This window comes from Chiloscyllium punctatum, chromosome 19 (assembly GCF_047496795.1).
Source record: "Chiloscyllium punctatum isolate Juve2018m chromosome 19, sChiPun1.3, whole genome shotgun sequence".
NCBI classification, from domain to species: domain Eukaryota; kingdom Metazoa; phylum Chordata; class Chondrichthyes; order Orectolobiformes; family Hemiscylliidae; genus Chiloscyllium; species Chiloscyllium punctatum.
In genome coordinates, this window is record NC_092757.1 from 80,455,892 (window position 1) to 80,713,200 (window position 257,309).

Consider the following 257,309-nt stretch of genomic DNA (forward strand, 5'->3'; position numbering starts at 1 on the left):
GATGAAACATGAACAAAAGAAAACAGAATTTAAAATAACTTAACCAACACAATATTGCAACTTAACCAAATTGTTTCAATTCCCACACCATCCCATAAACACACCCCTTGGGAAAAGGTACATTCCATCACAGCTTCTAACAGGCAGGAGAGATTTCAGAGAGAAGAACCACAACGTATCCTCTACCTGTCTTCGCCTATCCCCACTTCGCAACCCTGCCCTCACCACCTCCTTTATCTGCAGCTCCCCTCACATCCCACTAAAGAAGAGTCACACCTGAACCATTGACTTCTGCACCTCCTGATGCTGCCTGGCTTGCTGTGTTTTTCGACGCTCCAGGGAAAACAGCCCCAGCCTGTTCAGCCTCTCCCTATAGCTCAAATCCTCCAACCCTGGCAACACCCTTTCAAGTTTTAAAGGAGACCAGAATTGCACGCAATATTCCAACAGTGGCCTAACCAATGTCCTGTACAGCCGCAACATGACCTCCCGACTCCTGTACTCAATATTCTGACCAATAAAGGAAAGCATACCAAACACCGCCTTCACTATCCTATCTACCTGCGACTCCACTTTCAAGGAGCTATGGACATGCACTCCAAGGTCTCTTTGCTCATCAACACTCCCTAGGACCTTACCATTAAGTGAATAAGTCCTGCAAAGATTTGCTTTCCCAAAATGCAACACCTCGCATTTATCTGAATTAAACTCCATCTGTCACTTCTCAGCCCATTGACCCATCTGGTCAAGATCCTGTTGTAATCTGAGGTAACCTTCTTCGCTGTCCACGACACCTCCAATTTTGGTGTCATCTGTAAACTTACTAACTGTGTACCTCTTATGTTCACATCCAAATCATTTATGTAAATGACAAAAAGTAGTGGACCCAGCACCGATCCTTGTGGCACTCCACTGGTCACAGGCCTCCAGTTTGAAAAACAAGCCTCCATCACCACCCTCTGTCTTCTACCTTTTGAGCCAGTTCTGTATGCAAGTGGCTCTCTGTATTCCATGAGATTTAACCTTGCTAACCAGTCTCCCATGGGAAACCTTGTCGGACGCCTTGCTGAAGTCCATATAGATCACATCTACTGCTCTGCCCTCATCAATCCTCTTTATTACTTCTTCAAAAAGCTCAATCAAAGTTTGTGAGACATGATTTCCCATGCACAAAGCCATGTTGACTATCCCTAGTCAGTCCTTGCCTTTCCAAATACATGTATATCCTGTCCCTCAGGATTCCCTCCAACAACTTGCCCACTATCGATGTCAGGCTCACTGGTCTATACTTCCCTGTCTTGTCCTTACCACCCTTCTTAAACAGTGGCACCACGTTAGCCCGCCTCCAGTCTTCCAGCACCTCACCTGTGACTATTGAAGATACAAATATCTCAGCAAGAGGCCCAGCAATCACTTCTCTAGCTTCCCACAGAGTTCTCGGGTACACCTGATCAGGTCCTGGGGATTTCTCCACCTTTGTGTTTCAAGACATCCAGCACTTCCTCCTCTTTAGTATGGGTGTTTTTCAAGGTGTCACCATCTATTTCCCTACATTCTGTACCTTCCATCTCCTTTTCCACAGTAAATACTGATGCAAAATACTCGCTTAGTATCTCCCCCATTTTCTGCGGCTTCACACAAAGGCAGCCTTGCTGATCCTTGAGGGGCCCTATTCTCTCCCAAGTTACCCTTTTGTCCTTAATGTATTTGCAAAAATCCTTTGGATTCTCTTTAATTCTATTTGCCAAAGCTATCTCATGACCCCTTTTTGCCCTCTTGATTTCCCTGTACACTCCTGCTGTCTTTATACTCTTCTAAGGATTCACTCAATCTATCCTATCTATACCTGACATATGTTTCCTTCTTTTTCTTAACCAAAGCCTCAATTTCTTTAGTCATTCAGCATTCCCTACACCAATTGGCCTTTCCTTTCACCCTAACAGTAATATACTTTCTCTGGATTCTCATTATCTCATTCATAGAGTCATAGAGATGTACAGCATGGAAACAGACCTGTCCATGCCGACCAGATATCCCAACCCAATCTAGTCCCACCTGCCAGCACCCGGCCCATATCCCTCCAAACCCTTCCTATTCATATACCCATCCAAATGTCTTTTAAATGTTGCAATTGTACCAGCCTCCACCACTTCCTCTGGCAACTCATTCCATTCACGTACCACCCTCTGCGTGAAACAGTTGCCCCTTAGGTCTCTTTTATATCTTTCCCCTCTCACCCTAAACCTCTGCCCTTTAGTTCTGGACTCCCCGATCCCAGGGAAAAGACTTTGCCTATTTACCCTATCCATGCCCCTCATAATTTCATAAACCTCTATAAGGTCATCCCTCATCCTCCAACGCTGTAGGGAAAAAAACTCCAGTCGATTCAGCTTCTCCCTATAGCTCAAATCCTCCAACCCTGGCCAACATCCTTGTAAATCTTTTCTGAACCGTTTCACGTTTCACAACATCCTTCCAATAGGACAGAGTCCAGAATTGCACACAATATTCCCACAGTGGCCTAACCAATGTCCTGTACAGCCGCAACATGACCTCCCAACTCCTGTACTCAATAAAGGAGAGCATACCAAGCACCACCTTCACTATCCTATCTACCTGCAACTCCAGTTTCAAGGAGCTATGAATTTGCACTCCAAGGTCTCTTTGTTCAGCAACACTTCCTAGGACCTTATTATTAAGTGTATAAGTCCTGATAAGATTTGCTTTCTCAAAATGCGGCAACTCTCATTTATCTGAATTAAACTCCATCTGCCACTTCTCAGCCATTGGCCCATCTGGTCCAGATCCTGTTGTAATCTGAAGTTACCCTCTTTGCCGTCCATTACACCTCCAATTTTGGTGTCATCTGCAAACTTACTAATTGTACCTCTTATGCTCGCATCCAAATCATTTATGTAAATGACAAAAAGTAGAGGACCCAGCACCGATCCTTGTGGCATTCTACTGGTCACAGGCCTCCAGTCTGAAAAACAACCCTCCACCACCACCCTCTGTCTTTCCTGAAGGCTTCCCATTTTCTAGCCATCCCTTTACCTGCAAACGTCTGCCTCCAACCAGCTTTAGAAAGTTCTTGCCTAATACCATCAAACTTAGCCTTTCTCCAATTTATAACTTCAACTTTGAGATCTGGTCTATCCTCTTCCATCACTATTTTAAATCTAATGGAATTATGATCGCTGGCCCCAAAGTGCTCCTTCACTGACATGTCAGTCACCTGCCCTGCCTTATTTCCTGATTGGCTTATAGAGGAAGGGGCATTAAGGCAATAATTCAAGCAAGTGATTTTTTAATACTGAAAATTGTATTCAACTGAAGCATTTACAGTTATAGAGATGTACAGCATTGGAACATACCCTTCAGTCTGACACATCCATGCCAACCAGATATCCTAAATTATTCTAGTCCGATTAGTCAACCCTTCCTATTCATATACCAATCAGATGTCTTTTAAATGTTGCAATTGTACCAGCCTTCACCACTTCCTTTGGCAGCTCATTTCATACATGCACCACCGTCTGCGTGAAAACGTTGCCCCTTTTGTATCTTTCTCCTCTTACCCTAAACCTGTGTCCTCTAGTTCTGGATTCCCCCACCCCTGAGAATAGACCTTGTCTATTTACTCTGTCTGTGCCACTCATAATTTTATAAACCTCCTATTAGGTCACCCCTCAGCCTCTGATGCTCCAGAGGAAACTGCCCTAGCCTATTCAGCCTCCCCCTAAAGCTTTCAACCTTTCAACTCACTGCCCTCAATGAAGTTGAAGCATTGGGATAAGTTGGTTTCCTGCGAAGATCAGATTCAATAGATTGCAATGTAGTCCTCATTCAAAGTTCCATTAATTTTAATGTTCAGAAAGAGAAGTTGTAATAAAATAAAAAACCTTCCTGACAGATTTTATTGTTAATTTTACTGGTTCACCATCAGTCATAGATATATTTTGGAACAATGTTATTAAGGTTAGAAATTGTTGCAATCTGGCAAAAGTAATTGTGACTTTTTTTTAACACTGACTTCTTTTAGAAGAGCACTAATGTTCTGCTTCTTTGTTAAAATTTGGTTATACAAATGTGTGTATTCTGCTTTTTGGCCTCCATTGTCATATTTGAGGGAAGATGGTCTGGGTCTTGTCGCAACGCTCTGTAGGCACCAACTTGGGGCAGAAGCAGCAGTAATATACCAAAGGCACACACATTGAGGTAATGTTTAAGCATACTATATGGAGAGCTATTTTTCACATCTGTAATTAGCTGGGTGTTATCTCTGAATCTGAAAATGGCAGGTTCCAAGTCCGCTCCTGAGATGAGCACATACACAAGAGTTTACACTGTTTTGCAGTAAAGAGGGAATTCTGAGAGTGTAGCCTTTTGAATGAGTGATTGAAACAGGACCCCTTCTGCCTTCAGGTGTATGCTCACATGCTCGCTCTCTTCTCCTCCCCCCCCCACCCCCCCGGGAATTGCAGATGCAAGATGCATTCTACTTTGCTCAAAATGTGCACAATCTGCAAGCAGTCCATGTAATATTTCATAAATTCCACTTTGGAAATTGAACCAGTCTGACTCAAGATTGGAATACAGGCAGACTCTGACCTCACACCTTTAATGCATTGTCTGGGCTGAGATGTCACCATTTGTTATAAAACCTTAAGTTATCTCAAGAAGGTGATTTAAAATAAGTTCTGGGATTTGCATATTAATGAACCGAAACCTGCAACCTATTCTAAAAGAAGAAAGACTTAACAATCCAGGTTTGTTCAATACATCACTTTAGTTGCATGATACGATAATCTTTTGCTATAAATTCTGTGTCTTATGACCTTATACTCCACAACCACCTGATGAAGGAGCGGTGCTCTGAAAGCTAGTGCTTTCAAATAAACCTGTTGGACTATAATCTGGTGTTGTGTGATGTTTAACTTTGTCCACCCCGTCCAACTCCGGCTCCTCCATGACATGAAATCCAAGCACACTATTTAGGAAAGAGCAGCGTGTTCTCTTACATTGGTGGGTCCAGCACAGGTGGCAGCAAGACCAGTTATAGGAGGCTAGGTGCCAATGTGGATTGGGTTGGAAGGACTGTTACACTGAACTTATTGTTTGTCTACTTTTTTCCTATGATCTGTTCTGCTGGACTGTTTTTATTTCTTTATTTTTCTATGTTTTCCCCTAAGAATTTGTACTGAAGAATCTGTGCCTTTTGTACCTTTGGTGGCTCTGTAAGTGGCGACTTGTAAATTTCTCACTGCACTCATGTGAGCCCATGTAAATAAAGCTAATTCAGTTCAGTTCCCTGGCATTCTGGCCACATTCACCCTTCAACCAAAGCCTAAAGCAAGTTGTTGGTCATTTATCTCATTTTTGTTCAGGACCTTGCTGTGTACAAATTGGCTGCAGTTTTCCTAGTGCAGCCGTGACTCTTCAAGACTACGTCATTATTTGTAAGGCAAATTGGAATGTCCTATGGTTGTCAAAAGCAAGTGCTCCTCCAAACCCGGCACAAAGATGAAAAATACGTGTGATGCAGTAGAGATTTAGTCATAGAGATGTATAGCACCGAAACAGACCTGTTTTCCAACTTGTCCATGCCAACCAGATATCCTAAACTTATCTCGTCCCATTTGCTAGCATTTGGTCCATATCCCTCCAAAATCTTATTCATATACCCATCCAGATGCCCTTTAAAATGTTGGAATTGTATCAGCCTCCACCACTTTCTCTGGCAGCTCATTGCATGCACACAACACTGTGAAAAAGTTGGCCCTTAGGTCCCTCTTAAATCTATTCCCACCCCCCAAACCTATACCCTCTAGTTCTGAAACCGACCCCCCGAACGCACGCACACACGCCAGGGAAAAGACTTTGTCTATTTATCCTATCCATACCACTCATGATTTTATACACCTCTATAAGGTCACCCCTCAATCTCCAACGCTCCAGGGCAAACAGCCCCAGCCTATTCAGCATCTCCCAATAGCTCAAATCCTCCAATCCTGGCAACATCCTTGTAAATCTTTTCTGAACCCTTTCAAGTTTCACAACATCCTTCCAATAGGAAGGAGACTAGAATTGCACACAACATTCCAAAAGTGGCTAACCAATGTCCTGTACAGCCGCAACATGACCTCTCAACTCCTGTACTCAATACTCTGACCAATAAAGGAAAGCATACCAAATGCCTTCTTCACTACCCTATCTACCTGCGACTCCACTTTCAAGGAGCTATGAACCTGCACTCCAAGGTCTCTTTGTTCAGCAACACTCTCTAGGACCTTACCATTAAGTGTATAGATCCTGTTCTAATTTGCTTTCCCAAAATGCAGCACCTCGCATTTATCTGAATTAAACTCCATCTGCCACTTCTCAGCCCATTGGCCCATCTGGTCAAGATCCTGTTGTATTCTGAGGTAATCTTCGCTGTCCACTACACCTCCAATTTTGGTGTCATCTGCAAATTTACGAACTATACCTCCTTATTTAGGAAATATTGATTTAAGCAATTAAGTTCAATTTTAATATTCACCTATTTATTTTGTTGTGATATCACACTCTGGGATGTGACTTTATTTTAACAAATAATAGTCATTTTGCACATCGCAAAGTCTCTCAAAGGATGAGATTATGACCATTATTCTATATTTCTTGGTATTTAGTGAACTATGAATGTTGGCAATGGCACAATAACAACATTGCATTCTGTTTCTTCAAGTCAAGCCGTGGGATTTTAGACATTTACCTGACCCTCGAGGTTTCATTTTAATGTTGCACCCAAAGGACAATATGTCTGATAATGCAATACACGTACTTAGAAATGTCAGCCTAGATTTTAGTGACTAATGACGTGTTAGACTGACCTATTTAAGTGAACAATTAACAGATTAACATTTACAAAGGAGAGACCAAGAGGATTAATTTAAGATCGGAATCTGTAGTATGTAAGGAAGCCAAAACTGCACATTTAAAGAAATATTATAATAAAGTTGGAGTATTTTTCACAAATTTGAATTTCCAATTTGTCTACTGCTACTTATTTTTGTTTTAACATGAATTGATAATTCACTTAAATTGGTGCATTTGTAATTAAATATATTGATATATGGTGGCTCAGTGGTTAGCACTGCGGCCTCAGCATCAAGGACTTGGGTTGAATTCCAGCCTCAGGTGACTGTCTGTGTGGAGTTTACACATTCACCCTGTGTCTGCATGGGTTTCCTCTGGGTTCTCCAGGTTCCTCCCACAAACTAAAGATATGTAAGTTTGGTGATTTGGTTATACTAAATTGCCCATAAGTGTTCAGGGATGTGTAAGTTAGGTGCATTAGTCAGGGGTAGATTAGATTAGATTAGATTAGATTACTTACAGTGTGGAAACAGGCCCTTCGGCCCAACAAGTCCACACCGACCCGCCGAAGCGTAACCCACCCATACCCCTACATTAACCCCTTACCTAACACTATGGGCAATTTAGCATGGCCAATTCACCTGACGTGCACATCTTTGGACTGTGGGAGGAAACCGGAGCACCCGGAGGAAACCCACGCAGACACAGGGAGAATGTGCAAACTCCACACAGTCAGTCGCCTGAGGCGGGAATTGAACCCGGGTCTCTGGCGCTGTGAGGCAGCAGTGCTAACCACTGTGCCACCGTGCCGCCCACAAATGTAGAGTAATGGGTAAATGTAGAGGAATGGGTCTGGGTGGGTTACTCTTCAGGCAGTCATTGTGGACTTGTTAGGCTGAATGGCCTGTTTCCACATTGTAGGGTTTCATTTTAAAAATCAGTAGTTTCCATTAACTCTACTGATTAGTTTTAGCAACATCAAGTGATAATAAGTGCTATAGAGCTAGGAGGTGGCCCATCAAGTATTTTGCCCTGTCTACTTACTCAGTTGCTGAACAGATTTGAGAACCACTGACCCTAAGGGGCCATCATTCAGAACTTACCCTGGACAGTGTCCCAATGGCTTGCCCACTGATGCTATACTGACATGCCATACCTAGCCCTACCCTCACTATATTTAAATTGACTGGTTCTTATAGGGCAAGGGAGTCAAAAGCTATCAGGGATAAATATGAATCTGGAATTCAGGGCATACACCAATTCACCACGAGTCTATTGAATGGCAGAATAGGCTTGAAGGGCTGAATGGCCTACTTCTGCTAAGGTGAATGTTTATATGACTATCACTATCCAATAGGAGTCATAGAATATAAAAGGTTCAGGAAGAGAAACCCCAGCTGATCATTTCTTCCTCCATTGGGCCGACATTCAGGACCCTAGAGAAACACTGTCATCTTTAAACAAGGCCGTTAATAGGCATCCACAACACGTTCCACACTAATATATTTTAGCCTATCCGGTAATAAAGTTTTTTTTAAATTTCCCTTGAGCATTCTGCTCAATCCCAGTTGTTTGTCTTAATGAGAAACGAAGCTCAGAGGCACTAGGCAAGAAACATTTAGCATTCAAATAAGTTCACTTATTTGTGCTTCAAGTGTTCAGGGACTTGGGATTTCAGTTAAAATACAGTACACAGCACAATACCTGGTTTTCAATTTTAGTCATGTATTGTTAATGTTTCTGCCTCTGCACCCCCTCTGAATAAGAAACATTTCAATACGAGGTTGCAATCTGTTTCAAGTTGCATGAAACTTTGTAAATATTTGCTTAAACTTTTCATATTGAAATAATATTTCAATGATCATGAAGAACAAAAATATATTGAATAACCGAAGGTCATGAAGTGTGTTCAATGGCTGCATTTGATGAGGTTGTCATAGAATCCCTACAGTGCAGGTAGAGGCCATTTGGCACAGCAAGTCTGTACCAACCCCTGAAGTGTGTGCCCTCAGACCTAGCCCCCACTCTATCCCCATATGCCTGCATTTCCCTTGGCAAATCTACCCAGCTGGCACATCCCTGGAAACAAAAGGACAATTTAGCATGGTCCATCCACCTATCCTGAACACCTTTGGACTATGAAAGGAAACCAGTCCACCCGGAGGAAATCCACGCAAACATGGGGGGAAATGTAGACAATCACCTGAGGCTGGAATTGAACCTGGGTCCTTGGGCGCTGTGAGGCAGCAGTGCTAACCACTGCGCTGCCCATTAAACAAATAAGGACAACACTGGTCAATTGGGCTTGCATTAGCTGTGTTACATTGGAGCGCTGTTCCAACAGTGAGAAACTTTGTTTAGAAAAATTGGAATTTTTATAAAATGAGTTTTGCTTTTTTTTCTGTTTTAAATTTTGGAAATGGAATCTGTTCAATGGTATTTCAAATATGATTGTCAGAACAATGGGAGGTGGAGCCAGAACAGTTCTTGAAAGCCTGTTAGTCAGCTCTGTGGATAATTTGATGGTTGCCTTAGATTGGTTGCAGGGTTGGAGACTTAGGAGATGACCATCAAATGGTGTCAGGTTCACCATGGCTGAGCGGGGTAGCACTCTCACCTCCGAGTCAGACGTCTCCAGGACTTAAAGGACAAAAATCAAGGTTGACACACAGTGCATTATTCAAGGGAGTGCTGTACTGTCCGAATCCCTCTGTCACAGGAATATTTAACTGAGGCCCCCTTGCTGCTTTCTCTGATGGATGCAAAACATCCTGGGGGACAGAAAAGAGCAGAGGAGATAGTTGTGCTGATTTGGCCAATCGACATTTGTCACAAAAACAAACTGGGAATTTGCTGTGCGTGAATTGAGGTGAAAGAGAAATTTCTTCACTCAGTGTTGAGCCTGTGGAATTCACTATCATAGAGTCATAGAGTCATAGACATGTACAGCACGGAAACAGACCTTTCGGTCTAACTCGTCCATGCCAACCAGATATCCCAACCCAATCTAGTCCCAACTGCCAGCACCCAGTCCATCCAAACCCTTCCTATTCATATACCCATCCAGATGCCTTTTAAATGTTGCAATTGTACCAGCCTCCACCACTTCCTCTGGCAGCTCATTCCATACACGTTCCACCCTCTGCGTGAAAAAGTTGCCTCTTAGGTTTCTTTTATATCTTTTCCCTCTCACCCTAAACCTATGCCCTCCAGTTCTGGACTCCCCCCAACCCAGGGAAAAGACTTGGTCTATTTATCCTATCCATGCCCTTCATGATTTAATAAACCTCTACAAAGTCACCCTCAGCCTCCGACACTCCAGGGAAAACAGCCCCAGCCTGTTCGGCCTTGCAAATCTTTTCTGAACCCTTTCAAGTTTTGCAACACCTTTCCGATAGGAAGGAGACCAGAATTGCACGCAATATTCTAACAGTGGTCTAACCAATGTCCTGTACAGCTGCAACATGACCTCCCAACTCCTGTACTCAATACTCTGACCAACAAAGGAAAGCGTACCAAACATCTTCTTCAGATGGACGTTGAGGGGGGACCTGATTGATGTCTACAAAATCATGAGAGGTTTGACAGGGTGGGTAGCAAGAAGTTTTTTCCCCAGAGTGGGGGACTCAATTACTAGGGGTCACAAGTTCAAGATGAGAGGGGAAAGGTTTAAGGGAGATTAGATTACTTACAGTGTGGAAACAGGCCCTTCGGCCCAACAAGTCCACACCGACCCACCGAAGTGCAACCGATCCAGATCCATTCCTCTACATTTACCCCTTCACCTAACACTACGGGCAATTTAGCATGGCCAATTCACCTGACCTGCACATCTTTGGATTGTGGGAGGAAACCGGAGCATCCGGAGAAAACCCACGCAGAGAATGTGCAAACTCCATACAGTCAGTCGCTTGAGGCGGGAAGTGAACCAGGGTCTCTGGTGCTGTGAGGCAGCAGTGCTAACCACCATGCCGCCCATACGTGGAAAGTTGTTATCATGAAGGGGTTGAGGCCAAAGTATTAGGTTTTCAAGAAGGAGGTAGATGTAGATCTTGTGGCTAAAGGGATTAAGGCATTGATCTCTGTGATCAACCATAATCATATCGAATCATATTGAATCATATTCAAGGGGTTGAATGGTTTACTCCATTCTTCGATGTCTGTGTAAATTGGCTGCAGGTTCTCCTTGCATTACAACAGTGACTATGCCTCGAAAGTACATCATTGGGTGTAAAGTCCTGCCTGGGTTTGTCCATCCCTTAAAATCCTATTTAGAAGTTTGACCATTTCCATAAATTTATGGTGAAAGCGAATCAGATAAAACACAGTTTGCAAAACTGAAGGGTATTTGGAGGTCCCAGATGTTGTGACATTTCTTGACAACTAAAACAATTAAAAGCTTTCCCTGGATGATTAGATTTGTGATTGTGAATAGCAAGTGACTGAAAGTGCTAAAGTGACAACCGAGAGAGAGAGAGAGAGAGAGAGAGAGAGAGAGAGAGAGAGAGAGAGAGGTGGAGGGGTGGGGGGAGAGCAGGGAATTGTTGAGTTATGAGTAAATGCTTCTTTGAAGTCAGTAACAACAAAGCACGATGTTATTACTGAGCTATTAATTAATAAAGAACGCCTCATCTTCCGCCTCGGAACACTTCAACCCCAGGGCATCAATGTGGACTTCAACAGTTTCCTCATTTCCCCTTCCCCCACCTCACCCTAGTTCCAAACTTCCAGCTCAGCACTGTCCCCATGACTTCGCTGCTCCTCGGATGCTGCCTGAACTGCTGTGCTCTTCCAGCACCACTAATCCAGAATCTGGTTTCCAGCATCTGCAGTCATTGTTTTTACCTTATTAATCAATAAACTCAGGTAAAGGTCTGGGTTCAAACCTGCCACAACAGATGGTGGAATTTGAATTTAATAAAATTCTGGAATGAATCTAATGATGATGCTGAATCCATTGTTGAATGTCAAGAAATACCCAACTGGTTCACTCATGTCCTTAAGAGAAGGAAACATTTGTCTTTACTTGGAGTGGCTAGCATGTGACTCCAGACCCTCAGCAATGTGATTGACTCTTAACTACCTTTTGGAAACTTAGAAATGGGTAATAAATTCTGGCCTAGTCAGCAATGCCCACATCACATGAATAAATTTTAAAAAAATATCTGTGTCGACTGTACAAGTGGAGAGAAAGGAACCATTGTCAGTTAGGAGCAAATTACTGCAGATACTGGGATCTATACCAAAAAGCAAAAAAAGGTGTTGATCACAGTGGGTCAGGCAGCATCCATGGAGAGAGAACAAGCTAATGTTTTGAGTCAGCTCTGATGAAGAATCATCTAGCCTCGAGACGTTAGCTTAATCTCTCTCCATGGATGCTGCCTGTCCCACTGTGAGCTCCAACATTGTTCATTAGGATTGAGTGTCAAAAGCATGATTGTTGACTGAAGAGTCAATCGCAAAGTTGGATCTGAAAAAGTGGGAGTGAATGGAGCAGATTTCTGTTTCAGTAAAATATCCACTTAACACTACAATTTCAAAGAAGTTATAAGAGTGTCTGGGTCACAGAACTCAAAGTTAACTGTTTCTTTGGTCACAGATGCTGACTGATTTACAGAGCTTCCCCAGCATTGTGTTTCCGTATATTTGACTTCCAATTTCCCTTGATTCAGATGTTATCAAGAACAATAAATGCTGATTTGGAGATGCCGGTGTTGGACTGGGGTGTACAAAGTTAAAAATCACACAACACCAGGTTATAGTCCAACAGGTTATAGTCCAACAGGTTTAATTGGAAGCACACTAGCTTTCGGAGCGACGCTCCTTCATCAGGTGATTGTGGAGGGCTCGATAGTAACACAGAATTTATAGCAAATTCTGTGTTACGATCGAGCCCTCCACAGTCACCTGATGAAGGAGCGACGCTCCAAAAGCTAGTGTGCTTCCAATTAAACCTGTTGGACTATAACCTGGTGTTGTGTGATTTTTAAATAAATGCTGACATAGCTAGCAATACTCACATTTCCGTGAATGAATGTGAAACAGGTTAGGCGCAAGGTAGGATATATTTTGCAGATGAACCAGAAAGTCATTAAGTTGGAGCTTGACTCTAGAGACTGGAACACTTCAGTGCTGAGGAGAGGAGCTAAGTTCTAAGAAATGTGTATTCTGGATGAAATGTTAAACTGAGACCATATCACAATGACTGTGTATCTGGTCATTATCACCTCACTGCTTGTGGGAGTTTGCTTTGCTTAAATTGGCTATTATATTTCCTACATTACAACCTGACTAGAATTCAGAAGTATTTCACTGTCTGTGAGGCTCTTTGAGATATGCAATATGAAAAGCACTTGATGTATTGAGAGCCTTTATTGCAAAAAGAAATTGGGCTAGCAGGCTATTTTGGTTGTGCCTATGTATAGAGGGAAAGTACCCAACATGATGTTAAACCTCCCTCCCCACTTCAGAACCATACTTAGCCAGCGCTTTTGCACAGAGATAATGTATTGTTTTAACATCATCACAGGATCAACAACTTCCTCCAATTATTTCTATCTTTGGGAAGTCCAGGATCTGGCATGGTAGACACTGGGACAAGAACAAGGAGTGTGGCATGATATTAATCTTAGAATCTGCCTTAAAACAAGTTTTATATGTGCAGCCACAGTTTTGACTGTAATGACAAGGGTAATGGGCTGGCTATGAGCTCAGAAAAATGTTTGTTATAATGTCATAATATTAAACTGTCTGGGGTGTATCCTACTGACTTGACCAAAGCAATTTGAACTGTATTAAAATTACTCATGTCAATAAACTGGAGAAGTGCTAATGTAGTAATAATCTTGAGACCCAGACTAATGGCCGGTGGGTTGTGGGCTCAATTCCCCTCATGGCAGATGGTAAAATTTGAATTCAACAAAATTGGAATGAAATGCTAGCCTAATGGTGACTATGTAACCACCATCAATTGTTGTTTTCAAAGAAAAAGCACCCATCTGGTTCAATTTAAAAGTGACATGTTTCTGGACCACAGCAATGTGGTTGACTGTTAACTGCCCTCTGGAATCACCTAGCAAGCCACTCAGGATAATTAGAGATTGCATTAAATGCTGGTCTAGCCAGCATCCACATCCTGTGAATACACTTTCTAAAAAAAACTCATTGAGATCAGACAAACAATCGCATTCGGCCCTTATATGACTGAATGGATGGAAGACAACTTGCTAACCAACCAACAGCTGATCATGCTCCTAACGACCCAATCCATGCCTAGATGATCATGGCCTCATTCACAAACTGTATTCTGTATGTAAGCTCCTGATAAGGTCCCACACAGGAGTCTTCCAGAAGGAAGATTCATATTGGCAAGAAGACTCTCAACGAGCCGAACAGAAATCATACAGGGTATCATTTTCTTTAAACTATTGAATTTAAAATTCTCAATAAAAGTGTTGGATTTAATGTGAAAATGTGTCCAGTGTAATGCTTAGTTTCTGAATTTAATAAAGTGGTGAAATCACCTCCAGTGGGTTATATAGAAAATGTGGCAACAATTTTCCAGCAGCAATACTAATGGTATAATGAAATAAGTATGGTATGGCATGTCTTATCCTGTACTTCTTGGTGCAGTGAACTGCAGATCCAAGCTGCTTTGAAAGTAGGAACTACTGAATGGAACAAGTAGGAATAAAATCAGAGAGAAACACAATTTCTTAAAAATTCATTCAGGGGGTCTGGGTGTTGTTCACTAGGTCAGTACATTTACAGCCCTTGACAAGGTAGTTTAGACTCCCTACAGTGTGGAAACAGGCCCTTTGGCCTAACACGTCCACCCAAACCCATTCCCCTCTGACTAATGCACCTAGTGATAGGCACTTCCTTGAATCGTAGTCATAGAGTCATAGAGATGCACAGCATGGAAACAGGCCCTTCGGTCCAACCCTTCCATACTGATCAGATATCCCAAACCAATCTAGTCCCACCTGTCAGCACCCGGCCCATATCCCTCCAAACCCTTCCTATTCATATACCCATCCAAATGCCTCTTAAATGTTGCAATTGTACCAGCCTCCACCACATCCTCTGGCAGCTCATTCCAACCAGCTCCAATGATTTGTCATTGTCCTGCCACAGGTTCCCCCTGCTCTCCTTTTGGAATTGTTCTTTTTTCATATGGACTCAACTTCTCCCTCTCAATGTGAATCATTTAAGATGTGAAATCACTATTTATCTTTTGTTATTAAGCTGGAATCCTCCAAAATCCAATCCAACAGAATGGTGGGAACACCACACAGTGATTTAAACAGAAGGTCCAATGCTACCTTCTCAGAGCAAATAATGCAAAAGCAAAATACTATGGTTCCTGGAAACCTGAAACATATTTTTTAAAAAATGATGCTGCTGGTTTTGAGTTGTTTCTTACTGTGTAGAAGACATTATTAAATTGCAAGTTTAAAATGAAGCAATTACCAGTGAATAATTATCTTAGCCCATGCAGAGGATCAAATCTAGAGCAGGTTGATGAATTTAATATCTTCATTTATAACTAAATGCAGTGCTCTGAAAAGAGGACGGTGTTTAAGAAGGGTGGTAAGGACAAGCCAGGGAACTATAGACCAGGGAGCCTGACATCAGTGGTGGGCAAGTTGTTGGAGGAGTCCTGAGGGACAGGATGTACATATATTTGGAAAGGCAAGGACTGGTTAGGGATAGTCAACATGGCTTAGTGCGTGGGAAATCATGTCTCACAAACTTGATTGAGCGTTTTGAAGAAGTAACAAAGAGGATTGATGAGGGCAGAGCAGTAGATGTGATCTATATGGACTTCAGTAAGGCGTTTGACAAGGTTCCCCATGGGAGATTGGTTAGCAAGGTTAGATCTCACGGAATAACTGGCTCAAAGGTAGAAGACAGAGGGTGGTGATGGAGGGTTGTTTTTCAGACTGGAGGCCTGTGACCAGTGGAGTGCCACAAGGATCAGTGCTGGGTCCTCTACTTTTTGTCACTAATATAAATGATTTGGATGCGAGCATAAGAGATATAGTTAGTAAGTTTGCAGATGACACCAAATTTGGAGGTGCACAGCAAAGAAGGTTACCTCAGATTACAACAGGATCTTGATCAGATGGGCCAATGGGCTGAGAAGTGGCAGATAGGGTTTAATTCTGATAAATGCGAGGTGCTGCATTTTGGGAAAGCAAATCTTATCAGGACTTATACACCTGATGATAAGGTCCTACGGAGTGTTGCTGAACAAAGAGACTTTGGAGTGCAGGTTCATAGCTCCTTGAAAGTGGAGTCGCAGGTAGATAGGATAGTGAAGAAGGCGTTTGGTATGCTTTCCTTTATTGGTCAGAATAATGAGTACAGGAGTTGGGAGGTCATGGTGCAACTGTACAGGACATTGGTGAGGCCACTGTTGGAATATTGCATGCAATTCTAGTTTCCTTCCTATCAGAAAGATGTTGTGAAACCCGAAAGGGTTCAGAAAAGGTTTACAAGGATGTTGCCAGGGTTGGAGGATTTGAGCTACAGGGAGAGGCTGAACAGGCTGGAACTTCGGAGGCTGGGGGGTGACCTTATAGATGTTTACAAAATTATGAGGGGCATGGATAGGATAAATAGACAAAGTCTTTTCCCTGGTGTTGGGGAGTCCAGAACTAGAGGGCATAGGTTTAGGGTGAGAGGGGAAAGATATAAAAGATACCTAAGGGGCAACTTTTTCACGCAGAGGGTGGTACGTGTATGGAATGAGCTGCCAGAGGAAGTGGTGGAGGCTGGTACAATTGCAACATTTAAAAGGCATTTGGATGGGTAAATGAATAGGAAAGGTTTGGATGGATATGGACCGGGTGCTGGCAGGTCAGACTAGATTAGGTTGGGATATCTGTTCGGCATGGACGGGTGGACCGAAGGGTCTGTTTCCATGCCGTACATCTCTATGACTCTAAGAAGAATTAAATGCCAGAGAAAGTGTCAGATACAGGTACAGTTACAACATTTAGAAGACATTTGGATAGAGACCTGAATAGGAAAGATTTAGAGGGATTCGGGCCAAATGCAAACAAATGGGACTAGTTTGGGAAACTTCGTCTGCGTAGAAGAGTTGGGCTGAAGGGTCTGTTTTCGTGCTGTCTCTCCAAGCCCGGGAGATTAGGCAGCATCTGTGGAAGAAAAAAAACCAGAACTAACGTTTCAGACCAGTGACCTTTCACCTCCATTTCTTCTCAGGACAGCTTGGAGTAAGCAATAATTGTAGTCCTTCCCCAATCAAAGAAAACCTCACATTTCGTCTTGGGATTTTTAAACGGTATAAACAAATACTAAACACGAAAAGATGCATTTACGTAATTTCTTCAGTGTGTAAGAAACAAATCAAATGCGGCCAATTGTGTTGGCACAATATGACGATTGATAAATCACATTGCAACAAAAGAATTGGTAGATCAAATAGCGCTGACTTCACAAGAGCTTGTTTACAGGGGTTACAAACTACTGCAAATAAACCAGACTACTGCAGTACTATAAAGTGGCGATTTTACTGTGTTTAACAAAGCAGTGTTTTGCAGGGGGCTGAATAAAGCATTTGTCGGGCATAACAAACCAGAGTATGTTTTGCACTTCTTCATCACACCGAGTTTTGCAGCGTCTAATAAAGCAGTTTTGTACTAATAAATAAACCAGAGTCTGTTACAGCGTTTAATAAATCGGAGTTTCGCGGCGCTTAATAAACCAATATTGCTTAACGTTTCATAAATCAGAGTCTTTCAATAAAAACCAAGAGCTTTGCGGTTCTTAACACAAGCGGAGGGTTTTGCTCACTCCGCCTGGTGAAGTGATCGGGAGCAGGAATTGCATTTCTCCAGGATCTCCACTAGGAAGCTGCATTGCTCTCTCTCTCTCTCTCTCTTCTTCCCTCTCCCTCTGTGATTGAGCCAGAACCCTCTCTGAATCCGCTCCATCTCCATTTCCATCTGTTGACCTCGACGCGCTGGAGAAGACACGGAGAGGGAGAGGAGAACATGACAAGCCGCCTCTTAGCCCAGCCCAACCTCTGCCAAACTTGACCAGAGAGACCGCTTCACGGAAGGAGCCCGAGGGGTGGGGGTGGGAAGAGGGGCTGAGCTGGCCCGATCTGCGGACAGGAGGAGAGGGGACCGAGAGTGAGGGGGTGCCTGATTCTAGCCTCTGCTTTGCCGGTGAGTGGTCCCGGGGATCCTGGGCGCTGGAGGATAGAGGAGGGGGGCGACAATTAGCGTTTGGTCAAGGGATGCAATGGGATCCGGGGAGATTTAACCACCTCCCACCTCGGGATGGCTTGCATTGGGTCGGATTTGTATTTTATGTGGATGTGTGTATGTTCTTTCTTATTTTTAAAAAAGTCGGCCTTCTCCGTTCTGTCTTGGGCGGCTGCTGCACTGGGGGGTGGGGGATTTGCAGGGACTGGGTAAAAATCAGTCGCGGGGAGGACACTTTTTTTTGTCAAGATCTGAGCAAGCTTCTGAAACAAAAAAAAAGAGCATTCCTCCAGCCGGAAACATGTGTTGGATTGTATCAGTCGCGCGAAGGAATTTTTGAATGCTCCCTTCAAAATTAAAGTTCATTTCGCTTCCTGTCAGCGGCCACTTTCCAAACAGTTGTTTAACTTGCTCCCAAGTAGAGGATTGGGGTTTTGCCTGTGAAAATAATTCATCGTGCTGTTACCTGCTTCCTGTTGCCACTTACCCCTCCCCCATGCCTCGTTTTCCCATGTTCTTCTGTTTCCTCTCAGGTTCTGAAACCACTGTTTAAACATGAGGCAAATCGAAGGATTGTACACGTAAGGGAGCACTGACCACCGTGGTTCAGTTATTGCCTAGCTTCCCCTTCCCTTTTACTCTTCTCTATAATTCCTTTGCCCCACCCCCCCATTTAAAGTTTGTTAAATAGGAGCATAGGAAGTAGGGAAAGTCGTCCATTCAGTCCCTCCAACCTAGTCCACCATTCCCTCTGAAGGGCTCCTGCCCGAAATGTCGATTTTTCCTCTGACCTGCTGTGCTTATCCAGCACCACTATAATCTTGACTCTGGTCTCCAGCATCTGCAGTGCTCACTTTCCCATAAGATCTTGGCTGATCTGAGTGTAACCTCAAATTCACATTCCCACTTATCTCTGATAAGCGGTCACCCCCTTACTGATCAAGAATTTATCTCTGCCTTAAAAATGTTGTGCTTACTTTTTAGAATGAGAGTTGCAAAGACTCTCAAGCCTAAGAATTGTTTTCTACCTGATCCCAGTTTTAAATGGGTCACTCCTGATTTTTAAACAGCTCCTCAAGTGAGATCAAACATCCTCTTCATATTTACCTTTTAAGTACCTCACAAGATCTTTTATATTACAATCAAATTTTCTCTTATTCTTCTGAATTCCAGTGGATATGGTTGAATGAACCTTCCTTGAACTGCCTCAACCCATTTACATCCTTAAGTGAGGTGTTCAGTACTCTGCACAGTATTCCAGATGTGGTCTGTCTGGATAACTGAAGCACAACCTCTTAACTTTTGTGTTAAAGTCTTGCCAAAGGATAACGTTCCATTTTGTTTACCTGATGACTTGCTGTACCTCTGTACCAACCTTTTGCTATTCATGCACAAGGACACCCAGATCTCTGCATCTCTGAGCTCTGCAATCTTTTGCCATTTAGATCAGTTTAAGAAATATTTTTCCTGTTAAACCAGAGAATTTCACATTTTTCCACAATATTGTCCATTTTTCCCACTCACTTGATTTATATTTTCTACTCTTATATCCTATTCTTATATCCTCCTTACAACTTAGCTTTCCTGCCTGTCTTTGTGTCATCTGCAACTCTGGTAACTGTTCTTGTCTCCCTTCATCTAAGTTTTTTATATAAATTGTAAACAGTTGATGTACCAGCACTGATATCTGTGGCACACTGCTTCTTAACCATTGCCAACCATCAACACTGCTTCCTCTGAGTCAGCCAATTTGCTATCCCGTGCACCAGAAGCTTTTACTTTCCATAATAACCTTTGATGTGTGCCCTGTCAAATGCCTTCTGAAAATCTAAATACAGTACATTCACTGATTTCCCCTTTGCTGCTTTTTACATTTCATCCAATATTCTAACCTGCCACCTGTCTTTGTACAATTGCAGGCTTGTTATTTTGGTTTGGTTTCACCTAATTTACCAAGACCTTCAGCCAATTCAACTTTCAACCTTCATAATTTCTCTTATTTACATTTTTACAAAAACCCAAACCCACTTTTCTCTCCCTCAAACTGAGTGTAAAATTCAACCGTATTATTGCCAGTGTTACTCAGGGGCACTTTCACTATACGATCATTAATTAATCGTATTTGTTGCACAAGACCAGATCCGGTAAAGCTAACTCTCTGGTTGGCCCTTGAACATGTTGTTCTAAGAAATTATCCTGAAAACATTCTGTGGACTCCTCATTTAGGCTGCCTTTGCCAATCTTGATTTGGAGATGCCGGTGTTGGACTGGGGTGTACAAAGTTAAAAATCACACAACACCAGGTTATAGTCCAACAGGTTTAATTGGAAGCACACTAGCTTTCGGAGCGACGCTCCTTCATCAGGTGATAGACTATCGCTCTGGAGGACCGTCGCTCCGAAAGCTAATGTGCTTCCAATTAAACCTGTTGGACTATAACCTGGTGTTGTGTGATTTTTAACTTTGCCAATCTGATCTTTCCAGTTGGTGTGTAGATTAAAACCACCCATGATGATTATTGTTTTAACTTGCTGATGACACCTCATTATTTCTTCCTTTATGTTCCACCAAACCGCCTGGTTACTGTTGGAAGGCCTGTCATTCAATCCTTTGACTGACTTCTTGCATTTGTCATTACTCATTCCTGCCCAAATTGTTTGCGCAGCTTGACTTCCTAAATTTAGATAATCCCTCTCCATTGTGCTAATATAATTGTGAATTAACAGAGCCATCCCTCCACCTTTTTCCTAATTTCCTGATATATTTAAATATCTTTTACCATTCGAGATTCAATTCTTAATCCATGTCTCTACGATGGATATGAGACTGTAGTTATTATTTTCTGTTTGCACTCTCAGTTCATCTGTTTCATGTTGAATGCTACAGACATTCTGATTTAGAGTCTTCAGTTTTATCTGTTTACTGTCTTTGTAAATTATAATCTGATCTGCTGACTGATTCTTAGTATTGTACTTTCCATCATTTCCTGTTAGGGTCTGTTTATTGTTTCCCTTATTAACACATTTCACTTTGGCCTTACGTTTCACCTCATCTTTCCAAGTTTGATTCCTTGCCCCCACTATTGAGTTGAAAATCCTCTCTATTTCCCTAGTTATGCAGGTGACGGGAACACCAGCCCCAGCAAGGTTTAGCTGAAGATCCTTCTAAAGGTACAGATGCTACTTTGCCCTGTACTGCTGCTGGTGCCCATGAACCAGAACCCACACCAGTCTTTGTACTCTACATTGATTTTTCTAATCTGACTTGTCTTATGTCAATTTGCACGTAGCTCAGGAATTAATGCAGTGATCATGATTTTTGAGGTTCTGCTTTTTAATTTGATGCCTATATCATGACTACTGACTATGAAGAACTTCCTCTTTGTCCTGCCTATGTTATTGGTATCTATACGGAACCAAAACAACTGGATTCTCTCGAGCACTGATGACTTGTCCTGAACTATGGTATCAGGCAGGAAACACAGCTGTCTGAACTCACTCTTTGCTACAGAGAGCGGTGTCAATCAGTCAGGGGTAAATGTAGCGTAATAGGGTAGGGGAATGGGTCTGGGTGGGTTACTGGTCGGAGTGTCATTGTGCAGTTGTTGGGCCGAAGGACCTATTTCCACACTGTGGGGATCCTATGAATCCTCTTCACTGTACTGTCCGCTGCAACCATCACATTCCTTCTTATTCCCCACCGGCCCTTGAGTGGCTTCCTATACCTTGGTGCCATGGTCAGATAACTCCATTCTAACAACCCTCACTGTCATCCAGACAAGCTGAAAGAACCTCAGACCTATTGGAGAGTTTCATAGGCTAAAGCTCTTGCCCTGTGGGTGCCTCTGCCCGCCTCATTGGCTCTCCCTGAACACTGACCAAATCAGATGACCTAGCTTGAAGAGGTGTGACTGCATTCTGGTGCAAAGAATCCAAATAACCTGCCTTCACTTTGAAGCACTGCAGCAAGTGTAGTTCAGTCTCCAGCTCCTAAACTCTGAGCGGTACCTCCTCCAACCTACTGCACACAAGTTTGTTCTGGACCAAAATGTCAACCAGGAACTCCCACATGCTGCAGCTGTGGCACATCACCTGTTCTGCCATCCTTAAGGTGTTCTAAGGAATAATTTGCATTTGAATTTCATATTCTTTTTGTTTGTATTTTATTAGCCTTAATACCAGTTGCTATACTATTCTGAACTTCAGGAATAGAATACACCTAATCAAATGGGTAAATTCAACCTGGAAAATTACATTACAAAGAGTAGGATAAGGACTTGCAAGTTTAAAAGGCAAATCTTTGCTTCATATACCAACATAAAGATCGACAGATTCTTGGAATGGATAGACCGATCCAATAGGTATAACTTCAGTCTGGTGATTGAGGTGGAAACCCTCAAATCATTTAAAGGAATTTGGGTCTACACCTGAAGTGCGGTAACTTGCAAGACTATGGATTAGGTGTTGGAAAGTGGGATCAGAATGAGTGCCTGGTTTGTTCAGTTGGCACACACATGATATGCCTCCTTTCAGTGCTGTAACTTTTCGATGGTGCTAAACCCAGGAATCGTTAAAGATTCGTTGGATGCTGGAAGGGAGGGACTTGTAAGGATTAGAAACTAAGATAATCTGAATGGCCCAATTTATCTTCAGTTGTCTTGAATAAAGCAAAATACGACCTTGTTTATTACCTGCTCTCTAGTTGCAAGGAAGTTGTTGAACAATGGAACAACCACTATAATGTCGTGGGAGAACACGGTTTTTTGTGAAAGCAAAGTCCATTTCACAATATCTATTGGAAAGTTTTTTTTTGTTCTTATTAAGTTTGTGGCTATCGCAGATTTGATGGCTACACACAAAGTTTAAATCTGTATTTCTTTTTGTTTTCATGGTTTACATTTACTGGTACTGACACACCTCGGTTACTGGATTCTGGATTACTTCCAAAACACGGGTTGGATTGGGTAACTTTGGCTCAGTAACAGAGGGTAGCAACACACACCTAGCTTACAGGCTAAAGCTCAGAGTAAACTTCAGGAGAAATAACTTTGTAATTTTTATTTAATTCTCAGAATGCTGATGCTGTTCATGAGACACATTTATGTAATTTTAACCATTCTTGGTTGCCTTGAGCTAATCCTCTCCAATGCTCTTCTGACTTGTTCTATCTACCATAGCCTACCCATTGAACCACCGTGGTCTTGCAATGTTGCGTGGAGTCAGGAATTGCAGGTGGCTCAGTGGTTAGCACTGGTGCCTCACAGCACCAGGTACTCGGCTTTGATTCCACCCTCTGGCTACCGTCTGTGTGGAGTTTGCATATTCTGCCTGTGTCTGTTTGGGTTTCCTCTGGGTGCTCTGGTTTCTTCCCACAGTCCAAAAACGTACAGGTTAGGTGGGTCAGCCATTGGGAATGTGAGGTTATGGGACTTGGTGGGATGCTCTTTGGAGGGTCGGTGTGCACTCGAAGGTTCAAATGGCCTGCTTCCACACTGTAGGGATTCTATGAACCTCAATAGTCTATGAACATCGATTCTGATCCAGCTTTGGTGAATTAATAGACATTACAGAATGACATCCAAGATGGGATGATATGTGAATTGCAGGTAATGAAGTTCATGTGCCATTTTCTGTTCTTGACTGGTTCAGATAAATGCGAGGTGCTGCATTTTGGGAAAGCAAACTTAGCAGGACTTATACACTTAATGGTATGGTCTTAGGGAGTGTTGCTGAACAAAGAGACCTTGGAGTACAGGTTCATAGCTTCTTGAAAGTGCAGTCGCAGATAGATAGGATATGAAGAAGGCGTTTGGTATACTTTCCTTTATTGGTGAGAGTATTGAGTACAGAAGTTGGGGGGAGGTCATGTTGCGGCTGTACAGGACATTAGTTAGGCCACTGTTGGAATATTTACTGGATTAGTGGTGCTGGAAGAGCACAGCAGTTCAGGCAGCATCCAACGAGCAGCGAAATCAACGTTTCGGGCAAAAGCCCTTCATCATTTCCTGATGAAGGGCTTTTGCCCGAAACGTTGATTTCGCTGCTCGTTGGATGCTGCCTGAACTGCTGTGCTCTTCCAGCACCACTAATCCAGTATTTGATTTTCAGCATCTGCAGTCATTGTTTTTACCACTGTTGGAATATTGCATGCAATTCTGGTCTCCTTCCTATCAGAAAGATGTTGTGAAACTTGAAAGAGTTCAGAAAATATTTACAAGGATGTTGCCAGGATTGGAGGATCTGAGCTACAAGGAGATGCTGAATAGGCTGGGGCTGTTTTCCCTGGAGCGTCGGAGGCTGAGGGGTGACCTTATAGAGGTTTATAAAATTATGAGGGGCATGGATAGGATAAGTAGACAAAGTCTTTTCCCTGGGGCAGGGAGTCCAGAACGAGGCTGTTACAATTGCAACATTTAAGAGGCATTTGGATAGGTATATGAATAGGAAGGGTTTGGAGGGATATGGGCCAGGTGTTGGCAGGTGGGACTAGATTGGGTTGGGATGTCTGGTTGGCATGGACGGGTTGGACCGAAGGGTCTGTTTCCTTGCTGTACATCTCTATGACTGGTAAAGTGCAGGTTAAGGAGGTGTTCAAGTAACCTTGCTAGATTATTGCTGTCTGAAAGATCACACATATAGCAGCCAGAGTGTACTGGTGATAGATTGTGGAACATTGTATTCAATGGCACTAATTGAGAGAACTGCTCTGTCGTGGATGCCCTCAAGCTTCTTGTATACTGTAGTAGCTGGACTAATCCAGATTGATGGGGAATAGTCTATCTGACTTCTGGACTGATCTTTCCAGCAAGTGGAGTCTTGCTCATATTCAATTTGGGTTGTTACTTGGTGGCTACTGGAGTAAATGTACAACCACCTGATGAAGGAGCAGCACTCCAAATGTTAGTGCTTCCAATTAAACCTGTTGGACTATAACCTGGTGTTATATGATTTCTAACTTTGTACACCCCAGTCTAACACCGGCACCTCCAAATCAGGAATAAATGATAGCTGCCATTTCTAAGCCCTGAATTCGATGTTGTTCGGGTCCTGCTGTAGATTGGCATGAATTACTTTATTATCAGAGGATTGTGAATAGAGTTGTAGATTGTGGCATTGTCTGTCAGTCCACACCCTGACCTTCTGATAGTAGGGAGCATATTGATGAAATACCTAAAAATCGTTCCTAAATTTCACTATGCTTAAGTTAAAAACTTCACATTTTGAAAGGTGAGACAAAGTTGCAAATCTTTTTTAATGTTTGAGTAGCTCCTGGCAGGGGACAGTGATTACTAGTTTCTGACAATCACAGCCATCTTTGATGGCATTCAACGTAATTGTTCCTGACCTTCCATTGACTTCAGTTTTGCTCAGGCTCCTTGCTATCTTAATATCAAGGGCAGTTACTCTTGCATCTCCTTTGACATTCAGCTCTCACATCTACATCACCATCAAGGCTGTGATAAGGTCAGGATCTTAAAGGTTGTGGTGAAATGTGAGCTGTGTGCCCATAGCAGGTTATCAGTGAGTCATTGATGCTCGATGGCACTGCTCATGTCCCCTTGCCTTGTTTTATTATGATTGAAAGGAGGCTGATAGAGTGGTAATTTATCCTGCATAGGCTCGATTTATCCTGATATTTGTGGCTATGTCAAATATGGGCAATTTTTCTGTTAGCCGGATGCCAGTACTATAGCTGTAAGTATGAAATAGAAGGTTCTTAATAGCAAGACAAAGCAAGTCAGACAATCAGAAAACAAATTGGAGCTACTAATAGTGAGAACATTAAGCAGGAGAAACACCATGAAAGGTTTGTTCAAGTCCAGCTTTGGGATGTCTGATTGGACCAGGAAAAACCCGTAGAATTTTCACAGCATGAGGATGGAATGACTGTTTGTTTAGAGATGGAGATCTTACTGCATATCCATTAAGGATATATTACTATTTCTCTGCTGACAATTTCCCTTTCCCACTCCTCCAGTTCTATCAGGCCATTTCAATCATTGATTTTTAACTGGTCCCATTGGAGTCAGTATTGAACAGTAACAATGTACAATGTCCATTCTTTCGAAATTCAAATATTCCAGGGACCCATTGTGGTCCTTAATGCTCAGTATCACATGAGTCTGGGCCATTGGGGTGCTCATTTGTGTTGATGTTATTATGGAAATAATGAACTATTGTTGTTGTATAATCTAAGTATGATGGGACATCCCCCCTCTGATCTTTGCCTAAATTTAATGTGTCAGCTTTGCCATTGCAGCTCATTGGGGCTCTGATCCCATATCCTCTCCATCACTGCAAAATCCGCCTCTATAATAATACCCTTTTATCTACATTATGGAGAGGAATGTATTTCCATTCCTGTAAAAGTGCCTGTGGTTGACTAGACGGTAGGATGTGGATCAGATGAACACCACGAGGAAAGAGTCCAATACTTACTGTCATTAATTTGGAGTTGTTGGTGTTGGACTGGGGTGGACAAAGTTAAAAGTCACACAACACCAGGCTATAGTCCAACAGGTTTATTTGGAAGCACTAGCCTTTGGAGCATCGCTCCTTCATCAGGTAGTTGTGGAGGTTAAGATCATGCTCACAGAATTTATAGCCAAAGGAGTCCAGTGTCATGGAGATGTGATCCATCTTAGCTTAAAACTTTCATCTTTTATAATGGGATATGCTGGTTGTTTCTGTTCTTTTATATGTAAGTCACCTGATGAAGGAGCAGCACTCCGAAAGCTAGTGCTTCCAAATAAACCTGTTGGACTATAACCTGGTGTTGTGTGATTTTTTTTTTTTAACCTGCTTCCATTAAAGTTGACTCGAAGCCTGCCTCCATTCCTTACCCAAAGTAAAAAGCCAAGGAATGTTGCTGTGATTTGGAGAATTATCACCAGGGAACCTGCCGTTGTCTGGAGAAGAGGAAAGATATTTCCTGACTCTACCCCCCCCTGCCTGTTACCCTAGTGCTCAGTGACTTGTATTGAGGCCATAATGGGCTGAGAGCCTGTCTTCAAATTCTTGTGTTCGTTTTCAAGTCCCTCCACGGCCTCGCCCTTCCCTAAACCTGTAATCTCCTCCAGCCCAACCCCTCTCTCCAGGACCTGTGCACTTCTCAAATCTGGGTCATTTCCATGTACCCACCATTTCATTAACTCCACACATTGAAATCACCTCAAAATACTCAACCTCTCCCATTGGAAAGCACCAGGAAACCTCTGTCATTGATCAAATCTTTCTTGGTTTTAAATTTTATTTAACTATCATGGTGTGAAATGCTTCAGGATATTTTGCTTCTTTGAGAGCTTTAGATAATTGGACATGGATGCATTTATATTTCAAACGTTTCAGGATTCTGAGTAACCCAGATGAGATTGTGTGGCCACAGCAGTAAAGCAACAAACTGTTCTGAGGGGAGAGACTCTCTTCTGGGAAGTAAGAAAGCATAGAGACCATTCAGGTCACTAAACCTATTGTACATATTTTGTGGCCTATTGTGGAGTATTTAACCTCCACAGAAACGCTCTGCTCCTCAGACGCGCTAAACAGAATCAAGAATATTTGTCTATTCTCCCACTGTTCAAACTCAGCCTGCATGCATCTAAACAATGAACCCTCATCACAGGATTCTTTAAGATGGGGTCTTCTTAAATTTTGAGTTGGAACCTCCCCTACCCTACTCCAAAATTGTGGAGGGGTCCTGATCTGAAATAATGGGGTCATGAGTTCCAAAGCAATGATGTCTGTTGTGGGGTTCTAACCGAGTGTTAGTGTTCCATGATGTTGCTAAATCTTCTTTGTCTTTGTAACACTGGGTGAGGAATTTTGGCTTACAACTAGGCAGACTACAGAACCAATGACAGGATCTTATTGCCTGGAAGCCAAATGTTGATAGCACGTTAGAGTGTAAGGCATCCTAGTCTTTCCACAGGTTTTGGATGATTCTAACACACGAACCTGTTCTGCAGTGAGTCACTTTTTTGTTTCAAACTTCATAAATATAGATATGGCTAGTTAACTTGAAGTGTCAGTCTGATGCTCTTTCTGTGTATGGATTATAGGGGGAATAATAAACATTCAATTAATCATAAAGGTGTCCTCCAGTAAGGGGGGGGGGACTTTTGCATGAGTGCAGAAGATGGTAAAGGGCATAGAAAGTTAAGTGGGAGCAATAGCAGGGGATATGCATTCAAAATAAGAAAAAGCTAAATGTTGAACAGAGGTTAGAAAGTGCTCCAACATGGGATAGACTTTGGGGATTGATTGCAAGGGGATGACGTGAGCTTTTTATTGACAATTAAAATCATTAATCTCACTCCTATCAAGAGGAATTTTGCGGCTATGCGAATGACCAAAAAGCACAGTTGGTAAACGTCTTCGTGTTTAGGTGGCTGTACCCCATGCCACTATTTAACAAAGCCAGGAAGCTTTGTTACTACAAAAAAAAACAGACTAATTGCTCATTCATTCCAAATATTTGGTGAATCCTGGTGTGTGGAAATAGCCTGATTAAATTTTACAAGCATGTTGGAGAGTTTGAGCCACAGGAAGAGGCTGAATAGACAGGGCTGTGTTCCCTGATGCGTCGGAGGTTGAGGTTTTGAGAGGTTTGTAAAATTGTGAAGGGCATGGATAGGGTGAATAGCCAAGATCTTTTCCCCAGGATAGGGGTGTCCAAAACTGGAGGGCATAGGTTTTGGGTGAGAAGAGAAAGGTTTAAAAGGGACCCAAGGGGCAACGTTTTCACACAGAAGATGGTGTGTGTCTGGAATGAGCTGCCAGAGGAAGTAGTGGAGGCTGGTGCAATTACAACATTGAAAAGGCATCTGGATGGCTATATGAATAGGAAGGGTTTAGAGGGATATGGGCCAAGTGCTGGGATCTGGGATATGGGACTAGATTAGGTTAGGATATCTGGTCAGGGTGGACAGGTTGTACTGAAGGATCTGTTTCCATGCTGGATAGCTCTATGACTCTATCTCTCTATAACTAATGACAGGAGCTTTAAAAGTAATATAATAAATCTGAGACTCTTTGAGGGCAGCACTGTGGTTCCATGAATAGCACTGCTGCCTCATAGCACCGGGGACCGGGTTTGATTCCAGCCTCAGGTGACTGTCTGTGTGGAGTTTGCACATTCTCCCTGTGTCTGCGTGTGTTTGCTCTGGTTTCGTCTCAGTCCAGAGATGCGGAGGTTAGGTGGATTGGCCGTGGGAATAGGGATAGAGTAGGGGGCACGGATCTGGGTGGGATGCTCTTTGGAGGGTCACTGTGAACTCGATGGGCCAAACAGCCTGCTTCCACACTGTAGGGGCTCTTTGATTCTTTGGTCTTTTGTAAGGAAGTAGTAAAATGTAAAGATCATAAACAAACAAGCAAAATATAAAATTGGCTCTGAAAGCCAAAAGAGTATGTGAAGGTGGGAGAAATGAAGAAAAGCTCACGTGACTCTACAGTTAGAAAGAAAGAAAGAGAACAAAGTAATTGCATTTATGTAGCTCCTTAATACATCCTCAAGTCCCAAAGCAATTTACAGCCAGTGAGTTAATTTTGACCGACTGTAGGAAGAGAACAAGATGTCAATTGGTACACCGTAGGGTCCTACATACAGCAAATGGACAATCAGATGATCTGTCATATTTATAGCACTTGGGCCATCCCCAAAACCATTCCTACTCCTCTTGTCCTAGGGGCTATGCAATCCATTATATTCACCTTGGTGAACAATTGTAGCTTTGATCTAAGCTGTTGCCTCAACGGTTGTCACGCTCAGCGCCCTGTCAAACTGAGAAAGGTGTCCGGTCAGTTCTGAAATAGTATACCCCAGCTGCACTCACAGAGAAAGGTGGCAGTTTGTTCTCAGAGTTGACTTAACCAATCAGCAGCCTTTTCATCTGTGGTGTAACTTGCTGTGATATTTTGAAATTTGGCATTCTTGTGTTTGTCCTGATGAATGTAAGATGAAAAGCTTTTCCCACACGTCTCTCTTTTCAGCTGTATTCAGGTAGCAGGAGTTATGTTGATCTTAAGGCTTTCCTAACTTCAAATAATGACTCTCAGTTCTGATTTTATCACAAAGAACTTCTGAAGATCCAGCCCAATGATTAGCTTCAGGTTTTTTTTTGGGAATGTATAGTACTTGGAGTGCTTCCAATATTCAGGTTTCTGTGTAATGAACAATGGGAACGCTTACATGTTTGTTTGAAAAGAAATAATTTTCTTTGAATTTATCGCAACCGTATGAGACTCCGATTTGGACTACGTTCCTCCCAACTGGACAGTCATTTATTACTTTTACTGATCAGTCAGTGTAAGCTGTGGCCCCACTGGAAGCCCAGGATGTGTTATTATTTCTGGATAGCTTCGCTTGCCATCAGATATGAAAGTCCAGCCATGACCATCCCTTCACATCAGCCCACTGCTGTTTCACTTTGGAGTTAATTTCAAAATTGCTGCAAAATAATATTATGGATTAACCTGTCAAATTGAACAAGGTCAGCAACCCGTGAATGTTCCCATTTTCTTAAAAGTGCTCTATAAAATAACACTATCAACTAACTGCATAGATTGCCATTGTGTTGTTTGATAATATTTACTAGTGCACTGCATATTCTTACAGGAGGATAATTTTGGCAAATCTTTTATAGTCTCCTTTGCATCTTCCATTCCTTAAAAACACAACTTTTCTGGTTACAGCTCTGTAGGCGTTTCCATCTCTCTGAAACGTGGTCCAAATGGTCATTCCTGATTCACAAGTGTGGATTGGTAAATTGATTGATTGGCTGCAGGAGTGAGTAGGGTTAAGATAATGGCCGAACCTGATCTCTCTCCACACCAAACAACTAAGCAATTGGTGACAGCAGGAACTCTGCACAGCATTTTGTTTTCAAATATTCCTTTTGCTTCCTCCTCCCTGAGGGAGAGGGCGATGAGTTTAACTTGAGCACACCTCTTGTGGTTCCCAAACATTCAACTTAATTTAGCACATACAACCCCTTTAGCATTTACTCACATTACGTCCACAAGCAAATCAGCGACAAGTGTCTCTGGACAAATCCCACACTTTCCACATTTCTTTGTGATGCTAAGTCTCAGTAAATATCTTTGGATTTATTTCCATTTGTCTTGCAGACATTATCATTTTGTAAAGAATTTATGGTCTTTAGTAAAAGGGAGATTGAAAACTCAATCATATGCTTCTGCTCACAGAGAGACATGTTTAGCTTTTACCATGCTGGGCCCGCTGCTTTTCATCATTTTATATAAATGATTTAGGTGTGAACATAGGAGTTATAGTTAATGAACGTGCAGATGACACCAAAATTGGAGGTGTAATGGACAGTGAAGAAGGTTACCTAAGAGTACAATGGGACCTTGATCAGATGGGCCAATGGGCCGAAGGTGGCTGATGGAGTTTAATTTGGATAAATGCGAGGTGCTGCATTTTGGAAAGGCAATCAGTACAGGATTTATACACTTAATGCTAAGGTCCTGAGGAGTGTTGCTGCACAGAGAGACCTTGGAGTATGGGTTCAAAGTTCCTTGAAAGTGGAGTCGCAGGTAGACAGAATAGTGAAGAAGGCCTTTGGTATGCTTTCCTTTATTGGTCAGAGTATTGAGTACAGGGGTTGGGAGGTCATGCTGCACTTGTGTACAGGACATTGGTTAAGTTGCTTTTGGAATACTGCATTTAATTCTGGTCTCGGTGCTGAAGGAAGGATGTTGTGAAACTTGAAAGTGTTCAGAAAAGATTGACAAAGACATTACCAGAGTTGGAGGATATGGGCTCTAGGGTGAGGCTGAGTAGGCTGGGGCTGTTTTCCCTGGAGCATCCGAGGCTGAGGGGTGGCCTTATAGAGGTTTATAAAATCATAAGGCACGTGGATAGGCTAAATAGACAACGTCTTTTCCTCAGGGTGGCGATGTCCAAAACTAGAGGGCATAGGTTTAAGGTAAGAGGGGTAAGATTTAAAAGGGACCTACGGGGCTAATTTTTCACGCAGAGGAAGGTGTATGTATGGAATGAGCTGCCAGAGGAAGTGGTGGAGGTTGGTACAATTACAGCATTTAAAAGGTATCTGGATGGTTATATGAATAGGAATGGTTTAGAGGAATATGGGCCAAATGCTAGCATATGAGACTAGATTAATTTAGGATATCTGTTCGGCATGGACGAGTTAGACCAAAGGATCTGTTCCGTGCTGTACCACTCTATGACTGAATTGACATGAGCTCAAGATGATGATTGTAGTTAAAGGGGTTACAGTGATGTGCAAACTAGACATTTTCTGTCATCACAGGAAGTGATATCACATTACATGACATGATCATACCCTGTTGCAGCCTTGCAGTAAGATAAAGTCCCATTTAGAGACAGTCATAACCAACAATAATAGTGACTTTGCTAGCTTTTGGATTCAGTGCCTCAGGGGCTACATTCACCTGGTGTAGTTAGTCTCACTCCCCCCTGGAGATGAAGATTGGAATGGCTTCGCGTTGCTTATCATTTTTCCATTGCATGTTTTGTATCATCAAGGATTGAATTATTGTCAGCTGTGAAACCCCAGCCGTTGAAAACTTCACCAAAATGTACCACCTAGGTGGATGCACAAACTGTGAGGTGTTGGAGTGTAGTCACTGACAGTAGGACCTCCTATCAGTAATGAGCTCGGGAGCAGGGAAGATTTAAATAGGACCTATCCCTGGAGCTGTCTAGCATGCAATATCCATAAGGCTGTGGATGGAGATTCTTCAAAAGATGTGGACTTGCCGGTATTGGGCTGGGGTGAACGAAGTTAAAAGTCACACAACACCAGATTATCATCCAACAGGTTTATCTGCAAGTACAAGCGTTTGGAGCACTAGCTACCTGATGAAGGAGCAGCGCTCCGAAAGCTATTACTCCAAATAAACCTGTTGGTGCAGCATTCTTCAAAACGGAATTTAGTATATTGTAGATAAGCACAAGAAACAATTTGCAGGGGTTTTCAAAGAGTCAACACAGGTGTTTATGGGCTGAAGGCTGCCTTCTGTGCTTGTGGTTTTATGAAGTGATACTTGGGGCAGTTTAATCGTCTAAAAGTGCTTTGTCAGTTGCCTGAGCAGAAGAAACTATCTGAATAAATCTCCAGTTGCCTTATGCATTTATAGAATGATGGCAGTCTGTGAAATACCCCTTTGGGATCATCATCAGATTAATGCAGAAATCTGAGAAGATATTCTTTCCCATTATATCACACTAGGGTCTTCATCCTTGTGAAAAATGTCATCAACAGTGTCTCTATTCTTCTTTATGATAAAATATGATACAATATAGGGCAAACAAAGGATCATTTGGATCGAGCTCGGAATCATTACCTAGCAAACCTTGCAATATGATGCTATCGGAGAAGGAAACTGTGATATAATCAGGGAGATGGAAGTCTTCTTCAGAAGAATATCAGACTTGAAATGTTAACTGTGTTTCTCTTTCAACATCTGGGTTCCTGCAGCAATTTCTATGTGTTGTTAATGTTCTGGGGACATAGGTTTAAGTCCTACCATGGCAGCTGGGGGAACTGGAATTGAACTCCGTTAATAAAACATGGAATTAAAAACTGGTGTCAGTAATAGTGACTGTGAAACTATCATTAAAAACTCTGGATGATGGAAATCAGAAACAAAAATAGAGATTACTGGAAAAGCTCAGCAGGTCTGGCAGCATCTTTGGAAAGAAATCAGAGTTAACAGAGTGACCCGAGGAAGGTTAAGTCTGATTTCTTTCCACAGAAGCTGCCAGATCTGCTGAGCTTTTCCAGCAATTTCTACGGAATTATCATTCTTTGTTGTGGAATCCCATTTGGCTCATTAAGGCCCTTTTGAGGGAAGGAAATTTGCCATCCTTACCAGGTCTTGCCTACTTGTGCTGCCAACCCAATGGCAACGTGTTTGACTCTTAACCTCCCTCTGAAATGGCTGACCAAGCCACCTGGGGCAATGGGCAACAAATGCTGGCCTTGACAATGAGATTTACAAGGATGTTGCCAGGGTTGGAGGATTTGAGCAATAGGGAGAGGCTGAACAGGCTGGGGCTGTTTTCCCTGGAGCGTTGGAAGCTGAGGGGTGACCTTTATAGAGGTTTACAAAATTATGAGGGGTATGGATAGGGTAAATAGGCAAAATGTTTTTCCCTGGGGTCGGGGAGTCCATAACTAGAGGGCATAGGTTTAGGGTGAGAGGGGAAAGATATAAAAGAGACTTAAGGGGCAACGTTTTCACACAGAGGGTGGTGCCTGAATGGCATGAGCTGCCAGAGGAAGTGGTGGACTCTGGTACAATTGTAACATTTCAGAGGCATTTGGATGGGTATATGAATAGGAAGGGTTTGGAGGGATATGGGCTGGGTGCTGGCAGGTGGGACTACATTGGGTTAGGATATCTGGTCGGCATGGACAGGTTGGACTGAAGGGTCTGTTTCCATGCTGTATATCTCAATGATGCCCACGTTCTATAAAATAGCAAAGGGAGAAAATACAGTGGATAAGATTTTGTGCCAAATGATTCACTTACTATAACCTGCAACTTTCCTGGACAAAACACTAACAGATTAGATTCCCTACAGTGTGGAAACAGGCCCTTCGGCCCAACAAGTCCACACTGACCCTCCGAAGAGCAACCCACCTCGACCCATTCCCCTTCGTTTACCCCTGACTAATGCACCTAACACTACGGGCAATTTAGCATGGGAAATTCACCTAACCTGCACATCTTCGGACTGTGGGAGGAAACTGGAGCACCCGGAGGAATTGAACCCAGGTTCCTGGCGCTGTGAGGCAGCAGTGCTAACCACTGAGCCACCGTGCCACCCCATTACTAAAGTTCACTCCAATGGTGCAGTAGATCACTACTTTATCTATTAGTGAATGGAAAAAATATGTCATTTGAGCAGAATTTGGTGCCTGATCCTTCATTGCATGGTATCGGAATTACAAGTTAGTGCTTCCTGTGCGAGATTTTGGACAACCATTAATTGGAACTCTGAGAAACACTGCCAACAGAATAGACTCTTGTAGACTGTTGGGAAAGTAATTCATTAAATGTGTTTGGTGGCTTGTTTCTCAGATTGGGATTTGTTTCTTGACTGGAATCAGTCATTGGTTGTGTCAGTAACTATAACATTCTTCCTTAGGGCTCTTGTGGTACAGTGGTAGTGTCCTTTTGCCTGGGTTCAAGTCCCACCTGCTCCAAAGGTGTGTTTGTAGCATGTCTGAACAGGTTGATTAAAATACCTCCATTCTTCTTTGTCTGTGTAACAGACTGGGCCAACCTAACAATCAGAAACTAAATCTGCTTGGTAATGTGTTGACAATACCTGATGTAATTAATGGGCAATTTGGCCGGCACATTTTGAGAACAAAGAGAGAGGTTGTGATTTAACAGGGATCTCGGGTTTAACCTCCCTGTTATTTTTAAAGATCTGCTCATTAGTTGCCATTTAAAACTAACTGCATGATGTTGGGGCTCATCATAATTAGCAGAAGTATCTTGTTAGCAAATTGATATTGTTAATGCAGTGTTAATTCTATGACCCAGAGAAAAGACAGTGTAAAGTGCTGAGGTTCATTCTTACATGTTGTCAATTGTTACAGATCTTCAGAATAGTACATTTTTACATGTTCTTACATTTCCATTCTGTCAATCTTAATCTTTCTTTGTCTGGTTTTCTTTGTGGATCTGATTAGACCTGAATTCCCCTTCCTTCACTGTCATTCCTCAACCTTCTCAATCCTTAAATTTGTTTGGTTAAGGTAGACAGCTAACTCTGTTGCCCTCGCTGCAAACATTATCAGTTTGCCTTTAGGATGCGTCGTAGCACCAGGCATTTTTATACCATTGCAGAAGAAAAACATCTTAACTAGCGGTGCAAACACTGAGGTGTTGCATACAATAACATAATAAGCATGTGGAATACAAAGTGAAACTCTCTGTTGGCCAGGATTAGGCTCTGATAAATCTCTTCACTGGTGAAGCTGTTGTATCTTTCTGAAGAATTTATTGCTTTGTGTGTTTTCTGGCCAGCCTTGTGTGGAAATATTGATTATAATCTTGAAGCTTAACCATCCTGTAAGCCTTGAAGTTTGTACAGCAAGAACTGAGTAGCCCATTAACATGTTAGAAAGAAATTGGTTACGTTAATTAATAAATCTCCAATGACTGAAGTCTGCTTCTCTGAACAAAGTGCACTGTTAACGTTGGTCACTGAGTGGAGTTGACTGATAATGTGCTGCCCAAATGGTCAGGCTTGGTTCCGTGTGGGCTGGGGGTGTCAGCCAGTCCCAGAATGGGAGTGTCCCAAATGGAGACTGCCTTTTCAGTTAAATAAAATTTTCTCCTCCAATGCTGCCAGAACTATCAAGTTTCTCCAGCAATTTCTGCTTTGGTTGCATTATTATGTGTTTCTTTCTTTCCTCAATACTTCTACCTCCCCGTTTGATGCTCTGTTACCCGAGAGGACTGACTGGTTTCCTGTTGGAGACCCGCTGATTTTAATGAAGAAAATCGCCATCCATTTGCCCCCATGCCCACAGTCTGGTACAGCAGCCCCCTATCCTACCCAGCCCAGTTACCTCCCTCCTCCTCACTCCCCAACTCTCAGTACAACCAGAGCAGGTATGATGGGCTGAATGGCCTACCTCTGTGCCAATGGTACACTTTTTTACATAATGCCCGGGGGGGGGGGGGGGGGGGATATTTCATGCCCTCCCTCCCTTTTTTCTTCCCCTGCCCATTTGTTCCAAACTCTGTCCACTCTTTCCCAACCCCCCCCCCCCCCCCCCCACACATTCCTATTTTCCCTGACCCTCTGGCTCTTCCGAATTCTATCTCCCGCCAAACTGGAGACTGGGGGATGGGGGGGGGGGTGGTGATGATGACATTGGTGCCATATCTCTATGGATCTCCTGCTGCTGACCTTTGTGTCATGAGATGAGGGAGCCCCGGTCGGGTGATGATTTTGTTTTCTCTCCTCTCCTGTGTTCTCCCTCATCCCCCAACATGGTGATCCCTTTGGTCCTTCTGAAGGGATTTCCATTCCTCCTGTGTATCTTCAGAAGACATTGAGCTGGTGCCGGAGGCCTGTTCGATGAGTATCCACCCGCGAGGCCGCTTTTTCTTTGTCTATCTCCACTCCCATTAACCCTGCATCTTGACTGCGAAGGACATTTGAAGAACCACTGGGGCCCAGGCTTCTACTCAACCCTGCTACAAGTACCACAAATCTGGGCACACAGAAGGCCACCCAATCTTTTCTCCAGCCCCTCCGTCCCATTCTTGCATCTTTTCAGTCAGTTCCTCCCTTTTCATATCCTGCACTCCCATTAGTCTTCAAGTCAGCCTGTCCTTTCTCATTCCTCAAAATGCCATGTTTTAACTAACTGTATGCAAGGCATCCAGCAAGCAATAGGCAGTTGAAGATATGCCCAGCCCCACGGTTGGATGTGATGTCAGTTCAAAATGGTGGCGACCCACACAGAGATTCACTTTTGTGAACTCCATGTATGTTGGCATCTATTTTCATTTCTTTTTGAGATGTCAAAGATTGACTTACACACTCACCACTCTTATAGCAATCACAGGCTTGAAGTCATGTTTCTGAATGAGTTGCTAGTACAGACATGACAACTTGAATACTCAAGGTGTCATGTCTTTTGTGCTGTTACTGTTCTGAGGTTTTTATTTGTTCCCCCTTCTCAGTAGTTTGTTGGGAGGCTATTGTTGCTTCCACCCTCTTCTGAGGCTCAATTCCTTCCTGGGCAGAGCTTTTACTAACTGCCAGGGACCTCCCTTGTGGGGAGGTCATGGCAGAGTGGTATTATCACTGGACTACCAATCCAGAGACTGGGGACCTGGGTTCAAATCCTGCCATCGCAGATGGTGGGATATTGAATATAATTAAAAATCTGGAATTGAGAGTCTGATGATCCGGAATCCATTGCCGATTGTCAAGAAAAACCATCTGGTTCCCAAATCCCCTTTAGGGAAGGAAACTGCCATCCTTACCTGGTCTGGCCTACATGTGACACCAGACCCACAGCAATGTGGTTGACTCTTGGGGATGGGCAATAAATGTTGGCCTAGCCAGCTGTGAGTGAATGAAAAGAAAAGACTCGTATCTGAGGAAGACCAGAGTACGGATATACCAGGGTTTGGAAGAGTCATTGTGAGACATGGATGCCCATTTTCACTTATTCATCCAGGAACAGCAGCAGTATTTCCAGTTACTATTAACCTCCATGTTGCTCTTAGATGTTTATTTTAATTAATGTGTAAGTGAGGAACCAATTCAAAACGTACCTGTCAGTACTTTGAACCTCTGCCTCCTTGCCATCCTCTCGAGGTTTAGGTGAACACAGCAGTTTAACATTCTGTATATTATTTAATCCAATATCTATCATATTTAATATCACGTATCCACCTGTGAAAAGAGGCTATGTGTGGCTAGCATGACTGCTATTCTACTTGTAATCAAACCAACGACACTCCCCAGCAGTTAGGACATAGCTGAGTTGTGTTTTAGTATTCACCCTGTTTTAAAAGCAGTTCAGAGATCACTGCTAGAGAAAGATGTGAATAAAACGCAGTGAGGAATCTTTATCTAATATTTTCAGAGAGGCGTTAGAATACAAACTTGAGTGTAACAAGACCCCAATGACGTTCAAGTCGAATATCAATTCAGTTTAAAACAATTTTTATGTGACTTTCAAGTGATAGACTTACGGGATTAATAATGAGAGAGAATTTAATTTCACTGTGGCTGTCTCTGATTACAGATAACTAACATTTAAAGGAGAATATTCTTTCGTAGGATGTGGGCATTGCTGGTTGGGACAGCATTTATTGTGCAATTCGAACTGTCCTTAAACTGAGTGACTTGCTGAGCTACTTTAGAAAGCAGTTAAAGAATGAACCACATTGTTGTGGGTCTGGAGTCACATGTTGGCCAGACCTGATGAGGACGGCATAGTTAAAAAGACACTAATGAACCAAATGGGTTCTCACCAATTGACAATGATACCTCTTAGAGCAGCTTATTTTGTAATTTTCCGATTTCAATTAAATTTGAATTTCACAATCAAATTGTATGATTTGTACCCAAGTCTGCAGAACCAGAGTTTAGGATTCCGGATTATTAGTCTGGTGACGTTACCCTTGCCCCATCACATTTCCATACAAACCAATCATTCAAATATATATGAAACATGCTGAGAATTGTAAAGGATGTTCACAACCTACCTCACTGGTTTCCATGCCTGATACAGCTCCGTGAGTGGGTAGGGAGAGTTAAGTTTTACATGTAACGTGTTGGATAACTGACATAGAACCATAGAGTCCCTACAGTGCAGAAACAGGTAATTTGGCCCATCGAGCCTGCACCAATCCTCCAAAGAGCATCCCACCCAGCGCCATCCTGTAACTCTGCATCTGCCATGGCCAATCCGCCTAACCTACCTATCTTTGGATTGTGGGAGGAAACCAGAGCACCCAGAGGAAATCCATGCGCAAACTCCACACAGAGAGTTGTCTGAGGCTGGAATTGAACCCGGGTCTCTGGCACTGTGAGGCAGCAGTGCTAACCACTGGGCCACCATACCACCCAATAGCTTATATGTATTCAAACACTGTGAACCTGTTGTGACATGGCATTGTTTCACAATTATGCAAGGGAGATAGGATTGGTTCCTGGTTGACTTGTATCATTCTTCCTGATAGTGTGTGACATTCGGAGTTTGTGGTTTGGTTGTGTGGTGTTTTGAAAGTCTGATATTGTCTCTCTCTGGACGTGAGTAGACACCCAGCCACTGTTGCTCATTGTTTCTATCCAGGGCTTTGTTAGATGTTGGCCATGCAATGTTCAATCTAGCCAAATGTCTAGCTCTCTGACCAATGAATAGTACTTACTCATGGTGATAGTCACTATTTTGATGAGTCACTATTGAGTGCCATCAGTTTCAACCAGTTTACTTGCCTGTGGACTGTTGCTCTGTGCTTGCACACTTCAAGAGAAAAACATTGACCATGACACCAGTGAGAAACCATCTTTTGGTCTTGGCTAAAAGTATTAAGTGGGCTCTTTCCCTCCTGAGACAGTAAACGAGACCTTGATTTAATGTCTCCTCTGCATGATGTTGCCTCCAACAGGGACCCACGCCCTCAGTACTGAGTGCCACCTTCATTGTTGTTGTGCTCAGGTCTCCGATATGGGACTTGAACACATGGCTGTCTGACTGGAGCAATGAGAGTGTTACCTCGGTGTCCTCCCAGACACCACACAGATCAGAGTGCAGGAGGAAGCAAGATCTTGGCTGCTTGCTAAGGCTCTAGTAAACACAGCTGTGATTGAATGTATGCACTCTTTCATCCAGTAAATATAGCTTTAGACTCAAAATATGTCACACTTAGGATAAAATGCTGCCTTCACAACAGCCTTGCTTCAAATTCCCTGCCGAGCTCATGACTGATGGCTGTCTGCTGGTGTTGCTGAATTCACTCTCTGTACATCCTGTACCCTGGGAGCAGCTCTCGGGTTTATTGGTACCTGCTACCTTGGCACAACAAAACTGATGGTCACAAGAGTCTCTTATTGTGATTGTCTGCACTGGAATCCAGGCTTGGAAAATATCTGTGGTTAAAGGAAAATAAACGTTTGCTGTTCTTCAGTTAATTTCTGATGAAGTCCAAAAGTGCTTTAAGGTCATTAGATGACTTTGAGGTGCAGTCACTATTGCTGTATGGGCAACAACTGGTTTGTCTACGCCAAAGTACCACGAACAGCAGCTGGAATGATTGGCCAGTGAATTTGTGTTTATTGCTGTTCGCTGACGGACGAAGTCTGGCTGGGACAGAACTCCCCTACTTTTGTTTAAATGGTACCATAGGCCTCTGTCACATTGCCCTGACCCCAAGCAGGCAACCAGGGCCTCGAATGTTTATTTTAGGGTCACCTTTCTGACAGGCCAGTGCTCCCTCATTGGTCATGGTGATCAACTAATGGCTGATCCTCTGTCCATTCCTTCACACTTGTGCTATCCTGTTCCGTTGCTAATAGGCACCTCCTATTTTAAATTCCAATTTGTCTAACATCTCTCTCTTTCTACCCCCGATCTATATCCCTCTAACCTTACTTCAATCAATTCCTTATGTAAGTTCTCGCACCTTAGAATTTGGCCATTTCCAATCTTGATGATATTCTCTAACAATCTTTCACCTTCTATTTGCCTGTGAACAGCTCTGTAGCTCTTCAACTGACCTATGCTATCATTCTTCAGAGTCATATTTCGTAACCTTACTCTCTCATTGCTGCACAGAAATGTCAGCCTAGATATTATCCTAGAGTGAGTATGACCTCTCAACCGCTGATTCCGCGTTGAGAGGGCTGCCAGTGTGATGCAGAAGTGAGTATTTTAAAGCCCATATTGATTCCATTGTCTGAGCTCTGATCCATCTTATTGATATCCTCTTGCAGATTGACCTTGTAAATATGAACTATAAAGTTTCTGTTTTGGTATCCCAGAAAATTTGCAGCTACTTCCTCTAGCCTGATAGTGAAGTCATTTAATGCACACTCAACAGACGTTAGATCCAGAATCCTGAGTGACACGACTACTAAAGGTCAGTCACTGAACAAACTCTTACCATCTGCTTTCTGCCTGTCAATCAGCGTTTATTTCAATTTGCCAATCTCCCTCAAATACCAGATCTTCTCCGGCAAATTCTGCATCATAGTACTTTATGAAACTTTTTCTCAGAGTCCGTATATTGCTACAGCTATTGCATTTCTCTCTACTCTCCAACCTCTCCTGTTGTCATCCTCTATCACAGCAGAGACATTGATCATGGGATCTTCTTGGGTCTTTGACTCCGTACCAAATGGCTTCGTCATTGTTGCCAAGTTTTAATGTTGCTCTTGCATCAAAACCCATTTAACTCCCTGTTAATAAATGGTTTGAACACCATTCTGCTATTGTCAATTTATTATTTTTAATTTAATAATGACCCTTTTGTCAGGAAGTTGGAATAAAGGGGAGTGTATATAATGTGATTTAAGGAACTTGACTACAGTTGGGCGGTGCAGTCATATGAACAACTGAAACAATTGCACTGTGGATCGCAGACCATGAAAGCCAATTTATTTTAGAATAGGGTAAAAAACACAAAGGAGCCAACTACAAATTATTGGAAGAAGATCATGCAGAGTTTGCTTCCAACAGAAAACTAAGCGTGTGAAGAGTATCACCTTTTTGTGTCAAGAATGCATTTAATCTCAAGTTGTTACTTTAGTGAAGAATTGTACAGATTCACAATCTTAACGTGTGGGCAATAAGACAGTTGCAATGCTTGTGTCCGTCAGCCATGTGGAGTAGTAAACAAACTCCGAGTTCCTGATCTTACTAAAGTTGTTCAGTTGAGGAAGTGGTTTCTCTCATACATTAAGGGAGAAATTTACAGTGGGAGAGGAAGGTTTGCTCAGAGGCTTTTTGAAATTTTTTCACATTAGACCTGTATTGGCCCCATGTTAAAGGGCACCATCACATTCTTAAGTGGTCGTTTTTCACATGTGAGCACTGGTCGAGCGAATTTTGTTCACTCTTTAGCAGACTCTGTAGGAACTCTAACTGATTCACTCACTCCTCACTCTCTAACCACCTCCACCTCTCAGCTAGTGGATTGCTGAGGCCAATTTTCACACTCTTTACTACTACCATTCTAACATGATCAACTAACTCAACATAGATTCGGAAATTGAGCCTTCCTGTTTAATATGGTTTAGTCCCACATCATGTGGTGAATGTATGCACTGAGCTGTGACGCGTCTGAAGCTGCTGGAAGGGGAGTGCAAATATTTCAGTGACTCCATAGAGGAACAGAAAGCAGTTCCAGAAGCTAAGCTCAGGTTCAAATTGATGGTCTTCTGAATTAATCTGGAGCTAACAAACCACGGCAAGAGGTTTTCAAGTAAGTGTGAGAGTCATACACCACGGAAACAGACCCTCCAGTTCATGCTGAACATAATCCCAAACTGAACTGGTCCCACCTGCCTGCTCCTGGCCATATCCCTCCAAAGTTATCAAAACTAGTGAGACAATAGGGATTAAACAGGTTTAAGGTGTGCTGAAGATTAGTATTTGATCGCTGACTATGCGTCATGCACAGCAAACATGCCCACAGTCCTTGAGATGACAAATCCCTGGGAATCTTGTCCCTTAAGAAATATTTTCTTCGAAGTGTTGGCAAATGAGACTAGGTAAATTTAGGATATCTGGTCACCATGGACAGTTCGACCGAAGGGTCTGTTTCTGTATAGTACAGCTCTATGATTCTGTGACTATGAGAAGTTCCAACCTTTGGCAAGGCTCCTTCTTTGCTCCATCTTCAGTTTACTGTAAGCAGTTCTTGATTTTTATTTTGATTTAGTTTGAAGTGGTGCTTGCTATTTGTGCTTATTTTGGTGTTTTTACCAGTAGTGTATTTTGAACATTTGAATTGGTTTTTTTTTGCACATTTTTCTTATAACCATTTTCTTTGTTGGTTTGAGCTGCTGTCCATTCTTGTGAAGATTGAGAGTTTATACAATTCTTCACCAAAGTAATACCATTACGTGAAATATACATATTCTGGACACAAAATGAAATTGGTGCTCTTCATGCACTTGATTTTTGTTGGATGTAAACTTTCCATGAAATCTGCTTCTAATAATTTGTAGTTGGCTGCTTTGTGTTTACTTCCCACACACCTTTCCAAAAGAAATTGAAACATTAGCGTTCTGTGATTTATGATGACATTGTTGTCATTGTTCATGTTACTACACTGTCTGACTGTAGTCAAGTTATTTTGGTCAAATTCTACACAGTCTCTGTTGATTTTATAGTCAGAGTTATAAAGCACAGAAACAGACCCTTCAGTCCAACTTATCCATGCTGACCCAACATCCCAATCTGACCTAGTCTTATTCGCTAGCACTGGGGCCATATCCCTGTAAACACTTCCTATTCATGTACCCATTCAGATGCTTTTTAAACGTTGTAATTATACCCACCTCCTCTGGCACCTGGTTCCATACAAGCACCACCCACTGTGTAAAAAAAACTTGCTCCTTCGGTCCTTTTTAAACCTTTCCCCATTTACCTTAAACCTATGCCCTCTAGTTTTGGATTCCCTAACCTTGGGGAAAGACCTTGTCTGTTCACCCTATCCATGCCCCTCATGATTTTATAAGGTCACCCTTCAGCCTCTGATGCACCAGGGAAAATATCCCTAGTCTATTCAGCCTCTCCCTATAGCTCAAACCCTCCAAATCTGGCAACATCCTTGTAAATCTTTTCTGAACCCATTCAAGTTTCACAACATCTTTCCTATTTTATCTTTACTCTGCTGGCTATACTTGGCCAAGATTCACATCCCAATCCTTTGCCTGATGCTTGTCCCTGATCACATGAGAGACAAGCTCTTCCCACAGTCCCTGTAAATATACTATGGGAAAGAGACACTGGTGACTGAGACTCTTTCAAAGATCTGGGGTGGCACAGTGGCTCAGTAATTAGCACTGCTGCCTCACAACACCAGGGTCCCGGGTTTGATTCCAGCCTCCGGTGACTCTGTGTGGAGTTTGCACATTCTCCCCGTGACTGCCTGGGTTTCCTCCAGGTGCTCCAGTTTCCTCCCACAGTCCAAAGATGTGCTGGTCAGGTGAATTGCCCATACTAAATTGTCCATAGTGCTAGGTGCATTAGTCAGAGGGAAATGGGTCTGGGTGGGTTACTCTTCGGAGAGTTGGTGTGGACTTGTTGGGCCGAATGGCCTGTTTCCACCCTATAGGGAATCTAATCTGGCACAGGTGCAGTGGACTGAATAGTCTACTTCAGGGCTGTATAATTCTACAGTCAGCCAGTGGTTTCAGAATTAGGTAAGGTGCTCAGGAGGTTAAATTGAAATTCAGCCATAAGGACATGTCCATTTATATTTGATCTGAAAACGGCCTACAAAAAGAGAAATATTTCCCAGTAATTTCATTCCTTTTTTTCCCAAGAAGTTCCTATCTTTGAATTTTTGACCTCCCATCCAGGTTGTTTAGTTGGGGGTGGTGGTGAAGGGGGATCTCTTCATTGCTGCCTGATTACCTTGGTCAAACCTGGAAGGGGACCTGGCGTTGAGTTGTGCTTGTCTCTCAACAAAATGCCTGACAAACTGTGGCAAGTAACTGCTCCATGAAGCTCAGGCTACAGAAATCTGGTTGTACTTGGGTGTATTAATTTACCCTGTTTTTGAATTTCTTGCATCTGATGGCTTAGAAAGGACAATATTTGCTGACTCAGTGGTGGATACATTGCTAAATCAGGGCACCAAATTGAGATGTTAAAACAAAGCACTTGACAGTCAGTGAGGTAATTTTTGAAATGTAGTCAGTGCTTTAATGAGGGAGACACGACAGCCGATTTGCTCAGAGGAAGCTCCCCAAAAACTGACAATGAAATAATTATGAGACAGTTTCAGTTTTTACTGTTAGTTTGAGGAATAAATATTGGCCACGACACCAGGATTTAGTATTGTGGGATCTTTTACATTCACCCAATCAGGCAGCTGGGGCCTTCAATTCATCTGGAAAACAGCTCCTCTGGCAGTGCAGCAGTCTCTCAAGTACTGCACTAGAGGGTTAACCTTATTTTTGTGCTGCTGTGGGATTTGAACCCAGAACCTTGTCAGTTGCTTAATAATTTACACACCTCAATTTTTGTGTATTTGGGGGGGGGGGGGGGTGGGGAAGGAATGTTGGATTAAATCTCTCTGCCTGCAATTTCTGTTCAATTGCACTCAACTCACTCGGGTTTCCATGAGTCTTTATGTAAATTTTGGGGGAAAAAAAAAGCTGTGTTTACCCACTGAACCAGCTTTTTCCCAGATGGAACCAATCGCCATGTTGTGCAGTCTTGGGGCTTTAGGCGATGCTCCAAATATTAAGCTGAAACATTTGAGCCTAAGGACATTAATCAGTAGGCTTTGATAGGTTTCTGATTTAAAATAAATTGCTACAAAATTTCCTGAAGATTCACTACTCTACTCGAATCTAATCTGGAAATTAGTTGTGTATTATTGTAAATGTAATTTTCAGAGATTTTAAAATTGAGTTAACCGTAGGTGATGGATTGATATCACGATTTAAACATTTTGTTTTGTAATCCAACCTGCTGTCAGTTGAATAAATCAATCTTTATCAACTTACCACACTTAAATCCAACAAGGACTTTGTTTAAAAAAAGAAGCAAACATTTTTCCGAAATTTACAGGTTGAAATGTTTCCATTACATAGATCCACGGCAGCTTCTGTATGGGAGACTGTGCTGTAGTGGTAATGTCACTAGACTATTAACCCAGAGTCTCAAATTTATGTTCTGGGGCCATGAGTTTAAATCCCACCTTAGCAGATGGTAGGATTTAATTCAATCGAATATCTGCAATTAAAACAGCTGGTCTAATGATGACCATGTAACCACTCAATTGTTGTATGTACCTATCTGATTCACTAATATCCATTAGGGTAGGAAATCTGTCATCCTTACCCAGTCTGGCCTACACTCGACTCCAGAACACGTGGGTGACTCTATACCACAGCAATGTGGCTGATTCTTAACTTTGAAATGGTCAAGCAAGCCACTCTGTTTCCAGGCAATAGCCAACAATGCTCACACACCATCAACACTTTTAAAATAAAAATGTTTGAGCTGGAAACTCAAGTTTAACAAGTTTTTCAAAGTGAGCACTTTTTGGTATCAGATTTGCCTATTGTCCTTGGGGCACAAGCTCAACCCTCACTTGTTACTCAACTCTTGACGTCCATCCCTCTGTCTCAGCATTGCAATTGAAATACTCCTGGGACCTGTTTTTGTTCAGTTTGGACGAATCAGATGAAACTCAATGCGTTTTGTACTGATCCTTACGACTTGGTCCCAAAAGTGACCTGTCTGGATAATGAGTCATAGATGTTTACAGCATGGAAAAAAGGCACTTCGGCCCAACTTGTCAGTGCCACCCAGTTTTTGCAATTAAAGTGGTCCCATTTGCCTTCATTTGATCTATATCCCTCCATACCTATCCCATCCATGGACCTGTCCAAATGTTCCTTAAATGGAAAAATTGTGCTCACCTCCACCTTTGCCTCTGCCTCTGGTACCTGGTTCCAGACACTCCCCACCCTCTGGGTGAAATAAATTTGAAAGTGGAAGACCAACTGAAGTGGGTGAAGGATGGTCCTCTGAAAGTTGTAATAAGGTGGGAGTTTTACTTGTACCAGATCTATGCTGGACCCAGATATGGGCCAAATGTTGGGAGCGTGTCTGCAGTGAATGTTGAAATGCAGGGGGTAAAGTAGATTAGATTACTTAGTGTGGAAACAGGCCTTTCGGCCCAACAAGTCCACATCTACCCTCCAAAGAGCAACCCACCCAGACCCATTCCCCTACCTTTACCCCTTCACCTAACACTACATGCAATTTAGCATGGCCAGTTCACCTAACCTGCACTTTTTGGACTGTGGGAGGAAACCAGAGCACCCGGAGGAAACCCACATAGACAGTTGCCTGAGGCAGGAATTAAACCTAGGTCTCTGGCACTATAAGGCAGCAGTGCTAACCAATGTGCCACCGTGCCACCCACAGTTGTTGTGATTTTTAACTCCAAAGATGGTCTTTCCAAGTTGGGAAGATAAATAACACAAGGAAAGAGAAGGCCCTTGTATCAATGATGTGATATTGTTGGTCTCGTTGTGCCACAGATGAATACTTAGAGTTTGCTGAAAGCTGGAAGACATCACTTTGTTATTTTAAGAAACATTTTACTGTGGCTTCATCTTGCCACAAGGTTGTGAGACCAGGCAAAATCATGTGACATGTCATCACTTCCCCAATCCATACTGGCCTTTAGCATGTCACATAGTCAGAATTCATCACTTCCTGTGATGTATGCTGCCTTATTAGCATATAAATTAGAGTTAACCCCTTGTGATTTTAGGAGAGCTATATTTACCACAGTATTAAAGAGAAAACTGTGAGAAGGAAGGTAGTGAGGGAGGGGTAGGAATGATTTTTCTTTCCTTTTTCTCTCAGATCTTGGCAAAATACTTCTGATTTTAGTTTCCCTTTTCCTGAGTCACTTTTTCTTTAATTTCTAAGCTCATAAATTTGTAATGTGTTCTGAACAGCGTCCTGGAATAAAGAATTGACTTAAATTTATCTCGAGTCTCCCGCCTGACTCCTCTTGAATAATTAGAAAGGCGAAAATAGTACTTGTGTTTCGAACGTTGTGGGCTGATCTATAATTTGCAGGTTTGGATTGTAATTAAACTCTGTGATTTGTTAGGCCAACATAGAACCACATTTCAGGCACAAATGCAGGTTTTTAGGTACAACAGCTTTTTGGAAACCGTGAGGCAGACTGACTGGTCTTTGAAATCCAAGGAGAGTGGGTTACAACAAATTACACACTTGGGTGGTGTGTTTAAACTGCTGTTGACTTTACATGAAAATATTTTCTCGTTGAGACACCAGCCTGTTGCTAGCTATGGGGCAAATGTCCAGCAGTGTGATGTTCCTGATGCCCAGCTGGTCTGAAGGTTCAGTTGGATTCTTGTTACATATTTATAGAGTCATAGAGATGTACAGCATGGAAACACCATTCGGTCTAACCCGTCCATGCCGACCAGATATCCCAACCCAATCCAGCACCCGGCCCATATTCCTCCAAACCCTTCCTATTCATATACCCATCCAAATGTCTTTTAAATGTTGCAATTGTACCAGCCTCCACCATTTCCTCTGGCAGCTCATTCCATACACATTCCATTTTCACCCTTTGCGTGAAAAAGTTGCCCCTTAGGTCTCTTTTATATCTTTCCCCCTCTCACCCTAAACCTATGCCCTCTAGTTCTGGACTCCCTGGCCCCAGGAAAAAGACTTTGTTTATTTACCCTATCCATGCCCCTCATAATTTTGTAAACCTCTATTAGGTCACTCCTCAACCTCTGATGCTCCAGGGAAAAAGCCCCAGCCTGTTCAGCCTCTCCCTATCGCTCAAATCCTCTAACCCTAGCAACATTCTTGTAAATCTTTTCTGAACCCTTTCAAGTTTCACATCTTTCCCATAGGAAGGAGACCAGAATTGCACGCAATATTCCAACAGTGGCCTAACCAATGTCCTGTACAGCTGCAACATGACCTCTCAACTCCTGTACTCAGTACTCTGATCAATAAAAGAAAGCATACCAAACACCTTCTTCACTATCCTATCTACCTGCGACTCCACTTTCAAGGAGCTATGAACCTGCACTCCAAGGTCTCTTTGTTCAGCAACACTCTCTAGGACCTTACCATTAAGTGTATAGATCCTGTTCTAATTTGCTTTCCCAAAATGCAGCACCTCGCATTTATCTGAATTAAACTCCATCTGCCACTTCTCAGCCCATTGGCCCATCTGGTCAAGATCCTGTTGTAGTCTGAGGTAACCTTTTTTGCTGTCCACTACACCTCCAATTTTGATGTCATCTACAAACTTATGAACTGTAAGCATACAAGTAAATGACAAAAGGTAGTGGACCCAGCACCAATCCTTGTGGCACTCCACTGGACACAGGCCTCCAGTCTGAAAAACAACCCTCCACCACCACACTCTGTCTTCTACCTTTGAGCCAGTTCTATATTGAAATGGCTAGTTCTCTCTGTATTCCATGAGATCTAACCTTGCTAACCAGTCTCCCATGGGGAGTCTTGTCGAATGACTTACTGAAGTCCATATAGTTCATGTCTACAGTTCTGCCCTCATCAATCCTCTTTGTTACTTCCTCAAAAATCTCAATCAAGTTTATGAGACAGGATTTCCCACGCACAAAGCCATGTTGACTATCCCTATTCAGTCCTTGCCTTTCCAAATACATATACATCCTGTCCCTCAGGATTGCCTCCAAAAGCTTGCCCACCACCGACGTCAGGCTCAACTGGTCTATAGTTCCCTGGCTTGTCATTACCACCCTTCTTAAACAGTGGCACCACGTTTGCCAACCTCTAGTCTTCTGGCACCTCATCTGTGACTATCAATGATACAGAAATCTCAGCAAGAGGCCCAGCAATTATTCCTCTAGCTTCCCACAAAGTTGTAGGATACACCTGGCCATGTCTTGCGCGTTTCAAGACATCCAGCACTTCCTCCTCTGTAATCTGGACATTTTGCAAGGTGTCACCATCTATTTGAGGAGAAAGTGAGGACTGCAGATGCTGGAGATCAGAGCTGAAAATGTGTTGCTGGAAAGGCGCAGCAGGTCAGGCAGCATCCAAGGAGCAGGAGAATCGACGTTTTGGGTATAAGCCCTTCTTCAGGAATGAGGAAAGTGTGTCCAGCAGGCTAAGATACAAGGTAGGGAGGAGGGACTTGGGGGAGGGGCGTTGGAAATGCGATAGGTGGAAGGAGGTCAAGGTGAGGGTGATAGGCCAGAGTGGGGTGGGGGCGGACAGGTCAGGAAGAAGATTGCAGGTTAGGAAGGCGGTGCTGAGTTCGAGGGATTTGACTGAGACATGGTGGGTTAGGGGAAATGAGGAAACTGGAGAAATCTGAGTTCATCCCTTGTGGTTGGAGGGTTCCTAGGCAGAAGATGAGGCGCTCTTCCTCCAACCGTCGTGTTGCTATGGTCTGGCGATGGAGGAGTCCAAGGACCTGCATGTCCTTGGTGGAGTGGGAGGGGGGAGTTGAAGTGTTGAGCTACGGGGTGGTTGTGTTGGTTGGTCCGGGTGTCCCAGAGGTGTTCTCTGAAACGTTCAGCAAGTAGGCGGCCTGTCTCCCCAATATAGAGGAGGCCACATCGGGTGCAGCGGATGCAATAGATGATGTGTGTGGAGGTGCAGGTGAATTTGTGGCGGATATGGAAGTATCCCTTGGGGCCTTGGAGGGAAGTAAGGGGCGGAGATATGGGCTCAAGTTTTGCATTTCTTGTGGTTGCAGGGGAAGGTGCTGGGAGTGGAGGTTGGGTTGGTTGGGGGTGTGGACCTGATGAGGGAGTCACGGAGGGAGTGGTCTTTTCGGAACGCTGATAGGGGAGGGAAGGGAAATATATCCCTTTCTGCCGCATCTGCTCCCAGGAGGACCAGTTCCAAAACTGTACAACCCAGATGGCCTCCTTCTTCAAGGACCGCAATTTCCCCCCAGATGTGGTTGACGATGCCCTCCACCGCATCTCTTCCACTTCCCGCTCCTCTGCCCTTGAGCCCCGCCCCTCCAACCGCCACCAGGACAGAACCCCACTGGTCCTCACCTACCACCCCACCAACCTCCATGTACAGCGTATCATCCGCCATCATTTCCGCCACCTCCAAACGGACCCCACCACCAGGGATATATTTCCCTTCCCTCCCCTATCAGCGTTCCGAAAAGACGGCGACTAGACAGGAGGCCATAACCTGATGTGCCATGATCTTATTGAACTATAGTAAGATAAAAGCAATCAACTAATAAAAATTTAGTTTAAGCATACCCCCTCAGCATCCCGCCCCACCCCCACCCCCCACCCAACTGTGCTCCTGATTGAACTTTTGTTTAAGAGGAATAATTTGACTGAGGTTGTAACTACTGAAGTGACCTTATTACCCTGTATGGGAAAGAGGTATTGAGCCTGATGATGTGAAGCAGTAGTGTGATTGTTAATGGAGCAGCAAGCTATTAATCTGATCACTGCATTGACTGACTTTACTTGCCCTCTCTGCACAGATCAATATCTCGAGCTACATTTTCATAATTTCAAATAACTTGTTCAAAACCATGTTTAAACTTGCCTAGAGAAATGAAGTGAATTTTCCAGCTGTTTCTCAGTATGTGGAGATCCCAGGAACAGAATGGGGCAATTTGGGTACAGCTGAATCTCACAGAATAAGATCCCTTAGATGTGGAGTGAATTCTCTGAAGGAGATTGAAGTAATGTGTGCTCAGTCTCTCCCTGTGACTCTGTCTTCTTTCTCTGTCAGTCTGGGTGACAGCAATCTTGAATCTGAGCCCCAGGGGTTTGCAAGTGCCACTGCAGGTTGTGAGTTCAAAATTCGAGGCTGGAACTACTGCTGTGCTGCATTGTCAGCGATGCCACCTTTTGGGTGAGGCATTAAACTGCAGGTGCCATCCATCTGCTTGGTTGAAAGTGAAAGATCCTGTGACATTAGTTTAGGGAAGAACAGAGAGGTTGTTACTGGTACCCTGTCTGGACTGCCTGAATGGCCTACTTCCACGCTGTAGGATTTCAATGAAAATTGGAAAGCAGCACTGGCTTTCCCTGATGTTTTGAGCTAGCTCTGTTCAGAACTCCAGAATGCAAGCCATTGTCCAAATGATGAAAATGTATTTCCCTCTGGACCCATTCAAAAAGGTTCCCAGCAAATGAGGTGGTGTAAAGTTATGTGAGTGCATTATTAGGCCTGTCAAAGGCTTTTGGCATTATTGCGTGTGCACACTGTGCATGACGGCTCTGGAGTCTGGGCATTTTGTTTGCTTTTCCCGTGAGCGTTCAGAGGGTTGTGGTGGAAACTGGTTTGTCTTACCACATTTCTGCCATTTTGGTTTGCAGACATCGGAAGGAATTGTGATCCTGGACCATGACGTTCCTTTTTGATACGCTTCTGCATTCACAAATTAACTTCCAATGCTGTTTCTCTATCATTCCTTTAGTTTAGACCACTTTTATAGACAGCTAATGTGGTTCCTTTACTCATTAAACAAATCCAATTTATGTACAATTCAATGACTGTGCTTGTAATTGATGCAAAGGCTCATGGGAAAAAGCTTTGTATATATTTGCTGTGGGATTGATGGACAATAATAAATATTTCTGTTTCTATTTGTCCTTTAATGTGCTAGTGCAAGATGATGAATGTATGTCAGGTAAATTTGGGAAGTGATTAAAAATCTTATGCCAAAAGAGAAGAGGGTGTGTGCCCAAAGCAAATTTGTAAATTGATGATAGAATATTCTTAATTTAACCTGTGCTGGTTGACCAAGGAAAAAAAGACGTCATATGATATAATTACAACATTTTAAAAGACATTTGGGAAAAAATACACGAATAGGAAAGTTTTTTAGAGGAATATGGGCCAAACGCAGGCAAGTGGGACTCGTTTAGTTTGGGAAACTTGGTTGGTGTGCATGATTTGGACGTATGGATCTATTTCTGTGCTCTGTGACTCTGTGACATGCTCAGTAGCAGGCAGCCATTATTAAACAACTTCATTTATACCTCCCCAACAGAGAGGGAAGGAGGAGGCTAGAGTGTCAAACTGCTTAGCAATTGCAACGTATTACACTCCCTCCCCACTTTAAAACAAAACAAATTGCATGTTATGTACATGTGCCATTTTACATTTTAATTTCTTAAAATAGAACTTGACTGAACCAACAGGTTAATTTGCAAATTTATTTCCTGAAACTATATAAAAAAAACAAGTGTTAATGGACCCAATACATTGTCTCTGCCTTCTCTCCACGGATGCTTCCAGACCTGCTGTATTTCTCGAGCAATTTCAGTTTTTGTTTGAAAATTGCCAGAGAAATTTACATGGTAAATAACTTAAGCACACTACCTCATGGCACTCAGTCTCCCTCTCGCGCACTTCCTCGCCCTCTTCCTCTCCCTCGCGTGCTCGCTCTCCCTCTCTGAGAGGCCTCAGTTGGCATTTAGCCACTGGCCAGTTTTTGGTTCCTCAGTGCTCTTCCTGCTGATGGTGGGGCGGCACGGTGGCACAGTGGTGAGCACTGCTGCCTCACAGTGCCAGAGACCTGGGTTCAATTCCCGCCTCAGGCGACTCTCTGTGTGGAGTTTGCATATTCTCTCCGGTCTGCATGGGTTTCCTCCGGGTGCTCCGGTTTCCTCCCACAGTCCAAAAATGTGCAGGTTAGGTGAATTGGTCATGCTAAATTGCCCGTAGCATTAGATGAAGGGGTAAATGTAGGGGAATCGGTCTGGGTGAGTTACGCTTCGGCTGGTCGGTGTGGACTTGTTGGGCCGAAGGGCCTGTTTCCACACTGTAAGTAATCTAATCTAATCCAGCTATTCCTCAGTCCTGGCTGTTACTGCTGGTGTCTCAATGTCCCTGTTGTCAACTGTTAGACCAGTCCACCTTAGGTGCTCCACACTGTGGGTTAAATCTCCACTTACTGCTGGCAAAGCATCTCATCAGTGAAAGCATACCCCTTCTCCACACTCCTTTTTTATAGGAGATAAATGCAAGCAGGGAGTGAGTTCTGGGTAGTAACTTAGCCTCCTGATTCAGATGAAACATTGCTGTCACAATGTTACTGAATATGCTGCAGCCTTCTGCCACTTGTCTCTACTACAAACAGCAGCAAAACAGCAACAACTTGTTTGTATAGAGCCTTTCCTGTGATAAGATGTCCTAGGATGCTTCACAGGAATACAAAACAAAGTGTAACACTGAGCCTCATGAGGAGATACTGCTAGGTTACAGAGGGAGGTTTTAAGGGCTGTCTGAAAGGTGGTAGTGCGAGGTGTATTCCTTAATTTGGCAGTTTAGGTGACACCTTCTAAAGATAGAGCAATAACAATTGGGGATCTGCAAGACGTTAATATTTGAGGAGTGCAGGTATGTTGAGGAGTTATAGGGCTGGAGGAGATTGCAGAGGGGGAGAGACTCTGAATTTGCAATGTAGGCATGTATCAGCTAAAGCACAGGCAGCAGTGATTTGGAAGATAATTTGTGAGACACCAGAAGTAGAGCCTGGAGCTAACGAAAGCACAAGGGAAGGTTTCAAGAGCACTCTAACAGAGTTAGGGATGAAGCTGATTGATGTTAAGGAGGGGAAAGCAGCCCTTCTGGTGATGGCACAGGTTAGCAGCTCGCCTCCAGATGAAATGTGGGATTCAGATTGTGAGCTGACTTTTCACTCTCCTTTTCTTGGAGGTTGAAGTGGCATTTTTCACTTGTAACAACCTGCTAATTTTCTTTTTCCGAAGTTGGCTGCGGTTTCTACCCCCACAAGGACTTACTTGCACACAGGAAAAAAAAACGGGCAGGTTATCGATCCCAGTGTGTAGGCGGCTGGTGATGGAGAATCCAATTCATGTGAAGCAGTTGCAAAACCCCAGGGAGTTCAGAATGTTTAAAAACGGAGTTGCTTATCGATTGTCGAACTGATTTTTTTTTTAATCTTCCTGGATCTGACAAGACAGTTCCTGAGGCTTCAGAGGCTTCATTAGCAAGACAGAGCAGCCAGATTTATTTCTGGTTTTCTTCTTGTGGTGAGGGTAGGGAAGATGCAGCCTGTATTACTACCAGCCACATGTGGTACAAACAACTAAACTGTTAATGTACCCCCCACTCAGATAGTTATTAGGCTACCACTCTTTGTCTATCTCAGCCACACCAGCACCTCAAACCTTAGATGGGTGACGGAGGAGAAACTATTTCAGAATTGTTCCAATGCAGAAGGGAATCATTCAGCTTGTCTTGTCTGCACTGGCTTTTTTGAACATTTTCACTTATTGCCTGTCTCCTGCCTTTCCCCTGTAACGCTGTTCATTGCTAATCGTCTAATCCCCTCTCGTATGCCTGAAATGAATTTGCTTTAGTGCATTCCAAATTCTAACTACTCACTGATTTAATTTGATTTATTGTCGCGTGTACCTAGTTCAGTGCAAAGTTTTTTGTTTTGCGTGCAGCACAGGCCAGACAAAGATCATAAGAGTGAGGAATGCAAAGTTACCGCTGCAGAGAAGGTGCACACAAAGCAAGAGTAACGTTAGATTTGAAATTTGAAAGGTCTGTTCAGCAGTCTGATAACAGCGGGGAAAAATTTGTTCGTGGACCTGTTGTTAAGCTTTTGTATCCTGTGCCTGATGGAAGAGGTTGGAAGAGATTATAAAGGGGGAGGGAGGGGGGTCTTGTATGTTGGTGACTTTTCTGTTGTACTGAGAAGTATGGATGGAGTCAGTGGATGAGTGATAGGATTTCTGTAACCCCGCCTTTGCTTCTTCTGTAAAAACGTGTCAAATTCCTCCCCCCACCCCTGACCCCCAGTTCTCAATCCTTTTACGAGCAGGAATAGATTCATTATCTCATCTGTCCTCACCACCTCATGATTGTAAAACTTCTGTCAAATCTCCTCTGAGCCTTGTCCTCTCCTTGGAAAACAGTCCCAACTTCTCCCTCCTAGTTTCATCACCTGAAGTTTCTCATCTTTGCACCTCTTCTGCATTCCCTACCGTGTGCTCAAATGCTTCCTGATGTATCATGCTAAGGACTGTACTTGTACTCCAGCTGTGATCTAACCAGGGTCTTGGATAAGTTCAGTAGGGATTCCCTGCTGTGTACCCTATGCCCGAATTAATGAAGGAGGAGAAAGTGAGGACTGCAGCTGCTGGAGATCAGAGTCGAGAGTGTGGCGCTAGAAAAGCAGCGGTCAGGCAGCATCTGAGGAGCAAGAGAATTGATGTTTCGGGTATAAGCCCTTCATCAGGAATTCCTGATCAGCTTTCTCCTGCTCCTCGGATGCTGCCTGACCTGCTGTGCTTTTCCAGCACCACACTCTTGCTCCTGTTAATGAAGCCTAGAATCTGGTATGCTTTTTAGCAGCTCCTCCAACCCATCCTTTTCATGTTTAATGATGTTTTTGCACGTACACCCAGGACTTTCTGCTGTTTTTATAACCCTCCGTATCCTTTGTACCAAAATATATCACGTTATACTTCTCCCCACGGAACTTCATCTGGTAGCTATCTGCCCAGGCCACCAACTCCTCTATGTCCTTCCGATGTTTGCACTGTCCTCCTCAGATGATAATACTATAAAGTTTTATGTCATTTGCAAATTTTTAAATAGTCCCTGCACACCAAGATCGGATCATTTATATATTTTTATATATATCAGAAAAATAACAAGGGTCCCAGTACCGATCCCTGAGAAACTCCATTTCACATAAATACCCATGAATTATTACTCTGTTTCCCATCATTCAGCCACTTTTTGTATCCATGTTGCTGCTATCCATTTTCTTTCATAACCTAGACATTTGCCCACAAGTCTTTTATGTGGAACTGTATCGAATTGGCCATGGGAAATGCAGGGCTAGGGTAGGGAGCATGGGTCTGGGTGGGATACTCTTTGCTGGGCCGCTGTGGATTCTATGGGCCAAATGGCTTGTTCCACACTGTAGGGGTTCCATGATTCTGTGAATGCCTTTCAGCCGTCCATGTAATCATATCAGTAGCCTTGCTCTCTCCAGCCCTCTCTGTTAACTCGAGGTAAGTTAGTTAGATGCAACTTTCCTTTAATTAGCCACAACTTCATCCTCGTTATCCATTGGTTTTGCTACCTGCAGATCCACTCGTGTGGTCGGCCCCAGACCACCTCTTTATTTTTCTCATTGACTGGTCCCATCTGATTTGTGGTACATAGAAGCTGGATCTCTTTTTTTTGTTAAACTGTGCCCTATTCCCAGCAGATAACCAGGAAGGAGTATAATCCACCCTGAGGTGTCTTTAGCTGCAGTCGGAATTCTGCTGCTTCATCCACCATTTTCTGTGTCATGTGCGACTCAGATGGTTAGAGGCAGAAATAATCTGCAGATGCTGGAATCCAAAGTAGACAAGCCTCCTGGCTCAGATGGTAGAGTTTGTCTGAGTTATAAAGGTAAAAATCAAGGCAGACTTTTCACTGCATTGCCGAGAGAGTGCAACACTGTTGGAAGTGCTGCCTTTGATTTAACATTTCATCTTAAAGCCTCAGCCACCAGATTGTATGGATGTTTAAAAATCCTGTGACACTATTCCAAAGAGGAACCAGAAGGTTTTCCATGTCCTGGCTGGTATTTATCCCTCAATCAACATCATTAAAACTGATCACCTGATCACCATCATCTTGCTGTATCTGGAAGTCTATTGTGTACAAATTTCCTGTTGTGTTTCTTACATTATAACATGATTTGGAGATGTCGGTGTTGGACTAGGGTGGACAAAGTTTAAAAATCACACAACACCAGGTTATAGTCCAACAGGTTTACTTGGAAGCACTAGCTTTCGGAGTCGTAAGCTTGTACTTTCATTTAAACCTGTTGGACTATAACCTAATGTTGTGTGGTTTTTAACTACATTACAAAAATGATTACACTTGGAAAAGTTATTTGACTGTAAAGCATTTTGATTCATACTGTGTTTTCCCCCCCCTTTAATGTCCCTGCTTGTGTTGCACATATCTGTAAAAACCCCTCCACTTGGCAATTGAATTTGTTATATTCCCTCAGCTTTTCTGTTTCAATTTTTCCTGTAGGTTCCTCAGTTTGGATGGTGTCTTTAGTCATGTTTGGGAGCCTGGCAGTAATCTAATAACTGGCCTTTACTGTAGGATCTTGTAAGAAAAAAACAAAGCATAATTTTAGACCTATTTATATGACCATCTAGCATCAATTGCAAGTAAAATGAATCCCATAAAAAAAGCTGTAAGACCATTATTTACTGTACATTCAGATGGTTGTACAGATACACGATCCTTTATCGGAAACACTCAGGACCAACTGGTTTTCAGAATTTGGAATTTTTCAAATTTCCGAATACGTGACAGTTTGACAGTGAAATTTTAAAATATCCTACTGACCAGCAGACTCACTGTGAGTACTACCGGCCCTGAGACAGAATCGAGGCTTACCAGTGCTGGGCCACACCCACTGACGTCACATCTGAGTGACACGCATGGAGTGGGTTTGGAGTTGGGTTAACTGTTTGCATGCCAAACAAACTTGTTAATGAGAAAAAAACTTCACGAGAAAACCTTTGGATTTCAGAGCTTTTCAGATTTCGGATAAAGGGTTGTCTACCGGTATTAAATACAGATTGGCTTGACTGTTTAAAAGAATCAACACCCTTATTTTCTGTAAATTTTTGAAGTTGCAGAGTCTCTGGTGATTTTGGATAATTGTTGCAATCCCGTTTCTTCCTTTTGGAGCCTTGCTTTTGGCTTACCATTTTCCAGAGTTTGTCTTTTTTTCCAATCTTCCTTCTCAGTTGTCCATTATTTTTCCTTCCTCGTTGTTCAGCAATCTCATGTTCATAGACTCCCTGTAGTGTGGAATATTTCAAATGAGATGTCAGTTGTGTGTGTATTTTTTGTGCTGTAGTTGTGACCAAGAGTTGTTGATACTAATTGGGGAGAGAACAGGGCTCATACAAAAAATGCAGTTGGGATCTTGTGGTGTAGTGGTAGTGTCCCTCCTTCTGGGCTATAATGTCCGGTTTCAAATCCCACCTGTCACTGAGATGTGTCACAACAGATCGAAGCACACTGATTAAAATTATTTATAAGAAGCAGTTTCTCCTTGAGACGGGCTATTCTGGGGAGAGGAGAAGTCGTCTTCTGCTGTACTGGGCATTTTGAATAAACCAATGTGGAGTCTAGACCAAAGCCTGAGTGCCAGATGGATGTTTACTGATTAACCGAAAATGTTTGCCTGTGAGCTGCTGAAACCCCGCTCTGCCTTTGCCACATGTACACTCAACAGTTTAATGCCGACCTCCCATCTCCACCATCTTGAATCCTGAGGAAATTCAAAATTCTTCCTGCCTTTTTCCAAAGTTGCACTTGAGTTCGGTTCACCAATCGCCATTGCCCTCAATGACCATCATTGATACCTGCCTCTGGTAGAGCCCTAAGTTTTAAAGTCCTCCTATGACCGCGTGTCTCCCTATCTCTCTAGTCTCCCCAGGCCTATAAGCCTTGGAGCTGCCTGTGTTTGTCTGGTTTTACCTTCTTAAGCATCTCTAATTTTATTCAAGGCTGTACACTCTCTGGAACTTCCTCTCTCAACTTTTCCACCTCACTTTCCTTTTTTGAGAGTCTCCCTAAAATCTGCCTGAGATCTATCCTAGTATCTCCCTTTGTGTCAAGAAGTGTGGTGCTGGAAAAGCACAGCCAGTCAGGCCATATCCAAAGAGCAGGAAAGTCGACATCTTGGGTATAAGTTCTTCAGAGCTTATGCTGAAACGTTGACTCTCCTACTCCTCAGATGCAGCTTGATCAGCTGTGCTTTTCCAGCACCACACTTTTTAACTCTGATCTCCAGCATCTGTAGTTCTCACTTTCTTTAAGCGGCCTAGTATTGAATTGTGCTTAGTAATGTTCCAGTGGAATGCTTTGAGACAACTATACTGTATCATGTTATCGAGTGAAGAACAAAGTAGAAATCTGTAGTTATTACAGGCATCTCCTGTAACCTTGCTTCTTGTAGAACTACAACTCCATTTTGTGCCTGGTTTTAGACATTCGAGTAGGAGTAACTGTCTGGTCTCTTGGTGTTCATTTTTTCTGCTGGAATAAGAATTTTGTCCTCTGGGCTCTGGTTAGCTGGATTCAGATCCAAGAAGCTTTGTAATGTTAAGAAAACGTATAGTTTGGTGGTTCTTATTGAAAGAAGACTATACTTGCCTCTAATTATGTTTAAAAAGAAAACCCAAATTGGAGACATTCAATTTATTTGTATTGCTTATGCCTCAGTTGGGGGCATTGTTGCCTCTGCATCAGAAGGTTGTGAGATCAAGCACCATCACGAGATTTCCCTGTTGTACTGAGAGAATGCCAGACTCCAAGAGGGGTTCTTTGCTGAGCCTAAACATTAACCTGTGGAATCTTTCCAGATTTTCTGCTGTAAGGGATGCCTGGAATTCTTGTGAGGTAATCCACAATCCCTCATTTGGGATAACCAGTGGTGTGGTAGCGTTCATTCCGAGTATGGGTTACTGTGGTAACGTGCACGTTTTACACACATGATGTGGAGCCACGGCTAGTGATGTTCAATGTTCCAACATGCTTTTTGTCATGATATGGCCGACCACTGTAGGGGGTTTGGTTTCCTGTCAGTTTTACCTCTGACCTCAAAATGGTTGGAATCATTCCCAGCCCTTGGTTCTGGACACGGGACTTATTAATCACAAAACAGTGAAAAGGCAGCAGGCAGATGTTTGAGGGCAAAAGAATCCCTGTATTTATTGATACACAGCAAAAGGAATTTACAACAACTCCACTGTGCAAACAAAACCTGAAAGCACTGCAGATGCTGTAAATCAGAAACAAAAACAGAAATTGCTGGAAAAGCTCAGTAGGTCCTGCAGCATCGGTGGAGAGAAAGCAGAGTTGAAGTTTCATGGCGATTGGCCCTTCCTCTACTATGCAGAATGACAATGCACCAATACCATCCACCTCCCTCCCAATAACTGGAGTCTCAGGGATTATGCTCAGTAAGCCGAGCTTGGTTTCTGAGGTTCCCTGGATGTGGTTGCTCTGGCTCGCTATACCCTGAACATGGTAGGTAGGGGTTGTCCACTGATGTAACCTTGTATTTATTGATGTGGTCCACTGATGTAGTCAGATGCATGTTGGATTTACTGGGTGAGAACTTGGATTTTCTTCACTTCTGCTTGGTTTTTGAGCTTGCTCTTCACCTCCATTTTGCCTGAGGACTTGTAGCATCTATCTGGTTTGTCATCACCTTGGATTTTATCAGATTTGGCTTCTTCTTGGTGCGCTCGGTTGCGATGTTTCTTGACTTTCACCATACTTTCAGTAAGCACTGCTCTCCCCCGTTCCAGATCAATGCCTGGCGATATACAGGTCACAGGGCATCCCAAATCTTCATGCCAGTCTCCAGGCTTTGTCTCATTGGTATTTCCTTGTGGGCTTGATAGGTTAAATTGAATTTCCAATGATTAGAAGGGTTGTTAAGGGTTTTGGATGGCTTTGAATACTGGATGATTGTTACAGTAGCCCTCTAGGCCGCACACAGTCTCCATGGATCGGAATCATCTGTAGGCTGTGTGACCCGAGGTTTGAAACGGGCTAGGGGCTGGATTCTTTTTAGTTTCAGGTTCATTGTCTCAGATGCAAAGTTTTAATTGCAAATGTAAAATGTTCGATTGACTCAAATGTTCCCCGCTGGACAGACATTTCCTGGTGACTGCATTCGGAATACCCAAACCCTCTCTGGGCGATACCACTACCTGCTTGTGGCTTCCTCCTTTTACAGACCCTGTAGAATTTTAAAAGTCCAAACCTCTATCCAACTATTTCTAGAATGGGGGGGGGGGGGGTCTTTGCTAAGTATTACACCAGAAGTGTCTCTCATTCTTATCATCCTGTGAAAGGGGTGTGCTGGAAGGATTTGCAAGTTCATACACAGGCAGTTTGACCAGACTATGAATGCACCTTCTTGGCCATCAGGTTCTGGAGAGTAGATCAAGCCCTGTGCTTTTATCTCTGAGGAAGGGAGGTTACTCACCATGCTACAAAATATCGTAGATGGGACAGAGCCCGAAGGAACTTACTGGTTCCTACTTGTCTGATCACATGGAAGTTTACAATCCCACGGGGCCAACTATCTGTTGTCCAGATTAATTTATTGCCTTTAAGCACCTAAATAAAATCCAGATTAAATGGTCATTTATAGTATTCCTAGTTTTGTCAGGCTGCTAATAAAGTTTACTGAGGTAAGGAAGACATTAACTTTAACTTTATTTAAGGACATCTCATTGTAACTTAATCTTTCCAAGCATCAAGAGAGGACAAGATCATATGACATTGCATCACTTCCTCTGTTGTATTGTCTCATTAACATATCTCATAATTAGCCTTAACCCTACACCTGGTAGCTGGTTCATTTACTTATGGTATGGTTTTGCTGCATACAGGTAAGGTGCTAGGTTTCCACTTGTAATCCAACAGTGACAAACATTAATTCTGTACAGTCTGTGGGACTTTGAGGGTGTCTCAGACTCTAAATAAACACAAATCTTTGCCTGACGGTAACTCTGTTAGTTGAACCAGATGGTTATGATGGATGCTATTGGCAGTTGAATCACAATAAAGTTCCACTGATGCATTAGGAATTAGAATCTGTGATGCTTGGATATCAGGACATTGCCTTGTTGACAATTTTGATGGAACAAAATCCAGACCTGTGCAGGTTAGGTGGATTGGCCATGTTAAATTGCCCATAGTGTTCAGAGATATGGAGATTAGGTGCATTAGTCAGGGGTAAAATTTAGAGTAGTAGGGTAGGGGAATGAGTCTGGATGGGTTATTCTTCGGAGTGTTGGAGTGGACTTGTTGGGCCAAATGGCCTGATTCCCCATTGTAGGGATTCAAAGATTCTAATTGAAGGGGACAGCAGTTTGATTAACCAAATGTCTGTTGTAAAGAGGAAGTTGCTATAAATGGGAATGTTGGGCAGCAGTCTGTAATGGGTTAATAAACCAATTTGGACAACACAGCCAGTTGTTAGATTCCTTATGTTGTACTGACTATTCTGTGATGTGTAGCTGCTTCTTCCTTTGTCTTTGCCTGTGTGCAAGTGTTGTATGTGGTTGTTGCTCTAAACCTTTAACATACTTTAAGGAGATATTGTTTCCACTTGTGAAGAAGGACATAAGCTAGAGGCCATCGACCTAAGAGAGATCACTCAGAAATCCAATTGGGAATTCAGAATAAACATCACCCAGAGAGTGGTGAGATGTAGCATCTCTTATCACAAATAGAGTTTGAAGTGACTGGTCTAGAATAGGTGCATTTTCGGAGAGGCCAGATGAGCTGTAGAGTCACATACCATGGAAACAGACCCTTTGGTCCAACTGGTCCACTCTGACCATATTCCCATACAAAACTAACCCTGATTTGGAGATGCTGGTGTTTGACTGGGGTGTACAAAATTAAAAATCACACAACACCAGGTTATAATCCAACAGGTTTAATTGGAAGCACTATCTTTCAGAGCGCTACTCCTTCATCAGGTGGCTGTGGCGTACACAATTGTAAGACACAGAATTTATAGCAAAAGCACTGTAAAACTTATCCTATAAGTTCTGTCTCTTACAATTGTGTACGCAACAACTACCTGGTGAAGGAGCGACGCTCTGAAAGCTAGTGCTTCCAATTAAACCTGTTGGACTATAACCTGGTGTTGTGATTTTTAATTTTAAACTAACCCCTGCATTTGTCCTAATATAGAAGATTAGAGTGGGGCTGGGAAAGCACAGCAGGTCGGGCAGCATCCGAGGATCAGGAAAATTGACGTTTTGGGCACAAGCCCTTCATCAGGAAACTTTTTGCCCAAGCATCTCCAACATCTGCAGTACCCTCTTCTGCCTATATGTCTCCAAACTTTCCTTTTCATGTACTTATCCAAATGTCTTTTAAACATTGTAGTTGTACCTACATCCACCACTTTCTATGGCAGTTCATTCCACACACGAACCACTCCCTGTGTAAAAAATGCTGTCCTTACATTTGCTTTTGAAATCTTTCTCCTCTCACCTTAAAAATATGTCCCCTAGATTTGAACTTCCTCACCTTAAGGAAAAGACTCTTGTCATTCACCTTATCCATGCCCCTCTTGATTTTATAAACCTCAGTAAATTCACTCTTCAACCTCATACCATCCAGTGAAAAAGTTTTTTCAGTCTGTTTTTTATATATTATTTACCAGCAGCACTCTGGGTAAATCTTTTCTGAACCCTCTGCAGTTTAATAATGTCCTTCCTGTACTAGGCTGACCAGACTGCAGAAGAGGCCTCACCAATGTCGTGTACAATCTGGGAAAAGAGGGTAATTAACGAAACGGGAGTATGATTGATTGGAGAGCATGGGCTTGTTGGGCCAAATGGCCTTCTGCTATCCCACATGTCCTGTGTGTCTGATGCTTCGTTTGGTAAAAGGCTCCACAACAGACCAAAACTTGGTGGTTGGGAAAACTTGATGATTCTGCCTTGACCAGTTGGCGTAACCCCTGAGCTGTTTATGTATCCTGCTTTTGAATTGGATGGTCAATGCATCAGAAGTAAGCAACGAGTTGTTGACTGCCCCAGACATTGCTGAGTGGTTTATATTTGCACAGTTAATCCCCCCCCACCCCCTCACACACTAACACTGCCGCATTTTTCAGTCATTCTACAGTTTCTGCATCATCAGGGAACAGGCACAGATCAAGTACTTGTCATGTAGAAGAAGCGTAATGTGTGCTCGTCATAGAACGGGATTTTCCAGAGGTAGCAGGTGACACACTTACGCGGAAACTGTACAAGTGGAGAAATGAAAAGGTTGCAAGTAGGTCACTATGTGTGGAAAGGTAGAGCTGCATTTTGCAGTAATGTCAAAGATCAAGCTTGGCAGTTGTGCCTTTTGGAAAGTGCAAAAAATGAGAGAATTTTTTTTCCCATCATTTAACATAGCAGTCAAAAACTGAATGGGGGGAGCTGTTGGACTTAACAGTTACACCTGTTCTTTAATGTATTTTGCAAATATAAAATCTAAAAATATTGAAGTTGAGGGGGAAAAAGAAATCAAAGTTTAGACAAGATTTTTGTTTTTTTTGTTTCGCTTGCACTTTTGTGTTACGGATGTCTGTCTTTGAAGAATCAGCCAAGTCAGTTTGAAAGGTTTAGGATGTGGATGTACAGGGTTTAAAAACATTGGGGTTTGGGCCTATTTTATTAGGGCTCAGTCCTGATATTTCCTTTAGGTTCATTGGGTTGACAGTGCTCAGTAGCTGCTGATAATGAAGGCCACTTCTTTCAAATCTGCTGATATTGAAACTAATCCTTTTACTGCTCAGTGCTGGATCTAACCGCAAGTAGCAACCTTACCTTCCTGTAACTATGGGAACCGTATTAGCATCATTGAATTCTGAATCCTTCCAAGAGCAGAGCATTTGGTGACAAACTGAGTTGATGTTTTTCAAGATTTGAGTCTGATTTGTGTGAACGGATCTGGGACGCACCAATAATCCCTCACTGACTCATTGCCATTTATGGAGATGCTGTTTATCACATCGTTACCATTGCTAGCTCGGTTGGTTTGAACCTTCAGTGTTGGCTCAGCCTGGATCTCATCATGTTCCTCGGTATTTGGTCTATATATCCAGCAAATTTAAAATGAAGAAAGGAGTTGAGAGTAGTTTTTTTCACCTGGGAATTGGATCTATTCACGAGACAGTGTTGGGACTACTTTGCTTTTGTTCTTTCGTTCTAAGACTGGCTCCACTTTACTAAGAGCCTAAAGCAGTGTTGACATTGAGGTTTCATTACCGAGTGAAAGTCAAAAGCTAGCTTACTTGAGCTGCAAAAAGATCTCAGTCACTGAGGATCATAGAGCCGCTGTCTTATTAGCGAGAGACGACCAGTGGTGATTTAACCAGAGGGTCAGCATATCTCTGGCGAGGGGAGAGATTGAGAGTGGGATCTTTGTGGTGACCTCAGTTGGCACGGAAATTAAACTTGTGCTGTTGATGTCAAATGTCACCCAATAGTTGAATAAAGGTGTTTCTGTTATAGCCTTTCTTACACTTGAGTTGTAATCTGAAGTATGTTAGTGAAGGGGATATTTGACGTGATATTGGGATCATTTATGTTGATTATTTTATTCTCCTGGCTGAAAAAATTGCTGAACAGCAAGTTGCTCCAAGAAGGGTATTATTGGGGGATGCATAGAACACATTAAAAGCAAAACCTCCTTCTGGTAGAGTTTAATGAATAAATATTTGCCTAGAAGTAGGGCATTTGGCCCAACCAGTCTTTTGGCATTTACTGTCGACATGGGCAGTAATTTTTAAACCACATTTATTAAGCTTCCCTTTTAACCATTAGATTGGATAAAATAATTAGATTATGGGAACATTGTGTCTGCCTCACAGGTCTTGAATTCCACAGCCTCACAGTGCTATTCATTGAGGATTCTCCTGCTCTCTGTTCTATCTCTCCTGGAGTCTAATTTATGGCTATAAATTCTTAACTGGCAGTCTGTTCTTGACTGTGGGACTGTCGAATCAAAGCTGGCCATTTGGCCCAAAAGAGTCGATGGAAAGGAATCCACTAAGGTGCCAGTCCTCAGTCCCTGACTCTGTTCCTTTTTATTCCTGCAAATTTGCAGTCTTCGTGTCCACCTTTTAAAGCCCTTTTTGAAATCATTCATTGCCTCAATTTCCACCATCCTCTCAAGCAGCAGGTACCAGGACATTACTGCTTGCTGTGATTTTTAAAACATCTTCTTCACCCTGCACACCCCCACCCATCTCTTGACCAGGACCTTTGGTCTGCTCGTCCTTGTATCATCAGCTAATGGGACCAGATTCTTTGTCTACCCGTATTTACATCTGTCGTAGTGTCAGTACCAGTGGACTAGTGATGTAGAACCTGAGGCTAATACTCTAGGGACATGTGTTCATATCTCCAGCATGGCAGATGGTGAAATCTGGAATAAAACGCTCACCCAGTGACAACTTTGTAACTATTGTTGATTACTGTAAAAATCATCTGGTTCACTAAGGAAGTCTGCATCTAGGTCTGGGTTGGCCCATAGGTGACTTCAGATTCACAACAATATAGTTGATTCTTCACTGCCTTCTGGGCAGTTAGAGATTGACAATATATGCTGGTCTGAACACAGCAGACTAGGCAGCATCAGGAGGTGGAGAAATGGCCATTTTGGGTGTCATCCTTCTTCAGGATCTTGAAGAAAGGTTATACTCGAAACGTCGACTTCTCCACCTGATGCTGCCTAACTCGCTGTGTTCTTCTGGCCTCCTGTCTGTCTACCTTTTGTATTTCAGCATCTGCATTTTTTTTTTGCCTCTAATATTTTCTGGTCTAGCCAGTAACTTTGTTATCCCATGAACGAATAAAAAAACTTTTCTGTTTTTAAGTATAGGATTCACTTGCAGTGACGCTTGAAGTGGGCCAAAGCTAATATCATTGGAGGAATAAAGTATCCAATGGCTGATTGGATTGGCGGGGTTTTGGGGTGGTCCTTGTGTGTGGTGATGTTCCTGAATATGCAGTTCCTACTGTGTGCTGCTGGAATACAACATTGATGGGAGATTAGACTTTGCAATTTTGGGGTCTTGATTCCCATCTTCCAATTTTGATAAAAGTTGTTGAAATGTTTGTTTTGAATTTGAGGCAACTAATTGGAACCTTTATTTATTAAAAGTTTCCTGAACCACACCGTGAAAGAAGAATCCATTACATTTGGTGAAACTTTCACCTTGATCTGTCACTCTGATTGCAAATGGTTGCTTTAGAGTTCACACAATGTTTAACTTACTTGGTTACAGCACTCACGTTGTGCTAAAAGGCTGCTCCTCCGTTCCATAATGTGGCTTTCACATTCCACTTTTTTTGTGAGTTAATTCTTTTCTCCTTCCCTCAACTTTTCCCTCATTGTGCTCAGTGCATGTCTGTGCCTATGTCCGCGTGTGTCTATGTTTGTCTGTGCATCTGTGTGTGATTGTGTAGAGTTGTCCCTATGGCGTTGTTCGTTTCTAGTGTTTCCAGACCCGTCCCTAATTCTCTTTCTCATGCATCTGCCAGATTGATTTCTCACGTTTATAGATTTGTTTTCTTCATTCATGGATCCATATTTTTCTGTATCTCTGTCTGGGTATGTCTCTCACTCATAAATCTTGATGACTTTGACTTTGGATCTAATTTGTTTCCCCCTGTTGTGCTTGTCCAGGTCCCTATTGGACATTGGGAGAGGATAGTGATATAGTGATACTGTCACTGGACTATTAATCTTTGGGGTGGGGATGGGGATGGGGGGAGTGTTGGGGTGTTTCAGGGGAGGTGTGGTGTTGGGGTGTCAGGCTCACAACCTACAGAAATAGGTTCAAAGCTCTCAGTAGCAGTGAGTGAAGTTTAAATCCCGTTACTACATTTTGAATTCTAAAAACAAAACCAGTCTCAATAATTGTGACTGTGAAGCTATCATTGATTGTCATTAAAAGCCACCTGGTCAACTAATGTCTTTCAGAGAAGGAAATCTGCCATCTTTAAGCTGTCTGACCTACATGTATCTTGAGACACGTCAAGGTTAATTCTTAACCAGCCTCTGAAATGGTCCAATAAGGCACTAGGGTCAAGGGTGATTAGGGATAGGCGCAGATGTTGGGCCTTGCCAGCAAAAAAGAATAATGATTCTTTGAGCAGCAGTATCCTGTGGTAACTTGCTTCTGAGTGGTGTGCTATTGTAGGCAGTATGCCTGGACTGTTTGACTATTAGAACTTCCTGAACCTCCACCCCCGACACACACGCACACACATGCACACTTCCCTAACTTCCTTATCTGTGTATCACCAGCAGACAGGTAATTGAGAACGGAAACCTCTCCAAGTTATTCTCCTTCCTAAACCCCACATGACAAACCTAGTTGTTGCAGCTCCTACCATATGCAAAAATGGGACTGTCCTTTGCCTTGGTTACTGGCTGAATAATCTCTTCTGCATGTTCTGTGGAAACCACAAAAATCTTTCCGTTCTGTGCTGAGTAACATCACTCAGTCAGAACGCACCAGATGATTATGTTTAATTTTTGTTTTTGAACATCCATGTGTTTAGCCTTGCGAATTGCGGAGTGCCTGAGCTGTTTGAGTTAGCCTAGCACCCTCAGATAGCTGTACACAGTGTGGTCGAGTTGGAGGGGGGCTTTGTCCCGGGACTGTGTTCCATTTTTTTCACACTGTAATAGCTATTTGTAGCTGCAGTCACAAAGTTTGGCAAATCCTTGCGTTCACATTCCTCCATGACTTCGCCCTCCCCTGTCTCTGTAATCGCCTCCCTGCCCTACAATCCCCGAGACATCTGAAATAAAAGCAAACTACCGTGAATGCTAGAAATCTGAAATATAAACAATGTGCTGGTGAAACTTCATAGGTCTGGCAGGGCTGGAGAGAAAGAGTTCATATTTTGGGTCCAGGAGACCGGAGCTCTGGAATTCCCTCCTGATTAACCTTTCCACCTCTCCATCTCCTTTTCCACTTATAAGAACTTCCCAGAACCTACCTCATTGACCAAGTTTTTGTTTATCTGACCTAATGTTGGCAGCATTTTATTTCTAAGGTGATGGAATGCCATGTGTGGTAGCGACATGGCAACCAAGCTCTCATGGCGAATGATGGGTGAACTGCTCGTCTTTAGATGTCCCTCAAGTGCCCAATTATTGCTGAAAAGGCAGGGCATTTGCAAAACCTTTTCTGCAGGCCAGTATTTCCTGTGTGTACAAAGGGAAAAGCACGAGACAGAAGAGGAAATAGCATTAAGAGGCTTCATGGGCCTCCAGAGCTGCTCTTACCAAGATCATGGCTGACCCTCCACTACAGTGATAATGCAATAAATTGAAATCATGGTGAAGTTACCTCACCTTCATTTTTCCACTCAGTCCTCATAGCCATTCGTTCCTTTAGGATCCAAAAAAAAATCCATCAATCTCTATCTTGAATATATTCAATGACTGAACCTCTATAGTGTTCTGGAGTACAGAATTCCAAACATTCGCAAGCCTCCTCATTCGAGTCCTTAAGGGCTGAACCCCTTATTGTGAATGAACTGTGCTCAGTTACAAGGGGGACCAACAGGGATGGTGCCGTTGTATGTGAAGGAGCCGGAGTGAGTGGACAGCTGCTTTGTGTGTTACCTGACCATATAGGCATCATGGTGGGTAGTGGGTGAAAGGGGAACTGGTTGTGAAAGTGCAATAGTTCCATCCCCTTTAGGTCCCTGGCGTGGGGCTGTTTGTTCTGTGGGAATCTGCTGCACGGTCGCATTTTTCACCTTTTGCTGCTTGTTCTGAAAGCCAGTTAAAACAAGGAAGCTTCTGAGTGGTTTTCCTTTGCTGTGAGAGTTTTCAATTGCTGGCTGTTCTTGAGCTGTTTCCTGCACCATTCCTGTGATGGGAATTGTCACTGTTTTAACTGGTTGTCATTGGTATGTCTGCCATTATGGTGGAGCTGTCACATCTCTCTCACTTACCCGGTTTATTTTTACACTAGATTCCTAACATCCTGGTTAAGTCTTTTCATCATTCTTACCTCATTAGCTGGTCGCTGTTTCCATGACAACCCTGTCATGAAACCCATTGATCCGATAACAAAGCTTTTGCTAGCTAATATGCCCTGCACCCATTTTGAGGGGCAGACTGACCTTTAACCTCAAGGAGCTGGATTGCAGAATGTTCCAGATGGTAGATAAATGAAGCTCCTCTTTCCTCGGATAGATTTACGAGGGTCCATGGGCAGTGTCAGCCCAGAATCCAGTGGGCATGAGCCCTTTGTCTGAATTAGTGTTTTCTGGGAAAATGCCTTCAGTGGTAGCAGCAAAGATGAGCAGGACTCCATCACTGCTTGGGGCACCAGTACAGTTTTCCCCTTGGGCTTTGGAGGTGAATTTGACCAATAGCAAGGGTCTGCCCTTTGTTTTGAATGAATTCAAGGCATATGGGTGTCACCATCGTTTTCCAATTTCCAATTTGAGTGGTTAATCAATCACATCGTCATGGACATGGAAGCCAAACCAAGAAAGGATGGCAACTTTGTTTTCCCAAAAAGAAAATATGTGAACCAGGTGGGTTTTTATTGATTGTTTCCCGATCTCCGTGATTTCACCAGCTTTCTTTTAATTAATTGCATGTGTCAATTCATTAGAATCTCCCTTCCCCAAACTGCCAAGGATTTCAACCCATGACCCCCTGGTCATTAGCCTGGGCCTATGGATTGCTCGTCCAATGACGTTACCCCAAAGCCAACATCCCATGCAGGATAACTGCCACCACTTGGCCAGTCCCAGTTGTAGGAGAAGTTCTCCGACTACCTTCTCAGGTGCCTTGAGGCAAGTGTTATAAATGTTCGCCTTGCCTGTGTTGCCCACTTTGCAAGAATGAAATGTTTTTGCATGATTCCTGGATCTCCTCTTGGGCTCTCCACTGTACAGCCTTCTGTTGATTCAGCAGCTCCGCAACTCCCCTCATAAAGATAATGGATGAGTTTAAAAGAAAATATTGTTTTCTCGTGAATAATTAAAATTAATTACACTCTCTGCCTAGAGGTATTGTAAAGGGTTATTGTCTGTGCCCATGTCGACTATGTATTGTGGTGCATCATGTATGTCCTTATTGTGGGTTCAGCTCTTGACTTCCATGAGGTGCTTATCCTGCCATTGCTGGATGAAGGATATTCTGTCCATGTTGCATTTCCACAATTTTCCATTACTCTTTCTGGCGTTGTGTGTTACTTTAGCTGTCAGTGACTTGTGCACACTGCTCAAGTGAAGAATGTTGTAGGCAGTCACCAGGTCAGACAATTCAATTTGGTTACCACACACCCAAACAGGCAGATGGAGTCTCAGTGTGCAGTCCACTGAGCTGTTAGCAATCCAGCACTCCCTCAGTAATGCACTGGTGTGTAACCTGGACGGTTTTGCGTAGAGAAACCCAATTGTCGTGTTTTGTGTCCTCCTTGCTATGTGTAGGTCAGCTGTCAAACTCTGAGCCAAGTCTCTGCAGCTCACTGCAATCTTTCACTTGTCCCGACTGACAGCTGTGACCTACTAATTAGCCATTTGGAAGTGTATAATCTGACAGTTCCTACACTTCGCAGAAGCCTTATGCTTGAGAATCACTCTCCCCTTTCCTGACCAAGCAAGTGAATTAATACCAGGCGTATCAAAACATGACCGCAGGTCCCAGAATGCACTGAGCAGGTTGACAAGGCTGGTATGCATCGTTAACAGTGTTCCCCTGCTCTGCAGAATTTGAAGTGAGAAAGTTCTGAATTGCAGCCTCGTCCCATCTTCACTCGATCTCCTACCCCACTTCAGGCAATCACATCTTCCTGCCCTTCCCCCAAGTGGGTGAATGCGTACAGACAATTTTTGGTGAGGTTGTAAACTACACAATAGACACGTGGTGGCAACTGATTCAAAAGCCCACTCTGTTCAAGTAGCTTGCCTGGAGTGGGAGCATCCAATTGGATTTTGTGTCTCCAGTGGGGGGAGGGGAGGGTAAATGGGATGGGGGTGTGGGGTAATGAAGAGGAAATCACAGAACCTTTCCCAACAGATCACTTCTCCTGCAGTCCCACTGTTAGACATGAGCAGACTCTGAACAAGAATAGAATGCAGATTGCTGGTGAGGCACTTTGTGGGTGAATAGCCTGCTCAGACTCTCAGAGTCACAGAGCTGTTACAGTATTAAGGGAAGCTGTTTGTGCCTGCACCAACTGTCTGAATGAGCAATTCACCCAGAGCCACTCCTGCATCTTCACCTTGTGTAGCCCTGCTCATTTTTCCTTTTCAGGAAGTTGAATTCTCTCTTGAAAGCTTCAGTTGAATCTGTCACTGCCACAATCTCTGGCAGATCGTCCCAGGTCTGACTAACTCACTGTGTAAAGGAGGTTTCTCCTTACATTGCACCTGGTTTGTTTGCAAATGACTTTAAATCTGCATCCACTAGTTCCCCATATGAAATGGGCAGAGTTTCTCACTCTGAACCTCACCCCTAATTGCTAATGGTCTTGAATACCTTGATCAAATATCCTTCCAACCCCCCCCTGCAAGGAGAACAGTCCCAGCTGCACCACTCTATTCAAAGTGTCTCATCCCCTGAAGTCATTCCTGTTGATGTTTCCTACTCCATCTCCTGTGCCTGTGTATCCTGCCCAAACTGTGGTGGACCGCTTCTGTAGATTCTACAGCTCTTGTCCTTGCTGGTTCTTTGAGTTTTTGTAATGGATCCTCTGTTGGCCTTTAAGGGGCTAGTGTGAATACTTGGCAGTTTTGTAACTGAATTGTTGCCTTTAATGTTCCAAAGGGTTTTGGTAGGCTGGTGTAGGGATGTAAAAACAATGACTGCAGATGCTGTAAACCAGATTCTGGATTAGTGGTGCTGGAAGAGCACAGCAGTTCAGGCAGCATCCAAGGAGCTTCGAATGACATTCCCATTTGTGGAGGAGGGAGATCCAAAACACAGAGGTCATCAATGTAGGATAGTCACCTCAAATCCACGAAGGAAGTCAAGAGAAAACTCTCTCAGAAAATGGTTAGGATGTGAAATTTACTGCCACATGAAGTGATTGTGATAACAAGCAATGATACATTTAGGGTAATCTAGTTAAGCACGTGTCAGAGAATGGAATTTGCAGGATAAATGAGATGATGGAGGAGGAGCAGACTCAAGAGGTTTAGTGACCCACTATTGCTCCCAAGTTGTACATTCAAGGAAACTTGTGTGAAGCATGAACAACAAATGGATTTATGATCTTGGGTGACCTGTTTCTGGACTGTACATTCAGCGTAACATATTCTGTAATTGTAGGTAAGCTAGAAGCAGGATAAGGGAGTTAGCTGACAGAATTGTCCTGTCGTGCCGGACAGTCTATTGCAGTGTTGCAACTTTTTCAGGCTGGAATTTGTGTGATTGGGAATTCTGAAACTCCTGTCAACAGATAAAGAGCGATTTAATATAACGGGTGTCAGCTTTTTATCCTCCATTACTCTGAGTGATATTTCAAACCTGCCACTCCCACTTGTCAGAGAGATCAGCCTGTTGGATTGGAGGTCGTTAGTTTTGACTTTCAATGCGCAAAATGAATGGTAAAGAGCTTCAAGCCATTTGTCTGCTCCCATCTTTATTGAGGGCCTTATCTCCTGCCTTTTTTGAAGCATCCCTACAGAGAGTGTCTCAAAAAGGCTTTGAAATAGAACAGCTGTGCTTTCTTATTGATTGGAAGATTAGCAAGTGAAGATTAAAGAGAGCAACACTAATGTGCATTTTGTATGGAAATGCATAAAACTTCACCCATATGATAGAATCTACAATATCTATCATCACTCTCAGCTTATTAGTGGAGCAAGAAAGACAGTTCAAAGTGGCTGTCGGGAAAACCTTGCAAATACTGTGTGGTTTGCTGCACCCAATCGACCCACCTTAATGAGCAGTGCAGTCAGTCGTTTGAAGTGTAGACACAGTTGTAGCGAATGTGGCAGCCCATTTGTGCACAGCAAGATAAACAAAATGACCATTTGTTTTCGTGACTTTTTTTTGTTTTGAGGGGTTAGCAGTGAGTAGCTCTTCTTCAAGTGCATCTTTCATGTCCAACTCAGTGGGCAGTTTGAGCCTTATAGTTTTAATGTTTCATCCAAAATATGGCATCTCTGAGCATCTTTAATATCTAATGCCTGTGTATCTGGCTGTAATGTGTCAGCCTGGTGTTTTATGCTTGTGCCTTTGGGTCAGGCATCAATTCCACAAATCTCTGCCTCCAAGGTGCATTGAGTTACGGGCTGATCTCAGCTATCAAGATTTCCTGCAGTCCCTGCTGAATAATAAAGAATGGCACATAGTGACCTGGATCAATGTATCCTTCAGTAGGTGATTGGCAGTTGACGTGAGCACTTTTGCCACTGAATCATTATTGGTTCATTCGCAACTCCGAGGCACCCAAAATGGAAGAGTCAAGAATTAGATATTTTCGATGCAACCTGCTCAGAGAGGTTATTATACACCTCTAGAACAGGTGGGACTTTGAACCCAGGTCAAGAGGTAGGGGCGCTACCACTGCAGCATGAGCACAAAGATAGGTTTAAACCCATCTTAGCAGCTGGAGGAATTCAGTGAAAAAAATTTGGAATTGAAATTGAACTATTAGTAATGTTGACCATGATCGCTATTATTGTCATAAAAAAATCATCTGGATTATTAATGTCCTTTTTAAGGAAGGAAATCAGCCTTTCTTACCCAGTCTGATCTACATATATCTTAACATCTGCAGTAATAATAGTTACTCCTCACTGATCTCTGGAGTGGGCAAATAAAGATGGACAGCATGGCCTCGGTAATGATACCCATATCCCATCAAAGGACTGAAGAAAAGAGAGGTCGTTATAGTCGTGGTGTATAAATTGTCTCCCTTGCATTATATACATCCAACTGTAATTTCTAATGTCAAGCAAATCCAGTAGAAACGCAATTAGAAAGTGCTGGAGAAACTCATCAGGTGTGACAGCATCTGTCTAACTACTAATAATTTTGAAGAAGGTTCATTGGACTCGAAACATTAACTCTCTTACTCTCTCCATAGATCACGTCAGAGCTGCTGAGTTTTGCCAGCACTTCATTTTTATTTCAGATCTCCAGCATCTGCGGTAGTTTGCTTGAATTCAGCAGAAATGTGGATATGAATCTAGGCATTTCTTCAGGTCATAGCTATGGCACCCACTAGTACAATTAGGAACAGTTTAGAGAACTATGGGCCAAATGCTGGCAAATGGGATGAGATTAATTTAAGTTGGACCAAAGGGTCTGTTTCTGTTCTGTACAAATTTGACTATGAAGCCCAGTGAACTCCCATCCCAGCCCAGAAACAGCTCTTGTTTGATGGGATTCAGTGAGTTACTGTCCACAGTACAGTTTACAATTCTCATTGTAAACTGCTTTCAGAGCTAGCTTTGGCCTATGTTAACAGTGTGACAATATCAAGAGAGCTTCATTTACGTCTGACTTGCCACTTTGGATGAATGGAAGCTCAGTTTTCCAACAACTTCTGAAGCTCCAAGTTCTAAAATTCACGCCTGGATGTGACTTAGAATAGGTGTGATTAACAGCTGGAGGGCTGGACTGTTTCACTTGCAGGGCAGCCTTGATCTCTTGCCAAGTTTCTCAGTCATTCATTACCCAGTTAAAGATCACACAATGTTGTTCACCTGATGAAGGGGCAGCGCTCCAAAAACTAGTGCTTCTAAATAAACCTGTTGGTCTACAACCTGGTGTTGTGTGATTTTTAACTTTGTACATCCCAGTCCAACACCGGCATCTCCCAAGTTGGCTTCACTCTCCCATTGTTAGGGCTACCTGTGATGTGTTCACCTTTTTGATGTGCATCAGAAATTGTGGATTACAGTCTCCTTTTCTCATCCTCTCTTTGTTTTGGAACGTGGCGGGTGTATGTTTCTATCCAACAGAGAAGGATGCATGTAGCCAGAGTTGGAAGTTCTCCAGCAATCTATAATTGAGAATTGGAGCTGGAAGACCAGACAGGTGGAATGTGATATTAAAAACAAGCATGATTAGAGTTAGGTTTTTTTTGTAAAGAAACGTTGTTGCCAGCAACTGGTGTTATAATAGAGATCCAAAAACTGAGAAGTGTAGGAAATGTTCATGCAGGTGGGTGCTGTTCTGAAATTAGGCCCAAGCAGAGGGAGCCATACCTTGTGCTCAACAATGCTTTGGTATAAGCAGAGTGCTTAAATCTAGATGGTTCAAAATGGGAAAATACTTTCCCACCATAGCGCGCACACAGCCACCCTCCTGTAACCGCATTTGTATACATTTCATGTTGCACATTCATGGGTTATAATCCCCTGGAGTTTTCACTGAGAGGGTTCCATACATAAACTGGTGTTCAGGGGATGTCTCAAAAGTCTTTTACTCAAGCTGATATAGAGTCATAGAGATGCACAGCATGGAAACAGACCCTTGGGTCCAACCCGTCCATGCAGACCAGATATCCCAACCCAATCTAGTCCCACCTGTCAGCACCCGGCCCATATCCCTCCAAACCCTTCCTATTCATATACCCATCCAAATTCCTCTTAAATGTTGCAATTGTACCAGCCACCACCACCTCCTCTGGCAGCTCGTTCCAAACACGTACCACCCACTGTGTGAAAAAGTTGCCCTGTGGGTGTCTTTTATATCTTTCCCCTCTCACCCTAAACCTATACCCTCTAGTTCTGGACTCCCCAACCCCAGGGAAAAGACTATGCCTATTTACCTTATCCATGCCCCTCCTAATTGTGTAAACCTCTATAAGGTCGCCCCCCCAGCCTGTTCAGCCCCTCCCTATAGCTCAAATCCTCCAACCCAGGCAACATTCTTGTAAATCTTTTCTGAACCCTTTCAAGGAGACCAGAATTGCACGCAATATTCCAACAGTGGCCGAAACAATATCCTGTACAGCTGCAACATGACCTCCCAACTCCTGTACTCGATACTCTGACCAGTAAAGGAAAGCATACAAAACGCTGCCTTCACTATCCTATCTACCTGTGACTCCACTTTCAAGGAGCTATGAACCTGCACTCCAAGGTCTCTTTGTTCAGCAACACTCCCTAGGACCTTACCATTAAGTGTACAAGTCCTGCTAAGATTTGCTTTCCCAAAATGCAGTACCTTGCATTTATCTGAATTAAACTCCATCTGCCACTTCTCAGCCCATTGGCCCATCTGGTCAAGATCCTGTTGTAATCTGAGGTAACCACCTTCGCTGTCCACCACACCTCCCAATTTTGGTGTCATCTGCAAACTTACTAACTGTACCTCTTATGCTCGCATCCAAATCATTTATGTAAATGACAAACAGTAGAGGACCCAGCACCGATCCTTGTGGCACTCCACTGGTCACAGGCCTCCAGTCTGAAAACCCACCCCCCACCACCTTTGAGTCAGATCCGTATCCAAATGGCTAGTTCTTCCTGTATTCTGTGAGATCTAACCTTGCTAACCAGTCTCCCAAGGGGAACCTTGTCGAACGCCTTGCTGAAGTCCATATAGATCACATCTACCACTCTGCCCTCATCAATCTTCTTTGTTACTTCCTCAAAATACTCAATCAAGTTTGTGAGACATGATTTCCCACGCACAAAACCATGTTGACTATCCCTAATCAGTCCTTACCTTTCCAAATACACGTACATCCTGTCCCTCAAGATTTCCTCCAACAACTTGCCCACCACTGACGTCAGGCTCACCGGTCCATCGTTCCCTGGCTTGTCCTTACCACCTTTCCTAAACAGTGGCACCAAGTCAGCCAACCTCCAGTCTTATGTGACTATCGATGATACAAATATCTCAGCAAGAGGGCCAGCAATCACTTTTCTAGCTTCCCACAGAGTCTTTGGGTGCACCTAATCAGGTCCTGGGGATTTATCCACCTTTACCCATTTCAAGACATCCAGCACTTTCTCCTCTGTAATATGGACATTTTGCAAGGTGTCACCATCTATTTCCCTACAGTCTATATCTTCCATATCCTTTTCCACAGTAAAAACTGATGCAAAGTGCGTTCTTTTGAGTACTCTTAACCCTTAATGTTAGGTTCATACTGACAAGGCTCATGTTCTGTAGGTCAAAGCCATTTTGCAAACGTGCCCCAATTCTGGAAAAAACTGAGTTGTCCGTTTGCATTGCTGGATTCCTGTTTGCTGTTCAAAAGCTCACCATGATATGTTGTTTTCCAATGTTGGTGAAGGATAGTATTGGCGATGATCTTTGCACAGTCTTATTTTGTGTACAGAGTAAAATGTTACAAGAATATGGCCCCAAATTCAACTGCCAGTGTCTCTTTATATAAACCTAATTTATATTCAACCTGTTTTTCGAATCAGCTTGTTCAGAGATGTTGTTACACACCTCAGGAATGGGTGGGACTTGAACCCAGGTGTTTCAGTCCGGGGTGGGGATTATATACATCCAAATGAAACCCTAATTAATGCATTCATAAAATCATAGAATTCCCTACAGTGTGGAAGCAGGCCATTTGGCCCAACAAATCCACAGTGATCCTCTGAAGAGCAACCCATCCACATCCATTCCCCTACCCTATTATTCCACATTTATCCCTGACTAATGTACCTACATATCCTTGTACAGTATGGGCCATTTTAGCATGGCCAGTTCACCTAACTGGCACGTCTTTGGACTGTGGAAGGAAACCGGAGCACCCAGAGGAAGCACACGCAGGTGTGGGAAGAGTGTGAAAACTCCATGCGGACAGTTGCCTGAGGCTGGAATCAAACCTGCGTTCTTGGCACCGTGAGGCAACAGTGCCACCTTCAGTGGTTAGCATTGCTGCCTCACAGCGCCAGGGATCTGGGTTTGATTCCTGCCTCAGCTGACTGTCTGTCTGTGTGGGGTTTTCACACTCTCCCTGTGTCTGCATGGGTTTCCTCCGGGTCTTCTGGTTACCTCCCACAGTCCAAAGATGTGCGGGTTAGGTGAATTGGCCATGCTAAATTGCCCATGCTAAATTGCCCATCGTGTTCAGGGATGTACAGGAGAAAGTGAGGACTGCAGATCAGAGTCAAGAATGTGGTGCGGGAAAAGCACAGCAGGTCAGGCAGCATCTGAGGAGCAGGAGAATCAACCTTTCGGACATAAGCCCTTCATCAGAAATGAGGCCTGTGGGTCACGGGGAGCTGAGAGGTAAATGGGAGGGGGTGGGGGTGGGCTGGAGGGTAAGGTAGCTGAGAAAGCGATAGGTGAATGAAGGTGAGGGAGAAGGTGATAGGTCAGGGGGGGTGGAGTGGATAGATGGGAAAGGTGATGGACAGGTCCGGAGGGCGGTGCCGAGTTGGAGGCTTGGGACTGGGATAATGTGGTGAGGAGGGGAAATTAGGAAACTGTTGAAATCCACATTTCAGTTACATCACACTGCAAATTTTTGCAATAAATTCTGTGTTAGGATCGAGCCCTCCACAATCACCTGATGAAGGAGCATCGCTCCGAAAGCTAGTGTACTTCCAATTAAACCTGTTGGACTATAACCTGGTGCTGTGTGATTTTTAACTTTGTCCACATTCATCCCGTGTGGTTGCAGGGTCCCAAGGCGAAATATAGAGTCAGAGATGTGCAGCACGGAACAGACCCTTCGGTCCAACCCATCCATGCTGACCAGCTGTCCCAACCCAAACTAGACTCACCTGCCAGTACTTAGTCTATATCCTTCTAAACCCTTCCTATTCATATACCCATCCAGATGCTTTTTAAATACTGAAATTGTACCAGCCTTCACCTCTTCCTCTGGCAGCTCATTCCATACACGTACCACCCTCTGTGTGAAAAAGTTGCCCTTTAGGTCTCTTTTATATCTTTTTCCCCCCCTCACCTTAAACCTATACCCTCTAGTTCTGGACTCCCTGGCCCCAGGGAAAAGACTTTGTCTCTTTATCCTATCCATGCCCCATATAATTTAGTAAACCTCTATAAGGTCACCCCTCAGCCTCCGATGCTCCAGGGAAAATAGCCCCAGCCTGATCAGCCTCTCCCTATAGCTCAAATCCTCCAACCCTGGCAACATCCTTGTAAATCTTTTCTGAATCCTTTCGCGTTTTACGACATCTTCCCGATAGGACGGAGACCAGAATTGCACGCAATATTCCAACATTGGCCTAACCAATGTCCTGTACAGCTGCAACATGACCTCCCAACTCCTGTACTCAATACTCTGACCAATAAAAGAAAGCATACCAAACGCCTTCTTCACTATCCTATCTACCTACGACTCCACTTTCAAGGAACTATGAACCTGCACTCCAAGGTGTCTCTGTTCAGCTGAGGCGTTCTTTCTGCAGGCATTGGGTGGTAACGATTTGGCGATGGAGGAGGCCTAGGACCTGCATGTCCTTGACTGAGGTGGGAGGGGGCGTTGAAGTGTTCAGCTACAGGGTGGTGGGGTTGGTGAGTGTGGGTGTCCCAGAGATGTTCTCTGAAACGCTCTTGGGTGGATTAACCATGGGAAATGCAGGGTTACAGGGTTTGGGTGAATGCTTTTTGGAGGATTGGTGTGGATTTGTTGGGCCGAATGGCCTCTTTCCACACTGCGGGGATTCTATGATGATGATGCTGTTGATGATTTTATGATGATATGTCACTTGCATACAGTTAAACCCAATTCACATACAATTACCATAATGCTGCATTCAAATCACATTTAATGGGACCTCAATTTGTATGGACCTCAAACTGCAAAATGTTGCCTTTGTTTGCAATCGTTCAGAGAGGTGTTGATGTTAGCATCAGCAAACGTTATGAACTAAACAGTATACGATTGTCAGTTCTGGTTAGATGAATTCCTGGAGGTTTGATTACAAGGCTCCCTCCAATGGATCTCCCATTAGCAGCTGAATAATGGAAACAGACTCCAGTTACTGTGTTGAATTCATCCTATCAATGACACAGTGGGATTCCTGCACCGTCTCTCCCCACCCCCACCTCGTGTTTTTCATAACCAATACATGAAAGTATTTGAAAGGGTGAATGTGGAAAAATGTCCCTCCATGTTTTTGTTTCTCTTGGGAATGAGCTGGAGGTGAATCTTCGATTCTTGGAGATTGCAGGAAAATCTTGCAGGGGTGACAATTCTAGTGGACATGAACAGGGCTGTGGGAGTGGACGTATAAGACGCTGAAAGGTTTCTGAGGGTGTGAATGGCTGGCGGGAGTGGGGACTGAAGTTTGCTCAAGGTGCAGAGGCTCGAGTGTGGGAAATTCACTGGAGACGTCATGAAATCTGATACCAGGCAGTGTAGGGGTGGACTCACTGACATCTGCTATCGTAAGTTACTGGGAGAATAGGAGTTGTGTGGTTTACTGTGAAGTCTGTAGTTAATTATAGGCAGTGAACTATCTGTACTTTCTTCTTTTTCAAAAAAAGAATCCACCTGGGAGAACTATTAATGCAGAAAATGTCCACGTACTGTTGTTTTCTTCCCTCAGTACACTTATTTTGAAGTTATTTAAACTCCATTTCTACTTCCCGGATCTCTTGAACGATGAATGCTGTGGTCACTGTCAAACTGGATCTATAGACTCTCCCCTCTTCCCCCACCAGAAGGTGTTATGTTGAGAATTTGGTGCTGGTGGATTTCTCTATGAACTGTGGGTGAGTAGTGTCGAACTGAAGTTTCGTTTAACTTGTTTAGTTTCTCAGTTCAGTGCACAGAATCTGCAGTTTATTCGACACCGAGTATAAAGACAAACTACTGTGGTACTGGAAAGCTGAAATCAAAACAGGAAATGCAGGAGAAACTCAGCAGGTCTGGCAGCACCTGTGAGGAGGTGGGGGAGAGAGAGAAACAGAATTAAACTTTCGAGTCCAGCCTGACGACTTCAGAACTGAACAGAAATTGCTGCTTTTGACAGTTAGCGGAGAATGATTGTCTGAGAGGGGCTAATTATAACGAGTGGTAAGCTAAGCACCATTAACTCGATATGGTTCAGAAAGATGTATAAGAGTAAACAGTATCTGCTGACACAGTGTGCTTTTACCTGGGAATTTGGTCATGGTGGGGAGGTGGAACGTGGTATAAAAATGCTACTTTTTGGCTCCACCATTCATGTTGTATGCAAGGAAATAGGCACTTGGTTTACCTGCAAATGCAACTTGATAAAGTAATTAGTTTAACTAAAGAGAGTGCTGTGTTCCCTTGCAAACACATTTGCACTAAGTATCTGCATCTAGAACAAAAACAGAAATTGCTGGAAAAGCTCAGCAGATCTGGCAACATCTGTGGAGAGAAATCTGTTTATGTCACGGGAGGAGGGACCCTTCCTCGAAATGGAGGAACTTTAGCTTTGAGCTTTTGAGCTGAGTGTAAGGTTTTGGGGCATCAGGGACATAGGACACTTTGATCTCGAAAACAGTCAGACATCATGGGTGAGGAAGTTCTGGTTAGTGATTATGAGCAGGAAGATAGGGTGGGGATGGCATGCTTTGTCCTTGTCCGACAGATAACGGTAATGCCAATTGTGCAAGTGAGCAAAGTAACCACAGTATGGTACAGGATGCTCCTATATTGCCTGCATTTAAGAGTTGGAAAGGAGATGGCTGTAAAAATACTGCATGCGCTGTCTTCCAAAATTCCCTCAATTCTGGAACTACACCAGTGGATTTGAAAGTGGCAGATTAGACGCCATTATATCAGTTAGCCTGCTTACTTTGGATTCTTGTCTGCCGGCCTTTGCTGGAAAATGAGGGCAAGGTCTGTTTTGGCTGAATTGCCCATCCAGTAGCTGTTTCCTCCTTTTTCCAGTTGCCGTGGGAATGTGGATGTGCTTACTGAGTCATTGCTAATTCCCTGCACGTGGTCAGCTCGGTGCTTTCATTAACCAAGGGGGTGTAATTCCGACATCGGAAAAACCGGGTGAAGGCTACTATCACTCAAGTCCAAGCTGTTTGGTCTGTGTTCCATCAGTTCAACCACGCTGCAGCTGTTGTGACAGGTATATGGGTGGTGGTGAAGGGGGGTGTGTGTTTGTGGAAGGTTGGTTTGGTATGATGAATAAAGTTGTTACCCTTGCACAGATGGATTGGCAGAGAAATAGATGCACAGTTGGCATATTGTGAGAATGGGTCATTGGCCATGAATACAGCTGGTGCAGTTGGCATGCTTTTAAAATGGATTCAGCAGAACCCACAGTTGACAAGTTGAAGTTATTTCACTTTACCGTCAGCAATGCCATAAGTGAGTTACTGATGGCCCCTCTTCCCAAAGGGGAATGCCTCTCATTGGGCGATTTCCACACGAAACAGTCATGTCACAGAAGGTTAAAAAATCACACATTTGGAAGTAGAAATTAAACCTGCTGGACTATAACCTGGTGTCATGTGATTTGTAACCTTGTTCACCCCCAGTCCAACACCGGCACCTCCACATCATGGCTCAGAAGGTGAGAATTAAAGTGGCGGGAGCAGGTTTGCTGTATTGAGACTGCGGGGGTCAGAAAGGCTTGTGTCACTTTCCTATTTGGGGTTGATAGAATCGTTGTGGCAATTTGACCTGTCGGACCTGCACGTGTCTGTTAAAGAGTAACTGGGATGGTCCCACTTCTTTGCCCTTTCCATGTAGCCTCGCGTTTTTGTTTGTAATCTTTAGGTGTTTAGTTTCACTTTGGAAAGCCAGGATTGATTGTTCTCCACCACATGTAGTGCCTAACAGGTTCTGTGTGTAGAACATTTACCTTCATGTCAGAGTTTCTTCCTTTGTAGATGTGAGGAGGAGCCAGCATTCCTTGTCTAGAGAAACCCCACCCAAAGCAGATCAATCAGTGAACCAACCACTTGTTGCTGTATGCACAGTTTTTTTTTACTGTGTATTGTTAAATGACATTCACTTGTAATGTGGTCCTGTGAAAGGGGATTGGGACTGCCTACAGTGTTGGAGAGGCAAAGTAAATGCCAGTTGGTGCCGTTGAGAAAGATCATCAGGTGAATGCTGGATCAGGCTGAATGGCCTTCTATACCTATTCTGTAGTGTGGTGCTGGAAAAAGCACAGCAGGTCAGACAGCATCCGAGGAGCAGGAGAATCGGTGTTTTGGGCAAAAGCCCTTTATTGGGAATTCTCCAGTATCTGCAGTACTCACTTCTGCCTTCTGTACCTATTCTGTCTATAATTCAGACAATCCCCTCTCCAGTGATCTTATGTTTAAAATACCATTAATTGTGTTGCTGAGAGGTTCAGAACAGCAACCTGACAAAATTAAACCTCCTTTGATCTCGGAGCCGATGATTTGAGACACCGTAATTGATGTCTCCTGGATGGAAAAGAGAAACATTAGAACAGTTGTTGAGAGTTGCAATTTTTATACAGTGACATCCCTTTGCTTCCCCACACCCCTCCTTCCCACCCACCCACCCAATTAGTCCATGTAAATTCCTGAAACAGATGAAGAAAGGTGTTTGGATTGAGCCATCATGCTTCCTGCTGCTGAATAGCTCATCAGTCATCACTGGCTGAGCAGGTATGACGAAGGGGTAAAAATGGCTGCTTCAGGAATGTGGAATGGCTGCTTCAGGAATGCGTAATTGAGCCAGAGTATGAGTCAGCAGCTTCAGGAGGGAGGGTGAATATCACCAAGCTAGACTGTCATGACAGCGCGCAGATGTGTCCCTTCCTTCGTGCAGGGCCAAACGCAGCAGGAATGTCCGATATTCAGACTTTTGTCCATGCCATGCCAACTCATCTGAACTGGGCAGGAGACAGAGCAATGTAGTTGACCACAGCCATCTGGACTTTGGATGGATTTGAGGCTGTGGTCAGTCTTCTCTTGCAAATCACAAGTGGTTCCTTTATGGACCAGAGAGAGCAAATGACCAGAAGTTGGTCAATGGTAACCCATTTATTTTTAACGGCTTGGTTCCTGTCAGTTTTTCTTGTGGACCAAAGGAGCTAATTTTGATTTCTGGAGGAGGAAAAAGTTCAGTGGCTAACACTGAACACCTTCTTAAATGGGTAGTTGGAGTGAACCGGTGCGTCCTGCTGACTTTCTGCAGTGAGGTTTGGTTTATACTAATTGTGCAATTCCCTACTGTCAGTGCATGTCAGTGGTGAGAGAGACAGTGAGATGCTGTTCTTACAAAGCGAACAGCAAACTGACACAAATTTGCACATTCACATTTTGTTATGTTCCTGCCCCTTGCTGAAGGTACAGTAGCATTTGTGAATAAATAACTGAGAGCCACTGGTCTCACTGATAACTGAAGAGAAAATTACAGGCCTCAGTATTAACTGACCAATGGAAGGAGATGCTTCCCCCTACCGTTGACAGCCTCCAGCTTTTTGATGCTCCATCTTCCAAATTGTGCCCACTGAAATGGTGCTGCAAATATTAAGATCACAAAAGGCATCTGGAGGGGCTATATGAGCAGGAAAGGTTTAGGGGGTATATGGGCCAAATGGGACTAGATTAGTTTGGGATATCTGGTTGGTATGGACGAGTTGGATCGAAGGGTCTGTTTCCATGTTGTACATCTTTCTTATTCTATGACTCTTCAATCATCTGAAGTTGGCCTTTGTGTATTAGTTAAAAAGTGTGGCACTGGAAAAGCACAGCAGGTCAGGCAACTTCCAAGGAGCAGGAGAGTCAATGGGTCAGGCATAAGCCCTTCATCAGGAATGTGCAGGGGGATGGGGGTTGAGAGATAAATTGGAGGGTGGGGGGAACGGCTGAGGATGAGGCAGGTGGGAAGGCGATAGGTGGATCCAGGTGGGGGTTAATTGTGATAGGTCAGTGGGGACGGTGGAGCAGATAGGTGGGAAGGAAGATGGACAGGTAGGACAGTTCAAGAGAGCGGTGCTAAGTTGGAGGGTTGGATCTGGGATGAGATGGGGAGATTTGGAAACTGGTGAAGTCAATGTAGATGCTGTATTGTTGAAGGGCACTGAGGAGGAAGATAAGGTGTTCTTCTTCCAGTTGGCAGGTGGCTTGGATTTGCTGGTGAGAAGGCCCAGGACTTGCATGTCCTTGAGGGAGTGTGAGGGGGAGTTGATGTGGTCGGCCACAGGGCGGAGGGGATGTTTGAGGTTGTCCAGAGATGTTCCTTTGGGAGATTGAGTAAAGGTAGGAGCGCAATGGCAGAAAAGTGTGGTGATACTGACCTAGTCCCCAGACAATGGGGAGAGGTAACCATTCATCTGCATGAGAAAGTTAGTTTTAATACAGATCTCGACTGTCTTTGCAACGTCTGGTTGTTTTGTTTTGCATTTGTGTGAAATCCTTTTCCATGAAACCTAACTTGCTCCCAAAATCCTTTCCATAAAGAAATCTATGATTTAAAAAGAAACCGTGATGTGGAGGTGCTGCTGTTGGATTGTGCACTTCCACTCGCAGCATTTGTACGATCTCTCTGCATATAACTTCTGTGTCTGTGCGCTTTACGTCACCTAACGAAGGAACAGCGCTCCAAAAGCTTGTGATTTCAAATAAGCCTGTTGGATTGTAACCTGGTGTCGTGTGACTTCTGACCTTAAAAAGAAACCAGCAGGTACAAGAATACAAGAAATAGCTGCATTAGTCTACTATTCAGCCCATCAAATTCGTTGACCATTCAATATGATGTCTCCCATTCTGGCTTCAACTCTACTTTGGGTACGCATTCCCCATATCCCTCAATTCCCTGAGATGTCAACAATTTGTCTTGTCTCCGCTTTAGTTATATTCAATGAAGGACCATTCAAACTTCCACCTTCCTAACTTGGGAGTACTGAGGCCAGTGGTGACATGCCATTAGTGATTTGACTGAGAGAGGTCAACTCCGTATGGTTAGCAGTTAAAATCTGTGGTTTTTCTGGTCCTGAAGAATCTGTAATTCTGCTCAATGAGTTGTGGTGGGAGGCGATCGTGGAAATATAGAAAATAGGTGCAGGTGGAGGCCATTTGGCTTTTTGAGCCTGCTCCATTATTCCGCATGATCATGGCTGATCATGCAACTTCAGTATCCCACTCCTGCTTTCTCTCCATATCCCTTGATCCCTTTGCCTGCAAGGGCCGCGTCCAGCTCCCTCTTGATTATATCTAATGAACTGGCCCCAACATCTTTCTGTGGTACAGAATTCCACAGGTTCACAACTCTTGAGTGAAGAAGTTCTTCCTTATCCTAGTCCTCATTGGCTTACCCCTTATTCTTAGATGTACAGAGGACAGTCACTCTGACATGACGGGAAACATTTCACAGACAAACAGCATGTATTAATATGCTAACCCTATCTGTAACAATCTCCATGTGATTTGCACAAAGGTGACTTTTTTTTTAATGAGAAGACCTTACAAGACTGAATAATGGAATGGTTGATGAGCAACAACAACAACTTGTGTGTGTATATGGCACCTTTTTAATGTAATAAGAATTCCCATGGCAATTCGTGGAATTGTAACCCATCAAAAATTGACAATAGAGGTATGGTGACTCAAAGAGATTGGCTTTCAGGGGAGTTTTAAAGCAGGGTTGATTCTGGTGAAGATTTAGGCAGTGAAGTCCAGAGCGTCTGAGTTAGGCAGCTAAAGACATGACTGACAATGCTGATGCGAAGGAAATTGGCGTCTGTGAAGATACCCGAATTGGAGGAACGCAAAGAATTCTGGGAGCTGTAAGACTGGAAAAGATGAAATGTGGAAAATGGGATTTATTCCAGTTGTCAGCATGACTGTCAGATTTCACCAAAGACTTTTCTAATTTCTTAAGCCATTGGTCCTACCCATGGAGCGAGCTGCATTTATAATCTGTTACTGTGTTTAGATGCTCTGGCTGTCTTTGGATGTAAAGTGTGTTCATTCTGAAGTGCACAATAGATGGATGGTACAGAGCGAGCGGGAGAAACAGTTGAAAGCAGACTGAAGCAAGGCTGGAGGGGTGGGGAATGTTTCTTGCTGCTGACTTCCAATTGATTCCATCTGCTGTCCGGGCTACAGCTGCCTTGAGCCCCCGGATCCTTCTGACAGTAACCAGCGTGTCCCTGAGGGTCCCTGTGTGCAGAGAAGCCCCACACAGCAGCTTACAGACTCTCTCTTGCAGCTGCCAACTCAATTTACGAGATGGCCAGCATTGATTTCAGTCGGATGCCTAATATGTTCTCTCCCCTTTCCCTTTCAGCTCACTCCCCATCACCCCTCCATGCCAGGTTCCTGCTGTAAATCAGCAAGGATGTCCTCAACCTTATTTGGACTTCATTGTGCCAATTTAGCATATTTGAAATGCTGATGGACAATTCAACCATTCAGTGTCTCGATAGAAAGTGGGTTTCTAAAGTGAATTTTTAAAAAAATAAGATTCCCTACAGTGTGGAAACAGGCCCTTCAGCCCAACTAGTCCACACCAACCCTCCTAAGAGTAACCCACCCAGAGCCATTTCCCTCTGACTAATGTACCTAACACTATGGTAAAAACAATGACTGCAGCTGCTGGAAACCAGATTCTGGATTAGAGGTTATCTCTCCACCCTTCAGGCACTTTGCCTCTATTCCTGATGAAGGGCTTTTGCCCGAAACATCGATTTTACTGCTCCTCGAATGCTGCCTGAACTGCTGTGCTTTTCCAGCACCACTAATTCAGAACCTAACACTACAGGCAATTTAGCATGGCCAGTTCACCTGTCCTGCACATCTTGGACTGTGGGAGGAAACCGGAGCACCCGGAGAAAACCCACGCAGACACCTGAGGCTGGAATCAACCCTGGGACCCTGAGGCAGCAGTGCTAACCACTGAGCCATCGTGCCCCCAAATCTGAAGGAATTGCCAGAAGTAGTAGATTAACAAGGCAGTTATACTTCTGATTCTAAATCCCAAACTGGGAAGGGGGGTGGAGGGTGCAATGAGGGTTTCTTGTGGCAACATGGTAGCGTCCCTGCCTTTGGGCCCAGAAAATTCTGGTTCAGGTCCCAGCTGGCTTAGGGGTGTGTCATTAACATGCACAGACAAGCTGAGTGGAAAAGATTTGGGGGTCTTGTGGCACAGTTGGTAATGTCCCTGTCTCTAGGTCAGCACATTTAGGTGTAGCCCCACCAGCCCCGGAGATGTGTCATAGTGTGTCCCAACGAGTTGATGAAAAATAGTTAATTCTTGCAACTAGGCTGAAACTATTTGTCAAGAGATTGGCTTGTGTAGCTTGTTGTCTTTTTGGGATGATTTCATTCTGTGGTGGCTCTTGCTCATGAAGTGAGGGAATTGCGTAGTCATTGGCCCTGAGAGATGAGGGAGGATTGAGTAAGCTGGAGTTGTTGTCCTTGCAACAGTGAAGAGGACCTGATTGACTGAGAGGTATAGATCGGGCGGACAACGAAGGCATACTTTCCATTGGTAGAGCAGTCAATAGCTGGGGGTATTGATTTAAGGTAAAAGGCAGAAGGCTACCAGGGGAGTCGAACAGAATTTTGTTTAACTAAGTGGGTGAGGGGACACTGCCTGAAATGATGGTTAAATCAGAAACTTTCAACATTTTAGTGATATATGGATGCTCACTTGTGGCCTCCAGGGCTGTGGATCGAGAGCTGGCAAATGGAATGTTGTCAGATCTTTGACCATCGTGGATATGGTGGGCCAATTGGTCGCCTTCTGTGCTGTAAACATCTATTAGCTTCCCTCATCGCGGTGGGGGGAGGGGGTTAGCCTATCCCTGCTGCCTGAATAGTGTGCAGCGTGCAGTGACACCCTGAGAGAGTGCTGAGGTTATGAGGCCTGTGTACCAATAGCCTATCCTTCGAGACGGTATGGTTCTGCAGAGAAACAATCTGGATTGGAGACTGGGTTAGGTGGGGGTGGGGGAGGGGTGGGGGTGGGGGTGGGGAGATGTGCCTGCATGAAAATGGAGATTTCACACGGAGGACAGAGAGGGGAAACCAATTGCAGAGCTTGCAATTGTTTCAGTTCTGGAACTCCAGGTGTATTCTGGAGATTTCCTCTAATTTACATTTTAATTAGGGCCTTGTTAAACCCTATTGACAGTGCGCACCAGGTGCTGCAGGCACTCTGGGCCTGTATTATGGAGTGGTGTGAACTTTGGCCCCTGAGAGGACTCGGCACCCAAAAATCAAAGCATCAGAGCTTGAGGCACTGAAGTGCTGTACGCCACGTAATCAATCCCCAGATGATCAGAGGGTGAGACATGAGGACCAGCATCGTTCCCAAAGTAACCTGCTGGGTATTGAACTGCTAATTATAGAGTCATAGAGATATACATCACAGAAACAGACTCTTTGGCCCAACTTGTCCATGTCGACCAGATATACGGAATTAATCTAGTCCCTTTTGCCAGCGCTTGGTCCATTTCCCTCTAAACCCTACCTGTTCATGTTACCCATCCGGATGCCTTTTAAATGGTCCCCTCTGCCTCTGGCAGCTCGTTCCATACACGCACCACCCTCTGCGTGAAAAAGTTGCCCCTTCAGTCCCTTGTAAATCTTTCCCCTCTAATCCTAAACCTATACCCTCTAGTTCTGGACTCCCCCACCCCAGGGAAAAGACTTTGCCTACTTACCCTATCCATGCCCCTCATGATTTTATGAACCACTATAATTACTACAAACCAGTTCACTGGTGTTGGGGGGGGGAGGGGGTCACTTCTCGATTGTATGCCTAAATCCAGACTCCTGAAGTGGCAGAGGACTTCCAGGAAGATAGCAGAAATGCTTTAGGGATTCCTCGAAACATCCTGAAGAGGGTGAACGAGCACGCACACCCCTCACAGACTCGTAGGAGACAGACCATAACAGAGAAAGCGTGTTCAGGATGGCACCGAAGCCACTGAGAGGCTTTGGGGACTTTCCAGGATGCCTTGGCTTTGCCTCTGCCTGTCTCCAAACTTCCAAACAAGCCAGCTACTTCACCTTCCAAGCAGCAGGTGGTAAGGATCTGCAGGTCGCATGTTAAATTTATCCGCCATCTCCGAACCCACTGAACCTGAGTGGAATGAGATCCGGAAAGGTGGCCTGAGGTGGAGAAGAATCGACCATCATGGTGTCTGATTCACAGGACCAAGAAGATTGCAAGCTCAGTTCGTTGCCTATGCTGGATTCACTCCTCTCCACAGGGGACAATTTATCCAGACTTTCCCCGTTTCTGGTCCTCCTGCAGCAATTATTCCTGCTGGGAACCTTTTTGAGGGTAATTGATGATGACGTGAGAACAGAATGGAGCTCAATTGTGGAATAGCTGTGACTGGACTAAAAGCACTCTAACGTAGAATAGCCATTTGATGCAATTCCCTGAGATCTGGCGATATTTCCCCTCATTGAGAGGTTAGCACCATCAAGAGGAGGAGGGAAAGAACCATTTCCCAAATTTTAAAGGGGAACTGGGAATAACTATACTTCTGGGGAGAGGATTGAAGTGCAAGGAGGTTCAAGAAGGCAGCTATCACCACCTTCTCAAGGGTAACTAGGGATGGACAATAAACGCTGGCCCAAGCATCTCATGACTGAATGAAAACAATTTAAAGGTGTATGGAGCTGGGTGAGAAACTGTAGAGTGATACAATATCAATGATCAGGTGATGGAACTGGAGACAAGGTCAAGGAGATGGTGATAATGGCCCTGACTATAGAACTCTGACATCAGTGGTGAAAGCTTGTTGAAAGGTTATATGGTTGTGGGACAGTCACCATCACCAATGATATATCCCTTTTCCCAGCTGCCATGGACATATTTGCTTGTAGTTAGTGGAAACACAGCTTGCAATGAGTACCCACACACAGCTGACTGATACCAGATTTGTAGATGGAGACAAGGAAGCGTAAGAGTTGGCCAATGTGCCCTCAAGCCTATTCTAGCACTTAATTAAATCAAAGCTGATCTGTAACTTAATTCCAACTACCCACCTTGATTCCATCTCCTTTTTTAATAAAAGCGTTGGTAGCGTTCAGATGATTAGTCTTGACAACATTTTTGTTGAAGGGACTTCCTGATCTTTGTGTGTAAGTGTTTCTAACATTGCCACTGAGTGAGTTCATCTGATTTTAAGGTTATAGCCTCTAGTTCTTGACCTTCAGGACAATTTATTCCAATATCTAGTCATGCATTTATCTGATGTAACATGAAGTTAAAATCTTTACATTTGGGGATTATTTCTAAATTGCGCTTCAGTTTTTGATCATAGCTTATAATTAAGCCTTGCAATAAAAAGACATAAATATGCCTTTGTTGTCATAAATCTAATGAATCTGATGTTGCTGAGGAACAGAGGTGGTTGTGTTTGACGTTGAGTTGGAGAGGCCCATTAGTGATTGCCGTTTCTCTTACTTTCCAAGAAGTTGACATTTTGTTGAATCCAATTCTGCTGTTGTTAATTGAGTACATATAGAAAAATCCCATGAAATTGATATCCCAGACCCAACAAATAACCCGAAGCCATGCTTTTCAATAGTTGATTCTCTTAATAGTGAATGTTGTGATTTGGTTCTTGACTGACACAAGGGGTGGTTAAAATGTTTTGATTGCTCTAGTTAGACTATCAGCGGCCTCAGTTTTAAAAATTAAAGCAAGAACATAAGTGAAGGGAAATTAAATGATTGATTTACACCTAACAAACTCCATCTACTGCAATTTAATCCATTTTATTACTTAAAAGTGAAATAATTGCATTTATGTAGCACCCAAATGACCACCAGATGTTTCAAAGTGCCTTACAACGGATGAAATGCAGTTGTAATATAAAAAATATGGCGACGTATTTATGCACAGCAAGTTACCAAAACAAATTTTGTAAAGACCTAATCATCTCTCTTTGTGATATTGGCAAAGGGTTAAATATTGGCCAGGAGCTGGTGGATAACTTCCATGCTGTTTACAATAGTTCCTTGGAATCTCCTGTGTCCCCCTGGTGGTTAACAGGACCTAGGGTTAATTTCTCAAGTGAAAAACAGCACCTTCTTCAGTGCAGCTGTGCTTCAGTGGATAATCAACTTCTGTTAGAATATAGATTGTGAACTGTACCCAGAACCTTTTGATTCTTACATAAGAGTACTACCGACTGAGGCACTTTTGATAAATAAACTTTGTATCTAGTCTCTGCCTTGCCATGCCAGGAATGAGAAACAGGAACATGGAAATCCTCAGCATAATCAAAATGAGGTTAAGAAATATTTGCAAATGAATCTGCACCTGTGATGCAAATTCATCGTGAAGTTACATAACCCCGTCTCGTGGCCCAGACTATACGTAGACATTTGGTCTAAATGTTTTGATGCAGCGAGACATCCTGTGACCATCAGTACTTGGTGCATGTGGTCCCCAGTGCTTTCGTTTCATATGTAATGTTGCAGTGACCATGAAGATACCTGATCTGATAAACTAATCATTCCCCAGATTGAGCACCGGTTGAGTTAATCTTGAGCTGTCAGTGTATGTTGACCCCAGTTCTGAGAGATAGTCGGTGTTACATTAGTTATGTGGTTGCTTTCAGGTCTGCTGAGTGACAGTTAAATTGTCAGAGGTATTAATTCAGTTGTTGAGACTGGGGAATTGTGTGCTGCAGGACCTGTAAGATTACCAGGTTATTTTTGAAGGTGGATTGTTCTGTAACCTATAATCATGCATGTCATAATCCATATCATTTAACTGTTGCTTGCGTAGCCTATCCTATTCCCTGATCCACTTCTTTGTAGATCTTTCTCTACTAATGCTTTTTACTTCCTGTGTCATTACTTGTTACTTTGAGTTTTTCCCTCCTTTTGTTTTGCCTTTCCTTTTGATATTCTTCGAGACCTTGAGTTCTTGCTTTCCACTGAAGTGTCACTCACAATTATCTCTGGGAGCTGGAAATATAAAAGAAAGGAAAGTGTGCTTTTGGTTTTGTGGAGCCTTGTTCAGATCAAAGCTCCACAAATAAAGCCACCCTTAACAATGGGGAGCTCACCACATCTGTGCCGAAGGTGAGACTGAAACATTTGCAACCATCCTCCGACTGAAGTGCCAACTGAGTGATCCATCTCAGCTGCTTGCTGAAGTCCTCATCACCATGGATACCAGTCTTCAGTCAATTTGATTCAAGAAATGGCGGAAGACATTGAAGACAACAGTCTATGGGACGTTGCAACATTTCAACAATTGTAGACTCCTACTCCCCGATCTAGCCGTGCCCTAAGCCAAACTGCTCCAGTAAAGCTATAGCAATGTCGATAATTGTTCAGCTATTACCTGTCCACAAAACAGGTAATATTTATCTCAATCAATTACCATCCTATTAGTCTCCTCTTGTTCATCAGTCGTCGAAAAGTGTGGCACTGGAAAAGCACAGCGGGTCAGACAGCATCCGAGGAGCAGGAGAGTTGATGTTTCAGGCATATGCCCCTCATTAGGCTTGTGCCAGAAACATCGATGTTTCCTGCTCCTCGGATGCTGCCTGACCTGCTGTGCTTTCCCAGCACCACTCTAATCTTGACTCTGATCTCCAGCATCTGCAGTCCTCACTTTTGCCTAACTGAATGCAAGACCAATATCTATAGAGAAATGAAAAGCAGCCTGTTTAATAGTAGTGAACTAGTAGTTTGCAGAAACCCCTATTCTCACACATGCTAAGTGCGTTGTGCAGGACTGGAGAATAGTGGGTGATTAGATTAGATTATATTACTTACAATGTGGAAACAGGCCCTTCGGCCCAACAAGTCCACACCGCCCTGCCGAAGCGCAACCCACCCATACCCCTACATTTGCCCCTTACCTAACACTACAGGCAATTTAGCATGGCCAATTCACCTGACCTGCACATTTTCTTTTTGGACTGTGGGAAGAAACCGGAGCACCCGGAGGAAACCCACGCAGACACTGGGAGAACGTGCAAACTCCACACAGTGGGTGAAGAGCTCTGATCTCCAGTCTCTGCAGTCCTCACTTTTTCTCCTCTGATGGAAGGTTTTATTGACAGTGCTATTAGGTGGCACTTAACTCAACATTAATTGATGCTCAGGGTTCTGCCAAGGACACTCAGCTGCTGGTCTCATTTCACTCATGGGCCAAATGTGAACAAAAGAACTGAACTCGAGAGTGACTGCTCTTAACATCAGGGCAGCATCTGACCTACTGTGGTGTTAAGGAACCCCAGCAAAACTGAAGTCCGTGTGATTCGCGGAGAGAACTCCACTCTCCACAAGGATGGTTGGAGTCATCCCAAGTACAAAGCAAGGTCAGCCATCTTGAGTTCCTTGGGGTAGTGTCTGAGGTCCAGCCATTTTTAGCAGTTTTTTCAATCCTCTTCCTTCCAAAATTTGGTGGGAAATGGGGGTATTCACTGATTGTTCAACACCATTCACAACTCCTCAGTTACCAAAGCATTCTGTGTCCGTATGAATTAAGACCTGGACAGCATTCAAACTTGAGTTGATAAGTAGCAAGTAATATTTACATCAGACAATTATCATCGCCAGCAAGAGAGAATCTAACCATCACTCTTGACATTCAATGGCATTACCAATGCTGAATTCCCCCTGTATCGACAGCTTGGCTTTTTCCATTGACCAGAAACAGACTAGAGTTCAAAAATGTGGTGCCCCGAGGAAGGGCTTATGCCCGAAACGTAGTTTCTCCTGCTCCTCGGATGCTGCCTGGCCTGCTGTGTTTTTCCAGCACCACATTTTTCAACTCTGGCACTCCAGCATCTGCAGTCCTCACTTTCTCCCAGAAACAGACTAGAGCAGGCACATACTGTGGCAACAAGGAGAGGTCAGAAACTTGGGCGTTATGCTGCGTGTAACTCACTTCCTTATTCCTAAAGACAGCCTTGTAGATGCTAGACAAAGTCAGGAGTGTTGATGGAATACTCCCCGCTTGCTTGGGTGAGTGCAGTTCCAATAACACTCAAGTGACTTGATTTCACCCAAAACAAAGCAGCTCACTTGATTTTCATGCATCCCATCCACCACCTTTTAAACATTCATTTACTCTATAACAGAATACAATGGCAATTGTGTGTTCCACTGACAAGATGCAATGTAGCAACTCATAGGGACACAGGAACAAGAGAAGATCATTCAGCCAATTGAGCCTGCCCTGTCATTTGACATGGTCATAGCTGGTCAAATACTTCAATGCTATTTACCCACACCACCCTGATAAGCCTGTATCCTGCTGTGAATCAGAAACCTATCAATTTTTGCCTAGACAATGCTCAGAAGGTTGAACTTCCACAGCTTTCTGGTAGAGAATTCCAAAGGTTCCCAACCTCTGGAGTAAAAGAGATTGTCCTCATGGCAGACCTAAGTGCCCCTACACCCCCTCCCCATTTTGAAATTGTGCCCTGTGGTTCCAGACTTCTCAATCTGGGAAATATCTGAGCTGCGTCTACTCTGTCTATCCCTTTTAAGGGACTTTTGATTTGGTCACCTCTCATATTTCAAAACTTTAGAGAATGCAGGCCTAGTTTGGCCAATTCTTTCCATGGGGCAGTCCCACCATTACCAGGAACAAGTCTGTTGAACAAACTCGCCTTAGACAACACCTTCCAAACCTGCACCCTTTACCTCAACCAGAGCTACCCAAAGTGATGTCAAGGGCCGTAAGCTCTGGCTGCTCTGGAGTTCCAACCAATTTATAAACACTGTATGCCTGTCTCCTGCTCTTTCAGTTCTCACTGAGGGGTCATGCCAGTTTTCAACAATCTAAATGTGGGCACAGAGGGAACAGGTTGAGAAACATTGACAAGAAAGAAGAGGACAACAAATACACAGGAACATGCCTTGCTTGCAAGTTCCCCTTCAAGCCACACCCCATCCTGACTTGGAACTATATCACCGCTTCTTAGTGCCACTGGACCCAAATCACACTATACCAGAGTGTGATGGCAGTGGTGTGTCCCATTGACAAGATGCAATGCAGCCATAGTAACAGTATGATGGGTGTACCTCCTTCCCTGATTGCCTGCAGCTGTTCAGGAACACTGCTCACCACCACCACCACCCTCTGAAGGGCAGTTAAGGATAGGCAGTAAATACTGGCCATGTCAGTGATCCCCGTATCCCATGATAATTGGTCATGAAGCTTGACATACTGTGGAACAAAGCAATATTATAATGCATAAGAGAACACACCTCAGGTACAGTTTTGGGTGTCTTGGCTGTACATTGCATTATTCTGTGCAGACCTGGAAATGCCTGGAGTGATATCGCTGCATACCATAGCAACTTTGGCAATGATAACTGATGTCTACTACCATATAACAGTGAGATATTAAAGCTTTCCACATTAAAAAGACCCAAACCCACATAGTCTTCCAAATTAAAATCAGATAGAATATTCTTCATGGAGATTGGCCAATGGAGGCCATGCAAGCATTTATGTTCCACTCAAACCCCTCCACCCCAAAATTCATGGCAATGTACAATTCTTCCCCTTTCTCCATGTCCTCATATAGCTGTCTTGCCACTTCTTAACTACAGAGTTGAAAAATGTAGTGCTGGAAAAACATAGCAGGCCAGGCAGCATCCGAGGAGCAGGAGAATCGACGTTTCGGGCATAAGCCCTTCTTCAGGAAACATCGATTCTCCTGCTGCTCGGATGCTGCCTGGCCTGCTGTGTTTTTCCAGCACCACATTTTTCAACTTAACTACAGCTTTACAATAAGTTTCAGCTACTCCATGTTGTAGTGATTTCCATACTGTTACCATTCTCAAAGTGAAGAACGTTCTTCTGGTTTCCCTATTGGATTACATTGGTGATTGTTTTATATTAATAGCCTGTAGTTAGTCACCGCCTACAGGAGGAAACACTCTTTCTCTATCCACTCTATCACACTCTTTATAATGTTAAAGACCTGTGTTAGGATGCCCCTCAAAGTTCTTTCTCTAATGGAAAGAAATGCAGCTGACATTCCGGATCTGTATACCTATGTATTTCTGGGATCTTCCCTGCACCCTCCCAGTGCCTCTGTATCCTTTTTATTTAATGATGACGGAAACCAGAAGCAGTATTCCTAGTCTCACCGAGATTCAGAACAGATTTGGCAAACTTTGATTCTTTTCAACATTTATCTGTCTGGAAACGAAGCCTCGTGCTTGGATTGCTTTCTGTTGTTTTTTTGACCTTTCTAATCTGTGACGCGACCTTTACTTTAAACCAGCTAAGAGCAAATCATGTGATTGCCAGCGGAGGTCAGATATAGTTAATGACATTAACACAAGTTGTTCAGTTGTCATATCTTGCTATTTTTAGACACTACAATTCACATCCTACAGGCCTGTGCCTGATTCTGATCCAAAACTTGGGTTTTTAAAAAATCCATGTGAGTTTAGAGGGGGAGGGGATTGAAGGTAGGCAGGCGCTAAAAGTAACTCTGTCCCCAGGCCATGTATACAGAAGAGGGATGGGTTGACAGGGACACCCACCTACAAAGAGTGGGTAGCTGTTTGAACTTGTTAACAGGTACTTAAGGCCAGTTAAAAGGACTGACTGGGACTTTTTGGTGGGCTTCCAGTTTCCTGTAGTTGTTGGGGTCAGTTTAACTGTCTGGAGATGATCCCCTCCCCCAAAGCCATTGTTGGGGGTTTTGCAGGGTGTGTTCCTGCAGGCTACTCAATCCGACTCACTCCTTCCACTTCAACCCACTCATTCCACTTCACTCAACCTCAGTCACACAGCATGGAAACAGACCCTTCGGCCCAATAATCCATGCCGACCATAATCCCAAACTAAACTAGTCCCACCTGCTTGCACTTGGCCCATCTCCCTCCATACATTTTTTTGTTCATGCACTTATCCAAATATTTTTCGACATTGTAACTATGCCCATATCCATCACTTCCTCTGGTGTCAATCCATTTCTCTCCACCTAACTCACTCCACCACTCGACCTCAATCGCATGCTGTCTCAGTCTCTCGTTTTCTCTCTCTCTCTCTCTCTCTCTCTCTCTCTCTCTCTCTCACACACAAACTCTCATTTTCTCATATTCCTCTGTCTTTCACCTACATACTCGCTTCTTTCCTGTGTGCAAAAGCCTTTCTTAATTTAAATATCGATAAATTAAAGAAAGATTGCTCCCGTTTTGAAGTACCCTCTGCCTCTTTGATCCTCCGTTGGGTACAGCTGGTGCTGTCGAGCTAGGAAGCCTTTGAACAACTCTAACTTGGAGAGTTTGCCCTCTGGCTATTAATCAGCCTCTCTGGAGAAAATTGCATTGATGGTTTCCTACACCATGTGAGCTTCTGGCCTCTGTTCGATTCTGGTGGAGGAGTTCAGAATTGTGCAAGAAAAAAGCCTTCAAAACCAACATTTCAAGTTTAGAAATCCAGTAATTCCAAATAAGTGCACGTTTTGAATATTCAGACTGAGCCTGGCACGTATTTTGGGACACCTGTTGGTGCCTTAATAGGGATGTTGGATCAGTTGGCTGTATCCCATGAGTTTTATGTCATGTGGAATCTATCTGTCGCATCTCAATGATGAGTGTAAGTTGAATTGTGTCCAAATTTAATAAAAAAACGTAATTGCTGATGACTTCGATTGATTAGGAAAGATGTCCCATTTGGCCAAGTGTGAAATCAATTCCTTTCATTTGGATCACAGTGTTGGATTGCTAACTGTCCTGGGAAGTAAGTCTCCTCTGTCAGTGAGCCACATTTATCAATATCCTCACTCGGTATTGCATGAGTGTGAACCATGAGATCTGGTATTCTGGGTAGAATAAGCTTCATGGAGAGCAGGAACAAATTCCAACTATTTTCCTGGAAAGCTATGATTTTGGGGCGGGGGGCTTGATCTTGATCTCTTCCTTTTAGTGTTCTTTGTTTATCTTTAACCCCCATTCTGGAATAAAATCTGATTTTGTGCAAATATGGAAACAACTTACATTCAGAACAGCCGCACGATTTTCGTGATTAAAATGCATAGATTTTATGCAAGAGTCTTTGGGCATTATTTTGTTTTGGAAATAGTTTAGATTATTCAGAGGGGATGGAGCCATTGGGTCCTGTAGGTATTTTCTGATTATGAAAGAAGCTAAGGTTCGTACATATCAGGAGTACTGTATACCACCCAAGGGCAAGGAGACAAAAGTTGAACACAGAACAAAATCTGAGCATCGCATTTGTCGTCAAATGGCTCCGGAAATTAAACTGAGAGAGAGAGGGAGAGATAATTGGACTCCATTCACAAGGCCCAGAGTTCAAACCAGAGTCTCATGTTGTTCAGGGACAGCTGCTTTCAATATGTGAGCTCTGTATCTTGGCCAGCTCGCTAAGAGGAGAGCACAGTACTTTGAAAGGGAGTATAATTTAAGGTGACAAGCCTATTCCCATCCTGCTTGCCTTAACTGTATATGGCATCTTGCACACTTCTGATTTACATCAGTCCGCCATTGGCAGTTGTGCCTTCAACTGCCTAGGTCTTAAGCTCTGGAATTCCCTTCCTATAGATGCCTGTTCCCTGTTCTCCTCTGAAGGCACCCCTTAAAACCTACCTCTTTGACTAATCTTTTGGTCCATGGCTTAGCATCTTCATGTGGATTAGTGTTGATGCTTCGTTGATACAGTCCCCAAGTGGTGCTTATGGATGCTTTACTCTAAAGGGTACTATGCTAATGCAGGATGTTGTTATATATTAATTTTTTGAAGTAATTGGAGAACCATAAGGTTAGAATCTGCTGAGCTGAGGTTAAGTTGTGCAGTCAGTGAATAATACACACTCTCTCAGGAAATGTCCATACAGTAGGCCTGTGACTCATTGACCATATTATGTGCACAATGTAGTTGTGTCATAGTCTCATCACTCATTGACATTGTTGCATCCAAACCATAAACTTCAGGGACAGGGTGACAACAATTTAGGTATGTAATATAACGTCGTGGCACTTCCCTGCCTAGATACTACCTGTGGTGCAGCAATTCCATTTGACAGCGTGAGACTTGTATTAAAACAGTGTTGCTTTTCTTTGTTACTGTTGATGGTCTTAGAATGGCTGTAAGCACTCTGGTAATTAATGAGGTAATTTCTGATCTGTAGTCACTGATGTAAAGTTGAAAATGCAGCAACGAATCGGTGCGTTGCAAACAACGGTGTGATAACATCTTCAGTAATAATAGAATCATAAATATTGACCAGTACATCGGAATCATTCCTCTGCTGTTCTTTGGAACATTGCCATTGGTTTATTTATTTTCTGAGAGAGCAGACCAAACCTTGGCTTAAGAAAAAAAAAACACAGGCCATTCAGCCCCTCAGGTCTGCTCCAAATTCAACAAGGTCATGGCTGATTTGTTTGTGTGCTTAATGCCACTTCCCTATCCCCCATAACCCTTGACTACATTGTTGATCACAAAGCAGTCTGACTCTGCTGATCCAGCCACCACTGCTGTCTGGGGCAGAGAATTTTAATAACCCTCTGAGTGAGGAAATTTTTCCTATCCTCCATCTTAAATGGGAGACCTTTTTATTTTGAAACTCTGGCCCCTAGTCTTATGCTTTGTCAGCAAGGTGGCAGCTTGGACAATGCAGCTTTCAGTACTGACTGGGAATGTCAGGCTAGATTTTCAATAATGCTCAGGTCTCTAGAGAGGGATTTGAACCCACAACTTTTGACTCTGAGGTGCAAGAGCTACCCATTGTATACCAGCTGCTGTGGTCCAGGAAAATAACAGCCAGATTGGTTAGCACGGTGGCTCAGTGGTTAGCACTGCTGCCTCAGAGCACCAGGGACCCGTGTTCGATTCCACCCTTGGGTGACTGTCTGTGTGGAGTTTGCACATTCTCCTTATGCCTGTGTACATTTCCTCTGGGTGCCCCAGTTTCCTCCCACATCCCAAAGATGGGCAGGTTAAGTGGATTTGGCCATGCTAAATTGCCCGTAGTGTCCAAGGATATGTAGGCTGGGTGGATTAGCCATTGAAATGCAGGGTTACAGGGATTGGGTAGGGGGAGTGGGTCTGGGTGGGATGTCTTTGGAGGATTGGTGTGGACTCAATGGGCCTAGTAGCCTGCTCCTATACTGCAGGGATTCTATGAATCTTCCTAGTCTACCCTCTAAGAATTTCAGCAGGTTAATGGTTATTTGTTGTCCACTGTCTGAGAGAGGCAGGATTATGGGATTTGGTGGCATTAAAAACAGCACAAGCACGAATTGACAGCTTGCTGGGGTGACTTGTGTGTATACCTCCCTTCTGGCATGAGAAGAGAGAGTGACTGGATAAAGAGAGGGAAATAAATAATCTCATAATCAATAGGAGCAGCTTTAGCATCATAAATGTCGGGGCCAGTTTTTAATCACACTCCGATGACAGAAACTGTTTCTTTCTTTAGTACATGCAAATATCTGGAGCCTAGTGAGTGCCCCTTTATTTTCTGAGTTTAAGGTGATTGGTCCACCATGTAATCTGTAGAGAGGAGACTTCTCCGTGATGTGCGATTTATTGCTTGTGTTTCTCCACAACTGGGTGAGAGACATTTTCAGAGGCCCCAGTGTTAAGCAAGGGTCAGCCTCGCTGTGGAAACTCAAATCCTTGCCATTTGATGGAGGAGTTTGACATAAGGGACCTTTTCGGGACTTCCAGATCTGGTCTTCTAACACAATAACCTGCCTTGTTTTCACAAGTTTTAATCTGCTATTTTGCAATGTCCAGAAAGACAGCCTTTTGAGGGCAGCAGTATCTTTATTTAAATGTGTCGACGGGGTGGGGACAGGTGCTGGAAAACTAACTGGAGCTTTCCCACCAGGTAAAAGCAATTGAGGAGATGATTAGATGTAAAGGGTATCCGTCCTAGCTATGATCTTTTTCTGTGTGAAGGAACAGGAGTCTTTTTCCTCGCCCCCTGAGGGGATATTTAATCCTCCCTTGTTACAGACTGGTTCACATCCTCAGTGAAAACAGAAAATACTGGAAATGTCCAGCAGATCAAGCAGCATATGTGGAGGGAGAAATAGCTTTAACGTTTTAACATCATCAACCTAATCTGTCTCTTCCATCCCAGATGCTGCCTAACCTGCTGAGCAGTTCCATTTTTAAAAAAGAAATTCAGTTTCCCGCATCTCGCCTTTGTGTTTGCCCTCACATCCTCCAATCTGCTGTGGTCAGAGTGAAATCAGTGGTTTTCCAACTGGAAATTCCATGTGCAGTTGAAATTCCATGTGCAGTTAAAATTCCATTAGAAATGGGTGCTGACAGGAAAAACTGCACTTTAATCGAAAAGGCCGTTCACTGCTCCCTCAGAACCTTCCACTTGGTTCTTTTTGAGTGGCGTCTGCCATTTGTGAGCCAAGCTGAGGAGCTATCCTCCAGTCCGATTTGAAGACTGCAGAATCCTCACTGACGTGTGCAATCTGACCTGTTGTTCCATCCATTTCTCATTCCTCTGAGGGAACAGAATGATTGATTGACTTGCAGAGTTCAACATCTGTAGCTGATCTGGAGAAAGAAAGATTCGACCCAGAACTAAAAACAGAATAAGCTAAAAATACACAAGCGGTCACACAGCATCCGCTAAGAGAAGTTAATATCTTATTAAAGATAGATGAGCTGCGGGGATGTCCTTGTGGCTATATCCTATGCCCCCTACAGTTTGCGTGAACATTGGGAAATGAACAGTCGGAACGTGATAGATTTGCACTTTGAGCAGATTGCTGTATTCAACTTTGAGCATGGTCAAGCGTTCCCGGTTTTGATAAATTTTGGCAACATCAGAATGTTAAACTAAGCTTCATTTATTTCAAAGCCATGATGGTTCCTTTAAAGTTTACTTTCACATTTGTCCTGCTTTTCCATGTGTTAGCGGAAGCAGGTGTTTGCTTGTGTCCACAGAAATCGCGTGGTTCCATGCTTCAGTTCAGTTTTGCTAATCTCTAGGCGCTCTTTCCCCCTCCTCTCTCTTTTGTCCCTGTGCACTCTGGAATATCAAATGTCCAGAATTAAGGATGAAATTGGAACACTGCACTGTGAAGACATTGCGCTGTGACCTGCACAAGTTTTGTCTCGAAGGCTGGAAGTTTTGGAAGATTTTAAAGCAGAGCAGAGGGTACTGCTTTTCACGGGAACGTGCTTAATAATGAAAGAATTGGCTGGCAGAGAGGCAGGCTGGAAAGAGTGACTGATCCTAATCAATCAATTTACAATTGGCTTTGTGACATACTCATTCCCCCACCTCTATTGGCAAAGGTGGTGTGTCTACAGCTGGCATATTGAGACCATATGTTGGGAGCCAGCAGCACCTGGTATGGAACAACATTAACTTGGAAACAGCTTCATTTGACTTGAGACTTTTTATCTTGCGTTAACAAGTGACTCTATACTTCATCAAATATTTAATTGGCAGTGAAGTGTGTTAGAAGATAAGGCGCTATGCAAATACAATTTAGTATCTACAGCGTCTCTTTTCAAGGGTGAAGAATTCCTCTCAGACTACTGCTACAAGCATCCTGCAGTCTGTATAAAAAGCATGTTTTTATCAGTTGCTTCCTCTTGTGGTTTGTTGATGAGTCTCAAGTTACTGACAGAGTTCTAATTGACCACCAAAGTTTATAGCTGTCTTGGTCAGATTTTAAGATTCTAATTGTGTTTCTCTGAATTCACCTGTGTTTTGCCAATTTGTTAGCATACTGTTCCTGCTTTGAAATTCAAAGGGAACATTATCGACAGATCTTTTTGCAGCCTGAACGCATTGCAGATAAATAATTTGTCTTTAAATGCCATTGAGGTTCCTGGCACTTGAGTCATTCACCACACCTTGACAGCTGCATTCTTTTCCTTTACAAAATGGTGATGGTCCCTGTTAAGTATCTCTTACCTAGCACTTCCTGTGTAATGGGAAATAAGACAGCCCTGCGATAGGAAAGATGTTGTTAAACATGAAAGGGTTCAGAAAAGATTTACAAGGATGTTGCCAGGGTTGGAGGATTTGAGCGACAGGGAGATGCTGAATAGGCTGGGGCTGTTTTCTGTGGAGCATCAGAGGCTGAGGGGTGACCTTTATTGAGGTTTATAAAATCAGGAGGGTCATGGACAGGATAAATAAACAAGGTCTTTTCCCTGGGGTGGAGGAAATCTGGAACTAGAGGGATATAGGTTTAGAGTGAGGGGGAAAGGTTTCAAAGGGACCTAAGGGGAACTTGTTCATGCAGACGGTGTGTGTGTGTGTCAGAGGAAGTGAAAAGACATCAGGATGGATACATGAACAGAAAGGGTTTAGAGGGATATGGGCTAAATGCTGGCAAATGGGACTGGATTAATTTAGGATATCTGGTCAGCATGGATGAGTTGGGCCGAAGGGTCTGTTTCCATGCTGTACATCTCTATCACTCCTGTGACTAACGTCAATCCCACAAAGTTGACAGTGTACAACGTTCATTTTAACTTGGAACTGGTGCTTTAAGCTCAGAAAGGCTTTTGTCTGCGTGTATGAAGTTTAAAAAAGAATTTAGTGGGCGGCACGGTGGCAGAGTGGTTAGCACTGCTGCCTCACAGCGCCAGAGACCCGGGTTCATATCCCGCCTCAGGCGACTGACTGTGTGGAGTTTGCACGTTCTCCCCGTGACCGCGTGGGTTTCCTCCGGGTGCTCCGGTTTCCTCCCACACTCCAAAGATGTGCAGGTCAGGTGAATTGGCCATGCTAAATTGCCTGTAGTGTTAGGTAAGGGGTAGATGTAGGGGTATGGGTGGGTTGTGCTTCAGCGGGTCGGTGTGGACTTGTTGGGCCGAAGGGCCTGTTTCCACACTGTAAGTAATCTAATCTAATCTAATCTAATCTAATCTTATTAAAACAGTTAGCAAAAATCAGTGAAGTAATGCATGAGGTTCTTTTAGTCTCATTGTATGACCAATTGTTTATTTGAGATGGAAACTGTATAAGATGTGGTTCAATAGTTGTCCACATCTATGTCATGTAACTTATGGTATCTAAATCCCTTCAGAGAGGTTTGAGGGAGGCGTTTAAAGTATTAAACCCCACAACTTAAAATCAAAGACCAAGTTGGAATGATCATACAGTGTGCACGGAGTGTCTTGCAGGTCTTAAACTTGTATGCAGCTTCAGATGACCATGTGTGCACCTTTTCTAAGCTGTTATTGCAGGAATTTCCAGGATTTTGACCCAGTGACCGTGAAGGAACAGTAATGTAGATGGTGAGTGCCTTTTGAGAGGAACATGCAGAGGGTGGTGTTCCCATACTGTCCCTGTCCTTCTGGGTGATAAAGATCATGGGTTTGGAAGATATTGTCAAAGAATCTTGATGAGTTTTTGCACTTTTTCCCTGTCAATGGTTCATATTGCTGCCATGGTGAAGGAAAGGTGATGTGTAACATGATGGATGTGATGTCAATCAGGCAGGTTGAATGTTGTTAGAACCTTCACTCAGCCAAGCAAGTGGAGAGTATTCCATCACACTCTTGCCTAATGTCTTGTTGATGATGGACAGACCTTGAGGAGTCAGGAGATGAGCTACTCACTGTCAAATTCCCAGTCTTTTGATTTGCAGTGATCATGCCTTTGAATCTCAAAGAGAGGTGATTGTAGTATAATACTTGTTTAATGTAAATACAATCAAATTTTCCCAATTTCACCTGTTCCTCCCTCCTTTTTATATAGGATCATACAAAATACAGGCAGTCCTCCAGGTTGAGTCTTGCAATGTCCCAACGTCTGCACATATCCAGTTTCCAGCACAAGTGACAAGTAATCGACGGGTGGAATTCTGCCTCGTTATTTGTCGAGCATGCTAGCTCAGGTTTAGTGAACCAAGTCACACCCCCTTGTGCTTACATCATTCAGTCCGCTTGCCTTATAGAGTCTATATTTTGGCATCTTTTGGCACTCTCTGTGTCCTTTAATGGAAATTGCAATCTTAAAAACTGTGTGTCCTATAAGTCCATAAGACATCGGGAAAAAAATGTAGATCATTTAGCAGATTGAGTCTGCACTGCCATTCAAATCTTCTTACAACTCTGGCCGTGCTATCTCTTGGCTCGATATTTATTCTGTATGGATGCTAGTGAACTTGTTAGGTGCGATTTTAATTCCGTGTAAGTGAATGGGTTTTAAGTGACTTAAAATGTTGCTTACTCTCTCCCTGGCCTCAAATTGGAACCAGATGTTTCCTCTGCTAAAGTCTCTTCCAAGACAATGTTTCCTCTCTTGTGCCAAACACTTTAATTTTTCTTTTATCGACCCATAATACTCTAGAAAGCTGAAGTCTGCCCTATAAGTCATTATTGTTCTATCGGTGAGAAGATTCTTCAAGTTCCTCTTCATGTGCTCAGGCAAGACTCCAGCAACTGCTATTGCCAAATGACCAATTCCCCTATTGCCTCTGGCTTGCGGTCTTTTCTATTTCTGACACAACCTTTCTGATTTATTGACACTACTGTGGCCTCCATTCAAGTCCCTTTCCGTTCTAGATGCTACTAGTTTTAAATACAATACCCAGCATGCTCTTCCTCCTGTGTTTAAATCAAAAACAACTGGACGGTCTTGCAGACGACAGAAATGCTCAAATTCAAGCCCAGTCTCTCGACTTGGGAATTCATGCTTTTAATACCTAGGCCATGTGTCAACTAATGAATCCTGTACCTCCTATTTACCTCTGCAGTGTCCCTCTGTTGTGGGACCTTGAGCATTCACTTTGGCCTCTTGATTTTAAAAATAGCATCAGCCTCAACCACTGCTCTGTAATGTATTGATTCATCAATACAATTTCTACATTTCAGGTTGAGTCACTTTGGCATGTTAACTAGTTTGGATTTTATTAATAAGTACAGAGTTTATGATAGCTGCTACATAGTCTAGTCTTCCTGTGTTGCTGTGTGTTTGCCCTGAACTCCTTAATTTTGTCAAGAAGATAAAATAATGCTTACTCAGCAGTCTGGATGGTAAAGGAGGACAGAAATTCTGAGAACCCATCAGTAAGAAAAGACAATTGTCTATTTATCAACACCATTTGCTGCATGTTACCTGTCCATTCAATATTTGCAGAGTAAGGTTTCAGAGAATTACAGATTCCCTACAGTGTGGAAACAGGACATTTGGCCCAACAAGTCCACACCGACCCTCCAAACAGTAACCCACCCAGACCCATTCCCCTACCCTATTACTCTACAGGCAATTTAGCATGGCCAATTCACCTAACCTCCACATCTTTGGATTGTGGGAGGAAACCGGAGCACCCGGAGGAAACCCATGCAGACACTGGGAGAATGTGCAAACTCCACACAAACAGTCACCCAAGATGGGAATCGACCCGGGTCCCTGGCACTGAGGCAGCAGTGAAACCATTGAGCCACTGTGGTTTCTAAAATAAACATAATGCTATTTTTCCCATTTTATTCTTTTAGATTTCTAAAACTGTTTATAATTTTCCTATACCACCTCCACCCTCGTTCTCTCTCGCTCTCTCTCTCTCTCTCTCTCTCTCGCGCGCTCTCTCTCTCTCTCGCGCGCGCGCTCTCTCTCTCTCTCTCGCGCGCTCTCTCTCTCTCGCGCGCTCTCTCTCTCTCTTGCGCGCTCTCTCTCTCTCTCTCTTGCGCGCTCTCTCTCTCTTGCGCGCTCGCTCTCTCTCTCTTGCGCGCTCTCTCTTGCACGCTCTCTCTCTTGCGCGCTCTCTCTCTTGCGCGCTCTCTCTCTTGCGCGCTCTCTCTCTTGCGCGCTCTCTCTCTTGCGCGCTCTCTCTCTCTCGCGCGCGCTCTCTCACTCCTCTCCCCCCTTTCCCACCCCCAATCTTAAACATTACTTGAGCATCACATATGTTTCATCACCTTCCACCTCAGCCAATGTTGACCTACTGTCATGTCACCCCCCCCTTTTTCTCTCTCTCTCTCTCTCTCCGTCTCTTGCTCTAAATTCAGATTGTCACTTGGCTTTTGTTCTCACTCTGGGGTCCTCTTCTCTCCACTTCCCTCCACCCCAAAGAAAGGGAAGGATAGACCAAATATTGATTGAAATTTTCAAACTTGTGGTTGATCAGCGTTCATCAGACAAGGTGTGGAGGCAATGAGGTCAGAGATAGATAAATATGTGGTACAGATCAACCCTATTTGGAGATGATGGAGAATGACATTCTCCAGTCCCAAGTTTTTGCACCACAGCCTTTAAATGGAGATGTTTACAATGTCGGCTTGTATTGCCAACCTGGAGGTACAGAGAAACAAGAGATTCTCCCAGCCCTAACGATATAGGCCCATCTGCATGGGAGAAACAAGACTAGTGTGACCGACCATGTTTGCAGATGTGCCAGATCGACAGAAAGTTGGTAGACATTCCACTCGGGAGCCAGGATGTTTATGGAACTCGATCCTGTTCCACCAAGAATTGCATTGAAGGAAAGGTCCCGCATTGTCATCTCTAGGTGAAGGTGAACAAATATAGTTGCTTCCTTTTTCTTCAGAAATTGACACTTCAGAGTTCAGGAAACCACTGGGAGGACTTTACACGCACTGTTTAAGCTTAGCATCTTAAAAATAAAAAAAAAAGCCCCCCACTTAACTGCTTTTGGGCCTGATGCAGTATGGCTTCCTTGTGTTTTTACTCGTTTTTAAAAGTAGCCCTGTTCCCTTCCTAGTAGTGAACCCCCACCCCCACCCCCCCCACCCCCCCACCCCCACCCCCACCCCCACCCCACCCCCACCCCACCCCCACCCCCACCCCTACCCCAGGCCAGCCTTGCCATATACAAGTAACTGAATCCTAGGGTACGAATGCTCACCTGATGCTCAGTGATTGTCCCATTGCAGATACTGGGACAACAGCTGGGGACTTCATTCCCTGCAAATTGATGTTTCCCCTCACCTCATGAATTATGTGTCTCACCCTCTTTGCCTTGGAAGCGATCTCCTTGAACATATTTTCGCAAAGCAAGCTTTCTGGCAAGACACTTCAGTTTTTTTTTCCATTCTCCTGGGTCCTGGCCAGCAACACAGTAAAGAATGTTGGCCCTAAAGCACTGGGGTGAGCTGGAGTTTGATTTGCTCCCGTGAGGTGCAGACAAACTACGAGCCTTTCACACAGGTAAAAAATGTGTCAGGGCACTTGGCTGTTCGACTTGTAGTGAGGAGCTGCCTCCAGAGTCAGTACAAGCCATTATTTCCGTTTTAGGTTCTGTATCACAGTGCAGGCTTCTTGCTGTGTGACTGACTGTCCATTGAATCCACAGTGTACAGGGCAAGTTACTTGTTAGCATTTGTACTCATTAATGTCCGATTTGGTCTCTCGAGTCTTCAACTTTCTACTTGTGCTGCCTGTGTATAATTTGCCTTCTGCTTTTCTAATGGAATGAAATAGTTTGATCATGGCATTCAGCCTTCTAATTTAAAAGTCACTTTTATTCACCGCACTCCCGAAATCTCTCTTGCGCAGAGAGCAACTGGAGCTCTCAAGTTAGACATTCATTAGATGTGGACATTGAGAGTTATGAAACAAAGGCAGGTAAATGATGTTAGCGTACAGATCAGCTATGATCCCTCATCCCTGTCTTTATTTTGCTTCTCCTTCTTTTTGTCACAGTGCAGCTTTCTTGAATTGAGTTAGGTACTCCAGCGGCACTAGTAAGCTGGCATTGTGCAAAGTAGGGGTGGGTTTTGCTGTTCATCGCACTGACAACGAACATGAATCCCCAGTGTGACAAAGAGCAAGCTAGGCAGCAACGTGTAACACTGGCTTTCCCCGTATCCCCCCCCCCCACCCCCCCCCCCACCCCCATCAAATTGCCATGGATTTCCCTGGCAGGTGCAACAAGGCCGAGGCGTATATGGTCAAGTACAGTACTGACGTGCAGGTGAGACCAGTGGGGATGTGCCTGAATATCCAACTTTGCTTTTCTATTATTAAGGTGACCAAGTCAGAATTGATGGGATTGGTGGGATTGGGATGCCTTGGAAAAGCTTAACATGATGTTTGATGATCCTTCCTGGAAGGTATTTTACCCTGTTTAAAGGCATTGTATAATTATAAACGGAGATTGGACTTGCATCTTGAACTTGGGAGCAAAAAATCCTGTGGCTAAGCCAGACCAAACTCTGGTTGGAACATTAGCTGGTTGTTGGAGTTGGCCTCAGAAAGTGAAACATTCGCCGGACTTTTCTTCCAGACAACTGTCCAGTCTGTGATTTAGTGGACTGTCCACATGTTGGCAATAGCTTCATAGAATCCCTACAGTGTGGAAACAGGACTTTTGGCCCAAAAAGTCCACACCAATCCCATGAAGAGTATCCCACCCAGACCCATTCCCCTACCTTATTACTCAATGTTTATCCCTGACTAATGCACCTAACCTACACATCCCTGAACACTACGGGCAATTTATCGTGGCCAATTCACCTAACCTGCACATCTTTAGACTGTGGGAGGAAACTGGAGCACCCGGAGGAGATCCATGCAGACACAGGGAGAATGTACAAACTCTGCACAGACAGTTGCCTGAGGCTGGAGTTAAACAATAGGGAGCTGTGGTACTTCACAGTATTGGAAAAAAGGCCCAATGGGAATTACCAGAACTGAATATTAACCGTTTGAACAAGCTGCATCTCAACTAACGCCATTAACTTTTCAAGAGGATAAAGGATACAAAAGTTACTAAATAAATGCCAGAGATGAAATAGTTAACATACTTGAGGGAACCAGAGTATACAACACCACAACAATTGCAGAGGTGCTCATCTAGGTGTGGTTGCCATGGGAATGTCTGTGTAGGCACACCCAACTTTCTTCTAATTGTACTCCATTTGTTATTCTCAATAACGATATATATTCAAATTGATACCCACTCAGGATTGCCCATGGCATTAGAAAATTCAATTAAAATCTAATACCATGTGCATTCTGGATACCATTACTAATCATGAATTACTAATCCCCACTTGTCAATTATAGCAACAGCAATTTAAATTTTACCACATTATAGGGACTATATAAATATCCAAAGGGGTTTCACAGAACGATTATCAAATTTGAACACTGAGCCATGTAAGGTCATTTAAGGAAGATGACTGAAAGCCTGGTGAAAATTCTTGAAAGGTTTGGATATGAGGTTGGGAGGCAGGTCTTGTAGGAATGTAGTGTTGAGGAGCTTGATAGCTAAAGGTGTGGCTACCATTGGTGGAACATTTAAAATCAGGGTTGTGGAAGAGACCAGAATTGGAGGATCAGAGAGATCTCTCGGGGTTGTGGGACAACTGAAGTTGCAGAGTTGGGAAGGACTAAACAATTGGTAACAAGGATGAGAATTTTACCACAGAAACGTTTGAGAATTTTGACATTCTAGGTGAAAGAAGGGAAGCAAAAGGATGTGTTGATGGGGTGACATGAGGGGTCTTGTGTGGTGAGCAGATGGGCTGAATGGCCCAAATGTAAGATGTAAACTTGATGTAATAGCTACACTGTGCAACTTGTTCTTAGAATCTTTCTCCTTGAGGAGAACTGTGGGAAATAGTGTCTTTAAATACACCAAACACTTGGTTTCCTTGTAGGTCAGATAAATTCATTTGTTCACGAAGAGATAATTGAGAAGTTAGTTGATTTAGAGGAGGCTAACTGGGATTTTCCAGGGATCTTCCCTGCGGATGACAGGGACAATTCAGGTGTCAGGTCATGGCCTTCCAGTCTGCCTGGGAACAGGAGCATGCAGATGGAACAGCCATCTACAGAATATTTACTGCCTTTCCCCTGCAATGGCCTGGCTGCAAGAAACATTCTATAATTTGTTTAAGGAGGTTGGAGAGAGGGTCCCTCCATATTGAAGGAGCCCCTCCCTTGTTTACTCCCAACTGTGATGTCAAAATGGCCCTCCAGCTTTTAGAGCCCACCTTCACTGGGTATGTACTTGACGTGAAGTGATTTTTAACGTAAGTCACAGGTGAATAATGAGAGTTTGTACACCTGTGAATCGTCACTTACTGGTCGGTAACACTGCAGTTTCCAGGAATTAATCTAAAGGGTGATGCAGGATTCCCAACAGCATTCATTTCCGTACAATCAACTGGCTGGTCTGCCAGTGATGGAGATTCCCGGAATTCCTTCTAAGGTCAGGCCCAAGTGCCTTTAATGCTCCTGAATTCAAATTGGGAAAGAGCATCAGTAATTTAATCCGGCTCTCGGGAAGGGGGAGTACCATCATCAGAACATGATGTAAGTGAGGTGAAATTCTCTGGAACTAGTCTGCGTTGAGGTAGATATTAAATATCTTGCAACAGAGAACAGGGAGTTCACCTTTGTGTCCCAGCCAACTTGTCTTAAGCAGCAGCATCCAAAACAGATGAAGGGGGTTGTTTTAGTTGTCATTTTTGGGAGCTTGTGGTTGACGTGGTTGCCTCTAACAATTACCTGCACTTCAAACATGATGAATGATGCAACATGCCATGTCTGAGTAATGCAAGATGGCACTATATAAATGCAAGTTACTTTTTTTCCCCCTCTTGTTGGTTTCCCTCAGTCTTGACTCTTGCTCTGTCTCATTCCCTTGCTGTTTTTCTAGTGCTTTCTCTCCCTCCTTCTGAGCAGGACTACTCCTCCCAAGACTGGGGAGGGGAGGGGCTTGGAGAAGAAGGACGGCCATTTAATTGACCTGCTAATGGTCTCCATTTCCAGTGAAGGTGGGCTCTCAAGGCTGGAGGGCCATTCTGACGTCACAGTTGGGGGAAAGCAAAGAACGGACTAGTTCAATATGGAGGTACTCTCTCTCCAACTTCCTCAGACAAATTCTAGAATGTTTCTGGCAGCCAGGCCATTGCTGAGGGAAGGTAGTAAGTATTCTGTAAATGGCTGTTCCATCTGCATGCTCCTGTTCCCAGGCAGACTGGAAGGCCATGACCTGTCCCTTGTCTTCCGCAGGGAAATTCCCTGGAAAATCCCAGTCAGCCAACTAACAGTTATCTCTCTTCATGAGGTACGTTGACTACTGTGGCCTGACTTGGCAGATGCTGAAGATCCAGCTCTCAGTTTTCTGCTTCTTTCACTCTTGCATCATCCAAATTCTCTTCCTCATGTTTTTCTCTGTGTGTCTCTGGCAAAGCCGAAGATGTCTTCAACTAAAAGTGTGAAGTGGATAATCCTACTGGACCTCTTTCCAAGGTGAGGCTCTTGTCATCAGAGTTGCCAATGGCCAGCCACTTCAGTCAGCTACACCTCAATGGCAAGGGAAGGACACAGTGCTGCAGCTCAAGGATGTGTTAATATCCCAGCTGCATTATGAAAACCCCAGCTACAGCTTCCAGCTAATGCAGTCACTTGGGTTGCCCGGCAGTGACAAGACATTGCTCAGACGTGTCCCAGATACAAAACCGTAGGAATCCAAAGGGGCAAAATATTGTCCCGCAAGCTGACCAGTCGCCATGTCGGAAATGATGGAAAGGATTTTCTCCTGTTCTATTGATAAACCAGAATTGTTTGGTTTCTGCTCAACTTCACCACAACGCAGACCGGATCTGGGAATGGAAACGTGCTGGATGATAACGAGATAGCATTCCATCCAGTCTGGCGTCCAGGAGATCTTGCAAAACTGAGATAAGTAAAGGTCAAAAGAAAACTCTTCCACTTGCTGATTTCATGCAGATACAGCGCTGCACCCTTGAGGTAACGTTTTGAAGAAGGGTCATTGGACTTGAAACATTAACTGTTTCTCTTTCCACAGATGCTTCCAGACCTTCTGAGTTTCTCAGAAACCCATAGGGCAACGCCAGGGTTGAAACACATTCAGGGATTGCTGGTGAAACTCACCAGGTCTGGCAGCATCTGTGGGAAGAAAGTAGAGTTAACGTTGAGTCCGGTGACTTTTTGTTTGTTTTTTTTTGTTTCAGATCTCCATCATCCACAGTCCTTTGTCTCATTACACACTTGTGGTGTCAGGGCAGTGCTGTCAACCATGCTACCTTCATTTGCATAATCCATGATCTTCGCTCCAGTGTAACATCAATAATCGAGCAGTCTACTCTCTCTTGTCTTCAGTTCCATTCGTGATTCCTTTAATCATGAAGCAGTCCCTGCTGAACACAGCAGGATCTGAACAATCTTCAGCCTTTTACTTCTAACTCTCAGGTCACAGCAGCATGAGGCAGGGGATCAGGGAGTCGCTGGCTGGGCCAGTATCTATTGCCCATTCCTAATTGCTCAGAGGGCAGTTAAGAGTCAACCACATTGCTGTTGGTCTGGGGTCACATGTAGGCCAGACTGGATAGGGATGGCAGATTACTTCCCTCAAGGACATCAGTGAACTTAGATGGCTTTTTCCCCAACATTGGACTCTTCGTTCCAGATTTTACTGAGTTCAGTTTCCACCATTTGCCCTGGTAGGACTCGAACCCAGGTCCCCAGAACATTACCTGGAGAGTTTAGCGATAATCCCACTTGGCCGTTGCCTCCTCTTCTATCCTGACTGTCTGTAGTCTTTAGTGGCGCAAAGCCACTGCTGAGTCTCCTGCCACTCAGTGAAAGTTGCTTCTTCTCTCCTGAACCTAGGTATCCACGATTTCCCTACTTAACACCATTATGGCTGCAGACTAAGTACAAGCATGGAATTAGTCTGAGGTCGAAGCACCACACTATTTCATGACCGGTACAGTGGGTCAAAATATAGAAACGTAGAATGGTGATAACACAAGACAGTTTGGTCTGTTGTGACTGTGCTGGTTCTCTGGAAGCACAGTTCATGATGTGCCACATTCCCTCCACCTTCTCTTTGTATCCCTGGAAAATTCTGGGCCTTTCAAATAACAATCTATTTCTCTCTTAAATATGGAATCCCAGATTGAAATCTGAACAGAAAGAGGTCTATTCAGCCCATTATGTCTGTGCTAGTTCTCTGGAAAAGCCATGTAGTTACTCCTACTCCCCCTGCTGTCTGCCTTGAAAAACTGCAGTTTTCTCTTCAGAAAATTATCAAGTTTGCTTTTGAAAATCACAATTGACTCTGCCTCCACCACACACACTCGGACAGTGTTTTCCAGATCTCAGATACTTTTTGTAGAGAACAATTATTCTTCACGTTGTCTTTTGCCATTCATCTTGAATTGGTCTCCACTATTCTCAACCCTTCCACCAGTGAGAACGTTAAAACTCTCACAACACCAGGCTATAGTCCAACAGATTTATTCGGAAGTGCTAGCTTTCAGAGCACTGCTTCTTCATCAAGTGGTTGTGGGGAATAAGATTGTAAGACACAATGTATAGCCTAAGTTTATAGTGTGATGCAACTGAAATTATATATTGAAAAAGAGCTGGATTGTTTAAGTTTCTCATCTTTTAGCATGACCATATTGGTTTCCGTTCTTTCTTACGTAAATCCTCGAACTTTTTTTTTAAAAATGTTACATTCTCAAGTGAACTTTAACAGTAGGTGCAATTCCATCTCAGATGCACCACCAAATCATGACCAGCGAGAACAGATTCTCCTAATCACACTGTGTCTGAACCCTGATGATTTTGAACACCTATCAAATTCCCTAATTTTCTGTTCTGTACTGGGAAAGCAGCCTCAGCCTCTCCATTCTACCCATAGAACCAAGGTCCCTCACTCCTGAAGCCATTTTCCTTTGTCTTTTCTCTCTAAGACGTCCTTCCTTCGAAGTGGTATACAGAATTGAATATAGTACTCCAATTATAGAAGCCATAGAATTCCTAGAGTGTGGAAACAGGCATTCGGCCCAACAAGTCCATACTGACCCTCCGAAGAGTAACCCGCCCAGACCCATTCCCCTACCCAGTCTACGTTTCCCTTGACTCGCGTACCTTACCTACACATCCCTGAACAGTAGGGGCAACTTAGCATAGCCAATTCACCCTAACCTGCATATCTTTGGACTGTGGGAGGAAACTGGGGCATGCGGAGGAAACCCATGCAGACATGGGGAGAATGTGCAAATCCACACAGTCGCCTGAGACTGGAATCGAACCCGGGTCCCTGGTGCTGTGAGGCAGCAGTGCTAACCACTGTGCTGCCCTCAAACCATTATTTTATGAAGGTTCACCCAATTATCCTTCCTTTTGTAGTCTGTATCTATACTTGTAGGGTCTCAGGACTCTGAAAGCCTACTAACTGCTTTCCAAAATGCAGTGTCACCTTTTGATGATTTGACTCGCATACACCCCCAATTACCTCTGTTCTTGCTCCCTGTGCAAATTCGAGACCAAGATCGGTGAATTTCTACATTTGGAGGTAATGTGGGGAGAAAGATGTTGAGGTTGAAGATTAGCCATGATCTAGTTGACTGGCAGAGCAGGCATGAGGGGCCAAATGGCCTACTCCTGTGTTTAAGGGTATATTACAGTGAACTGGCTCACTCTTAGGCTATCTGCTCCTGACCACTTCATTGCCCTCATTGAGTACAGTGACACTTGCTGTCCAGCAAACACAATTTGCACTAAAGGGCCTCCAGAGGCCTGTTCTTGAAGTGATAAATGATCGCTTGCTCAATTGACGAGAGCTTGGCAAGGGACACCGGCCTTGTTGCAAAGCCAGCAGGAAGCCATCTTGTTTTGTCAGCAAAAGCTCAGAGATGGTCCGTTCATGAACTTGAATGAATTCCAGTTGGAATCTTTTTACTTTGTAATTTGAGTTGAAAACAATTCGTAGTCATAAACAAAAGCAAAGCGCACAGAAGCAAGGGAAGATTCACATGATCTCTGGCCACAGAGGGTGAAAAGGATGTGTCAACAATATTGTGGCTTACTTCCTGGATCCAGTGGTTGGCAGTGGATTTGGCACATGCAACACATAATGCTTTGTTCACCGTGCAGCTACACTTCCCTTCTGCAAGGCTAAATTCATTCACAGACTGAGTAATTCTGACTGTCCACAAGCCAGTAGCTGCGTACTGCAGGCAGACTGGAGCAGGGATAAAGCCAATCTGAAATTGAGATAGAAAGAAGCATCTGGATGTTTCGCCCATTGAGGACTAAGTGTTAAGAGGGATATTGACGAAGCCAGGCTTGGAATTAGTCTGAGGCAAAAAGAAACTGCAGATGCTGGAATCCAAAGTAGAAAAGCAGGAGGTTAGAAGAACACAGGAAGCCAGGCAGCTTCAGGAGGTGGAGAAGTCAATGTTTTGGGTGTAACCCTTTTTCAGGACTGGGGGTGGGGGTAAGGGGAGCTGCAGATAAGGGGTAGCAGAGGCAGGCTAGTGAGGTGGGGATTGGTGAAGACAGGACAAGCAGGAGGCCGGAAGCACACGGGACGAGCAGGAGGCCAAAGGAACGCGGGACGAGCAGGAGGCCGGATGAACGCAGGAGTTAGTCCGGCAATGACTAGTGCTGTGATCAGATCAGCAACTCTATGCCATTGGGCTTCTGTGCTGGCACGGAACTTTCTCCTGAGCTGAAAGAACTCATCTCCTGACTCCCCAAATCCTGTCCGCCCTTTACAAGCCACGAGTCATGAATATTTGTTCCCCTGTAATGTTTCTTCTTGCTGTGTGGACTTCCAAGGTTGTATCAGAAACAGAACAATACATTCCCAGCAGCTTAGAGTGAATGTTGGTCAGGAATATGACCGAATGCTGTCAACTTGCTTGGATGAGTGCAACACTCAAGCAGCTTAACACCATCCTGGACAAAATGCCCCACTTGATTGGCACCCACATTTGAATATTCACTCTTTTTCCAAGCGCCACACACCATCCTGATATGGGACTGTATCACTGGATCAAAATCCTGGACGTCCCTCTGTAACAGCATTGTGGTCACTCCAGGTGGACTGCAGCAGTTCAAGTAGGTAGCTCACCATCGCCCTCTCAAGGACAATGAGGGATGGGCAATAGAGGCTGGCGTGGCCAGTGACGCTTTAGGTGTGCAAGGCACGTTGCAGACTGAGAGACGGGCCTTGGCTGGAGCTGAATGTGTTTCGTTTTCAGGGCCTGGGCCTTCTGCAACTTCTCACGGTGCTCTCAAATGCTAACTGAACCCTCTCTTTGCCAGGACTGTCCACTCATTCAGCAATAGCCGCTTTGTCAAAAAGCGTGGAGCTGGAAAAACACAGCCAGTCAGGCAGCATCCGAGGAGCAGGAGAGTTGACGATTCGGGCATAAGCCCTTCGTCAGGAACGCTTTTGGTCACCCCAGTACTTGCTCTCAAAATTTTCCAGCTTAATGTCACTGGCAAGGGAGGGAGAGGTGGTGGGGTGAGAGGAATGCACAATACAACCAAAGTTCATATCCCAGGGAAGAGTTTCTCATTGAATACTGGCCAGCTTCCCTTTATGGAAAGGATCCCTCATGCTGAATCCTGGAGTTGCTTTGTTGTGTATCTAAAGTTCAACATGACTTTATCAACGTGAGAGAAAAAAAACTTCTTAACAACATTAGCACTCATTTTTCCAAAGGGATCCCTTCACCTTTCAAAAGACATACAGTCTAGCTGTTAGCTGCTGCAAGGAGTTTGAGAAGTTCCATTCCAAAACCTCATTAATAGAAGGCTGCATATTGTGACGGCTGGACTCCCAACCAGGAAGATGGTGTTTGGGGAAGTACGGCTATCAGTCGTTCCTGGATTAAAATACTTTGTTTGAAGTGGTTGGGGTTTGTAATTTGTATTATGTAAACTGCAGTTTTCTTGGAGAAATAATCTTGCCTGTAATCTGGAGAGGTGGCTGCAGTTTTGCTGATGAATTCAGTTTCTGGTAGTTTGTGGAGGCTCTGCTTCTTGCAGGCAGTGGGGCATGGGCAGCAAATGCTGGGCTATCTAACAATCTCTGTATCACATGAATTTTTTTTTTAAAAAGTGGGTATCCTTTTCAGAGATAACAGTCTTGTCTGCTCTAACTCCTGTCGTGTCCTACCTTGCTTCCAGTTCAGGTGCCGATGTATTGCTGTCTCTCACTGTGGTAGAGAATTTATATAAAGACCTGTCACTGGCTGGGTAGTCTAGAGGTACGAACAAACATTCTGGGGTTTGAAGTTCAGATTCCATTTAGGAGCTGGTGAAAGAAAATTCAATTAAATAAGCTAATCACAGTAATGGTAAGTATGAAAACCAATATTGATGTTTGTAAAAACACATCTAGCTCCCTAATGGAAAGGAAAGTCTGCCCTACACGTGACTCCAGATACACATTAACATCTTGACTCTTAAATGTCCTCAATAATGGTCGCACAAGCCACTCTGTTCAAGTAATATTAGGAACGGTCGACACACGTTGGTCTGTGAAAGAATTAAAAACAAAGCTGAAACTGGAGTAATTTTTAATCATTCATGGGATGAGGACATCACTGGCTGGGCCAGCATTTATTGCCCATCCCTAATTACCCAGAGGGCAATTAAGAGTCAACCGTATTGCTGTGGGTCTGGACTCCGATGTCGGCCAGGCCAGGTAAGGATGGCAGTTTCCTTCCCCAAAGTGAACCAGATGAGTGTTTCCCCAATAATCAACAATGGACTCAGTCATCATTAGACCCTTAATTCTGGATTTTTAAAAATTGACTTAAAAATTCCACCATCTGTAATGGTGGGATTCGTAGAAGGGTCCCCAGAACATAACCCAGGTCTTTGGATGAACAGTCCAGTGGTAATACCACTAGGCCTTCACCTTGAGATAGAGGTAAGCATGATTATAGAGACCTACTGTATAGAAAGCCTGTGCCCAGCTTACAGCTTTAATAATACAGTGGCTGACTATTGCTGCTGGTTATAGCCAACCAACAATGGGCTGTTTCCTGAGAAAGCAGAACAATATAACAACACCCAGCCAGGATTAGGAGGCTATCTTCAGAAAGTCCTATGTCTCGCTGACTAATATAAAACAGGTTGTCATAGCTTAAGGTTAAATCCTCTCAGTTGAAAGGGAATTGTTTGAATCTGAGAATTAAACGACCCACTGTGAAAGTACAGTAAAATGGCACTGGTAAGCTGTTGTAGTCCTAACACAAATCAGAACCTGCAGTCGGTGTGGAAAGAAAGTGGAGAGTGTGGTTTGTAGTGAGAAATGGGGAGGTGATGGGCTATCACTGGGCCGTTAATCCAGAGACCCCGGTAATATTCTGGGGACCTGGGTTCAAATGCTGCCATAGTCGATAATAGAATTTGAATTCAAAAATAAAATCCACAATTAGGAGCCTAATGATGACCATGAATCCTTACTGACCCCCATCTGGTTCACTAATGTCCTACCTGGTCTGGCCTACATGTGACTTCAATGTGGTTAACTCTTTAACAGTCCTCTGAGCAATTAGGGTTGGCCGCAGATGCAGGCTTGGCCAGCGATGGCCACATCCTATGAATGAATTTTTTAAAAATGGCACATGGCAACACTTTCATAGTCTCCAACTTTTTTGTAATTAACTTGTCTGTTAATTTATTTTTGCTATTTGTAATTCATGATCTAGAGGCAACTTTCTTTATCCATTGTGTGTAGTCTCAGCGAGCTCCCACCCATCAGATTGTCACTACCTCTGAAGGAATCGACTCTTGCTTTGATGTGAATTCTGAGTGATCATCCTATGGTTCTTTGTCCAGAATGTCCATCAATGAAATGCAACAGTAGACGTTGAGAGTTAACAGACCTCAAAGTTGAGAGGAGATTACTGCCACCCAGCTGCTTCTGCTCCTGTCCTATCCAAAGATTCTACACATCTGCTAGATAGCAGAGGAAACCCATATCTTGCCCTTTTAGCCCATGGTTCCGAGGGGCCTATGAAAATGCACCTGAACTGCCCCCTCCAATGTGAGCAGACAACTCTCAGACAAATGATCATACATAGGATCTTTGAGCTATATGGCACCATAGCAATCTACTTCACCTGATGTGATATCCAATCTAATAGTATTGCACTGAGAGGTAATGTTATTATGTTGTTAATTTGACCTGAAATCTCAAATCGACTGCTCACAGTCCAATAGCATAATAAATCTGCTATTCTTCGTTCAGCAATGATCAACGGTGAGTTCAAATCACACCAGTTGCGAAATTAAATTCAATACATCAAGTTGGTTATGAGCGAGTGCGAGGAATAATAATCGTGGAAGTTGCCAGATCTTTCAGTCCTTCAGGGAAGAGAACTTGCTGCGTCTTCCAAGTGTTTGATTTTGAATGGCCTGCTGAAGTGATCTCACAATTGTTACAGTGCAAAATGGGGATAATAGGCCCGTCTGGTTCTCTGAGTGAGTATTATAACTTAATGCCATTCTTCACAGCACAGGGCGGCATCGTGGCTCAGTGATTAGCACTGCTGCCTCACAGCACCAGGGGCCTGGGTTCAAATCCACTTTTGGGTGATTGTGCAAACTCTACACAGACATTCTCCCAGTGTATGTGTGGGTTTCCTCCAGATGCTCTGGTTTCTTCCCTTGGTCCAAAAATGTGTGGATTGACCATGCTAAATTGTCCATCGTGTACAGGGATGTGCAGGCTAAGTGGATTAGCCATGGGAAATGCAGGGATGGGATACTCTTTGGAGGGTTGGTGTGGACTTGAGCTGAATGGCCTGCTTCCTCACTAAAGGGATTCTATGATCCTGCCTCTCCCTGTAGCCCCACACATTAGATGATTATTTGAATAGAAATACACTCTTGAATGCCTTCCAGGCTATATATTCCAGATGCTAATGAGCCGCTATGTGAAAAAGCTTTATTCACGTTGTATTTTCTTCTCTTGCAAATTATGTCAAATCTGTTCCCCTTCGTTTTGGATCCTTTTACAAGCAGGAACAGCTTCTCCTCATCCACTTTGTACAGACTGCTCATGAGTTTGAAAACTTCCATCAAATCTCCTCTTAGTTTTCTCCTGTCCAACTAAAACAGTCCCAATTTCTCCAATTTAACCCCAGAACTAAAGTTTCTCATCCCTGCAGCTATTCTCATAAACCTTGTTCCCCAATGTATTCACACCTTTCCTGCGGTGTGGCACTCTGAACTGAACATAATACACCAGCTTAGTTATAATTAGGATTTAGCGCAACATCTTTGTTCTTGTACTCTGTGGCACTATTAATAAAGAGTAGAGAACTGTAAGCTTTATTCCTTTGCTTCTCCATCTCTCTTCCCATCTTTAATGATTTTATGTACCAATGCACCCAGAGTTCTTTGCTCATGCACACCCTTCGGAGCAGTACCATCTCCTCATGTTCTTTCTATCAAATTGCACTACCTCACACTTCCCCACATTGAACTTCATCTGCCCACTCCACCGACCAGTCAATTACATGGCACGGTGGCCCAGTGGTTGGCATTGCTGCTTCACCCGCAACCCGGGTTCAGTCCCAGCCTTGGGCAACTGTCTGTTTGGAGTTTGTACCTTCTTTCCCCGGGTCTGCGTGGGTTTCCTCCAGGTGCTCCGGATTCCTCCCAAAGTCCAAAAGTGTGCAGGTCAGGTGGATTGCTGGGTTACAGTGATAGGGTAAGGGGTGAGTCAGGATGGAATGCTCTTCAGAGGGTTGGTATGGATCCAATGGGCAAAATGGCCTGCTTCCCCTCTGTAGGGATTCAGTGATTCTGATATCCTTTTGAGGTTCTGCGCTGCCCTGCTCACAGTTGACAGCGCTTTCAGGTTTTGTATCGTCAGCAAACAGAATTGTTCCTTTTCATGCCAAGGTCATGAATGTAAATAAGGAAAAGAACTGCAATTACAGAGTCATAGAGCTGTACAGCGCAAAAAACAGACCCTTCAGTCCTATGTGCTGACCAGATATCCTAAATTAATCTAGTGCCATTTGCCAGCACTTGGCCCATATCCCTGTAAATCCTTCCTATTTATGTACCCATCCAGATACTTTTTTGATTGGTCACAAGCTTTCAGTTCTAGATTTCTTAAGCGAATTTAAATTCCACCAGCTGCCAAAGGGGGATTTGAATCCATGCTCCTAGCCTAGGCCTCTGGATTGCTAGTCCAGTGATGTCTCTGCTGTGCCACCATTACGCCATTGCCTCACCTCCCAAGTTGGTTGATGGAAAAAAAAACTTGCACAAAAGAGAGACCTTTACCACACCGACAGGGCATCAAGAAATATGGCCGTTAGAAAGCAGTACTGCCTTTCTCCTGAAAGCCAAGATTTTAATTTTTTCAATGTATCTGTCTCAGCCTATAAGCAGATGACTAACCTTTGTTCCTCTGTTACAGGTGTGTCATTGGCTGGACGTGATGGTGTGTGAGTTTCTGGTGCCTATAAGGATTGGGATATGATTGGATCTCTGGTGGTGTATTTTTCACGTGACGATTCTTGCTGTGCTTTGCTGTGTCCAGCAGCCCATGCTTGTGAGGCCTTGTTCATTTTCCTATAAAGTATCTTGAATGTTTGCACTGGGATTTATTTCTATAGACTCAGGATATGGCTTTGCAGCTGCTTTGCGAGTGAGCCTTAAGAAGCCCTCACCATTTCCCACTCCAAGCTGAGCAGATTTCGAAAGACATTCTTGAAAATGACCAGCCTTTTCCGGCGGAATAATAACAATGGCAACTCCAAGAATGGCTCAGCCAACGCGCCGTCGCAGCTGCTCAACAACAGCAGGCCGCCCCGACAGGTCCGGAGACTTGAGTTCAACCAAGCCATGGAGGACTTCAAGGTTATGTTTCCAAACATGGACTACGATGTGATCGAGTGTGTCTTGAGGGCCAACAATGGAGCAGTGGATGCCACCATTGACCAGCTGTTGCAGATGAACCTGGACTGTGGATTTGACAATGGCTATGATGATAGCTCGGACTCTGATGACAGTATTCCCCCAGAGGTAAGCTCAACAGCCTTAACATTGTTGGAGGGAAGGTGGGTGGGGGTGGCACTGGCACACTTTGTCAATGGAATAATCCCTCACCCCCTCCGTGATTGCTGGGCATGTTTGGATGCACCCTTGAGTGAAGTTAGGGCCACGTGACAGAAAATGCCAGTGGCATGTGGATATGAGACAGGATGACCCGGAGATTCTTGGGTTCAGTTCTAACTGCAGGCCTGATCGGTAAGTCTGTGACCCACCCTCGAGCAGTACATTCATGCAACACACACAAGATACAACATTTGAAATTTTGTCCTTTGGTATCAGCTCCTCTATGCTAACAATGAGATTTTGCCCTAGACTTTATCCAGTGAGGCCTTCGGTGGGGAGGGGGGTGGGGGGCAGCAGCAGTGTGTGGATGTCGGATGAGGACAGGTCTGATGCTCCCCACAGCAACAGCTTGTTATTATATAATGTCTTTAATGTAATTGGCTTCAGACGAGCTAAAGAGGCACAAGTTATGCGCAGTTTGTTTAATTCCTGCTTTTTTAGGAGGTTTTTTTCTTTTGTTCTGATACTGACCATTAGGCATATGAAGAGAAGTAGGCTGTTGGGCCCATTTGAGTCTGCTCTGCCATTCCATCATGACTGAGGTGTTTCTCCAGCCTTCTCCCATGACCTTTGATCCCGTTACCAATCAAGAGCCTACCTATCTCCGTCTGAAATACACTCTATGGTTTGGCCTCAGCAGGCCTCTGCAGCAATGAGTTCCACAGATTAACGATGTTCTGGCTGAAGAAATTCTTCCACGTCTCCGTTCTGAGGCTCTGCCCTTGGGTTCTCATCTTCTTGACATCCGCTGTATCCAGGCCCCTCGGTTTCAATCAGATCCCCCCATATTCTTCTAAATTCCATTCAACTGCAGTCTGACCAGAGCCTTATATAGCTTCAGCAGTACATTTCTGCTTTTATATTCTAGCCCTCTCAAAATGAACGCTGACATTGCATTTGCCTTCCTAACTGCCAACTGAATTTGCATGTTGATCTAAAGAAATTCCTGAACTAGGACTTCCAAGTCCCTTTGTGTTTCGGATAGCTGAAGCCTTTCCCCATTTAGAAAATAGTCTACACCTACATTCTTCCCAGCAAAGTGCATAATCTCTTACTTTCCCACATCTTATACCATCTACTTCTTTGCCCACTTTCCTCGCCTGTCCAAGTTCTCCAGCAGGCTCCATTTTTCCTCAATACTACTTGTCCTTCCACCAATCTTTGTGCTATTGCAACTTAGCAACAATGCCCTCAGTTCTTTCATCCAGATCATTAATGTCTAATGTGAATAGTTGTCCTGCCAACTTGGACCCCTGTGGAACTCCACTAGGTTATCAGCTGCCATCCTGAAAATGTCCCCTTAATCCCACTCTATGCCTTCTCTCAGCCAGTCCTCTACCCATGTCAAATACCTTACCTCTAACACTGTGGGCTCTTATTTAGTTGCCTCCTGTGTGCCACCTTGTCAAAGGCCTCCCAGAAATCAAACTAGATCACATTTACTGGTTCTCCTTTCTCTAACTTGCTTGTTACCTCCTCAAAGAATTCTGACAGATTTGTCAGACATGACCTCCCCATGACGAAGCCGTGCTGACTCCGCCCTATTTTACCGTGCACTTCCAAGTACTCCGCAGTCTCATCCTTAATAATAGACTCTCAAATCTTCCAATGACCAAGGTCAGGCTAACCAGCCTCCGATCTCTGTCTCCCTCCCTTCTTAGCTAGAGACAAAAAAAACTGTAGCCGCTGGAGTCCAAGGTAGAAAAGCAGGAGGCTGGAAGAACACAGCAAGCCAGGCAGCATCAGGAGGTGGAAAACTCAAGGTTTTGGGTTTAACCCTTCTTCAGGACTAGGGATGGGTGTAGTGGGGAGCTGCAGATTAAGGAGGGGGCGAGGGTTTTGGGTGGAGAGAGAGGCACGGTGGTGAGGTAGAGATAAGTGAATTCAGGTTTGGTTGATGAGAGGAATGAACACTGGTAGAAGGTACAACCTAGTAAGTCACGTTTCGCTGAGCATCTCAGCTGGGCCTGCAGGGGCTGACCTAACCTCCCAGTCACTGCCCATTTTAATTCCCCTTCCCATTCCCTCTTCATCATGGCCATCCATGGCCTCCTCCATCCTTGGCCGCAACAAACCAAACCACAAATTGGAGGAAGAACTCCTCCGCCTGGGTAGCCTACAGCCCGGAGGACTCGACATTGAGTTCTCCAATTTCAAATAACCTCTCTTCCCATCCCCGACTCCCTTCTCAGCCCCTCTCCATCCCTTCCATTCCTCTCATTGATCCTTCCTTCCAGCGACCAAGCGGACTCATTCCTCCCATCGACTGACCAGGCCGTACCCCCTACCTGAGTTCACCTATCACTCCCTCACCATCCCGCCATCCTCCCTCCTTTATCTGCAGCTCCCCTTACACCCACCCCCCCCAATCCTGAAGAAGGGTTCCACCTGATATGTTGACTTCTGCACCTCCAGCTGCCTGGCTTGCTCTGTTCTTCCTGCCTCCTGCTTGTCTCCCTCCTTTCTTAAATGGGGGTGTTACATTCACCAGTTTGTGTCATCTGAGACCTGTCCTGACTCCAGTGGTTCCTGAAAGATTACCATGAATGCCTCTACAATCTCCTCAACTATCTCTTTCAGAACTCGAGGGTGTCGTCCATCTGGTCAGGGGGATTTATCCACTTTCAGATGTGAAAACTGATGTAAAGTGTACCTACTCAGTACTTCTATTGTTTCTTTGTTTCCCATTGCTACATCTCCAGCCTCATTTCCAGTGGTTACAATGTCCACTCTTGCCTCTCTCTTTTAGATACCTTGCAATCTTGTCTTATATTATAGTAGCTAGCTTAGTCTCATATTTCATCTTTTCTCCCTTACTGCGTTTTTTTTTTAAGTTATCCTTTGCTGGTTGTTAAAGACTTCCCAATCCTCTGGCTTCCCACTGATCTTCACCACATTGGATGCTTTTCCTTTTGCTTTTATGCTGACCCTGACTTGTTTTGTCAGCTATGGTTGCCTCTTGAATGATTCTGTGGTTAAATTGCAGCCTCAGGAACTCCTGCAGCCTTCAGCAGCGTTTAAAAGTATGGGTGTGAAGGTCTGTTCCAAGCCTTGTCAGAAACCGCTTCTTGTTCCAGTGGAACATCTTAACCGGCCCCTTCTTTTTAGAAAGAGCAGTGTTTTTTGATTTTGTACGGTACCTCTGTCCCGATTACATTGCAGAATGGCTCCTACTGGAAGAACACAGGCTCCCATTTCCTGTAATACTCCCTGTGCCCGACTCTTCCCGAGTCTGTACCGTTTCCCTGTGTGGTAGATAACGGAAGTTCCATCAGCAAGTGGAGAACCAAAATGACCTGGTGCTGTGATGCCTTCACGCTGCTGCCTGGTGACGTAAGCCAGACGTACAGGGAAAGACTTGCAACAGGGCCTCAGCCTGTGAGGAGTTATAGATCTGCTCAGTGTGGTTGACTGTAGTGGCAGTAGCTAGCTAGAGGCCACACCGCCTATTGGGCAGTCTTAGTGTGTACAGGTGGTTCTGGTATAACTCTTGTTTCGTCAGCACAAATTGGCTATAACACGATTGACTAATTGTGGACACTGTTTGGATAAAGCAAACTTTCTACTGAACAGTTAAAGGAATTTTCTGTGGTGATCCTCGACAGTGCAATTTTCTGTAGTGGTTTTCCATAGTGCGAGGTTGCAGAGAAACACAGCTGTTGTGTCGTAGCCCAACAACCTGAATAGCTCCTCTATTATAGAGTGGAGGTCATCCCTATAAAGAAGGCATTCAATTGCTTTGAAAACACGACAAACAAGTTGCCTCTCTTATTTTACTCACTATAATTAATTCAATACTTTCAATTTAAAAGATAGATCAGGTTATGGTAACATTGTACCATAGAAACGTGTTTCCTCACACTGACTATGGGCGGCACGGTGTTTCAGTGGTTAGCACTGCTGCCTCACAGCACTAGGGTCTTGTGTTCGATTCCCGCCTGTCTGTGTGGAGTTTGCACATTCTCCCCATGTCTGCGTGGGTTTCCTCCGGGTGCTCTAGTTTCCTCCCACAGTCCAAAGATGTGCAGGTCAAGTGAATTGGCCATGCTAAATTGTCCACAGTGTTAGGTGCGTTAGTCAGGGGTAAATGTAGGGTAGGGGAATGGGTTTGGGTGGGTTTCTCTTCGAAGGGTCGGTGTACCTTGTTGGGCCGAAGGGCTTGTTTCCACGCTGTACAGAATCTAACCTAATCGAAGTCACTTTCCTTCAAGTATTTCCTTGTGATGCTTGAGTAAGGTTACTGCAGCTGATCTAAAATATCCTCAGTGCCGGCATCGATCACCAATCATCATTCAATTTAGTTTTAAATCCTTTTAATATCAACTGAGAAATAACAGTGAGTGCCAATTTGGTTCTTACATCTGAAGAAATGGATCATACGATCGAGCTACACCCCAGGGACAAGAACAGAAATAGTTCAGCAGGTCTGGCAGAATAAAAATTTCAGATCCAGTGACACTTCTTCAGAATCCCAGAGTCTTTAGCATAGTGCTTTCCAAACATTTTCTTGCCATAATCCCACATTGAGGCTTGAATCTTGAATTACTCAGTGATTTAGCTTTATTCACATGCACTCAAATCAGTACAGTGAAAAGTTTACAGTCACCACATTACGGTGCCATACAAGGGTACCCAGATACAGGTACTTAAGATCAAATTCTAGGAAACAAAAACAAAATTAGTAGCTTAAATCGTCCAGCATTATAGGTCATTGGGATAAATTAGGAAAATAAAGTAAAAAGTTCAGAATATCGGTCTTCTGACCCAGTCCTTGCTGGTATCTAGTCTGAACTGAGAATTGTTATGATCCTTCAGTAAGAACCGCAAGAGTGAGGGTCTGTTAGAGTGGGAGCACGACTATTGTCACTTTATTGGAGCTCCACGGTGGACATTGAGACTGAGAGATTTAATCAACAAAGTTTTAGCTCACAATCCACTAGCTTTAACATGCGGTGTAACCTTCCTGTGTAACACAGAGGGAGTGCTGCATTGTTGGAGCTTCTCTCCCAAGGCTAGCATTTACTGCCCATACCAAATTGCCCTTGAACTGAGTGGCTCACTTGGACCACTTCGGAGGGCAGGAACGAATCAAACCTATTACTGTGGATCCAGAGATGCACCTTACAGAACAGGTTTATCCGGTCTATTCTGGTTCCCTTCTGAAGAAGGGTTACTGAGCCTGATTCGTTAAACTCTACTTTCTCTCTGCAGGTGTTGCCAGACCTGCTGCGATTCCCCCAGCAAGTTTTGTTTTTGAATCTATTTTGATTGTTGTTTTTTGAGAGCTGGAAATTGGCTCCCACACTTTGCCAAAGGTTCCAGTTTATAATTTGGAGGATGCAAAGGGTCCTATAAAAATGTCATTTATTTCTTTAATAAGATGTCTACCCATCTGACCAACATGTTCAACAAGTTCCTCAAACTGCCAGACCCATTGTTGTAATGTGGCACGTATCCAAAATATGTCTAGAATGTTCCACACCTTTCTCTTATTTGCTCCTCTTCACTTTCCAATCTACATGGCATTAATGTCAAAGCCTTCAGCAACACCACAACATTCATGGAAAGGATTGTTTTCTGTTCTAGGTGTGGTTTGTTCTATCATTTTGACTTGGCTCCTACTTGTGGCTTTGACACTGGTAAATATCTGGTATTGATTATTAGGAAATTGGAAATGTTCTGATAGTGTGTGCTTGATTGTTGGCTTATACCTTTTCAAAATGTCTGAAAAGATGTAGAATCTTCAGCGTTTCAGAAGATGCAATTTTTGTTATTGATTGCTCCAGATATAGTGACATTCCTCAGCTTTGGCTCCCTCACATGTTCTGGATTATGAGAGGGGAGGGGTTTGAGATGTGATATGTTAACTATAGCAGGTTCGGTTAAAGCAGACTGAGTCAGAGTCGGAGACAGGCCCTTCGGCCCAACTCGTCCATGACAACCAGGTTTCCTAAACTGAACTAGTCCCATATCCCTCTCAATCCTCTCTATCCATGTATCTGTCCAAATGTCTTTTAAATGTTGTAATTGTATTGACCACTTCCTCTGGCAGCCTTGTTCTATATATGCGCAACCATCTGTGTGGAAAAAGTTGTCCCTTAGATCCCTTTTAAATCTTTCCCTTTCACATTAAACCTGTGCCCTTAGTTTTGGACTCCCCTACCTGGGGGAGAAACCTTTGTTATTCACCTTACCTATGTCCCTCATGATTTTATTAACCTCTATAAGACCACCCCTCAGCATCTGACACTTCAGAGAAATAAGTTGCAGCCTCTGCTTTTAACTGAAACTTTCCAGTCTCTGTAACATTCTTGTTTGCACCCTTTCCCTTTAATAACATCCTTCCCGTAGCAGGATGACGAGAATTGTGTGCAGTACTCCAAATGTCTTGTACAGCTGTAACATGATGCCCCAATTGTTGTACTCAGTTCTGTGACTCAGTGCAGGCAAGTGTGCCAAGTACCTCCTTCACCCTGTCTATCCATGACACCGCTTTCAAGAAACTGCACCCTAGCACAGTCTCTTCGACAATACTCCCAGGGTCCAACCATGAATTGTGTAAATACTGTCATGGTTTGTCTTACAAAAACGCAACACCTTGCATTTATTTGAATTAGACTCCATCTGCTGTTGCTCAGTCTATTGGCCCAGTTGGTCAAGATCCTGTTGTACTCTTAGATAACCTTCTTCATTGTCCACTCTACCACCAAGTTTGATGTTATTGCAAACTTACTTGACCATTCTTCCTGTATTCTCATCCAAGTCGTTTATTTAAATGACGAATAGTTATTTAAATGACAGTGGACCCAGATATATGTCTGGGATCTCATCCATCTCCTGTGGTTCCACACATGGATGTCCTCGTTGATCTTTAAGGGGCCCTATCCTCTCCTTAGTTACACTTTTCCCCTTAATAAACTTGTCAAATCTCTTTGGATTCTCCTATACCTTATCTATAAGACATAGGAGGAGAAATTAAGCCATTCAGTCCATCGAATCTGCTCCACTATTCAATAATGGCTGATAAGTTTCCCAACCCCATTCTCCCACTTTCTCCCCATAACCCTTGATCCCATTGATACTCAAGAACCTATTTATCTCAGTCTTAAATATACTCAATGACCTGGCCTTCACAGCCTTCTGTGGCAATGAATTCCATAGATTCACCACTCTGGCTGAAGACGTTTCTCTTTACCCCTGTTCTAAAAGGATTTCCCTTTACTCTAAGGCTGTGCCCTCGAGTCCGAGTCTCTCCTCCCGATGGAAGCATCTTCCCAGCATCTACTCTGTCCAGGCCATTCAGTATTCTGTATGTTTCAATTAGATTCCTCCCCTCCCCCCCCATCCTTCTAAACTCCATTGAGTATAAACCCAGAGTCCTCAAACATTCCTCATATGTTAAGCTTTTCATTACTGGGACCATTCTCGTCAACCTCCTCTGAACACGCTCCAGGGCCAAGACATCCTTCCTCAGATATGGGGCTGAAAACTGCGCACAATACTCCAAATGTGGTCTGACCAGAGCCTTATAAAGCCTCAGAAGTACATCCCTGCTTTTATATTCAAGTACTCTCAAAATAAATGTCATCATTGCATTTACCTTCCTAACTACTGATTCAACCTGCAAGTTTACCTAGAGACAAGCCTGGACTGGAACTCCCAAGTCTCTTCGTACTTCAGACTTCTGCATTTTCTCCCCATTTAGATAATAGTCCATGCCTCTACTCTTCCTCTGCCAAAGCTATCTCATGTCCCCTTTTTGCAGTCCTAATTTCCGTCTTAAGTGTACTTCTCCACCCCTTATACACCTCAAGGGATTCTCTTAATCCCAGCTGTCTATACTTGACACATGCCTCCTTCGTTTTCTTGACCAGGGCCTCAATGTCTCGAGCCATTTAGTGTTCCCTACTCTTACCAGCCTTGCCCTTCACACTAACAGGAACATGCTGGCCCTGAACTCTCCGTGTTTCACTTTTGAAAGCCTCCCACTTGCCAACTGTCCCTTTACCTGTGAACAGCCTTCCTCCAATCAACCTTTGAAAGTTTCTGTCTAATACTATCAGAATTGGTCTTGTCCCAATTTAGAACTTTAACTTGTGGACCAGACCCATCTGCAACTATTTTGAAACTAAATAGAATATGGTCACTGGTCCCAAAGTGCTCCTCCAATAACCCTCAGTCACTTGCTGTGCCTTATTTTCCAAGGTGACTTGGGGCATAAACTTTGATCTGAAATTCTGCTGGCTGTGTTCAATTTTACCCTTCATCCTGCGCTTTTAGATCTACACTAAACTCATTCCTGTCAAACAATATTTCACTTTTAAATATCTCATCCTTGTTTGCCGATCCTCCGTTGCTTCAGTTCTCCATGTCTCTGTACAGTTCTCTGAGATTACAGTGATATTCTCATTCTGGCCACTTGCACAAACCCACTTCTAATTTCTCCAGTGTGAATGGACGTCACCTGACCATACTTCACCTCAGGAATTCCTTTGCAAAATCTCTCTGCCTCCTTCTCCTTCTTCAAGACTTACTTTGACCACATTTCTGGTTATTTGCCTCCCTATACGTCCTCACATGAGTCTGTGTCAAATTTTGGTTTGAGTCAATGAACGGGATAGTTGTCTGTAATAGGACTGCAATGTAAATCAAAGGTGGTGTTGAAAGCTCTTAATCATTGGGACTCTACTTGCATCACGCTTTTATATTACTAGACGTTGTTTGCCGTGATCAATCAAGAACTCCATTATTGATGCATCAAACTACTGGACTAGCTCGATGAACATTGGTTGCTTTTCTGCTAGCAGCTCCCATATTCCCTGGATCCCATCGCTTGGTCCAGTTGCAATAAGTAGACTTGGAATCACTGAAGTATATGAACAGCATGCAGAGGTCTGTAAGACTCCTCCAAGACTCGAAAGCACCGTGGGATTTACAGGAAAGAGCTGGTCCCTGCGTGTTAATGTTGTGGCATCGGTGCTTCCCTTGCTTGTCTTGTAACCAGGTGATGCCCGCCCCACACATCTCACAGGTGATCACAGGTCATAGTGACTCCACATAAAGGAGCTCCATCACCATCTCTTCAGATCATCGGAGGATAGGGAAGAAATCTGACTGTATCTCCATCTCCAACATCCCAGCCTGAGGACCAGGTTCCTTCAAGACTTGTTGGAGAAGGAAGTGCGTAGCTAGAAGTGAGGGCCCAATTGTTCAGGCCTTCTCATCTGCCCTGATTGAAATGCGTTTTGGTTTCTCTTTCCGGGGTAAGTTTGATTCACAGTTAATTATGGGCGGCTGATGAGCTTTCCCTGACAAAATAACAGCATAAGATTTCCTTTGTACGATTTTAACCATTCTTGTTCATTGGTTAATACTTATGATTTGGAGATGCTGGTGTTGGACTGGGGTGTACAAAGCTAAAAAATCACACAACACCAGGTTATAGTCCAACAGGTTTAATTGGAAGCACACTAGCTTTCGGAGCGATGCTCCTTCATCAATGTAGAGTAATGGGGATTGGGTCTGTGTGGCTTACTCTTCAGAGGGTTGGTGTGGACTTGTTGGGCCGAATGGCCTGTTTCCACACTGTAGTGATTCTATGTAACCAATTAATGAGGTTCTCCCCTTTAAACAGCCCTAAGGCTGCCACACATTCCTTCTTTGTAATCTGAAAATTTCTACTGAGCAAACAGAACAAAGCACCTGTCTTGGATTAGCAAAAATGACAACAGAAATATCAGCACCCCTCTCCCTCATGATGTTTATAGTAAGAATTTTGGAAGAGCTTCAATCGCATAATCTCCATTTGTGAGACAGCAATTCTTTTGAAGCTATCTCAAGGGCCGTCTTGAAAAGACTGAGTTTCTGTCAGTCTCAGTGTCTCGGGCCAGCGAGTGTAAATTCCAGTTCCGTAACTGTGCCATCATCTGATGGGAGACACAGGAACTCAGCACTTTGTTTTTGCACATCCAGGCCCCAGGGATGACAATTCTCTGTTGAACTCTTCTTCCTCCCTTCCTTCTGTTCCTGTTTTACGTGATTTGGGATCAACCCAAATCACTTTAAGAAATCGGGGAATTATTCACTAAACTAAGGAAGGCCCATACTGGATTTGGGGCCTAACTCTTCCATGCAGTCTCAATGTCCTCTGTGAATTACTTCAAAATAAATATTTAAAAAAGGAATGCATTGAGGCTACAGAGGAAGTTAGAATGTTTTACTCAAAAAGAATGTTATGGATCAGACCAAACCCCCTCAATATATTCAGAAGATTGTCTAGACCCTAAGTGTAAAGCGTTGCATTTCAGATGCAATTTGATTGGTCAATCCATCAGACTTGAAGCAAAACATACTTTATTCCTACACTGTAAGTAAAATACAGCAAAAGAATGAAGAAACTGGAATAATTAAGTCTCTAGGAAAATTTAACTGAATGATACTTTATTTTACTACTAAACAGTAACTGCTCCAACGTAGTAACGTTCCATAGACACACCCCTTGACAAAGGCAAATTCAGTAAAATAGATTGTCTCTCAGACAATTCTGTAGTTCAGGAGAAAAAACATCACAACAGAATTCTGAGGGAGAGTAGCCGAGAGAGTTGTACTGCAATTTCCAAACCCAGCTTCAAGACCCCAGCGACTGCTACTGAAAACTAAACCTGAAAATCCCAGTTCTGTGGGAGCTTGACCCACTCATTAAGCTGTTTCTATTGCTCCAACCTTAGCCCATACAAGCTGTTAACTTTATGCTTTTTGAAGCAGACCGATCACCAACTCTGATCTCAACCTTCCTTCATGAAGAATCTAGAACAAAATATGTCTCTTAAAGCCATAGTGTCATCATGAATCCTCACAATACATAGAAGCAGGCTGAGTCAAACAGTTAACTGTGTAGCTGTTGGTTGATAGAAGGTGCACTGCTGGTGATAAAATTGTGGAGGAGTTTCAGAAAGGACTTTTGCAAAAAGGAGCAACAGATAAAGCTAAAATTGGGAAAAGCAGAACTATCACGAATCCATAATAATTTGAGCTCCAGCTGTTTCAGGAATGAAGTTACAGTTAAAAGAGAAAGTTATATTTCTTTGGCACCATTTAGAAAATCAGGACGACTGGAAGTGTTTATGCCTGATGAACTACTTTTGAAGTGATATGCAGGAGCCGGTGTTGGACTGGGGTGGACAAAGTTAAAAATCTCACAGCACCAGGTTATAGTCCAACAAGTTTATTTGGAAGCACTAGCTTTCAGAGCGCTGCTCCTTTGTCAGGTATCTGATGAAGGAGCTGTGCTCCGAAAGCTAGTGCTTCCAAATCAACCTCTTGGACTATAACCTGGTGTTGTGCGATTTTAACTTTTGAAATACAATTGCTGTTGTACAGTCAGAAACATAGCAGCCAATTTGCAAACAGCTCCTTAGTAAGCTCACCAACACTCCCCAAAGTACTTCACATACAGTGAATTATTTTGAAATGCAGCTATGGTTGTTGTGTCACCGTTTTGCGTAGGCTAAGGTCTCTCAAAATACAAAATCAGTTGCCCCTGAGTCTAGTTTTTGGAGGTGTTTAAGAGGAATGGTTATTGGCCAGAATACCAAGTGAACTTGCTTGCTCTATCAGAATGGACTCTGATCAGCCTCTCATCTGATGCCCCCAAGATGACAGCATTCCTTCTGTTACTGTACTGAATCTTCAGTCTAGATTGTAGACTCAAGAAGGGACTGAACCCTTAATTGAGCAGTGAGAGGGGCACCAACTGAGCCAAGCACACACTTGTTAGGAACTGCAAAGCGAATGCTGAAGTGCAAAGGTTGTGTTCTGGTTGCAGATTAACCAAGACCATTCATTATTTCAGACTCCACTCCACTTTTGGGTACTTCTGTTCATATATCTAACATATATCCCTTCGGGCTGAGACCGCTCCACTCCTGATTTTATTAGAGTCGTGGTCCAAACATGGACAGAAGAGCTGAACTACACAGGTGAGGTGTGAGTGACTCTCCTCAACATTAAGGCAACAGCTGACCTGAGTGTGATTTCAAGCTGCCCTCGCAAACTGGGAGTCAGTGGGAATTGGCAGGAAAACATACCCAACTGGCTAGTGTCATACCCAGCGCACAAGAAGATGGTTGTGACTGTGGGAGGCCAGCCATCTCAGTCCCAGAATGTCACTGTGGGAGTTTCTCCGGGTAGTACCCAAGATCAAACAACATCAGCGGCTTCCTTCCTCTGTAAGATCAAAAGTGGGGATGTTTTCTGATTGCACAGTTTTCAGCACCATTCACAACTCCTCAGACACTTAAATAATCTGTGTCTGTTTGCAGCAAGACCTGGACAATATCCAGGTTTGGGCTGATTTGTGGCAAGTGACATTTTGGCCACACAAGAGCCAGGCAATGAGCAACTCCAATAAGAAAAGCTAACCATTGTCCTGCAATATTTAATTCTATTATGATTGCTGAATCCTCCAGTATGAATATCTTTGGGATTACTACTGACCAGAAACTGAGCTGGATGAGCCGTGTGGCGCTAAGTGCAGGTCAGAAGCTCAGAATTCTCTGTTGAGTAATATGACCCGTCTCCCTGGTGCCTGTCCACATCTACAAGGTGTAAGACAGGGGTGTGAGGGAATACTTACATTCACCAGCTTCAGCAACACTGGTGAAACTTGACACCATTGAGCACGACAAAGCCTGCTTGATTTGGCACCTATTCACCATTTTAACGTTCACTCCCCTCACCACTAATGCGTGGTGGCAGCAGAGTGCACTGTTTACAGGAGGCACTGCAATAACTCACCAAACCTGCTTCAGCCTGGCACTTTTCGAAACCACAACCTCTACCGCCCAGAAGTTTAATGGCACGTGGGAACAGCCCCATCTGCAGGTTCCCCTCCAAGTTTCAGACCGTCTGCTGGAATGATAACGTCATACCTCCCCTATTGCTGGGCCGAAGTCCTGGAGCTCCATTACCAACAGTTGTGTTGGTGTATCAACATCTCAGGGGCCACAGTGGGTCAAGCTCACTACCACCAAGGTAATTGGAGATGGGCAATAAATACTGGCCTGCCTAGTAATACCCACATCAAAAGAATGATTTTTTAAAAAAGCACTTAAGCTGGTCATGGCTGCAGGTTGAGCTGACTCTAGTATCTTTTACAAAAATGTTTATTAACGGAACCAAGGCATGTGGAAGAGTAGAGTTGGAGACCTTTACTGCAGACTGTGTGAACTGGGGATCTTCTGTATGTGCTGCAGACTGCATGTGGACTACTGGAGGGAAGGTCATGTTTGACTGAGAAAGCTTTCAGTATTTCACTTGAGTGACATTAACAATCACTGCCTCCAGAGTGTGCTGGTCGATGGACTTTGGGCAATCCTCTTCTTTTGAAAGACTGATGCAAATGATTGCTATAATTCTCGTTACGTGTAATTGTAGGATAATTTCAATTGTCAAAGTGTGTCAAATTTCCCAGACTCATTCGGAATTTCAAAACAACATTCTTCGTTCCTGGGTGTGACTGTTACTGCAAAGACCGGCATTTACTGCCCATTGCGCGTTGGCATCAGAAGATGGGGATTTGATAGAACCAGCTTGCTCGGCCATTTCAGACAGCTGTGGGCCCGGAGTTCAGGTGGTAAATTTACCTGCCTGACATGCATTAAAGATACTGTTGGATATTTGACAACAACCTTATTGTTTGTTGGTCACTTTTTTGTCAACAGCCAATATAGGTTCTACTTCTGCAATGTTCTTTTCAACTCCGTCCAAACACTCTCACTGCCATAGTGGGATTTGTCCTGGTTTCCTGAACTACTTGTCAAGCCCATCGGATTGCCAGACTAATCCGAGAACCACTCCAGTACCACACCTCCCATTCGACCTGGTCAGTTTAATTGGAATGTGGATCAACCCCAGAAAGTGGGCCTGAATGACTGGTTACCTCTTAAACATCAAACAGACAGTGACACTGACAGTCTTTTTGGGGAAATCCATTGATGGCAGGTTGATAGATTGCAGTGTGTGTACACACATTAACTATCAACCTGAAATATCAACCTAATGAATGCTCAATTTTAAAGTCAATGGACTTCTCTGATTGCAGGAAAATACCTGAGGAAATGTTTATGGTTCACCTCTGGATTATAAACTATTCACATGAAAATATATATTTACATCGATGTTTATATAACAATTGGGACTGTTTCAAAGCCATTCATTTTGTTAACTGAATTGACACCTTTTAGCAAAATGAGGCCCTCTGTAAATGCAAGAGTCAATTTGGAGGAAGTGGTGTACACATGAAGGGAGTTCTCTGGAAGCACTCAATATTGATTCCAGATTACATTAAGTCTCCTGGCATCAGGTCAGACATTTGGCAGACCAACCTTCTACTGGTTCCCACCTACCACTACACCTCAGCTAATGAACCAGTACTCTTCCACCTTCTAAACCCACCACCACGACCATCCAGGAGGAGGGAAGCAAATAAATAGAAACACCGCCATCTGCAAGTTTCCTTCCAAGCCATCCTGCCTTGGAAGTACACTGCCATTCCTTCGTTGTCATTGGATCCTGTAACTCCCTCACTATCAGCACTGTGGACACCAAATGAACTGCAGCAGTTCAAGAAGGCAGTTCACCATTACCACCTTAAGGGCAGCGCAGGATGAACAATAAAGGCTGGCCCAGCCACTGCAGACCAGATCTCAAGAATGAATTGAAAAACAAGTTAACTAATCAAACAATCAGCACCTTTTGTTCCATGCAGTATACCTTGTTGCTCCCTTTAAAATCTGGCATTTATGCATTGTCCCGATCAGAGCAAGATGTAAAATGCCAATGGCATGTCTATTTTTCAGCAATACTCAGGGTTAAAATGTTTACAACAGATTTAGGATTGATACCAGGAAGCGTTCTCATGCAAAGAGTGAGCACCATGTGGGACTGGGTAAAATTTTAAATTGTTGGAAGGACACAGTGGGCTCATCAGAAACTGTAAAGAGAAAGATCAGGTTGACAAGTTGGCATTAAGTTCTGGCAAATGTTATAGTCCATGTTTCTTTAACAGAGCTTAGACTAGAGTGGTGCAGGAAAAGCACAGCAGGTCAGGCAGCATCCGAGGAGTAGGAAAATTGACGTGATGACGGGCTTTTGCCTAAAACATCGATTTTTTTTTTCTTTTCCCTACTCCTCAGATGGTGCCTGACCCCTGTGCTTTTCCAGCACCATTCTAATCCAGACTCTGATTTCCAGCATCTGCAGTACTCACTTTTGCCTTCTTTAACAGAGCTGTTGACTGACCTATGGTGTGTTATCAGTATTTTGCTGTTCTTATTTCACATTCTCCGCATTCACAGTTTCATTAAAAAGGTGGCTCTGCTGGAATGAAATGTCCATGATTGAGGTGGGGACTAAACTTTGGAAACCCTTGAGTGTATAAATTGTAGCTTTTCAAACCTATGCAGTTAAGAGGCCCAGGCAAGTACGTCCCAATTATTTTCTGGTTTCTGATTTGAAGTTAATGAGCCTGGGGCTTTGGAAAGGAATGTTTAATATGCATATGTCTCAGTAGTAATAAATTTTATGATCAAATTACCAAGGACTTCAAGCAGACATTAATTTGAAAAATAAGTGGGCACAGAATTGGAGGTAACCTGGGGAGGTGTTGGTAATTTTTGAGACAGTCCTGCAATAAAGTGAATAATCTCTCTTCAGCAGGATTTAACAGGTGTCTTTCCCAGGTATCTATTGAGGTCCTGGTGTTTCAACATGAAAATATAACATGCAGGTATGTTTACCTGTAATGTTACTCTGTAGTAAAGAACTCTTGTAGCAATTGTTCAAAGCCTTGGTGAGGCCACATCAAGAATATTTTTGTGCAGTTTTGATCTCCTTACTTAAGAAATGATATATTTGCAGTAAAGGGAGAGCAACAAAGATTCACCAGACTGATCCCTGGGATGGTGAGATGGTCCTGTGAGGTGGGATTGAACAGACCGGGTCTCTATTCTCTGGAGTTTAGAAGAATGAGAGGTTATCACATTGAAACATGCACAATTCTTGCAGGCTCTTACAAGAAGGATAGTTCCCCTGGCTGCGGGGAGAGAGGGTTCTAAAACCAAGGAACACGTAACAGAATAAGAGTGAGAACATTAAGGACTGAGATGAGGAGGAATAGTTTTATTCAGAGGATGGTGAATCTTTGGAATTCTCTATCCCAAAGAGCTGAGTATAGTCCTGTCAGAGATTAGTAGATCTATTGATATTAAAGCTATCAAGAGGATACTGGAGCGCCAGAGGCTGAGTGGGTGACCTTTTATAGTGGTTTATAAAGTCATGAGGGATATGGATAGGTTGGATAGCCACAGACTTTTCCCAGGGTAGGGGAGTCCAAAACTTAGAAAGCATAGCTTTCAGGTGAGAGGGGAAAGATATAAAGGGGACGTAAGGGGCAACTTGTTCACGCAGAGGGTGGAGCGTGTATGGAATGAGCTGCAAGAGGAAAAAGTAGAGGCTGATACAAATACAACATTTAAAAGGCATCTGGATGGGTAGATGACTAGGAAGGGTTTCGAGGCATATGAGCCAAACGCTGGCAAATGGGGACTAGATTAATTTCAGATATTTGGTTAGCATGGACAAATTGGTCCAAAGGGTCTGTTTCTGTTGTGTTGAACTGTAACTCTATACAAGGATAATGCGGGAAAGAGGTGTTGAAGTCAAAGATCAGTCATGATCTACTTGAATGACAAGCAGGCTGAATGGCCTGCTGCTGTTCCCAGTTTCCATGTTCTTTTATCATTTACTGATCAATCTGCAGATATTTCTTGTTAGAAGATAATGATACCTTCTATTTATACAACAACTTTAACACAGTAACTTGAACATGCCTTGACATCACAAAGTTTAGATCAAGCTACATAAGGACATCTTGGGGCAAATAATCAAAAGGTTAGTCAACGAAGTTGGTTCTGATGAGCATTGTAAAGGAGGAAAGAGTGATTTGGAGGGAACCCCAAATTTTAGGGTCAAAGCAACTACAGGCATAGCCACCAATGGTGAAGTGATCAAAATTAGGAAAACTTAAGAGGCCAGAATTGAAGGTGTGCAGGTATCTCAAAAGGTTGTAGGATGGGAGAAGATTCCAGAGATGAAGTGGGATGAGGTCATGGAAGGATTTGAAAACAACAATGAAAATGTAAAGATTCATGTTATACAACTGGAATCCAGCTGAGGTCCTAGCAAGTACAGTAGTGGGGGATGAACAAGACTTGGTGAAAATTAACGCACAGGTTCTAGAGTTTAAGATGATTTAATATTTACAGATCGTAGAATGTGGGAGGAACAACCTTGACCAGTCACGGCTAGAGGAAACCACTGCTGTGTGGTTTTAGCAGTTTTTGTGATGATGCAAATAAGTGGTCAGAAGTCCATTTCAGAAACAAATATGATAGCAAGGTTGAGAATAGCCTTGTTGCTAACAACTCTGATAGGAGCGGTCGGTAGGTAACAGAGTTTGTGATGGTGACCAAAAACAATAGCCTCCGTTTTCCCAATATTTAATTGGAGAAAAAACATTATGTATCCCACACTCAATACTGGAGAAGCAGACAAATAATTTCAGGTCATTCAGCAGAGTTGAGAGGTGTTACTGGTAAGATACAAACGGGTTTCTTCAGCATGTGCGTGATGAGTTACGTGTTTTTGGTTTATGTTGTTGAAGGGCAGTGAGAATTAGCAGGAAACATGAATCAATCCATGGGAAGGTGCTTGTGGTAATAGAGCAAGAGTAGAAAAGGAAGTCATTGCAATTGATTCTTTGGCTATGACTGCATGAACAAGAACTGGACCAAGTCCCAGCCACCTGGACAATAATGGAGAGGCATTGAAAGATTCATGATGTGGTCATTCATATCAAACACTGCAGACTGGCCAGGGAGGGAGGTTCGCCTTTTTCACACTCTCATGAGCTGCAATTTGTGACTTGGATAAGAACCACTTCAGTACCGTTGGCAGTGGGGGGGCAAAGCTAATGGAAGTGAGCGGCACGGTGGCACAGTGGTTAGCACTGCTGCCTCACAGCGCCAGAGACCTGGGTTCAATTCCCGCCTCAGGCAACTGACTGTGTGGAGTTTGCACGTTCTCCCCATGTCTGCGCGGGTTTCCTCCGGGTGCTCCGGTTTCCTCCCACACTCCAAAGATGTGCAGGTCAGGTGAATTGGCCATGCTAAATTGCCCATAGTGTTAGGTAAGGGGTAGATATAGATGTTAGGGGTATGAGTGGGTTACGCTTCGGCAGGGCGGTGTGGACTTGTTGGGCCGAAGGGCCTGTTTCCACACTGTAAGTAATCTAAATCTAAATCTAAATCTGAACCAAACATGAAATTCTGGGAGAGGTGAGCATACATTTGAGAACTGACAGATTGTTCAACCACGTTAGAGAAGACATGGGTTGACAATTTGCAAGAGTTCAGGTTGTCTTTCTGAGGGTGGGGGAAGGGTGACTACAGAAGTGGTCAGCACCTGAGGCACGTCTTGAACAAAAACTGTCGTGAGAACAAAAGGTGGGTCACCAGGATGCAGTAAGCTTGGAGAAATGGGAGAGGATGCAGAGAATCTGAGGGAATGTTTGCTCTGATGGATGGGTGTAATTTGTAGAGGCAGCTGATCAGTTGTTCTCAATCTTGGTGCTAAAAAGATTTTACAATCTCCTTGTATTTGTTAAGGATAGGAGTGCAAGATCTAGGAGAAGGTGGTTTGCAATAGAGAAAAGAAGTTTGGAGGTTATCTTTGCATTCCAGATGATTCTGGAATAGGGACCATTTTTTTAGCTGATGAGACTAGGATATAATGGTGCTTTATGTGGTCCAATCTGATCTGGTGGTGAATGGCCAAATCGATTGTCTGTCATATCTCTGCAAGCTTATGTCCCTTCGACATTTAAGGTAATGAGTGATGAGGGCCAGAACAGAAGCCATCTCTGAATTGAGAGAGACTAATCATTTTAGTGGACACCAGAATATCAAATGTGGATGTGATTGAAGAGATTAGTGGAGGTTGCAGAAGTATTGTGACAAATGGAAGGTTAAAACTAGGTAGTTGCATTTTTGAGAGTGAAATGGGAATTTATTTTCCCCTAAGGTGGTCATGATTCTGTGTAGGAATAGGAAGTGCAAAGGCATGTAGTGATTAGACAAATCTACAGCATAAGGAGTTTAATACGGGAATGTGTGAGGTATTCTGAGAATGGTGTATCAGTATATTTTCTAAATAGCAAGAGATTGGTCTTCCAGCAGTTTGCAATGTAGTTTGGAAGACTATATATTCAAAACACTAAAAGCCAGGGCCCAGGAACAGAAGGTCATCAAAAAGGCTTTTGTTTCAAAGAGCCTGGAACGAATGGCAAAAGAAATATGCTTCAGGTGTAAAGCATTGATCACGCGGCAGTTTGAGTATTGGGGTCAGTTTTCAATCCCACAAATGGAGAGGGTAGGTTGGCCAAGGGTGGGAATAGGATACCTATTCACCAAAATGATATTGGGGTTTTGAAAGGCTTCAATTATGAAGACACAAATTTGCATTGTATTTTAAAAAGATGAGGAATGATCTGTTAGTGATGTTTCAAACTTGGCTTGTTAAGTAAGGGTATTATTTCTGGAGATGCCCCTTTCACAGATATTTGCAAATTTTAGCTGAAGGCTGTTCGAAACTAGGCAGTGTTTGTTTTAATGTGGACAGGGAATTATGCAGTCTGGTAAAATTTTGCATAAGCCTTAACTTGCATTTTCTCCTTTTCCCTCATCCAGATTTTGGAGAGAACGCTAGAACCGGACAGTTCTGATGAAGAGCCTCCTCCTGTGTACTCTCCTCCTGCCTATGACACGCATGTTTTTGACCAGGGTTATCCGCAGCTCCCCCCACTGCCACCTCGACGGTAAGCAGCACAATTATCGTCAACAGTCACACACTCTGCCTTGGCTTAGGATGTGGGCTCATGTGGGTGACACTTTGCCAGCTTGAAACTGTAAAAATGGCCCAACGTCCATTTACACTATCTTTCAGTCAACACCAGAGTGGCACCAAGGCCACCTCCTGGATTTTGAGTGACATTACACCATTTGCCAATATTCAGTGTTCTTTAAATTGCTTTGGATTCAGCAATCCTTCAATGTCAGATCCCTCTTTACTGAACTAGGTGAACAGAGAGGTCACTTCTCCTTCAGTTTGAATCATAACTAACAATAGTTATGGTAGCTGGTGGCCAATACCACTGAAGTATCTGGTCGTCATTTTGAAATCCGTTTTATTATTTTTCTTGTGGGGAAGTCACAGTTTGGATGTTATAGGAATTGGATGATGTTGCAAAGCCTGGCAGCGTTGCTGGGTCTAAATCCTGAAACGCCCTTCCCGATAGCACTCTGGATGGCGTGACATCCCAATGACTGCAGCAGTTAATGATCCAGCGTACCACCACCTTCCCCCGGAACAGCCAGGGATGGGCAATAAATACTGGCCTTGTTAGTGATGTCCACATCCCAGTGTGTCATTGGTATCTAGTCCTCTGCTTTGCATCTTCAAGTTCCTCAGCTTGAACTGAAAGGAAGCTTAGTGGCTTTGAATAACTCCAAGTCGCAGCAATTTTGCTTTTTATTTAATTATTATAAAAAAAAGTTGTTGTCTAAAAATAAAGGCAAGAGTGTAAGACTTTAAATTGGAGTTGTAATTGGTTAATGCTCCACAATGAACCTTATCATACCTACTTCAGTTAATCTGCATTTCCCTTTTATTCCTTTCTCCATCATGTGCTTATCCAGCATTGGTTTAATTGGGTCAATGCTGTTCATTTCAACTAAGTTGCCTGCTCCTATGTGCAAAGACTTTCCAAATACAAGCTGCAATCAGAGGGCAGTCACTGTTTGAACAGAAGTGTGTTGTAAAGCAAAATTCATAACTATAAATATATTATAGCTCTTACTTACGCAGTCACTTTCTATAAAAAAACCTTACTTTTTTTCGTGTTGTCATCGCACTTTTGTTTCACTGTTTCATTATAAACCCTTACATCCCAGTGTATAATGGAAAGATCCTGTGTAAGTGTGTCATGCTGTAATTATATTGTTGTGCCAGTGGTAGCGTTTAGTTCTTGGTTTTGTATCTCCCAGTTCTTCAGCTTATACTGAAGAGACTTTTATAAGCTCCAACCAACTCTTTACCAAATTACAACAGACCTTGCTATTTAACTGCATTGCCACAAATAATGAAGTACTACATAAAGACAAGGGCAAGAATGTATTACTTTAAATTGGGGACCGAATTTCATCAAGTGTTGCATTGTCATTCACCCCTGCAAATTTGCTTCACCTGAAGACCACTCTTGTTCTGGAGTCCCTTTGTGCAACATTTCCTGTTGACAACTTCACTTCCTGGTGATAGGATTTTTCCTTAAGCTTATTACATCAGGATTGCATAATCAGCATCAGTGAAAACCTGTCACATAACCAGAGTGTAGCTGCAGCTGATGGAAGGTGATGTAGTGTCACTGGTGTACTGAAAGACAAAGGGATGAGAAGAGATTTATAGAGCATAACCGCTAGCATGGATTAGTTGGCCTGAATGGCCTGTTTCTAAGCTTGACAGAGAACAATACAGCACAGGAACAGGCCCTTCAGTCCATCACATTTGTGCCGACCACCATGCTATTCTAAACTCATCCTATCTGCCTACATACGGTCCATCTCCCTCTACCTCTGACTGTTCGTGTGTCAATTTAACTGTTTCTTAAACATTGCTGTGGTACCTGCTTCTGCCACCACCCCAGGCATTGTGCAAAAACAGAGATCTCCTTTTAAACTTGCCCCCTCTTACCTTAATCCTATGCCCTCTAGTATTTGACATTTCCATCCTGGGAAAAAGACTCCTCCTATCCATTCATCCCTCTCATAATTTTATAAACCTCTATCAGGTCGCTACATAGTCTCTGATGCTCTAGTGAAAATAATCCAAGTTTGTCCAGCCTTTCCTTATAGTTAATACACTCCAATCCAGGCAACATCCTGGTAAACGTCTTTTGCACCCTCTCCAAATCCTTCCTGTAGTGTGGTAACTAGAACTGCACACAGTACTCCAAATGTGGCCCAACTGAAGTTTTATACAGCTGCAATTGACTTGCTAACTTTCATCCTCAATGCCCTGTCTGATGAAAGTAAGCATGCAGTATCCCACCTTATCTATTTGTGTTGTCACTTTCTGGGAACTTTGGACTTTTAACCCAAGATCCCCATGTATATCAATGTTCCTGAGGATCCTGCCGTTTACTGTATACTTTGTCTTTGCATTTGACCTCCCAAAATGCATCACCTCACACTTGTCTGGATTAAATTCCATCTTCTACTCCTTGGCCCAGAACATTTCAACTGATCTATATCCTGCTGAATCTTTTGACAATCTTCCTTATTATCCAGAACACCGCTAATTATTGTGTTGTCTGCAAACTTACTAATCAGACCACCTACATTTTCATATATGTGTTACAAACAACAGAGGTCCCAGAACTGATCCTTGCAGAACACCACTAGTCACAGACCCCCAGTCAGAAAAACTACCCTCCATCTTCTTTGATCAAACCAATATTGTATTCAACTCACCAACTCCGATGAAGCTCAAGTGATTTAATCTTCTGGACCAGCCAAATAAGGGACCTTGTCAAATGCTTTAGTAAAGCCCATGGAGTCGTCATCAGTTGGTCTACCCTGATCAATCACCTTTGTCAGTTTGTCCAAGAAAACTCGATCTAATTTATGAGCCAAGACCTCCCCTGCGCAAAGCTATGCTGACTATCCCCAATAAGTCCATTCTTTTCCAAATGCGAGGAAATTCTGTCCCTAAGAATCTTCTCCTTACCACCGATGTACGCTCATTTTGACATTTTGTAATTCTTTGCAATATCACATGGATGTGTACACAAAGCAGCATGTCAAAGTTGGAGTTACATTCCTGGTTATTCCATTGTGACCCCAGGGTTGACGCACAAAGCTCTGGTGGGAACCACTCGAAAGCACGCTATCGGAATTGGAATCCGCCATTACTCGGTAACCTGCCTGACGATTTTCTGCGAATTTTACCTCAACAGCTTGATGTGGTGCAGGTGAGCATGATTCTGTAACTGTCACAAAGAAGCCTGTTTTATAGATAATGGTTCTGAAAGGGTTAATGCTGAAGGCTGCATTAAACTCCACCCAAGGACAGAGCCACCATCTGGGTCTCATAGTCTTTGTAGAAATGTCTAACAAGTAGTGATTTTGCTTCAGTTGGTTGGTTCTTGAGCACTGTAGGCCATTCCCCAGTTCTGTATTTCTTTCCCCTTCTACAATGCAGTTGTCCTTAACACCTAAATTCTTTAGATAGTCTTTCGGTCCACTTCTTGTTTTCCTTATTCATTCATGGGATGAGGGCTTTGCTGGCCATACCAGCATCTATTCCCCATTCTTAATTACCCAGAGGGCAGGTAAGAGTCAACCATATTGCTGTAGGTCTGAACTTGCAATGTGGCCGGGTAAAGATGGCAATTTCCTTGCCTAAAGGACATTAGTGAACTAAATGGGTTTTTCCAACAATCAATTTATGGTCAGCGTTAGAGTCTTAATTCCAGATTTTTATTACATTCAAATTCCAGCATCTGCTGTGGCAGAATTTGAGCCGGGTCCCCAGAACATGACCCGAGTCTCTGGGTTAACAGTCCAGCGATAATGCCACTACCCCAACGCCTCCCCCAAGCCTGTCCTAATATCTCATGTGATGAATGTCAAATCTTATTTGATAGTGTTCCTGAGAGAGACCTTGTGATATTTCATTGTTCTAAAGAGACTAGTTGGAATGCAGGTGAAAGAAGTGATTGGGAAGGCAAATGGGACATTGTTGTTTATTGCAAGAGAACTGGAATATACAAGTTGGAATGTTTTGCTGCAGTTAAATAAAGCATTAGCAGTGCTACAGTCTGGCGTACTGAGTGCAGTTTTAGATTCATTATTTGGCAATGGATGTAAGTATGTTAGAATTGGTTCAGAGAAGGTTCACTCAACTGATACCTGGAGGGGGATTGTCTCATGAAGAAGGTTGGGCGGGCTGAGCCATTATCCAATGGAGTTTAGAAGAATGAGAGGTGATCTCTTTGAGATATAAGATCCTGAGAGGAGTTAAGTGAGTGGATGCCGAAAGGATGGTTCCCCCTTCTGGGAGACACTAAAACTAGAAGATAGAGTCTAAAATTCAGGGCTGTCCAATTGAAGACAGAGATAGGGAGAAATCTTTTACTGTCAGAGGTCGCGACTTTGTAATTTTCTTCAATGTAGGGCAGTGGAGCTGGGGTCATTAGATATTTTTCAGGCTGAGGAAGTTAGATTCTTGACTAACAAAGAGCGTTACTTCTCTTTCTGGCTGAATGGGCCTCCAAGATCCATGCGCAACAGCAGTCTCTAGAACCAGAAGTTAATGCCCTGATTGGAGTGCGTCAACGCTGATCAACTCACACGAAACCTTGAAGCTGCTGACCACGCACACAGCCAAAGACCTTAAGGGGAAAGTTTCTAGCGAGAGGCTAGGTAGTGGTTATTGGAATTAGATGGAAATGGGAATTTGAGGCAACAGTCACACTAGCCATGATTTTGTTGACTCCAGAACAGGGTCGAGGGAGCCCAAATGGCCTCCTTATTTTGGCTGTTGATTTTTATATTCTCATGATAAATGCCTGTTGCTGTTGAGTGAGATTTGGTGGGTAGCAGAACCTTGACATGAGCTGAATTTTATGGAGAATGAAAGTTCATTCAGGAAAGCATTGGACTAATTAGAAGCTTAGTGGAGCTGTGATGGTGATGTAATAGATAGAGACAGATAAGAAGGAACAGCAAAGAGCAAGGTGAAATCCTGACCACTCATTAATAAGCAATTTCTTTAGTCCTGTTGAGAAATGTTGGATAGCCCTCTCAACAGGGGGACAGTTTGCTCATCTCAAGACATTGGCCCTTCTGTTTTGATTATTTTTAGCTCCTGGCATAAATCAGTGGGCAAAAATATCCTGGCAGGCACATTGCATCTACACCCGAGGTCTCAGTATATGTTTCTGCTGCTTCAAAATTTGTGGCAAGAACACAGAATCATCAAGTGTATATCCCCTAATAAATTTAAGTGCTTCGAGTTATAGAGGTGTACAGCATGGAAACAGACCCTTCAGACTAACTCATCCATGCCGACCAGGTAATTAAATTAATCTAGTCCCATTTGCCAGCACTTGGTCCATGTCCCTCTAAACCCTTCCTGTTCATATGCAGTAGTTCTCCCCCCCCCCCCCCCCCCCCCCCCCTCTTTTCATACCTGCAGGGATACGTTCCAAGACCTACCGCGGAAGCCTGAAACCACGGATAGGAATCAACCCATTCATTTTAAATGGGAGATTTACCTTCCCAGCAGCCCCCGGTTCCTGGTTCTGGAATGTTCCCTATAATATGCTCGGTCCATGGTAAACCGCGGGTAACTGAAACTGCAGAAAACAATTCCATGGATATGGGAGTTGCCCTGTACCCATCCAGATGCCTTTTAATTGTTGTAATTGTACCAGACTCCACCACCTCCTGTGGCAGGTCATTCCATGCATGCATCTTCCTCAGTGTGAGAAAGTTGCCCCTTAGGTTCCTTTTAAATCTTTCCGCTCTTACACTAGACCTATGCCCTCTAGTTCTGAACTCCCCCACCCCAGGGAAAGACCTTGCCTACGTACCCTATCCATGCTCCTCATTATTTTATAAACCTCTATAAGGTCACCCTCAGCCTCTGACGCAGGGAAAACAGCCCTAGCCTGTTCAGTCTCTCCCTATAGCTCAAATTCTCCAACTCTGGCAACATCCTTGTAAATCTTTTCTGAACCCTTTCAAGTTTTGCAACATCTTTCCTATAGGAGGGAGACCAGAGTTGCACAATATACTCTGAAAGTGGCCTAACCAATGTCCTGTACAGCTGCAATATTACCTTCTGGCATGCAGGTAGCTGTTGTCTTCATAAGAAGAGAAACGGAGTTTTAGAAATTGAGAAAAATAGAGATTGGTAACATGTTGGAGTGTTTATTATATTTTCGTGGCGAAGTTATTTGCTTTAGAATGAATCAGGCCCATATTGGACTGAAGATATGCACAGGTGCTCAGTGGAGAGAGAACTTTTTACAACTGTCTGTTATGGAATGTGAGTTGAGTGAACAAATTGACGCCACCTCAATAAGAACAATATCCAGTGTTGTGCATCTTCTGCCACTAAATTGTTCCATACTTGATCATGCTTGAAATCATATTTTTTTAAAAATACGTTTTTGATCAAGTTATAAACATTGATACAAACCCAGAGGCAATGGCTCGAAAGTGGTGCTGCATCACTTACTGTTCCAGTTACCTTGGTAATCAAACTACTGCCATCTTGGGGTAGGACCCTGTAAAGGGTGGCCAGTGCACCTGCCTGTTTCAGGTGAATTGTAGCTTTATGACTTGGGTTGGAATTCTGAAGTACAAATGAGTGTCATGTTCACAGCAATCACTGCACCCACTCGCAACTGTCTGTGTTGAAGAACGTGCCCAGTTGTGATGAAAGGGATCTAAAAAGACCCAGCGATATTTTGTTTTTCTGGGGCTGGAGGAGCAGGTGTATCACACTGTCTCACCCCTTCTGCACTCCCACAGGCCTGACTTTCGTTTTGTATCATCTGTCTAATGTCAGAATAATTTCCCATGCTCCCCCAAAACATTAAATGCCTTTTAATGCCAATTTGGCACATGTAGCCAAATGTGAGTATGTGACTGAAATGTGAGCCTTCAATCTATTTTGCCTTCCCCCGCCTCTGCCCTCTATAAGAACAATTTGCATACGGACTGTCTTGATTGAACATAAATATAAAATCAGGCTCCTCTGGTGAGATAATATCTTGGCTGAAACTATTGTCTGTCCACTTTAGTGAATCTGGTGTTTGAATATAACAGAGGGGAAATTTTACCCCTCTACACCTGAAAATGGGGTGGCTTGGATTGGAGTTGGGGAGAACCATTTTCGGAAGTGAAGCACTAAAAATCTTGACCCAGTATTGGAATAATTCATGTCTTCAGGTGCTCCTGATGGCTGCCTAAACTAGACATTAGGCCCCTTGCTTGCTTTGTACAAAGGAAGTTCTCAATAATGCTTTAAGGCCTTTTCACTTGGCAATTCTTGTGGGCAGCAAAGGCACCCTCACAATTCCAAAGATGTCCTAAGGTTATGGGTGGCATGATGGCTCGATGGTTAGCACTGCTGCCTCACAGCGCCAGGTACCCGGGTTCAATTCCAACCTCTGGCAACTGTCTGTGCGGAGTTTGCGCATTCTCCCTGTATCTGCGTGGGTTTCCTCCCACAGTCCAAAGATGTGCAGATCAGGTGAATTGGCCGCGCTAAATTGCCCATAGTGTTCAGGGATGCGTAGGCTTAGGCTTAGTCAGGGGAAATGTCGAGTAATAGGGTAGTGTCTGGGTGGGATACTCTTTGGAGGGTCGGTGTGGACTTGTTGGGCCAAGATGTCCTGTTATCACACTGTGTAGTGATTCTGTGAATTCTGCTCTGTCGATGACCTATTCACGATTAGACTTCAACTACCTTGTTGAAAGGAGTGGACCAAAAAGCATAATGTACAAGAGTCTGGAGAACAGAAATGCATTTTCAGAGCCCAGCTAAGCAATCAACATACTAACAGGAAGGAGCTGAACACTAGTTCTCTCCCTGGATGGCTACTTTGTGTGTATGGAATGATAGTCCGTCTCCAATCTGAAAGTGTATCGCACGCAAATATAGATTTCTCCTCTTATTGCCGAGCCAGAATGCAAGCAATATATTTATAGCATGTATCATTCTTTCTCTAGATGGGAGGGAGAAAAGTACACCAAAGCATTATGGAGGCGCTTGCTGAGCAATGCAAAACAAACCCCAGTTCTCAAGCTCCCCCAGACTAAAGGTGCAGTGGCCAGCCAATGGAATAGAAACTGATTTTGTGGGTAAACAATTAGAGGTGTACAGCTTGCATGTGCTGTACTTTTATCAATCAAATGTTCACACCTTTATTCCAGGTTACATTAAAAACCTCCTATGGAGATCAGCAAGCCAACTGACTTGAGGTATCATGTTGCGGCTGTACAGGACATTGGTTAGGCCACTTTTGGAATACTATGTTCAGTTCCGGTCTCCCTGCTATAGTAAGGATGTTGTTAATCTTGAGACAGTACAGAAAAGGTTTGCAAGGACGTTGCCTGGTTTGGAGAGTTTGAGCTATTGGGAGAGGCAGAACAGGCTGGGGCTGTTTCCCTTGGATATTCGGAGGCTGAGGGGTGACCTTATAGAGGTTTATAAAATCATGAGGGGCATGGATGGAATAAATAGACAAAGTCTTTGCCTGGGGCGGAAGAATCTAAAACTAGAGGGCATAGTTTTACGGTGAGAGGGGAAAGATTTAAAAGGGACCCAAGGGGCAACATCTCATGCAGAGGGTGGTGCGTGTATGGAATGAGCTGCCAGAGGAAGTGGTGGAGGCTGATACAATTACAACATTTAAAAAGCTGGGTACATAAATAGGAAGAATTTAGAGGGATATGGGCCTAGCAGATGGGATTAGATTAATTTAGGATACCTGGTCAATATGGACGAATTGAACGAAGGGTCCATTTCCGTGCTTTATGACTCTATGGCTGCCACTCAGGTCAGCCCTCCTCTGGCCTGCAGTACCATACAGTGCAAATCCTGACTACATACCAGGCCCTTGAGTTTGATGACATGGGCACAGTCTGTATGTTGACATGGAAGTAATACTTGTCATCATTAATGAGAAAGTATGATCCTACCCTGCAGAACTCTCAGAAAGCCCATCGTGGGAGCGGCCAGGAGTCACAAGGGTCACAAGGGTCACTCGAGCAGGAGCGAAAACTGAAGCAGTACCTGGAGGATGAGCGGATTGCTCTCTTCCTGCAGAATGAGGAGTTCATGAAGGAGCTGCAGCGGAATCGGGAGTTCTTACAGGCACTGGAAAAAGGTGAGGCAACCCACACACGATGGGAGAGGGAAGCTTTGTGATAGCTGAAGTAGGAAGACTGTCATTGTGCCTCCACACTTTTCTGTCTGTTTTCCCGTCTCACTCTGGAAGCCAGAAAATTGTAGTTCCAGTTGGAGGTACCTCTGTACGTTAGTCCCAAGTGACCTTTCTCCATGTAAGGATCCAAGCAATGTTTAGGCTGACCTTTAATCTGGATGTGAGGATGTATGTGTTAGGAATCCACTTGGCTATGCCACCACAGTCTAACAACCACCCGAGCTGTTCAGTTCTTGAACTGAGAAATTCCTACAGGGTCTGGAGGCTCTTCCCCTGATGGAGAGGAAGTAGGAGCCTAACTACTGTTTGTGGGAGCTGGGCATAGCCACCCTTGTTGAAAATGGAAGATGTCATGTGTTCCTCAACTAGAAAGGAAATAGATAAAAATATGACTATCCTCATTTTCCTGAGGCAATATTGATTTTTATTTGCACTATTTTAACATTAATCTGCCCAGTGGAAAACAGGCAGATTCAGATCATTTGCAAATTTATTCTCAGCCTGATTTTAGTTTTCACTGAATTCCAATTGATCGGGTTGAAATAATCTCTTTCAAATCAGATTCCACTTTGACCATGCAATCACATTGGTAATCCTGTTCGGTCCCACCCTCCTAAAGCCCTTCAGGTTTCATGTGGCAATGATTTTTTACTCTGGCATTATCATCACACTTCAGCTATGAAGACCACTCAGTCTTTCAGCATCGCCAGCCAGTTTTACAAAGTGCTTTGACTTGAACCAGGATGATCAATCTTTAAGGGATTCTTGAAAGGAACATTGCACCTGGGACAGGTATCAGGGCATGACTAATTCAACTCTGGCACAGAGATTGGCATTGCCATTTCTCCTTATACCAAACCCCAAGTGCCATACATTTTAGTATGTATACTACATGGTGAAGTTCCTGGGATTTGGAAACAGCACCAGACAAAGCAGATTACAATAGTTGCTTTATTAACATAGCCACTAACAAGCTTTCTGCTTGGTTCCTTCTTACAGCTCCACCTACAGGTGTTGTTCAGTATGGCAGATACAAGGGAACACTGTATACAAGTTGTTACTTCAGTACACTTTGATGTAACACTGGATTAGAAAGATTTCCCAGTATAGTATTTCACCTGTATGTAGGAGAGGCTAAACTGTCTGACCATCCTTTTATCTTTCTCTTTCCTTCATATACTGGAAGCTGGGTTCCATAGATACAGGCTAATGGTATCTCTTTGTTGACTGGCCAGTCATGTGGATGTTGAATGTCAGCAAGGTTAGTTGAACATGGAGTGGCTCATAGCCAACTCTACTCTGGCCCTAGCTATCGTTGTTTGGTGATTAGGACTGGGAGTCTTGCTAATCCCCGCCTCTGGGCCTTTGTTCACAAGCCCATTTGTAATGTCCTAACAAAACCATAATAGCAAGACAGGGAAACACAGGTTCAAGCTCACCTTTATAATTGACCAGTTTGTAGAATGGTCATGGAAACCACTGCCCTCTTGACTGCTATATTGTGGGAACTGTTGAGTTTGGGTTGGATGAGCTAGGCTGACCTTTTCTCCTCTATATGCTTCTTGTGGATGTCTTGCCTCAAGCCAGACTCTAAGGCCAGGAGACTTGCTGACCTGCTTTTATGTTTGTGTTTGGAACAGTGAATGCTGCTCAAAAGGTCATAATTTGTTGCCCTTCTCTAATTGTCCATGAAGTGAACGGGTTGTTAGGCCATTCAGAGGGCAGTTAAGAACTAACTACATTGTTGTACGTCTTGAGTCTCTAGTGGAATGACAGATTTCCTTCCCTAAAGTGCACCAGTTGAGATTTCACATTAATTGGGTGGTTTCATGGTTATTTTAATGACACAAGCATTTTGCTCCAGATTCATTACTTGACTTCAAACTCCCATGTGGAATTTGAATTTATGATTGCATTAGTCTAAGACTGTAGATTAATAGTCCAATAACATTCCCACAACGCTGCTGTGCCTTTATATGTGGTGGATATGTGTAAATATCGAAATCCAGCCTTTATTGGCTACCAGCTAGATACTGTAGTTGAATATAGGATTCACAGCTGATTTGAAACAATTTGTTATTAGAATCTAGATTACCTGTGGGATTAATTCCAATTAAAATCAACTTGAGTGCTGAGTACATTATATCTTGTTTTTCTATTCCCAGACCGGCTAAAGTATGAGTCAAAAAAATCAAAGTCCAACAGCGCAAATGAGTCTTTGCCCTCTGGCAGCATTAGTTTGCCCTCAGCAGTTCCAGGTAAATAAACCATTAATTTCCAATCAGCATAATTCATTTGGTTTATTATTAGCCTGTGTTATACTTCAGTGATTTACTGCTGGATGCCTAATGAAATCCGTATAGCCTTAATGATTTATCTCTCTTCTCTCCTTTTGATAAATTACCCTGCATGTTGATGAGCCACTTAGTTCAGTGTTGGTGATCATTTACAAGTATATTCAACAGCAAGCCACTGCCTTGGTGGAATGAGCTTGTGGGCTGTCTGTCTTGTCTTCAGAAAAGAAGGAGCTCAAGACTTAAACTCTGACTGCCCATTTTCAGAGAGATCCTCACGTCTTCCGGTTCAAAATGATATTGTCATTGCTCCGAACGTTAGCTGTCACTCAGTGGTTATCGCTCTCCTCTAAACTAAATGGTGGTCAATCTCAGCATCCTCACCACTTTTTTTTTTGCATTATTCCCATAATCCTTCATTCTCCTAACATTTAGAAACCTATCTCAGCCATGAATATGGTTAACAACCCATCCTTAAGAGCCAGCTGCGGTAAAGAATTCCACCGATTCACCACTTTCAAGAGAAAACAATTCTCACCTCTTTTTCTTAAATGGACGGCTCCTAATTGTGAGGTTGTGCTGTCTTGGCCGCAGATTCTCCCACAAGGGCAAACAACCTCTCTACATGTCAAGCCTCCTCACAATCTTACATGTTTCAACCAAATGGTGGTGAGGATAATTCCCACTCTCCTGTGACTTTAGGCAGTTTGATAGGCACACTGCTGCCACTTCAAACACTTGATACAAGCTCCCTTTAGTCTAAAGTATCGATGCTGGTCAATCAAGGAAAGCTTTGGAATGCCTTTATCCTCCTCCACAACCGTGGCCATTTTAGAGTTGAGATAATAGGGCCTGGCTTTTCCCTTTGGATGTCCAACAGTTGCTTTGATAGGAGTTTTGCTCGAATTATTTCTGGGAAGTTAGAGGTGTACAAATTGCTTGCTCTCTTTGCTTTATTGCAATGATATATCATTTTAAACTAAATATTTACTGAATGAAATAATTAAAAGTGAATTGGGCTGAATTAAGGAGAAATTCCAGGTTACAAAATTTTAATTTCAGTTTGTTTCACTTTAGCCTTGAATGAATAAAAATAAGACCTAAATTACTGTCTAGACCAGTCATTATGGAATGATTTAATGTCAGCCTATTGACAGAGATAAAATGATTCTCCTTAATGGTTGTTCTAATGGTTGTGTTGGTGCCATGGATAGCTACATTTGGATGAACAGCCATAAAGATGTGATGAGAAAATATCTGGATGCAAAACCTTAACCCTTTTGTCTGCCATTTGCTGCAGTTGACTCTGGTGCCTCTGGTGTCGCGGAATCAAGCAATCTAGTATTTGACGATGCCATGTTCAGGGACAAACTGAAACACATGGGAAAATGTGAGTTCATCTCAATTCATTACTTAATATTTATCCTAGCACAGAAACCGACCTTGCAGCACCACTAGCCTATGATTGGCATTCCAATCCAGCAACAGCTCCACACCGTCTCCTACCGTAGTGTATCTGACCGTATCAACACATTACTTTTTCCCTCAAGCACTTGTTCAGCTTCCCCTTACATTGACAAAGTATTGTTTTCAACATGGTACCTGGAAACTAGTGGTTGTATTACCTTAAAGGGTAAGAAGCTGGTATCACATCACCAAATCATCCTTTATTTACACGTGCATAGTACATGACACTGCCCCAGCTAATTTAGAGTGAACAGAATCTCTGACACTCCTGTTTATATCTGTCAGCTCGGACTCCCTGGTGTGACCAGGATAACAGCCCCAATCAAGGAACTCTTATTATATGAGATCCACCTGGCTGACCTCATTTCAAATCACTACAAGATGATTTGATCAGAGATTTCAAGATATTAAAAAGAACAAATAGGGTCAATGGGAAAACTCTTTCTGTTGATTGGGAAATCCAGAACTAAAGATTATAGAGTGTAAACCAAAAAACAGAGTTGGACCCAGTGAGGTTATAAGACAAGCAATCAGAATTTGAATGTGAAGGCAGCAGTGGGGTCTGCAGAGCACATGCTCCACGTTGATGGATATGGGATCAATTGCAAGGCCCTTTAAGTGCGCACAATTTTCATTTTGTCATTGTGGATCAATGTGGCCGAACGAAAAGTGTTGAAGCCAAGGTGCTGCCAGCAGTAGAACCATAAGATGCAAGATTTCTGAGATTTCTTTTGTACCTGTACGGCTGTTATTTCAACAACTCTCCAGGTCCACGACCTCACCCATCCTCCCACTTTTCCTGCTGGGATTTTTGTGATGAATGCCAAATTGACAGTATCCACCAATGACCTCGACAAAAGATCAGGCAGTCTCTCTCGTGTGGATTTCCCTTTCCCACTGTTACTCTGCCTTGAGTTGATGCTGGAAGCAAATGTTCACACTCAGCGGCAGTAAGGTCAACAAGCAGATGAAGAAAGCAGTCAATTTGAAGTATTCTCTCTTGCACCGAGCCAGGAAGTAAAAAGCACTTCATGGTTTACTCATTTTACTCTGGATGAGATAAATCTTGGGTAATACATATAGGATTAAGATAGAAGGTGAAATGTCAGTTTAAAAAATGCTTCCAAGGATAGTTTTCAGTGGGATTTATTTTATCGTATGTTTGCCACCTTTTCCAGGCCAGAGAAGTTGCTCAGCCATAATTTTGGACTCTGTTCCCTGTTTAAAAACCCCATTACCTTCACATTTAACCATTCCTAAATTTTTCATGCGTGTTTATAATGAAACTAAATCTGTCAAAGTGGAAGTACACATTAAGAATTTTTTTAGCGTATCTTTGCATGCGCACTTTTTTCCTTGTGGTGGAAAGCGTATTGCTGATTATCAGACCTTTGAACTGCGTCGCAGCTGCTCCTTCTGTGGCGAACAAGTAATTAAAATCCTGACTGAGTGGAAGTGGGCCCTTTGGCCCAACAAGTCCACACCAACCCCCTCCCCCACCCCACATTTACACCTGACTAATGCAGCTAGCCTACACATCCCCTGAACATAGAACAGTACAACACAGAACAGGCTCTTCAGCCCACGATGTTGTGTCGACCATTGATCCTCAATGTATGCACCCTCAAATTTCTGTGACCATATGCATGTCCAGCAGTCTCTGAAATGTCCCCATTAACCTTGCTTCCACAACTGCTGCTGGCAACGCATTCCATGCTCTCACAACTCTGTGTAAAGAACCTGTCTCTGACATCCCCTCTATACTTTCCTCCAACCAGCTTAAAACTATGACCCCTCGGGTTAGCCATTTCTGCCTTGGGAAACACGATGGGTGATTTAGCGTGGCCAATTCACCTAACCTGAACATCTTTGGATTGTGGGAGGAAACCCACACAGACACTGGGAGAATGTGCAAACTCCAAACAGACAATCGCCCCAAGGCTGGAATCGAATCCGGGTCCCTGGTGCTGTGAGGCAGCAGTGCTAACCGCAGCGTCACCATGTGGGACTTTGCACCTTCTGACCCAAATGTAAGGGTGCTACCACTGCACCACAAGTCTGTCTTCTGTAGGATTCATTCTTACGGAAAACAAAAAGCCTGGTTATATTTTTCTTACAGTTTTAGAAGAGTCTGCTTTGAAATCTCATTTTTAGCTGTCCATTGTATATTTCCTGCAGTCTAGAAGTGCTGTTATTGTTCGTGGGTGTGAATGAGGAGCTGTGGATGTTTGGATGCATAATGATAACCATAAAACCATAATGATCTCAAACTCGGGAGAGAGCTGACCCAATGCCTGTATTTTTCAGCGACGAGGAAGAAACTTTTCGAGCTGGCCCGAGCTTTCTCTGAGAAGACAAAAATGAGGAAGTTGAAGCGAAAGCACTCCTTAAAACATCACACGTATCCTTTAATCATTCTCTTTTTTTGATGGTAAAAAGTGATGGGGCAAGGCCCAGTCCGAGTCAGCAGCCATACCTATGTAACTGATAGATGTGCCTTGGAAAATCAGGATTCCTGTTTGGAAATAACTCCTCTTGATTGTCTGTGTTTCTTGTTGGAAAACGAAACATTCGGCCCAAATCTCACAGTAGAGGACATAGCAGAGATCATTCAGCATTGGAGGCCATAACTTGCCAGTGCAACCTCTTGCGGTGAGTTACTCAGTTAGTACAAAAGTACAAATTAGGAGCAGGAATAGACTTACTCAACCCCTTGAGGCTGCTCTGTCATTCAATAAGCTCATTACTGCTTTGATTACTCCACATCCCAGCAACCTATCACTTCCTTGCTTCTCAAGAGTCTATCTTCCTCTATCTTACCAATATTCAAAGGTCCTGTGTCTGCTTCCTTTTGTGGAAGAGAGTTCCAAAGACTCATGACCAGCCGTGAGAAAACACAACTCTCATCTCGGTCTTAAATGGGAGCCTATTCCTTTTAAAACAGTGACCCCTTGTTCTAGATTCTCCAACAAAAGGAAACATCCTTTACATATCCCCATGTCGAGACCTCTCAGGATCTTGTATGTTTCAAACAAGTCACTTCTTACTGTTCTATACTGCACCAGACACAAATATACCCTGCCCAGACTTTCCTCATAAGACATCTCCCTCATTCCGAATATCACTCCAGTGAATCCTTTTTGAACTGCTTCCAACCAACATTCCCAGTAAGCCAGTCTGAGGGTCTGCACTCAGTACCATTCCCAGTAAGCCAGTCTGAGGGTCTGCACTCAGTACCATTCCCAGTAAGCCTACCTGAGGGTCTGCACTTAGTACCATTCCCAGTAAGCCTGTCTGAGGGTCTGCACTCAGTACCATTCCCAGTAAGCATGTCTTGAGGGTATGCACTCAGTACCATTCCCAGTAAGCCTGTCTTGAGGGTCTGCACTCAGTGCCATGCCCAGTGTTGACTTGCAGTTCCAGAAGTCTCTGCCATGCTAAGATCTCGAGGTCTATATATCAGGAAAACAAAATGCAGGAACACTACTTCCAAAATATGTACATCCTTCCTTAAATAAGAAGTCCAAAACTGTACCTAGTACTCCAGATGTGGTCTAAACCAATAATCTGTGTAACTGAAGCATAACCTCCCTAATTTTGCACTTATTTCTCCTTGCAAGAAACAGTAACATTATATTAACGTTCCTCATCGCTTGCTATACCTACATTTGTGATTCATTCACTGGGGCAACTAAATCTCTGCTCAGAGTTTGACAGTCACTCATCATTTAGTTTTTTTTATTCTTCTTGTCAAATTGTACAATTTTATATTTTTCCACATTTTAGTCCATTTCCCAGATCCTGCCCCCCACTCTTTACCCTATCCATATTCCTTTGTAGCTTCCTTAGCCTTATTCACTGTTTTCCTGCTAATCCCACGGTTCTTGCTTTTTCCCCAGCTCCAGGTAAATATTTTCCCTTTGAATGCTAGTGTAATTCTTGGTTGCACAGAGTAAAAGGCAGGATAATTACTTTGGCCTGAGGTTTATCAAAAGTGAAGATTGAAGAAAACCAAGATCTGGAATTGACTGAGCTGGAAAAGGAGATTTTAATCAGACTCGATTCAGTAATGAAGAGGAGAAGGTTGGTGTATTAGGCAGAATAATCAGAAGTGAATGCAAAGCAACAATGAGTTTCATAGCATAGAATATATAGAAAGAAATGAGCAAAGTTGCAATAGTTGGAGATTATAGATTAAGTGCCAAACAGCCAGCTTTTCCTTGTTTAGAAGATGGTGTTGGTAGACCCTGGCCAAATATGAGTGTAGTATTCTAGTGTTGAACAGGTTGTGTTTATAGAGCAGATACAGAATTCTGATGAGGAATAAGTATTTTGGTAAATAACAGGGCACCTGAGCTTTGAAAGTGTGTGTGATTCATCTAAGGACAGAAATATGATTATCAACATTAGATGGAGCCACAAGGGACATGTAGAAATTGGTATATGTTGTGGATGGTTTCAGATGTAAAATGGACACAGGTTATACTAGTCCAGCAGTAGGGTGGCCGTACCCAGTCTGCACAGGAGTTGGACCTACTCTCAAGCTCGTGAGGTTCACTTTGGCATCCGTTGACTTCTGTTAATCCTCCAGTCTCTTGCAGATGGGGAGAATGTACAAACTCCACACACAGAGTCGCCTGGGGCGGGAATTGAACTCGGGTCTCTGGCGCTGTGAGGCAGCAGTGCTTGCCACCATGCCGCCCACTTGGACTGTGTCAAATAAAACTCTGATCCCATCCCCTCCCCAGTAAAAGTATCATCTACACCTCCCCCAAAAGCATCTTTGGCTTCTAGCCCCTGCCCTGCCTCTAATCTTCTGCGATTTACGTGACGGGGTAAGAGAGCCCTGTTAGAAGGGGGAAAGAAGTCCTGAGAATGAGCCATCAACGAGTTTTGAGAACCTACATCCTACATCCACAATGAGCCATCAATTCCAACATAGCTAGACCAAGCGGAAGCAATATATATTCATGCACACGTAGGTCTCCTGCATTGCAGTGGTAGTGCTCTACCTCTGGGCCAGGATGCTGAGGTTCAAGTCCTACCTGCTCTGGAGGTGTGTTGTAACATGTCTGAATGGGTTGCTTTAAAATATCTGTATTGAGGCCCCTACCTTCAATAGTAAGCTGGTTAGAAGCATTCTGTGTCAGAGCCTGATCATTTGCAGGAGACGTAAACAACACCATGCAATAAACTTTATAAATAATGATACTTTACAGTGCAGTGAGCTGGGTAGAGGCAGGCTGGTGTTGTACAGGAGTAACTGAAATTGCCATTATGTAGATGTCAGTGAAGTACTCTATTTTGACAATTTTCCTTCACTCGTCCGGCTATACAGTCTCGGAACAGCAGCCTCCACAGCAAACCTCCTCGACGATGTAGAAGGGAATTCTTGTGGTAATTCATCTGCATGTTGTAACCTTTTCATGTGTCAGCAGAGCATGGAATTGTCAAGGAGAGCCATAGGGGGTCTTTCCAATTCTCTAGAGTAGCACTCTTCTATTGGGAATGATGCACGTGGAAGCTGTTTTTACCTTTTCAGCTAACAGCAGGATGGAGATATGCTGTGATCTTTGGCCTGCAGCAAGGGGATGTGTTATGGCACAGACTTTACGCAGGCAGGAAACCAAAGCGCGAGCGAGGTTGGGACCATCTGGGAACCATATTGCCATCAAAAGACGGTTGATGAGTGTTAAAATTAGAAGCAGAGGTAGGAGGAACAGTTCGGCTTAACTGTGGATTAAATAGATAAAAATCCAAATTTTAGCAAAGTTTTCACATTTAAAGTTCGAACAAGAGCCCAGGCAGGCGAGGTATTTAGTGAGGTATGGCTTCTGCCGGAGCAAACACAGGAAATGCTGGAGAAACTCAGTAAGGCTGTTAGTATGTGTGGAGAGAGAAAGAGAGTTAAAGTTTCAAGTCCAGTAAAATGATTCTTTCAAACTTGTGAAGAAGGTTCCAACTGGACTTGAAGCATTAACTCTGTTGAAACGTTAACTCTCTTTCTATCTCCAGATATGCTGCTGCCAGACTTGTTGAGTTTCTCCAGCATTGTTCTGTTTGTTTCAGACTTACAGCATCTGCAGTATTTTGCTTTTATTTGAATGGTTCCTCCAGGGCTTGGCTGACAGTTTAGTCATTAATAATTATACTAGTTTGTAGGAACATAAGAAATAGGAGCAGGAGTAACACATTTGTCCCCTCAACCTCAAGGCTGCCCTACTATGCTATGTATTGGTGTTTCTCTTTCAGATGAAGATATCCAGTTCAGGAAGCAGCAGCCCTTACAGGAGGAAGATGAAGAAGATAAGGATGGACAGTCATGGTGAGCTTAAAGAAGTGGATCTGTTTCGTTATCAACTTCCTGACAGGAATGTGGAACGGGATAAAGGGCCAAACACTATGTAGATCTCTGGACATCAAAACCCCTTGAGTTAATATGCAAAAACCATTAGCTGTCACAGTTTCAGCAAATCACTCCCATATCTGGGTGAGGGAGTTGCGAATGGTATGTTATTTATATTTAGCTGAATGCATATGGTAGGTATTTATTGTGGCTGTTGTGGTTACAGACATATGAAGAAGAACAGGCCACTTGGCCTTTTGTTCCTCCTCTGCTGTTCAAAACAAATCACGGCCGATCTGATTTTAACCTCCAACTCTACATTACTGCCCATCCATGACAATATTTTATTCCCTTGGGTAATCAAGAATTTATCTCCCTCTGCCTTAAAATTCTGCCTCCACTGCCCTTTGAAGAAGGAAACTGCAAAAAGTCTGAACTCTCTGTGAGAAAATAGTGTTTCCTCATCTCTGTCTTAAATGGGCGACCCCTTATTTTTAAACAAAGACCTCAAGATCTGACTTCTTCCTCATGAGAAAATATCCTTTTGCTATTGTTCCAGTCAGATCCCCTCAGGATGTTATATGTTTCAGTTGAGTTACCTCTGACTCTTCTAAACTCCTAGCCTTTCATCATAAGTCAATCTACTCATTCCAAGTATTAGTCTAGTAAACTTCTGAACTGCTTCCAACGTATTAACATCCTTCCCTAAGTATAGTGGCCAGCATTGTACACAGCAGTCCAGATGTGGTCTCACCAATGTCTTGTGTAACTGAAGGAAAACCTCCCTACACTTGCAGTGAATTTTCCTCGCAATAAACCATAACATTCAATTAGCTTTCCTGATTAATTGCTGTACTTGCACGCCAATTTTCTGTGATTCATGCATTAGGACACCCAGAGCTCTCTGCATCCTCTCACCATTTGGATAATATGCTGCTTTTTTATTCTTTCTGCTAAAATGGACAATTACCCATTTTCCTACATTGTACTCCAATTGCCTAATCTTCGTCCACTCGCTTAACCTTCTGTATTCCTTTGCAGGCTCCTTAATTCCACTTCACAACTTGCTTTGCTAACTACCAAATATAGTCGCTCACCAGGCACTTTGGTGGAGCCCCACATGCCTCCCCAACCCATGAGGATGACAAGCTGCCCACAGGTTGGCAGCTGTTGTGAATGGCCCAGGGTTAATCCCAGTAGAGTCATAGAGATGTACAGTATGGAACCAGACCTTTCGGTCCAACCCGTCCATGCTGACCAGCTATCCCAACCCAATCTAGTCCCACCTGCCAGCACCCGGCCCATATCCCTCCAAACCCTTCCTATTCAAATACCCATCCAAATGCCTCTTAAATGTTGCAATTGTACCAGCCTCCACCATTTCCTCTGGCAGCTCATTCCATACACGTACCACCCTCTGTGTGAAAAAGTTGCCCCTTAGGTCTTTTTTTTATATCTTTCCCTTCTCACCCTAAACCTATGCCCTCTAGTTCTGGACTCCCTGACCCCAGGGAAAAGACTTTGCCTATTTACCCTATCCATGCCCCTCAAAATTTTGTAAGCCTCTATAAGGTCACCCCTCAGCCTCCGACGCTCCAAGGAAAACATCCCCAGCCTGTTCAGCGCCTCCTTATAGCTCAAATCCTCCAATCCTGGCAACACCCTTGTAAATCTTTTCTGAACCCTCTCAAGTTTCACAACATCTTTCCGATAGGAAGGAGACCAGAATAGCACGCAATAGTAGTGACAACCTAAAGCTATTACGTGATTTTTAATTGGCGGCTGATGCCCTCAGTGGTATGGTGACAGCCCTGGGGTGCCCAGAACCTAATTTTGGCAGAGGCTGGAAGGGTTGGGTATGTGGGCACCTCTCCAGCTCATGACCTGTAGGAGCACCTTGTGATTTTATCTTCATTCGGAGATGATACAATTTCTTTCCGCTGGCTTTCCCAAATGCTTATTGTACCATCATCAAGTGTTGGATGCTTCAGACAATCATTGTTTATTGATATCTCGAAACCGGGCATTTTCTGTAACTCCCTGGGTCAGTCTTATTATTCTTTCACAATTCCAAAGGCATTTATTACTAATGTTTGATGTGGGCCAACTATAGATTGGTTATTGATTATCTGTTTTTTCCAGTCATACTGGCGATGTCTGCTATGCTGAGCTGGAAGCCCGAGTTTCTGAAAGAAAAATTAAATTTAACTATTCAAATAATAATATTCAGTTGCCATACTTTATCTCTCCCTCAGCTCCTGTTGGAGCCCTATCCTGTTTTCCAGGTAATTAATCCAGGTCAGGTGAGGAGCCGCAGTTCAGTGTTATGCAGTTGTTTTTGCACAACAGGAGAAAACTAGTAATTTGTGAAATCTGAGTTTTAACCAGCATTATTAAGTCCTCAAAAATTAATTTCTTTGCTCAGTCTGCTGCTATCTCTGTTTAAAAGTCAATATATGAAGTGAATTATTATCATAACTTGGCTTAACATTTAACCACGTTTTCGGATGCTCTTTTCCTACAGATCCTGACACCTTTTCTGCTGAAGAAGCTGTTTTCAGTGATTAGGCAAAAGGACTATTATTCTTCACAGATGAAGCTCATGACATCTCTTCATCTGCTTTTTAATAATTTCTGTAATGAATAAGACATAATTAAATGGAAAAAAAAAATCAAGAGATACCCATCTGCCACCATTGTAAGTGCAGGGTTTGGGTGTATTCGCATTTTTATCTTTAATTATCTGTTTAACTCATCAAATTATAGATGTCCAGATTTTTCTATCTAGACCTTGCCATAGTCCTAACCCTGACTCACAATGGTTAAGAGCAACTGGTAGAGGGCTGAGCCTAGTTTTTAAACTATATGTATTACAATATTTTTTGATAGAACAGGCCGACTGCAGGCATTGAAGTGTATTCCATTTGAGCTGCTGTTTGATTCAACTAGGCAGCATAATTCCTTCGCTCACTGTCAAATGATGTCCTTATTGGTTGTTGTGTGCCTAATGATATACTGTATTAATTAACAAGCCCATTCAATAAGCCAGAACGATTATGTAAATGTTTCTGTTGTAATTACTGGGCCAGTTTGTTATTTTCCTTTTTTTTAAAGAAATACTAGATTGTAGTGCAACAGGATGGACTGAAATGAAGAGCCATTTGATTGTTATGGTAAACATCGATGGATATGGAGCTTCTGGGGCCTTTGTAATGTCGAATTGCAATCCCACCCCACCACAAAAACATCAGTTGGACACTCAGCCAGAATGATCATTTGTCAGCAGGATGTCTTGTCTGATACAAGTATTAAAACAGATTACTGCAGCTCACAGTGAAAGAGACTGGACAGCATATGAACCACAGTTTAAAGTGCCCTATTACTGCGTGGACATGTGTGATGTGAGGAATATAACCCACCCAGCGATTCAAACTGATGAGGAATTTTCTAATGCTTTCAAAATTCTGTTCAACCCTTTCACGTCAGCTAGCCTGAGCTATGGAAAATCAAAAAATATGGCGGAAAATCAAAAAATATGGCAGAAAATCCAATTGGTTCTGTTCCTCCCTTAAGTATTGGCTTTGTCAGGTTGTTCACCTTTGTTTATATTCCAGTTGAATGTCACCCATTTCTTCACTTCCTTCAGTCGTATAGCGGGGAGACAGATGTGTAACCATGGCAATTGAACCAAAAACATTCTGGCCAGGCTTGCTCACAGGTAGGCCTTTGAGGAGGACTTGAGCCTCAAACAGCAACTATAAGAAAAGGACTTTTAGATATCTCCTTGCAGCTGCTTACAGTTTAAGTAATAATTTGACAATGGATCATTTATCTGCCTTTACACCATTTTAAAAAAGAACAGGAGGAAAAGAAGTTAAAATGCTGAGGTATGAAATTTGCCTGGTTGCTGTGTAAAGTTCACTTCCTTGAGATTGCTAGCAAAAACGTTGCAAAGAAATTTGCAGTGCTACTGCACAAGGTGACCTGCCCAGTTTTTATTTTTTTTAAAAGTGGAATTCAGTGGTGGCAAAAGGGTTACACTTGTGAGAAATAAACCTTTTTTTTTCCCCAAGGTTACTGTTTTGTAAGATTGTATGCATTAATATTACAGCACACTTTGAGAAAGCACATGAAAGATATCTACATATCTAGACCCCAGGACCCTGCTTTGGATAGAATCCATTGTAAGTCACCTTTTTTTTAACCAACGTATCACTTGTGCTATACTGACTATCTGGTTAAACATCTGGTGAGAGAGTGAATTAAATAATCTGGTGGGCATCTCTCAAGTGGAATAGTTTGAAATCCTCTGCCAACCTCTCATCTAACATACTCGGAGGAAAGAAACTATTCAGAGATTGATACATTAATTTGGAAGACCGAAGGCAAATTTAATATTTTATTTTAAATCATTTACAATCCCTCGAGAAAATTCACAGGAATCATTTTTTTCTATCCCCATATCTAATACCTGTCAATTCTGCTGATTCCCATGTAGCTGAGAGAGAAGGTGGCTGGAAGGGGTGGGAATGGCTGCTACAACAGGTTGCAGCTGTTGTACATGTAAAATTGGGAAAGAAAATGAATAAGACTGCTGTAGAACATTAAAACGAGGACGGACAACTTAGGTCAAATGCAATGAAGCATGTGAAAATGGGATGTGTACCAGTTAAACACAGTGCCTGACCTGGACAACGTGTCAAGTTCCTGTCTGACCTCTTCAGGAGTAGAACCCATTTCAGAGTGACCTTAATATTAAAGTAGCCACTCATTTAGGATGGGCCAGTGCGAGTGAGCGAATCATTGTAAATGATTTGTTCTGATGTGAACAGTGAGCAACGCTAGGAAAGAAAATAACTCCACTGTTGGAAGGGAGCATTCACTTGTGATTATGAATGCAGACCATTTGCTGATGTCGCAACTTTCTTCCAAAACTGGGGTCACTTGCACTACAGGGAAAGCCTGGACAGTGACTGATGTTCCTGAAGGCCCTTCAGATAACTGAATGTAGGATAGCTTCCAATGTCTGACCTTGGGGTAGATGTAAGGGAGCCACAGTTGTAGACCAACCACATAATCTAGTGCCAACATGACACTGAACTTGCTTCTGCCAGGCTTATTTCTGAAGCATCCAGAATTAGTAGTGATAATTTGAGGAAAAGAATAAAGAGCCGCTTGTTTTGCCAAATAAAACACACGTGCAAGAATCTGAAAGAAATCTGGCAAAGCCTGGAGTTTCCTTCTTAGGACATAACCCATCTTCTACCTCTAAGTTACACCCTACTGTATTTTTCCATCGCATCAAATGCTGAATTTGACAGTACTGTATACTTACCAGGCCCAATAGGGCCTGGATCTAATGTATCATCATTGCTACTCAAGTGCAACAAGTAGAAATTGAGGGGAAATGTTTTGCAGTCAAAAGGTGTTCTTTAATAGATATGTAATCGACAGAAGTTTTACCTGGTGTAAAGTCACAGCATGGAATCTGTTACAAGTCATTCAGGATATATGGTGAGGTATAAGAATCAATCAGCACCACTGTCAAAAATGTCTTTACAACTAGTAAACTTATAGATGGATTACAGTCCACAAACTTTGCTGACTTTTGTGAGATAAAACAAATTGTAGTTGACTGCGAGTTAATTTGTTAAATTGCAGTATTCCCTATGCCGGTATTGGAAGAGCTGTTCATTCACTTAAATGTAAGGATTCTGGTGCCTAATGATGTAACATATTATAATGTAGCACCACAGATTTGGAATCGGAGGTTTCGCTGCTAGATTTAACTAACTCTTGTGTCAAGACAAGCTCCTCTCAGATTAGGAAGGTTCTGAGTTGTTAGTGGTAGTCACCAAGATGACTGCCAAATTGGACAAAGAGAATTCCACCTTGGGTTTTTATGCTGCACTACAGCTTAGTGACTGACCAAAGGACAGTATGGCTGGAGGCCATGGCAATACCTTTGGTCACCAAGTACCTCACAAGAATATGAAGTGGGGGCATGAGGATCAAAAGCTCCAAATGTAATGAGAAGTAATAAATGGAAATGCATGTCACTCGATGATCGACCCAACTTCAGTGCAACAAGGTTTTCTTTTTAATTATTATATACAATTATGTGTATAGAGAGTGTGGCTATCCCCCAGGGTGTCTGTCCCAGAAACTGGGCACATACTTTTCAGTCAAACCAGGAAGAATGACAAAAAAAGCTGGTGATTGGAAACTGGATGATGATTGCTTTTTTTCTCCTATTACCATTTTAAAGGGTGGCCAAGATAGCGCTCTCACTCTCTCTTCCCATTTTTTGGAACCTTCAGAGGTCCTGCTTGTGGGAATCAATGGAATTGGGGAAAAGGAAGTGTAACTGAGGTCTTAATGTTGGGGTGAAGTGATTAGAATGAACAAGATAAAATTGTGTGCAGTGTTTTGAATTTCTTGTTTATTAATAAAGTTAAGGCTAGCGAGAGTCACATGCTGCAGGACAGGGAGCACTGGAGAAAAGAATATGGAATATGGAAAGCTGTCAGGCTTGACAGATCCGTAAAAGAGTATGCTGCTGCATCACTTGAAGACGCTCAGAAGAATGTTTGAATCTGTTAGTCTTTGAAGAATGTTTGATCCAAATTGACCATGATGCACCTCATGTTCCCTGAACTATTTATTTAGAGCAGCTCTGTTACAAACTGTGTTATTGAATGTTGTCCAACTCCATCACTCCACTTGTTGAGGTGTTTTTGGTACAGTCTTGCGTTCTGAGAAGGTATATTTGAAGCTTGTTTTTCTAGGGAGGTGCCTGTTGATTAGTTTGGTAACTGATTTATCCTGCTTTAGAAAGGCATTTTCTTTTTTTTCACATCAACCTGCGAGCTCTGTTTCTGACTGCTCACCTGACCAATGGACCATTCAGTGAGTCACATTCCAGATTCCCTTCTGTCCCATGGGAGATAGTGCCCAGCCTGATGTGGTGTACATCTGTACCAGCAGAGCCATCAATGAATAATCAAATGTTTGTCTGAAAATTCTGAGAATTAAGGTTACTGTAACATTTTCCTGTAATTTATAATACAACAGTATTATCTACGGGATGGCCTCCAGTGACTATGCATGTTTCTGCAGGTCTGAGTTCAGGTGTTTCTAGATAAGATTACCTTTCATAAATATTAGACTATTCATCCAGAGCCATTATTTGTATAGGGATTGGTAAAAGAATGTTCTTTTTTAACTGTGATGCTAAGTTATCATTTGGAATAAATTTATAAATGAATCATTTTTAACTACATTGGAGCATTGCTGTAGTAGGTAGTTTGGAACAGGTAGAATTAGTAATTCTACTAATTAGTAGAAGAGTGGATGAAGTGTTATTGTTAGGGTAAGAATTCACAGAACATCCACGAAGCTGTTGAAAGAAAATGAAGAAAATACACATTATGTTTAAGATCTCCTCTGATTGATTTTTCCAGTGTTTGCTGACAGATGTCCCCTGGACATTAAATCTTGAATTCCAGGAGACACCTGGAACTGCAGGGTTGGTAATGCAGAAAGGTATCTTCGGCTGGTTTCTGTGTGCTATATTTTGAAAAGCTGTCAAATGGAAGCCATTTGGGTTGTGGTGACATCCTATGAGCTCACTGTTTGCTGCATGAATGAATGAAGATTTAAAACTCTAATCTTGTGATTTCTAAGTACGTGCAGTCTTAAGGTGGAGCATTGATCATAACTGGGAGCTAAATAGTGGCAGAATTGGCAAAGGACTGGTGCAGGCAAGGAAGCTTGCTGTCCAGCAAGAGACAAGGTAAAAGGCTAAAAACACAAACCATAGGAAAAAGGTGATTTTACACAAGTGCCCCTGCTAGAAATAAATTGTAAAAATACTGGCAGGATTTTTTTTTTAAAAGACATTTCATATTCTTCCCAAGTCTGACAACAACCTTTAAACCCTCACAAACATGGTAGACTCCTGTTATGATCTGACTTAATTCTTAATCAATACAGGCACATTCATTGCTTGTTTAAAAATCTATATATTCTAGGACATTAAAAATATCAGTCATTTGCCAAACTAATCAAGTGCAACTTGTTCACTGGCAAATTGATTAATGAGCAATAGTCCCTTCCTGTCAATTCTAATTTTGTCAAGGGAGGGACTGAACAGGCCTCTCTCCACTGTTTACTGTGCAATTGTATCTTTAAAGAGAGTGGCTTCACAATCTTTGGACTATGTGTATTTATTAGTCATGAAGAGAAGGCTTTTATTGATTTCCTAACAAGACGGAATATAGACGTGGTACCTTATGTTCAGATATCAAACATTTTTTTTAGGTTTTACTATGGAATTAAACTTGTCTGGAGGTGCTTGATAATGGGCTTGTGCCATTAGGACATGCTGGGTGAAGTATGTGTCTAGTTATTTGGTTGGACAGAACTTCTTCATTGTGCAAAGGAGAGACATGTTGGTGAAGCTTTTTGACTTGCACTCATCCGGAATGCCAAATACAGCAGGGAAAAAGGTTGTCAAATTGACTCTGATTGGCCGAGGTATTGCAATTGAGAATGTAACAAGTAACTTTGAGTCCCTAACTTCTGGATAATTCAAAAAATGCGCAAGACTCAAATGAATCTCTTTTGTTTGCAGCAAAATTATTTTGATACCAAGCCAAAGCAGGAGATATCAGAAATGCTAGTTAAAATCTTGATTAAAGACCGAGGTTTTTAAAAGGATCCTGTAAAAGCGGGATGGAGAGTTTCAGGGAGGGAATTCCAGGTATACAGACAATTAAGAGGCAATTTTCCAACCAGGCCCTCACAATTGGGAGTCTTACTTGCCAAGTTTTCAGCTCGGAGATCCATCTGTATGCTGTCCCTGTTGTCTAATCATTCACAATATTTGTCGATGACTGCACGTAGTGCAAGATTTAGATGCATGCTCTGGGATGGTTGTGTTCCCCATCGGGAGCACCAATTGCAACATATTACAATAACAATGATTTGTTACACAAAAACTGATCTCTTCTGTCCCATTGCTGTTTTTGCACCTTGGGTGGAGGAAAATCTATTGTGTTTCTATAAAGGAACCTGACGTTGATTAATTATTGGATTTGGTGAGTTTGCAGAGCCAGTTGGCTCCATTGTTGCCTTAGTGTGGGAGATTGTTTCACTTGTGTCATGTACTCAACGGATATAACTCCAGTTGCAGAAAACTCTCGATCTGTCAGATTCTGTGACTGGGATGGGCATTAATTCAGCAATTTGTTTCTAACACAATAATATCTTCAAACGACATAACCGATTCATATCATAACTTCCTGGTGTGATTCTAGATACAGGTTTATTCCTTTATGGAATGATTGTATTCATATCCAGTAAAAAGCACTGTGAGAATTTGGAAGAACTCTAGCTGATGTAGAATTAAATATTAATTGCATTTAATTTTGTGCACAGCTCCATATCATCCTGGAGGCGTTGTATTCATAGCTTGGCACAGGTTCTCTGAGCCTTGGCAGCACAATGTTAAAACCTAAGTGTGGGTGCTAATTTGAGGCTAATGCATTCAGAGCTATACCTCACTCTGGGATATCCTGGTGACTCTCTTCAAACATGCTTGTTTTGTGAAACTGTATTATTCAGGAATTTTGTGGAAAAAAAAAGTCTGATTTTGTGGAGGTTATTTTCTGGTAATGGTGATTTTAAATTGAACTATTGAAAGCTGTGCTGAATGAACATTTAAGAGAAAGCTGAACCTGAAACTTGACTAATGGGTAAAACCAATAATTTACTGAAGCATAAATTATTGTAAAAGTAAACTAATAATCGTGTATTGGGCCCCATGTCTAACAATACAAATCCCCTGAGCATTCACATCTCTTACTGAGAGCTCTGTGGAATATGACTAATGGCTTATATGTTTCTTCTTTAAATATTGCTCCAGTCTCCATTCAGGCACTGTTTTCCACATGGGCTACCCAGTATCTCTTTCTTTCTCTCAACCAGACATACACACATGCATCACATGACACACCACCTGCCCCCCCCCCCCCCCCCCACCTTCCCAATCTTAACATGTGCACCCCGTGTTTCACGTTGGAAGAACATGAGCTTTCCACACAGGCATAGATAAAGAACTTAAATCTTGCTATAAAGGTTCTTGCCTGTGGATTGAAGGGGTGACTTCGCTTTGTTGCAATGGCATGTTCAGTATCTATATTTTACTGCTTTTTGCCTATTCCTTCCACCTCATCATAGGCTAGCCCCCAGTGTTCGAAACCACTCTGCAGCCCATGAGAGAGAGAGAGAGAGTCTTCCTGAAGCCTTGTAAAAACCTCACTTCAACTGTGTCATTCCCCTGCTTTCCTGGATTATGTTTGATAGCATTCTCTTTCTCATCCAATAAATAACTCTTCAGATGCTCATCATTTGAGGTTTGTTGTGAATGCCATAATGCTCTGACTTAGTTACCATTGCAAATCTGATTCTTTTATTAATTATATTTTCTGGCAGTGTTTTGCGTTTGAAGTTACAATGATTTATGATTTGCGTACAGATGTCCTTCAGAGAAACAGAATTCAAATTGGGTTAAATAGTCCAATGTTGGTCAAATTTATTCTCCTAGTCATGAGTTTTTCTTGGATTAATTTTTTTATGATAAATGATATCCTAAGTATGCAGCCGGAGTTGTAATCAGCTTCTGTTAAGAGTCATAAGAGTAAAGGAAAATGTTTTAACAGTGAGATAACAAAAAATATCTTAAGATTGTATTTGAATGTTCGAATGTAGATGGAAAATGTGAACCTATGATCATATATATGCCTGTTGCTCCTACGTTAATGTACAAAAAATTATGTGAAGTACAAAGAGCTTTTAAAATGATTGAGTTTGTGATTTTGGTAACTGAGTATATTTCCATATCTGATTTTTTTTCTTAATAAACTTAATGCTGTTTTGTTTGTTAATAGTGACCTTCAATTATAATAAACTTGTGTTGTATTATCCACGCCTTTTGTTCAACAACAGTTTTTTGTTTTTCAATATTCAGGGTCCCACTAAAGTGAAATGATTCCATTCTAGATGCAGCTTTAATCTCGTTTTCTGAAGATCATTGCTGTGATTCAATACTCTGGATGCTTGCTTATTTTTATTCATTCAAGACTGGCTGTCCAGCATTTATTGCCCATTGTAGTTGCCCTTGAGAAGGTGGTGGTGAGCTGCCTTCTTGAACCACTGCAATCCATGTGCTGTAGGTAGACACATAATGCTGTTAGAGAGGGAATTCCAGGATTGGACCCAGAACGCTGAAGGAACAGCAATATTTTCCCTAGGCAGGAAAGTGAGTGAATTGAATGGGAACCTGCAGGTTTTGGTAATCCCATGTACCTGCTGCTTTGTCCTTCTAGATAAAAGTAATCATGGATTTGGAAGGTGCTGTCTCATGATCTTTGAATTTCTGCAGTTCATATTATAGATGCACCACTTTTGGATGTGGGCCCAATCAAGCAGGCTGCTCTATCCTGGATGATGGCAAGCTTTTTGAGTGTTGCCACAGTGGCACCCCATCCAGACTAGCGGAGAATATTCCATCATGACCGGTGCGTTGTAAATGGTGGACAGAAACAAAACCAGAAATTGCTGGAAAAACTCAGCAGATATGTCAGCATCTGTGAAAAGAAAGCAGAGTTAACATTTTGGCACCAGTGACCCTTCTTCAGAAGGGGTGGACAAGCTTTGGGTGAGTCGGGTGGTGAGTTACTTGCTACGACATTCCTATCCTCTGACCTGCTCTTGTAGCCACAGTATTTATATGGTGAGTCCAGTTGGGATTTTGGGTTAATGGTAACTCCCCCAGATGTTGTAAGTGGGGGTTTCAGCGACGGTAACATAACACAAGGGGCAGTGGCTAATCATATCTAATTGGAGTTGGCATTTGTGTGGTATGAATCTTTCTTGTCACTTGGTCAGCCCAAGACTGGATATTGTCCAGATCTTGTTGCATTGGAACATAGTCGAAGAGTGTGTTGCTGGAAAAGCATGGCCAGTCAGGCAGCATCCGAGGAGCAGAAGAGTCAACGTTTCGGGCATAAACCCTTCGACACAGACTGTTTCGTTGTCTGAGGAGTCGCAAATGGTGCTGAACATGATGCACTAATTGGTGAACATCTCTACTTCTGACCTTATGATGGAGGGAAGGTCATTCATGAAGCAGAAGATGGTTAGGTCGAGGGCTCTAATCTGAGGAACTCCAGCGATGTACTAGAGCCGAGATGACTAACCTCCAATGACCACAACCATCTTCCTATGTGCCAGGTATGACTCTAACCAGCGAAGAGTTTGTTCTTTGATTCCCATTGATTCCAGCTTTGCTAGGGCTCTTTGATGCCACACTTTGTCAAATGCAGCCTGGATGTCAAGGGCTGTTGATGGCCCACTGTGCCTCGTGGATGTCTAGTCTTGAGTTGCTAGATCTGTTTGAAGTTTAGCATGGTGATAGTACCACAACATGACAGAGGATATCCTCAATATGAAGGTGGGGCTTTGACTCCCCAAGGACTATGCAATGATCACTCTTACCAGTACTGTCATGGACAGATGCATCTGCAACAGGCAGTTTATTAAGAATGCGGTTAAGTATGATTTCCCTCTTAGTTCCCTCACCAACTGTGCAGACCCAGTCCAGCAGCACTCCTTTAGGACCCGACCCACTCGATCAATAGTGGTGCTAATGTGCTACTCTTGATGGTGGACTTTGAAATCCCACATCCAGAGTGCACTTTGTACCCTTTTCACCCTTAGTGCTTCCACAAAGTGTTGTTCTCCATGGAGGAATACTGATCCATCAACCAAGGGAGGATGGTATATGGTAACCAGCAGGAGATTTCCTTGCCCATGTTTAACCTGAAGGCATGAGATCTCAAGGGGTCTGGAGTCAATGTTGAGAACTCCCAGAGCAATTTCCCTCCAACATGATACCACTGTGCTGCCACGTGGGCTGGGTCTCTCCTGCCAATGGGATAGCACATATCCAGGGATGGTGAGGGAGGGGATGGGAAATTGTCCTTTAGGGTTGAATCCACGAGGATGACTATATCGACTGTTGCTTGATTAGTCTATGAGACAACTCTCCCAAATTTGGCACTAACTCCCCAGATGATAGGGAGGAGGTCTTTACACAGTTGATAGGCCTGTTTTTACCAACATCTTTTCCAATGCCTAGATCAACACCAGGTGGTCCATCCAGTTTCATTTCTTGATTGCAGCTTCATAGCAATTGATGCAACTGAGCAGCTTGCTAGGCTATTTGAGAGAGCAGTTGAATGTCAACCACATTGCTGTGGGTCTGGAGTCACATGGCCGGACCAGGTCAGGATGGCAGATTTGCTTCCCTGAAGGCCAGATGGATTTTTCCGACAATTGGCAATGGTTACATAGTCATCAGATTCTTAATTCCAATTTTTTTTTAAAATTGAGTTCTCATTCCACCATCTGCTGTGGTGGGAGTCAAACCCAGGTCCCCAGAACATTATCAGAGTTTCTGGATTAATACCATGATGCCATTGCCTTCCCATGTTTGTGTAAACAATTGTACCATCTTGTATGACTCAAATCTGTGAGCTTCTAGGTTACTTGACTGTAGGAATCATCGTTTCCAGGCTCTTCACAGTATTCAATCAGGTACATCTACTCCACTCTTCTTTCTAACAAGCATAACTGAATTTCAAGGACAGTAATCCTTTAAAATATTTCCCATCCCTACTCAGCTTCACTAATCTGCCATCCATATTTAAGATTAGTTCGGTGTAGACTGGATCTTCTAGTTCATGTTACACACTACACCCATGGAGTCGGCATTCAAGTTTCAATAACAGCATTTAATAATTTGAGGTGAAGGACCCAACCCATAGGGCTGAAACACATTCAGAAATTGTTGGTGAAACTCACCACATCTAGCAGCATCTGTGGGAAGAAAGCAGAGTTAACCTTGAGTCCAGTGACACTTCATCAGACTCTTCCTTGTGTCAGATCTCCAACATCAGCAGCTCTTCATTTTATTCCAAACACCAGGGTTGGACAGAGTGAAAGTAAAAGGTGAGTGCACAAATAACCGGATGAGGAAACAGAAGGACCCTGTTGTAGCCCAGTGGTAGTGTCCCTACCCTTGGAACAGGAGGCCTGGCTTCACAGTCCCACCTGCTCCTGAAGTGTGTATTAACATATCTGGACAGGTTGATTAGAAAAAGAGGTTAATTTTTTTTTAGAAATTAATACTGGAAACGTTTCCTGGCAAAATTCTTGTGGGTCATCAGTGTTTCTGCAAAGTAGCAATGATACAGCTTTAGGAGATTCGAAAAGAACCAAATGATTACAATAAAGCTTCCTCTTATTAGCACCAGATATTGAGCTAGCATGGTACCACATTGTATTGTTACGGTGAGGTTCCCTTCAGCATACACTAGCAACTATGTATGGTTTATTTATAGTGTAATACACCAACCAGAGCTGATACCTCTATTCAAATAATGAGTGCTATGCTGTGCATGTCCCACATTTTCTGTTAATAACAAAATAGTAAAATTACTTTGTGAATAAAGCTTTATTTGACTGGAATGGTCTTGGTAATGTGTATTATTGGCACAGTACAGTTAATTATTTTCTCACTGCTGTTGGAATCAAACAAATTCTTCTTTACATCTTTTAACAATAAAATGCATAGCTAGTTCAGCCTCATTATGGTCTTGTTGCATGAATCCAAATGAGGCAGATTAATTTGTTTAGATGCTGTGTAAGCAACTATTATGGGAAATCATTGGAATTAGTATTCATTTCACATTCACCTGGTTTTAAAATGGACTACAAATTCTAACTTTAAGAAAATACCATATATTGTTTGAAAAATGTTTAACAAAAATATTTATCATGCATGTGAGAATACTTAAAACTTCATGTGGTTACATGTACAAGTATTGCTGTTTTATGAACACAGAAATTGTCTTTTCATATGCTCTCATCGGCTGGATCTGTGACTTGAATTTCAATCACTCCAATCTTGCAGTGGATCACTTTTGCAAGTCTTTGTTTTATGAGGTTTCCCCATCCCCATCCCAGCTTTGTTCCATTTGTAAAACTAAAGACTCGTGGAGTTGAAATAATTAAATACTCAATCAAAGAACCACCATGATGGGTGGAGTGGCCTCCTGTTTTGTGTGACCCCATGAAGGAGAGTTCGAAGAATGGCACATCTTTTAAAATACTATGAACGAATTGAATCCGATGAAGGAAATGCCAACAAAATGCAGTTCAGCACAGTCAAGATGCAGTAAAGATTAGGTATTGTTGAAGGAAAATAAAATGTACATTTACATAGCACCTTTCACAACCACTGCATGACCAAAATGCTTCACTGCCGATACAAAGTGTTTTAGAGGTGTAGTCATTGCTGTAGGAAATGTCAGCCAAATTGTGCGCAGCAACCTCCAACAAGCAATATTGTCACAGTGACCAAGTATTCTGTTATTGTGATGTTGATTGAGGGATAAATATTGGTCAAGACATTGAGTGTAGTGTTCAATGGACACTGGAGTGTTGGCCAAGGTTATTGTGCTCAAGTTCTGCAGTGTAATTTGAAACTTCTGTCTTCGTGTTGAGAAACCTAGCCAATCAAGCACACCTGAGAAAAGAATGGTTTACCCCAGGGGAAAGAAACAAAAATAAACATACTGAAGGTGGTTTTAGCAATGGGGGAATGTAGAATATTCCATCTGCAGTCAAGGGAAATAGCTTCTTGTTCTGTTTCAAACTATCCACTATTCAGCAAGAACCGGTTGGAGTGAAGGGTCTGTTTCTGTGCTGTATGATGTGTTAGCCTCTGCAGAATTTACTGAAAGGTTTCTCATGTGGCTTAGTGTTTACCCAGCTCCACTCATCACAACAACTGGACTGTTTTCATGGCTTTGACAGGAGCATTAATGAATCTGTGGGATGGGAGTAAATTTATGCAGTAATTACTATTTAATGATCAATTAACAGAGCAAGGGGAAATAAATTATCTCAATTCTGAGCATTAACATGTCAGAATAATTTACTTTGAGTCATAAGTTTGAAAGCCCGGGACTTGATATCAAATAACAATTTTATTTTTTTTCATATTGCTACCTTTTAAAGCACCAATAATGTCTATTAGATGGAGCAAGTTAAATCGCCTGATTGCTGTCCAAAGACTCCACCCCAGAGAATATCAGTGAGAACAAGATTGGGTTGCCCATGATACCCCTGTCCTGACAGCAACTAATTAACTAGGCTTTCACTTAAAGAATGGCCACATAACTTGATTTGGGATAACCAACCTTCGGAGAAGATTAGGAGCAGAGGGAAGACAGGTGATTCCAGATGCAAATGATGTGCCTCAATCCTAGCTATCCTGTGATAAAACTTCCAGGATTAAGTTCAATTACTGACCTCGCTTCTACAAGCATAGAGCAGGAGAATCAGTTCAGGTTTGGGGTTTCTACCTACTGTATCGTCCAAGCCATGGTACTTGGTTTCCGGTCTGAAACAAGTATTTGGCAAAAATAAATCCGATGCCCACGAGAAATAGTATCAAAATTCTCACAGGAGCTAATCTCTGCAAATTCTTGCATGTCTAATAAGAGAAATCCTCATTCCCATAAACCCATATTTACCATGGCTAACTCAGCTAGCCTTCATCACACTTTGCTGTTCCAATTTCATATCCTATCTAGATTCTGCTGTTTATCAACTAACCTGCTCGCCACCAATTCCTCAGTCTCAGTCAGGTAGCTCATCAGAATTCCATCCCATTTTCAAACAATAACTAACCTACGTTAATAAGTGTTTGAATGTGGTGTGGCCACTTTTCATCACACGTTTTAGGAGCTACTGCAATTTTGCAAATCTTTCCATTCCCTGTCCCCAAGTCGGTTCATAAAACATGCAAACTCCACACAAACCACACTCCACACTCTCCCAAATTAGCCTGGCTGTTCCAGACTCACTGAACTGGAGGATGCAATCACATCTTTTTAAGAGTTGTACTGACCAGTTTCCATCACTATGTGGGGCTCTAATAAAAGGAATATAGGGGCTAGAAATTACTGGCAGTGTAATGGTGAGTTCACAGTGTTCTGCAAAGACATTACAGCACAGAAGGAGGCCATCCAGCCCATCATGTCCATGTTGACTCTGAGGAGAGCAATCCAGTCAGACCAATTCCCCCCACCAACTCTATCCTCATCATCCTGCAACTTTACTTTCCACAAACATTCACTTAATTTCCTTTTTGAGATCCCTCCCCATCTGACCTCCCAGCCCCATACTGGCAATGAGTTCTCAGGCTTCACCCAATCTAGTCCCACCTGCCAGCACCCAGCCCATACCCCTCCAAACCCTTCCTATCCATATACCATCCAAATGCCTTTTAAATGTTGCAATTATACCAGCCTCCACCACTTCCTCTGGCAGCTCATTCCAAACATTTATCAAATCTCTCCTGCATCAAGGAAACAACCCCAGCGCCTCTGAACCAACCCTGCAGCCAAAATCCATCATCCTTAGAACCACTGTGCCAAGGTTTTACTGGACCCGCAGCCAAACCAGGACCCTAGCCTTCGTAGAATCTAGTGATCAGAACTGTATACACTGTTCTAATTGTACCCTAACCAAAGCAACTGTGAGTTTATGGCACCTGCCATTATTAATAAAGATAAGATTACTGTGGTTGCCAATATTGATGTATACATAACCTGGCAATTCATGATGTCAGAAGGGCTATGCCACAAAATGTGAATTGTCATAAATTGCTGATTGCTATTTATCCTCATAAAACTGAAAGCTTGAGATTAAACTCTCTGTGAGCATCAAGAAATTGCTGGACTTGTGCTGTGAATATGAATGGATCTCATTGAGGTCTTGTAGTTAATGTCATAAGGATACTGTTGGTGATGTGATTATAGGTCTAATATGAAACTCAACCTTGCTGGTCTGAAAATTTAAGCTATAGAGTCTCAGCCTTTTTTTTGTAAATTTTAAGTTTCCATTTTGTCTCCCCCTCTTAATTCTCTCTCTCATTGTCTCACATTGGGTGGAGAGTCACTGACTCTTAGAAGGATCTTCAGCCCATCAGGCATTTAAGTGGACACCAACAGGTCTTCCTCCTGACTGAGAACTCAGGAGAATGGCAGCCTGTCTGCAGTCACCTAGCCAGGAGTTCCAATACTCAGTTGCACCACAGAAAAGGAGGTTGTGCCATCTGCTGGCAGATCTGAGTCTCGGGATCAAGCAGTGATTCTGCGAGAAAGGTGGGTGTTGTCAAGAGTGGCTCATTGAGTAGGGTCATGGGGGGTTCAACTGGAGAAGGGGAGGCTCTTGAGGTCAAAATCTCTTCTCTCTGCTTCTATTTTGTCAGCCATCTTGAATTTGACATACCAAAACCTGTGGAATAAAAGTATATAGTCATTTTTTTAACACAAAACCTACATTTACATAGTGCCTTTAAAGTACAGTAAAAAGTGTGATCCATGGCAGCATCTTACTAATGTCCTTTAGGTTAGGGAAGGAAATCTGCTACCTTTATCTGGTCTGGCCTAGAGGTAATTCCAGACCCATAGCGATGGGGTTTATTCTTAACTGCCCTCTAAAAATGGTTTATCAACCTACTCGTATCCAAAGCAATTAATGGGCAGCATGGTGGCACAGTGGTTAGCACTTCAGCCTCTCAGCGCCAGAGACCCAGGTTCAATTCCCGCCTCAGGCGTCTCTGTGTGGAGTTTGCACATTCTCCCGTGTCTGCGTGGGTTTCCTCCGGGTGCTGTGGTTTCCTCCCACAATCCAAAAATGTGCAGGTTAGGTGAATTGGCCATGCTAAATTGCCCGCAGTGTTAGGTGTAGGGGAATGGGTCTGGGTGGGTTGCGCTTCGGCAGGTCGGTGTGGACTTGTTGAGCTGAAGGACCTGTTTCCACACTCTAATCAAATCTAAATCTAAATCAAATGCTGGCCCAGCCAGTGATCCCCCACATCATGTATTTAAAATTACAAAAACCAAGTATGACATGGAGATATTAGATCATATGATGACAAACTTGGTCAAAGTAAGCTTCTCTAAGTATCTCAATAGTGTAATGTGCAAACATGTAGGCACGGGTTTTAGAGTCTAAAGCTGATGATGCGAGTGGGCACCAATCATGGGAGCAATTAAAATCTGAGGCCAGAATTAGAGGAGTGGAAATATCTTGCAGGGTTTTTGGGCTTTCATTTTTTAAAACTTTTGTGGTGTATTTCTTGTAATAAAAGCAAAAATGCTGCAAATATTGAAAATCTAAAATGAATACAGTTTGAAAAATAAGTGTCAGAGTGGATTTAAAATGTTAAGTCTATTCTCTCCACAGATGCTGCCAGACTTGTTGAGTTTCTCTAGAACTTTCTCTGGGTATGTTTCTTCTGTTGTGAGAATAGATCTATTCAATCAGCATGTTCAAAGATCTTACAACAATACAGCGCTGGAGCAGATGTAACTTGAACCAGGTTCTCTTGGTTCGGAGGTCAGGATATTACCACTGTGCCACCGAACCTATTAAAAAAACCTTTGCAATTTCCCTCTCCAAGAGAGTCAAATAGATATTTTTTTCTCATCAACCTGTTCAACCACACACTTCAAGCGTTACATCTGAAATATTGACTTCTCCACCTCCTGATGCTGCCTGGCTTGCTGTGTTCTTCCACCCTCCTGCTTGTCTACCTTGGATTCCAACATCCCTAACACACTTCTGGAACATGCAGGACATCAACCCCTGAGTCTCCCGGCTCAGAGGTACAGACACAATGACTGTGCCATAGAACTCTTAAAAAATCTAAACTGTTTGCAACTTGCATCGCCAAATGAATAAAGTAGATATTTTCTAATCAACCTGTTCAGAGATGTTATAACACACCTCTGGAGCAGCCTCCTGGCTCAGCGACACAAAGGTTCCTTTTAAAAATAATATGTTAGCAACTTTCATCACCAATAGGGTTCTGGACCAAACTGCTCAGAGGTGTCATGACACGCCCTGAGAACCATGAGCCTGGGTATCCTGGCTCACAAATGCTGATGCTTCTGGGCAGGGGCCAGCTGCAATGCAGTGCAGCGACTCATCCTGCGTAGGGGGCAGCAGCGCTGGCGCTCGGCTTTCCTCTCGTGCTGCTGGGAGTACGTCCCGCTCGGCGGAGGGAGGGAGTGAGTGATGGAGGCAGAGAGTGAATGAGTGAGTGTTGGAGGGAGGAGGTTTTGGTTCTGAATGAGGGAGGGGGGCTGCCTGGGTTTTGGGGATGGGGGTTAAGGTGGTGGCGGGGAAGCCTGAGGTTGGTCCCGGAGGCTACACATCCCCCTCAAGGGCCTCGGGCCTACCTACAACTTTATCCCAAGTGTACACCGCTCCCTGTTCTTTCATCTTTGGGTTAAACCATCTTCAGGAGGGCGCTTGATTTCTTCAGAACGTTAAGTTTTCCTGCTGTGGTTTGAATGCAGTTAAAATGTATGATTTTAGTTAAGTTGTATTGATTATGGTATGGAGAAACCACATTTCAGGGTGAAACATCCACACAATGTCTTCAATATAATAGTTAAAAATCACACCAGGTTAGAGTTCAACAGGTTTAATTGGAAGCACGCTAGCTTTTGGCGCGCTGGACCTTCATCAGGTCACCAAATCATGTTCAATATAATAGCACCAGGTTTCGGTGCGCTCTGAAAGCTACAGCTCCCAAGTAAACCTGTTGGACTATAACCTGTGTTCGGTGATTTTTAACTTTGTACGCCCCGGTCCAACACCGGCACCTCCACATCACGTCTTCAGTATAATAAGAGACTGGAAGAACACTCCAGAAATGGATGTGGGGATAGTACAGAAGATGGAGCGGCTTGGTGGTTAGCCCTGCTGCCTCACAGGAACCTGGGTTTGATTCCAGTCTTGGGTGACGGTGTGAAGTTTGCATGTTCTCACAGTGTCTGCGTGGGTTTCCTCCAGGTGATCCGGTTTCCTCCCACAGTCCAAAAGTGTGTAGGTTAGGTTCATTAGTTAGGGGTAAATGTAGAATAATAGGGTAGGGGAATGTATCTGGGTGGGTTACTCTTCAGAGGGTCAGTGTGGACTTGTTGGGCCAAATGGCCTGTTTCAACATTGTAGAGATTCTAAAATACATGAAATGTTGACTTCTTCGCCTCCTGATGCTGCAAGGCTTGCTGTGTTCTTCCAGCCTCCTGTTTGTCCAACTACTCCTGCATCTGCAGGTTTTATTTTGTCTCTAATCAATATAATAGGAAATGGGTGTGTTTATAAAATCTTTTGGAGCAGTTGCTGTACTTAAGTGTTCAAGAGACCAAACTTGCAGTCATGTTGTTATCTGCTGGCTGTAGTGTCTTACGCTTCGTTTGTCCATTAGTTTTAGAATCTCAAACAAAATACTGGATATTGGAGGTCTGAAAGAAGAGTAGTCATTGGCTGCAAGGTGCAATTACTACCAAGCTCTCCATATTTCGGATAAAACAATGGAAAAATGCTAGAGATACTCAGTAGGTACTCTTGCATCTGCAGAGAGAAGAGCAGATGTAATGTTTCAGGTTCATGACCTTTTGCCAGAAGTGAATATTAGAGATGTAATGGGGTTTCATTTGAGTACAGATGCAGGGATTAGAATAAAGAAACCAAAGACATATCTGGAGTTATAAATGGGAATTGTAGGATCATTGTCAATAGCTGCAGTCTGAAACAGAGTGGGAAACATTTATAGTCTGAAGTTAAACTCAATGTTGAATCCAGAAGACTGTAAAGCACCTACTTGGAAGAAAAGTACTGGTCTTCAACTTCATTGAACAGCTGCAGGAAACCAACGATCATTGAAAATGGGTTGGTGAATAGGTAGCCAGAATTTTGGGGTCACGTAGACAGCATGGTGTCCTGTAAGGCAGTCACCCAATTTACTTTTGCTCTTCCTGGTGTAGAGCAGACCATACTGTGCAGTGAATTCAGTGATCTAGATTGAAAGAAGTACAATTCAATCATTCCGTGACTTGGCATAAGTGAGTTTGGCATCTTGGTCAGTGAGGATGCAAAAAGATGGTTCTTAAGAAGAGTCATACTGGACTCAAAACACTAATTTTCTTTCTTTAACCACAGATGCTGCCAGAGAAAGATATAAAAGAGACCTAAGGGGCAACATTTTCACACAGAGGGTGGTACATGTATGGAATGAGCTGCCAGAAGACGTGGTGGGGGCTGGTACAATTGCAACCTTTTAAAGACATTTGGATGGGTATATGAATAAGAAAGGTTTGGAGGGATGTGGGCCGGGAGCTGGCAGGTGGGACTAGATTGGGTTTGGATATCTGTTCGGCATTGACGGGTTGGACCGAAGGGTCTGTTTCCATGCTGTACATCTCTATGACCTGCTGAGTTTCTCCAACATTCTCTAAGGTAGATATAGTCTTTTGCACTTAGCTGGGAGAATGCCTGTGCAAGAACCGAAGGTGAAAATGTGTTGGTGGAAAAGCGCAGCAGGTCAGGCAGCATCCAAGGAACAGGAGAATCGACGTTTCGGGGATAAGCCCTTCTTCAGAAGGGCTTATGCCCGAAACGTCGATTCTCCTGTTCCTTGGATGCTGCCTGACCTGCTGCGCTTTTCCACCAACACATTTTCAGCTCTGATGTCCAGCATCTGCAGTCCTCACTTTCTCCTCCAAGAACTGAAGGTGTTGGGGATAATTTGAAGAATGAATCTGGGGTTGCAGACTGGACAATTCCCTTTGGAATACTGAAAGTGAAAGTAAGGTGCACTGATTATGGAGTAACACTTGGAATATCATACAATGGTCAATTGAATGCAGAGACTTGATGATGTTGAGAGACAAAAGAGACTTTATTTTGTCCAGGTGTCTGCATTTTGTGAGGTGAAAATGAGTTGTTTTGTCTCGCAATGATCTGTCACAAAGCAGTATATCATTGAGAATTGACATTTCAGTCATGCTGCCATTTTTATATTCATAACCTACTGAAAACAGCTTGATATAGGAGGCAGGATAACTACATCTTTCAATTGCTGCTGAGTTTTTTAAACAAGAAAACTGTCTTTTTTGTAGGGGTGATATTCTTTACAAATTGATTTTTAAAGAACTTGTGTAAAAAGTTCAATTTTTTTTGAAGAATTCACAGGTTTGAAGGAGTTTCCGATTGTATGATCAAGCCATCAAGGATTGAACAGTGTATGGAAACGTAATCTCTCAAAATGGAGCAGGGTAAGTTACCCCTTTTTTTTAAAGACCATATTTTGTGTCATATCTCTGTACAGCATAACTTGAGCATGAGGTGCAGCTTCTGCAGTGCAAGATTTGCTAAGTTGCAGAAAGAAATTTGAGTGCAGTCATGTTCTTGTGCAGAAAGCAACAACACTCTCAAGTGAACTTGCTGTTCAAATGCTTCCCTTGGCTGATTACAGCAGGAAGCTTGCTGAATGTTGTTGCTTTTATTTTGAAAGGACAATTTGACTTAAAAATATGTTGGTTAATGAATTTTTGTCTGGTACTTGAAGAAATCGAGAGAGAGAACAGAAATATGTAGTTGCACGATCCTCACCATGTCAGGAGGTCAGCTGACAAAGGAGCAGCACTCTGAAAGCTTGGGATTTCAAATAAACCTGTGGGGCTATAACCTGATGTCATGTGAGTTCTGATTATGGGAGGACGTCAGCCAACCTGACTCAGACTAAGGATCAAATTTGAGATTATGTGGTCGTGTTACTGCTGCAGGTTCAGTGGAAAGCTTTAATGGTTTTCTGACCAGCACGTTTTGAGCGATACATTAAGGACAATAATGGAAGTTGCTCTGCTCTTGCAAATGTTAGGGTTACTTCATTGATATCTATTCCAGTTCTTCTTTCACAAAGCTGTTCTTTTCCTGGGTATAGTTACAGTATAGAGGTATTGATGCCTTGTCAGTGTGAGGACCCTTGCAGTAACAGCAATGCCAATTTGCATTTATATGGCACCTTCCAATTAAAATAAGATCTTTCATGCAAGTATTATCAAACAAAATCTTATACAGACCCTCACTTTGAAATTGCTTTGTGACCTTGCTTTTTTTTTCCCCTGGGGATGTGTTCATCACTGGCATTTTTTCTTTGCAGCCCTAATTGCTCTTGAACTGAATGGTTTGGTAGGCCATTTCTGAGGGCACTTAAGGGTTTGAAATTGAGTGTAGGCCAGACCAGGTTAGAATGTCAGATTTCATTCCTTTAAGACCATTAGTGAAACTGGTTGCTTTTTTAATGGCAGTCAACAATGGTTAATGGTAACTAGAATCACAGAATCCCTACAGTACGAAAGAAGTCATTCAGCCCACTGAGCCTGCACTGTTGATCCAAGAGCATCCTACCCCGAAGCAAACCCTCACCATTTACCATGGCTAACCCACCTAGCCTGTGCATCCCTGGACACTACAGGGCAACTTAGCACTGCCAACCCACTGAACCTGTATCACTTTGGACTGTGGGAAGGAACCGGAGCACCCAGAAAAAAACTCTTGCAGGTGCAGGGAGAACGTGTAAAATTCACAAAGACAGTTACCTGAGGTTAGAATTGAACCTAGTCCATGGTGCTGTGAGGCAGTAGTGCTAACCACTGAGTCACTGTGCAGCCCATAAAAGAAATTAATGAGAATACTGATGAGTGGGATTAAGAAAATAACGTCACTAATGATCTAGAAAATTTCCTCAAAGAAATACCAGTTATATGTATGTACTACTGAGACTAATATTCTATTTCATATACCCATGTCCCTAGAGTATTATTCTGAGCCAAGAATACTTGATTGCTAATCCACTGACTTCACCTCCAAGTTTCTTTCAAATGATCTCCTCTATAAGCACCCTGTTCTCGTATCTCATTGACATGCTTGTTAGATCCCAATATGACTCTATGACTACTGTATTAACTGTGGACAGTACTTCAGCCACAACTCTATTACCAAACCTGTCTACTTCCACTATCAGAATATTATCTGATGTCACCACGCCTAACCTCAGCTGCTGAAGTCCTTATCTGTGCCTTTGTCACATCTTGCATTTGCTACTCCAAAAGTTGGCCACCTGCCCATTTTCCACATAATGCAAACTTGTGTATATTCAAAACTCAGGGTTCGTACAACCTAATTTGCATCCAGCCTTGTTCACTCTGTGCTAGCTGACGTCTGTTAACTCTTGCCCAGGCAACACAGCTCTCAACAACAACTTTATGTATAAATTAATGAAGCTCCCCAAAGCAGCACACCAAAACATTGTAAAACTTGGTCTAAAACTACATCAGATATCGTGTAAAACTGCCAATAGCTTGGTCAAAGAGGTGCGCTTTTAAGTGGGTCTTAAAGGAGGAAAGAGAGGTAGAGAGGCATGTTGTAGTTCAGAGGAATGGATGCTGAAGGTAGGTGCTCTCATGTCTTTTTTCCATCTCTTATTTTATCAGGAATCTTTTACTGCTTGCTTGTGTGATGGAAGGATTTATAGGTTGATAGTCAACCTGTTTTGACACATTTTAAATGCATCCTCCTTGGTCATCAAGAAATGAATGAATTCAAGTTTGGAGCTTCTGGCTCAGAAACAGGGACATTATCCATGGCACCACAAGACCTCCTCCAGGGAGTTGTATGTGCACAAATCCTTGAAGGTAACCGGGAAAGTTGGGAAAGATATTTGGGTTACCAGGCTTTATAAATAGTAGCTTAGATCACCAAAGCAAGGAAGTTATGATGAACATTTCCGAAATATTGGTTCAGCCTCAGCTAGAGGTTTTTTGTCTGATTCTGGACACCATACTTCAGGAAGGATGTGAAGACTTTAGGTATGTTCAGGAAATACTGAAAGGAATAATTCCAGGTATGGGAGGCTTCAGTTACATAGATAAGCTGGGCTGTTCTCTTAAAAAAAATGGTTGTGAGGGGATTTAACAGAGGTGTTCACGATATGAGGAATTTAGACTGAGTAGGTAGAGAAATTATTTCCACGGATGGAAGAATCAAGAATCAAAGGATACTAATTTGAGGTGATTAGCAAACAAAGCAGTGGCAATAAGGGGGAAAAAAAGACATTTTCAAGCAGCAATTGGTTTGGATCTGGAATTCACTGCCTGAGTGTGATGGAGTTCAGTTGTGATTTTCAAAAGGCAATTAGATCATTACCTAAGGACATAGAAATGACAGTACTCTGAGGAAAAGATGGGGAAGTTGGTCCAGTTGATTGGCTTTTGCAAAGGACTAGCACAAACACAGTATGCTGAATGGTTTTGTTCTGTGAGATAACTATTATTTGATCTTATGGTTCCTTTAATTTTGTTCTGTAACCCTCTGAGATTCATGCAAAACAATAACTTGAGTGTTTGGTATCAGATTTTTTCTTTCTTTGATTTCCAAATTTCTGACTAAAGGAAATCAGAAGCTCCCATTCTGATTGGGAGAGGAAAGAGAGTGAATTGAGTGCTGGAGAGTTTTTCAATTATTCTACTCTCTTGCACTGTTGAGTTCAGTGACTCTTTCCCAACTGTCCTTCCATTAGCATTTCTCATTAAAGTCAATGTCCTAAAACAAATATCTAACAGTCAAATAAAAAGATGTTCCTAACGTAAGTTAATCATTGTATAGTTAGGTCATGTGAGTATTGCTGAAAGAGCAGATATTTTGTCAAAGTTTTTCTTCACGCACTGATCAGGACTGTCACTTTAAGGGGAAAATCAAAATTTATACTGCATGAGAGGAAAGTGCAAAATAATTGGCTTTTCTTGGTAGAGACATGGAGTATGCACCCATGAATGATGATTGACAGTTAACTGTCAGGCTGAGTTTACATTTTAAACTGTGATGGTTGACTATAATCAGGGCATTTGAAAAATGAACAGATGAATGGTTATTTGAATTGAAAGGCTGCGTACATGTTCTTTCTGCCTTCGAAGACAGGGCCCTTATCCCTTTTCTCCTTTAAGTTGCTCTACCTATATCATTGACCAAGTTTTCACTCACATATCCTATGTCTCAACATTAAAGGTGCTATATAATAAAATGTATTTTATTTATTGATGCCGTAATGGAAGTTTCTAAATTAAGGATTTCACCTTTATAAGTTTGGAATTAATTGATTTTTCTGCATGTGCAGGATCCTGGATTTGTTGTGAGAAGTTGGCAGTTCTTCATGGGGGCTTTCTGTTAGCCAAGAAGCAAAGTCAGCACAATATGCTTTTGGAAATGAAAAAATCTGATTGGACAACCTTAGGGAAACCTATTGTCTGTGCTGTACATGAGATCTGTGATGGAAGGACTGACTCAGCAGAGGATCCTACAGAAACCAAGCACTGGCAGAGGAAAGTACTTGCTTTTGTCTGGGCAAAGCTACTGAACTCGAATGTAACTGGGTCTAATGTTAAGGAGGAATTGGATTCAGATGCTGAACGTGATCGAAGGTGGAAGGAAGACCTCTTCTTTTCAGCGGAAAGCATGATTCCAGAGATAAATCACACTGTTTTATTTGAGATAGTAAAATCACTGGGGGCCTCCGATGTCTTTGTTGAGTTACTTTCAGAATTGCCAGCTGATGCAAGCTGCCTGGAAATGACTCACTTTGTGGACCATGTTCTTGATGGAACCTGTGATGACGATGTGGCCATGTTTCTAGATGTATGGTGGGAATTAATGAAACAACATGATGGACAAAGGGATGGAATTGTTCAAACATTTGGAGAGGAGGCTAAAAAGTACTTGGCACATGCGGCTGATGAATTTAGTCATTCATCTAAAAGACTCAAACTAGATCCTGATGTTTCTTCTTTGTTCCCTTCAGTGAGCGTGCCTGTAACTTCAAGTGACCTACCCATTCCTTCTCTGCTACTAGATGGTCTGAAGAGATTGAAAAGTCATATAAATCCTTATATTTATAAATGTTCTGCCCTAGCAAAGCTGTCAGACATGATACGCAATTCAGTTCTTTCTGAAAATATTGTTGAAGTGTCTACTAAGGTGTATTTGGAGAGATTTGCCAGACTGATTACATTAGGCAATCCTGAGGTCCAAACGTTTCCAGTACCAAAAATATTCATCACGAATGTGAAAGAGACAGAGAGAGAGCTGAGAGCCACATCTCAGAAGTCTTCATTCCAGCTTCCTGAGGGAGCACTGACAGTAGGGATTGAGTTGCTTGCTGATCTCCTCCACTCATGGGTAAATGAACTCCAAAGCGAGCCTGAGGACGACACTGAAATTCAGAAGAGACACCTGGCTATTTATAGAACAGCAGAAAGTTTAAAACGCTTCCGTGAAATCTGTCCCCTGCTTCAAAAATCCAAGATGGTATCTGAAGATGCCAAGAAAAATCTATCTGATCTCCTGCTGAATTCAGCCACTTTTGTTCAGCAGATTGACACGCTCGTGCCTTTAGATGATGCTGCTACTACAGATAAAGTTAAATTTTCCATTGTTTTGACGATAATTGATAGAAGAATGGACAGATATGCAGAAATATGTGAAATATTTGCGTCTAGTCCTGATTGGGCTTTATCAGCTGATGGTTGGCTTGATTGTCTTGAAAGAAACCGGGACATTTTTCAAGATACTGATTTAGTATTGAGGTTAGCTGGAACGCTTAAAGAAGTTTCATCCAGTGGGATCAGTGAAGTGTCAAAGATGAAACAACTGATGAATATCATTTTAGATTGCTTGACTGCACTCTCAGTTGCTGACAAAAATAAAGCTCTGTTGGGGATCCTGTCCTCTTATGATAGCAAAGGCCTCTGTAGAGATGAGGGAGCTTTTAAGGACTGGTTTGAAGAGGAGGTAAACATGGTGTTTAACTGTATTACGCACAGCGAGGCTGCAAAGAACTTTGATAAAGCAGTGAACGCTATTGCAAGAGTTGCTTTTTTAAATCCAGAAGCCACCCTGCAGAAGGCGTGCCACTTGGCTGCAGTGAATCTGGGTGCCCATAAGCTACTTGGCCAGATCCTGAAAAACTTGCCAGCGCTGACTTTTAAGGACAAGCTGTCTTCAGACGGGCTCAATATCTTCGCCAAGTGTCTCCTGGAAGCTGCATGGGATAGCTTTGCCACCACTAAAGGTGAAAATCAATTTCTTGAATTCTTGACATCTCTTATGGAACCAGGAGAAGGAATTAATGAAGAATCCCCAAGTCCTCTCCTCCAGCCAGCAGATGCTACAAAGATATTTGTCCTTCCTTATCTAATGGAAAGCAACTCGAGTATCGAGTTTCCCCTTAAAGTCCTTAACAGTGCTCTAAAGACTCCGTTGACAGATGACGGGACCAAAGAACATTGGCTACTTGCCTGTTGCCCTTTCCCCCTCATTTTTGCTCTTTCTCAGCTTCTGGACCGATGCATTTTGTGCTGGGAGGAGGACAGCAATAAAACATCAAATCACATTTCTATAGAAACAAAAAGTCTCCTGATTGAGACGTTGAACATAGTTTGTGATGTTGTTGGACAGATCATTTCTGGAAATCCAGATATGTGGTCTACATCTGTCTGTTGGTTGTACAGAAAAACTGAACAGTTGGACTGGACTATGCGTCTTTGGTTAAAAAGTATCTTTGGGGACCATTTCAAATATGAGGTACCTGCCACACTGTTTGAGGTGTGTGATCTTTCTGATGATGGTTGGTCACCACTCAACCTTCCACAGTATGGTCCAGGCACTGGACTTTTGGCATGGGTGGAATGTTGTTGTATCTCTACTAATATGATGGAGTGCATGCTGTCTCATCTAACAATTGATGCTAAAAATGTTGAGGAGATCAATATGTTTAGCAAAGGTTTTCTAATTGCTCTGATCCAGGTGCTGCCTTGGTGCAGCTGTAGTGAATGGAAACGCCTCAACCATGTCGTGAACAGCCTTCTGCAGCGCGAATTGCTTCATGTGCCATATACCCTGGAATATGTTCACTATATGCCATTGCTCAACCTCCGACCTTTTGCCCATCACCTACAGTTCTCTCAGCTTTTACTGAGGGCCTTTCAGCTGATCTGCAGTTGTAGCTGCTCTGACTGGCTTCCAGCAGCCGGGTGGAAGTATGTAGCACGACAGTGTGCTGGTAGTATGTCAGACATCTTGGAGTCTCTAAGGTGCAGACTCAAAGAGCATGGAGCTCAGAATCCGGATGGAAGTCAGGAAGCCACTTTTGTTGTCATGCAGCTCTTTTGCCACGTGATTCACATTATGGTAATGATGCCCAGCGGTACGCCTGAGCCCCTCTATTATGTAGCCTTGGAGCTGCTTTCCCAGTATGAGATCCTGACAAAGGCCAATTCCACTACCTCTGGGCTACTCAGCAAAGTCGATGAAAAACACTTCCTCTATTCCATTGCCGAGAATCTGTCCAGCGAAGAGCAACGTTCTGTACTCCTGCAGAAAATCAGCAAAATCTGTTGAGTTACAAAATCAGAATTTGCTGGAAAATTTCAGCAGGACTGGTAGCATCTGTGGAGAGAAGTCAGTTACTCTTGCATTGAGTGACCCTTCTCCAGAACTGATAGTAGCTAGGAAAAGATTGGCTTTTATGCAGAAGATAGAGTTGGGGGCGGAACTGTAGGGAGGTAAAAGTTTACTCCTTACCATTCTTCCCACCCTTTTTCCTAGCTACTATCAGTTCAGAAGAAAGGATCACTTGACGAAAAATGTTAACTCTGATTTCTTTCCACAAATGCAACCAGACCTGCTGAGATTTTCCAACAATTTCTGTTTTTATTTCTGATTTCCAGCATCCATGGCCTTTTTAAAATCTGTTGAGTAGTTTATGGCTGTCCATGAGTTGCTGGAATTTGAAATTGCAAGAGTGTTTTATTGTATAGAAAAGTTGAATCTTGTTTCAGAGACTCCTGTGCAAGTCCTGTGAAGAAAAGGAAACTCAAAGTTACCAGTGGGCAATTAAATTGAGACTGAATACTGAGTTGTTTATAGCCATCTCTGGACTCTGAGTTGAAATTGACGGTCTCAGTGTAAATGTTGAGAGTGCAACTCAATGTTTTTTAAAGTTAATTTCTTTATTTTGCCTTTTTTAAGGGCTTTGTGAGTCCCTGAGCAGCCAAGGTACGACCAGATTCTGCCCTAGTTGATATAAAACAAAATCATTCTCCCCCAGATTTTATTTTCCTCCATGGTTTGTAAATATTTAAAAAAATCTTCTCAAATTTTGTCTTGTCATGATATTTTATTTACTATATACCAATTTTATCATTGTGGACGGGAAATTATTTTGGTGCATTTATTTTGTTGATCCACTGTGGTACAAACAAAAGATCAAGCTGCTTCTTTTGAAATCTGAAAGAAATTCAACTCAATACTACTAAAAATGTAAGTCCAAATCTTGATGGAAAACTCTGTTCCCCTGCTCCAAATGGACCTGGTAACTTATGATGAAAATCTTATGGCAGTGATTGAGTGGCAATATCATTCCAAATCAGGATGTGTGACTTTTGGGAGTACTTGAAGGTGGTGGTGTTTCTATGTATCTGCTGTCCTTGGTCGTCTAGTTATAGAGATTGCAGATTTTAAGGGTGCTGACTCAGGAGCCTTGGCAAGTTGCTGCAGTGCACATTGGAATTGGTACACACACCGCTGCCATTGAGTGTCAGTTGTGTACGTAGCAAGTGTTTAAAGTCATGGATGTGCTACTGATCAATTGACTTGCTTTACCCTGGAACATTGAGTCGTAGCGCAGTGCAACACAGAAACAGACCCTTCGGTCCAACTCGCCCATGCCAACCAGATATCCAAAATTAATCTAGTCCCATTTGCTAACATTTGGCCCATAGCCCTCTAAACCTTCCTATTCGTATATCTTTCTAGATGCCTTTTAAATGTTGTAATTGTACCAGCCTCCATCACTTTCTCTGGCAGCTCATTCCACACATGCACCATCCTCTGCATCAAAATGTTGCCCCCAAGGTCCCTGTTAAGTCTTTTCCCCTCTTACCTTAAACCTATGCCCTCTAGTTTTGGACTCTCCCACCCCAGGGAAAAGACATTGTCTTATTTTTCCTTTCCTCACCTCTCATGATTTGATTGTATTATTGTTAAACAGAGTGGTACATGAATTCAGAGAGTACTGATTAATGCATCAGCTTAATTTCACACTCGAGAGCTGCAGCAAACATGATCTGGAACCAGTTCCCAGGTTTCAAGTTACATCAGATTGCAGAATGAACTTGGACTGATCGTTGAAAATTGTCTACGCTTGGTTAGTTTATGACAGGTGGAGTAAACATTGAAGGCCGTAACGAAAAAAGAAAGTGCTGGAGAAACTCAACAGATGCACAGCTGCAGAGAGAAAAACAGAACCACTACTTCAAATCTAGTGATATGTTGTTGAAACTGAAAATTAAAGGCTGGTATTTATCCTGATGACAGATGAGAGTGAACAGAATACATGGAGATAGTGCCCAGAGAGAGAGCACTGTCACCAGCTACTCCACTCACTCCAACTCCTCCCACGAAACAGCCACTGAATTCAAAAACATTAACTCTGTTCCTCTCATTCCAGACATGCTGAGCCTGTCCATCACCTTGTCGTTTTTCAGATTTGTAACATCCACAATTCTTTGTTTTTATTGAAGGTTATTAGCTTGTTTTGAGTTTGGAATAATTAAGGATTGAATTTCGATTTTAGAAACCCTTTTATGGAAGTTTGAAGGAGATCTGACTAACATCAGAAACAAGTAGAGTCTCTCTCCCACAAAGGAGTGGTTCAGATGTAAATGGTGGACAGGCTTTGTCAAGTCAGGAAGTGAGGCACTCACTACAGAATTCACAGCTGCTGATCTGTGTAACAGTGCAGTTGTACAACTTCACCATTCAAGGAGGACTGAAAGATTCTGTCATCTCCACCCAAGCTTGCCTCAGCAAGCAAGGATGCCTTGTTTACTTAACACCAACACTTTTAGCATCTCCTTGTATAATTTTATCCTATTTGATTCTCTTCCTCCCTCCTGCCCAGTGATATTTAATTCATCCTTGTTTGTGAACTTCAAAGTAATCAGAAATTTTTTGTTTAAGGAGAGAAGGCAGCCACGTCCTGTTGCTCCTGTGACTTTGATTCATGGAGGAGCACTGATTCAGCCACTAAGGGAGGGCAGTAGGTGAACAGCTTGGGGTGGGTGGGGGGCTGGGTGATGTCCAAGCCCATGCTTGACCTGATGTCATGAAACTTCATAAAGTCCGGAATCAATATTGAGGATTGCCAGGGAAGTCCCTCCATTTATTTTTCCACTGCTGCCACCCCTAGTGGTGGAGCAGAGCATACACCAGAATGGCAGTTAAGGAGATTCTGTCATTAGTTGAAAGTGCCTCTGTTGCTTGACTAGTCTGTAGAACACATCTGCCAATTTTGGCATAAGATTCCAGATAATTGCGAGGATGACAATAGAGTCAGTAGGCAACTAAGTCAATACTGCATGGTCCATCTTTGTCTAACTTCCCTGTAGTAATTAGATATAACTAGCTTGATAGGCCAATTCTGAGGGCAGTTAAGAATAAACTCCATTGGTTTCTTCAGAATTTGATTTCCTGAAAGATGTTAATTAATTGGATGCATTTTAGAGTCAATGCAGTAGTTTTATAATTATCATTATTGAGACTAACTTTTTCATTTCAGATTTGCTAATGAATTTAAATTTCCCCCAGCTGCTGGATTGGATCTCATGCCCCCAGTCTAGAACTCCAGATCATTTGTCCAATAAGATTACTGCTATGCCACTGTCTCTTAAGTAACTGCGTGCCTGTAGAGAGGGTTTGAATTCAGGATTTCATCAGAACAATGAAGGAGGAAGTTGCCAATTTTTTTTTTCAGTTTTAAAAGGTATTCCAATAGGTGGCTATTGAGGTGGTGAACCTTCCATTCAACATGGGTAAAATTAAAAATAATAGTTTTTAATTATTTTAAAAATAATTTTAAAATCCATAGCAATGGTGTGGAAATAGGTTTGCAATGTGCAGGTTCAGTTGACCTACAGTAAGTGAAGTGGTGGTTGGGAGGCTGGGCTTGTTCTGGGCAGTCGTAAGATTTGGGTCATAATATTTATTCACTTTATGCATCGATCTCTGAACATTCTGCCTGACTGCCAATTGGGTGTCTTTTGCGCATAATCCTGGATGTTGTTTTCATTTAAATGATCGTCCAATGTCCCCTTGTGTGTCTCCATTACACTTCCTGAAAGTGCATTCATAACATCTATTTGGATTTAGCACTATGCAGTTTAGTTTGCAAATGGTAAAATGGCTACTCAGCTGAACTGGCTGTGAAACATGTATTTTTTTATTGGAAAACCCTGCCTTACAGCAATAATGTTAATGACCTGATCCACCTTACTCGATGTAAGCCAATACATGTACTTTTAAAATTTGTGTTTCCCTAAAGGTCTGAACAGGCAGAGGAATGACCTTGCAATTTGTTAGATTGAAAGAAATTTGATAATTAAATAAACTAATAATTAAACTTACTGATTACCTGGAGTCTGAAATTCAAAGCATACCCTAAGTGAATATGTGGGCACATTTCAAGAGGAAAAAACATAATATTGAATAGACTAATGGATCTGATCTCTGTCCTGCCTCTGGTTCTGTTTCTCTGTGCTGAGCTTATATAGCTGTTCATTATAAGGGATGGCACAGTTGTTACCATGCCACATACTGTCAGGACTCAGGTTCGATTTCAGCCTCTGGTAACTGTGTGCAATTTGCAGGTTCTTCTCGTTTCTGTGTGGGTTTCCAGTGGATATTCTGGTTACCTCCCACAGTCCAAGGATGTGGAAGCTAAATAGATTAGCCATGATAAATGCGATTATGGGGATAGGGTGGGCGAGTGAGTTTGGGAGGGATGCTGTTTAGAGGTTTGGTGCAGAATCGATGGGCTGAATGGTCTCTTTCAGCACTGTAAGGTTTCTGATTCCAAGAGGCTATCACTATGCAGTACAATCTCATATGATTGCAAAAGAAGGGAATGACCTTGTAGTAATATAGCATCGTCTCACGTCCTTGGAAAGTGCCTATACTTCACAGTCCCTAAATAAATATCTCCGAAATGTTTGTGGGCAAATGCAGCTGCCAGTTTGCATGTGGTGACTGGTTTTCAAATGACAAGTGGAACTATTGGTAACATTTGAGGACTGGGAGAACTCTGGATCAGAACTGATGAGATGGAATCAGAGCTTCAAACACTGTGGCACATCTGGGAGGGGGAACGAGAATCCTGGACACTTTGTTTCAGGAGGCATTTACACCCGGTAAATTAAGTAATTCAAACTCAGTTAATGATCAGGAACAACAGGGTGTGACTGTAAGTGAGGCAGGTAGGGGGATTCTGAGTTCAGGAGTGGAGGAGCCTCAGCCCTTGACCTTGTCCCAACAGGTATGATATTTTTGCTCCCTGTATAGATGAGGAAAAGGGCTGTGGACAGGATGAGCCAGCTGACCAAGGCACCATGGTGCAGAAGGCCATTCAAGAGGGGGGATCAAAAAGACAAGTAGTTGTTATAGAGGATTCTATAATTAAGGGGACAGTTAGGATCCTTTGCAAGCCAGATCGGGAGTCCCGCATGGTGTATTGCCTGCCTGGTGCCAAGGTGAAGGACATCTCCGACCGGTTTGAAAGGATATTGGAGCATGAGGGAGAGGATCCAGTTGTTGCGGTCCACGTTGGCACTAACAACATAGGCAAGGCTAGGAAGGAGGACCTGTTTGGGGAGTATCAAGCACTAGGAAGATATTGAAGAACAGGTCCTCAAGGGTCATAATCTCTGGATTACTGCCCAAGCCATGTACTAATTGGCATAGGGATAAGAAAATTAGGGAAGTAAACACGTGGTTAAGAGATTGGTGTGGGAAAGAGGGATTCCACTTCATGGGACATCGGCATCAGTGTTGGAACCGGGGGGATTTGTACCGATGGGACAGTCTCCACCTGAACTGATCTAGCGAAAAGGATAAATAGGGTGTTCACTAGAACTTTAGACTTGTGAGTCAGGGGAAGGGAAAGGGAAAGCAACAGGAAGTATGGAGTCAAGTAGAAAGATAAGCAGCAGGTTAGCATGTGTGCATGGTTAAGTTCAAGGTAGGCTAGGAATGAAGCAAAAAGAAAGGATAAATTAGGACATATTATTTGAGATGTTGGAAATCATGAGGATAAGAAAATTAGCATTAAGGCTCGTAGTATTCGTAACAAAGCAGATGAAATAACAGCACAAATCATTGTGAATGATTATGATGTGGTAGGCAGCACAGAGACATGGTTGCAGGGGGTTCAGGACTGGCAGTTAAACAGCCAAGGATTTACAATTTATTGAAAAGACAGGAACATAGGCAGAGGGGGTGGGATTGCCTTGTTAATCAAGAATGAGATTAAATCTATGGCACTGAATGATATAGGGTCAGATGATGTGGAGTCTGTGTGTGTGGAATTGAGGAACCACAAAGGCAAAAAAAACCTTAATGGAAGTTATGTACAGACCTCCCAGCAGTGGTTAGGATCAGGGGCGCAAGATGTACCAGGAAATAGATAGGGCATGTCAGAAAGGCAAGGTCACGATGATCATGGGGGACTTCGATATTCAGGTGGACTGGGTGAATAATGTTGCCAATGGATCCAAAGAAAGGGAATTCGTGGAATGCTTACAGGATGGCTTTTTGGAACAGCTTGTGATGGAACCCACAAGGGAGCAGGCTATTCTGGATTTGTTCTATGTGACGAACCAGACTTTAAGATCTTTTACAAAGTAAGGGAACACTTGGGAGGCAGTGATCATAATATGTTGGAGTTCAGTCTGCAGTTTGAAAGAGAGAAGGCAAAATCGGATGTAATGGTGCTACAATTAAATAAAGGTAATTACAGGGGCATGAGAGAGGGACTGATGAAAATTGACTGGAAGCAGAGTGGGGAAGACAGTGGGGTAACAATTGCAGGAGTTTCTGGGTGTAATTGAGGACGTTTATCCTAAAGAAAATAAAGATTATCTGGGGAGGAGTTAGAGAGCCATGGCTGACAAAGGAAGTCAGGAAATGTATCAAAGAAAAAGAGAGAGCCTATAAAGTGGCCAAGAGCAATGGGAAATCAGAAGATTGGGAAGGCTACAAAAACAGAGGATAACAAAGAGGAATAAGGAAGGAGAGGATCCAATATGAAGGTAAACTAGCCAGTATTATTAGAAATGATAGTAAAAGTTTCTTTCAATACATAAGAAACAAACGAGAGGCAAAAGTTGACATTAGGTTGCCCCAAATTGTTGCAGGAAAGCTAGTGCTGGGAAATAACGAAATAGGTGAAGAACATAATAAATACTTTGTGTCAGTCTTCACAATGGAAGACATGAGTAATATCCCAACAATTAAGGAGAGTCAGGGGGCAGAGTTGAGTATGGTAGTCATTACAATAGAGAAAGTGCCAGAAAAGCTATAAGGTCTAAAAATTGACAAATCTCCTGACACCGATGGGCTACATCCTGGAGTTCTGAGGGAGGTGGCTGAGGAAATAGCAGAGGCGCTGACTGTGATCTTTCAAAAATCACTGGAGTCAGGGAAAGTCCTGGATGATTTGAAGACCGCTGTTGTAACCCCATTGTCCAAGAAAGGATCAAGACAAAAGATGGAAAATTATAGGCCGATTAGCCTAACCCTCAGTTGTAGGTAAAATTCTTGAATCCATCATTAAGGATGAGATTTCTAAGTTCTTGGAAGTGCAGGGTTGGATTAGAACAAGTCAGCATGGATTTAGTAAGGAGGCGTTGTGCCTGACAAACCTGTTAGAATTCTTTGACGTGGTAACAAGTTGGTTAGACCAGGGAAACCCAGTGGATGTTATCTATCTAGACTTCCAAAAGGCCTTTGATAAGGTGCCTCATGGGAGGCTGCTGAGTAAGGTGAGGGCCCATGGTGTTCATGGTGAGCCACTGGCATGGATTGGGGATTGGCTGTCTGACAATAGGCAGAGAGTTGGGATAAAAGGTTCTTTTTCAGAATGGCAGCTGGTGACAAGTGGGGACCCGCAAGGTTCAGTGTTGGGACTGCAGCTGTTCACTTTATATATTAATGATCTGGGGGCATTCTGGTGAAGTTTGCTGATGATACAAACTCAGGTGGACAAGCAGATAGTACTGAGGTGGGGAGGCTGCAGAAAGATTTAGACAGTTTAGGAGAGTGGTCCAGGAAATGGCTGATGAAATTCAACGTGAGCAAGTGCAAGGTCTTGCGCTTTGGAAAAAAGAATACGGGCATGTGCTATTTTTTAAACGGTGAGAAAATTCATAAAGCCAAAGTAGAAAGGGATCTGGGAGTGCAAGTCCAGAATTCTCTCAAAGTTGATTTGTGGGTTGAGTCCATGATTAAGAAATGTAATGTTGTCATTTATCTCAAGAGGGTTAGAATATAGACGCAGCAATGTGCTTCTGAGACTTTATAACACTCTAGTTAGGCCCCATTTAGAATACTGTGTCCAATTTTGAGTCCCACACCTCAGGAAGGACATACTGGCACTGGAGCGTGTCCAGTGGAGATTCACACGGATGATCCCTGGAATGGTAGGCCTAACATATGATGATCGGCTGAAGATCCTGGGATTGTATTCATTAGAGTTTAGAAGGTTGAGGGAAGTACGAATGGAAACTTACAAGATAATGCATGGCTTAGAAAGGGTGGACGCTAAGAAGTTGTTTCTGTTAGGCGGGGAGACTAGGACCTGTGGGCACAGCCTTAAAATTAGAGGAGGTCAATTTTGAACGGAAATGAGGAGACATTTCTTCAGCCAGAGAGTGGTGGGCCTGTGGAATTCATTGCCCCAGAGGGCGGTGGAGGCCGGGATGTTGGGTGTGTTCAAGGCAGAGATTGATAAATTCTTGATCTCGCAAGGAATTAAAGGCTACGGGGAGAGTGCAGGTAAGTGGACTTGAAATGCCCATCAGAGCTGAAAATGTGTTGCTGGAAAAGTGCAGCAGGTCAGGCAGCATCCAAGGAACAGGAGAATCGACGTTTCGGGCATCAGCCCTTCTTCAGGAATGCCCGAAATGTCGATTCTCCTGTTCCTTGGATACTGCCTCTGCTGCGCTTTTCCAGCAACACATTTTCAGCTCTGATCTCCAGCATCTGCAGTCCTCACTTTCTCCTTGAAATGCCCATCAGCCATGATTAAATAGCAGAGTGGACTTGATGGGCCGAATGGCCTTGCTTCCACTCCTATGTCTTAAGGTCTTTTGGAAATATTGGCCTAATGAGGAGAACGCCCTGCTCTCTTAAGAATAGCCCCATTTACCTTTCTGTTAGACCATTCCTGACACCTGACTTCTACCAGCTAGAAGAACAAAGGCTATAGGTGCATAGGAGCAACCACCACCTTTGTGTTCCCTTCCAAGCCGCACACCACCCTGACTTGGAACTATATATAAATTGAAAGACTTGCAGATACTGTAAATCAAAATCAAGCGCAGAAATTGCTGGAAAAGCTCAGCAGGTCTGGTAGCATCTGTGAAGAGAAATCAGAGTTAACATTACAGGTCCAGTGATCCTTCCTCTGCCTATGCTTGGCCCATACCCCTCCAACATTTCTTATTCATGTCCTTATTCAGATGTATTTTAAACATTATAACTGTACCTACATCCACCACTTCCTCTGGAAGTTCATTCCACACACAAACCAAAAAAACGGTTGCCCCTCATTTCCTTCACCTCTCACCTTAAAATATGCCTTGTGGTCTTGAAACCCCCCACCCTAGAGAAAAGATAACTGCCATTCACCTTATCTATTCCCCTCATGATTTTATAAATCTCTATAAGGTCACCCCTCAACCTCCCATGAAAAACAGCCTCTCCTTATAACTCAAACCCTCCATTTCCAGCAACATCCTGGTTATTCTTTTCTAAACCCTCTCCAAGTTTAATAATATTCATCCTCTAGCAGGGTGACCAGAACTGAACACAGTACTCTAGAAAAGGCCTCACCAATGTACTATACAACCTCAACTTTCGTCCCAACTCCCATACTCAAAAGATCTGAGCAATGAATTCAAGCATGCTAAGCACCTTAACCACCCGTGACTCAAACTTTCCTAACTGTTAAATCGTCACTTAGCACAGCTCACAAGTTCCCCTTTTGAAAGTCATATCTCATTGTGAACACATGGTTAATTATGTAAGTTAGCTCGCTGAGCTAGAAGGTTTGTTTGAGTTCCAGACTACTCAGACCACTTGGCATCATGATAACCCACAAACTACCAACACACTTCAACAGCGACTCCCAGTAAAACTAACTTCATTTACAAAATACCATGCAAGAACTGTAAAAAACGCTAAAATTGGATAAACTAGCAGGAAACTTGCCACCAGGATACATGAACACCAACTGGCCACCAAAAGATGCGACCCACTATCACTAGTTTCCATACATGCAGACACTTTGACTGGGACAACACACACATCTTAGGACAGATGAAACAAAGACATTCACGAGAATTCTTAGAGGCATGACCAGAATTCCATCAATAAACACATCAACTTAGATCCCATCTTACCTTCCCTTGAAAAAAAACAGTAAATGACATCACCCACCTTAAGAAACCAAGACCTATAGATAGAGAAGTGGGATATACCAGCAGCGCTTCACCGGAGACTCTGACTGATGATGTTACCTAGTCATGCTGACGAAACATCTGAAAATAAATCTTCCAGATCAGTGAGTTAACTAACATACTTAGCATCAACCTGAGCTACAAATCTTCTCAAAAATCACTAACATGGTTAATTGCTGGACAGACAAAATGCCAATGTGTTCCTTGTAAACATCAAATTGGGAGTGTGGCACTCTGATTTTCTTCAAGCTCCTAGTGAATTTATGCAAGAAATTACATTGATAGATTGAGCATAACTAAAGACCTCGAGAGTGTAACAACCAGCAAGGAAACAAGTTAATTCCAGCTTCTGTGGGAATTAAACCAGTACCAGTTTAAACATAAATTGCAGATTGAATCAAATGGTTGTCAAGGGACTGAAAGTAAGTGCTATATGTGAGTGTTGCAAAGTTGGAACACTCGTATGAAGGAAACTAATTTAAGAGTCTTATTTTATCTTTGTAATAAATAAAATATTTGGAGCTCTCAAGGATGTCTCAGAGTGCAGAATGTTCTCAAGGGGGAGAGGGACTAGCAGGAGTCATTGTACACATTGGAACCAACGACATAAGGGAAAAGGTTGAGATTCTGAAGGTAGATTACAGAGAGTTAGGCAGGAATTTTAAAAGGAGGTCCTCGAGAGTAGTAATATTTGGATTGCTCCCGGTGCTATGAGCTAGTGAGGGCAGGAATAGGAGGATAGCAGGTGAATGCATGGCTGAGGAGCTGGTCTATGGGAGAAGGATTCACATTTTTGGATCATTGGAATCTCTTTTGGGGTCGAAGTGACCTGTACAAGAAGGACTGATTGCACCTAAATTGGAAGGGGACTAATATACTGGCAGGGAGATTTGCTAGAGCTGCTCAGGAGGATGTAAACTAGTGAGGTGGGAATGGGGGGAATGGGGGAGGGATGGGAAGTGGGGAGGGGGTGGGGGGCAACCCAGGGAGGTAGTGAGGAAAGAGATCAATCTGAGACTGGTACAGCTGAGAACAGAAGCGAGTCAAACAGTCAGGGCAGGCAGGGACAAAGCAGAGAACAAGATAGGACTGATAAATTAAACTGCATTTATTTCAATGCAAGAGGCTTAACAGGGAAGGCAAATTAACTCAGGGCATGGTAAGGGACATGGGACTGGGATATCATAGCAATTACAGAAACATGACTCAGGGATGGGCAGGATTGGCAGCTGAATGTTCCAGGATACAAATGCTACAGGAAGGACAGAAAGGGAGGCAAGAGAGGAGGGGGAGTGGCATTTTTGGTAAGGGATAGCATTACAGCTGTACTGAGGGAGGAGTTTCTCGGAAATACATCCAGGGAAGTTATTTGGGTGGAACTGAGAAACAAGAAAGGGATGATCACCTTATTGGGATTGTATTATAAACCCCTTAATAGTCAGAGGGAAATTGAGAAACAAATCTGTAAGGAGATCTCAGTTATCATTAAGAATAATAGGGTGATTATGGTAGGGGATTTTAACTTTCTAAACATGGTGTTAAGGGTTTAGATGGTGAGGAATTTGTTAAGTGTGTCCAAGAAAATTTTCTGATTCAGTATATGGATGTACCTATTAGAGAAGGTGCAAAACGTGACCTACTCTTGGGAAATAAGTCGGGCCAGGTGACTGAAGTGTCAGTGGGGGAGCACTTTGGGGCCAGTGACCATAATTCTATTAGATTTAAAATAGTGATGGAAAACAATCGATCAGATCTAAAAGTTGAAGTTCTAAATTGGAGAAAGGCCGATTTTGATGGTATTAGGCAAGACCTTTCTGCTGATTGGAGGCAGATGTTTGCAGGTAAAGGGACGGCTGGAAAATGGGAAGCTTTCAGAAATGAGATAATGAGAGTCCAGAGACAGTATATTCCTACTGGGGTGAAAGGAAACGCTGGTAAGTATAGCGAATGCTGGAAGACGAAAGAAATTGAGAGTTTGGTTAAGAAAAAGAAGGAAGCATATGTCAGGTATAGACAGGATAGATCGAGTAAATCGTTAGAAGAGTATAAAGGAAGTAGGAGTAAACTTAAGAGGGAAATCAGGAGGGCAAAAGGGGACATGAGATAGCTTTGGCAAATAGATTAAGGAAAATCCTAAGGGTTTTTACAAATATATTATGGACATAAGGGTAACTAGGGAGAGAATAGGGCCCCTCAAAGATCAGCAAGGCGGCCTTGTGTGGAACTGCAGGAGATGGGGGAGAAACTAAACGAGTATTTTGCATCAGTATTTACTGTGGAAAAGGATATGGAAGATATAGACTGTCGGGAAATAGATGGTGACACCTTGAAAAATGTCCATATTACAGAGGAAGAAGTGTATAAAAGGGGATAAATCCCCAGGTCCTGATCAGGTGTACCCGAGAACTCTGTGGGAAGCTAGGGAAGTGATTGCTGGGCCTCTTACTGAGATATTTGTATCATCGATAGTCACAGGTGAGGTGCCGGAAGACATGAGTTTGGCTAACGTGGTGCCACTGTTTAAGAAGGGTGGTAAGGACGAGCCAGGGAACTATAGACCAGTGAGCCTGATGTCGGTGGTGGGCAAGTTGTTGGAGGGAATCCTGAGGGACAGGATGTGCATGTATTTGGAAAGGCAAGGAATGATTAGGGATGGTCAACATGGCTTTATGCATGGGAAATCATGTCTCACAAACTTGATTGAGATTTTGAAGAAGTAACAAAAAAAGGATTGATTAGGGTAGAGCAGTAGATGTGATCTATATGGACTTCAGTAAGGTGTTCGACGAGGGAGACTGGTTAGCAAGATTAGATCTCACGGAATAGAGAGAGAACTAGCCATTTGGATACAGAACTGGCTCAAAGATAGAAGATAGAGGGTGGTGGTGGAGGGTTGTTTTTCAGACTGGAGGCCTGTGACCAGTGGAATGCCACAAGGATCGGTGCTGAGTTCACTACTTTTCGTCATTTATATAAATGATTTGGATGTGAGCATAAGAGGTATAGTTAGTAAGTTTGCTGATGACACCAAAATTGGAGGTGCAGTGGACAGCGAAGAAGGTTACCTCAGATTACAATGGGATCTTGATCAGATGGGCCAATGGGCTGAGAAGTGGCAGATGGAGTTTAATTTAGATAAATGCGAGGTGCTACATTTTGGGAAAGCAAATCTTAACAGGACTTATACACTTAATGGTAAGGTCCTAGGGAGTATGGAGTGGCAGGTAGATAGGATAGTGAAGAAAGCGTTTGGTATGCTTTCCTTTATTGGTGTTGAGTACTGGAGTTGGGAGGTCATGTTGCAGCTGTACAGGACATTAGTTAGGCCACTGTTGGAATATTGCGTGCAATTCTGGTTTCCTTCCTATCGGAAAGATGTTGTGAAACTTGAAAGGGTTCAGAAAAGATTTACAAGGGTGTTGCCAGGGTTGGAGGATTTGGGTTATAGGGAGAGGTTGAATAGTCTAGGACTGTTTACCCTGGAGCATCGGAGGCTGAGGGGTGACCTGATAAAGATTTATAAAATCATGAAGGACATGGATAGGATAAATAGACAAAGTCTCTTCCCTGGGTTGTGAGAGTCCAGAACTAGAGGGCATTGGTTTAGGGTGAGAGGGGAAAGATATAAAAGAGACCTAAGGGGCAACTTTTTCATGCAGAGGGCGATACATGTATGGAATGAGCTGCCAGAGGAAGTGGTGGAGGCTGGTACAATTGCAAATTTAAAAGACATCTGGATGGGTATATGAATAGGAAGGGTTTGGTGGGATATGTGTCGGGTACTGGCAGGAAGGACTATATTGGGATGGGATATCTGGTCGGCATGGACGGGTTGGACCAAAGGGTCTGCTTCTGTGCTGTACATCTCTACGACTCTACGACTCATTGTGTCTGCAAATGTCGCAAATATTTTCTGCAATTCATGGTTTTCAATTAATTAAAACTTTGCTCCTTTACTGCTTTAACAAGTTACAGATGACCTACATATCAAAAACCATAATATATTTTCAAATACACTACTTCGTACAAGATTGCCTCCATCCCATTGATAATGCATTTTGCACGTGTAGTAACATTGTTCAGAGTTTGGCAGCTCAAGTGTCCGAGTGCTAGCCGCACAACTATGTTACACTTTAACACTGAATACCAACAATTTATCAATTTACTTTAAGCATAAAAGACAAAATGTAAATCATTGTAGGAAATGTGAAACAAGTAGAAAAAGCTGAAAACACTCAGCAGGTCAAACATGTGTTTTAGCCATATTGCATAGAAACAGACCCTTTGGTCCAACCAGTCCATGCTGACCATAATTCCTAACTAAATTGGTCCCACCTGCTTGTGCTTGGCCCATATCTCTCCAAACATTTCTTATTCATGTACTTATAATCAAAAATGAATAAAATCAAACCTTCTATCACTGAAATGTACTAACTGTAAGAAATAAGACAAACTCAGGAACAGCTGCAAAATCCACTCTACTCTCAGTCCACCATTTTAGAATTTAATCTCCATGCCTGTTAACCTTTATCTTAAATGGAGGGAAATACAACTAGTTTTGGTTCCAGTGTAAAGTCATTGATCTGAAGCATTAATTCTGGATCACTCCAAGGTGAGTATTTCCGGCATTTTCTGTTTATATTCCACTTTTGGTCCTGTTGTGCTCATGGTGACAATCTTTGGCTTTAAAACACTAGTGTGTGTGTTATCTTGGCCTCTTATATGTTATGTATTTCTGTTTTGTTTCTGATTTCCAGCATCCAGTTTTTTTTTGTTTTCTGGAAATTTTGTGGGCTCAAGTGTAAAGCTGCGTGACTGGGATTTCAAATTTACGTTTTTAAACCCTTACTTTTCAAAAATATGATGTTCCCTCTTTCGGTACAGTTAACCTGACCTGCAGTAAACCAATCAGACGCGTCAGTAATGGAGCAGTATTATTATCAGAGATAAATGAACTGACAACACCCAACACTGTTACTGTAATGTACAAGTCATTCTCTCAAATTAGAGGCAAAGTAATTTGGGATGAGAAGGCATTTCCATCCAGTATGAGTTCATAGGAGCTAAATTGGCAAGTATATATTTTCTGTCCTGAGGTCTCTAATTACACTATGTAACACTGTGCATATTTCTGGAGTTCTTGATGGACTGCCTTTTAAACCCATGTAGCTTTCTGCTTGCGGGTTGTCCAATCACTTGCAGTTAAAATGATGAGAAGGCCAATTAATAAGTTATAAATTGAGAGCAGAGGGTTACAGCAACTGATTAAAATTTTATTTTAAAGGCACAAAAGGAAATTGTAGCAGAGGCACTGACTGCAGGCCTCTCATCTTCCTGAATTCTATCCTGTCTGCTGCCCTGTTGCCACCTGAGTTGTTCCATCAAAGCTTTCTGGAAGGATTTATTTTCACAGTAGAATGGCCCATGTTGTGCATGTCTGTACTTGCAGTGTTTTTTTCGAGGGTAGACTTACCCTTGGGACACAACTGGACAGATTTGAAAGTGGGGGGGGGGGGGGGGGGGCTGCGGGGGGAGGGTTCAATGGAACTGTACCAAGTCCGGAGAGATACCTTCATGCACGAGGTCAGGTAAGCAAACTCAGAATCACACATGCAGGTGTACAAAGGTACACAAGGTGGACAGAGCCATGCTCAAGGTTGAGAAAGGTGTATTTGGTACCCAAGAGGCCCATCAACAGCTGGAGAAGGGTCACCAGGAAGGGTGCAAGAGGAGCTGGAAATGACAACAAAACACCAGATGGCCTTCAAAACTTGAGAAGGTTCTGCAGATTGGTATCTGGAAAGATGAGATGGAATGAGTCAAAAATTACTATTTAAATCAATCTACACTAAAATTGGTGCTTGAGTTGCATATAATTTCTATGCCAATATGAATTGACATGGGGGTATATAATCAGGGCAAAAACAATTACTTGTGTAGGTTGACTGTAATGCAGTAACTTGTTAAGAATCATGAATAGTGATTTTCAGCCAGTTATTTCTTTAACTGTAGTGGAAAGGATTTGGGGCATCAATTCAGAGACAGATGTGCATATTCCCTTCCTTTTGGTTTGTTTTTCTGAGGGGGACATTTGATCCATCTGTAAGTAAAGAACGGTGTTAGCTTTGAGTTGGATCTTTTTAACATTGGAGAGTTTGAGGGGGATGCTTGGAAGTAAGTGTTTTCTGTCGTGTCCTATTCAAAAAAAAACTTTTATTTTCAAAAAACAGCCTCCTAACTACATTGTCAGATTTTACATTCGAGCAGGTACTGCTTGCTAACAGATTTCAAACCCGTCTTTAACATTGAGAACAACTAAGTTTATATATAATCTTTATTAAATAAATCACAATATACTTTATAAAATATATATCAAATAGAATCTTCTGTCATTATCAAAATAAAAATGGGGTAATTTAACCAGCACCAGCTGCCAGCAGTCTGTAGCAGAAATTGAGGTGCGTCCAACTTAATGCGTGCAAAGAGAGATTGTCCATGAAATTCCCATTAAACACTGGTAATAGTCAAGCCAGCCAGATGAGCAAAATCACCTCAGTATGTAAAAACAAAAGAGTAATATTTCCAAAACACACATTCAGCACCATTCTGCGAGAGAGTCACTGCATCCCTGCATGTGGGAACAACAGCAGCATCTTCCTCGTTGTCATGTCATTCCATCTTCACAGTCTTCCCTGCCTTCCCAATGATCAGACTGAGCCAGTAAACCTGAGGAGCCATCAGCATGGCGTTCCCCAAGGTGCAGTGCAGGGGGATGTGGAAAGGGACAAGGTGGGCCGGAATCCCATACTGCTTGCCATAGGCCCAGTACATGTAGGGGAACACGAGGATACGGCATAGGAAGAATGTCACCAGCAAGATGACCCCGTTGACCTTGTAGAGCAATGTGTTCTGCTTTCTGAACTGATATATAAGACAAAAAACAACTTAGGTTATTTTGTTTTTGATTCTTGTGCCTTGAAATAATGTATTGAAACATTTTGTTTTTGTTTCATGAATACAGACCCGTTTGAGTATTTTCGCAAATGAGACAAATGGTGTACTCAGTTCAGCCACGAACAGACATCCCAGGAAGAAGTCTCCAAGGCCCTTTCTGTAATACTGCAATTTGAAAAAAAAATCTGCTGTTAAGTTACAGTTTGATCACATGGAAATTAATTTTTAACAGGATTGATTGATAGAGTGGAGTGATAGAGATTTTAATTTTGGTAGGAGCAAAATGTCTTAATTATAGACTCTCTACAGCATGGAAGCAGGCCATTTGGCCTGTCGAGTCCACACCGTCCCTCAGAAGAGCATCCTACCCAGACCCACCACATCCCTGTAACCCTGCATTTCCCATGGCTAACCCACCAAGCTTGGACATCCCTGGACACTATGGGCAATTTAGCATGGCCAATCCACTTCACCTAATTGACGCCTAGCGGTCATAGAAATATAGAAAACAGGAGCAGGAAAAGGCTATTCAGCCCATCGAGTCCCACTGCCATTCAACATGATCACAACTGATTCTCAATCTTAACACCATATGCTCACTCTCCTCCTGTACCCCTAGATATCATTTTCTTTCTTAAATACGTTCAGTGGTTTGGCTTCTGCAGTCTTTTGTCGAGAACGTGCCTTGATATCTGAGGAATCCAACCCCTAATTTTTCCACAAAATAATTAGTCTTGTCATAGGCTTGTCAAATGAGGAGCAGTTGAAAACTCTTGGTCTGTACTCAATGGAGTTTAGAAGGATGAGGAGGAAATCTGATTGAAACTTACAGAATACTCAGAGGCCTAGATAATGCTGAGAAGACATTTCAACTAGTAGGAGAGACGAGGACCCAAGGGCACAACCTCCAAGAAGCGGGATGACCCTTTAAAACTGAGCTGAGGAGGAATCTCTTCAGCCCAAGGGAGATTAATCTGTTGAATTCATTACCACAGAGGGTTGTGGAGGCCAAATCATTGGTTTATTTAAGACCAAGATTGATAGGATCTTGATTGGTAAGGGGTTCAAGGGTTACGGGGAGAAGGCAGGAGAGTGGAATGGAGCAGAGTCGATGGGCTGAATGACTTTACAGTCAAGATCATGGTATGATCTTATGGAAACTTGTTACCAAACTACAACATTGTGAACACTTGATAGTAACGAGAAACTTGGCTGGAGAAAGGCGAAAAAACAAAGCCTTTATTTCGTTGAATTGGATCTGTTGTTTTGGTTGGTATTGGTCTCAACAGTGAGTGAAACAATTGTGGATCTACACTGTAGCCCCATGATCTGGGCGAACAATGCTGAGGGAGCACGATATTGTTGAAGATACCATGTTTCAAGTAAAGTGTTAACCAAGGTCTATCTGCATGTTCCACTGCATGGTAAAGATCTAATCATTGTCATTCGAAGAGCAGAGTGTTGACACAGTCAACATTCCTCTCTTAACCAGCACCATCAAAAACAAACTAACCGACCTTACTGTTTGTGATATCTTGTTGTGTGCACAAAATAGTACCATTTAGCAACATTAACTGTTGATCCAATGTGATTCATAGGTGTATGAGAAGCTTCAAGAGGTTTCTGACAGATTTAAAAAGCGATATAAATGTTTCTCTTTCCATCTTCGAATAGATCACTGACTGTACTGATTAGTTACTGCTGTACAGTCTCGGCTCTGTCCTCAGCCTGTCATAGAGACGGAAACAGACCCTTCTGTCCAACCCGTCCATGCCGACCAGATATCCCAACCCAACCCAATTAACCTAGTCCCATATGTCAGCACTTGGCCCATATCCTTCTAAACCCTTCCTATTCATATACCCATCCAAATGCCTTTTAAATGCAATTGTACCAGCCTCCACCACTTCCTCTGGCAGCTCATTCCATACACGTACCACCATCTGTGTGAAAAGGTTGCCCCGTAGGTCTCTTTTATATCTTTTCTCTCTCACCCTAAACCTATGCCCTCGAGTCCTGGGAAAAGACTGTCTATTTATCCTATCCATTATCTTACTGTCTCCCTCAAGCCACTGAGTGGTTTTCTGCTCCTTTCATGTGGACACAGTCCACTTCACCTGCTAAAGGGACAGGGCTCCGAAAGCTTGTGATTTCAAATAAACCTGTTGGGACTATAACCTGGTGTCCTATGACTTCTGACTTTAACCAATTTCAGTTCCTCTTTGAGCCCCAGGAACCTTTGGAACAGTTCCAGATTTCTACTACCCTCGGTATGTATATGTTAAGGTACCTCCTCATTTCAATCCTGAAACACGTGGCTCTGATTTAATTTTGTTTATTATATAGGGCCTTTTGTGGAACTCTATGGAATGGGAGGCCCGCATTCAAAAGTCCATGCCGACCATAATCTCAAACTAAACTAGCCCTATCTGCCTGCGCTTGACCCATTTCCTTCCAAACCTTTCTTATTCATGTACTTATCCAAATGTCTTTTAAATGTATCTGTACCCACATCCACCACTTCCTCTGGAAGTTCATTCCACATATGAACCACTCTCTGTGTAAACAAAGTTGCCCCCATGTCTTTTTTAAACCTTTCTCCTCTCACCATAGAAATATACCACCTAGTCTTGCAATCCCCAACCCGAGGGAAAAGACACCAGCCACTCATCTCATTTATACCCCTGGTGATTTTTAAAAAATCTATAAGGTCACCTCTCAAACTCCTACACTCCAGTGAAAAAAGTCCCAACTTCTCTTGGTAACTTAAACCCTCCATTTGTGACAACATCTTGGTAATTCTTTTCTGAGCCCTTTCTAGCTTAATAATAATCTTCCTATAACACAGTGACCAGAATTGGACAAAATAGGCCTCACCAATATTCTGTACAACCTCAACATGATGCCCCTATACTCAAAGGTCTGAGCAATGAAGCCAAGTCTACAATGGGCCAAGAAGTGGCAAATGGAATTTAATTTAGATAAATGTGAGGTGTTGCATTTTGGTTAGGCAAATCAGGGCATGACTTGCACAGTTAATGGTAGGGCCCGTGGGAGTGTTGCCGAACAAAGATACCTTGGTATACAGACACGTAGTTCCTTGAAAGTGGTGTTGCAGTTAAGACAGGGTGGTGAAGAAGTCATTTGGCACACTTGCCTTCATTGGTCAGAACATTAAGTATAAGAGTTGGGAGGTCCTGTTGCAGCTGTATAGGACATCAGTGAGGCCACTTTTAGAATACTGCATTCAATTCTGATCTCCCTCCTATAGGAATGATGTTGTGAAACTTGAAAGGGTTCAGAAAAGATTTACAAGAATATTGCTGAGATTAGAGGATTTGAGCTACAGGGAGAGATTGAATAGGCTGGGGCTGTTTTCTCTGGAGTGGCTGAGACTAAGGGGTGACCTTATAGAGGATTATAAAATCATGAGGGGCATGGACAGGGTGATTGGCCAAGGTCTTTTTCCCATTGTAGGACAGTCCAGAACTCGAGGGCATAGGTTCAAGGCAAGAGGGGAAAGAGTTAAAAGGGACCCAAGGGGCAACATTTTTAGCAAATGTATGGAACTGGCTGCCAGAGGAAGTGGTGGAGGCTGGTACAATTACAACATTTAAAAGGCATCTGGATGGGTACATGACTAGGAAGGGTTTAGCAGGATATGGTCCAAATCCTGGCAAATGCGAGTAGGTCAATTTAGGATATCTGGTCAGCCCAGATGAGTTGGACAGATGGATATGTTCTTGTGCTGTGCATCTCTATGACTCTGCTGTTATACCTCCCATGTTTAAATTGCCTGTTGACAGGATCTAGATCATCAGATGAATATTGCTCTTTAGGCGAGGCGCCATTTCAGAGGCTTAATAAAGACACAGTGGACAGAGGAGCAGGAACCTATGGAAAAACCCCTTGGGTCGGCTGCACCAGTGAATTTTAATTTGTAATATCTATTGGAAATAGAACCAATAAATTGTAAGTATAGTGAGGCACATCAAGAGTGCCACATCCTGTATTGAAAGAAACTGAATTGTATTCCACTTAATGTAATGCCAGATGTGGTCTATTTGTAAAGGTAAAGTCACCAGTTTTACCAGACCGTAGGGCTGGTCCCCTCTTAGGGAGGGCCAAATGGAGGTGGTTGAACCTGACAGTCACCATACCTCATGCAAGGGGGAGAGGTTGAGAAGGCATATCCTCCACCTCAGCCAGTGTGAGATTGAATCCATACTTTAGACATCAGCTTTGCATTGGAAAATAACCATCCAGCAACTGAGCTAACCGTCAAATCGTACAAATAAGGTTTCTTTATCGATTTAAAAAAAAATTAGCTGGGGCTGGTTAACCTGCCTGAAGGACCATTTATTGGCCAAATACTGAATGAAGATCTTTAAAAGCAAAATAATTGAGCATAAACCTCTTTACACTGAGAGGAGCTGGACTGGGAGCTGTTTGACAGATTTCCTGAAGAGTGGGAGAGAAACCAAGTGAAGAACCAACTGTTTTGTAATGCTAGTGGATGTACTCTGAATTCTCTTGCCAGAATTTCAGTTTAGAGAAGCCAATAAACCTGTACGTATGTTAGAAGAATCATGTTGCTTCCCCTCCTTAACCCTAACATAAACTAACTGCAGACAATGTTGTGCTTTTACTATAAGAATACCCATGTTGCATAACCCACCTGTGTCAGTATTTTTTAAATGCATCTTCAGACACCCACATCCCATGAACAATTTTTTTAAAAAACATCTTCATTGGCTTTCTGTAGTCCTACTGAATGGAAAGTATGTATATATCTCTAGTTACAGCAGCAAAATAAACTTGCCCTATGAAATGGGTCAGTTTGACAATGATTCACAAAGATATGAAGGATGCAAGAGCACCTTCTGTGTAATAAGTTAGACACTACTGTTATATAAAGGCAGAGAGTGTTACACCATTGGTACACCCAATGTAGTATGAGAAAGTGAGGACTGCAGATGCTGGAGATCAGAGCTGAAAATGTGTTGCTGGAAAATTGCAGCAGGTCAGGCAGCATCCAAGGAGCAGGAGAATCGACACTTTGGGCACGAGCCCCTCTTCAGGAATCCTGAAGAAGGGTTCATGCCCGAAACATCGTTCTCTTGCTCCTTGGATGCTGCCTGACCTGCCGCGCTTTTCCAGCAACACATTTTCAGCACACCCAATGTAGTGTTCTGCTAAGAAGACAGAGCTATGTTTCAGTCAGCTCTACTAAATACCCAAATTGTAAAAATGCTTTTCTTTTCATAGCTCATTCCTAGGATATGGGCATTGCTGGCTATGCCAGTATTTATTGAACATCCCTAAATAGCCTGGAGAAAATGTTGGTGAACCTCAGCAGTCCTTGAGATGTAGGGACACCCTGAATGCTGTTAGGTAGGGAGTTCCAGGATTTTGTCCCAGCAACAGTGAAGGAACAACAATGTATTTCCAAGTCAGGATGGTGAGTAACTTGGAGGGAAACTTGCAGGTGGGTGGTGTCCCCATTCGTCTGCTGCCCTTGCCCTCCTAGAAGTCATGGGTTTGGTAAGGTACTCTTGATGGAGCTTTAGGGTGTTTGAGGGTGCGAAGTTTGCAGTTTGGAAAATGCTTATAAATTTCAGATTCTTGACCCAGACTTTAGCAAAACCAATCGTCCCCTTTCATGCTTGTACCAATCTACAGTGTGGCACAGGAAATATGATGGACAAGATTTTCTGTTTATAATGGAATGGAATGATGAAATCTTACCACAATAATGGGGAAGCAGACAAGTAACAGTGCGAGATGATGCAGCACCATCAGGAAGTTTTTCTTCAGAAAGTCCATCACAATGTTAGGGGATGAACCCTTTAACCCGTTGCGATGTTTTGCCTTGTGCTTGAACCAGTGAGATAGGTACATGGCATAAATATCGTAAGCCATGTACGGTGCAGCAAACACCACGTAGTTTGTGGAAATCCAATGCCTGTAACAAAGAGCAAATAAATACACTGCATATAGAATTAAAGAATCTCAACTAAAGTAATTAATTACTATACAAGATGATATGCTGTCTCATTGATAGTTTGAAAACTGTTTATCTGGTATACACCTATAAAGCCACTAGACTGTAAAATGATCATCATTCAGCTTATTCTAACCACATCAGCAATCTGAAAATGCACCTTGTCTCCTCCTGATCCTCCTTATCCTAAAGCCCGAGAAAGTTCTCTCCTCAGGCATCTTGTAATTACCTTTAGAAGACAGCTCTATTAAGTCTGTCTCCTCAACGTGCACAGGCAGTGAATTCTCAATCCTTCATGTGTAACGCGTCCCACCGCGTTCAGAAAGTTTTTCCTTATTTGTGCTGCGTCTTTTGACAATCATTGTTAAAAAGTGGTGCCCTCTCCGAATGGCAGCAATTTCTCTCTACTCTGTCTCGGCCACTCAAGATTTTAAAGACACTGTCAAATCTCCCCTCAATCTTGTCTTCTCTGAAGAAAACAAATCCAGCCTCACCAATCTATCCACGTAACTGAACTCATGCATTCCTGAAACCATCCTGATCAATCTTACCTGCACCTTCTCAAAAGTGTTCACATCCTTCCTAAAATGCAGTGGATTGGATTTAATAAAATTGTATGGATATTTTAATGTAATAAAATAGATTGGATACAACACTCCAGCTGAGGCCAAACTAGCGTTTTATAAATGTTCACTAAAACCTCCCTGCTTTTGTAATCTATGCCTATATTTATAAAGCTCCAGGATTCCATATGCCTTCTTCGAATATTTTGTTCACAATATCATGAATCACTCGGTTGTGTGGGTGGTAGCTTTCAATTGCTTCTTGCTAAAACAGGTACGGGGTAACGTTTTTACTTAATTAAATCAAATTTGTTGATGTAACAATTCGGCAACTGCATTAGCTCAATGGCAGAAAAGGTTGTTTAACCACATCAGTCAGTGTTTATCATAGAGTTTTGTACTTAGTTATGGGGAAAATATGAATACATATTTACAGGCACACAATGCTGATCAGAGATCTGCTTTGTACATGAACACTTGGACAATGGCAATGTCGTAGATTATGAGTTCTATTTAAGAGAGAGATTCCAGTCTGAGTTGTTCTGGGTTGGTCACCTGACTTGAGATACATGCGTGGAGAATGCAATTGGCCTCAGGTTTCAAAGAGTGAAAATTTATTTATTCATTCACGGGATGTGGGCATCACTGGCCAGGCTAACATTTATCTCTATTTATCCAGAAGGCAGTTAAGAGTCAACCATGTAGGCCAGACTAAGTAAGGAGGGCAGTTTCCTCCCCTAAAGGGCATTAGTGAACCAGACAGGTTTCTAATTTGACAGCCAACATCAGTTTCATAGTCATCATCTTGATTCCAGATTTTAGTTGAATGTCGATTCCACCATCTGCCATGATGGGATTCAAGCCCAGGTATCCAGAACATTATCTGGGTCTGATCAGCAGTATCTACACACATGTGCATGTGTGGGAACCAGCTCAGACTCCATTTCAAGACCCACTACTTGAGTTGTCTGCAGGCAGTGGCTTGGTTTTGTTCACAGATTCCAGGCCTCATGGTGACAATTATTCTGTGGAACGTGCCCGAGAGATAATCCGTTCAGAAAGGCAGAGGTATAGACGCCCAGAGAAGAATCGGAATTGATGCACTACAAGAATGCTGTCTAATTTTCACTACTTTAATAGTTCTTAATTTAATAATACCTTAATTTCAAGATGACACTAGAACGGTAAGCAGTGTTTGGGGTCATCAGAGCCTGTCCACTCCAAGCCAGAGGCATCCTTTTCTCTATGCACTTTTCTTTTACTTTGCTTCATTTTTGAAGCTGGGCCGGTATTGGCAGGGTGGAGGCTGAAGCGGATTAGGACTCCTGGCGGCACTAGGCCTAGAACTTGGTCTCCTGGCAGTAGGCCCAGAGCCTGGATTCTTGGTCTTAGTAGGCCTAGAACTTGGTCTCCTGGCGATGGTAGGCCCAGAGCCTGGATTCTTGGACATAGTAGGCCTGGAGCTTGATCTCCTGGCGGCCATAGGCCCGGAGTCTGGTTTCCTGGCAATAAGCCCAAAGCCTGGATTCTTGGTCGAAGTAGGCCTGGAGCTTGGTCTCCAGATGGCCGAAGGCCTAGAGCCTCGTCTCTTTGAGGCGGTAGGCCTGGAGCCTGGACTCTTAGTCACAGTAGGCCTGGAGCTTGGTCTCCTGGCAGTGGTAGGCCCCGAGCCTGTTCTCCTGGCAGTGGTAGGCCTGGATCTGGGACTCTTAGTCGCAGTAGGCCTGGAGCTTGGTCTTCTGGCAGCGGTAGGCCTGGAGCCTGTACACTTGGTTGCAGCAGGCCTGGAGCCTGGTCCCCGGGTAGCGTTAGGCCCGGAGTGTGGCTGTGTCAGTAAGGCTGCAGTTGTAGCAGAGCTGGGGTCTCCTGGGGCATTATTATTGCTTTAACCGGATGGAACTCCTTGAGGATCGGGACACCTTACAGAAGCCCTGAAAGCCGTGCTTGAAACCCCAATTTGAACAGAAGATGAAACACATAATTAAGTAATTTATTTTTATCCTGACTGAAACTCAACATGGTACTGGTTTGTGATGACACTTTTCACTGTGTCTTCAAGATACATGTGGCAATAAATCATTCATCAGTTCCATCTAAAAGAGGTCTTTACGGAAGATTTCCTCCACATCATTCAATGGAATGGATAATATGTGTTTCCACTGTGGAAAAGATTGAGACTGTGGAGGTCCTGAATATTGAATGGTCACACATAAATCAAATTGAGAATTCAGAAGAAACACCTTCACCCAGAGAATGTAGAACTCATCACCGCATGGAGATAAGATGCTTTGAAAAGGAAAGTTAGATAACCATGTCAGCATGAAGGCCTACACTATCAGAGTTAGATGTGAAAAGATGAGAGCAGCTTGAGCAGAATATACATGTCACAAACAGACCAGTTGGGCTTCTTTCTGAGCATGAATTTTCAATATTATAGACGCATTTTTCTGTAGTGGGATTGAGCATGTCTAACATTTGAACTCTCAAGTCTGCTAACAAAGAGATTCTTACCTATCTTTCATCACATGCTTGCAGGAGGAAGTGATGATGAAGCCAGCAAACGTTGCCATCACAGCTTGCACGGAGGAAACAAATCTGCAATTTCAAGAAAGAAGAAGTGAGGAACATTCTATAACTCTCAAGAAATTGAACGTAGATGCTTCCATTTACTGTTGAGAGTTCAGGGGTAGATATTTGCTTAGTTTGCAGTAGTTACTGCCACAGCATGGTATGCGGGACCCAAACAGAAACAAATTGTCATCACCAAGTTGTGAGATTATTTTTTAATGTCCCATCTGACACAGTTAGTGTTTGCTTAAAGAACTTGCGATGGGGTCAGAGCGAAATAAAAACACCCAGGGTATATAATATTGTCAGGCTCAGCAAAGCAACAAATTGGTTGAGGATGGAATATTTGTGGACTTTCAAGCCAGCCGGCAGGAATCAGCAGTGCCTGATGACACACGAGCTCCGTCATGTTCACCTACTGGACTGGTCAGAAATGTCCATTTCAGAGAGAGTTCATACTTTAACACCCAAACTAGACTCTAACACTCTTGTATGTTGGTGAGGAAGCCAGATAGATAGAACACCTGAACCAAATTTGTAATCTAAGTGAAGGGGCTCATGTGGCATGGTGGTAGTGTCCCTGCATTTCAGCCAGGGAGGGCTGGGTTCAAGTCCCAACTGTTCCAGAGTTACAGCTTTGAACTGAGAATATCTATAATCTAAATGTGTCTTTAATGTTCACCCTCAAAATACAGCATCATTACACCAAGACTTTTAGTTTAGTAGTGCCTTTCCAATAGAGTACCAGCAATCTTCACTATAATAATTATATTAGAGTCACACAGCACGAAACAGACACTTTGTTCCAATCACCCCATGCCGACCATAATCCCGATCGAAACTAGTCCCACTTATACGGTTTAGAAAAGATTTTCCAGGATGTTACTGGGAATAGAGGGTTTGAGTTATAAGGAGAGGCTGGATAGGCTGGGACTTTTCTCATTGAAGCATAGGAGATTGAGGTGTGACCTTATAGAATAATGAGGGGTATAGATAAGGTGAATGGCAGGTGACCTTTCCCTCAGGTGAGGTATCTCAAAACCAGGAGGCATATGTTTAAGATGAGAGGAGAAAGACTTCAAAAAGATATAAGGGGCAATTTCTTTACACAGAGAGTGGTTTCCAATTTAGGGGGCATATTTTTAAGATGAGAAGGAAGATTTCAAAAAGAGATGGGGGCAACATTTTTACACAGGCAGTAGTTCGAATGTGGAAAGAACTTCCTGAGGAAGTGGTGGATGTGGTTACAGTTATAATGTTTTAAAGACATTTGGATAAGTACATGAAAAAGAATCATTTGGAAGGATATGGGCCAAGTGCAGGCAGGTGGGATGAGTTTAGTTTGGGATTATGGTCAGCATGGATTGGTTGGACCGAAGGGTCTGTTTCCGTGCTGTATGTTGATGACTCTACATGATTAATAGATTCTCAATAACTGTAAAGAAACGTGATTTTAGAAAGTGAATTGCAGAGTAAACCAATAAAACAGTGTCAACTCAGTAGATGGTGCTTTTTAGATTTTTGTACAAGTGTCATGTTATCATGTACCCAATAATGTGTATGTTTGGCGCTGACTGATGCCAGTCTCACAACAGTGGAGTAATTTTCCTTCTTTGGCTGTTGCTGTTGTGAAATGGAGGGAAATCATGTAAGTCATGGTGAGGAAAGCATAAAAAAAAACTCTCCTCTTTCAAAGAAAGAACATCAATTGCTGACTTCAGCCAGAGAGCAGATCGGGTACTCTTTCCTTGACCTAGATTCTATGTCTTCAATGTTTTCTCCCAAAATGTGGGATTTTGATGAATTGACTGTAAGAAACATTTACAAATCTGACCCTGTGCTGCTGTGCCTTTCCACTGTTTGCAGAACATTTTCAGAGACAGAACAGGCCAACCCATCTGGCTTGTTGCTTCTTCAGAATAAGGAACCTTAAAAATCACCAGTGTTTACATGTTGAAAAAAATGCACGGCGTCAACTTTAGAGGATGCCGCATAGTCATTTTATAATAATCCAAATGTTTTACAATGAATCACTGTTTCTACGAATAATACACAATGCTCGAGTGATGCAACTGTGGCTATTACTTCATACATGTTGCATTTTTTGCGACTGAATAACAGGGATGTTTCTCAGGGTGTAACACACTGATATTCTTTCAAGATAACGGTCTGAAATTCGTTTGCCAAACTAGCATAAAGGAGATGGTCATGTAGTGGTAACATCATTGTATGAGTCATCCAAAAGCCCAGGTTAATGCTGTGATGCCACAATTTCAAATACCACTGGGAGTGTTCGATGGAATTTTATATTTAATAATCAAAGCTAAAGTAAAAAGGTTAGTCCATTTATGGCCATGATAATTATCATTGGTTGTTTGATTAGATTAGATTAGATGCCCTACAGTATTGAAACAGGCCCTTAGGTCCAACAAGTCCACACCGACCCTCCGAAGAGTAACCCACCCAGACTCATTTCCCTCTGACTAATACACCTAACACTGTGGGTAATTCAGCATGGACAATTCACCTGACCTGCACAGTTGTTGTTGGGGTGAGGTAGAATAAACCTTGTTTGCTAATGTACTTTGTGGTAAGGAAATCAGCCATCCTCATCAGGTCTGGCCTACAGGTGACTCCATCTGATTGACTCTTTACTCCCCTCTGAAATGGCAAAGCAGGCCATTCAGTTCAGGGGCAATTAGGAATGGGTAACAAATGCTGTCCTTACCAGTAATACCCACAACCAATGGAAGAATAAGGAAAATTGTTAGCTGTAAGTAATGTCGAAAATGGAGTTTAAGACAAGACCATCCTGTTGAGAGCTGCCCTGGCCTACTAAACAGGCCAAGCCCCCTGATCGAAATAGCACTCCTGCTGAGTTACTGCCTACTTGCTCTTCAAACTAAGCTCCTTTTGGAATCAATAGGCACCTTTTAAATGGTAAAACAACATAAAAAATAACTAATATACACCAATGCAACAACTAAACTCTTATTACGTTTTTTTGTGACAAGTCTATTTTTAATTTTGTTAATAAAGCTGTAGCTCATAAAATAGATTGATGAATTTTTTAATGCAGCAGGGTTAAGAATTTGCTTTATTCTTTTAGGGGATGGGGCTACTTTTTGCCCTACTCTAAATGCTAAGCTTTCAGGGGCTGCCATGGGACTGCAGTCACGTGTAGGCTAGACCAGGTTAGGGAGGCAGATTTCCTTCCCTAAAGGAAATTCATGAACCAGATTGGCTTTTTAATAACTCCATGACAGTCTCACAGTCACCATCACTGATAAAGAGCTTTCATTCCACCGAGTACGATAACAGGATTCGAACCTTTGTCCTCAGAACATAAACATGGATCTCAGGATTTTTAGTACACTTCCACTACACCACCAGCTCACCTTAGGCTGTCCAATTTTGCCAGTTCATGGAATATTTTATGTTTGTGATTCTGCTAAGACAGATCATAATTTCACGTTGGAAAACCAACCCTATTTCAATACTACATATTGTTTTTTTCAGTGCCAGAGAGGTTGATCACAAATAATTAACTTATCACTAAAAGAATTGAAATAAGAAGTCATGTGACAAGTTTTGCCTGTCTCATACATGTAAGTGTTTCCATCAACAGCTTCCATCAGTCTCTAAAAGCCCACATTACCTTTGTTTCCAATTTTTCTTCTGATCTAGAGTCAGAGAGCATTTTGCATTAAACATCAAGTATTGGCAAGTTTCTTTCAGATTCCCTTTTTGTTTTGATCATCCTTTGCTGTTTTTTTTATCTCTCTCGCACCCTCTCCCCAGATTCTTATGATTCCTTACATGGAAAGTTAGCCTTTAAAGCTGGGGCACACGGATATAAAGAGGAGGAAGTTGAGCTACAGCAACTTCAGATCATTCAGTGCACTTTAACAGTGAGTCAAACAAATGTCACATTCATTCAGTTTGGCAGCTGGACACAGCTCAGGCAGCCACAACCTTTTGAATATTTACATTTAACTTTGCATCTACTCTTTATCTGAAGCTGCTGTAGCATTTCCTCATAAATAATTGTCAATACTATTGCCTCACCATTATTTTTGTGGCAAAAAAATCAACTCCTTTTAAATGCACACATTCTAAACTTGTGGCCATACTTTAAGGTTAGACTTTTAAATCTTACATGAGTTTAAACCAGTAATAATGCTGTTTCAGCTGCAGGCATATATTTACGTAATCAGATCTTAAAGTTGTATTAATGTTAAACATCACACAACACCAGGTTATAGTCCAACAGGTTTAATTGGAAGCACACTAGCTTTCAGAGCATCGCTCCTTCATCAGGTGATAGTGGAGGACACAATTCTAAGGCACAGAATTTTTAGCAAAAATTTACAGTGTGATGTAACTGAAATTATACATTGAAAAATACCTTGATTGTCTGTTGAGTCTTTCATCTGTTCGAATACCATGATAGTTTCATTATAGCTTCCTCCCACAGTCCAAAGAGGTGCAGGTTAGGTGATTGGTCATGCTAAATTGCCCATAGAGTTAGGTGCATTAGTCAGGGGTAAATATGTAGAATGGGTCTGGGTGGGTTACTCTTCGGAGGGTCGGTGTGAGCTGAAGGGCCTGTTTCCACACTGTAGGGAATCTAATCTAATCTAATCTTAGCAGACCATAGGGGCTGCTCTCTCATTAAACAAAGACAACTGCGGGGAGGGGGGCTGCTTTAATATGAGGGTCACCACACCTTAGGCGAAGGGAGAGATTGAGAAGGAGAGTCATTCATGGTGTCCTCAGCCAGTGTGAGAATTGAATCCACGGTGGTAACATCACCCCACTTGGCGAACCAGCTATCCAGCCAACTGAACTAACTCCAGCTTTTTGGACTTAGCACCGATATCCTCCTCAGTCAACAACTCGCCCATTAAAACATTCAATGTTCCTGCTTCCACACCCCACTCGAAGACAATTCCACAGATGCCAATCTTCCCACATCCAGCTTCTACCCACCACTTGCTGCATTGTTCTGGGAGCAGATCCTCATGTCCCCAACTGGGAGCTGGAACTGCTGAACAGAGGCAGGAAACTGAGACTGGATAATGAGAGGTGCCTGTCGACAGTTCACCGTCTTAATCCCACCTGACCAAGACCGGCAGGCAGAAAGGAACTGGACAACAGCAAGTGCCGACTAGACCCCTTATAGCACTGAGCGCTGATGAGAATCTCATTACATTGCTAATTTTTTTTTAAAAACCCATACACATTTGCACTCAGGGGAGAGTGTTGGAGGGGACATTAGCTGTTCTGGTGGCTCTAATATAGATCCTTCTCAATCTGTGCTCCAGGGCCAAACCCAATGCAGGTTTTGGGGTCTTTAGGGGTCACATTTGGCTTAACTTGCAATTATCTGTGCATTCTCAGAAAGCCCCAAAACATCCTCCAGGCCAAGGGATTTTCTTTTTATTCCTAGATTTGAAGTGCAACACATTACTTTGCAGTCAAGTTGCAATCAGCAGGGTCCATTAGGACTGAGATATTTTCACCCAGAGAGCGGAGAGCCTGTGGAATTCTCTGCCACAAAAAGCAGTTGGACTGAATACCTGAATTGTTTTCAGGGAGTTAAATATCTTTCTTCGGGCTAAAGGAACCAAAGGGTGTGTGGAAAGGTGGGGTCAGAATACTGAGTTGAATGATCAGCCATGATCATACTGAATGGGTGGGGGTGGGGGGGGGTAGGCAGGCTCAAAGGGCCGAATGGCTTGCTCCTGCTGCTATTTTCCAGGTTTCCATGTCCCACTCACCAGAAAGAAGGGAAATCCCCTGGCAGTTGGTAAGGAAGCCTGGAACAGCAGCAGGGATTTCCACTGTCATTCAATACAGCTGAGAGACTTGGTGCAAAACTTTCCTTGCATCAGTGTCAAGGTTTTGTAACCATTGCAGAGGGAGGCAACAGTGCGGGAGATAATGATCCCTTCAGGTCGGTTTGGGCGCTGAAAAGCACGACGAAATGTTTAGAATTGCAGCAGCTGGTGCAGGGGGAAATCTGCATTCCCCACAGCCAGAAATAAAATCAATTTGTCCCCCAGCCCAGTATAAAATAAAGAAAGGCGCACTTACCTGACGCTGATGTTGACAGTGTCTACCTCTGTTAAGCTGGGAAAGTTTTTCTGCAAGAATCTCCGGGTGAGGATGAACAGAGAGGGGAAGAAAAGGCAGCCCAGTGCAAGGAGGTACCACATTGTTAGCGTTAAACGTCCAGGCTGCTGTCTGACTCTCTGTCTGACTCTCTCAGCCCTGGGTAACACCAGATATCACCATCTCTCCAACCTGATATTCAAATAACAACCACACCTCCTGCCCAGTTACGAGGTCCTTCCGCAAACTGAAACATGAGAAGAGAGAGAGAGAGAGAGTGTGTGGGAGAGACGTCTGAGTTCATCAACAGTAGAAAAACAGGTCAAAGCTGCGCCACCTAAGGGCACAACAATTTCTATTTTAAAATCTGTAACAATACTAATTCCTTGACTCCGCTTCGGATTGCAATCGTGTATTTTATCTGCATGCAGAACCAGGGCAATTGAATGCCACATGCATCTGACCCATTCAATGTCCTATCTTCAATCTCCTATCGTCCAACCTGATCAGAAATAGTTGGGGGAATTGGTCCCAACTTATTCCAGACAGTACGACCACTGTTTCTCTCTCCCCAATCTGACCCTCATTTTTATCCAATACTTTTGAGAGAAACAAAACAAAGCACTGCAGATGCTGCAAATCTGAAACTGCTGGAGAAACTCAGCATCTGTGGAGAGAAAACAGGGTCAATATTCAAGTCTGAAGAAAGGTCACATCGTACTTGAACCGTTACAGGGATTACTAAAGCAAAGTCATACATAAACTGAAAGCATCTTAGATAAACAAAATATCTCATACAAAGGATTGGACAGAAACTGTGGAGAAATTAAGCACTTCTCATTCATCTGTTATGCTGGAAACAGTGAAATTTATGTTATTTCATTTCTGTATTCCTCCAATGTTGACAACCATGTGTGATAGATGATCAAGTACAAACGTTGCTACACACTGAGAACTCACAGTACCTTCAATCACAGTGAAATGTTACAATCGCTATTTAGCTAACTGTCATCCCACAGGTGCAAGTGTTCAGTGGACCCATATCCCCACTAAACACTGAAGCATCTCACCAAACAATTAAACCTCACAATCCAACCGAGGTTTCCTCTGTAATTCTCTGCTATATTCATGGTCCTTGTATCTTCCCTGTGAACAACCATCCTAATGCCATGTGTCTTTCTGCTCCGAGCTCCCTCCTACATCTAGCACAAGGTGAAATACTGCAGATATTTTTCACAAACACTTGGCTAATTCTATGAGAACATGTCATGCAGTTAAGACCTTTAAGACGATAAGATGTAAGAGAAGTAGGCCAATCAGCCCATTGAGTCTGCTGCAACGCTTAATGAGATCATGGCTGATCTGATAATCCTCAACTCCACTTTCCTGCCTTTTCCCCGTAACCCTTGATTAAAAAGCTGTCCATTTCATTCTTGAATATATTTAGTGTCTCTATTCTCTCTGTGGTAAAGGATCCTACTGAGAGAAGAAATTCCTCTTCACCTTTGTTTGAAATGTGTAAACTCTTATTTGTGAGATTATGACGAATTAAATGGATCCTTATTAATGGAATTGTCAAAGAATGAAAGGAGGAAATAGTATGGCTTTGGTGCTATTGTTTAGAGTTCTTTGCACAATGGAATCATACCTGAAGCAAATGCAGTCTCTGAATTTAAAAAGACACAAACTTCGTAACTCCAAATTGATCAACCTAATTTCTGTTTTGGGAAAGTGTGCTCATGTGATAAGCATGCATCTAAAGAGCACAGGCATCTAGGGCATAGACTGCAAGCATTTTGCAAATAGAAGGGAGCATTTTAAAACTTTCTGGGATTATTTTAGATGGTAAATTGGATGAGTAGGGAATGGATTCCAATAGATTCCATTTATTTACATAATTGGATGGGCATTTGAGGAAATAAATTTGCAGGACAAAGAGAATAGAACGTGGGAATGTGACTGACTGAACTATGACACAACATGGACTCAATGGGGTGAGTGGTCTCCTTTTGTACCATCACCGGCTCCCTGACTCTTTTTAATAGTGTTCCTCAAGTAAGGCTAGAGGTTAAACTTCCAGCGAATCATCCAAATGAATGGAAAATTCATTTCAGCTATAGGAAGGATGTCGTGAAACTGAAAAGGGTTCAGAAAAGGTTTACAAGGATGTTGCCAGGGTTGGGAGGGTTTGAGCTATAGGGAGAGGCTGAATAGGCTGGGTCAACAAAATGCAACACCTCACATTTATGTCAATTAAACTCATTCTGCTACTCCTCTGCCTCATTCCCAGATATTTGTTATTCTCCATATAAACCACCTCTGATCCCCTCGACTAGATCCCTGTCTGTAACTCACTCCTGGGTGTCTGTTATTCTATATATAGAGGCCCCAAACTCCTCAATCAGATTACAGTCCCCCTTGTGTTATGCTATACATAAACTCGCAGAGAACATCAATGAAATTCCAGTTTTGAACTCAGTATAAACTAAATGGTTGAATATTAGACTGGGAGTAGGAACAGAGAAAGCTGCAGTTTAATTTCTGTTGCGTTCTGTTTCTCCAGAAAAATTAGTTTTATGGAGTGCAGTGGTTCAATAAGGCGGCATCCTACCACCTTCACAAGGGCTGATAGAAATAGAGGATAAATGCTGACCTAGCCAGTGATGCTTACATTCTGTCAATGAATGAAAAACAAAATCCCTTTGCCTTCCTAATCACTCACTGCTCCTGCAGACTAACTCAATTGATTGATATCCGAAGATATCCAGGTCCCTCTGTGCAGGTCAAACTGCTATAATGTGCATTTCGTTAACGTGAATTTGCTGTAACATGATTGACAAATTGGGGACACTGTTTCTAAAGCGCAAACTTCTAAAAAGTGTTTTGGCTGTAACACAATTATATCACCAACACTTACAGCACTGTTTCTCAAGTGCAACTTTTCTATAATGCACAAGAACACAACCATCGCCTGAAAGAACAACCTGTACCTCAGAGACCTGCAACATTTCTCCAATTAAAATTGAAGTCTCTTTATTGATTCTTCCAGACAAACATCTCTCTCTCCATTTTATATGCAATGGACGATGTTTTACCCACTCACTGACCATCTCTACATCGCTCAGTTTGAATACCCTTTCCATCCTCTTCACAATTTACCTACCAAACAATTCTCACCATCAACAGGTTCAATTTTTAAATTAAAGACTGACCTGATCTGAAGCCTGTTGGAAATCCAAATATTGTTCTGTCACTCTCTGTCCCTTGGACAGCGCTTGTCTGTCTTTTTCTCTCTTCATTGCTGGAATATCTTCCCTCCGACACTAATTATACTTGTAAATGATATGGAAGAGGGAGTTCGTAATATCGAATTGACACTTGCATTTTCAACTACCTAAATTACAGTTCTCTATTTTAACTTGCAGTCTATGCTGTCACACTAAGTTGTGGGATGATATTAAGTAGAGGCACGCTTTGCTTGGGAGATAGCTGATATTTACAATTCTGGTGCAGCTTCTGCTGTGGATCAGTTGGTTGCATTCTTGCCTCTGAGTTATTACTGGCAGCTGCCGCCAAAGCACAGTGGGGAAAGACCACCATCTAAGGTTTCTCTGTTACAGTCCAATCAGTGTCCATTCAATTATCAGATCCTCTCTTAGTCGCAAATGTATGTAAATAGTGCCCTGCATGAGTCAGTAATGCATTTGGTTTCTATAACTGCAGGGAATGTCAAATTACAGTGACAAATTATATGCAAAGACTGTACAGAACCATTTTAGTACCTGTCTAGGTACATCAAGATTTTTTTATGAATAAAATATATTTTTGTAATATAAAAAAGCCTTGAGCATTGTCATCAGTACATAGATAGGGTAAATAGGCAAAGTCTTTTCTATGGGGTCGGGCAGTTCAGAACTAGAGGGCATAGGTTTAGGGCGAGAGGGGAAAGGTATAAAAGAGACCGAAGGGGCAACTTTTTCACGCAGAGGCTGGTACAGGTATGGAATGAGCTGCCAGAGGAAGTGGTGGAGGCTGGTACAATTGCAACATTTAAGAGGCATTTGGATGGGTATATGAATAGGAAGGGTTTGGAGGGATATGGGCCGGATGCTATCTGGTGGGACTAGATTGGGTTGGGATATCTGTTCGGCGTGGACGGGTTGGATTGAAGGGTCTGTTTCCATGCTGTACATCTCTATGACCTGCTGTGTTTCAGGAAATGGAGCTGAAAGCCCCTCAGCATTAGCACCACTACTTCTCCCTTCTCACCTATCCTTTCATTCATCTAATGAACCAATATGTTTCTTTATTCTGCCATGAGACATGGGCATCATTTAGCAAAGCTACCTCTTAGCAAAGCTCCTCATCCCTAATTGCCCTTGAACTTGTGAGGCCATTTTGGAGTAGAGTGAAGAGGAAATGACATTGCTGTGTACCCAAAGTCACTTTTTTATAATTTCAAAAATATACTTTATGTATAACAAACTTTACATACGTGCACAGTCAGTAGGACCGTTTGATTTTGTCCACAGTCTTCACATATGTAGAACAAACAAATCCAAGGCACTTCTGATTTATACAAGACTATAATTACACACATTTGAGGCACTGGGAAGGTCCAATAACTGAATGGACCCCCACTGAGAAAGACATTAGATGGTGGTCTTTCCTCACTGCACCTTGGCAGCAGCTGCCCCAAGTTTAGTGCGTCCCTTAGTGCGTTCCAAGTCCTGGACCTTGGAATGTGCCAGTCTGCAACATTTTGTTGAGGTCAGCTCCTTGCTTTGGAACACCAACAGGTTTCAGGCTGATCAAAGAGCATTTTGTACTGCACTGATGGTCCTCCAGGCACAGTCGATGTTTGTCTCGGTGTGCGCCCCAGGGAACAGACTGTAGAGCACAGAGTCCAGCGTTACAGAGCCGCTTGAGCTGAACCACGACACAAACCACTGCATCTTCCTCCAGACTTCCTTTGCAAAGGCACATTCCAGAAGGAAATGTGTGACAGTCTCTAAGCTAACCCCCTCTCCCCTCCACCCCCCCAACTCCTCAGCCACTTCAAGGGCAGCATGCAGTGTCTGGGTGTATATGAAGAATCTTACAAGGTGCCCTTCTCACCCCCAGCCAAGCAATGTCTTGATGCTTGTTGGAAAGTTCTGGTGATGAGGCATTCTGTCAAATGACTTTGACAGTCTGTTCAGGGAACCACCTGACACGATCAAGACCCTTTTCCCACAGGCTCTTGATGACGCTCTGTGCTGACCACTTCCTGATGTTTCTCTTTGCAAATTTCTCCACAAAGGACATGTGATATGGAAAGGTCCAAATACTTGGAATGAGGCCAGTCCCACCTTTCACAAAATCGGGTCAGGTCGAACCTCAGTACACAGTGACACTTGTGTTTGCGTAGCGAGGGTCTACACACAGCTTGACGCAGCCACACACAAAGGTGGCTGAAATCACACGTTTTTCTTTAAATTTCAAAAATATGCATTATTCATAAAATATCTTTATGAACATACATATTCACTAAAGCAGTTCAATTCTGTACAGTAGCCTATAAAGAAACAAATCACTTGTAGCCACCAACCGGGTAAGGACAAGCAAGTTTCCTTCCTTGTGCGGCATGAATATTCAAGGTGGCTTTTCCCATACTCAATGATATTTGCCCTGGTCAACGTTACTGATTTAGCTTTATATTCCAGATTTATTAATTGAATTCCACCACCAGATGGAATAAACATAAATACTTGGAAATTAACATACTGGAGCTCCAGTTTGAGGTGTACAGAACATGGTGGGCCAGTATGCATCATTCACATATTTTATTTGCTTTTGCCTTCTGGGATGGTGGGATTTGAACCCATTTCATTAGTCTGAGTTTCTGGCTAGCAAGTCCAACAACAAAGCACTATTCCACCTGCTTCTTTGCAATTCCATTCTGTGTCACAGATAAAGATTAATAATTGCTTAGAAGGAGGTTAGAAATGGGATAAAACAAGTTAAGCAAGAGGAAGAAAAGAGGAATCCTTTGGAGGTTGGAGCTATCATGGTCAGTGTGTGGAAATGCATTAAAACCACAATAACTTGTATATGTGTAGCACCTTTAAACATTGCAAAACACTTCACAGGAGCATTATAAAGCAAAATTTGACACTGAGCCACATAAAGACATTTAAGGACAGATGACCAAAAAGTCCAGTCAAAGACTCAGATTTTAAGGATGGAATTAGGAGGAAGGCAGAGAGATTTAGGGAGGAAACGTGGAGTTTAGGATCTATGAAAATCAGAGCCACCAAATGACCAGAATTAGGTGAGTGCTGGTATCTTGGAGGGTTTTGAGGGGGTGGTTAGAGGAGGGTGGCTGTTTGAGCCTGGAGGTCGCTACAGAGATGGGGAAGGGCATAGTCACAGACAGGTATAAAAACAAGGATGAGAACTTTTAAATCAGTAAACAGCAAACACTGGGGTGATATGCAAATGGTACTTAGCACAAGGAATCTTCTTGTCTTTAATTTCTAGTCTGCTTAACTAAGACTTTTAATATTAAGGTGCATTTAATTACCTTTTTGAACATTAATGTCATGCAAACGTTTGAGGGTTCTGCCAAAAGAAAATTTTGACTGTTTATTTGTCAATGAGTCAACTCCTGCATTATTTAAATTGGTGCTTTAAAATGTGAAGCATTGCAACTATCAGATCAGATGCTATTGATGTTGATTTCAATGTCCGCACTTATTCCCCCCAATCCCCTATATCATTCTCAGGTCTTCAGCAAAAGGGTAAATTAAGTTGCAGTGAACTGGGTGTCAAGTTAAATCAGCTGCCTTTGGCTAGCGCCTGTTTTGTGCTTTCTCTGAGGACAAATTTCACCCACTACATCCCCTCCCCTATACTGCAAATCCAACCAGTGAGCAGTTGGTTCACCTTTGGTTTAGGTCCAATCAATGGCAGTCTGAAGTGAATGAACAGGATATTGAGCAGAGCGTATACCTTTGTCACACTGTGTTAACACAATGTTATGACAGTTATGTTGCTCTTTCTTCAGACATTTCCCTGCCTGGATGATGCTCTGTAACTACAAAACAGAAACAAAAAAGTCCTTATTAAGAATTTCTATTTTACTGAGGTGGCTTCAGGCCAATCCACATTCAACAGTCTGCACTGAAAACTCGGCTCGCATTTTGACAGCTGTGACAAATGTCACCATAGCAGCTGAGACAATCCATGACCTTCGAGAGAAAAGTCCATTTGCTCTATCTCCTGTTGCCAACAGGTCTTTCAAAATGTTTCAGCATCCAATTCATGTATGTCAAAAGCAAATCAGTTCTTTCAATATCTGCATTGAACTTAATCCACCGCGGCACTGATTTTGCAATAGCTCCAATACTCCTACTGATTTCATTTCCTCACCTATTTTGGGTCCTTTGCAAATTTGACCATTTTATTTTGTGCATCATTGATAGTCACAGGTGAGATGTCGTAAGACTGGAGGTTGGCTAACGTGGTGCCACTGTTTAAGAAGGGTGGTAAGGACAAGCCAAGGAACTATGGACCAGTGAGCCTGGCATCGGTGGTGAGCAAGTTGTTGGAGGGAATCCTGAGGGACAGGATGTATGTATATTTGGAAAGGCAAGTTCTGATTAGGAATGGTCAACATGGCTTTATGCGTGGGAAAGCATGTCTCAGAAACTTGATTGAGTTTTTAAAAGAAGTAACAAAGAGGATTGATATGGGCAGAGAGGTAGATGGGATCTATATGGACTTCAGTAAGGCATTTGACAAGGTTCCCCATGGGAGACTGGTGAGCAAGGTTGGATCTCAGGGAATACAAGGAGAACTCGCCATTTGGACACAGAACTGGCTCAAAGGTAGAAGATAGAGGGTGGTGGTGAAGGGTTGTTTTTTAGACTGGAGGCCTGTGACCAGAGGAGTGCTACAAACATCGGTGCTGGGTCCACTACTTTTCATCATTTATGTAAATGATTTGGATGTGAACATAAGAGGTACAGTTATTACGTTTGCTGATGACACCAAAATTGGAGGTGTAGTGGACAGTGAAGAAGGTTACCTCAGATTACAACAAGATCTGCACCAGATGGGCCAATGGACTGAGAAGTGGCAGATGGAGTTTAATTTAGATAAATGCGAGGTGCTGCATTTTGGGAAAGCAAATCTTAGCAGGACTTATACACTTAATGGTAAGGTCCTAGGGAGTGTTGCTGAACAAAGAGACCTTGGAGTGCAGGTTCATAGCTCGTTGAAAGTGGAGTCGCAGGTAGATAGGATAGTGAAGAAGGCATTTGGTATGCTTTCTTTTATTGATCAGAATATTGAGTATAGGAGTTGGGAGGTCATGGTGCAGCTGTACAGGACATTGGTTAGGCCACTGTTGGAATATTGCATGCAATTCTAGTCTCCTTCTTATGTTGCGAAACTTGAAAGGATTCAGAAAAGATTTACAGGGATGTTGCCAGGGTTGGAGGATTTGAGCTACAGGAAGAGGCTGAATAGGCTAGGGCTGTTTTCCCTGGAGCATTGGAGGCTGAGGGGTGACCTTATAGAGGTTTATAAAATCATGAGGGGCATGGATAAGATAAATAGACAAAGTCTTTTCCCTGGGGTGGGGGAGTCCAGAACTAGAGGGCATAGGTTTAGGGTGAGAGGGGAAAGATATAAAAGAGACCTAAGAGGGAACTTTTTCACTCAGGGGATGGTACGTGTATGGAATGAGCTGCCAGAGGATGTGGTGCAGGCTGGTACAATTGCAACATTTAAAAGGCATCTGGATGGGTATATGAATAGGAAGGGTTTGGAGGGATATGGGCCGGGTGCTGGCAGGAGGGACTAGATTGGGTTGGGATATCTGGTCGGCTTGAACAAGTTGGACCGAAGGGTTTGTTTTTGAGCTGTACATCTCAACGACTCTATGACTCTATAATTCAAGTCAACAGTAAGATGGTGGTGGGGTAGGACACATCAGTCGGAGCGCCTCTGCTGTGTCCATTCTTTTTCTTTTTTTTTCTACCTCTCTCTGCTCTTCTCTCCCTTCTCTTGACCTCGATCACCCAGTCCCAGCCTCCGAAGCAGTGACCAGCGGCCTATTGCAGTTCATGGCGGCGGTGAGTGGTCAGACCATGTGGATGCCCCCTGTACTGGTCTGTTGTGGATAACCCCTGGAGAGAGACTGTGATGTTTGTCTTTTTAACATTCATTCTTGTTTCTCTGACCTATAATTATTACTGTGTATCGTTGTAATATAACTTTTCTTAATTTTTCTATTCTGTAACTAAGGATTGTACCTAGGTACCTTTGTACCTAAAATTGCACTAACTGACAACTTACAAACCTTTCATTGTAGTCATTCAAGTACATGTGACAACAAAGCTGATTCAATTCAATTAAATAAAGTAAAGCCAGTAAAACTGTGAATCAGATCCCACTCAATAATTTCCCCCTCCCTATCCGAGCAAAATAATGATTACTCCTTGTTTCCTAAGTTTCAATCAATTCAGTATCTGTTTCAAGAGCTTTTCAACATTGTGTTTAACTAAGAATGTTCTAAATGGAAGTTTGTTGAATGCCCGATTGAAAGTTTGGTGCATGCTATTGAATGCTATTGTGAGACTTACAAAAGGAGTCAGAGAGGTTAGTCAAGCAAGATCATTGCTTTCTCTTTCACTGTTCTTAGTCTGTTTAGAATTGTATAGGTAATCTTCAATTTACTCCAGGAGACTGGAAGAACACAGCAAGCCAGGCAGCATCAGGAGGTGGAGAAGTCGACGTTTCAGGTGTAACCTGAAGTCCTGAAGAAGGGTTACACCCAAAACGTTGACTTCTCCACCTCCTGATGCTGCCTGGCTTCCTGTGTTCTTCCAGCCTCCTGCTTGCCATCCTTACCTGGTCTGGCCTACATGTGACCCCAGACCCAGAGCAATGTTTTGAAACAGATGTAAAATGAATGAACCTCTGATTGTTTATCCCTCTTTCTGAATTTTGCCACCACAATGGCTTGTCTCCAAGTTCTGGATTCCGGATTCAGAAAGTTTATCCCTGGTTTACGAGAGGATGCTATCGTGTTTTGCCTTTGAATTGTAGGATTATGAAGCATATCATTGGAACCATGCAGACTCTGAAAGAGCGAGTTCATTAATCCCCATTCACTTCTTTTTATTCAGTAGCCCATTGTCTTTGTCCATACTTGATGTAATTTAGAATGCGCACTACTTTGCATTTATCCTCTACTTGAAGCTCATTTTCAACCCTCAAGGGTTTATCTTTTCTCTTTATAAGAGCAAACAGGTAGAAACAGGAATAGGCCATATTGCCCTCCATCTTGTTCCAGCATTTAACAAGACAATGATTAATATTTGGCCTCCACTTTCTCATCTGATTTCCACTTCACTTAATTCCCTTAAGATCCAATAATCTACTGATCTCTGTCTTGATTAAACGCAACAGCTGATCACCCATGAACCTTTGGGAAGGAAAGTTCCCAAAGGATCACGATCCTCTGAATGGAAATTTCTCCTCATCATCATGCAGAATAGCTGACCCATTATCCTGGCACTATTCCCTCTAGTTCTAGATGCCTCAACCAGGAGAAAATAGCCCCTCGGGATCTACCTACTTAATCACTCTCAGGATCTTCAATTAGGTCACTTTTCATTCTTCTGAACTCCTGAGAGTATAAACTGATTATATTTCAACCCTTGCCTTTTTTAAAAGAAATTACTTCATGTGACACAGGTGTCCCTGGCTAGTCCACCATTTATTGCCTATCCCTAATTGCCCAGAGGGCAGTTAAGAGTCAACCACATTGCTATGGGTCTGGGGTCACTTGTAGGCCAGACCAGGTAAGGATGACACGCAGGATGCCCAAAAAACACAGGAAGCCAGGCAGCATCAGGAGGTGGAGAAGTCAATGTTTCGGGTGTAACCCTTTTTTAGGACTTCAGGTTATGCCTGAAACGTCGATTTCTCCCCCTCCTGACGCTGCCTGGCTGCTGTGTTCTTCCAGCCTCCTGTTTGTCTACTTTGGATTCCAGCATCTGCAGGTTTTTTTTGTCTCAGACCAAGTAAAGATGGCAGATTTCCTTCCCAAAAGGATATTAGTAAATCAGATGAGCTTTTTCTAATTACAATCAAGAATGGTTCTGAGGTCATTATTAGACAAGCGTTTTATTCCAGATTTTTATTGAATTAAATTTTCATTTGCCATGGTGGGATTCAAACCCAGCATCTCAGAACAATATCCTGGGATTCTAGATTACCAGCTCAGGGACATTACCATTCTCCCATCACCTCCCCAGATTCAGACGATTTCTTGTTGTAATACTGAGAATATTTTATTGTTTACTTTCACACCGTCCTTCTTTCTAGGTCCCTCTTTGTCATCAACCTACTTTTGTAGTGTTACACCATTTTCAAATGCATTTTAATGAACTTCTTCCCCTTACAGTTTTCCCTTTATTTAATTTCAAATTTGCTTGTTAATCAGGTTTCAGGTTGTGGATGCTTATTCTGTAACTCACTGATACACCGAAGGACAGTGTGACTGACTCCGCGACTGACCACATATATTCTACAAGGTGAAACTGAGTATGATACTCTGATACACAGAGGTTACATGCTCCCCCACAATAGGACTCTCTAAATATAGGAGCAAGATTTGTATTTGTGTGTAACACACTGACACCATTCCCATAGGAAACACTTCAGGAAGTAAGATGTTTGCCTCTAAGAGACCAGGAGGAACTATAGGTAAAGAACATGCAAGCTGACTAATTTTATATTAGAAATGGGAAGTCTCACCATCTCTGTTCTTTTTAAATCAGCACCGTTCAATTTAATCTTCATCTTATTCTCCTGTGTGGACTCCTGGATGCACACCAAAACATACTTTTGTTTTTGAGTGCTGGTGTCATCACTGGGAGGGGTTACTAAGCCTCGAAGCAATGTGGGAGTGGGAGAAACACTAATCCCTGGAGTTAGTAAGTCAGGGTGACTCAGCAACAGCATAAATTCAGTCAGACTGAATGTTTCAGCTATCTTGGGAACAATAACCTGCCAGTCAGGTTTTCCCTACAATGACGTGTGTCGGTGATGCATTACTCTTGTCTGTTTCAGGCAAGAAGAATGTCAACAGGTCATTGATGAACAATTTGGAGCTTGTCAGTACTCTGTGTGCTTTAGAACTGTCTGGTTTTGCTGACTATGTCATTGCCCCATGGAATGTCCCTTGGTTCCCAAATTGAAACTGATTCATCCCAATGTATAAATTTCCATGTAGGCAGTTTCTGACCAAGACAAAAGATAGTTTCTCTGGACAGGGAATTAGATCATTTAACCTCATTGCTAAGCATAATAGCATTTGCTTACCCCACCCTGGGAACAGAATCATAACTATTCTGAACCTGGAGGGCCGGCAACATCTCAGTTTTAAAGTTAGACTCATTGAGATGTGCAGCATGGAAACAGACCCTTCAGTCCAACTTGTCCATGCCAACCAGATATCCTAAATTAATCTAGTCCCATTTTCTAGCACTTGACCAATATCTCTCCAAACCCTTCCTATTCATATACCCATCCACATGCCTTTTAAATGTTGTAATTATACCAACCACCTCCTCGGGCAGTTCATTCCACACACACACCACCCTCTGTGTGAAAAGATTGTCCTTTAGGTCCTTTTTAAATCTTGCCCCTCTCACCTTAAACCTATGCCCTCTAGTTTTGGGCTCCCCTATCCTGGGGAAAAGACCTTGACTATTCACCCTATCCTCTTATGGTTCTGTAAACCTCTATAAGGTTACTTCTCAGTCTCTGATGCTGCAGGGAAAATAGTCCCAGCCTATTCAGCCTCTCCCTGTAGCTTGAACCCTACAACCCTGGCAACATGCTTGCAAATCTTTTCTGAACCCTTTCAAGTTTTACAACATCTTTCCTGTAGCCTACCAAACGCCTTCTTGACTATCCTATCTATCTTCGACTCCACTTCCAAGGAACTCTGAACCTGCATTCCAACGTCTCTTTGTTCAGCAACACTCCCCATGACCTGACCATTAATGTAGAAGTCTTGTCCTGATTTGCCCTACCAAAATGCGGCAGCTCACATTTATCTACATTAACTCCATCTGCCACTCCTCAGCCCATCGGTCCATCTGATCATTGTACTCTCAGATAACCTTCTTTACTGTCCACTGCTCCACCAATTTTGGTGCCATCTGCAGACTTACTAACCATACTTCCTGTATTCACATCCAGATCATTTATAAAATTAATGTAAAGCAGTGGACCCAGCATCAATCCTTGTGACACGCCACTGGTCACAGGCTTCCAGTCCAAAAAACAACCCTTCGATACCACCTCTTCTCTTCATGCTCATAACCCTCTGTGCCCTGCCCTTCTCTGTATTATTCACTACCTGAAATCTCGGTGCTTCTCTAATTCTGGGTTCCAGTAGATCCTCAATTTTAATCACTTCAGCCCTTGATGTTGCTCACCCTGTGAAACCAATCTGAAGCCCATCTGACCTACACTATCCCATTTCCATCCATATGTTTATTTAGTGAACAGTTAAATGCCCTTAAAGTTGGCGAGTCAACTACTGTTGCAGGCAGGGCGGTCCACACCACTACTACTCTCTGAGTATCGACCCTACCTCTGACATCTGTCCTATATCTATCACCCGTCAATTTAAAGTATGTCACCTCATGCTAGCCATTATCATCCCCGAGGAAAAGGCTCTCACTGTCCACCTTATCTAATCCCCTGATCATCTTGGATGTCTCTATTAAGTCACCTCTCAATCTTCTTCTCTCTAACAAAAACAGCCTCAAGTACCACAGCCTTTCCTCATAAGACCTTCCCTCCACATCAGGCAACATCCTGGTAAATCTCCTCTGCACCCTTTCCAATGCTTCCACATCCTTCCTATAATGTGGCAACCAGAAATGTATGCAATACTCCAAGTGTGGCCACACCAGAGTTTTGTACAACTGCAACTCGAAATCCTTATTTACCTACACCGTTCATATATGTCTCTCTCTCCATGGGCTCCACCTCCACTTAACCCCTCCCCCTTCCACCGCCCATTCTCACTTATTTCAGCTTCAGCAAAAATACCACTTTTTCCCAGCTACCAACAGTTCTGATGGAGTCACGGGATTCGAAAAGTCATCTCTACTTGCTTCCCACAGATGCTGCCAGATCGGCTGAGTTTCTCCAGCAATTTCTGTTTTTGTTTCAGATCCCTAGTCCTCACAGTGTGTTTTGTTTTATTTAAGTAGAGCTTGAAGCTCAGACCTGTTTGCATCCTACTATAAATTTGAGAGAAAAATTACCTGTTCTAAAATGTTTATGACAAGAAACATTTGTGCGGTTGTTATTTAATTTAATTTTATGTTTTGGTTGCTTCACCAGGTGTCTCCTTGGTGCCACCCCTGGTCAAATGCAGCCTTTTGTCCATGTTTGAACCAAGGCTTTAATGAGATCAGGAGCTGAGTGTCAAAAAGTGTGGTGTTGGAAAAGCACAGCCGGTCAGGCAGCATCTGAGGACCAGGAGAGTCGAAGTTTCGAGCATAACTCTTCACACTTTTTGACTCTGATCTCCAGCTTCTGCAGTCCTCACTTTCTCCTCAGGAGTCGAGTGACCCTGGCAGAACGAAAGTGAGTATGAGAGAGCGAGCTGATGTGCAAAGGAAGCAAGGGTGATGTGAGAAGGATACCTTTTCACACAGTGAGTAGTTGGGGTATGGAATGCACCATGTCGAAATGTGGTGGAGGCAGGTGCAACTGAAGTATTCAAGAGAATATTTATTTGGTCTGCAGGGATGTGGGGAGAAGGCAAGAGATTGGCGCTAGGTATTAGAATAGTGCAGGCATGATTCTGTGCTTTAACAACTCTGTGATTCTGGTAACAGGACAAATATTGAGCACGCAAACCTGTCCTAACTGGTAAATTGCCAAATTGTCTGATGCATATGAATGGCACACTGTAATGCTTCTGGAATTGCATAAAATGACTCAAGTGATACTCGAATGAAGTATCCATTCATGAGATAATGGCAAATTATCCCACAAATTATCAAAAATATGTACATCTCGGGGCCAAGCCCCAAATGTGGATTAGCACCAAGACTGAAAAGAGAAAAGGAGATGAGATTAATCATTTTATGAAGAAGCAATTGTGTAACAATACTACGTTTCAACACCCAGTTTTCTTCAAGAACTCAAATTAAAATCCAGTTATGAAATTCTTTGCAGGAATTGTTTTGAAAGCATCAATTGTTTTGAAGAAAGCTGGAAACAACGCTGAGACTATTGCAACACTTTCTGGCAGAGTGAAGAATTTACGGCAAAAGCGATTGTTTGTGCCGTATCTAGGAAAGATAATGGCGAGAGCATTGTGAGTTATCAAAGATGGTTGACGACTATAATGCAGCGCAACATTATTTGCTCTGCCAAAGACATTCTGGACCACCAAATAATTCATTTTGTAATTGGATCTGCACTTGGAAAATCCACCTGCAAGCAACTGTTATAATGCATAAAGTATCCTTTCTTCCTCAAGGTTACTTCAGTTCACAGAATCACATTAAAATTACAGCACAAATGCAGGCCATTCAGCCCAACATATCTGCTGGATTTCTTGTTTGTCATGAACCACTCCACCATCTCATTTGATTGCACCCAAACTACAGATCCTACTATTCCATATTCCCTCAGTTCTTGTGATCTTGCTTCTATTCAAAAACAGCTAAACGCTAAATTATATTTCTCTCCCTTTGAGGTTAACAGCTTCTTCAATATGGAGTACTCCGATAGGAAATCACACTGCAAAAACTGAGGTCAAAGTTGATTGACAACTGGCATGTCTGGAGGAGCTTTAGTTGTGAGGAAAGGTTGGATAGGTTAAGTTTGTTTTCCTTGTGGATATGCGCTTGAAGTGCCGCATGGATCAAGAGCTTGAATGGACACTTGTTGGTGGCATGGACACACAGGGCCTCTTTCTGTGGATTCCGTTTCAATGATTCTATGATCAAGTACCAGAGTTAACAGCAAAACTGATTGAATGATGAAGATGTGCAATATTGCCAGCTGATTGGAGAAGTGGCAAGTCCTTCTTCCCTTCCTCTGCTAAATTTAATATGAAAGGATGCAAAATATGTCTGCCTAGCTTCCTGAATCATTTTGGTAAAAACTATTTGGGGAAACCAAAAACAGCACAAACATTGAGAACTGGCAAGAGGATTGCAACTGACTGCACAAAAGATATAAATTGGAGGAAGGAAGCATTGGCAGCCCTGAAGAAACAGGAATAGTAATTGCAGAGATTGCTGCATTGCTTTTGGTGGGGGGAGCGTAGAGATCTTGCATTGAAAAGAACAACATGCTCGTGTTCAATCAAATGAAGATAAACAAATCACTTTCCTTTGTTATTACGTATTTTAGATTTCAGTTGTGACAGTCCACATCGGGAGCAGTTTAATTTCATAAGATAATTTGTCACAGCTTCATAAAACAGCCAATAGCCAGCTCATTCTCATTCACTAAGAGGTTGACAAATAAAATTGGGAGATGAGGGATCCTTTGTGCTGATGAAGTACCATGTTACAGTGTAAATAATGGGGAGATTAAAATGTTTACATTTTCACTGAAGCGTGTTTAATTGTTGGCACAAATATGACACAATTTAATTCATGTATTTGTCTTGCTCTGTTGGTAAAAGGGCAGGGCTTAGTCCCTCCACAGTTCTGCCACACAGCCTTAGATGGTCTCTGCTTTGAACGTGTGAACTCCCCCACTCTGTGATGGCAGATATATCACAACTAAACTTTCTCCTTCTGCCCCACCTTCCCTCAAAATCATATACTCTCTTATGAGAGGCAAAATCTTAGGAACCATGTGGATCAAGTGTGAACCAATGAAGACCTCCTCTATTCAGTACACAATGGTTCGGTTGGTAGCAACTGGGTCACATGACCTTGGGTCCAGCTCCTGGACATGTGTACCAAATTCAAATTTGACACTCCAACCGTAACAAGGACGGAACCCCCCTGGTGCTCACCTTCCACCCTACCAACCTCTGCATAAACCACATAATCCGATGACACTTCCGCCACCTCCAAACGGACCCCACCACCAGGGATAAATTTCCCTCCTCACCCATTTCTGCTTTCCGCAAAGACCATTCCCTCCATGACTACCTGGTCAGGTCCACGCGCCCCAACAACCGACCCTCCCGTCCTGGTACCCTCCCCTGCCACCGCAGGAATTGCAAAACCTGCGCCCACACCTCCTCCCTCACCTCCATCCAAGGCCCCAAAGGAGCATTCCACATCCATCAAAGTTTTACCTGCACATCCACCAATGTCATTTATTGTATCCGTTGCTCCCAATGTGGTCTCCTCTACATTAGGGAGACTGGATGCCTCCTAGCAGAGCGCTTTAGGGAACATCTCCAGGACACCTGCACAAATCAACCCCACCGCCCCATGGCCCAACATTTCAACTCCCCCCTCCTACTCTGCCAAGGACTCCCTCACCACCCGACGCCTGGAGGGGGAACGCCTCATCTTCTGCCTCGGAACACTTCAACCCCAGGGCATCAATGTGGATTTCACCAGTTTCCTCATTTCCCCTTCCCCCACCCCAGCTCCAACCTTCCAGATCGGCACTGTCCCCCTGACCTGTCTTACCTGCCTTTCTTCCTTTCCACTTATCCACTCCACCCTTCTCTCTGACCTATCACCTCCATCCCCACCCCCATTCACCTATTGTACTCTATGCTATATTCTCCCCACCCCCATCCCCCTCTCATTTATCTCTCCACTCTGCAAGGCACCCTGCCTCTATTCCTAATGAAGGGCTTTTACCCGAAACATTGATTTTCCTGCTCCTCGGATGCTGCCTGACCTGTTGTGCTTTTCCAGCACCACTCTAATCTAGACTCTGGTTTCCAGCATCTGCAGTCCTTGTTTTTACCTGCCGGAATGCTGCACCATCTGAGGTACCATCTTTCAGATGAATTAAGCTGATGCTCCATCCCATGGATAAAAGGTCCTGTGGCACTGTTTTGAAGATGAGCAGGGAATTACACTTGGTATCCTGGCCAACATTTATCCCTTGGTCAACAGCACAAAAACAAGTGATTTGTCATTATCACATTGGGATCTTGCTATGAGCCAATTGGCTGCCATATTACATCTTAAAAGTACTTCATTGGCTCTGAAACTTTTTTTAAAATTCATTCATTGCTCATGCTCAATGTTGGCAAGTGCAAGATTTATTTCTCTTCCCTAATTGCCCAGAGGTAGTTAAAAGTTAGCGACATTGCTGGGGATCTGCAGTCATATGCAGGCCACACCAGATAAGATGGTCAATCTCTTTCCCTCAAGGACATTTGTGAACCAGATGAGGTTTTATTTCCTTACAACAACTGACAGTGTAAGGTCCTGCTGCTGAACAAAGAGACCTTGGAGTGCAGGTTCATAGTTCCTTGAAAGTAGAGTCGCAGGTAGATAGGATAATGAAGAAGGCATTTGGTATGCTTTACTGGTCAGTGCATCGAGTATAGAAGTTGGGAGGTCATGCTGTGACTGTACAGGACTTTGGTTAGGACACTTTTGGAATAGTGCATTCAATTCTGGTCTCCCTGCAATAGGAAGGATGTTGTGAAACTTGAGAGTTCAGAAAAGATTTACAAGGATGTTGCCAGGGTTGGAGGGGTTGAGCTACAGGGAGAGGTTGAATAGGCTAGGGCTATTTTCCCTGGAACCTCAGAAGCTGAGGGGTGATGTTACAGAACTTTATCAACTCAGAGGGACATGGATAGGGTGAATAGTCAAGGTCTTTTCCTAGGGTGTGGGAAGCCCCAAAGCTAGAGATCATAGATTTAAGGTGAGAAGGGAAAAAGATTTGAAAGGGACCAAAGGGGAACGTTTTCACACAAAGGGTAGTGTGTGAGTGGAATATGCTGCCAGAGGAAGTGATGGAGCCTGGGACAATTACAACATTTAAAAAGCATCTGAATGGGTATATTAATAGGAAGGTTTAGAGGGATATGGGCCAAGTGCTGGCAATTGGGACTAGATTAATTTAGGAACATTTGGTTGGCCTGGACAAATTGGACCAAAGGTCTGTTTCCATGCCTTATAACTCTATGACTCTATGACAGTGTTTACATGGTCAACATTAGGCTAGCTTTTCGTAATGCCAGATTTTTATTGAATTCAAATTTCATCATTTGCTGTGGTAGGATTATGAACCCATGTCCCCAGAATATTAAATTTAGAATTCTGAATTACCCATCCTGTGACATTACCAATATGCTACCACTTCCTTTGAGGTGTCTGTGGAGATTGTGAAAGATGTTAGAGAAGGGTAATTTTTTTTATCTCTTCAAGATGCAAACTCTGCCTCTGTCACTGGCTCAGCTCCACCTTACAGGCATTTGGTGAGTCAACACCCACTGCACCAGTCGGAAAAATCTATTCCTGAGGCTCACTGCCTTAGAGGGAAAGAGAGAATATCCAGACTGTTTTTTATTTTACATCAGTTAAACACATATCTCCTGGTCCTACACAAACTGTTAAAACTTTAATCATCCTGCAATAGATCTTTAAATGTTTTAATAATCTTTAACAGGTCACTTTGACACCTTTGCTGATATAAAGCATCATAGTGATTGTTTAGTGATTGATTGGCTGAGGTTCCCTAAGCTAGGAATCTATCTTGACCCTTGATCTATGAAGGATCAGTTGATCCCAGTCTGATGGGCAATGGCCACAGCTACTCATATATTAGATTTAGATTACTTGCAGTGTGGAAACAGGCCCTTCGGCCCAACAAGTCCACACCGCCCCGCCGAAGCGCAACCCACCCATACCCCTACATCTACCCCTTACCTAACACTACGGGCAATTTAGCATGGCCAATTCACCTGACCTGCACATCTTTGGACTGTGGGAGGAAACCGGAGCACCCGGAGGAAACCCACGCAGACACGGGGAGAATGTGCAAACTCCACACAGTCAGTCGCCTGAGGCGGGAATTGAACCCGGCTCTCTGGCACTGTGAGGCAGCAGTGCTAACCACTGTGCCATCGTGCCGCCCTTATATGCTTGATGTTTGAGAATAGGAATTGGATTGGATTGGCTGTAGTGGTCTTCCACAACTGAATGGATATCTGACAGTCACTGTCACACAGGCCTATAGAAACTTAATGTCCGCTGCCATTTAAAAACCAGGTTTTTGTGACCCTGCCAAGGACTGGAGGGAGACAGGTACAATATATAGCCCTGCTTCCGGCTTCATTAACTGGTCTTTGAGACAGTCTCTTGGTGGTGGAGTGGGGATATTAACAGGGTTACCCATCCATAGGTGGTTCATTGGGGTTGCTGAGGCCAGCTGAAGAATTCTAGAGAGAGAGCAGGACTGGAGCCTGAGGATTACAGTTTAGCCGCTCACCCTGCCCAATAGCATCAACTGTTTCACACTGAGGCCCATCCAGCTTGAAGAGCCCAGCTGCCATCCTTAAGTGGTCAGTGGGCACACCTTCCGGTCATTCATCAATGGCTCTGGAGTCCCAGTGAGGGACTCTTCCCACATGAAGTGAGCTCTTAACACTTACTTCAGCTTGACAGTGATGTTCAAAAACTAACAGGAAAATTCTTCCTCACAATTGATCCCCTTCACCTTCTTTCCAAATGGTACCATCATCAATGGCATCTACTGAAGACCCATTGCAAATGGTGTGCCTATAAGTTTCAACAGATGTAAATTAAGTCTTTTTGTATTTAGGAAAGGGACAAACCATACCTTTTATTGAGGGATATTTTAGATCCAAAGACCAAGAAGGAAAGACTCGCATCTATAATCAACCTATTCGTGCATATGGACTGCAGCAGTTCAAAGATGCATCTCATCACAACCTTCTCAAGGGCAATTCAGGATGGCCCAGCCAGTCACATCAATATCCCATAAAAGAATAGAACAAAACACAATGATACAGGTATGAGGCAAGTCGGACTGGAATCTTCCAGCTGAGAGGTAAGGACATTGCACTACTAGAGCCCTAGATGTGCATTTATATTGCACTTTACATGACCACTGGATCTGCTTTACAACCAGTAGTCACTATTAGAATGCAGCTGCCAATATGTGCTCAAATAAACAGCCATGTGGTAATGATTGGCTGGTCACTGGCATGGTGGCTGAGGGGTTAGCATTGCAGCCTCACAGTGTTGGGGACCTGGGTTTGCTTCCAGCCTCAGGTGACTGTCTGTGCAGAGTTTGCGCATTCTCCCCATGTCTGCATGGGTTTACTCCTGCAGTCCAAAGATATGCAGGTGAGGTGGATTGGCTATGGGAAATGTGGAGTTAGGATAGGGGGGGGTGGCTCTGGGTAGGATGGTCTTCAGTATGGACTCGAATGGCCTGCTTCCGCACTTTAGGGATTGTATGAATTTATTTTTTTGTGCTGCTCTTTGAGGGATAAATGCCAGCAGGACACCGGGCGGTTGCTCAAAATAGTACTATGGGATCTTAAACATTCAGCTCTGCAGGAAGAAGGGGCTCCATTTAACATTTCAGGCTGATCTCTCAAGATCAGCACTTTGACCGTCAGTGCTGATTTCTGTCCTTCACCTCCTGGAGTGGGACTGAAAGCAAGAGGGTTGCCAGCAAAGCCGCAACTTACATTGATAAATATTTGCCAATAAGATAGAGTCTGATCATTGTGCAAACATTCGGGCTATGACCTGAGTGGGAGCACCCAATTACAGGCTGTGTTCACCCTCAATGAAATCAAATTCATGGGTTACTGACTCTGAGACCGATCAATAGTCAAGGCCAATGTTCACAGTGCTGATGGGTTGTGACATAGTGGAAGACATATAACCTTTGATGTATTAGACCTACAACAAAAGAGATGTCAAATAATCCCATTTCCTTGAACAGCATTTGATTATAATGTACATGAAGATCACTTATATTTCTAAATGTTACATTTTCTTTTTGTGTTTAGCCTCAATAACAGAGGACATTGAAACAGTACCATTGATCCAGCTGAACTTGAAAAACAGACCATAAGAAGGCATTCCCTGTGTTCCAGAGAGGATTTTACATCAATATTTACTGTATCAATGTCTGTTATTACTGCTTACTGATGACACCAAAACTGGTGTGTAGTGGACAGCAAAGAAGGTGACCTCAGGGTACAATGGGATCTTGATCAGATGGGTTGACGGGCTGAGGAGTGGCAGATGGGGTTTAATCTAAATAAATGTGAGGTGCTGCATTTTGGAAAAGCAAATCAGGGCAGGACTTATACATTTGATGGAGGGAAGGTAAGGGAGTTGCCAAACAAAGAGATCTTGGAGTCCAGGTTCATAGTTCCTTGAAAGTGGAATTGCAGGTCAACAGGGTAGTAATGAAAGCCTTTGGTATGCTTGCCTTTATTGGTCAGAGTATTGAGTAAAGGAGTTCAGAGGTCATGTTGCGGCTGCAGAGGACTTTGGTTAGGCCACTTTTGGAATACTGTGTGCAATTCTGGTCTCCCTGCTCTAGGAAGACGTTGTGAAACTTGCAACGGTTCAGAAAAGATTTACAAAGATATTGCTAGGTTTGGAGGATTTGAGCTATAGGGAGAGGCTGAATAAGGTGGGGCTGTTTTCCCTGGAGCGTCGGAAGCTGAGGGGTGATCTTATACAGGTTTATAAAACCATGGGGGCCTGGATAAAGTGAGTAACCAAGGTCTTTTCCCCAGGGCAGGGGAGTACAGAACTAGAGGGCATGGGTTTAGGGTGAGATGGGAAAGATTCAAAAGGGACTTAAGTGGCAACTTTTTCACACAGAAAGTGGTGCGTGTATGGAATGAGCTGCCAGAGGAAGTGGTGGAGGCTGGTACAATTACAGCATTTAAAAGGCATGTGGATGGGTATATGAATAGGAAAGGGTTTGGAGGGATATGGGCCAAATGCTGGCAAATGAGATTAGATTAAGTTATGAAAATCTGTCAGAATGGATGAGTTGGACTGAAGGGTTTGTTTCCATACTGTGCATCTCTATGTCTCTATGACTATGACTCTTACATACACACACACTCTTTATTAAATATCTGAAGTGGCAATCATAATTATTAGTATATGTTCAATAGTGTTGTTAACATGTTCTGAAATGTCTCCCTATGGCTATTGTCAGATCTTGAATTAGTTTTCAAATCTTTCCCCTGAAACACTCTGGTTTAATGTGAATACTTGCTGCCTTTCCTGACCCACTGCTCAAATATTAGTTGCTCAGTTTCTGTTTTTATCCACTTCCCACTCCTTCAAACAAAAAGTTTTTTTGTTATTCATGGGATGTAGGCACCATTGGCTCGGCCACATTTATTATCTCACTCTAATTGCTCTTGAGAAGGTGGAAGTAAGCTGACTTCTTTAATTGCTGCCATTGACATGGTGTAGGTGGACCCACATTGCGGTTTGGGATGTAGTCCCATGATTTTGACCACTGACAGCGATGTTTGAAGTCAGAATTGTGCTTGGCTAGGAAAGGAACTTGTAGATGATGGTGTTGCCATCCATCCCCTGCTCTCATCCTACTATATAATAGAGGTCTCTGGTTTAGAAGGTGCTGTTGAAGGAGCCTTGGTGAATTACTGCAGTGCAGCATTGTAGATGGTGCACACTACTGTCACTCTGCATCAGTTGTGAAGGCCGTGAATGTTGAAGGTATTGGATGTAGTGCCAATTAAATGGGCTGCTTTGTCCTGGATGGTGTCAAGCTTCTTGAGTGTTGCTAAAACTGCACCCATCCAGTCCAATGGGGAATTATCTATGACACTTATAGTTTGCGCCATGTGGATAGTGGATAGGCTTGGGGGAGTCAGGAGGTAACTTCGTTCCCACAGAATTCCGAGCCTCTGGCCTACATTTGTAACCACAGTTTTTACATGGGATGGTCCAGTTCAGTTTCTGATTTTAGCTTTGTATTTTGAATTGATGTACTGAATTCTCCCAGCATTGAGGATGGTGATATTTGTAACCTCTTGTTAGTACAGGTCATTTTGCTATCACGTGCATTTTGTTAACACAAATTCGCTATAGCGCAATTGCCGAACTGGGGACACTGTTTCTAAAGCACAAAGTTTTAAAGCGTGTTTAAGTTATAATGCAATTCCATCCTCATTAGTTTAAATGGTGCTGCAGGTTGCGCAATTTTCTTATAACACGGGATTGCATGATAACAGGACCACTGCGTTACAGCAGAATTGCCTGTAGTTTAATTGTCCACCACCAGTCACTAGATATGGCTGGTCTCCAGAGCTTAGATTCGGTCAGTTAGTTGTGGGAATCACTTAGCCCTGTCTGTTGAATATTGCTTCTAATATTTGGCTTGTTTTGTAGTTTCACCAGGTTGACAATTCATTTTTTACGTATGCCTGGGAGCGCTCTTGGCTTGTTCTTCTGTGCTCTTCATTAAATGAGGGTTAATCTTCTGGGAGACGTAGTGCTAGAATGGGGATATACCTGTATGTAAGATTGGCATGAATACAATTCTGGTACTGTTGATGGGTTCATGGGTGCTCAGTTTTGAGTTGCTAGATATGTTTGAAGCCTGACTCATTTAGCATGGTGGTAGTGCCATGACTATTTTCCAGATTAATAAATTACATTCCACTAACCACCAAGGTGTAAATGAACCCATGCCCTCACTACAATAGCCTGGGCTTATTTGGTTACTAGTCCAGTGACATTATCACAATCCCATCATCTCCCTGCGATTGTGTATTGAAGGCCTCTCCTATACAAGAGGAAATGTTTTCTCTGTATGCACACTATAAAATCTTTCATAATCCTAAAGTCTTCCTTGGTCTTCTTTTTCCAAGAGAAAAGGGACCCATTTCTGTTGTTAGTCTTTTAGGTCTCTCCAGAGACTGAAAGTGCTACTCTCCAGAGCTACATTTTCATATGTGTGTGTGTTAGATGACACTTTTAAGTCTCATCTAACACAAACATACATGAAAACGTAGCTCTGTCATCTGTCCCTAGTTATTGCTATCCTATTCTTTGCTCTTCATCATTTTGATGGCTTCATCACTCTTAATGGCTCTTGCATCAATGCTGCACTGTCCCATGCCAACCCCCCCCAAACACTTCTCTTTCGATTCCCCTGTTCATTCTAAACACCACCCTACCTTATGCCCTCTTTTCCCCCTCAAAGCTTTTTCAATGCTTTATCTACACTGATTTCCAACCTGAGCTTTTCCACGTTTGAACTGCCCTGGTCCAATTTTCAGCCAATTGCCCACATCTTCTGGACTTCTGGGAAAGGTAAAAAGGAGCTTAAGATTTTAAAAGTTAATTTGCTTCAATTTGGTTTTAATAGTACAGAGCCAAGAAGCAACTCCTTGCTAATATAACATGTAATTAACAGCAAAGAACTATTGGGTAGACTTAATACCTGCAACACAATACACTTGTAGGGATCTGGTGGCATCGTATTAGCGTCCCCCACTTCCAAGCTAGAAAGTCCAGGTTCAAGTCCCACATGCTCTAGCAGTTTGTTTGCACAGGTTGATTCACAACAGCTAGAAACACACATAAGTGGACCTAGAGAAGAAAGTGTGATAAAGCTGCAATCTAACATTAGCTTTCTGGTCCTGTGTCATTCTACACTTGTAGAATTCTCAATGTAGTGTCTCTTACCTTCATATAATCAATTCAGTTATTGGGAATTCACAGCAACAGAAAGATCTCAAGGACCAGGTAAAAGGCAGGGATGCAGGAGGACTGATATTGTACAAATCTGCCACCTACTGTTGTGAGGTATACTATGTATAATTGATTGAGTAGCATTTTTCTCTTTACTGATTGTGGCTGAACTGTTTAATTTCAGCATTTTCCATTTGAGTTTCATACTTTACAGAATTGAGGATTTTATTAAGTGTCAGCTATTGCTCAGTTGGTTGCACCTTTGACTTGAAGACAAAAGATTATTGGCACAATTTTCCACACCAAAGACTTTTGAGCCCAATAATCTAGGCTGACACTGAAGTTCAGGTCTAAAGGAATGCTGCATTATTGGTGGTGCTTTTTTCAGATTAGATGTTAAACTGTATCCCCTACATGTTCCTAATGGTGGATATAAAAGATCAAAGAAGCACAGAGGGTTACTCCAGTGTCTTAGCCCTCAATAACATAATTAAAATTGATTATCTAAGTCAATATTACATTGTTATTTGCACGAGTTTGCTGTGTACAAATTGTCTGTCATACCCAATATTATCACAGCAACTAAAGATGAAAAATCTTTTAGTATGGGTCCATCTATTAATATAACCTCAGGCCTCATCTCCAGGTCTTTGTTCTAACATTATTTATTAATAATATATGCATAATATTTTAGCTCAGCTCAGAACTGTGCTCATTCCAGTTTCTATAATGACAGAGGTTACAACTGTAATTTAGCTACCTGAGTCTCCTCTATATATTTGTTAAACTCTACACTTAATTAGTTACAATGTATAATTAGGTTACCAATTGTCACAAATATTCTGTTTGTGAAAGTAATCATTTTATTTGAAGAGTGATTAATGTACAGATAAAATAGCAGCAGCAAACATTTTGAATTATTTAGGAACCCAGGAACATAGGTAGTTTAGTCAAACCCTTGAACTTGTTCTAAAATTCAATTCCATGATGTTTGATCAGTATTTGAACTCCATCTACTTCGGCTCTCTAATCTGTAAAACCCTTCACCAACCTAAAACGTACCGCAGGTCTGATGTTCAACATCAATAGCTTGGGGACGGTATTCCTGATTCCAAAATGCTTTGGATGATTAATCAGAAAGACTTTAAGAAACAATTTAAAAAGTTAATGTTGTGTGTGTCTGGTTGAATGAATTAAGATGGGCCGAGTGCACTTTTCCATCTGTCACCTGCCAACACTGTCTTTCAGTGTTGCTTCTGATTTGGCATTTCCAGAAATTACAAGTTTCTGTTTGCATCTCTGCGAAACAAATAATTACTTCACCTTAACAGATATGTTAACGGCAAAGATTTATTTATTCTGCAATGTGATCGCTCGCAACAAATGCTGCTACCTCTTAAGGAAAACTGGTGAATGAGATATAGTGGTCCAGCTCATATTGTATACTTCAACATACCAGTAAAACTGATACATTATACCTGCTCCTTTCTTCCTCCTCACCATCCAAGGCCCTAAACACACCACCTCAACCACATAAAATTTCCAAGTTTCTCCCTGTTATAAGCTTATTAATATTTATTTTCCAAAATTAGAGAAACCACGGATTTCTGATGGCCACATCCAAGTCCTGCAAAACTTTAAGAAATTTGGACAACAATTTGCTGCATGACATAGGCTCAGTCACAACTAAGTCCCATCACTAATATGAGTGAAAACATTAAGTTTCACAGATTTTTAATTTTAAAGGCTAATTCCTGATGAAGGGCTTTTGCCCGAAACGTCGATTTCGAAGCTACTTGGATGCTACCTGAACTGCTGTGCTCTTCCAGCACCACTAATCCAGAATCTGGTTTCCAGCATCTGCAGTCATTGTTTTTACCAACTTGTTTAGAGATGTTAGTACACACTTTTGGAGCAGGTAGGACTTGAATCCCAGTCTCTTGGATGAGAGGCAAGGACACTAACCCTACTCCATTAGAAGCCCTCACTTCTGACTCTCTCTGGCTGGAATAAAACAAAGAACTGCGAATGCCGGAGATCTGAAACAATGACGGACATTGCTGGAGAAACTCAGCAGGTCTGGGAACATCTGTGGAAAGAGAAACAGAGTTAACATTTCAAGTCTGGTAACTCTTCCTCAGAACTGTCAGCACCAGCAGTGGTATTTATGCTGAAGACAAAGTTTTGAACTGGAAAAATTTAATTTATTTTGCTTCCAATTCCCACCTTGTCCTCACCTTCACCTGGTCCATCTGATGCTTCCCTTTCCTTCTGCAACATCTGTTTCCATTTCTGGGGATAGGCTGGACACCAATATACAATGCAAACCCATCAACTCCAACATTTACCTCGACTATACATGCTCATACACTGCTTCCTGCAAGAACTCCATCCCATTCCCCTAGTTTCTCCATCTCTGTTGTATGCCACCTTCTGCAGGAATCCTCAAACATCCACCTTTTTCCTTAACTGAGGATTTCCCACCACTGCACTTGATAGGGCCCTCAGCCATGTTTGATCCATCTCCCACACTTCTGCCCTCACTCCTTTCTTTCCCTCCCACAACAGATTCTCAATGACCATTCCACAGCCTCTGCAGCCTTTGGAACGTAAGCTGCCATATCTCTCACCCCCAACAGGATGCCATGACCAGACATATTCCTTTCCCTCCCTATCAGCATTCTGCAGAGTTGAGAGTGTGTGCTGGAAAAGCACAGCAGGTCAGGCAGCATGCGAGGAGCAGGAGAATCGACATTTCGGGCATCAGCCCTTCATCAGGAATGAGGCATTCTGCAGGGGCCATCCCCTCCAGGACACCCTGGTCCACTTCTCCTCCATTCCCAACATTGCCTCACACCCACTACAGCATCTTCCCATGCGATTGCCGAAGGTGTAATACCTGCCCATTTACCATCTAACAATCCAAGACCTCAGACATACTTTCCAAGTGAAGCAGCGATTTAACTGTACTTCATTCAGTTCAGTCGACTGTATTTGCTGTTCAGTGTGGTCTCCTCTACATCGGGGAGACAAAATACAGGCTGGGTGACTGCTTTGCAGAGCACCTATGTTCTGTTTGCAAAAATGACCCCAAGCTTCCAGTTGTCTGTCACTTCAGCACACCACAGTGTTCCCTGGCTAACATTTCCGTCACAGGCTTGAGGCAGTGCTCCAGCAAGCCTCAGCAAAAGCTCAGAGAACAACATCTCATTTTCTGTGTGGGGACCCTGCAACATCTCAGACTCAATATTGAGTTCAATAACTTTAGAGCTTGATTCACATCCTTCCATGTATTTTTTATCCACCCCACATCCTGTCCTATTATGACACGGTTAAATACAAACCAAAAGAGCTGTGGATGCTGTAAATCAGGAACAAAAACAGAAACAGAAATTGCTGGAAAAGCTCAGCAGATCTGGCAGCATCAGAACTGTTCTGATGAAGGGTCATTGGACCTGAAATGTTAACTCTGATTTCCCTCCACAGATGCTGCCACACCTGCTGATTGCAGGCCAGGATGGCTGAATAAGAGCAAAGGGCAGGAGAAAATGGGTGAGTGTACTGAATGGCATCCATTTTCATGGGCCTAAGAGAACATGGGAATAGGTGATTGCGCTAAAAGTGACCAATGTCATTACAGAAACAAAAACAGAATTTGCTGGAAAATCTCAGCAGGTGTGGCAGCATCTGTGGAGAGAAATCAGTTAATATTTTGGGTCCAGTGACCCTTCCTCGGAACGGTTCTGATGCTGCCAGACCTGCTGAGCTTTTCCAGCAACTTTTGTTTTTGTTTCTGTTATGACCTAGGTTGTTATTAGCACAGTCACCTATTCCCATGTTCTCCTGGGATTACTAATAATGGGTAGACAAGCTGAAGGCTGGAGGAACAGAGAAAGAC

The 257,309-nt window shown here is 42.9% G+C and overlaps 3 protein-coding genes and 1 long non-coding RNA gene across 6 annotated transcripts; 2 read left to right on the forward strand and 2 right to left on the reverse strand.

Moving 5' to 3' along the window:
• Positions 1-17,380: 17,380 nt before the first annotated feature.
• On the reverse strand, positions 17,381-18,731 carry LOC140491518 (uncharacterized). The gene is made up of 2 exons (XR_011963325.1): positions 18,586-18,731; positions 17,381-17,851 (listed from the first exon to the last, which is right to left on the reverse strand). It is a non-coding gene; the product is annotated as an uncharacterized lncRNA (long non-coding RNA).
• cuedc1b (CUE domain containing 1b) lies at positions 17,755-175,854 on the forward strand. 2 transcript variants are annotated; one of them, XM_072589812.1, is made up of 11 exons: positions 17,755-18,059; positions 124,927-125,534; positions 145,433-145,560; positions 148,644-148,770; positions 154,524-154,704; positions 156,927-157,019; positions 158,356-158,445; positions 160,830-160,923; positions 163,861-163,919; positions 164,775-164,847; positions 167,393-175,854. In XM_072589812.1, coding segments are annotated over exons 2-11 (1,155 nt in total). In that variant the 5' UTR covers positions 17,755-18,059; positions 124,927-125,225; the 3' UTR covers positions 167,394-175,854. The 2 variants fall into 2 exon arrangements, with proteins under 2 accessions (XP_072445913.1, XP_072445914.1); XM_072589813.1 differs by lacking the exon at positions 17,755-18,059 and adding an exon at positions 82,318-82,611.
• A 9,174-nt stretch (positions 175,855-185,028) lies between these two features.
• gemin4 (gem (nuclear organelle) associated protein 4) lies at positions 185,029-196,073 on the forward strand. The gene is made up of 3 exons (XM_072589814.1): positions 185,029-185,112; positions 188,047-188,138; positions 192,038-196,073. Exons 2-3 carry the CDS (start codon positions 188,129-188,131, stop codon positions 195,313-195,315), a joined length of 3,288 nt encoding a protein of 1,095 aa, XP_072445915.1. The 5' UTR covers positions 185,029-185,112; positions 188,047-188,128; the 3' UTR covers positions 195,316-196,073.
• Positions 196,074-211,680: 15,607 nt separating this feature from the next.
• Positions 211,681-239,600, reverse strand: LOC140491520 (ceramide synthase-like). 2 transcript variants are annotated; one of them, XM_072589815.1, is made up of 6 exons: positions 239,508-239,600; positions 227,676-227,940; positions 221,520-221,603; positions 218,190-218,406; positions 212,511-212,606; positions 211,681-212,408 (listed from the first exon to the last, which is right to left on the reverse strand). In XM_072589815.1, the coding sequence occupies exons 2-6, from the start codon at positions 227,795-227,797 to the stop codon at positions 212,157-212,159; spliced, it is 771 nt and encodes a 256-aa protein (XP_072445916.1). In that variant the 5' UTR covers positions 227,798-227,940; positions 239,508-239,600; the 3' UTR covers positions 211,681-212,156. The 2 variants fall into 2 exon arrangements, with proteins under 2 accessions (XP_072445916.1, XP_072445917.1); XM_072589816.1 differs by lacking the exon at positions 239,508-239,600 and adding an exon at positions 236,722-236,798.
• Positions 239,601-257,309: the final 17,709 nt, after the last annotated feature.

Excerpts from the sequence above, each read along its gene's own strand:
- LOC140491520 (XM_072589815.1), bottom strand. The coding sequence starts at position 227,797 with ATGTGGTACCTCCTTGCACTGGGCTGCCTTTTCTTCCCCTCTCTGTTC. Across the intron at positions 221,604-227,675 it reads ACTGTCAACATCAGCGTCAG|ATTTGTTTCCTCCGTGCAAG; the intron begins GTAAGTGCGCCT and ends TTGAAATTGCAG. Across the intron at positions 212,607-218,189 it reads TCTGCTTCCCCATTATTGTG|TATTACAGAAAGGGCCTTGG; the intron begins GTAAGATTTCAT and ends TTCAAATTGCAG.
- cuedc1b (XM_072589812.1), top strand. The coding sequence starts at position 125,226 with ATGACCAGCCTTTTCCGGCGGAATAATAACAATGGCAACTCCAAGAAT. Across the intron at positions 154,705-156,926 it reads CTTACAGGCACTGGAAAAAG|ACCGGCTAAAGTATGAGTCA; the intron begins GTGAGGCAACCC and ends TTCTATTCCCAG. Across the intron at positions 157,020-158,355 it reads TTTGCCCTCAGCAGTTCCAG|TTGACTCTGGTGCCTCTGGT; the intron begins GTAAATAAACCA and ends CATTTGCTGCAG.